Below are 288,358 nucleotides of genomic sequence, written 5' to 3'. Positions count from 1 at the left end.
CCATTGTGTATATATACCACATCTTCTTGATCCATTCATCTGTTGATGGACATCTAGGTTCTTTCCATAGTTTGGCTATTGTGGACATTGCTGCTATAAACATTCGGGTGTATGTGCCTCTTTGGATCACTACGTTTGTATCTTTAGGGTAAATACCCAATAGTGCAATTCTGGGTCATAGGGCAGTTCTATTTTCAACATTTTGAGGAACCTCCATGCTGTTTTCCAGAGTGGCTGCACCAGCTTGCATTCCCATCAACAGTGTAGGAGGGTTCCCCTTTCTCTGCATCCTCGCCAGCATCTGTCATTTCCTGACTTGTTGATTTTAGCCATTCTGACTGGTGTGAGGTGATATCTCATTGTGGTTTTGATTTGTATTTCCCTGATGCCGAGTGATATGGAGCACTTTTTCATGTGTCTGTTGGCCATCTGGATGTCTTCTTTGCAGAAATGTCTGTTCATGTCCTCTGCCCATTTCTTGATTGGATTATTTGTTCTTTGGGTGTTGAGTTTCCTAAGTTCTTTATAGATTTTGGACACTAGCCCTTTATCTGATATGTCGTTTGCAAATATCTTCTCCCATTCTGTCAGTTGTCTTTTGATTTTGTTAACTGTTTCCTTTGCTGTGCAAAAGCTTTTGATCTTGATGAAATCCCAATAGTTCATTTTTGTCCTTGCTTCCCTTGCCTTTGGTGATGTTCCTAGGAAGAAGTTGCTATGGCTGAGGTCGAAGAGGTTGCTGCCTGTGTTCTCCTCAAGGATTTTGATGGATTCCTTTGTCACATTGAGGTCCTTCATCCATTTTGAGTCTATTTTCGTGTGTGGTGTAAGGAAGTGGTCTAATTTCATTTTTCTTCATGTGGCTGTCCAATTTTCCCAACACCATTTATTGAAGAGGCTGTCTTTTTTTCCATTGGACATTTTTTCCTGCTTTGTCGAAGATTAGTTGACCATAGCATTGAGGGTCTATTTCTGGGCTCTCTATTCTGTTCCATTGATCTGTGTGTCTGTTTTTGTGCCAGTACCATGCTGTCTTGATGATGACAGCTTTGTAATAGAGCTTGAAGTCCAGAATTGTGATGCCATCAACTTAGGCTTTCTTTTTCAATATTTCTTTGGCTATTCAAGGTCTTTTCTAGTTCCATATAAATTTTAGGGTTATTTGTTCCATTTCTTCGAAAATAAATGGATGGTATTTTGAGAGGAATTGCATTAAATATGTAGATTGCTTTAGGTAACATAGACATTTTCACAATATTTATTCTTCCAATCCAGGAGCATGGAACATTTTTCCATTTCTTTATGTCTTCGCAATTTCTTTCATGAGTACTTTATGGTTTTCTCTGTATAGATACTTAGTCTTTTTGGTTAGGTATATTCCTAGGTATCTTATAGTTTTGGGTGCAATTGTAAATGGGATTGTCTCCTTAATTTCTCTTTCTTCTGTCTTGCTGTTGGTGTAGAGAAATGCAACTGATTTCTGTGCATTGATTTTATATCATGACACTTTACTGAATTCTTGTATAAGTTTTAGCAGTTTTGGAGTGGAGTCTTTTGGGTTTTCCACATATAGTATCATATCATCTGCTAAGAGTGATAGTTTGACTTCTTCTTTGCCAATTTGGATGCCTTTAATTTCCTTTAGTTGTCTGATTGCTGAGGCTAGGACTTCTAGTCCTATGTTGAATAGCAGTGGTGATAATGGACATCCCTGCCGTGTTCCTGACCTTAGCGGAAAAGCTTTCAGTTTTTCTCCATTGAGAATGATATTTGCAGGGGTTTTTCATAGATGGCTTTCATAATATTGAGGTATGTACCCTCTATCCCTACACTTTGAAGAGTTTTGATCAGGAAGGAATGATGTACTTTGTCAAATGCTTTTTCACTATATATTGAGAGTATCATATGGTTCTTGTTCTTTCTTTTATTCTTGTATTGTATCACTCTGAGTGATTTGCAGATGTTGAACCAACCTTGCAGCCCTGGAATAAATCCCACTTGGTCGTGGTGAATAATCCTTTTAATGTGCTGTTGAATCCGTCTCTGATCTGCAGATGCAACCCAATACCATTAAACATAATAGTATCTCTGATTATGTTATGGCATAACAATTCAGTTATTTTTACTGACTTTTTTTTTTTTTAGTGACATTTGAGGCTTCTCAAAACCAACAGAAATAAGTAAATAAATGGCCTCTTTCTATAAAGTAAATTGTCATTCTTTCATATCATGTCTCTCCATTCTATGTAGATATGAGTTCAAAGAAGCAGGACTAAATGAGATCTCTCTCACTCACTTGTTTGTAGAAATATCCCAAGCTTTCTGCAATAGATCATTTGTCCTTCACATCTATCCTATCTCCTACAAAACCAAATGTATAGCTCAGAAAATAAATTATCCAAGGAAATCCAATTCTTTTTGGACTATAAAATAAAAATAAATTAAAACCATAATATTAAGGAGTGTTATGGATCATCCATGAATTAAGATTTTGTCTGGTTGAAAAGATTAAACATCATGCTTGAAAACAAATTGAAATTGCCAGTACTTTTATGACAACAGTGTATTTAGGGTTATTCTTGAATGACTCAATATATTTATGGATTTAACAACTTACTATGTGTAAGCCATTTTTTAAATACTTGATTAGGTTGACATCACTTCTGTTGATTCATTTATTTATTAATCTGACAAATATTTATGAAAGGATTACTGTAGTAGACTAAATACCTACTAATCTGCAGATTACCCAAATTAGGGCTGCCTCTCATCTCTGGGTAAGACTACTTTGATTTTTTTGTATTGCAATCTGTCAAAAAGTCATGTTACATTTGAAGACAGATGTGGCCATAGGGCTCATGGTCTTTTTATGTTCAATTTTAAATGATACAAATATAATTGCTGTTGCCATCTTCATGTCTGTCCCCTGCATCAATATGGTATGCTTTAATTGGACACCTAACCTGACTCCCAGAGCTGGTTTCCCTACCTGGCAATGCAGGAGAAGATGGTGGAGTGACCACTTAGATCATCAAACATTTATCAGTCCACCTCAGCAACTCTTTCTGGGGAGTGTCCTGACCCTTTTTTTCGTCTGTCATCTTGGCAGAAATGAACATGTTCTCAGTGATCTTGGTTCACAATATTCTCACCTCATCTGGTCTGGTTTCTCTCAATCCAAACAATCATAATTCCTCAACAAAATGGCTGGATGCAGAGGTTTCATGTACAGTACATAAACCCTTCCCTTTTATAGTTTTGGGCTCTATCTTTTAGAAGGATCCCAGAAATCCAGAAATATCGCTGTACTTGCTTGAGAACAATAGTCAGTAGTTTTTCAATTCCTTCTCTTCCTGATACAAAATAAAATTGTTGCAAGCCATGCCAGGGCTTTCAGGCCCCATGCACGGTACTTTCCAAAGGGTCTTTCATAATGTGTAATTACATACATTGTGTGGAAAGATTAAAATAAAAGTCAACTAGGTCTGACCAATATAGCCGATATGGCAGTGTGATCTCTGCCTTCAAGGGGTGTAGAGCCCGAGAAAAATAGGTTTTGAACAAGTGCGCAGACGGGAGGAAAAAGAAAAATTCTGGCAGAGGAACAGAGTTAGAACCTGAGGCTGAGAAGAATGTAGTGCTTCTAAGGAAATAAAAAGAGGATTCCTATAGCAGAAATGTGGAGTGACAACAAATGAGGCCCATATCCTTTAGGCCTGGGAGATGTTTACAGTGTGTGGACTTTGTCCTAAAGGCCAAACCAGTCAGGAAAGAATTTTGAAATAAGGAGTGAGCTGCCATATTTATGTTTTTCAAGATTACTACTCTAGCAGCAGTGTGGAAACATGTAGAGAGGGAGTAGTAGGGGTGTGAGGGAGCCAGTTGTCATAAGTTTCAGTGAACTGATCTTTCGTTTCTTTGAGATTTAAAAAAAATTAATTCTTAAGATTCCCTTTAATTTCTCACCTCTGTTCTTCTAATAGACCTTTCTAAAACACTTTCCTTCTATCATTTTGTCTAATTTTGTCTAATCCAAAAGCCTGTGGGAAAGTTGTTTTTTAGAAAACCTGTATCTTACTAGTCATTTATAATTTTGTGTTATTTGCTATGTGGTATCATTGTAGCACTTTACTGGCATGGCTTTTTAGCCACTCACAGGTATGGCTTGGTGTAGTGAAGAGTTATTTGAAGTCAGAATTGGGTTCTAGTTTCTGTTATTTAGGGTACATCACTGAAATTCATGGAACTTTGGCTCATTCACATGTAACATGAGAGAAAAAGACCTCCTCCTTCCCATGATTATGATAACTAAGTGGCAGAAAGTACATAAAGAACCAAGCACAGGGGGTGCCTGGCTGGCTCAGTCAGTAGAGCACACAAATCCTGATCTTGGGATTGTAAATTCAAGCCCCGTGTTGGATATAGAGATTACTTAAAAATAAAATCTTAAAAAAAAAGGCACAGTTTCTGAAATAGAGTGGTTTTTAATTAATAAAGTAGTTTCTTCTTTCTTCTTCTTCTTGCTTGCCTTTTTAAAATTAATCTTTAAAGATCTATAGTGGGTAACTGTACATCAGTTTTAGAGCCTTGCATACAATAGCAAATACATAATTGATGAACTAAATGGAAATGATGTCATATACACACTCTTAATAAAGTAAGCTACTTCATTCAGTGAACAATGGTGTAACTTGGAGTTAGTAACATTCCCTTCCTTCATCCCATTGTATTAAGTATGGCTTTGCCCACTTAAAAGTTGCTTTTAAAAGTTATTTTTATTTTTACGGAGGGGGAGATGAACCATGAGAGACTGTGGACTCTTGAGAAACAAACTGAGGGTTTTGGAAGGAGGCGTGGGGGGGTGGGTGAGCCTGGTGGTGGATATTAAGGAGGGCACATATTGCATGGAGCACTGGGTGTGGTGCATAAACAATGAATCTTGGAACACTGAAAAAAAATTAAATTAAATTTTTTAAAGTTATTTTTAGTGAGTCTGGAAGAGTACTGTACTTAAGAACCTGGAATTTTATCTCTACTCTGATTTCCTGTTCTTCAGACAGTGATTAACTGTTCTAGAGGCTGGTCTGATTGTCTTCCATTATCTTCAGTTTCCGTTCTGTTTTGATTCCAAGCATTCATCCCTATTGCTCAGGTTCTCCATGGTTTCAGAGAGGCTCCAGATGCACTGTGAGCTTCAGGGCATTTGCACTTCTTTGTGTCACTCCAGATGTGTCCACTAGTTTCTGTTTTGTATCCCTGAGTAATTGATTTAGAACGTAGGACACAGATTTGTGGTAAGGACTGATTACACATTTTTTTGGTTCTGTGTGTTATGTGGACTGAAATAACTTTCAAATGTGAGCTAAATGAGAGAAACATTAATTGAAATATTTAAATAATATGTACAACAAAAGTTCAAGGGTATAGAGCATTTCCCTGAAATAAAATAAATAGCAATAAAAAAACCTCCTATGACATTCTTTAATAATCAAAATAAATAAATCTCTGGTCTGTGAATTGGTTTAGAATACTAACATTTAAACATTAAAGAAATATTGGTGTTATTAAGCTTAAAGCTGACAAAACTCCCTTTCAATCCCCTGAAAGACAGTTTGCCCACAATTAGAGCTTCCAGAAAAATTTTTATCATTTAACTGTGTATGTAATGAACAGGGGAACAAAAAATAGAAACTTAAAAAAAAAGTTTGTCTAGTTTACTGCAGAAAACTTTTTAAAAATAAAAGTTTAGATGGAGAAATATATAGTTAATATCAATATTGATTTGTAGTAATTTATATTAACTTGATAAATAATAATATTTATTTAACACTAACTAGGATAATTTCTTTCAAATAACTGAGTAATTTTGGCAGAAGACATAACTTTTTGGACTAATATCTTCATTTAAAAAAGGATAGAGAGATGGAAATGCAGAAAACTGGTATGCCTGTTCATTTTCATGGAAGCCATTATTCTAGGTAGAAATAATCAAGGAATTTATGAGTTTCAAGTTATATCTGGATGTTGATGATGTTTAAGTTATGCAGTTTGCAAAGATGAGCAGACACTTTCCTGATAGTAGATAAACAGTGAGATTATCTACTCTCTGATTTTTCACCCTTAGAAAAAATATGAAACTGAGGATATTCTAGCAACACATTACTTTTTCCCTGTACCAAATGTAACACAAAAGTGATGAAAGGAAAAATTTTTTTCCAGGATATGAGCATTTTATGATTTCACAAATGATTTCTTAATTACTGAGCTCAGAAATTATTTTCACATTATGTAATGCAAGTCAAGTTGCAATGGCTTAGTATAAGATACATATCCAAATTTCTTTTGGTTCTCAGCCTTAGATATTTTGACCAAGAATATGTGAGCAATTAAACAACTTTATTGGCAAACATCTTATGGAAAACATGAAAAGAACTTAAAAAGCACTGTCTATAAGGAAATATTGCTAAAATGAACTACACTAAAATTAAGATCTTCTATTAATCAACAGACACTAATAAAAGAGTTAAAACAAAAACCACAGAATGGAAAATATAAACTAGTAGAACAAAGAGCAAATGTTTGCATAGAACTTTCATCAAAGAGCTATCCAAATAGCTAATAAGTAGATAAAAATATAATCAACTTCATTAGTCACCAGGAAAATTCAAATTAGGACCACATTAGGATCACTACCCTTTGACCAGAATGGTTAAAATGAACTAGGTTTAGCGTGCCAACTGTTGGCAAAGCTGTATGGCAACCATACACTGATGGTAGAAGTCCAGATCGGTACAACTGCTTTGCAAAACTTTTGGCAATATTTATTAAAGTTAAATATACATATACCTATAACCCCGAAATTTTGCTTTTCTGGATATAGCCAACAAAATTGTACATATATGTTAATGTATGTTCAAAAGACATGTATTTGAATCCTCATAGAAACATTATTCTTAATAGCCATAAGAGGGGAAAGCCAAATATTCATTAAGTGGATAATAGATGGGGTCCCTAGGTGGTATAGTCAGTTAACCATCTGACTCTTAGTTAAGGTTCAGATCATGATCTCAGGGTAATGACACTGAGCCTGGCATTGGGCTCCATGCTAGGTGTAGAGACTGCTTGAAATTCTTTATCCTTCTCCCTCTGCCCCTCATGCTTGTGTGTGTGCACTCTCTCTTTCTCTCAAATAAATAAATAAACCTTTTAAAACAAGAGTGCAATGGATAAATATTGGTATACTGTGGAATATTACACAACAGTGATAATACATAAATTAAAGCAATATGCTGTAATGTGGATGAATCCCATAAACAGAATTTTGAGTGCAAAAAGTCAGCTACAATAGGGTACATTTATTATTTTGTTTATGTAAGCCTCAGAAATAGGCAAAGCCAATCTTTGGTGTTAATATTCAGGATAGTAGTTACCTATGAAGAACTTGGCTGGGAGTGGGCAAGAGGGAGTGTTTTAGAGCTCTAGTAATGATCTGTTTCTTAATCTTAGTGAAGATCATACTTTAGTATATTCAATTTGTGTAAATTCATGAAGCTGTCCACTTATGACCTGTGTACAATTTGTTTGCATAAAAAGTTTACATAAAATAAAATTAAGGATGACCAATTTGTCAAGGCTTTAACAAACCACTGAGAGAATTACTTGCCAATGATATTGTATAACATTGATCGAGGGGCAACCAGTTGGCTCAGTTGGTTAAGCATCTGTTTTCAGTTCAGGTCAAGATCTCTGGGTCCTGAGATCAAGCCCCTCTCTTTCTCCCTCTGTTCTTCCCTCTGCTTGTGCTCTCTCACCCATGCTTTCTCTTTCAAATCAGTGAATGAAATCTTTAAAAACAACAACAACAAAATCCCCAAAACAAAACGAACAAAACAAAAGATCCCCATCCAGAGTATTGTTGGCATGGTCCTTAGCACCTGGACAAACAGTCAACACAAAGTCAATTGAGTATTAACTTTTTTAAAATAAATATTTAAAAAAATAAAAAACTTGTTGGGCAAATCAAAACTAATAAAAAAATTTTCCATACAAATTCTAAGCAGATTTCGAAGCTGTGCTAAGAAGTAACAAGAGTTAAAAAATGTTTTTGTGGACAAGACATTATGTCCTCCCACTTAAGATTTTAAGACCAATCTAAATATTTTGAGTTTTGTGAATTTGAAAAATTATTGTTAACAAGGACTTTGGAGTAGCTAATAATCTAAAATTAATTTGGCAAAACCTAAATATTCAGAAATATATATATTTATATATATTATATTATACATATATTTCTGAATATTTAGGTTTTGCTCTCTCTTTATAGATATAGAAAGTTTTTATGGTGGGGCACCTGGGTGGCTTTGGCTCAGATCATGATCTCAGAGTCCTGGGATCAAGCCCTGCATCAAGCTTTCTGCTCAGCAGGGGGCCTGCATCCCACCCCCCCCCCACCCCTCGCCTGCTGCTCTGCCTACTTGTGATCTCATTCTCTCTGTCAGATAAATAAATAAAATATTTTTTAAAAAGTTTTGTGGCAAAGGGGACTTAGTGGATGCCTTATTGAATAAAAATATAATAATAGTGAAAGGGGAACCCTCTTACACTGCTGGTGGGAATGTAGGCTGGTATAGCCACTCTGCAAAACAGTGTGGAGGTTTCTCAAAAAGTTAAAAATAGAGCTATCCTATGGCCCAGCAATACTCTATGACACAGCCAGGCATTTACCTGCAGGATACAAACATAGTGACCTGAAGGGGTACCTGCACCTCAATGTTTATAGCAGCAATATCCACTGTAGCCAACATATGAAAAGAGCCCAGATGTCCTTCAACAGATGAATAGATGTGTGTGTGTGTGTGTGTGTGTGTATGAACATTACTCAGCCATCAAAAAAGAAAGAAATGATATCTTACCATTTGCAACAATGTGGATAGAACTAGAGGGTATTATGCTGAGCAAAATAAGTCACTAGAGAGACAATTACCATATGAATTTGCTCATATGTGGACATTAAGAATGAATTTGCTCATATGTGGACAAGACAGAGGATCATAGGGGAAGGGAAGGAAGAATAAAATCTAATGAAATCAGAGAGGGAGACAAATCATAAGAAACTTTGAACTGTAGGAAATAACTGAGGATTGCTGGAGGGAAGGTGGATGGACCAATGGGGTAATCAGGCGATGAGCATTAGGAGGGCACTTGATGAAATAAGAACTGGGTGTTATATATAACTGATTAATCATTAAAATCTGCTTCTGAAACTACTACTCAACTGTATGTTAATTAATTTAATTTAAATAAAAATTAAAAAATAAAAATATTATAGATATTTGAATTTAAAATGATGTATTTACTTTGTATTGGTTAAATATACCGTCTCTAGAGACTACAATATATACTTCTTACTTCTATGCATTATATTTTTATTGTACTTTTTTGCCCATGATATGATTTCTATCCTATTCAAATTAATAAAATTCTTCTTTTTTAAAAAAAAAAGATTTTATTTATTTATTTGACAAAGAGAGAGATCACAAGTAGGCAGAGAGGCAGTTAGAGGTAGAGGGGGAAGCAGGCTCCCTGCTGAGCAGAGAGCCTGATGCAAGACTTGATCCTAAAACCCTGAGACCAAGACCTAGACCAAAGGCAGAGGCTTAACCCACTGAGCCATCGGGTGCCCCAATAAAACTCCTTTTTCTAAAATTTCATCATCCAATATTATACTCTTCATATACAACATTGCTTTTGTTTTGTTTTTAAGGATTTTATTTATTTATTTGAGATAGAATGAGAGAGAGCACAAGCAGGGGGAGAGGAAGAAGCAGACTCCCTGCTGAATAGGAAGCCCAATGCAGGGCTCATCCCAGAACCCTGGGCTCATGACCTGAGCTGAAGGCAGATGCTTAACCAAATGAAGCACTCAGGCACCCCCTACAACATTATTTTAAATCAGTTTTTTGGTTCCACTACAGATAATACAGATAATAATACACTTAAGTGTTGTTTCTGAGTAATTGTTTGAAATTTTCTTCAATGGATTTTTCAAAGATACCAAAGTCCAAGTCTTTTCTCCAGATCTGGATCCTCAAAACAATAAATTGGAAAACTGTTGGTATTTTCATTCACCAGCAAAGCCCCAGAGCATGCTGTGGTCCCTTACTAAGTAATGTTGGATGGAATTTTTCTAACTTCCTAAACATCTTCCTAATGCCTTGGGACTCCTTTCTTCCAGGGAGCCTGCTTTCCTGTATCTTGATTGGTAGTGATGACTCCCCATCTACATCCTCAGTCTTCACTCTCCTTCTCACCACTGTTCTGAAACTCATGGATTTATGATAGCTACTCCCTTCCTCTTACCCTAAAAATATCTGAAAGCTTCAAGAAAGATTTGGAGAGCCACTGCTAACCATTTGGAGTTACTATCTAAAATTAATCTTCTACCTCTCTTGCATGAGACAAGCCATCATGTTAAAATAGAAAATGAGAGTTTGGATCTATCTATGGTACTAAATGCAATGTCCATCTTTCAGGGTCTACCCGTATACCTCCAACAGTGAGGGACCTAACTACGTCATGATACAGTTTTTGCCATTGTTGGGTAGCACTCATTGCTGACTCTCTTCAACCCCTGAGGTAATAGTAACAGTATTTTTAAATGAGATTCCTTCAAATATCTTAAGGGAATTATAGTCCCTCTCCAAAACTACATCTTTAGTTTCTTTAGTCATTCTTTCTATGATATGATTCCAAACAATCTCCGGGTCTGCTTCTTCTCTTCTAAACTAAATCTAGGTCAGTGTCTGTCTTAAAATAGCATGTCCCAAATTAAATATAATACCCATATGTGGTCTTTCCTTTACAGAATACAGTGGTTGATTCTATCCCAAGATTGGGATTCTAAACTTTTTTTTAGGGCAGCCCAAGTTGCCATTAGGCCCACACTCTACTTCACTGTTAGCTGGCAAGGGTGACTCTAACCATGGCAGCTTTTATTTTCTGTTAGATTCCACCTTTTAAACCACTCCTTTGTTTTGCTTCCAATAGGACAGCTTCTTTTTATTTTGTGGGAGAACTTAAAAATACCTCCTCTTCCCCTACTCTTGTCTCCTTTGAAAGGTAAAGCTCTTCAGTAACTCTGTAAAGGGAGCTTCCCTTCCTGAGATTCTTGTCCTACCTCTGGTTTAATCTGACTCTGTTTAAAGGTCAGCCTTAATTGTGTGTTAAGCATTTTAGCAACAATTCAAAAGGACACATATGAAACATCTGTCATTTTTACCCAAGGCCACTTTCTCAATCAGCATGGGCATCACAATCAGCACCCACATGTTGTTGTGCACCCACAAAATGGAGTGCTTTCAAGGTATTTCCAATTATTTTACTCTATAGCTTGACCACTTTCCTATGCTATGTGTGATCTAGAGCTTTCTACTTGGACCAATCTTTCAGAATCAAGCAACTATTTTATGAAGAACACTGAAGTGTTTAAGTAAAATAAGAAAAGTTGTGATAAAAACACAATGTTTAAGTTACAGAATTATGGAATATTAGAAGAAAATATTGTCTAGCACAACACTCTAATCAGAGCAGAAATTCATCTTAACACATCCCTACCGTATAGTCTTCCAGCTGCTACTTGAAGAATAGTGCCAGGGAGCTCACTGAATTTTAGGACAGCTTATTTAATTCTCAAACATTTCATTCTGCAGAAAGCTTCTTCAAAGTAAGATAAAACTACTTCTTTTCCTGTAGCTTTCTACTTCCCCTTTCTAGTTATGCCTTTTGGCTGCCAAATAAATAAAACTCTTTCCTAGAGATAGCTCAAAAAATACTTAGAAATTATTCTATTTCATAATAACTCCATTTTATGAAAAGGCTATTTGGTAGTAGAGTATAAAGATATAATAATAGTAGTTAATATTAAGCACTTTGCTAATTACATTGTGTGGGGTTTTTTGGATATCATAGAATACTTAGCATTTATTTAATTTTATTTCTGTCTCTCTCTCTCTCTCCTTCTCTCCCTCCCTCCCTTCCCTTCCCTTCACTTCGTTTTCCTTCCTTCCTTCCTTCTTTGTAGTAGCCATCTTAGTGGGTGTGAGGTGATATCTCATTATAGTTTTGATCGGCAATTTCCTAAGGACAGATAATGTTAAATATTTTTTCTTATGCTTATTGATTATTTACATGTCTTCTTTGGAGGAATGTCTATTCAAGTCTTTTCCCACTTTTAAATTGGGCCATTTATTTTTTGTTGTTGAGTTGTAGGAGTTGTTTTTATATTTGAGATATTAATCCTTTACCAAAGACATGCTTTATAAATATTTTTTTCCCATTACAGAAGTTGCATTTTTACTCTGTGACTGTGTCCTTTTAATGCACTAAAATTTTTAATGTTGATGTAGCCCAATTTATTTATTTTTACTTTTCCTGATTGTGCTTTGGTTGTTATGTCCAAGAAATCACTTCCTAATCCACTCTCAGGAAGCTTTTCACCTATGTTTTCTCCTAATTTGATAGTTTTACCTCTTACATTTAGGTCTTTGATGCATTTTTTAATTCATTTTTGGTGCACAATTGACTTTTCAACATAAATTTAAGTTTCACATTTAGCTCCATTAAGTTTCATAGCTTCATTTTGGCCATTTTTTTTCTCATTTTAAGATCTTTCAAAGCCACAATTTTCAGTCATTATATTAATTCTGCTTTTATAGAATCTGCATGTCATCTCAAATTCTTATCAGCATGTCCTCGGTGTCCTCAACCTAACAATATTGTTTATAAACCTAACATTAAAATCCTCCTTCTACATTAGCCATTGGTTAGCCATTAGCCAATATTATTTAAGTCTATTTATTCAACAGTTCTTCATAAATTCAACATGGAAATTATGGATATTGAGAATATTTCCTTTATAAGGTTTTACTGAAATCCATCTTTACTATGCCTATAGTATATCTTTAATTCATCAACACTCAAATTACATTAATATGAATTAATAATAGTGATAATATGAACCATTTAATGTAAAATGTAAATTGTAGAAATTATTTTAATTAAATTCATTTTCCATTTCTTTCCAATCCACAAACTACTAAAAAATGCTACAGAGTAAAAGTCCACTGATAATTCCTCCAACAAAGATGTAAGAATAATTTCTAATTACATTGTATAAAACTTATAAATTGTTTTTCATTTGGTATGCTGAAAAATAACCTCACAAATCTTATTTGCATTCTTAATTTGCTTTCAAATTCTATCTTTACACATTGTACATAATATAAAGAAACACTTGATCAAGGCTTCCAAAATTTCATAAATTTGGGGTTAGTGGAGCTGATTATGAGGGAAGTATTCAAAACTAGTGGGAATTTAGTAGAAAAGCATCCTTAATCACTGTCTTGCTAATCTGATATGTTCTTCCCATATATGTTGATATAACTCACAAAACAAACAAGAACTATATATATATTTTATACATATGTATTTATATATATATATTTTACTTACAACCTGCTTATGTTGGTAATTTCATAGCAGAGGACTATGTAGTAGAATGTTGCAGTCATATATCACAAGACAGTCCTATGAGAACTTAATTTCACTTCTATCTGAGTTATGCACTGATGATTCCTAAGAAGGACATGACCTCCAGATTAGACAATCAAGGCCTCGTTATTTTTATCAGATCTGCCAAGAAAAATCAATTGCTTCCTTCAAAAACAAATTAAACAACAAACCCTTCCCAAGGAAGTTGCACACATTTGTTTATGAAAGTTGAGGTTGGGGGCGCCTGGGTGGCTCAGTGGTTGAAGCCTCTGCCTTCGGCTCAGGTCATGATCACAGCCTGGGATCGAGCCCCCCATCGGGCTCTCTGCTCGGCAGGGAGTCTGCTTCCCCCCCTCTCTCTCTGCCTGCCTCTCTGTCTCCTTGTGATCTGTCAAATAAATTAAAAAAAAAAAAATCTTAAAAAAAAAAAAAAAAAGAAAGTTGAGGTTGTTTTGGTGTTCCAAAATACTCACTTTCCCAAGAAGCATTGTTAGAAATGAGGCTAAAGAATAAGGTTTGGGTACTTTTAAACAGAGAGAAATTTAACATATAACTGACAGCTGGAGCTTTTGTAACTAGTGGTGAGAACAGGTGCTTGCCGAAGGGGAGGTGGGTGGGAGGATGGGTGAAATAGGTGAAGGATATTAAGAGGTACAAAACTCCACTTGTAAAATTAGAAGTCAAGGGGCTGAAAAGTACAGCATAGGAATATTGTCAATAATATTATAATAACTTTGTATAGTGATAGATGGTTTATTACACTTTTTGTGAGCATTTTGTAAGGGATATAAATGTTGAACCACTGTGTTGTACCCTTGGAACTAATATAATATGTCAAATACACTTCAATTAAGAATAAAATTAAATAAATTAAAACAGACAGATAGAAACTTAATATATAACCAAGAGCTGGTTCAGATTTCGTAACTAGTGGTGCAAAATCTGACAGGACTGTATTTAATATGCTTCTTACCTTATCATAACAAACCAAGATATACTGAGTCACTCAAACTGTGGGCAAATTGTTATAGAATTTTATAGGTCTACATAGTCAAAAAATTTTTTTTCAATAGCAATTATCCTTTCCATTGAATCTATAGCTTTACTGATATAGTTATATCTGCATATACTTACTCTGAAATAATGTAATATGTTCCTTATGTCTCATCTGTAAGCTTTATTTCATGTCTTTATTTTAAAAATTTCCAAACATAAATAGAATTAACTCATGACTAAAAATTACACTTCATAGTAAGGAAAATAAAAATAAAACAAATAATTATATTATCATAATTATAACTTATATACATAAAAATATATTGCTGTAAATATGTTATCAATAAGCTATAATATATCAGTAATGGAAAATATTATTCACAACAAAAATAGCTTAAGCTGAGAGTTTGCAAACTGCAGTGCATGAGTGAAGCATTGAAGGATGGGAAAACTCCAGACTTATTTTCTTAAAGAGATTCTTGCATTCTAGAAGTCCCATGCTATTTTTGGATATTTCTTGTGGCCACATATAGGCAAAATGACCTAGCTCCAAAGTCTAGACCTTTCCCTTTGTACATCCATTAGTATTAAACAGAAGAATGTACTGTTAGAGAGCTGGACAATTCATGGATTCTAGGTGTGCCATATTAAGAGATATGAATAAATCACAACAAAACTGTTTTCATGAAACTGTGCAAATCCATATACATACATACAAACCCACAGTTATAGTTATGATTAAGTCATAATGTAAATTCATTGTCTGATGGTTCAGAGTGTAAGCCTTGTGCCTGAATAGAAATCTTTGCTTATGGTCAGATTACTTAACCTCTAAGCCATTGTTTTTCACTTGTAAAATCAGTGAAAGACTTTATAGTTGTAAACACTTAAAAACATGCTTGCACATAGTAAATATTCATAAATATTAGTCAACATCATTAGAAATTAACTGTGATATTAAATGGGTTAACACATGTTATGATTAGAACAAATGGATTTGTTACCATTGTATCATTTGTGCTGGCCTTCCTCAGTGGATGGAGTACCCATGCCCTTTCACTCACTGCCTCCAGCATTCTGAAGAAATGGACATTATTTGCAAATGAAGGTTCTTGTACTCCTAATGTGATCCTGAAGATGGTGTTCTGAAGTTTGAAAATATTTTCAAATGTTCACTATCATATTCAACCACAAAATATCTTCATCTGGGAAAATAAAGATATATCTGTAGATATATATATATATATATATATATATATATATATATATATCTTCTCCTTTATATGTATCTACATATATCAGTCAAAAAGTGTTCATGGATCACCTCTTGAGTAGAGGTATCCCAAGATATAGTGTATCTTTTAATAGTTTTTTAAATTAGAATAAGGACATAAGATGTTAATATATAAATACTATTCAATATTATCAAAACTTCAGACTTCATACAGGACATTAATAGGGACAGCAACTTTGTAAGTGTATCATTGAAGATTCATTCTTTGATGGTAAGTCCTAACTTTTACTGCTGTCAAGAAAACTGATTTCTGTAACATTGGAAAATAAATCTCTCTGGTTCTGACTGCTAAGGAATTGTGAGACTCATAATTACTATGATTGTTATTTAATTTCTATTTTTTGTTTTATATGGTGAGGTGGTTGGGAAGAGGGTATTGTACTGACTTACTACATGGAGCATGGATTAGTACTTCCACTGGAATTCAGAACTGGATGTTGCTCCTAATCAAAGTGGCTTGCTTTATATCTTAAGATCATCAGGAAAGTCTTTGTTAACTGCCAGATGGTATGTTGACCCAAGGAAATGAGCCTTTAGCTACTGGAAATCCACTGTGCCAAGTACAACATTCCTAAATGACTATGGAAGGAGAGATCATTGTTTATGGTCCACCTATTCATCCAGAAGAGTTGCTGAGTTCTGGCATTCCAGTAGGCCCGAGGATAGTGAAATGACAAAAGACTCAGGAGACCACTTAAAAGTATGTTTCCCTACTTAATTAGGCAATAAAGATTTTCCAGGAAACTGGACTTCCTTAGACTGAGGAGTTCCTTAATACTGCTGATCTAAGATATTGCAAAAATATGTGCTTGGCTTTTTATTTTCAGATGCATCCCAACCATCTCACCACCCTTGCCACTTCCGCTCTGACCCTTATCATGGTCATCTCTCCTGAATCACTTGCGACAATCCTACCCACTCCCTCTGTTCCGTCTTTTCACACACATAGAACAAATGAATTATTTTAAAATGCGAGTAGAATTGTGCCCCTCCTCAGCTAAAACTGCCCTAGTGGCTCTCCTCGTCACGCCAAGTGAAAGCCAAGATCTTGACAATGGCCTGTAAGTTCTGTCATTACTTCTCCATCTTACTGACCCTGCCCTCACTTGCTTGACTCCTACAACACTGCCTTCTTGCTGTGCTTTGAACATGGGGCCTGCCGCCGTTCATGGCCTTCCATGTACTGTCCTGTCTGTGGGAACGCTCTTTCCCTAGATATCTACATGCTCATCTCTGCATCTCCCCTCTTTCAGGACTTTGCTCAAATGGGACCTCCTCAGTGAGCCTTTCCTTGACCACGCTACATGAATGATATCATTTCCCAGCCTCAACAACCCATTGCATTTTTGTTATTTATTTTCTCCAGTATCACTAACAGACATTATTACATAATTTACTTATTTGTATTATCTGTCTCCCACTGCCAGAATATAAGCCCTATGAAGATAAGGAATTTTACCCAATATATTCATTGCTAACTCTGGAAACTAGATGCCTGACCCACAGAAAACATTCAATATATATTTGTTAAATAAGTAGAATGAACAAATCGTGCTGGACATTAAAGTCTTTCTAACCATCATAAACTTAAGAATAACTTTGAAGTCTTAGCAATAACTATGACCTTGAAGTCTTGAGAGAATGTCTGTACTGCCTCCTCCCCTCCAACCAATGAAATCTGAATACAGCTGTAGACTAATGGTTCACCTTGAATGGCATTTTAGTTCTAACTCTGTGTTCCCTGGATTATTAAATTTTTTTCCTAATGTTAAAAGTGGCCACCTTGTACTGGCTGTAAAGAATATTCTTGTGAGGGACTCTGGCACTGATTGTGAAGGAGACAGATGCACACATTCTGAAGTGAAGCTAAGTGGCTTTTGTGGAAGCCCTTGTAGAGTCCAATGGGATGGTTTCAGAAAAGCTCTAATTCCAACATGGACATTTGTAAGTATTTTCTTCCCTTGACTATAAGACAAATACAAAAGAAAGAAAATATTATATGGATTAGGATTAGGACAATGTGTGTGGTGGGAAGGCAGATGAAAATAAATGAATTTTCATCTCATTCTAAGCATTTGGTAGACCTTTAAAAGTATACCAAATTAATAAGGATAATTTGATTAGTTGATTTATCTTTTGTATATATAATAGGCAAATTGATTTACCAAAAAATTCAAAAGGGAAAAAAATTAAAAGTTCAATAGGGAACTTTTATTAAAAATTCAATAGGGAAAAAATTAAAGAATTTTAATTCTTATTTATTTGTAATACATGCTGTCTGGTGTGATAAAAAAGAAGGTATGGTATGACTTCATAATGAGTGATTAAAAACTGTCAAAGTTAGTCTCAGAGAAGTGATGACAGAAATCACCCTATGTAATTCCTTCAAACTTTCATCTTCCCAAGAAATACTGTCACATTTATTCTCTGTTGGAAGAGAAAAAAAATATTCCCCATGGGTAAGAAATAACAAATAGGGACTATAATACATATATATATATATGTTGTTTTGAAAACAGAAAAGTTAAGTTACAGCCAGCAATGTAATATAATTTATATTCCAATTAGTATAGGATTTTATTATATCAGGATAAAGTCCTTATTTTTATTCTGAATGATAATCATTTATTATCAAAAGTTTTATCTGTATCTTTTTATTAAAATTTTGAATTTCTATTCTTACTTTTATTTCTTAGACTCCATTCCTGACTAAGTTCTTGTCAACATGACTTCTGATAATACTGACATTGTATTCTTTAAATCAGAACTAGGATATTAGCAATATCAATGACCATTCACTGGGGCTCTGGTTAATAACAGGCACTGTGCTGGGTATTTTGCACATTTAGTCACCCCAAATCTTACAAGGTAGATAGTTCTGTCTCTATTTCAACAATGGAAAGCTTGAGGTTTGAGAACAAATCTAGGAGAGAGATAGTCAAGCTGAGAATTAAATAAAAATCTCTGTGATTCCAAAGCCCGTGTTTTTTCCTCTATACTGGTCAGTTCCTCAAACTATCATATGTATTTTTGGATAAAAAGTATCCCACATATGGGGCGCCTGAGTGGCTCAGTGGGTTAAAGCCTCTGCCTTCAGCTCGGGTCATGATCCCAGGGTCTTGGGATCAAGCCCTGCATCGGGCTCTCTGCTCAGCAGGAAGCCTGCTTCCTCCTCTCTCTCTCTGCCTGCCTCTCTGCCTGCTTATGATCTGTCAAATAAACAAATAAGATCTCTAAAAAAAAAAAAAAGAAAGAAAGCAACAGGTTTCTAAGAATAGTAAACTTGCGTGCAATCAATATTTAAAAAAATATATATATCCCGGAGACAAACCATAAGTGACTCTTAATCTCACAAAACAAACTGAGGGTTGCTGGGGGGAGGGGGTTTGGGAGAAGGGGGTGGGATTATGGACATTGGGGAGGGTATGTGCTTTGGTGAGTGCTGTGAAGTGTGTAAACCTGGAGATTCACAGACCTGTACCCCTGGGGATAAAAATATATGTTTATAAAAAATAAAAAATTAATTTAAAAAAAAATATATATATATCCCACATATGCATACTAACACACTAAGACATGGAGAACAGGCTAGGAGAAGAAACATATTAAGTAATTATTATGCACAAGTCTGTGTTCAATGCTTTCATTATATTATTTCAAAATAGAGAGATGAGTGTCTTATCTCATTTTACAGATGAGAAAACTGAGTTAGAGGATAAGTATAAACAGGACTGAAGGGACTTATCTGGAATTCACACTAAAATCTTCCTGGCTGTAAATGGCACATCACTTACATCACACTAAAGCTGGTAGAAGTGTTGAATAACAACTATGCCTAAAAAAGAGTATGTATCCTTTTCATTGAATTAAAGCTACCTTTGTTCTGGCTCACAGAGAAGTGGTCAGGTTGAAAATACAAATGAAATTCTAATCCTTAGTAATTACTTTTCTATGTTTCTCTCTAATCCCTGATTCAGTCTTCACTGATATGTAGAAACTGAACATTTCTCTTGATTTTATGGCTATTCTTTAATATGTTTCCAACTCAAATCATTTAAAAATGTGAATTTAACAAACAAGCTTTCCCTATTTGGGGAATTCCCAATTATTTGGCCTAATTTAGTTTATGCTGCATTGGACTTTTTCCACCAAATGTATAAAAGATATATTAATAGAGAAGAATGAAGAGAAATTTAAGTTAAAACAAAAGGAAGACTATAAATCTTCTTTATGCATGTTGAAAAGCTTTTCTAGATTTGAAAACAACTTTCTTATCGCACTTCTATTTCCCCCCTTTCAAATAGAAGTGTGCTGTTAACATCCACTACACAGATTCAAAATGGTAGCCATTTTAACCGAGCATTTTCAGAGTAGTTGAAAGGCCTTATTACATAACCATGTCACAAGAAACCCCTTGTCCCAGAATAATCCTTTGGCCTAGGAGGGCAGAACTTAGGTTGCTGTGAGAATATTCACACTGCGATTTCTTTCTTTTTTTTTTTTTAATAAAGATTTTTATTTATTTAGTTGAGAGAGAGACAGTGAGAGAGAGCATGAGAAGTGAGAAGGTCAGAGGGAGAAGCAGACTCCCCATGGAGCTGGGAGCCCGATGCGGGACTCGATCCCGGACTCCAGGACCGTGACCTGAGCTGAAGGCAGTTGCCCAACCAACTGAGCCACCCAGGGGCCCCACACTGCGATTTCTGACTGACCGGGATTAAGATCAGATAATAAACCTTCTGCAAACACAACACTCTGGTTGAAGTCACTTGAAGGCAGAAGTGAATTAGAACTAGCCTCTAAATGCATCTCTTCAGGACAAAAACAATGAGACTGCCATGGTTCTAGTGACCCTGGATTTGTCTGGGATCTACACAGACTCTGTTCATCCTTTCCATACAATCACTCCGTTCAACCAAGCCCTGCATAGCTTACTCTCAAGAGAGACTAGTGCACAAACAAACAAACACCCCCCCCCCCGCCAAAAAAAATAATCAAGACTACCCAAAAGACTATTTCATGATTCCTGCAGGTTTCATGAGGTGGGTGAGACCATTTTTTTTCTGTTGCATGGCAAAATAAATAGCTACCCTTGCATGATCAGATTGTGCATTCTCTCTGGTTGGAAAGGCTCTTTGTGAAAAACAAGTTAAGATCAGAAGACTGTGAGTTGAGTGCCACATTACTGTGAAAGTAATTACATTACTACTTAAAAGATGACAACAACCTACAATATTATTTTTATTTAATACATCCAGTGTTTAATAGAGAACCTACATTTAATTGGAAAAGAAAATAGAGACTGTAGGATCAGAGACTACTAACTTGTTAATGGAATGCTGATGAGGTCTTCTGAATAAAAATTTGGACATTAAAGAACTGTTCCAACTCTTAAGAGATCTTATTAAAAGTCTTTTCTGTATGAAGACAAGGTGACTCTCCTGGGGGAATATTTGTCACTACAGGGGAAAGGAAGGCAGAATTGGCCTTGCCTTCTTTTTATCCACAACTTCCAATTGCTAAGAGTATCCTACAGTGAAATAGTCTTTTCAGGTGGTGAAGACCTAGCTTAGGCAACTGAATTTCAGAAGATAGTTTTTACTGTCATTCTTTTATTAGAATGTGAATTATATCTAACCTTAAATTATTTCACTGTTGAATGCTTTACTTTTTTATTGTTTTTTCATTTTGATTCCAATATAGTTAACATATAATGTTGTATTAGTTTCAGATGTACAATACAGTGATTCAATAATTCTTTACGTTACTCATTGCTTATCACCCTAAGTGTATTCTTAATCCCCATCATCTATTTCAACTCATCTCCCCACCCACCTCCCCTCAGTTTGTTCTCTAGAGTTAAGCATCTCCTTCTGTGTTCTCTTTCTCTCTCTTTTTTCCTTTGTTCATTTTATGCTTCTTAAATTCCACATATGAATGAAATCATATGGTATTTGTACTTCTCTGACTACCTTATTTCACTTAGCATTACACTCTCTAGCTCTAACTATGTGGTTGCAAATGGCAATATTTCTCTCATTTTTATGGTTGAGTAACATTCCATTGTGTACACACACCACATCTTCTTTATTCATTCACCTATTGATGGACATTTTGGCTACTTTCGTAATTTGAATATTGTAAATAATGCTGTTAAACATAAGAGTGCGTGTATTTCTTTGAATTAGTGTTTTGTATTTTGGGGGTAAATACCCAGTAATGTGATTACCAGGTCATAGGGTAGTCCTATTTTTACCTTTTTGAGGCATCTCCATATTGTTTTCCAGAATGGCTGCACTTGTTTTTATTCCCATCAACATTGCACAACTATTCCTATTTCTCTACATCTTTGCCAACACTTGTTTCTTATGTTTTGGGTTTTAGCCACTCTGACATGTGTGAGATGGTATTTCTTTTAGTTTTGATTTGTACTTCCTTGATGATGAGTGATGTTTAGCATATTTTCATGTGTCTGCTGGCCACCTGGATATGTTCTTTTGTTGTTGTTGTTGTTTAAAGATTTTATTTATCTATTTGACAGAGATCACAAGTAGGTAGAGAGGCAGGTAGAGAGAAAAGGGGAAGCAGGCTCCCCACTTAGCAGACACCCCAATGCGGGGCTCAATCCCAGGACCCTGAGAACATGACCTGAGCCAGAAGCAGAGGCTTAACCCACTGAGCCACCCAGGTGCCCCGACCTTGATATGTTCTTTGGAGAAATGTCTATTCACGTCTTCTGCCCATTTTTAAATCAGATTATTTGTTTTGGGGTATTGAGTTATAAATTCTTTATACACATTTTGGATACTATATTGGATATGTCATTTGCAAATATCTTCTCATTCTGTAGGTTGTCTTTTAGTTTTGTTAATTGTTTCCTTTGCTGTGCAGAAGCCTTTTATTTTGATCAAGTCCCAATTGTTTATTTTTGCTTTTATTTCCCTTGGCTCAGGATACATATCTAGAAAAATGCTGCTATAGCCAATGTCAGAGAAATTACTGCCTGTTCTCTTCTAGGACTTTTATGCTTTCAGGTATCACATTTAGGTCTAATCCATTTTGAGTTTTTTCTTGTCTGTGGTGAAAGAAAGTGGTCATTTTATTCTTTTACATGTAGCTGACCAGTTTTCCTAGCACCATTGAAGACACTGTTTTTTTCTCATTGTATATTCTTTCCTCCTTTGTTGAAGATTAGTTGAAGAATAATTGTGGGCTTATTTCTGGGTTTTCTAAACTTAACCAAAAAGATGAAAGACCTGTACTCTGAAAACTACAACATTGATGAAAGAAATTGAAGATGACACAAAGAAATGGAATGACATTCCATGCTCCTAGATTGGAAGAACAAATATTGTTAAATGTCTATACTACTGAAAACTATTTACTGAATGCTATAGTTTTGCAAAGTATTCATTTTGCACATGCTTATATAGTTATCTTCCATATCCTTTTGAATTTTAATTCTAAATGCAAATTTAATGATATTTCTATTTGTGTCACCCTTCAAAGAACTCTAAAAAGTTTATGAATAGAATCTGATCTGCATTTCTCTTGTTTCCTGTAAACTTGCACACACAAGGTCATTTTGACTTACCTCAGAGCAGAAGGTAGAAAATTATCTGATTATAGTTGAAACTGACTTCTATCCAAAGGCGGTGAATTCTGAGACTGATTAACCACATTTCAGTTTAGGTGTGGGCATACTCTTTATCATCATACAAGTTTTTTGAAAAGTTATACTTAGGTATTCTAGAATTCAACCATAAGAGAATAAGAAAGACAATTACTTCTTAAGGTAATACAAAATGAAAGAGAACTTTTAACAAAGTTGATGAGTGCAAGAATTTGCCTGTAACAGCATTTTTTTCTTTTTTATAGTCGTTACATTTTGAGTCCTCTGTTTCTAATTTCTCATTCTTCCCATTCATATCCTAGGACAAATATCCAAAGTTAGATGATTTCTACCAATAAGCAAAGCAAACTCCCAGAATCCCAGATTAATCACTGGTTTTCTCAAGAGGCAGCTTTTCTGGGATGAAATGATGTCATCCAACTGGGGAGGGATGTAAAAAATGCTGCTTCTTCTCTCATTTACAAGGAGTGAGAAGTTTAGCTATTCACAGACCAATGGCAAATGCAGCAATGTCTTCTCAAGTCTTCTGACCCTGAAAATAGTTATGCCTTCAATTTTCATTATATTATTCTATTTGCATCTTGTTCTTGTACAGAACACAGATGATCAGTGTAAAATTACAAGCTCCTTTTCACACTTTCCTTCCAGATTTTTATTTTTAAGGAGATTATTTTTTTATTTCTTTCCTATTTTTATTATAATGAAGAGAAAACTCTACATTTTCCTCATTATTAGACAATAATCTGAGTTACAGAGCAAATTTGCAAGATCAATAACATCATCTTCATACACGAATGAAAAGAAATTATTCTTAGCATACTATTAGACATTTAGCAATTAAAATTTTACCATAGAAAAGAAGATAACTATCATGATAGAAAAAGTCATATGTGCACGATACTACTCTGAAGCTTATTTGTACTGAGGAACATTCTATTAACTGTTTATCTCTGCTAAAGTTAGAGAGCTTTCAGCTATTTTTGAATGGGAAAGGGGGGGGTTGTTGTTGTTGTCTTCTATTTTTTTTTTCCTTCCACCCCCTTACTCTTGCTCTCTGAAGAGGATAATGCCTCATAAAAAAAATTAGGAGGGTGGTTGCTATGACTGAATGATTCCCTTCTGTCAGCCCAGGGGCAAGAATGGAGTTGAATTTAACCTTTAGTTTCCAAGGTCAGAGAAAGATTAGATAAATGGGAAACAGCCACTCCTCCCATATCCTGTTCATGGAATGTAGGAAATGACTAAAATAGGGACCAAAGGAAATTTACTGCTCAAACATATCAAGGATTAGGTTCCGCAATACTTAAAAAAAAGAAAAAAAAATCCCAAACACCATTGTAAGAAAGAATTCTATTTTCAAGATGAATTACGTGATTCTGGAGTTTCTGAAAAACAATTTTATTTTCTAGTTTGTATTTGTCATTGAGTAAACATGGAATTATATTTATTCAATGGAAACCTGTTATTTGGTTTTCTTAAAGTAAATAAAATTATTAAAATGCTGCTGACTCATTTCCCTGGCTGCTGAGTAATTTACTGTTTGCAATCAATAAAAATATACCTCTCCTAACAATGGCTCTGAAACGTTATCAAAGATCAGTATTGTTTTGGACTGCAAACTGAAGATGCACAGATATGATTTGTGCCACTTCTCACATACCCCTCATACCCCCTTAAACACACACGCCTGCTTTATTTTTGTTTAATGATGGTAGAGAAAGAATAAAGTAAAACTTTTTTTTTTTTTTTTTAATGTACACATCTATGAAGTGAAAGCTTTCCTCGCACATTCCTAAGCCCATCAGTCTATCACAGGTGCCTAAGTTCCCTTAATGGCACCTTGTTCTCGTACAGAACACAGATGAAAGGCCAGAAAGAAAGGCCAGCACATCTAGGCCGCTAGAAAAACTGAAGGAGAATTTGCTTCTTTATTCGTTACTCCCAAGCTGTTCTGCAGATCAGGGGACCTGACCTTGCCTTTGCTTCAAGAGCCTCGAGCTGGCAGTGGTCCCTCTTTCAGAATTTGTTTCCTTACACCCATCTATAAATAATCCTTGCACAGCAACAGAGGAAAATTTGATCCCAATCCCTATTTTTAAAAAGATCAAGTACTGATTTTTTTTTTTAAAGATTTTATTTATTTATTTGACAGAGAGAGATTACAAGTAGGCAAAGAGGCAGGCAGAGAGAGAGAGGAGGAAGCAGGCTCCCTGCTGAGCAGAGAGCCCGATGCGGGACTTGATCTCAGGACCCTGGGATCATGACCTGAGCAGAAGGCAGCGGCTTAACCCACTGAGCCACCCAGGCGCCTTGATTTTTTTTTTTTTTTAATTTTTAGGATTCTCTCTATTCCCCCTCCTCTCGTATTATCATCACTGCTCCTCTGTGAACCCGACCCACATCCCTCCATTTTTTATTTTCAGCCCCAGCCAGTGAGCAGTGTGTGAGGCAAGCGGTGACAAGAACGACTGAGAAATCAGAATGGATCCCAAAGTCAGGCTTGTTCTCCGGTGACTTTTTGTTTATTTTTAGAAATTGGAGAAAGGCCAATAGCAAGGTCCTTTCTAAAGGGTGGCAATAAAGTTAGAAGATGGGACTTTTATGTACGATTCCTTGATTTAGTCACTCCATAATCCTGACACATAAATGGGGGGGCTGCCATTTCATGTGTGGTGTCACATCAGAGTTACTCACGCTAGGAAATGAAAATAAATGTTATGAGAATCCTCTGCCTACCGGTCATGTTTCACACACAGTTTATAGCAGCGAGGTGGGGAAGTCTGGTGATGGAAGTCATTCTCCTAGGTGTGTAATCTCCACAGGGCTGGACGGTAAGTGAGAGATTTATGAACGCCCGTTATTTTCTTTATTGCCAAGAATGCTCCTAGGAGTGTGGGGCGGGGGAGAGGGGGGGTTAAGGAATAAATTTACCTTTGTTTGCAAATCTAATGCAGTATTATGATAGTGCTATGGGTTCTCCCCTCGAACTCTCCCCGCTACCAACGCGGGGATGAGGAGGGCTAGCGGAGCCCCCAACAGTTCCTGGGATTGAGCAGTGCCCCTCTCACAGTGATGGGCCAGGGCATACCTCTTTGGAGCATGTGTAGAATTCAAAATTATACCACTTAGGAATTGAGACTTCAGCGAGTGTCTCTCTCCAGTCTCTCTCCTTTGTTCTTGCCCCATCCCTCGCCCTTCCCCCTCTTCCCCAGCCCCATCTCCCCTCTCCTAGCCCCTCCTAACCACCCCCCGATATCCCCATCCTTTTCCCCTCCTCCACCTCTCCTTCCCCCCCTCCCTTCTACTCCAATATTTTCTGACTGAGACCACGTTGTTCTATTTTGGACTGTTGGTCAGGAGTGGTGAAGGGGTATAGCCTTTATTTTAAGAATCCTTTGTAGCCAGTAAGGAAACTTGGCAGGAATTAAGAGGACTCACTGAGGTTGCAAATTAAAAATGTATTCGAATTACGAATCCACAGGAAGAGAACTAGAAATACCAACAGTCACATGAAAAGAAATTCTACCTCACTCATAATAAGATGGAAATTAGAACAATGTGATACAAATTTTTACCATTCAGACAGGAAGAGATTAAATACGCAATATTCCTCAGTATTGGGTGGATGGTGGAGTATATAAGCATATTCCTTTGGATAACAATTTGACACCATCTATCAAAACTTCAAGTGTACATACTCTTGAACTCAGGTCCATTTCTGAGGACTCTTTCTGATAGCTCTATTAATTCGAGCAGGCAAAGATATGCACACAAGGATGTTTAATGCAACATTTTTCCTGCTGCATTAATATATAACTATATGCACACTTTATATTGCATTTTTTAGTTGGAGAAAACTTTTTTGTTCATCAAGAGACTAGTTAGAAAAAATTATGGCATAACCACTCAGTAGAATTCATTGTAATAGACCTAGTTTTTATTATAAAAAAATGTCAACTCATAACAAGTGAAAACAAAATATATATACACACATAATGAGAGCTATATAAACACAAGAAAATGTTCATGGAAGTTGCCTCTAGGGAGTGAGAATAAATATCAGGAGTACTTTATTTTTAAATAAAAAAAAATTAGATTTGAGGAAATAGTAACTTTTTTCTTATGGTCAAACCTTGTTTTCTATATTTTCTTTACTTTCAAAATTTGATTTTGAATTTAGTAACCATCAAATTTTTTACTAATAAGTTTGTGATTATAATATATGCAAAAAATTTACACTAGCCTTTCTTGTGACTATAATAAATAATGAAAAAGTGCTCCTAGCAAAACTTCAGCCCAGATGATTAGGTTCCTGGAGACATGACTTTGCTGATGCCTCAGGGCATTGCCCATAACTAGCTCCCCAAAGAAAATTGGGTTTCTTGTAAAAACTTCTTTCCAGATACCACATCGTAAATTCTGAAAATCTGTTTTCTTTACTGCATAACCAAAGCCATGATATACACTTACAAAATCCCATATAAATTTGATTTAATACTTCAGTGTGTTTTGGTTATTTGGCTACTGGGGAAAAATAATTATTGGGTAAACATTTTCAGTAAATATGAATCTCTCATTCCCCTCCCTCCCCCATTAGGAAAAGATAATTATTATTAATGAAAATCACATCAGACATTTACCTAAGCCCTATAGTAGTGACTTGAGATTTGCAAGAAGTTTCCAGGAATCATTTTATCCAATAATGGTATAGACCTCTGTGATGTGGAAGCACTTAGCAACTTCTGATATGACTCAGCTACTTAAGTCAGAAAGTAAAGCTTTCATACTCTTGTGACCCCACTAAGATATCCACAGTTATAGTTACATTTGAGAGCTGTCTTCAAATAAAACAAGGTCTATCTATCTAGCTACATTTTATCTATCATCTGTCTATGAACAATCTCTTATGTATCTTGTATCTAAGAAAGAGAGAATAAGACAGAAGCACAGAGAAAAAAGGAAAAGTGGGGGAGAAAATGGAAAAGGAAAGAAAGAAGGGAATTCAGAAAAGAAGAGATGGAATTAAAGAAATAAAAAAGAAGGAAAAGAGAAATAATACCTGTAAGAAAAGAAAGCAGAGTTATATTGGAAATTTATACTGAAATTTAAAAAGAAAAATAAAAAAACAATTTTACCTAAGCCATCAATTTTAGAGTAGTGGAAACTGAAACCCAGGGGGGTTTCCTAAGATTATACAGAGTCCGGATGACATTGACAGTGACAGAAGATCCTAACTTTCCCTTCCACTTTTATTTTATACTATTTGTGTTATTTACATTAAAACTTAAATATCTAGGAGCAAAATTAAAACCTTGTTTACACAGCGTAAAGGGCCAAGGCTTTGATTGTGTTGGTAGATACACACCTTGGAACTACTCATCTAAACTTGCAGCAGATATTTTGAGCGGCTATTATATCCAAGATACTGCCCTGGGTTCTAGGCATACTGCAGTTCACAAAAGAAGTAAGGCCCCTGTGTTCATGGTGTTTCAGTACTACAATATCTTAGCTCCTTGACAGAGGTAGGGTTTCTCTCTAAATAAAAATCTGGGAACTCTTTCAGGTTGCTTTGCTTCTGCCAACTATTTTCCATTATCGTGGCAAAGCTGGAGAATCCTTAGGCATGCTGGTGTGTTGACCTGACTTCACAGTGCCTTTCCCAAAACAAATCTTTTCTGGATAGAATGGGCTAGAGGACATCTCTATTCCCCCTTTAAATTTCTTTTATGTATGCTTTTAAAGCATTAAACACTCTGCCTCAGTGTAATATATATTTTTATTTTATTTTACTTAGACTCGTCAAAACCCAGAACATGCAGCGAGCAGTTGGCAACAACAGCACACAACCCCCTTTCCAGATGGACAAAACCATATGCTGCAAGTGCCCCCTACGGTGCCAATCTTTCTCTGCTCAAAAGGCAAACCAATCCATCTCTAAAATCTTCAGTATAGACTCTAAATCTAGTTGCTTTGAAGTCCTAGGGAACATTCCATTCCCTCTAGGGTCCTGTAGATAAGTAAAACTTCATATCCGGCATACTGGCAGCCTAAAAATATATCTATCATGGTTTGAGGAAGTTTAGGATTTGTCCCCAAGAAATGTTGAAGGCTGGTGACAGCTTTGGGAAATGGAGGAAAAGCTTTTAGATGGCAAAAATCGCGTCGCATGAAAATTCACCAATTCTATATTCTTATTTTTGCTAGTATTCCCTCAACTTTTTAGTGTCCATCATCATGCATTCATGGTAATGACTTCTATTTCAAAATGGCTTGACTTTTACATCACTTAAAATGCTTATCACTGCCATTTTTCAGGTTGCTCTTGGCCAAGCATTTCATCACAGATTCGACTCTCTTCTGTAAGCAAGTGCTCAAGGAGGAATAAGTGGTTTATTCTGAAGGATTTAGTGAAGTTCATTATTCCTCCTAACTAGAATGCAATCAAGAATAGCAATAAAGTTTTGTCACTCCACATCAGTTCTCTTGATCCACAGGGTTGACTCGGGTTTCTGGTGTGGGTCTTCTTGCGTTGTTATACCATATGAGGGGAGAGCACATCTTTGCTTGAGTTTTCAGAGAATTTCAATGTAGAATATTCAGTCAGGAAATTTCTCTGTGTGTGTGAAATTGAAATGTAGGACTGGGCTTGAGCCTTTAATGTGAAAAATATATGTCCAAAACTTGAATTAGGTGAGTTTTAAATCTCATCCACTATTCATTTTGGAAATTCCCTTCACTTTTTTTTTTTTTTTTAAGATTTTATTTATTTGTTTACTTAACAGAGATCACAAGTAGGCAGAGAGGCAGGCAGAAAGAGAGGAGGAAGCAGGCTCTCTGCTCAGCAGGGAGCCCGATGCCGGCTCCTTAGGACCCAGGGATCATGACCTGAGTGGAAGGCAGAGGCTTTAATCCACTGAGCCACCCAGGCTCCCCTCCCTTCACTTTTTAAAAGGGAATTAGGTCTTTTTATTTAAGCAATTTTATTTACCTCAGTAAACATTTTTTTGAGCATCGTACCAGGAGCAAGAGAGTCCACTTTGTGTAATGGGATAAAAGTCAAGGACTCTGGTACTAATAGCCAAGAAACTTACTGGGAGAAATAGGCAATACACAGACATCTCTGTCTCTACCAAAAGACAAACGGAGTTGAATTCTAGATTCTGATACATAAATGTTATAGGAGGATGGAAATGGGAGGGAATTAAATTTGATTAGAAATATAAAGGATGGGGTGCCTGGGTGGCTCATTCACTGGGCATCTGCCTTTTGCTCAGGTCATGGTCTTGGGGTCCCGGGATCTAGCCCTACATCGGTCTCTCTGCTCTGTGGGAAGCATGTTTCTTTGTCAAGTGAATGAATAAAATCTTAAAAAAAAATAAAGAAATATAAAGGATGACTTGTGGGAAAGGTATAATTTCAAAAACCATGATGGAAAAATCTTCTAGACAATGACCTTCAAAAAACTTGTTCAAAATTTTCAATAACTAAAATTAGATAAGTTGTAAAGAAAATATTAAAGTATCTTTTAATATTATAACTAATTACATGGAATTTTTGTTTTTTCTAATGTGCCCCCAATTTTTTCCCCAATAATGTGTGATGGTTAATTTTATGGGTCAACTTGACCACAAGATGCCCAGATATTTGGTCAAACATTATTCTGGGTGTGTCTGTGAAGTTGTTTTGGGATGAGATTAACAATTGAATCAGTAAAATGAGTAAAGTGGGTCGCCTTCATCTAGTCAATTGAAGGCCTTAGTAGAACAAAAAGATTGACCTTCATTGGAGTAAAAGGGAACAAAATTGGGCATTGTTGTTTTCCAGATTTTAGACTGGAACTAAGACCATGGGCTCTCTTGGGTCTCCCGCTTGCTAACTAGAGATGGCTGGACTTAGCCTCTGTAATCACTTGAGCCACTGATAATCGATCTCTCTCTTCTATTGGTTCTGTTTCTATGGAGAATCCTAACTTAATACAAATGTGTATATTTAGTTCACAAATAAAAGCACATATATTGGGGTTACACAAGTCTGCTCAGCTTTTTCTATTAATAGAGATATGTGTTCAAATGTATAACTTTTGGATATTAGAACTAGGAAGACATATTTCAAAGCTCAGTAAGTGACAACTGGCCACTGCCCACAGATAGTATCTCTATTTTTTTAAAGATTCTATTTATTTATTTGTCAGAGAAAGAAAGAGAGTGTGCACACAAGCAGGGGGAGCGGCAGGCAGAAGGAAAAACAGCCTCCCCACTGAGCAAGGGGCCTGATGTAGAATTGGATTCCAAGATCCCAGGATCATGACTTAAGCTGAAGACAGATGCTTAACCAACTGAGCCACCCAGGTGTCCCAGATAATATCTCTGTAAAGAAAAAATTTTATTTTCACTTTTCCTTAAGATTTCTTTTACTCAGAGGTTGTTTCCACCGCTCCACTGGCTGAGACTTAATAAAGACTTCAGTACAAATGGAAAATGAAAGAGAAATTGAAAACATATCATTCCTCACCACACACACCATGACCACTACAACAACAACAAATATATATATTTGTTGTTGCTGTGTTGCTATGTGTGTGTGTGTGTGTGTGTATATATATATATATATATATATATATATATATATATATATATATATATAATGAGGCTTTTAAATGACAAATTTCTGACGTGACCAAAACTCACAACATGCCTGTAAGAATTCTAGACACTATCCTATCCACAGTTCACTTTATAAAATAATCACAGTCCACTATAAAATATTTATTTATATGGCCACTTGTCAAACACTCTGCCCCAAGTTTCTTTAAAATCTCTCCATGCTATATGCTTATTCCATTTCTTATGTGAAAGATGTAATTAAGATTATGCTGTTGACACACAATCACAATTGATTGTAGTTGTTGAAATTTTACTGTACTTGGATAAGACAAGAAGGCTGTTGTTCCCATCACTGAGTCACCTTCTAGTAATGCTTTAACAATAAGCATAATAGTCAAAGAAGAATTGTATGTATAAATAAGAGAAGATATATCTATGTTGTTGGGATAAGAGATGTGATAGATAGTTCAAAAGAAAGGCCAGTACAAAGAAGTGAATAATAAAAAGTCACAGTATGTTAGGAAACCTGAATAGTCTGCTCAGTCTTATAATATGTGAATTTCAGAAGGAATAGTGGTACAAAAGGCTGATAGAATGGAGGAAATACATCGACTAAATTCTTATTTGTCATGGCAGGAGATTGTAATATCTTATAGGCCCATGATCCCCAACTTAGTGCCAAAGGATCTGTCCAAGCATAGGCATTGATACTCTGGTGACAAGCAATTTATAGCAGGTCTCACTATCTCATGCCTACATACTTTAATTCCTTACTTGTTCAGAAATGAAATTCAGAAATAATTGTTTTCCTTTGGGGTACCTGGGTGGCTCAGTTTTTAAGAGTCTCTCTTTGGCTCAGGTCATGATCCCAGGGTCCTGGGATTGAGCCCCACATCAGGCTCACTGATCAGTGGAGAGCCTGCTTATCCCTCTCCCACTCCCCTTGCTTGTGTTTCCTCTCTCGCTGCCTCTCCCTCTGTCAAATAAAGAAATAAAATCTTAAAAAAAAAAAAAAAAACACTGTTTTCCTTTGTTTTGATCAATTACGTACAACTGGAGCACAGCAAGGAGTTTCAGTTTAGACTCACTCTGCCATTTTGACTCAGAAGTCTCTTCTTCACTCAACAGTTAGTATTGTCTTTTTAGATAATGTCGCATTTACATCAAAAAGCCTCCAATGGATCCACATATTCTACCCTTTACTCACAGTTTAATACCCTACAAAAATTGTTCCCATGCCTCTTTCCTAAATCTTTCTCATATCTGCATGTTCTGGGCTTCATGCATTTCTACCCTGTTAGTCCTTTTTCTGTTTATTAAATATACCAGGATTCTTTTCATCCAAACAGTTAACTTTGTTCTTCTGAAAATGTTTATCCCTCTAATAATCTGCACATGACTGTCTGTTCTGATTATTCAGAGAGGTTTTTCCTGGCCACCCTATCTAATGTAGTACCACTTTGTCATTCTCTATCAAATCACAATATTCTTCACAGTACTTAAGAATATCTAAAATCATTCATTCATTTATTTTTAGTTCTATGGAACCATCATAGCATGATTTTGATGAAATTAGCTAATAGGTGAGCGATTGGGAAAATAATAAAGATTTAGAGTATAAAGCTTAGATTTCATAAATGCAGTTGTGCCTAAATTAAAGAAAACATGTAATACTCACTTAGAATCCAACTCCAAATTAAGAAGAGTCTACATTATTTATTTAGAATTCAACCCATTCAGAAATGACCTGAAATAAACTAAGATGGGGAAAATATAAATGGGAAGTTATTTATTCAACTGTCATCAGCAATGGTAGTTAATATTGGGGGGGACCATATGTTAGATAAATTTTTAAAAAATGACTTTGAGACCTGAGCTTTGAGTATCAGGAAAGATAATTATGTCATTAAAGGAGACTGGAGAATCATAAAGGGGCATGTTTGGATGAGAAAATGCATTTAGCACAGAACACATTGAATGTGACTGCTCAGCAGGACCCCCAGGTGGAGGTGTCCACTGTGCAGCTGAAATTATGAGCTTGAAGGTTAGGGACGCAGGTTTGGAGACATAGATCTGGGAATCATCCTCACAGAGGTGATAATTGAAGCCATGGGAACCTAGAAGATCACGTAGAGCATTTTATCTTTAAGCTCTTAGACCCAGAAATCATCCCTGTGGAAAGCCTTTTCTTGGGAATTTATAGGCCTTTCATATACGTCAATGAAAAAGACTTTGATTTGAAATGAAAAATTGCTGAACTTTAGACACTGGTATGGGACAGTGATATTTTTTTCCTAATTATTTCATGAGTATATTACCTTTGATAAATGTTGGCCAAACTGTCAACTCTGGGCTAAGGGAGTATGGAATACAGCATAACAAGTCTATATTTAAACAACACAGATAAATAATTCAATGGACAATAAGGAAATATTCATTTTAGTGCTAATGTTAACATTTATTTTAGGAAGCTTTTCCTTATTTCTGTGTGGAAAACCAATCTAGCATGATTCAGGTGAATTTTTGACAGAATGGAGACCACCATTAGTCAAGGATTCTTACTGACCACATTACAATTCTCTTCATAATGTGTTTGGAAGCAGATACAGGAAAGCAAATCACTACAATATAACCATAGATTTGATGAAGGACACAAACTTTTGAAATGGAATTAAAAAAAAAATCAGAGGTTTATTGTTTAGTTTCTCAAAATTGTAATGAACTGAATTTTCCTATTTGCTTTGTTGATATTTTGTATTAGCAGTCCATTTCCGGCTGATATCTGCATTATTCCTGAATGCTGATATTAGCTGATCTTTGGACATCTGGACTGTGTTATCTATGACATTTCTCTCCTACATGACCTTTAAAAGAGTGCACTTTTAAAAGGTGCCCACTATTTTGGCTGGTGTTCATAAACACTTCACAGGATAAATAGACCTAAGAAATTTAAGTTTTCCTTCTAAATTCCAGTTTACAGCCTGTTAAAAATGTGATGTTATGGGGATTTTAAATCACTGAAATTACTTTAGTACTCAGGAAAATAACTAAAAGTGACATTAGATTTTTATATGCATTGAGGAGAATACTGCTTTCATAGTTTTATAGGTATGAATCATACTTAATTCAGATACTTGGGAGGATACCTTTAAGAAAATAAAGGAAAAACTTTATTTAATAGTTAAATAAATATATATAATTTATCTACATATTCTAAGGAATTCTACTAAAGCACCACAGTGAGGGATTAAAGAAATTTGATGAGTACAACGTAAGAAATGGATTATTATTACTATGAATTTTTTAAAAGATTTTATTTATTTATTTGACAGACAAATCACAAGGAGGCAGAGAGGCAGGCAGAGAGAGAGAGAGGGGAAGCAGGCTCTCTGCTGAGGAGAGAGCCCGATGTGGGGCTTGATCTCAGGACCCTGAGATCATGACCTGAGCTGAAGGCAGAGACATTAACCCACTGAGCCACCCAGGTGCCCCTACTATGAATTTTAAAAGTAGTTGTAAGAGAATACTTGTAAACTTGAAAAAAGTAGTCAAAAGTTGGTCCAGAAAGTTTCAGGCAGTTTGAAGACTTGCCTTGAAGGTAATGTTCATAACTTGTAAGGAAAAGTACACAATGAGCCATTAAAATTCTGCCTTCATGACACTCTGATTCACTTACAGAGAGAGGAATCTAATTTTGATTAAATAGGAAATAAAATAAAAATTTTAGATTTATTTATTTATTTATTTATTTATTTATTTATTTAGAGGTAGAAAGTTGTTTATTGCCATACAGTTCACAGGAAGAAGAATAAAAGTGGGAACAAAGTTTTGAGGGGTTTTGTTGTGGTTTTTATTTTTTCATTTAAAGTTATATTCCATTCCCACTACATCACAACTCTTCTCAAAAGACTTCTTAATGTCTTTAAGGTTGGAAGATGTTCACTTTTTGTAATTTAGAGAGTGAGAAAATGACCCAAATGCCAAATTAAAAATACACATATATTTCCCCTACAAACATAAGTATTGTTGCTTTGTTTTACTATTTTATGATAAGTTTGTTATGAATTGAACTTAGAATTCTGTTGAATGGATATCTTCCGAGGGTATAAATTTTGACATTTGCATCTAAAAGGTAAAATTTAAATATCCATGGACATAAAAGAATAAATAGAGACCAAAACATCATGCTTCTAACAATACACAGTTTTCTGAATGCCTGTAGGAAATACTCATTATGTTAAGAAAAATACTATCAATATAGACATTTTAAACTTATATTCTTATTGCTAGTAAACACATGCTTCTTCATAAAAATGAGGTATATGTTGGATTATGAAAGAAACTATCACATCTTTATTTTTTCCCATATTATTTTTTTTTTTTTAGTGTTCCAAAATTCAATTTTTATGCACCATGCCCAGTGCTCCATGTAATATGTGCCCTCCATAATACCCACCACAAGGCTCACCCAACCCCCCCTCCATCCAAAACCCTCAGTATGTTTCTCAGAGTCCATAGTCTTTCATGGTTCGTCTACCGCTCCAATTTCCCCCAACTCACTCCTCCTCTCCATCTCCTAGTGTCCTCTATGTTATTCCTTATGCTCCACAAGTAAGTGAAACCATGTAATACTTGACTCTCTCTGCTTGACCTATTTCACTAAGCATAATCTCTTCCAGTCCTGTCCATGTTGATATAAATGTTGGGTATTCATTCTTTCTGATGGAAGCATACTACTCCATTGTATATATGGACCATATCTTCTTTATCCATTCATCTGTTGAAGGATATCTTGGTTCTTTCCACAGTTTGGTGACTGTGGCCATTGCTGCTATGAACATTGAGGTACAGATGGCCCTTCCTTTTACTACATCTGTATCTTTTAGGTAAATAACCAGGACATAGGGTAGCTCTATTTTTAATTTTTTGTGGAATCTCTACACTGTTTTCCGAAGTGGCTACACCAACTTGCATTCTTACTAACTGTGTAAGACGGTTCCCCTTTCTCCACATCCTCTCCAACATTTGTTGTTTACTGTTTTGTTAATTTTGGCCATTCTAACTGGTGTAAGGTGGTATCTCAATGTGGTTTTGATTCGAATCTCCCTGATGGCTAATGATGATGAACATTTTTTCACGTGTCTGTTAGTCATTTGTATGTCTTCATTAGAGAAGTGTCTGTGCATGTTTTCTGCCCATTTTTTGATGTGATTATCTGTTTTGTGTGTGTTGAGTTTGTTCTTTATAGATCTTGGATATCATCCCTTTGTCTGTAGTATCATTTGTGAATGTCTTATCCCATTCTGTGGGTTGTGTCTTTGTTTTGTTGGCTCTTTCCTTTGCTGTCCAGAAGGTTTTGATCTTGATGAAGTCCCAAAAGTTCATTTTCACTTCTGTTTCCTTTGCCTTCGGAGACATATCTTGAAAGAAGTTGCTGTGGCCGATGTTGAAGAGGTTACTGCCTATCTTCTCTAGGATTTTGATAGATTTCTGCCTCACATCGAGGTCTTTTATCCATTTTGTGTTTATCTTTGTGTATGGTGTAAGATAATGGTCGAGTTTCATTCTTCTGCACATAGCTGTCCAATTTTCCCAGCACCATTTATTGAAGAGACTGTTTTTTTTTTCTACTGTATGTATTTCCTGCTTTGTCGAAGATTATTTGACCAGAGAGTTGAGGGTCTATATTGGGCTCTCTACTCTGTTCCACTGGTCTATGTGTCTGTTTTTGTGCCAGTACCATGCTGTCTTGGTGATCACAGCTTTGTAGTAAAGCTTGAAATCAGACAATATGATGCCCCCGGTTTTGTTTTTTCTTTTTCAATATTTTCTTAGCAATTCAGGGTCTCTTCTGGTTCCATGCAAATTTTAGGATTGTTTGTTCCAGCACTTTGAAAAATGCTTATGGAATTTTGATTGGGATAACATTGAAAGTATAGATTGCTTTAGGCAGTATAAACATTTTAACAATGTTTATTCTTCTGATTCATGAGCATGGAATGCTCTTCCATCTTTTTGTTTCTTCTTCAATTTCTCTCATGAGTGTTCTGTACTTCCTCGAGTACAGATCCTTTACCTCTTTGGTTAAGTTTATTCCCAGGTATCTTATGGTTTTTGGTTTTTGGTGTCATAGTAAATGGAATCGATTCTCTAATTTCCCTTTCCATATTTTCATTGTTAGTGTATAAGGAAGCAATTGATTTCTGTACATTGATTTTCTATCCTTCCGCATTACTGAATTGCTGTTTGAGTTCTAATAGTTCGAGGGTGGAGTCTTTTGGGTTTTCCATGAAAAGTATCATGTCATCTGCAAAGAGAGAGACTTTGCCTTCTTCTTTGACAATTTGAATACCTTTTATGTATTTTTATTGTCTGACTGCTCTTGTTAGGACTTCTAGCACTATGTTGAACGACAGTGGTGAGAGTGGGTATGCTTGTTGTGTTCCTGATATCAAAGGTAAAGCTGTCACCTTATCCCCATTGAGGATGATATTCACTGTGGGTTTTTCATAGACAGATTTTATAAAGTTGAGGAATGTTCCCTCTAATCCTATACTTTGAATCATTTTAATCAGGAATGGATGCTGTATCTTGTCAAATGCTTTTTCTGCATCAATTGAGAGGACCATGTGGTTTCCTCTTACTGATTTGTTCTATCACATTGATTGATTTGCGCATGTTGAACCACCTGAGCATCCCATGGATAAATCCCATCTATTCATGGTGGATAATCTTTTTAATGTACTGTTGGATTCTATTAGCTAGGATCTTGTTGAGAATCTTAGCATCCATTTTCATCAGGGATATTGGTCTGAAATTCTCCTTTTTGGTAGGGTCTTTGCCGGTTTGGTGATCAGCATAATGCTGGCTTCATAAAACAAGTCTGGAAGTATTCCTTCTGTTTCTATTTTTTGAAAGAGCTTCAGGAGAATAGGTATTATTTCTTCTTTGTATGTTTAGTAGAACTCTCCAGGGAATGCATCAGGTCCTGGGCTCTTGTTTTTTGGAAGGTTTTGATCACTGCTTCAATCTTGTTATTAGATATTGGTCTATTCAGGTTGTCTGTTTCTCCTTGATTCAGTTTTGGAAGTTTATATGTTTCCAGGAGTGCATCTATTTCATCGTGTTTGCTTAACTTATTGGCATATAGCTGTTGATAATAATTTATGATGATTATTTCTATTTCCTTGGTGTTAGTCATGATCTCTCCCTTTTCATTCATAATTTTATTAATTTGGGTCCTCTTTCTTTTCTTTTGGATTAGTTTGGCCAATGGTTTATTGATCTTATTGAGTTTTTTCAAAAAACCAGCTTCTAATTTCATTGATGTGTTCTACTGTGTCTCTAGTTTCTATCTCATTGATCTCTGTTCTAATCTTGATTATTTCCCTTCTTGTGTGGGGGGTTGGCTTATTTTGTTGTTGATTCTCCAGTTCTTTAAGGTGTAAAGAGAGCTGGTATATTCTGGATTTTTCAATTTTTTTGAGTGAGGCTTGGATGGCTATGTATTTCCCCCTTAGGGCCACCTTTGCTGTATTCCGTAGGTTTTGGACTGAAATGTATTCATTCTCATTGGTTTCCATGAATTGTTTAAGTTCTTTTTTGATTTCCTGGTTGATCCAAACATTCTTAAGCAGGGTGGTCTTTAGCGTTCAAGTATTTGAATTCTTTCCAAACTCTTTTTCTTATGGTTGAGTTCCAGTTTCAAAGCATTGTGGTCTGAGAATATGCAGGGAAAAATCTCAGTCTTTTGGTATTGGTTGAGCTCTGATTTGTGACCCAGTATGTGGTCTATTCTGGAGAAAGTTCCATGTACACTCAAGAAAAATATTCTGTTGTTTTAGTGTGGAATATTCTGTATATATCTGTGAGGTCCATCTGGTCCAATGTGTCATTCAATGCTCTTGTTTCTTTATTGGTTTTATGCTTGGATGATCTGTCTTTTACCAAGAGTGTCATGTTAAGATCCCCTGCTATTAATGTATTCATATCAGTATGACTCTCTATCTTGATTAACAGTTGTCTTATGTAGTTGGCTACTCCCATATTGGGGACATAAACATTTACAATCATTAGATCTTCTTGATGGATAGATCCTTTAAGAATGATGTAGAGTCCTTCTTTACCTCTGACTATAGGCTTTAGTTTAAAATCTAATTTATCTGATATAAGAATCACTACCCAAGCTTTCTTTTGAGGCCCATTGGCATGAAAGATGCTTCTCCATCCCTTCACTTTCTGTCTGGGTGTATCCTTAGATTTAAAATGGGTCTCTTGTAGACAACATATAGATGGGTCCTGTCATTTTATCCAATCTGTGCTGTTTTATGGGAGCATTTAGGCCATTTATGTTGAGAGTGATTATTGAAAGATAGGTTTTTAGTGACATCATTTTGCCTGTGAAGTCCTTGTTTCTATAGATTATCTCTGTAAATTTCTGTTCTACGACACTCTTGGGTTTGTTCTTTCTTCTTTTATAGAAACCCCCCCCTTAATATTTCTTGTAATGCCAGCTTGGTGGTCACATACACTTTTAAACCTTGCCTGTCTTGGAAGCTTTTTATCTCTCCACCCATTTTGAATGTCAACCTTGCTGGCTAAAGTATTCTTGGCTGCATGTTCTTCTCATTTAGCGCCCTGAATATTCAAGGTAACAATTATCCAGGAAATGACTAGGTTGGAGAAAACCATTGATGACAACATGGGATCGATTAGGGCAGAAGTGAAAGCCACCCGGGAAGAAGTTAAAAATGTTATCAATGAGATCTAATATAATCTAAATTCTCTAACAGCTAGAGTAACTGAGGCAGAAGATAGAATTAGTGATCTAGGAAACAAACTGATAGAGGAAAAGGATCAGGAGGAGGCCTGGAACAAATAGCTTAGAAGCCATGAAAACAGAATAAGGGGAATAAATGATGCCATAAAACATTCTAACATCAGAATTATTGGGGTCCCTGAGGGGCAGGAGAAAGAAAGAAGACTAAAAGATACAGTTGAACAAATTCTTCATGAAAACTTTCCTAATCTGCAGACTGGAACCAGCGTTTATGTCCTAGAGGCAGAAAGAGCATCCCCCCACCGCCAGATCATAGAATCTAGAAAGACCTTGAGACACCCAATTGTGAAACTGACAAATCATAATTTTAGACAGGAGCTCTTGAGAGCACGTTGGGGGAAGAGATTCCTTACATACAGAGGAAAGTCCATCAGAATAGATTATATTTCTTAAAAAGAGTAACAAAGAAAGAAACAAAATATGTCACACTTCTTTAAGCTATTTTTTTTTTATTTTGAGGTAATCGTAGATTCGCAAAAGACATACAGAGAATCTACGTATGACATGCACATCTTTAATGATTCAAATGTCTGATGAAGTGCTCGCTTTGGCAACACATATACAAATGTCTGATGAGTAATAATCTAGAATTCATGTCAGTTGGCATTCAGATATTCAAATGAAATTTAATATCAATATGGCATAGAATAGAGACAATACTCCTGTGTGGCTTATCAGAATTAGAATATAATTATAACGTGATATAGATTTTAAGTAGATTATTGCTCTAATTGTACAGTGGAGATCTATTGTGGTAGACAAAGTCTGTCCCTTTTTGTCTGAGCTAGCAATGTTTCTGCTTGTATAACCCCATCTCTATTCCTGAGTTCTGCTTCACTCTTATATATATATATATATATATATATATATATATATCACATATACATATATACATACAGACATATATATCTATTTGAGGTCATGCATACATAATTTTAATTAGAATTAAATAAAAATAGTCATAATTTGTAGATAAAAATAAAACAAGGACGGGTTTATTGACAAAATAGCTACTACTGGATGTTTTTTCAGCAACTACCAATTAAATAGCAAAACACATGCACAAAAATAACTTGGGAAGTTCAGTATGATTTTTCAAAGGTACTGAAAACAATTATTGAATTTTTTAGTCATAAAAAAGACAAATGCTTTCTCCTTCAAACTTTAGTTTCAAGGAAAAAGAAAGGAGCCTTTTGTTATAATACCCTACATCATATCCTAAGAGTATAAATAATGAGACTTTGTGGGGAAGGACTGAACTAGAATATAACCAGTAATTATTTAAATGTCTTCAGATACAGTAGCAATTCTTTGTCAACTATGGGATGAAAGGGATTTTATCCTGGTAATAGCAAACTGAGTAATTAGAACTAAACCCTCCCACTAGACAACTAAATGAGCTGGAGGAAATATTAATATGAAAACAAAAACAAACAAAAAACCCAAAAAACAAACAAAGATAGTTACGTTGGTCATCTAAAACTTAAAAGATGATTTACCTAAACCAAAATCTGGAAGAAAGCAAGAAGCTGGAGGGGAAAGCCTAAGCAAAAACCCATTTTTCCCAGAAGGTCATTTATCCAACTGGGAATAACACTGTGAAACAGTGCTATGGTTTTAGTAGCTTGACAGTATTCTTGGGGGAAGAAATACATAAAAGAAAGAAAAGAGAAAGAAAGAACGAAGGAGGGGAGAAAGGAAAGAAGGAAGAGAGGGAGAGATAGAAAGGGGGGAAGGAAGGAGGCAGGTGCATGTCAGCCCAGGGTTCATTCACCAAGGTAAGTATTTTGAAACCCCTTATACACCCACTCTGAGATGAGACCCACAGGGCTATACCCTCATAGGAAGTGTGAACCAGAAGTAAACTAGCTTTGTCCCAGGTCTCTTGGGTCATTTGGTAACCACAAAATGGAATTTAGATATATGTTGATCCTGAATGGGTACCCTCCCAAACCCCTGGCAAAAACCACAAAGATCCTCTCTGGAGGGATATAAAATCCTCCTGATCCTCAAATTACTCCGTCAAATAATTTTCCAAATAATTTGCTGTCAAGGATAACAAGACACATGGGGAAACAAGGCATCTACTATGAATGAGAACCAAAAAATAAAAATAAAAATAAAATAAACTCACAAGCTTTTATACTGTGTGTCAGCTACTGACACACAGTATAAAAACCAAAATGTTTTTTTTAATTTTTTTTAAGTGAAACAGCTTGAAAATGACTGCAGAGTACATAAAATATGAAAGGTGACATAACATATTTGAAAAAAAATTGGAAAAGATGACACCTAAAGTTAAAAACTCAGTGAATGAATCACAGTAACTAAATTTAGATACACATGGTTGAAGAAATAATTAGGGAATTGGAAGTAAGGTCAGACAAATTACCTAGAATACGGTTACCAGAGGCAAAAACAAAGAGAGAGTTAAAAAGATATTGTTGAAAAAGAAAAACATAACATAAATTGATTTTAATCCCAGGGAGAGAGAGGAGAAAGAAAAGGACAGAAACACTTTTTAATGAAACAATAGCTGAGAATTTTCCATATGTTATGGACACCACCAATCAACATGAAAATGCTCAAGGAAGATAAACCAAAATAGAGTCTTAATTAAAGCACTATCTGAACACAGTGTAACTGTATACAATTATAGGGTAAAGCATGCAGTTGAGGAAAAATTATTTATGAAGGTAATTGTCATTTAAGGCCTAAAATAAATAGTATGTGCTGCCTTGACATCTGAAACTAGGAGGGCCTCTAATGACCTAACCTTGAGTTCACCTTTTCATTGTGCTTCTGCAGATAAGGTCCACTAGCCAAACATCCCTCCTTATCACTGAACCAGGTGCAGTGCCTGCTTACACCTAAGTATTGGGCTTCAGTTCTCTGCCAGACCATCAGATTCTTTAAATTAGCCAATTACATCCTTCCACAGGAAACAGAGAACATCTCATGCTTTTGTTACTATAAAATCTGCCTTCTGCAGTTCCTCCGCATTCACTTTGATATTGAGGGCAACCCCTGTTGGGCTCCATATGGTATGTGGTATTCTTCTTTCCTGGGCTGTGAGTATATGGGACCAATAAGCTACTGTTAATTTCACCTGTCCACTGCCAGACACCATGTATGCAGCCATCCCCATAACCCTAGGGCAAGAATCCATTCTTCGCCAATATAAAGAAGAGGAGATCAAAATAGTAAACATGTGTCTGGCTGGTTGTCTTAGCACTTTGTTCCTAGCACCTAGCATGTCTGGCATATCATAGGCTTAATATATATTTGCTGAACAAAAAATAACAACTAAATGAGCATCTAGTGACATACTTCCAGGTATTTAACACATGGTGCAAGCCGCAGTGAGTTTTTGTTGCTGTGGTTGTTGTTGATGTTACTTGCAGTCAAAGGCATCCAAGTAATACATGTGATTTACATGTTATATTTTATAAACTCTTGAATATGTTAGAATTTTTTTTTATATTTCCCCAGTATATAGAAAATAACTGTGTTAGACTAAATAGAAAAGAGGGCTTTTTAAAAATAATCCTAGATTCTATCTGTGCTATTCCATTGTCCTCCAATAAGTGATGTTCCTAAGAATTCTGAGATAAGCCTGGTTTCTATTCACTTGGGGAAAAATATGATCTTTATTTTCTTTTAAGTGGTTGTGGATTGTGTCTGTCTTGTGTGTGTGTGTGTGTGTGTGTGTGTATAATTTTGCTGGAATATTTCAGTTGCATTTTATTTCCAAATATTTTGTTTAAAATTCAGTTAGCCTTTTAAAATTGCATATTAGTTTTTTTTCTTTATTTTATCTTTGCTTACTGCTTCTGTCCCAATGTTCCTAGCATATTCTTAAAGCTAACAATCATTAGGTTAAATTTCTGATCTCAACTGCTATATCCATTGTAGTAGACACCACTGGTGTCATTCCTAGGTCCCTTTTACTAGACCTTATACCAATTCCCTAGCTGCAGTGAGTATTGGTTGCTAATTGTTAACCACTTTTTCCTTTTCAGATCACTGTTGCTTTACCTAGAAAAGCATAGAATTTTATTTGGAAATACAAAAGGCCAGACACCTTGCCTTAAGATGGGATATATATCATTTACCTTCCCAAGTTCTTTATAGGATACACTGAGCTTAGTCTAAACTAACCTCTTTGTCTGGTTGCTTCCTCCACTTTATTTTGCTGTATGTGTCTCTTCTCTATCAGCTCTCTGACACTTCAGAAGAATGACGAAATAAAAACCAGCAATTCATTGTGTATACAATATTTGCTATTTTAAAAGGCTAATCTTCTTTCTGTCTCTACCTGTTGCAATTTAATTGGGAGGCTTATACCTTCCATACTGAAACCATATACCACCAGTTTCCCTTTCCTTTATTTCTTGGAAAGTGGGTTGTTTTCCTGATAGATGCAGATAGTATTAGAGGGGAAATAGAATGAAACCCAGAAGATATCATTCAAAAAGTCTTTGCAAAAGTAACATCTACAAGATTATTTCCAGGTTTTTGGAAAAGATATTTCTAAACATGAGGGCAGATAGGGATAAAAATAGCTACTATCAAATAGGTAGACCAGATGTTTCCAGAAAGTAATAGGTCTTCCAATTATTGTGCTTTCCAACTTGGATCCATTTGCTTTATCACTATTAGTCTTCTTCTCATATTCCAAATGCAACTTTGACTCTCAGTCCTGGTTTTTGGCATAGATAGGGCTTTTTAGTTTTTCCTTTATATCTGTAAGTGTCTATAAGTTATATTGGCACTGTTAGACATTCTTTTTAAACAGGAAGTATTTTAAATTTAAATGACTACCCCCTTGCTTACCAAGTTAAATCTACTACTCCTTAGCAGTATGTGATGGAGAATACTTCCCGACATGCCTACCCAGGTTATCTAATATCACTATATAACTCCCACAGGAGAATTCATTTCTGGAAAGAAAGACATGGAGGAGTCCTAATAATTCATGACATTTTCCATACTCTAAGCAAAGCATTTTATATACATTTTTTCAGCTCATTCTCAAGTCAACCTGATGAGAAAAGTATTATCCTCAGTGAACAGATATTAAAACCGAGCACAGAGAAATTGAGTCATTCCTTAAGGACCATGTGGCCAGTAAATGATGAGGCAGAATTTTACCCTTTACTTTGTTGGGTTCCAAAGCCCATGTTATTAACTGCAAATTACATTATCCCACTATTTCAGAAAACAAAAGAACATGGCAACTCAGACTCAAAGCAAGCTAGCTTTGATATTATAAGGTCTGTTTTGCATAAAGGCAATGTGTTTGCTTACTATTGCTGCTGTAGCAAATTATTACAAATATGTTGTCTAAAACAAATATAGTTTTGATTTGGTTTTGTTTTTACAGCTCTAGAGGGTAGGAGTCTGAAATGGATTTCCCTGGGCTAAAATCAAGGTCACAATAGGGTTTCATTTCTTTTGAAGACTCTAGGGTACCATCTCTCTCCTTACCTATCTCAGCTTCTAGAAGACACCTACATTCCTTGGCATCCATTCCATTCCATCTTCAAAACCAGCAACAACCATTCAAGTTGTTCTCATGCTTTATCACTCTGACACCAACTCTTCTTCCTTCTTCTGTTGCTTATAAGGACCTTTCTGATTACATTGGGCCCACCTGGATAATCCAGGATACCCTTCCCATCTCAAAACCATCTCAAAACCAGATAATTAGAAATCTTAATGTCATCTTCAATATGAATTCCCCCTGGCCATGTAACAAAACATACTTACAGATTATAGTGATGAGGAAGTAGACATGTTTAAGGAACCATTATTCTTCTTATCACTGGCAGGACAAACATCTTCACAATGGTGATGCTCACCGCATGGTTTGGAGTAGAATTCTTCCAGCCAATGGGGGTTGTAGAGAAAGGGTCCAATTCCTGGTTTAAAGTCCAGCAAAAATTATATAAGTCATCTGATTTCTAGTCAAGTTTATCAGGATTCAGGGAAGTATTCTAGATTTGGAAATGAAGATGAATTACAAAACAGAGGAACAAAACAAAAGTCCTGTTATAGGATCAAGTCAAAGAGATGAGAGAAGGCTATTCTAGAAAACTTAATAATATCACAGGAACCCACAGCTCATTCCAAGCAACCCGGCTTGAGGAGCAAGATCAATTTTCTACCCTACTTTCTGTTGGTATTAGTACCTTTAATATTTTTTCATGTTTAATTAAGATAATCTCAGGAAATAGATGGTATGGAGCCTTTGGAAATAAGCATCACTGCATATAGCTAACATAAGGCAAGAGCTGATATTCCATTCCATTTAGAATGATATCCTCCCTTCAAAGTCAACTGCAAAGGCCACATCTACCTTGAAGACTTTCTAAGGCTATCATCAGGAATCATCTCTCTTTCTTGTAATCACAAGGAGCTTTCTATGTATATCTCTGTGGTACTCATAACTACCTATCTTTTGCCACTACAGTGGTTATTTGTGAATGCATATACCATTTAGCTGGTTGTATTAGTTTTTTATAGCTGCCTAGGAAACATACCACAAACTGGATATCTGAAAATATCAGAAACTTATTCTCTCACAGTTACAGAGTCCAGAAATCTGAAATCAAGGTGTAGGCAAGGTCATATTCTCTCCAAAATTTCTAGGAGCGGAAACTTCCTTCCCTCCCCCAGCTTCTGGTAGTCCCAGGCTTTCTCCATTTTGTGGCAGCATAATTCCAATCTTTGCCTTTGTGTCCATATGAGTGTCTTTCTTTTATGCATATCTTTTATGCTCTTCTTGTAAGGACACTAGTCATATTGGGTCAGATAAGACTAGGAACATAGGACAAATATATACACACATGCACACACACACATATACTGACAGTATACCATTATGATTATTTATACATTTATTAAAATTTTAGTTAACAGAGTATTTTAGAAACAGATGGGATTATATTCCATAGTATTTATCAAATAATTTTTTAAATAAAGAATGCATGTATGTCAACTTTTCATTAGTAGGTTACAAATTCTCTACAGGTATTGGTAAATGCTTTGTACATAATGCCTTGTACATGGTCAAGCCCTCAATGAAGGCTTCTTAGACATGAAACTTTACATTGAAAGAGGTATTTTAAGAATATAAAGTTTTAAATAAAGAAATCTTCAATTTATCAGATATTTCTGAACAGATGTGTGTTGTGTGTGTGTGTGTATATATCATAGGACACATATGTTTATCATAAGACATTCTTTCCAGGTAAATAGTAAAGATGCAGAATTTATTATATTATTAACTGTTGAAAAGAAAGTAGATTGATTGCCAGCAACATTTGAGAAATGGCATCTCCATTAAAACATGTAGAATTCTGTCTTTCCCTACCAGGTGATATATTTTAATAGAATACTAATCCCAAAAGTTCTCATTTTCCTTTATTTTTTTTTAAATATTGGCATCATTAATGTAAATACCAAAAAAGAGTTTACAAAATTTTTTTCTGTATTATCTTCACTGAATATTTTTTATTTATAGAATAGGGGCAGATTGTAGCCACATAATCTATCATTTGTTCTGTTTTTGTTGTTTGTTTACATAATAACTTACCAAGACCAAGGCACAACTGAACCTTCAACTAGTTTTGCTAGTTTCTTGAGTACTAGAGAAATATAGAGAAATCACTCAATTTTGGTGGCTGTGGAGATGACAGTCAAGCCAAGTAGAACTTGAGGTTGCTGGTTAGCATAACAGCCAACTCAGCTCTGAATTGAGGATGCTTCTTTTTTCTCCATTTTTTGCTTTCTGCTGCCTCATTTGCCTTTGGTTAGGACACTTGCTTTACCTTTGCCAAGGTACTGTCACTTTTGGTATAAATCAGTGGGTGGAGGATGTGGTTACACAAATGTTCAGGACTCCCATAGTGGCATCTATTCATGATGCTGTCTTTCTGCAAGTGAGTCAGCATTGGAGAATAAATGAGTTATTGTGTCTTGGCCCCCATGGCTACATCTTAGACCTGCCAAGTTAAAATCTCACTGGGCAATTACGGGATTCTCATAAGGTTCCTCAAGTCCCTTCTTTGGCAGACGTCCCACAGGTTATGCTATTTTGCATGACATAAAAGAAAAACAGGAAATATATAAGCAAGCCATGAACGATAATAGCAGATGGGGTATGTCAATTAGTATAGAAGATGCATGAGCTGACCAAAACAGCAGCTGAGAAGTCCTCTTGGAATAAAATGATCAAAATTGCAATCAACAGCCCTCTGAGTGGTGTTGATACAGGCTTAATGTTAATGAACTAAGACTAGAGTATTGAACTGAAGGTTATGACGATTCTCAAAGGACCAAGGCTAGACTAGTCATAGTCTAGACAGTTCTGAGTATCACACAGCTGTAGAGATAGAGCAAGGATTTGCATTCCAAATAGGAATGAGCTAGTGTTTGAAATAACATGCAACTGGAATAGAATGGAGGGGAAAGACTTGCCAGGTTCTAGAGAGAAGGTTAGAGATTTAGGTCAGTGGTAAACAAGATGATGATTCAGTGTATTGGGGAAAGTGTTGCTGTAAAACACTTCCCCCCCAAAAAAGTCTAAGAGGTGATTTTGCTGCATAGATAGATTTAATAACTACTGGTATACATTTATATCTGTCAGTTTTTAAAAAAAAATTTTATATAACATTTGAATTACTATATTTGAATTACTATTTTTTACCCCCACTGGAAAGTTACCGAGCAAAACTCACATGTATTTAGTTACTTAAAATATTTGAAATGTCTCTGTACTCTTGGTTCAGTTCTTAGTAATCACAAACTATATTCTCAAAAAAAAAAAAAATTCAGTTGTGATGGTAAGCCACCAAAACACCTATTCATCAACTGTATTTTGGTATCTAGCAGACATCATCACATTTTCAATGATAAGGTGGGAAGATGTTCAATTTATGGACCTCACCTCCCTGACAATGATATTGGGTTAGTTGTGTATTGAAGGATAGTTCAGGGTAGACTATAGCTACAAAATAAAGCAGTCGATTTTGTTTTCACCCCATGTGAGCAGTTTAAGGAGAACCATATTCACATATCTATATGTTAGGCTTCTATTATAGTTTCCTATTATAGAGATGTTTCAATTCACATAAAATTATACCAGATATTAGTAATTTCCATCAATTGATAAAACACCAATACTGTGTCATTTTATTTTCTTCCTTCTCTCTTTCTTCCCTTCTTTCCAATAAATATTTAGTGAGTATATACTAAATATCAGGCACTTTGCTTGATATTATGATGCAGAAAGAATTAGAGAAAACAAAATCTCTACCCTTAAGGAGCCTACTGTCAAGTGGAGAACAAGAAATGGCACAAGAGAGACCTAAAAAGTCAGAAATTACTGCACTGTGTGACAGTGGATATGACAGAGGGTTGCACAAAGTCTGAGAGTACCAGGGGCAGGTTGCTTCTGTCAGAGGAGAGTAGAAGAGGTATTTATTAAAGGCTTTCAAAAGACCCCACCTGTATTCTTCAGAAGGAAAGGGAAGGGCTCGCAATGAAAAGGAGGATGATTACTATCCACAAAGGATTCAACAAGGACAAAGGCCACAAAGCAAGAGAAATCCCATTGTATTCCAAAATCCAAAAGAAGTTAATAATGCTGACAAGGAGGAGGAAAGAGGCACCTTAAGAGAAAGTGGTAAGGCTGGAGAGAAGCAGCGGTCTGATTACAAAAAGCCTTTTGATTTTGCACAAGGAAATTAAGACATTTCCTAAAGGCCATGGATAGGGGAAAATGAAAGATTTTTACCAGACAAGTGACACTGTAGCAGATAGTGTTAGAAACATCTTTCCTCTTCTGGACAATCTTTGCTTCCATAAAAACTCACCCCTTTCGCCCTCCATAACTCTGCCACTTCCACAGTAATTTGATATACCAAAGATGATTCCTGATCGAAATGGAGGCAGTGCTCTTATCTCTATAAAAGATTTGACATTCCCACTGAGATGTTCTGTTCTATGGAAGCTGAAAGATGGAAGTTATGTGGTAGGCACATGCTTGGAAAAACAAGTAATACATAGAGTGAGACAGTGAATCAGACGATGAAAGGATGTTAAGAAAATGAATCCTGTGGTTATGGCCAAGTTGTGAATGCCATCTAGAAGGATGAAAAAGGACACAGAAAGTACCAAGGGCTGCTCTCTTTGCCGCATCTACTGCGAGGATGAAGACCATTCTCAGCAATCAGACGGTCGACATCCCAGAGAATGTCGACATCACCCTGAAGGGACGCACGGTGATCGTGAAGGGCCCCAGAGGAACCCTGCGAAGGGACTTCAACCACATCAATGTAGAACTCAGTCTTCTTGGAAAGAAAAAGAAGAGGCTCCGAGTTGACAAATGGTGGGGGAACAGAAAAGAGCTGGCTACGGTTCGCACCATCTGTAGTCACGTGCAGAACATGATCAAGGGCGTTACACGGGGCTTCCGATACAAGATGAGGTCTGTGTATGCTCACTTCCCCATCAACGTTGTTATTCAGGAGAATGGTTCTCTTGTTGAAATCCGAAATTTCTTGGGTGAAAAATATATCCGCAGGGTTCGGATGAGGCCAGGTGTTGCTTGTTCTGTATCTCAAGCCCAAAAAGATGAGTTAATTCTTGAAGGAAATGACATTGAACTTGTATCGAACTCAGCTGCTTTGATTCAGCAAGCCACAACTGTCAAAAACAAGGATATCAGAAAATTTTTGGATGGTATCTATGTTTCTGAAAAAGGAACAGTTCAGCAGGCTGATGAATAAGATCTGAGTTGTCCATCTGCAGAAACAGCGAGAAGCCGGATGATTTTTCAGACTTATATGTGATATTTTAAAGATGCAATAAAAGCTATATTGATTAAAAAAAAAAAAAAAGAAAGAAAGAAAGAAAGAAAGTACCAAGGGCAGTGGTAGGGTTTGGGTTGAAAAGCAAAACTGTGAGCCAAATTCCAACACATTCAGTGAAACTCGAGAGCATAGTTCCCAGACTTAATATTATGTGGAAATAATGGAGATGGGGTAGAGATGGCTACAGCCAACTGACACTCTTTAGAAAGAATTAGTAATAAAATTTAGCTTAGCTGTGTATAGGCAGCAATAGAAATCCAGAGAAAGATGAGATATAAGAAAACATGAGGAAAATAAGGGGATGAACAAGGAGCGTGGTATACTCAGGCGAACAGCTGTGCTCTTTTTCAGGCCTGCCGAAAACAAATTATGGAAAGGATACATCTGTATAAAATTTTTTTCCTGGAATGAAGGTTTCAGAGGGCACGGCAGAAAAGTGTGGTGAGAAGGCAGAAGCAAGAAATTGGGTTAGGGAGAGGGAAAAATGCATTGAAGTTATTCAGGGGGACCATTTCCCCTGGTATAATGAAGAAAAGAAAGTAAGTATCAGAGTTGCATGTAAATATCCAAGTTGATTAGGAAGCATGAATAATGACAAAGTATTTGTGGGCAAGTATTGATCTTGCATGTTTCAGTTTTAATACAATACAATTTGTTTCACAATGTATAAAAAGCTGCCGGGCCAATAGAAATTCAGTTTTCTTAAGGGTGGGCCTACAGAGCAAATTAACAAGTGAGAATTAAATATCCAACCGTCGTGAAGGTGAGGGAGCCTTCCAGAGCAGCCTCCAGTCATGGTGTGGAAATCCCACAATGGGACCCTTCTTGAGAGGATGACATGGCAGGACTCATTTTGACTTATTATTCTTTTCTTTTGAAAGAATAAGTAGACAATCTGAGGGGTTTGAAATGGCGGGGGGGGGGTGGGAGGTTGGGGTACCAGGTGGTGGGTATTATAGAGGGCACGGAGTGCATGGAGCACGGGGTGTGGTGAAAAAAATAATGAATACTGTTTTTCTGAAAATAAATAAATCAATTTAATAATAAAAATAAGAATAAGTAGAATCTAGAGATTCATGCAAATAGCAAATATCAGATTCCTTCTGAAATCGTGGGTTCTATCCATCTAAATATTCAGATCATTATTGTGCAAAAGCTCTCATGTAGATACCTGGTAAAAACAGAAATTGCCATTTACTGAACACTTTCTATGCTAGGACAGTGCAAGGTATTTACCACTTGATTTCATTTAATCCTTCCGTCACATCTATGGGAGCAGAGATAGTTATGCCCATAATAATAGCTGAGGCCTAGAAGATTATGGAAGTTCCCCAGTTTCTCACTGCTAATAGGAACCATTTCCACAATCTGTGATGCTCTTGCAGAGCTGACAAGTCAGTAAGATTTTTTAATTCCACAAGCAGTTTGCCGCTGTATACTTGATTTAGGGTTAGTCTTCCAGAGGCCATGCTGCATTTTTTTAGACGTTATACCTGAGATGTCAATAAATTACCACCTCCATGTAAAGAGTGTGAACTGAGTGATAAGATGTGATACTATGGTCTAAATACAAGGTTTCTTATGGACAAGGTTAACCATGTTAAATAGAAGCTCTTTCCGCCCCCTCCCAATTGAAATAATAAGTGTTAAAACCCTTATGTTAACTGCAACATTACATTTGATGTTGAAACAAAATTTACATGGTAGTTTTAAGAAATAAAGTGTATGTTAAATGGCTTATCTTTCATATCAATTTTGACTTGTGCTTAAACTCTTTTAAATTATGCTCTTAAATGCAACATATCCTGCCAACCAGAAATTTCCCTTATAAGGTCAAAATTTTTCTAGGACATTAAAATGTTTCAACTTGGTTTTCCTCGCAACTTGGTATCAAAAGCCCTGGAGTAATTTAACATTTTATTTTCTCTTTAATGCTGAATATTTAATAATTTCTAACATAAGCAGAAAAGTAAAGGGGCTAACTGACTCAGAATTACTTTTAGCTTTTTGATTCTCTTACATCTTTTCTGATTTTTTTACAGGAAAGGGGAAAAAACTAGGATATGATTATGCAGAAATGCTTAAAATACAGTCTTTTCCCTGTCAACAGTAGCTTTTCCAGACAGTTTCTGAGATTGTTTAAATAACTATGATGTTTTCTCTCCATCTATCTTCCACTGGTTTCTTTATTGCCTTCTACTGGCCTGAAGTAAAAATTACTTCTCGGACAGTATTCATTTTTACAGAGATAAGTTCCATTTTTCTTAGACTATTACAAGGCCTTTCTAAAATACTAAAGCAAAACATAACAAATTTTCCTAAGTAGTATTTCAATAATATAATTTTGCCACAGTATCTAGAAAATTCCTTTATAAAGCCACAATTTCAAATTCAAATTCTCATCTTTTGTTTTAAAACTACCTAAAAGTTTTTTCCTTTTGCCAACATGGATTTCCAGTTCTGATCTCTTGGTTTTAAATGTAGCCTTGGCATTCCAAAGGTTTCCCACAAATCTCTCATGGACAGCCTAGAATTTTCTGGTAACTTGTGTTGAATCTTGTGTTCTTCTCTCATTTAGATGCAACACTGGATTTTATGTCTGAGAGAACTTTGTTTTCCTGACCTAAAACAATTTTTAAAATCTAAATAATTCCCATATTATTTTATTAATCCATTCTCATTCTTTGTGTGTATTTGTTCTCTGTTCCCCTATTTTTTGCTCCTAAATTCTTAATTCTCATTTGAAATATCCTATATGTCCACAACTTTTAAAATAGATGAGATAAATATGAGTTACATAAATCTTTTCCTCTCTATAGATATTTAAGTGTAATGTGAGCAAAGCTTATTTGAGTTTTAACACTTCCTTAATGCATGTATAAACTAGTGGGAATATGTTCCTGTCACATATTAAGTTGAGATTTTCTTCCTCTGTATAGGGAACTAAGTGTAAAATAAGGGGGCATGAAAAATCCTATCTCAGTCTAGACATCTATAGCTTCTGAAAAAAAAAAAAAATGAACAAGCATAGAATGGATTACATAATGCTTGAATATACACAGTTCACTGCAAAGTCACCCTAATGCCCCCTGGAGATTTAGCCCATTCATACAACTCTCAAACAATAATATTTTAAGGAAAGGGAAGGAAGAGGAGCTCAAGGTTCATTAGCTTTGCTATCATCTTGCTCATACTTTGTTCTCTGCCCTTATGCGACTTACTTGTGGTCTAATGGGGAGACAGACAAAAACGATCATTTCTTGTCACTTATTCCCAATTTCTTGATTGTTTCCTGTCCAATATCTTAGTTCCATGGTGCTAGTTTCCTGCCTAATTTTCTCATCTTTGCAGAGACAAAAGTGTTTTCCCAAGGCCGTGTGCTATCAGACCTGTCCAAATATTCTTTTTTATGCATGATCTTCTGTTGGATACTTCCCTGATGACTTCTCTATTTAATTCTTTGGATCCTTGCCTGAATCTGGTGGTCTCTGAAACTGACTTTCTGACTGTCTAGAACCCAACTGATTACCCGTGCTCCCCTTTCAGAACAAATTGATCTCTCAGACTGACCAACCTCTCTTTGATCTGTTATCTCTTTCATAGGATACTCTTTATGACAGCACAAGAATGGTTTTAAAATTCTCATCACAGGATGTCTGGGTGGCTCAGTTGGTTAAGTGTCTGTCTTCAGCTTGGGTCATGATCCCAGGGTCCTGGGATTGAGTCTTGCATGGGGTTCCTTGCTCTGCAGGGAGCCTGCTTCTCCCTCTGCCTGCTGCTCCCCCTGCTTGTGCTCAATCCCTCTCTCTCTTTGACAAATACATAAATAAAATCTTAAAATAAAATAAGATGAAATAAAATTCTAGTCACAATTTATGTTGCTAATCATTTAACCAATGATAGTTATTTCTTCTAAACAAGAAAATCAGAGTAAGATGGTATGGAAAATAAAAACTCAGAACTTGAAACACAATTGTAAGAGAAAAATGAAGTAGTTTAAAGGAAAATAAAATTTTAACAGCATGTAATGATGTTATATGATTATAGTCAACATTTGAGTCTTTCATAATACCATAATAAGAATGAACATTGGCAATTATAGTGAAAGTAAAATAAAACCTAAATACTAAAATGATTATAATGTGAGTTAAACTCAAGAGGGGAAAAAAGTGAATATATAATGCATTTGTCACTGATCAAAAATTATTTTATAAAATAAATTGAACTAAGACTTAATCAGATAGTTGTATATCTATGTTTATAGTAACATTATTCACAATAGCCAAAAGGTGGAAGCAACCCAAGTGTGAAGATAGGTAAATAGATTATATATATATATATAATCTATTTATATATATATATAGTTTGGCCTTAAAAAGGAGGGAAATTTTGACACATGGATGAACCTTGAAGATGTTATATTAGATAAATCAGTCACAGAAAGACAAATATTGTCTGATTTCATTCATATGGGGTATCAAACTGGCCAAATTTATGTAAACAGAAAGTAGAATGGAGATGGCTGTTATTGAATGAGTCCAGCGTTGTAGTTTGGGCAGAAGAAAAAGTTCTGGAGATGAATGATGGCAATGGTTACAAAATAATGTGGATGTATGTATGTAATTGAAATTTACACTTCAAAATGATTAACATGCCAAGAAAATAAGAAGATTAGGCACAGACTTAGAGAAAATATTTGCAAAAGATACATCTGATAAAAGACTGTTCAATTTATAGAAAGAACTCTTAATACCAACAATAAGAAAATGAAAAACTGGATTCCAAAATAGGAAACAAACAAACCCTGAACAAATAACTTACTAGAGAAGATCTACAGATGGGAAGTAAGTATATGAAAAGACGGGACATCATATGTCATTAGGAAGTTGCAAATTAAAACAACAACAACGAGATACCACCACCTACCTATTAAAATGACCAAAATTCAAAAATACTGACAAAACCAAATGCTGCAAGGATGTGGAACAAAAAGAATTTTCATTCATTTCGTCAGAAATGCAAAATGCTATAGCCATTCTGGAAGACAGTTTGGGAATTTTTTACAAAATCAAACTTACTCGTACCATATGACTTAGCAATCACACTCCCTTGTATGTACCCAAATGAACTGAAAACTATGTCCGCACAAATACCTGCACATAGATGTTTATGCATCTTTATTCACAAGTGACAAAAGTTGGAGGCAACCAAGATGATCTTCAATAGGTGAGTGTTTAAATTGTGGTATACTCAGATAACAGAGTATTATCCAATGCTAAAAAGGCATGAGATATCAAGTCATGAAAAGATATGGAGGGACCTTAAATGAATAATACTAAGTGGTAAAAGCCAATCTGAAAGTTGACATACTATATGATTCCAACTATATGATACATTCTGGAAAAGGCAAGACTATGAAAACAGTAAAAAGATTAGTGGTTGCCAGGGTTTAGAGAGAAGGGAGGATGAATAGGCAGGGTACAGAGATTATGTAGGGCAGTGAAACAATTCTGTGTAACATAATAGTGGAAACATGTCATTATACATTTGTCAAAACCCAGGGAATGCACAACACCCAGAGTGAACTCTATGTAAATGATGGAGTTTGGGTGATAATGATGTGGCAATGTGGTTCATTGATTGTAACAAATGTACCTCCCTGTTGAGGGAAGTTGATAGCAGGGGAAGTTGTATGTAAGGGCAGGAGGTCTATGGAAACTTTCTGTGTGTTCCACTCAATTTTACTGTAAACCTAAAACTGTTCTAAAAAATAAAGTTTATTAATTTAAAAATTGGTTAAAATGGTAAATTTTAGGTTATGTATTTTTCAAGAGTAAAAAAAGGTACACTGAACTGGACATTTTAGTTGTCAAAATATTTTTGTAAATTTGTTGGTGTTTTAAAATAAATAGAGTCTTAAATCAGAGAACCATGGGGAATGTCCTTGTTACAAATGATGCATTAGGATTATAACTATACCATACCTATAAATATATCTAGCCACAGAGGAGTCATTTATAACAGTAAAAACTGAAATGAATTAAACAGCCCAACAATAAAAAATTTTTAACACTTCTTCCCAACTTTCACATAAAATTGGTCAATGCGCACACTATGAAACTTGAATTGTAAAATTGCAAGATTATATATGATTTTAGTGACATTTTCATCATTTATCTCATTTTCTTTAGTCTCAATCACTCCTTTGGCCTTTGGATTAGGGCCCTCTCCCCTCTCCTACAACCCTCCTCCCCCAGACCACTAACATTAGATTTTCAAAGGGGCTAGCCACATAAAGGTTTAAAGAATGCCTTTAGTTTATTCTTCATGAAGAGATAGTATCAGTTTGATCACATAGGGTTATATGGCACTCATAATTCCTTTACATAACATCAAGATGATTTTACTTCTGTAAAAGGCAATTGATAGACTAGGCTTTACAAATTCATCCTCTTACAACTTCGCTTAAAAAGATTTAATATGTCCCTACCAACTCTGCAATAAATTCTCAATAACCCAATTCTATTCAACCATTTTTTTTTTCCTTTATAGCCCCTTAACACAAACCCTCTACTTGAATGGATAATTGTCTTCATCCAAAATTCATCCATTCTAACACTGGATTTTTGCTCAGGCTCTATTACTCCTCTCCAGAAAGCTCTTCCCTGTTCCCTTACTTATCCACATAAAATCAAATCTCATTTAACAGGGTTGCTAAATCTAGACTTGAGAGAATGCCTGGTGGTGGATTAACCATCTCACTACTAATGACAAGAGGTGGTTAAATTGTAAAAGTCATGATTTGAAGGTAATGGAGCACAATCAGGTAGGATTTGAGAAGCTATAATCCAGAAAGAAAAGGAGCAAAGAAGATCGAGATCTGCTGATACTCTCTCCGCCTGCCAAAACAAAGCAAAAATAATTCTAAATACATACAAAAGAAAAAGAAAACACTAACCCTCTTTAGATTAAGATAACAACACTTCAAGCCTCCATAATTACTCACCCTCAATATCTGGTGCCAAATAACATCATAAGCCAAAAAAAGATAAAAAACAAAAAACAAAAACAAAACAAAACAAAACAAAACAGAGCACCTTGGTGGTTCAGTGGGTTAAAGCCTCTGCCTTCAGCTCAGGTCATGATCCCAGGGTCCTGGGATCAAGCCCCACATGAGGCTCTCTGATCAGTGGGGAGCCTGCTTGCTCCTCTCTCTCTGCCTGCTTCTCTGCCTAGTTGTGACCTCTGTCTTTCAAATAAATAAATAAAATCTTAAAACAAAGCAAAACAAAACAAAACAAAACAACAGGTTGACCAAAAGCGAAGGGAAAAGCAGCAGACGGTATAAATAAATTCCAGAGTGAGACAGAGGTTATTGGTCACTGGTCCCTAACAAACATCGCACACCCAAACTACATGTCAGTATCTGCTTCTGGAAAACCCAACCTATGGCAGTGGTGATATATCATTTGGGGTTCTTTCAGATGCAAATAATAAATAGCCAACTAAGCCTACCTTTAACACTTATTGTCTCTTAAAACAAACCGTTCTGAAACAGGGCAATTACAGAGTTGACTGATCAATGACTCAGTAATACCCTCAAGATTCTTCCATGCTACCATTCCCTCGAAGATTTGTCTCCTCAGATCTTTTGTTCTCAGGTTTGTCCCCTCCTGTTCAAAAGCTGCATTTCACAGATATCTCCAGAAGAGACATTGTCACAAGCAAGTCCAAAGAGAGTTATAGTTTCTTTTTGCATGACTCTTCTTGTTTTGTTTCATAGAGGAAACTCTTTCTCCAGACCCCCAGGGCTTAGATTGGGTGTCATTCCCACAGTTTATGAGCAGGCTGGAATAGCAATTCCTGGCATGTTCCTCTCCCATAGAGGAAGGCAGCCTGCCAATGAGGATAAATTTGGAGAAAAAAAAGTGGTTTAGGGTGAGTAACCATCAGTGTCTACCACAAAATTGTCTGAATTTGATTCCATAAATGTGGTATGGAAGAACTACCTCATTTCATCATTCCCTTTAAATCAAATTGCATTAGGCTCTCACTCCCCATGCTTCTGGGCATAGGAGGAAATTCAATCACAGTCTACAATCTGGGTTCCCCCTGATGCAAAGGTTCTGTCATAGTATTCTCTGTCAAAGCATCAAGGAAAACACTCTGTCAGCATCCATCACTGTTTTCCACTGAAGCACCCATTGTGGCAATGCACACTGAACCTTCAGGTCTAAGGTGTGCACTGCTTTTACCTCTCCTTGCTTAGACATGTGAACTGCTAGGGTAGCTGGGAACCTTGGTATTATGGGAAGTACATCCCTCCACACACACACACCATTTTTTCCAAATCAGAATTTTCAAAATCTTGTCACTGCCCTTTTCCAGTGCTTGCAAAGCAATGTGCTGGCCCTTGGTAAATGCAAGGCCTGCCAGTCTCTGGTCTCCTGCCAAGTGAGGGAACCTCCCCCTCAAGTCACTCCCCCATCATCTCTGTCTTCTCTCTTCTCTTCTTTTTACACAGGATTCATCATCTTTTTATTGGGTTTCACCTAGGACCGCATACCCTGCAAAAATCCTTGAGACAAGGAGATATTTAGTTAGGGCTCAATTACTGCTCCAAGTTAGGAGAGAGGGATATGGAGAAACTAAAAACATGAAAGAACAAAAACTCATCCCCAATTCCCACCTTAGGGTTGCCAGAAATAGCACATTAAAATACAGGGAGTCTAGCTCAATTTGAATATCAGAAAAATAGTGAATTTTTTTTTTTTAATGTAAGTTTGTCCCATAAGTTTGGGACAAAATAAAATAGGCATCATACATTTTTAAAAAGATTTTATTCATTCATTTGAGAGAGAGAGAGAGAGAGAGAGAGAGAGAGAATGAACAGGGAGCAGAGAGGAAGAAAGAATCTGAAGCAGACACCTCACTGAGCACAGAGCCCGACGCCACCCTTGCACCCTGGGCATCATATGTTTTATCTGGCAACTTTAAACCTCCCTTCTCCCCTCAAAAAAAGTTGTAGCAGGTATAATTGTTAATATTGGCTTGAGGCTTGGAAGGTGGTTGCTTTTGAAAATATAGATTTCCGACACTTCCATTTAGAATATAGCTGCAGCCCCCAATGTTTATAGAAGGAAGTCCACAATAGCCAAAATATGGAAAGAGCCCAGAAGTCCATAGACAGATGAATGGATAAAGAAGATGTGGTATGTATATATACAACGGAATAATCAAGAACACAGAGAACCTACTACATGGAGACCAGGAGAGGTCACTTTCAAGTGCCATCGTAGCTGGAACCAGAGTTGTGGCACTAGAGCCCAGGTGGCCTGGAAGTGGTGTCCCTGGTGCCAGGTCTCACAATCAGTGCTTCCAGCTGCCAAGAAAATGACCGTGTTCCCTGTTTCCTGTGGCACTCACAAAGCTCCCTACCCCCAAGTGTACTTGCTCAACCTCCCTGCAGGGATTCAATGCCTCCCTCCACAGCATTGTATTTAAATGCAGGGCTTACACTATTCAGTTATTTTGGAACCCCCTTAGTGCGTTAACATTTCCAGAAAGTAAGAATACCTTCTGTCTCAAATGCCAGCAGAAAGGATTTTGAAATGAAGCAGGAGGAAGTTTCCTTGCATCAGAAAGATCGCGCAGTAACTTCAGTGGTGATTATGATTCCATCTGTTGATGTGATTATGGAAATTCTGGCAGAGACTGTGAAGTCTTGTGCACTCTGCTGTCCCTGTACTCCCTGAAAGATGGAGGGCTGCCAGCTATGCAAAGTGTTGGAAAGGGATGAAAGCAAACCACTGACCTTGAAGTGCTACTCAGGAGTGCTTAACCCTTTTGATATAGGTAGAATGAGTTTGTTTATGCATATTTACACAACCCTGCAAAAGCTTGTCAGAGGTTCCTAACTGAGATTTTTTTCAAAGCCCCCTCTGAAGTCCACCACAGGGTACCCCAAGAAGCTGATGAAACTCAGAGGGGATAAAATAAAAAGCCGCAGGAAGTTTATTTGAAAAAAAAAAAATGGGATATCATATGCACTTGGCAGTATGAACAGCTGAGGAAAATGTGACTTGACAATGCTCATGTTATGCAGCCAAAACCAAAAAATAAATCTTACGAAGAAAAACAACAGTATAAAAGAACTAGTCGTCTTAAGCTCTTATATTGTTGTTGTTAGGAACGAAAGTGATCAGGGGACGTAAGAAACACTACTACTTAAAAAATTATTTGACTTTGCGGCACTGATTCATTTTTAACAGAAATGACATGAGATTTCTCAAGAAAGCGTAAAACAATGCAATGTCCCACCAATTCTTCCAAATCTTGGGAAATTATGTTGTTGCGGGCATTCAGTCTGGATTTCTAAGATGTTCCTACCCAAATAAGAGGGGCTCCCTGAAGGTATGCTTTTCCACCATCTGCATGTTTTTGTGAAGTAATATTTTCCCTCTGAAAATTACAGTGGGCAATTTCATATGCCTCTTTGGAACATTGGTTTTAGATGCTTTGTAATTTCTGTGATTCAGCTTCTCCAGTGAACCATGAGAACTGACTTGATGCTGTCAAAGGAAAGTGAGTCCTCTGAGCATCCACACTCTTTGCAATACCTGTGAATGTGAAGTGACTCATTTCAGACTCCGAGAGACAGTCGTGAGCAGATTCGTTCAGGTTATTGTCCATGGAAGCTATTTATCACTTAGGCGTTTTCTTGCCCTCTTCTAACTCATTACCCTCACCCCCGGCTCCCTAGGGGAGTGAGACTGAGGACAAGCCATGGCAGTTGAAAATGAATTGTGGACACCAGTGTGCATTGTTATAGATCCAGTGGGATCAGTTTAAGATAACACATAACCATTATTGAAAGTTTTCAGTGTAATATACTTTCCAGGTCAAAAGGACATGAGGGAAAGTTCATCCAGGTAATAAATAAAGTCAGAGCAGGTTTAAAAAGAATTAGTCTAGAGGCAATCTACTATTTTGAACCAAAAGTGTGATAATGAATGAAATTCATAGCTCTAGTACTAGTATTTTTTAATGCCAGATGTGTTTTTCTATTACATGGATATCATTGTGATTTGGAAATATAGACAGTGTCATTGAATCCTGGATGAATTTAGGAAAATGCTGGTGGCTAATTTTGAGTAAACAAAAATTGTTTAAAATTGCTTCCTCCTTCCTTCCAAGGTATTTGCTCTCACATATTATAGAACGGCACCTGTTGGGCCTGGGAGCCACATGCAAGGGCTCCACTGACTAATCATTCATGGAACCACAAATCAGTGCAGTGGGGGCATCCAACGCCTTCAGGTGGTCACATTTGTTCAAAAAGTCTTTCCTCTCTCTTTAGTTATGAGTCCTGGGACTCCTCAGATCTCTTCTGTAAATAACTATAGTGAGCGGGAGCAGGGCTAGTCTTATAAGAAGTATAATTGACATTATTTGAAGGACTCTTTGCAACATTTTAACAAACATTTGTTGAGGACTTATCTATGTTGTACCACTATTACAGTTCTTTGGAAACTGGTATTAAAAAATAACAAACAAATCAACTCCTGGTGGAAGATGATAAGAAAATAAATAAAATTTGTAGTTTGTAGGAAATTGTTACTGCTTGACTGAAAAATAAGGAATGGAAAGGATCAGAGAATCCTGAGAATGAGGAAGAAATTACACTTTTATTCTTTAAGATTTTATTTGTTTATTTGAGAGAGCGAGCATGATTTGGGGGAGGGATAGAGGGAGATGGAGTGGGAGAAGCAGACTGCCCACTGAGAAGGAACTCAGGGCTCCATCCCAGGATCCTGGGTTCATGATCTGAGCCAAAGGCAGACACGCAACCAAGTGAGCCACCCAGGTGCCCCAAGAAATTACACTTTTAAGTAAAGTGCTCATGAAAGTGTTTCTTGATGAAATATTTTTGATCAGATGGGGCGCCTGGGTGGCTCAGTGGGTTAAGCTGCTGCCTTCGGCTCAGGTCATGATCTCAGGGTCCTGGGATCGAGTCCCACATCGGGCTCTCTGCTCAGCAGGGGGCCTGCTTCCCTTCCTCTCTCTCTGTGATCTCTTCCCTTTCTCTCTCCTACTGTGATCTCTCTCTGTCAAATACATAAATAAAAAGAAAAAGAAAAAGAAATATTTTTGATCAGAGAGCCATAACAGGTGAGGAAGAGAACATCTTGGATATCTAAAGAAAGAGCACATTAGGCAGAAAAACGGCAAATGGCCAATGCCAGTGTTCTGAGGCAGGAGTGTACCCCAGGCAGGCTTGAGGGACAAGTGGACGGCTCATGCAGTGGGAATCAGGTGAGTGAGAGGGAAGGGCCATGGTGGTCGGAGAGGACATCTGGAGGAAGACAGGACCTGATCAAGAGGGGCCTTTGAGGAGGGGCCTTTGAGGATACTGTAAACAATTTGAATTTTACTCCGAGATGCGTAGCTATTGACATGGTCTGGCTTAAATTTTAACAATATCACTTAGTTGCTGGGTCGAAAATAGATTAGGAAAATAGATTAGAAGGACAATGATGGGAACAAGAAGACAATTAAAAACCGATGGTGATAAGAAAATGGAAGACAATGAGTATCACATGCACAAGGGTGATGTCAGCACACATGGAATTTGCAGCTTGATTGATCCAGGAAAGGAGAGAAGAGAGGCATCAGATGTAACTTCAACTTTTTGGTCTGAGCTGTTAGAGCAAGAGGAGCCTTCATTTATTGAGATGGGGAAGAAGACAAGTTCTTGAACTCCTTGGTATCTCTGCTTCTTGGCCTGGTCCCTTGTTCTGTGGCAGTTCAACCAGGGAGACAATCCCTTTCATTTCTTCCCATCTCCCAATTGTGTGGAGGCTGGAGAGACCGGAACCCTCTGACAGTCACCTTGTAGCTCAGAACATGAACAACCTGTAAGTTTTATATTTTGTTAGCATGATTATTTTCCAACATTTTAGAAACAGAATCGAAGTACATATGTCTTTGTGTGTCTGCTATTATAGTGGTTGTTTAAACATGTTCATGTCTTTAAAGGACAATGGTTAGATTCACCCCTCAGAATTTCACTTTGCCCCGAGCAGAAGGCACTTTGAGTGCTTGACCCGCTTTTGTGGATGACTTTTAACTACACTATTGTTTCCATCTTGAACACTTGTTTATTTTAGGCCTCATGACAGATGAGCTCACCCAGATCTTAAAATACAGAATTTAAGATTGTGTCAGACTATAATTTTATGCTAACTTTGTTTATTCCCCTTTTCAATTACTAAAGTTACCACCCTAGACTCTGGAAAATAACCGGAGACAATGTTTGTTTGGTGGCAAATTAGAAGCTGACGTCCCGGCTCTCCCTGAGTGTGACTATGTGTATGCAACTTAATTATACTGAAACCGAGCATTATGGTGTCTAAACTAACTGTCCTTTAGTCTCTGAGATTTACTTCATGTTTGGGAAAGCAAGAGAAAGTGGTGAATACCTCCTAAAGTGGAAAATTTTAAACCCTGAGCTGCAGAGGCAGAATGCACATCCATAATATTTACATAAAACATAATCATTTCTTCTGTCCCAACTGGAGTGCTGAGAGCAGGAGTGAGGGTTCAAGATATTGCCTTTAATTGAGTTATGGGAGTAGATGTTCTAAGGCCTCTATCTTTAGGGCAATGCAGTAAACCATGATTATGACTGTGGTTGGGAAAACATCTTAAAAGTAGAATAAGGTAGCAGAGGACCAAGAATGTCTACTTTATGGACTCTGTGGGTTTTATTTTCGGCATTTGTAAATCTATAGTCCTTCATAAAAAGAACGAAGTGGTCAATTTTCACAGGGCCTGTGCTGGCACAATGGTACCAAGGGCTTAGTTTGGGAACAAAGTCATTAAAAATAACTGTGTACAAAGAACTCAGTCATAAATAATGTGCCACAAAGGGTCCAGCGAAATCCAAAGGCAATAAATGATTTACTTCAGCATATCTAAAAATCTGCTACCGGCTGTCTGGCTCTGAGTATAGTGAACCCCCAAGGAACCCCTCCTAATGCTCTACTTTCTCTCCTTTCTTTCTTCTGCCCCTTTTATTCCTTCTCACTCCACTTTCCTCTTCCTCAGAGCTGGCAGCTTGTCGGTCATTCAGGCAATTGGCTGCAGAAGGAGACAAAGAAAGCAAAAAACACAAAATTCCTGAGGTCCCTTTGCCTTTCCACGTTTGTCTCAAATTGTGATGTAGGTTTCCTGGGATTTCTTTTCCTCCATCAGTACGACTTTCAAATGTAGTCGTTGAGATATCTGGGTGTCTCGGTCAACTAAGCCTCTGGCTCTGAATTTTGGCTCAGGTTATGATCTCAGGGTTGCGGGATTGTGCCCCATGTCAGGCTCCAAGCTTTCCAGAGGGTGCTTCAGATTCTTTTTCCCTCTCTCCCCCCATTGTTTCTCTCTTTCCCTCTCTGAAATAAATGAAAGAGAGAGAGAGAGAGAGAAAAAGAAAGGAAGAAAAGAAAGAAAGAAAGAAAGAAAACATGGAAACTGACAATGCTTAGAATCAGAAATACAGAGGCCATTCAAGACCTCTAGGATCTGGTTTGTTTTTCATTTTATCTTTTCCTCTTTCCCAAATTTTTGACTCTTCTAATTACTTGTGGCTTCCTCCTTGACCTCTCTCTTCCTCTTGTGGCAGACACCCACTGTTGCAGGAAATTCTCCTGTCTCATTCATGTGTCATTCACGGATATATTCTGACTTCATTTTGCCACGTCCACAAGCCCTGGCCTCTTCACACTTCCCAGAATTAATTCACTGTGGACTCTCTGTGGCTCATGGTTTTCTCCGCTGTGAAGACTTTCCTGACTCCTTGTCCTTCCCAAACTTGGGCCTCAACTACACACTATCAAGGCAAATATGATATTTAATTGATTTTTTTTTAACTGCAGGCTTTCCTTTACTGAATGAAGGCCAAGAAAATATTTACCTTCTTCACTTTGTCTTCCAGTACCTGTCACACACATTTTAGAATCTTAGATAATCCCCGAATCAATGTGCATATCTTATGCCAGGCACAACCAGTTGTTTTCACAGAAATTGTTATTGAATCTTTACAACCATTGTATCATTATAAATGTAATGTTTGTTTGCTTCTTGTGTTTTTGATTTTTTGCGAATAAGAAAACCAAAGCTCATAGTATGTAACTGGTGAGAAGTCGCAGGTCTAATTACCGATAGTGACAGGATACAACTGTTACGTTCTCTCCCTTTTGACGGTTCTCTGATTTGATCAGAATCACTAGTCCATCTTGCTAAAACAGATTGTGGGGCCATATCCTTAGAGCTTCTGATTCGTTAGTTCTGGAGTGGGGCCAGGCAATTAGTATTTCCAACAAGTTATGAGATGATGCCAGTGCTGCTGGTCCTAGGACCCTACTTTGAAAATAACCCCCTGGCTTCCTCTGTGAAGCGTCATAATCTGTGCATCTACACTCCAGGCGGGACAGTGGATAGCTGAAACTGCAAGGAGCGGAAAAGTTTATTCATGTATCAAGAGTGTGACAAAACTGAAGAGTCCTAACATCCCATCCATTGACCTCCCTCTCTCCCACCCTACCTAACTACATTTTCAAATTCAGATCGATGCTGTTCTAGTTACAAGTCCACAAACTCGTTTTTAGAAAATGCCACTGATTTCCTGGGACATTGTTATCATTATGTGTTCTCTACGTCCATGGATATTGAAAACACAGTTGCAGTATGTGAAGAGAAATAACGTGTTCAACATTATAAAGGGAGATTATCATAAAGTTACAATAAGTTGGTAAATTATAGCTCAACTCTATGATGGAAAAACTAGGCAGCCATTAAAAAGATGTAGTTAAATGTATTCATGGAAAAGATGGTAGATATCAGATGTTAAGTGAAGATGTTAGTTGGTTACTAAACTAACCAAACTAATTAGTTACTAGTTAGTTACTAGTTAGTTTAGTTAGTTAAACTAGTTAGTTACTAAACTAACTAAGCAAACTAATCAGATGTTAGTTGGTAGCTAAAGATATGTATATCTTCTGTCTCAGAGCTATGGTTGGCATAATTAGGTCCTCTTACATTAAACAAGATAATAAAAGGGGGAAATATTTCTGTTCCTGTGATTCAGATACTAAGCAGAATTGCTAAGATTCATGGAGGATTTGCTAGGCCCCAGGCACTGTGGAAAGCACGTTATGATGTCATTAATGATATTTCAATTCCCCTGGTTCCTCAAACATGGCAATAATGTCTCTTAACACCGTGTCTTTTAATTGTTCTTTCCTCTGCCTGGAACATCTTCTTCCTCCATATTTGCAAGACTTGGCTTTTTTCTTGCTTTCTTGGTTCACTTGATTCAGATGTCTGCTCAAAGAAAACCTTCCTAGGGCTGTTTTCTCTGTCGCCCTATCATCTCAATCACCTTAGCTGACATTTTCATCTTAGTACCTATTATAGCAGGTGCCTGATACATGCTTTTAAGTATCTAAATCTTATCCTCATCACAACTCTATGAGGTGGATACTGACATGATCTCTATTTTTAAGGTTGAAAGAGAATTGAGTAAATTGCTCATTTGAACCAAGTTGTCTGACATCTGAGTATATGTTCTTAATCACCATCACACTGGAATGTTCTTTTATTGACTGGAGGAAGTGTATTGTCTCAGTGTTAAAAAAAAAAAAAAAAAAAGACACTTGAAAGAGCAGAGATGGATAGATAGAAAAATATCACTGATCATGAAATGCCCAGACACTTGACAAATTACTAGGGGTATGCGTATGAAAAATGATGTGTACTTTCAAGCTATCAGCAAGCAATTGAAAATACCTTCTTTTATGAGAGGGTCAAGATAGTTTTGTTTTAAGATCTGTACTTACTGGCAAAATTGATTGCAGTATGTACAGAGAGAAATATTTCATTCTCCTCTATCTCTGACAGAGATTGGAAAGAGGAAACACTGAAAACAGGAAAATATGTGTGATATCTATAGAACAGCAGATACGTAACTCACTGAGCAGCTGAAGAATTAAATCAGAGGTATGTTTTGGCACCCTTTGCAGGCTCTACTCACTTCCTTTAGATTCCTTTTCTTTTTTATCATGCAAGTCTTGGATCTGGTGCCCCCTTTCTGTCCCTCTGCCTGAGACTTACAGGATGTCACTGACAAGGATCTTCCTAGTAACAGCAGGAAATCAGAAGGACTCTCAAAGGAACAAGAATGCGGAATTGGTTTGGAGGTAAATCAGCTGCCCTCCAGTAACCCTGGACCTGGTCTGAATCAGTAATATTAGGGATGCATTGGCCAATATGATTATTGCTCTGGTGTAAAACCTACACTTTTTGGCAACACATCAGTTATGCTGAAGCTTGAGTTTTCTATACCCTTTCCTTCAGGGACCATCTGGTCCACTCTTTCTCATTGCCAGGACCAAATACCTCACACAAGGAATTACCCCTCTGTAGTCTGTACTCTTACAAAATCTGATTTCTATTCTTTGAAAGATTGATTCTTAAGATAACATAAAGCATTTTCAAAATTTTTAAGAAAGTTTTATAAGGACACAGGATAGCAAATAGGTAAAGTTCTTCCAAAAATCTACATTTCAAAGTCTGATGGTAAATATCACTGTGTTTGGGGTGGGTGACATAATTTTGAGAGGCTTCATGTTTCCCTCTAATCAGATTGCCGCTTGATACTCTGGACTGAGACTATTCTGAGCTCCAACAGAAACAAAACCTATATTGCCTTCAAGAAACTAGGACCACCCTCTTTGCACATCCCAGTGAGAATTCAAAAGAGACCTGGAGAAGGTTAAATCACATGCCGATGTCTGACCACCATCTAGACATGAGTAATGAAGGAAGATTTATTTGCTTCTCCTGGCCAACTGCCTTTTTAGTTTCCTCATAGAGAAAAAGAAAAAAAAAATCATATATATATATACACACACACACACACACACACATATACACACATGTATGTATATATACGCAATCATATATCATATACATATATATGTATACAAACTCTATTAAATTTTCATAGATATGGAAGAAAAACAACCATACTAGGAATTATAGAAGAATAAATTGAAATAAAAGAAGACAACAAAAATATATAAAGATATAACTTATTAAGACTTCCCGGAAATAAAAGACTATTTCAACCTATATATTTAAGAGGGATACTAAATGCAAGAATCCAAGAGAATAGTTCCCATCTGTTCATGAGGAATCTAACATTGAGCAATATTTAGCCAACAGAAAAATGACAGGAAAAGCCACATCAAAGAAATTTGTGTGATCACTGAATCTATTTAACCATAGAATCAAGACTGAAACAAATGTTAAGACTATGAGATCAGATAAAAATGTAAATAATATAATCTTCAGTAATTCAAAACTTAGCCAAAATTAGAAAAGTAAATATTCTGATGTCTTCTGTAACAAATCAGAGAGTAAAGATGGCTGAATATATTTAACAACACAAAGGTGAATATAACTACCACAGAGAAACCTCCAACTCGTATACCACCATTGGATTCACAGGGATTCTATAAAGTATATTTAAAGTTAGGAAAAGACAAAGCATCTGAAATAGTATAACAGAAAAAAGTCAGTCATATTAATAAAACCTAATCAGACAAAACTCACATAGTAGCACTCTGATGACAAAGTAAAATATTATGCTAAAACAAAAGAAAAAAATTCATGCTAGGTGAATGCTAAGAAAAGGAAAGCTATCCCACACAAGACAAGACAAAATATCACTATAGAAGAAATAGAGACAGATGTCTAAGAATTTCCTTCTTTTTCAGCTCTCCTATAAGTATTGTACTCAGATCATTCTCAGAGAATTATAGCAAATTATGTAATAACAGAATAAGTTAAATTACTCTAGTATGCTATAAAAGGATGGAAGAGCTTAACATCAATACATATATACACAGATTTTTTTTTTTTTTTTTGCAAAGTAGATTTCTATAATGCTACCCAAGAAACAATAACATTGAGAAGAATTGCATAGCAGGAGAATTCCACGATGCTGGGGTTGGGGGAGCTCTTCATTGCACATCTTCTACTAGGGACAGGAAATATAAATATAATTGAATAAAATTAAAGTGGTCTATGGTGGTGGAACTGCTCATTCTGTCAGGGGGCTCCCTTCACCAGATAAAGACTAAAATAAGTCATACCCTCATTCAAACCTCAAGAAACCACAGTGGCTAGAGCTTCACTAGCAGGACAAGCCTGGCAAGAAAGTGAGAAAGAGGAGATGATGGTGTGAGTGAGTCAAATCTCTGAGCACTCCCTCCCTATACTCCCAACAGGTTCAGACAACTTTAGTGGTGGCTATGCACAAAGCATGCAAATGGCAAGGACCAGTTGGTTCTGGAAGAACCCCAGGTAATCAACAATGAACCCGAAGGTGACACTATCTATGTAGGCAGAGGTGAATTTATTACGAAGCTAATGGAACTTCCCTTTCAGGGACTCTCCCTTGTCCAGGCCCCGGGGATTGTAAAGGAGTTGCTCAAAGTTTAAAATGTTCTATGAGGGGAGGGTAAGCACTCAAGGACTATGTCTATGAAGTATTTCTGACAAATTACCTAAAGTGAATCTTAAAAGAAATGGACCTCAGTCTCCAGGGATTCTGCCATGCATGTGTTATGATGTTTCCTCTTTCTAAGTAAAGACTTTTATAACTTAATTATGATGTTTTACACCTAAAACTGATGATTTTATTTTTTTTTAAAGATTGAAATTCTTTTTTTTTTTTTTTTTTTGGATTTTCTTTATTTATTTGATGGACAGAGATCATGAGTAGGCAGAGAGGCAGATTGCGGGAGGTGGGGAGGGGAGCAGTCTCCCCTGCTGAGCAGAGCTCGACCTCAGGACCTTGAGATCATGACCTGAGCCGAAGGTAGAGGCTCAATCCACCGAGCCACCCAGGGGTCCCTGAAATTCTTAAGACTTAGTTTTAAAAGAGCCTCTTACTGCTCTTGCATGTAGGCTTATAGTTTGCTGATGCCACAGAACTAGTTTTGGCATCCTCTCCCCCCCCCCCCCCAACCCATGCTTTTAGCCAAGCATGCCAGAAGCAGCTATAGGAGCCTAGAGCATGCCCAGGTGCATCAAGGGACATTGTGAATCCTACCACGGTGAGCTCAGTGATTTCCTGCCCCTGGAACAGCAGCATAGGTGTCTGTACACTGACAGTTTGGGGAGCAGCCATCACATGACCCCAGGGATGATTCTCCTGGCCTCTAGAATGAGTTGGAATTTATGAACTCATCAGCAAGCAGCTAGGACAGTCGAGGCCCTGGTGAATTTCTGACTATCAGACTGGGCTTCCTGCTGAATTGGCAGGTGAGAGATTGAGTCCAGGCATTCTGAAATATCAGTTAAAGAGTGACATTGAGCTGTGGGCTGCTGGGAACTGCCTGCACTATTTATGTTGAATTCTGAAATTCCGTTAAGCATGTTAAATTGAATCAAGGTGCCTCCATTGGTACCTTATAGCTTACCAAATATATGGAAGCCAAAATGGGTTTAATGGGATTCCAAATATCCCAGAAATCTCTTTCTTATATGAATTTCCTGGCTTTTTTTTTTTTTTTTCATGCTCACACTATTTCTTGTTCTTTAAATTCCTTATATTTTTCCGACCAGGACAGTCACTTTTCAGTAATGATTATTCCAGTCCTCGTCTACCTTTCACTCAAAGGATGCAAAAAAGTGAACCACTTTATTCTCATTTCACAGCTGCTATGCACTAGCAGAAAGGGTCCTGAACGTGCAATTAATTCCGGCAAAGGAAAATTGAGTGAAGAAAGAAAGCCATGCACCATTCAAGTTCAATCACTGTTTTATGACGATGTGTTTAAGGAAGGCTATAATCATGCCAAGCCTTTCAATTATTGATTAGTTAATCATAAAGAAAATATGATCACTTTTACATACACTTAACCTTCAAGAAGGTTATATTTTAAAATAAGAAAACTTCTGCAAGATAATTATTTTTATTGACTCATGAGAGGAAGGTAAGAGAAATAGAAAAAGTAATGCCATTTAAAAATTTTTTTTTAAACAGAGCTTTAAACAGAATTTGTGAAAAAAATCATTTTCGCCAATAGTTTCCTTTCTTGACCCACTGGCTTTCACCTCACAGTTGGAGAACGGATAATTCCATCAGATGGTGAGTTCCTTAGGAGAGAGCCAATAACCTCTCTGGCCACTCAGGAAGGGTAGCTCTCATGTTACACCACACATAGCAAAAACCTCCTGGCCCTATCACTCCTTCCCCTGATTACTTGGAGAGAAACCAATACCAGACGTGGATTCCCAGAGTCCCTACCCTGCATGGGTCCCTGAAAGACCTAGAAAGAGACTAACAATATGTCACTGGGTTTCATGTTATTGCCAAACTTGAATATTTTCTCAGATTTCTCAAATAAATTCCTAAACAATCCTACACATTTATACAGCATTACTATTGGTGAGTTATAAATCTGAAAGAAACTTTTCTCAACTATCAATGACTAAAATTTAATAATTTTAATCACAGAAGCTACACAACTAATTTATCTTTCATTTTTTTGTCCACGGCAAATGGTATTACAAAATTTTTGCAGTAGAAAGAGATGATCAAAGAGTATGCAGGCAAAAAATGTTAGAAAATATTATAGAAATGTGTTCATGTGTTAATTTTTAAGAATTACACTAATTTTCAGGATTTTGTGGTGTTTATGGTATCAGACAGCTTTTAAAGTATACAACTTAAAATGATTTCTCTTCTCACTCTAAATATTTACTTCTATAAATAATTTTATAGTGGTAAGTTTGTTTTTGTTTTTGTTTTCTTAAAGGAGCCTTCCCCCATTGCATATGCTTCAGATATCATAAAATGTGGGTCCACTTGATTGGGAGGGTTTTCCATTATATAAAATAGTGATTGGGAATTGGGGCTTTCTAATTGGTCAACCTTGATTCACATTTTTCCCTTGAGGCTTTCTAACTCAATAACATAGACATTGTTCCTCTAATTCTCTAACTCTCATCTGTTAAGTTGAAATAACATTAGTATCCACCTCATAGAATCAATAAGAAAATATAAAGCATGACATGGTGCATATAAAAGCAGTTGACAAAATTCCCAACACTCTTACGAATGTCCGAATAGCTGCCAAATAAATTTCTTAAACTTATAAAACCCAAATGAAAACTCTTTTCTTTTCCTTCAGGATGACTCCTTTCCTTACCATCCCCCCTTGTATTAACATTCCTCCAGTTTATTCAGACTAAGTAACAAGGAACTTCATACCGTACATCTAATTCCATCTGTCACCCATAGATTTTACCTTCAAGAAACAACTTCCAAATGACAACTCCTGACAACTACTGCCCTAGTCAAAAACCACTACTAGCTAGTCCAAATCATTAATGTATCTTTACAGCTGCAATAGCTCGCGACTGGTCATCTTGCTTCCTAATTAGATACTCCACTCACTGCAAGTCTATTCTCTTAGCCCCCTAGTGCCACTTCTGAGACATTTATTGGCTACAATCTTCCTCTGATGAAGCTTTCATTGTTTATCTATGTACCCTAATCCGACTCTTACTTTCATGCCGTAAATCCGTCAACTAGCAGATTTACAGCACTTTCACCCTTGTTGGAGCTATTAGATAAGACTCAGAGTCCACGTCTCCAACTTCACTCCAGAAGACCCAACTAGAACCTAGTTCTCTATTCCTTGGTCCTCTCTACCCATACCCCATGCCTCACAAACCTCAAACACAACCATTTTACTTCATGCTGTCGTTTTACCTTGGTCTCAAGATGAAGCCTATCACCTAGAAACTAGAATCCTTCCTATTCTTTGACGAAATCAATCATATTTTCAGTCTCTCACTCCTCCTACCATTCCTTCTCCCCTGAGTCTTGTAATCTCTATACCTTGCCTTTTGCCCCAGTCTCCCCCATCCCCTGTGTACTTGTTTTTCTTCCTATCCAGTCTATAGCCCATGACACATTACAGAGGCTTCTATTAAACGAGAGATCAATCATTTTAGAGGGTGGTGATGTTAAGTCAATAAAACCATCTAATCCTTCTCCTTCATAGCTGAGAATTATTGAAGGAAATCACATAACCTTGCTGAATATGGCCACTACAAATACAGAGTTTCCTCTACTGGGAAATCCTTTGGCAGTCTCTGATTGGCAACTTTTACAGTTCCCCACAATAATTATTACAAATCTTCAGCACATCTTTCAAACCACTGTTACTTCTGCTTTCTTTCCCTACCTAACAGTTAACACTGTCTTCTTCACAAAGAAGGATTAAAGAATGAGTATCTTTAACTCATCCAACAAACAGTTATAAGACACTACTATTTGTCGGGCACTGCTGTTGGTGCATAGGATATATCACCAAATAAGTCTGGCAAGGTTCTACTCTCATCTTTAACTTTCTCCTGCCTATCCGAAACAAATCAGAAAATATCAAACAAAAAATTTGAAATGCTTACTTCATGCTAGGAATTTTCTTTGGCAAAAGAAATAGAACAATGAAAAGAACAAATAAAATAGTCTCCCCTAATGGAGTTTTTGTTTTACAGAGGAAATGGAGAGAAAAAGACAATAAAAATATATAAATTTAAAAGTATAGATAGATAGATAGCAGATAGATATAGATATAGATTATATATATGTATTATATATACATCATTAATATTACATATATACTTTTAAATTTATGTATTTTAATTATAATATGTGTATATTATATATAAATATATAATATGTGAATATAAATGTATGTATATATAGTCAGATGAGCAAGGTAAGGGAGATAAAAAGTGGTGGTAAAGTACAGAATGTAAAGTTGGTAAAATTACTAAGTTAAATAACTTTCAGAAATCATAAACAGGGGTACCTGGGTGGCTTCAGTTGTTAAGCATTGCCTTTGGCTCACGTCATGGTCCCAGGGTCCTGGGATCCAGCTCTGCATCGGGCTCCTGCTCAGTGGGGAGCCTGCTTCTCTCTCTCCCACTCCCCCTGCTTGTGTTCCCACTCTTGCTGTCTCTCTCTGTCAAATAAATAAATAAAATCAAGAAAAAGAAAGAAAGAAAGGAAGGAAAGAAGGAAGGAAGAAAGGAGTCACAAACAGCTCGTAAAGAATGGAAAAGGGGCGAGAAAACATCCGGTTCTGTATCCATAAGGAGAGCTGACCTAACATAACAAGCAACTGAAAAATAGACATGTCTGACTGATTCATCTCTCTTCCCTTCTTTACCCCTTCTATAAGGCTAAGGTTGAATAACAACAGTAATGTTCAAAGGTTCTAGAACATTAATTTGTCAAGTTAACAAATATTCCAAAAGCTTTAGGTTTACATGAATTCTATGATCCCTAAAGTTAGCATTGGCCTCACACACATTTCTAGAGCCTCCCCCACCTGGCCATCTGCACCTCCTTCTCCAGCTTTCTATGTTACCAAGCAAGAGAACACAACCATCTGTCTTCATCAAGTACACCCAGTTGCCTTACAGACAGATTTCTACGAATTTCAAACAAACAAACAAAAATAGGAGTGGAAAGCAATGGACTTAATATGATTTTCCAAACACCCACCCATCGGTTCCTTTGTTGAATGGTCTTAGCATATGTTTATTAGGTGCTGTGTTACATTGCACTATTATTCCAACTAAAAATGGAATTTTTCCTGTAATTATACATTTCTAAGTTTAAAAAAGCTATTATTTCTAGCAGAGTTTTCGATGCATAATGGAATAGTATAGTAGAATTATGTTATGTTTGGCCTCCTAGACTCCTTCCTCCTAGTGCCTCAGTTTTCCTTTGAAGAACTACTTCTTCCTAATGCCCAGCATATGGTTTATAGCGGAGCTGACTCAGGTCTCAGCTACTATAAACATGTGTTGCAAAACTGGGCAAATAGAAACCATATTAGTTGTTTGGGAAAATTGTGTGATTCACCGAGCTCCAGGAGGGTTTGTGTGACTCTTATTTCACTGCTAGGAGAGAGTGAACTGATACTTCTAAGTGCAGCTAGAAGGCTCCCACATTGCCAGTGAAATGCTAAATGGTACAACCACTTTAGAGAATTTTCTGTTTTTTAAAGGAGTAAAACATAACTGTACAACCCAGACATTGAACTTCTAGTAATTACCTCTAAAGAAATTTACCCTGACAAAGATGTGTACACCTTTACTCACAGAGCCCCCAAACTGTAAACAATCTAAGTGCCCATCCGTGAATGGATAACCAAAATGAACATGCCATATGCATTCAATGGGAAAGTAATCAGCAATGAAAAGAATAAAGTATTGATAAATGTAACACATTGGGTGAATCTCAGAGTTATTATGGTGCAGTGGGAAAAAAACGAGCCACAAAAGAGTATGTAATACATATTCCATTTATTTAAACTTTAAAAAAATAAAAATGAACCTTTAGTGACAAAAACCTTATCAGCTGCTGTCTAGGGCTGTGGAGAAGCTGGGGGGCCAGAAGAATCTTGGGGGTTCTAGGAATGTTTCTTCATCAACAGTGGTGATGATACACAGAGTATAAAGCTGTTAATGTTCATCAAACTGCGCTCTTTGAATACATGCAAGTAAATTACACATTGATAAAGTTAAAAAGTGGATGAATAATAAATCATTCTGCTTTTTATTATCAACATGTGCCAACAATTCTAAATGACCTTTTTGTCGATCTACATTTTAAACAATTTCTCCAGTTGTGTTGCTTCCTACGTGAAAGTTAGAGAACTGCTGGCTATGCATTGGGCTCCCAGCTCTGAGTACCCCCTCAACAGCTGGAAATAGTCTGGGCTCTCTCCTGAGTACAGGTGATCTGTGATGTACAGGCAAATGTTTAACAATCAAATCCCTGAAGAGATAACCTTGAATTGTTGTACTTCCTGAGTTCTTTGAGATACTACGCCTTCCACAATGAATCTGAAGCTGCCAGTCTGATGGTTTTGGGCAAGGATCTGGGAAGACAAGCGTACAAGAGTCACTGAGCCAATGTGGAGTCTACACCAGGACAGTGTTGAATTGGATGATCCGGTTTTGAGGTCCTGCAGATTCTTACATTCAAGCACTACACTTAAATAAGCATGATCCCAGTGATCGATCATATAGTTAAGGAAACAGAACTTCAATTGTTTCAACTCATCATTCTATTTGAAAATTATTATCTGGAACTTGTAGAGTTACTCTTTGGGAGCACTGACATATGTGCCATTGTTCTTTTTTTTAATGTAATAATGTAATTAAAAAGTGTTAATTACTGTTTTCTTTTTTAATTATAGCAATTAACTTTGTTTCCACTTGCATAGTTACATATGTGAACTTCAACAAAAGAAAATTTTTATGTATATGCTTCTTTTTGAAATTATTACTATTTATTACATTCTGTAAATATTACTGAAAATAATTTTCTTTATAATGGAGAGGTGTTTCAAAATGGTACACTCCCAATATACTAAATAGACCACTAAATAGATTGACTATATAAGTCTGGAATGGTCAGCTGTAAACCAAAATATCATTTTAAATAAAGATTCCAAATGTGGACAGAGCATTTACTATAAAAGTAAAAGCCAGACTTGGTACTAGATGTGTTATTCCTAATTTGTGCACAATTCATTTGTCTACCTGAATCATACTGGAATGGAATTTGTTGATAGTTTCTAATTCATACTGCCATAAAATTTCTGTGATTTCTGCTTTTTAGCTTCTTTTTCAGTAAAATAAATACATTGCAAGTGACAATACTTGTCAACTTTTCTAGATTTAAAATTCTGATATACTGACAGATACTAGCATTTCCTTTTTAGCACTGACAAATTTGTTTCAAAGAAAAGTAAAAAGATCTAGGAAACAAAACTAGTAAAAGCAAATACAGGTCTTATAACTCAGTCTCTAGCGAATCCCTACACAGTTCTTTAACCCACAGAATTATCTGACCCATTAAACACTTTTTACAAACTTAAAAGAAATCGTGAGCTTTGAAAACCCTTTTCCTGGAATCCAGTAACAATAGATAATAAAGTAGTATGTCTATTGCTGTGCTAGTTACTTTATGAAGATCACCACACCTGTTTTATAAAAGTCCAAAATTTTAGTGGTGTCTGGGTTGTTGGGTTGGTTAAGCATCCAAATCTTAATTTTGTTTCAGGTCATGACCTCAGGGTCTTGAGACCAAGGCCCACGTCAGCCCCATGTCAGCCTCTCTGCTCAGCAGGAAGTCTGTTTGAAATTCTCTCTCTCTCCTTCTCCCTCTGCCCCTCCCCCGGCCCACATGTGTGCACTCTCTCTCTCTCAAATAAGTAAATAAATATTTTTTTAAAAGTTCAAAATTTTAATATCTCCATTTTCACAGATGAGAAAAGTTAAGCATGGTATTTGAAATAATGAATTCATAGTCACAGTGTTAATGAGTGGAAGCAGAAAACTTAAACTGTCTTCCTTTAAAGTACTTTACTTTAACATCAGTGCTGATAATTCTGGCATTAAATATTAAAGCATATAGATAATTTCCATTTCAATTTGACTCATGTTTATAATCTCAAAAACTTCCCAGTAAGAGACTCAAAAGTTCAGAAATGAAAATTATACATGAAAAGACGGTCTGGAGTTTGCTATGATTCCTGTCAAAATTTCCATTCTCCTACAAATATTCCTCTGAACTCAGAAGGAAGAATATTTATAATTTGTGTTACTATTCTTTTTATCTCTGTCCAGGTAATCAGTATGTGACAGCAACTTACCTTGAAAAGTGTCATTATTTTTTAAGGTAAAGAACAGATCTGTCATGGCCATCAATTCAGAAAACCATCACCATGATAAAAAGAAACTAAACTATTCATCTACACAGTCCATTAAAAAAAAAAAAAGTAAAAGACATTGAAGATAGGTTTTCTTGTTAAAGCTAGTGGAGGCTTGTGCTTCCAACTTGAATAATGTTCCTGAGTTATTTTATAGGTAGATAAGGAGAAGGATGTGGAAGGCAAAAGATGGTGCTTCTGTGTTGAATTAATGTGACTATGTAAAATCTATCTGTCACATTAAGGTAGTATTTTTTATGCATAAAATCCTTGAACTCAAAGTAATTTTACAGAAAAGAGATACGTGCATGGAATATTCATTTCAATGAGTTAAGCACTTCCGAAGACCCTTTCTTCAGGCAAGAGTGAAAAACCCTGAGTATTAGAGGCTGGGCTGCCATTCTCGTATCATTTACTGGCCAGGTAATCTGGGCTAATTCCTTAACTTCTCCTAACCTCAGAATTTCATCTGTAAAACTATGACAATACAGAGTTTTGTGAGCTTAGTGGTCAACGAGGCACTATGCAAAACCCAGTAGTAACTATAGCTCTTATGAATCATTTCATTACATGCTATTCTCTACTTCCCCTAGTCTCCGCAAACCCAGCAATGGATAGTCAACAGCCATTGTCTGGAGATACATGATGGAAATTTCCTGTGCTCCTCTTCTCTTCATCAGTTATGCATTATTTATTATAAATATATGTATTTACTTATTTCATATGTACCCTGATATAGCTGTCTTACCTATTTTAGATATGCACCACAAGAGCCCCAATGTTTGTTCACATGTTGTTATCTTGGTGTAATTATCTACTTACACATTTTTCCCTCCCATGTACAAGAACTTCCAAAACTAGGTGCTGGGCCCCATTCATTTTTCTATCCTCATCATCTTAGATAGTATCTTAGCAAGTGTTTGGTGAATGGGTGAGTGAGGGTTTCTTTTGCTTCATATAGTGAGCACTGCTAGGAGCTAGGAGCCATCCAGACCCTTCTTTTGATTACAACAATGAAATGAAAGTCAAAAATAATGAGTTTAAAAGTTAGCTGTTTCAGAGGCACCGGGGTGGCTCAGTGGACAGGGTCCTGGGATGGAGCCCCACGTCAGGCTCTCTGCTCAGCAGGGAGTCTGCTTCCTCCTCTCTCTGCCTGTCTCTCTGCCTACTTGTGATCTCTGTCTGTCAAATAAATAAATAAAATCTAAAAAAAAAAAAAGTTAGCTGTTTCATAATATAGTAATAGAGAATGATCTAATTATCAATAAATAAATATGTTTTAAAATCAAAAGAGCAGATCTTTAAATGGGCTTCACTACTTTTGGAGGTATATATGTTTTAGCATCTTTCTAGTAAAGCACTCGCTACACTATTCCAAGAATAAAAATGCACCATCTAAAACATGATATTCGATTTTAAAAAGGTAAGGATTCCACAATCTATCCATATATATTACTCAACAAATATTCATTGAATTTAATATGTTAACACTTTGTTAGCTGCTCAGGATGTTATGATGGGTCAGATGCAAATCAAGTCTGGCCCACGTTGCTGAGAGCCTCCTGGGGAAGAGAAGGGCATGGAAGAGTTGCTGGTGATTAAGAGATGCTTTGAGGGCTGTGATGGAAGCAGAGGGAGCAGGGGCAGCATGGAGAAGGCCACGCCCTGCCTTCTGGGAGCTCTAGCAGTCAGTGAATTTCACTGTGACACTTCACTCCTCTCAAAGTACGATCTCATTACTTCCACTTCCATTCAAAGTTATCCATTTTAGCTCCAAATACTTTTCTGAAAGTGAAGGCACTGTTTTTCTCCCCTTAATTTTGTTTCTGTTTTAGTTATCAACTAAAGCAGTAACCCATTTTGAATGTGAGAAGGTTTAAACACTACATCTAATGTTCTTAGACGAAGCATTCCAAAGCTAACCCTGAAATACTTTTAGGACTTTGTGAACTTAGAAAATAAGAAACTTCACAAAACAATAAAGAAACAAAGTCCAACAACATTCATACATAAAGTCAGAGAGAGATGTCCATTCGAACTGTTGCAGTGGACACCTGTCCACCTTCTGTCTTAAATTTCATGATATTTCCTTAACGCATGCAGTAATAGGGAGCTCCCACTTGGAAAGGTTATCTTCCAGGTTTGGATAGCCCTAATCATTTCAAAGGTTTCATTTTACCACAGCAGGGGGAAGAGAGGGAACATGTTTAACTTCCTCTGAATCTACTAGAAAACAGCTCATTTATCTTTTACATGATAAAACTTCCCTTACTTAAAGACAGCCGTTACTGCCCTATAAAACCTTCTTTCCTTTAGATGAAACTTTCCGATTGCTTTAACTATGCCTCTTGTTACGTGGTGTCCACAATTTGCTATTCAACATGTATTTACTGGTCACCAGTTTTGTCTTCGACCCACAGCTAGGCACTGGAGATACAGAAGGGGTTAAAATATGCATTGATCTTTCCACTCTTTGTATGGATCTCTTTTGGGTGGACTTTAATATGGCAGTGTATTATTTAAAATACACTCTGTGTGGTCATACCGATGAACAGAAATGATGCTGAGAGGACATTAATCTTTATAAAAAGCCATTTTATACCGTTGTCTATACTTGGATTTGAATAATTAAAATCTTCTGGAACTTTTTTAATATGAAGAAATGTTAAGCCACATATTTCCCTTCTTGTTAATATTTATTTTTTATTTCTATTCTTTAATATTTACTTTTTTAAGTCCAAGATTTTGTATTTTCTCTGTTAAACTTCATGTTGTTTATTTGACTTAACAAAATTAAGCTGCACTTTTATCCAGAAATACAGTGTATTAGCTGTTCTTTATAAGTGTTTGCATCTAAAATTTTTCTAAATATGCCTTGGCCTTCACTTATAGTATAGATTTTGTAGGATGCCAGCAGATATTCTAGGACTGTAACTCATAGTTAGCTTTGCCCTCTAGGGTATAACTTATATGAATTTTGACACTCTACTAAAAAAAGAGTGACATGGTAGGAAGTAGAAAATACCTGTTGGTATTAGATTCTTATTCTAGTGTCTATACTAAGTTGCAATATGACCTTGGGCAATTTAATGACCTTCTTTTAGCCTTGGTTTCCTTTTTTGTAAAAGTAATGATACCTTTTAAATCCCTATATTCTATAAAATTTAAAAGCCTGCATGCGTATAAAATTTCAATAGTGATCAAAGCTTCTTGATCTCAGGCACTTATTTAATATATTCTTTGCTATATACCCAGAATCCATATATATATGTGCAGTAAACTTACAAAAAATAATTGCTGAATAAATGCATGGCATACAGTTGATATCAGTAAACGTAGGTTTAACTTCTCCTTTGCCTACCTGGAGCCTAATTTCTTCTTGGCAATGTTTTACGGCAGACACTTTGAGGATCATTGTCTTTCATTATGGAAAGTAGAAGTGAAAGAAACTCTGGCTTGTTTTCCTTTCTTCCTTTTAACATCACATCAGAGCCAAAATTAATCCTCCCTTATGGTCTTTTTTCACTCAAAGCAGAAAAATAGACATTTTTTGTTGTTGTTGTTGTTGTCCTCAGTGTATTTCATTAACCCTACCTTATTCTGAGTTTTAATATTTTTGTAATGAATTTTCTGGTTAGAATACTTCTTTGTATTCTTCCTTTGAAACATGCTTCTTCTCCCGTCCTTTGTGCATTCCTAGATAACTCCCCATAGAACTACACTGATTTCTTTAAAAGTCACCTTCTTTTTTCTTTTTAAGGGGATTATTTATGATTGAATTATCAGAATTCATTTTCTTAGAGAGTCCTGTCCTTTTTGAATTATGCTTTTCTTTTAAGTTGGTGAACATAGACTTATGGGTTTTTTTTAATGAATATTTGAAAGTGCTTTCCCAAAGGTCAGTGTACACATCAGCCTATAGCTTAACATGTAATCTTCTTTTGATTTTTTTGCCAATGTTTAAACACCAAAATCACCTCTTCATTTTTTCTTATAATGATTTTCAAAGTAGCAATCTCCATAGTTGCTTCCATCACCTTCTAGAAAATGAATCTATTAGTGAGAAAAGTCAGTAAAGTATCAGGGTTTTTTCTTTAAATGGAATGAGGCTTCCAAAAGACATCTTTCTTGCGTAAGGGCTTCAATACATTTTTTGGTCTCTTCTGTATGTTAGCTACATGCCTCTATCCCTCTGCTTTAATCTCATCATCCAACTCAACCGATTGGTTTAATATGTTAACTCCCACAAGAGCAGTTGCTAGTTTTGTTTTCCAGCCTTTGTTTTCACTCAAATAACCTCCAAATGCATACTACCACAATAATCTCATGATTCCCCCTACAGATGAATGCTATGATAACTTGGAGGAGACTTAGTTATGTGCTCAGTGAAATTCTTACCCAAAAAAAGTAAGCAGGAAGATAGCGAGTCAGGCTGAAATGACCCAGTGTGACATAGTGTGATCCACCCAAATTTTAGGACTGACCCTGGGTGGGGATGAGACAAACAGAAGTTCATTATATAATTCTCCTTGTAGTAAACCAAGGTTGACTCCATCTGGTGGGGAAAAATTTGGCACCATTAGTTTAGACTGTAGGACAGAACTGGAAGTCGGATGGACAGACAGAACCTTCAGGTCTAAGCAAATATGGGAGAAGAAGGAGCAGTTATACCTTCTTACACACCCAAGGGGGCCACCCCTTCAAACCAGTTTAGTCTAGTAAACACAGATTTCTTTTATATTTTCATAGTGTAGCCAAGTGGTCCATCCACCATGTCCTACTGATATTTGTGAGACAGTATATACCTTCTTCTATAATTTCAAGTTTACTTTGTTGAATACCTGAATCCTGATGTATAGTCATCTCAAAACAAATGCTCCTCGATGCCGAGTGATATGGAGCACTTTTTCATGTGTCTGTTGGCCATCTGGATGTCTTCTTTGCAGAAATGTCTGTTCATGTCCTCTGCCCATTTCTTGATTGGATTATTTGTTCTTTGGGTGTTGAGTTTGCTAAGTTCTTTATAGATTCTGGACACTAGTCCCTTATCTGATATGTCGTTTGCAAATATCTTCTCCCATTCTGTCAGTTGTCTTTTGATTTTGTTAACTGTACCCCTGGGGATAAAAATATATGTTTATAAAAAATAAAAAAAATTAAAAAAAAATGCTCCTCATGGGTCTTCTGTTATTTTATCCTGAGAATTAGTGGGCACTCTTCAATATTGTTTTTCCATACATTTTCACTGGATTGTTTTATTAGTGTATTATCTTTCTCTAATTCAAATTCAGCTTAAAACAATAATCAGCTTAGCTAGTTGTTTACTAGTAGTATCAGTAATCAGCATAGTTAGTTGTTAAGAATAAAGTACATGCCATCTATTTGATGGCATGCAGAGCAGACTAACTGGAATAACAACTTAAAAAATCTCAGTGACTAAATACAATAAAAGTTTGTTTTGTTTGTTTTGTTTTGTTTTGTTGTGTAGCCTAATGTCAATAGAGACTCCGCTCCCCATGATCATTTACGGACCAGCCTAATTCGATTAAGGGGTCTGACCATTCCTTAGGGCCTTGGAATACTCAACTGGGTCTTCAGTGTCAGGTTGATAGATGAGTGAATAGAAAGAGTGTTCCATTTTTAATCACATTAATCTAGACATGTATTACTTTATTCAATTCCATTGGAGAAAAATCATCACATGGTCCCTGATAAAAGGAATTTAGAATGTAATTTAATGATGTGTCAAGAAAAATGAAAACCTGGGTATTAATGAAAATACTAGGCAGTATCTCCCACAGAATAATTCCATCTTTTTATTACCATAAAGTACTATTTAGTGTGTCAAATAGTTCCTTCCCTTCTATTTTTTTTTGCTACTATCCACATAATCCATTATTTATTTTTCTTCCTTTCTCTTTCAAAAAGAAGTCATTAAAATAAAGTTTTTGTTCAGTTATATTTTATTTCCCTACCCCAAACTTTGAAACTATTAAATATGCTCCTGGTTTCTTGAAAGACTTCATTTATATGCAACTTTCTGCATCAGGTAAAGCAAGGTGTGATCAATAGGTTTGAATTGTTTAGTATTTCTCTCCATCATCTCTTTCATATAATAAAATAAAAAGCCATATTAGGTGGTTATAAAAAAACTTACTAGATGGCTGCTTCTTTGAGTAAAAGAATCACCACCTACCACAGTAAATCTTTTCAATATCAAGATTAAAACAGATACTTTTCCTGATTATTCTTTAGGTAATGAATGTGCTTTTGAGTCAGACATATCTAGGCTTGAATTCAAACCTTGACACTTATTAGTCACATGATATTGGCCAAGTTACTTAAACTCTCTGAACTTCAATATCTTCATCAATAAATAGAGAAAAAGCTCAGTTATTCTGGGTTGGTTTAGAAGGATCTGAGAGCATGTGTGATATGTTATATGTGATTTGAGAGCACAGATCCGATATCCATTCAAGGAATGGTGTTTATTTTTCTATTTCTCTTTTGAATTACATTTTTTCTTTTGGATAATTTTTAATTTTATTTTTGTGTGCTTTCTGGATTTTCTGAATCTTCCTTCTAGATTATTTCCTAGAGTGAGGACATTGAAAAGTTTGGATCAAATCTTTCCCTTTCTCCTTCTATAGGAAAACCAGGTAGACTAATTGGTTACATTAATGGTCTTCAATCCCCACCCTCCAAAACTTTCTAGAACATGCTTCTTGGAAATTGCTGAAGAATTCTGATGACTCCCAGCTACCTTCAGTCTCAGGTAACTTGCAGTCCTTTGCAGTTCTGTAATACATTAACATAGTAAACTGTCTATTCCTTTTTTGGACATTTAATGGGTTTTGAGAGGTTTGGTCATCCTGACTTATTCATTTTTCCTTACTTGTAACTTTGGCTAGTTTCAACCATTATCAGTTACTTTTATTTAAATCCCCTGTGTCTAATGTCAAGGTTACTTTAGTATTCATGAAAGTGTGATCATCTTTTTCTTGTTACTAAGGAAGCTATAGTACACAATGACTGGTCCATGGAAATATCTGTCTCTTTATTAAGAAATATGTATTGGATTATAAATTCTAATTTATAATGTCTACTTCTTTAAATATAATTCTAATTGAAATATTAACACATATTTTGCTTTCAACTATACCTTTACATCTAAAAGAAGAAAAGCCTAAAAAAACCTGTGGTCATCATCTCATAGTCAAATTTTAAAGTATTTTTAAAAGTCCTGACTTTGTTCCTAATTAACTATTCTTTAGCATTTATATCACATGTCAATTTTTGAAATCTTGGTTATATTATCAAACATGTGTGTAATAATCATTTTATTTATGTGAATACTAATTTTTTTAAAGTCTTAATTTTATTTTATCTTTTCAGTGTCCCAAGATGCATTGTTCATGCACCCCACCCAGTGCTCCATGCAACAAGGGCCCTCCCTAGTACCCTTCATCAGGTTCACCCAATCCCCCACTCCCAGTCCCTCCAAAATCCTCAGTTTGTTTCTCTCATGGTTCACAGTCTCTCATGGTTCATCTCCCCCTCCGATTTCCCCTGTTTCACTTTTCCTTTCTTTCTCCTAATGTCCTCTGTGCTATTCCTTATGCTCCAAAAGTAAGTGAAACTATATGACTGGATACTCATTCTAAATATGATAACTTTTTAACATTTAAACATTATTACTTTAACATATAGTGTCATTTATTTTATATTGACATTCATTTGTTCAATTTTCTGGAGTAAGTTTGTGTACACTCATTAGATTTTTCCATAGTATATTTTCTGTAGTCCAAAATGGTAGAATTTAAAGAATTTACACATGGTGATACAAGCACTATATTTTTACAATCTTACTTAGCATTTTATTATTTCTACTCACTATTAATAAAGAAAGAAAACAAGCTAGTGAAATTTACATGGTGATCTCTACCAGGAATTAAAGTTGACAGAAGAGAGAATAAATGTGGAGCAAATGCTAAAATCCTCCTCGGATTATACGTTCTCAGACTGCCCATTACAGTGGACCCAGGTCCAGAAGAATGAACTCTTTGTGATCAAAGAAAAAGCACAGGAGATTTGCATCTGGGTAGATAGTGATTGACTGTTTTAGTCTTCTGGAAAATTAAAGTGTGACCCAAACATACACTTCTGTGTTGTTTCCTTCGAGATGGCCAAGAGTATGAGATAATAATTCCAAGCATTTCAAATACCAAGAGATGCCAAGACTGATGCATTGTTTCCTATTTCATGAGCTTGGGACAGGATGCTCAGCTCATAAACACATTTAGGGAGCTTTATAAGACACAAAATCACTTACACAGCACTATGAGTCTCCATTTTTAATTCCCTTTCAAATTAATTTTATGACTTCTCAGGGAATCTGTTCAATTCCCTCCACAGATCATGAAATTTTGATTAAACATTTAATGAGCTTCTTCACATAGATCTGTCTTATTTCCCAAGCTCCTTTATTCCACCAGGTCTGTTCAACTCAGTGGCCAATCTCTAAAATAAACTACTAAAAGAAACTCATTATCCTTTTATAGTTTTATGTCCTACAGCCTTTTCAGTCTGGTTTCCCTAGTCATAGGCTTTTAAAAAATCTGTATCTATTTATTGTTGAAAGCCTACTATGTGCTAGTCAATGTGATGAAGGATAAATAAGACAGAGATAAACAAAACTGGGGATTTCTTCTCTCAAATTAAGACAGAGATAAACAAAGCTGGGGATTTCTTCTCTCAAATAATTTACAGTATATTTGGAAACCTCAAAAAAGGTATTTACAATATAAAGGTGAAATGAATACAAATTACTATGAGAGACCTGGGAGATTAGTTCTTTCTGGCACATAATTTTTTTCCACATGGTGTGGATATAAATTCACTCAAAAAAAGTATTCTAGAATTACAAGTCATTGCAAGCTATAAAATTAGTCATTGCAAGGTCTAACCCTTTTGATCCTCTTACTAATACATAAACATACAAGATATAATATGAATACTTATATTAAAAGTAGTCTTTGCTTTATATTATAATTATGGTGATAGTTAAAATGTGTCTGGGGGCATCTGGGTGGCTCAGTGAGTTAAGCCTCTGCCTTCGGCTCAGGTCATGATCCCAGGATCCTGGGATCGAGCCCCACATCAGGCTCTCTGCATGGCAGGGGCCAGCTTCCCCCTCTCTCTCTGCCTGCCTCTCTGCCTACTTGTGATCTCTGTCTGTCAAATAAATAAATAAAATCTTTTTAAAAAATGTGTCTGATATTCAATATTTTAAGCATATACTAAAGATTGTTATGTTAAAGTCATGACGGAAGAAGAAATTAAAGCATCTATGATGTCAAAATAAAGAACAGAGAATAGTGAGGAGGAAGCAACTAACTGCAATGAACTTTGAATTCCATTTGTATTGGGATTCAAAGAATAGACATTTAGATAGATACATAGCTGAGTAGCTGGCTAGGTATTTGGACAGACAGATGGTTAGGTGATAGATGATAGATGGATAGATAGATAGGCAGTAATTAGGAGTTTATGGCCAAGAAGAAATCAGAAACAATACCCTAGTCAGTAAGAGTAAATGCATGAAAGTGTGATAGATGTCATGGCAAATTGGGGCAATGGTGAAAATAATTGGTTTCTGCCAAACTTAGCCATTATCATGCAAACAAGGGAGGGTTGAGAGTGTGAACGTTTTTTTTTCTGTCAGAAAAGATTTATATATCTGGTTAAATTGGTTATCACTGTGATTTTTGTTGGGGAATGTGGCTGAAGCAGGAGGCCAATTACAACACCCTCGAAAAGTACTTTACCAGTAAGAAGGTTAGATCTAATATTTCAAAAAAGCAGAAATTGGTGCAAGAACTATTTTAAGTAGAAGGAAAAAAAATGGTGACTAATTAGGTAGAAGGAATAAATAAGAAACAAAGACTTTGGTTGGTGGAGTTTGCCAATTTTTTTAAATCAAAATAAAAAAACCTCATTGATTTTATGGACAAAAGGGATTTAAGAAGCAGAATTATTTACTTATGATATCTATGATATATCTAAATAGGAATATCCAAAAATGTATTATAAATGTAAATCAGAGCTCAAAAGATAGGTTGAGGTTAGGTGTAATGGTCATTTTAACAGAGTTAGAGTTGAAACTAAATAGAGAAGGCTGATAATAAGTCCTAAAACATTTTCCACTAACCTCTACTTTGGTTGCTGTTTTAGGCCAGAATCACTTCTGATAAATCAAATTGTCTTAGTTACCTCATTCAAATAGCATAGTATTAGAAACTAGAATTGTTTGAATAAGTCAAACTTCTAAATGTTTTCCATCTGAGTTTCCCCATTGTTAAAGTATTCATAAAAGTATTTATTTTACTAGGTTATTGAAATTTTCAAGAAAATACAAAATGGGGGAAAAAACCCTAACTAAAATATGTTTTCAAGAAGTTCATTTTAAATTTAAAATCCAGATATATTGAAAATAAAAAGATGGAAAAAGATGCATTGTGCAAACAGTAAGCATACAAAAGCTAACATGGCTATATTAATATTGGACAAAATTATTTCACAAGAAAGAGCAACATAAATAAAGATATTACATAATGATAGAATGAAAAGTGACATAAAAGAAAAATATACATTAATCCACAATCATAGATGGAAATTTTATTACTCAACTCTTATCAATTGGTAGGCAAGAAACAAAATCTGAAATGAGACAAAAATTTTATAATATTATTAACTACTTTGAACTCACTAACATTTATAGAACACCCAAGAACTGCAGAATACACATTATTTTCACACAGACATAGAATGTTCACTACATCAAATCATATGCTGAGCCATAAAACAAATGTCAATACATTACAAAATAATACAATCATTCAGATATGCTCTGAACAGAGCAAAATTAAACTAAAATCTGTTAACAGTATTGCTAAAATTCAGTAATATAAGATATCTAATCTCACTCTAAGTATTTTGAATTTAAACAACATACTTTTAAATAACCCAGGGATCAAAGAAGAATCACAAAGTTTCTGAAAATATTGTTAACCAGATAATAAAATGCACTATATCAATATATTTAGGGTGTGTCTTTAGAAGACGAGAAAAGTTTAAAATTGGTATAATAAGTGACAAACTGAAGAGTAAATTAACTCAAAACAAAGGAAAAACAAGAGAAAAAAAAGTATGAAATGTAAAAAAAGCAAACAATAGAGAAGATTAACAGAGATGATAATTGGCTCCTTAAGATCAATAGAATTGAAAAAACACAACAGGATTGGCTGGAAGCGGAAGTGGGGAGAAAACATGAATTACTAAAAGCAATAATGAAAGAGAGGTAATCTCTACAGGTCCTTCAGACATTAAACAGATAGTAAAGGAATATTATAATAACTTAGGACAATAAATTTGACAAGCTGGAAAAATGAACAATTTTTTAAAAAACACAAGTTTTCAAGACATTTTTTTAAAATAAAGAATGTAAATAGCTTTATGTATCTATTAAATAATTAAGCCTGTTTTCAAGAATTTTCCCATAAATAAAATTTTAGATCCAGATGGTTTCAGTGATGCTTCCTACAAAATATTTAATGAAGAAATAACATCAATCTTCCACAAACTCTTTAAAAAATATACAGAAGGAAAGAACATATCCAAATTTGTTTTATGAAGCATACTGAGCTCTGTTGCCAAAACTTGACAGACACTAGAAAATCTAGAATTCATTATCCCTCATGAACATAGTGACCAAAAATTTTTAATAGTAGCAAAAATAATTCTATAATATATAAAAGTAATAATTATGAGTTAGTAGGATTTCTTCCAGGTATGCAAGCTTGGTTTAACAGTAAAAAAATCAGTCAGTGTAATTCACTATATTAAGAAAATAAAGAAGAAAAATGTATCTCAATAAATGCAGCCAAAACATTGAATGACATTTAAAACACATTTATGAAACCTGGAATCAAAGAAAATTTCCTCAATCTAATACAGAGCACCTACAAAAATATCCTAGCCCATCATATTTAGTAGCAAAATAACGAAGATTTCCCCCCCTAAGATCTAGAAAAAGAGGAGTGAGACCTCCCTTCACCATATCCATTCAATATTGAATTGGTGGTTCTTACCAACATAATAAGGTAAGATGAAGAAATCATACCCATAAACTTAAGAAGGAAGAATTGAAACTCTATATCATCAGATGTCATAATTATTTACATAGAAAATCTTGAGAAATCTAAAAAAACAGGCTCATAGAACTCAGAAATAATTTTAACAAGGTCGTAGGATACGAAATCAACGTAGAAAAATCAGCTGTAGTATTTTTTTATGCTGGAGGCAATAAATTGGAAAGGAAAATTTAAAAATCCATTTAAAGTAATATAAAAAATATATAAAATGCTTAGGATTTCATTTAACAAGAGCTGTTAAACCACTGCACATTGAAAACTATAAAACATTCCTGAGACTACAATCTGAAAAAATGGAGCAATGAACCATGGTCAGGGATTAGAAAACTTTTGTTAAGATCACAATTCTCTCCCCCGATTTTAAGATGCAATTCAATGTCCATCAATATTCCAATAAACCCTATTGTAGAAATACAAGAACCGATCTTATTTTATGTTTTCAAGTACTCCAAGTTTTTCTTATCAATTTCAAATTGCAATGAAAGTAATTTGTTTTATCTAAATATTTTTATCACATAACCAAAGCATTGAATTATTTTTTCACAAAGTTAAATAAATCAGTCTAGTTACAAATTCAAATTAAAGATGTTAAAATATAAAAGATCTTGGATGGGCAAAATAATTTTTAAATAAGAGCCAAGTTGGGGGGTGCCTGGATAGCTCTTTCAGTTAACCATCCGCTGTTGGCTCAGGTCATGATCCCAGCGTCCTGGGAGGGAGTCCTGCATCTGGCTCCCTGCTCAGAAGCAAGCCTGCTTCTCCCTCTGCCTGCTACTTTCCTTCTTGTGCTCTCTCTCTCTCTGTCAAATAAATAAATAAAATCTTTAAAGAAAAAAACAAGTTGGAAGAACTTTACTGTCTGATTGCAAGACTTTCTATGAGACCACATTAATCATATCAGTGTAAAAGCAAAGTGATCAGTGGAACAGAAGAGAGAGTTAACTGATTTTTAACAAAAAGTGCCAAGGTAATTCAATTGGAGAAGGAAAGTCTTTTTTAGCAAATTATGGAGGAATAACTGGATAACATATAGAAAATTTAAACATTTACCTCATTCTCTTGCCCCCACACACATAATTCAGATATATCATAGACCTTAACTGTAAAAGCTAAAATCATTAAGCTTCTTGGGGCGGGGGGCAAACTTCATAAACTCTTAGTAGCTACTACTACTATATTCAAGATGACAAAGAAAAAATTAACCACAAAAAAAAGAAAGAATAAATTGTACCACATCAAAATTAAAAATGTCTGCTGACCAAACTAATCATTAAAAAATGTGAAAGGGAAGTCACGGGCTTAGAAAAAAATATTTTTAATACATATAGCTGACAAAGCCTTCTATCCCGAATATGAAGGTTGCTTAGAAATGGATTTGCTTTAAAAAAAAAAAAAAAAAAGCAATCCAGTTAAAAATGAGCAAAGAACTATTCCAATTGTCTATAATTGAACAATGAGCCATACCAAACTTAATGACTTAAAACGAAGACTATAATTTATTTGCTCACAAATCTTCAGTTTAAGCAAGGCTCAGAGGGGCTAGCATATATCTGCTTTATGCAGCAATAACTCAGATGGCACGAAGATGCAGGGTAATTCCTTGCCTGGAGTCGGAATCATCTAAAGCATTGTTTATTTAAATGTATAGAACAGGTTTCTAGACGGAAATTACCTAAGGTACTTAATCAGGGGCTGTTGTCCATAACACATTGCACATATGCTGTCCATGTGTCTGCTTGGCTTCCTTATAGCAGAGTGTTTGGGTTCCAAGAAAACACATCCCAAGAGAAAGTGGAAGCTGTAGGTTACTAAGGTCTAGGCTTAAAAGTTGGCACAGGGAGCAAATGGCATCTGTTGTCTATTGTCAGGAGTAGAAGTCTGAACACTTCTGCCCACTGCATCTTGGTGTCAGAGTTGCCAAGCACTCATATAGAGAAGAGACAGAGCTTGCTTCAGTAATAGTTATCTGTAACCCATTGCTGGTGAGTCCCTCCCACAGCCAATGCAGGACGATTAGCCTGCCTACATGCTTTTTGTGTTGCATCAGAAGGGCCCTTTCTCCTCCCCATAGTGGACAGATACAGCATTGGATTAGTCAGGAGCTGTCTGACACAGTTAAGTAGAACAAAGGAGTACATGTTGAATCTGAAACAGGGAAAGATCTTCCCACACAAAGCGAGAAGTCCTGCACAGGCTGTGAGGTACTTCTCTTGGTAAGGCCCCTTCTTATGAAGCTGCCATAGTGGTAGATTGGTCTAACAATCACAGAGCCTAGATGCAATAGAAGAGGCCATAGAAACTGTCACTTAATGAAAGAAGTATGAAAGAATTTGGAGACTACCTTTTAAAACTACCACAGCCCACACTCTACCTACAATTTTTTTGTATTCCTTTCACAACTAAAATTACTCACCACCTTCAAAAAAAAAACCCTTCAAATATCTCATACATTGCCTTATCGAGCTCCATTGCAAGTCCAGGATATTGTCATCTAAATGAGATACTGGTAAAGATAAAGCTAATTTGTTTTAACCTCTTACATACAATTTCTTTCAATACAAAGATCTATGAACAAAAGATGCAAATTATCTGCCTCCTACATATCCCACATATATTGGTGGAAGAGACAAAAAATAATGGAATAAATGCTACAGACACATTCAAAGGGAAGAAGAATGGGAGGTCCCCGGCAGTCACTGGTCAACAGCAATTTGGAAATCTAGCCAGATCTATATTGCCACTTTCTTGATTAGGGCCAGCTAACTACTTCCTGGAAGTGATTTGCCAGAGCTCATGGTTTCACACATATTTGTTGTTGTTGTTGTTGTTGTTTTCCCCTATTTAAAAGATTTTGTAAAGCATCTCTTTCAATCTTACTGAGATCTTAGCAATGGATCTTAAAGTATTTCCTGGGGTTTGATCTTTGCTCTGAAATTTTTTCTCACTCTGAGGATCTTTTGCCATCTGGACAGGCTGAGAATGAGAAACAGTTTTATTTTGAAATCCAGAAGTTCTGGCTCCTTTTATTTAAGAGTTCATTCTTTAACTCATTTCTCTCCCCTCCCATTTTATTGCAGGCAATAAGAATACATAAGGTGAGTATTTCAATATTCTGCCTGGCCATCTCTTGAGCTGTATGAGGAGAGGTCAGCAGACTGTGCCCATAAATAAAGTTTTATTGTAACACAGTCATGTACATTTTTGGGTGTATTTTCCATGGCTGTTTTCACACAACAATGGCACAGTTCAGTAGTTGTAACAGAGACCATGTATCTTGAAAGCCTAAAATATTTACTATCTGACCCTCTAAGAAAAAGTTTGCTGACCCCTGATAAACTGCTCATGGATTTCATTTGGTAAATCTGGCAAACTTTCCATTTTCCATGTTACTTTAGATGCTCCTATTTGCCACACACCACATTAATATATTATTAAGGTTCCCTTTACTTTAGCTTCTAACAATGTTTTCTGCACATTGCTTTAAACCATCACTGACAGGCTTCTAGATTCTTTAGAGCTTCTGCTTGAGGTCCTCAAGATTATACTAATATCCTTTGCTGTTCTTTCACCATTCAATCACAAGCCAGTGTCAAACGTTTTAGTTTGTGTCGTGTAGCAACTAAAATCCGTTTTAACACTGAATAACAAATCATTCCATAACTAAGTGGCTCAGTACAATAACAACCATACATTTTGCTTATGAATCTGTAACCCGAGTAAAGCTCAGGGCAGATGGCTTATCTCTTTTTCCACTTAGTAATGGCAGTTCAAATGGGGCCAGAGGATCCACTTCCAAGATGGTGCACTCACATGATGCAAATTGGTATTGTTTATCAGTACTTATCCACATGCACCCCTCCACAAAGCGACTTATATTTTCTAACTGCATGATGGCTAGCTTTCAAAGAAGAACATCCTTGAAGATATAAAGCATACAGACTTTCGTCGTAATCTAGCCTCTGAAGTCATATAGCAACACTTCTGCCATGCTCTAGCAACCAAGGCAGTCATTAAGCTTTACCCATTTTTAAAATTAAGTGACATACACCTTGATACCTGATGACAAGAATGTCATGTAGGAGAGTGCCTGGGTGGCACAGTGGGTTAAGCCTCTGCCTTCAGTTCAGGTCATGATCTCAGGGTCCTGGGATCGAGCCCCTCATCGGGCTCTCTGCTCAGCATGGAGTCTGCTTCCCTCTCTCTCTCTGCCTGCCACTCTGCCTACTTGTGATCTCTGTCTGTCAAATAAATAAAATCTTTTAAAAAAAGGAAGAATATCATGATGGCATTATAGGATAAAATACGTTATGCTCCCATATTGTTATGGCTATTTTTGTTATTATTATTTGGGGGAGGGAAAAAAAGTCTGCCACAGACCTCAACAGATCCTTCACAAAAGAAAATAGATGAGAAAAAAGGACACACACAAAAAAGTGCTCAACATCATTTGTTGACAAGGAAGTGCACGTTAAAACCCCAATGAGACACCATTTCACAGCCATAACCACTTTGTGTGGCTAAAATTAAAAAGACTGATGACACCACTAAATCCTGGCAAGGATGTGAAGTGATTAAAATTTTCATATATTGCTGGAAAGAACATAATATGGTACAACTACTTGTACAACTGGTAGTTTCTTAGAAACTCAACAGCAAATTTACACCGAGATATTTACTCAAGAGAAGTGAAGCATTGTCCACAAATGCCTTGTATAATTTTTATAGGTGCTTTATTCATAATAGCAAGGAACTAGAAAAAATGCCCATCAATAAGAGAATAGATAAATAAATGTGGTATAGTCATATGAGGAGTACTGTTTACTAGTAAAAAGTAACAAACTACTTATGTGTGCAACAATGTAAGTAACTCTTAAACTCTCAATGTAACTCTCAGAACATGTGAAGGGAAAGGGTCCAGACACAAAAGAAGTACATAGGTTTGGGTGTGTGTATTAGCAGTTGCCTATGTGGAAGAAAATTATTTTGGACTGATGAGTGTGTTGTATGTCCTGACAAGAGGGGTAATTGCATGGGTTACACATTTATCAAAGGTTATCATGGATTTTACTGCATATAAATTTCACCTCATTAAAATAGTTTTAAAATTTTGTGCATTTTTAAATATTTGTGCATTTTTAAATATTTACATTATGTTACAGTACAAACACTTTAGAGAAAATTTGAGATGAGCTGTAAGATTTTTAACATAAATATGGGCAAGATATCTGCCCTGCTTATGATTTTGATCACCCATGCCTTCTCTTTAAGAGCTATATGGATACCCTGGAGTTAATCTTGGCAGTTTTATAGAATTTAAACTTGGTTTTGAATTCCCAGTTTCTTTGTTATACCGAACTCTGAACTCAGAGTTTCATCCTCTACTACATCCTTTCATGCTGAAATTCCAACTTTCACTAATTTTACGACTTTTCAAACAGAAGGTGCTCAGGAATCTTGTCAGACTTCCGGTTCTGACTCAGGAGGTCTGGAGTGGGATCTGAGCGTCTGTACTTCTAACAAGCTCCCGGGTGATGTTGCTGCTGCTGGTCCGGAGACTGGCCTTGGAGTTAGCTAGCTCTAACATACACTGGTGTGTCTTTCCTCTCAGACTCTCACTGCCCTGTGCTTTCTCAGACACCAGTCCCCCCCCCCCCCCAGTTCCTGGCACCTTGAATACAAACTATGACACCACCCATTAGACCTTCCTATGCCAGACCAGCCCCAGGTCCAGCTGAAAGGCATTATTGCACCACTATCCACACAGAAATTATTTATCTCATTTCTCTGGGGAATAAGCTTTTCTGCTTCTGTTAATTTCCCCATACCTGAGATTTACTCTAATCTATATTTAATATTATTTTTGTGCATCTAAATTTTTGTAAGACTCATTACATCTCCTTGAAGTCTTAAACAGAGTATACTAAAATCAACTGAATCTATCATTATTAACTCAAGGACATTATTAGTCTGTGATGCAGTGATACACTCGGGAAGCCCTGCAATAGGCTTACCCCTACCTAAGGAGGTCCTAAGCTGCAATTCTTTCCGCACTCTTATGTGCTTTTGAAAATAGCTCTTGTTTTCCTAATTCCCTGACAGACTCTCAGCTGTTAGTTCTTATTATCACACTTCAGCTTCCCTGGCTCTAGCAGGCATCTTTCTTTCATCTAATTGCTGTTTTGATTCAATTATAGAAACTTAAAATGAATAATCAGGCAATGGTATTATACATTTGTTTAAAGTACAAAGAAAAAGACTCTGAAAGTGAGCATAAACTTTTCTTATAGGAAAATGCAGGGACTTTAGTGTCTCACTTTCACCAATTTGATAATTTAGAAGCTAATTTTGTGGGGTTTTTAAAATTATTATTATAGGCTATGTTCTATAACAATGTTCATGTTTGGTTTACAGACAACTTAGAATAGAATTAGCTGTGGCATTCACTAAATGTTAAGATTCTGGGGCACTGCCTTAGAAGGGCTTACCTCTTAGGTCCTGGGTTGGACTCAGGAGTTGGCATTTAGCAAACACCTCTGGGGCTTTCTGTGCCCAGCACATTTGAAAAACCAGGTATTTCTGAGGAAGTGCCGTTAATCAGTTGAAGATCACGGTATCTTCTTTTAATTCTCATTACAATGACTCCTTATGGCCTGTCTTCTCCCTACTTGCTAGGTCTAACACTACTGTGTACTGCCCTAGAAGACCTGTTTTCACCGTTAGGAAGCTTCTTATCACTAAATGACTCAAGCTTTTCCACTTCTTGGGAGTGGAAAATTAGATGGGAATGTGCTAACTAACACACCAGAATTCCAAGCCTGGTCTGTGACCCTTCAGACTGAGACACTTACTGGATAGGGCATCTGAGCTGCAAATTCACAAACTTGCCAACAAATACAAGTTTTTCCTAGATGAAAAAACAGACAACTTAAGGTTTGAACTTCAGCACCCTGTAGACACACACACAAAAATTTTTAATTGAAAAAAATGATTATATATCTAACAATAACTCCCATCTGAATTTTTTTTTAATTTTTTATTTTTTATAAACATATATTTTTATCCCCAGGGGTACAGGTCTGTGAATCACCAGGTTTACACACTTCACAGCACTCGCCAAAGCACATACCCTCCCCAATGTCCATAATCCCACCCCCTTCTCCCAAACCCCCTCCCCCCAGCAAACCTCAGATTGTTTTGTGAGATCAAGAGTCACTTATGGTTTGTCTCCCTCCCAATCCCATCTTGTTTCATTTATTCTTCTCCTACCCACTTAAGCCCCTATGTTGCATCACCACTTCCTCATATCAGGGAGATCATATGATAGAGAGCTTTTGTCTCCTGTTCTCTACCTTAGACAAAATCTTAGACCCTTCTTATGTTTTATGAATCTTTAGATAGATAAGAATTAAAGATGAATCAAGGGACGCCTGGGTGGCTCCGTGGATTAAGCCTCTGCCTTAGACTTGGGTCATGATCCCAATCTGACGGGAACTCCCTCACCTCTTCACCACAAGCATCATATCTATGCCAAACCTCTCCCTTTCTTCTAATCACAATGGGGAAATGATCTTCTTCCAATGAAAGACAAGTAGTAAAATACAGTGAGTGAGAATATTAGCTCTGGAAATAGATGCTTTGAAATACAGTTCTATCTCCTCCACTTAAATTCTGTGTTATTTGGGAAAATTCCTAAGTTCTAATCATTGGTTTCTTCATCTGAACTATGAGGACAATGATGAGAATTACTTCAGCAGATGTTGTGAGGAATAATAATAATAATAATATATCCCATCATTGAGTAGAGAGCCTGACACATAATTAGAGCTCAACAAAACTTCATTTCCCCCTTCCATTCATGCTATGGAGTCCATTCTGCCTCCTAACTTCAAAACTACACCCCAGTGATGATTCTCCCTTTCTCCTTCATCTTCAACATTTTCTTCCTGACAAGATCCTTCTCTCTCCACTATGAAATATGCTCAGGTATTCCCCCATCTAAAATAAAAACAAAACAAAACAAAGAAATTCTCCTGGACCCTTCCCCTTTATTAGCTCAGGTTTTTTATAAACTTGAGAGCCTGATACAAAAATTCAAGTACTGATGATGCTGTATTTGAGAAGAAAAAAATAGTGAGGCAAGTTAACACATAAAGCAACATCAAATGAGATGCAAATAGCAACCCCTTCACTATCAACTCTAAAGTATATATATAGCAGATTGCTTGACAGAAATGACCATTTGACACTTGCAATATCCCTGGACAGGCAATAAGAAGAAAATGTGCCCTTAATAGTCCTGGGGATAAAGAAAAATGAGGGAACTGAAAGTCCCTTCTAGCCCATATTTTCAACTGGGCAATGTGTGGCCCTCTAGGGATTAACTTCTCTGCTCTTTTGAGTCTTGGCGGTCTGGTACTCTTGGATGCCAGAGTCCACACTGGAATCTGTTAGTGTGGTTAGGATTCATCCAATTTCAGAAGTGATAAAAGAAGCCAGAAAATCCAGTGGTGCAATGGGTCAGCCTGGCTGCATAGAGTAGCCATAAGGAAGCATCTAGTGCTCCCAGGACAAGTGACTGATCAAACCCAGATGAAGAACCTGTGTTGGCCAATCAGAGTTGGTTGGCCTGCATTGAGGCCAAGGATCTGAGAGGCAGACAGTCCCCAAGGAACATGAGTCACATAGTATTTATCGTTGATACAGCCTTATAGCTTCTCAAATTTATTCCTGCCTCTTCAACTCTTAACAAACTTTTGAAATGGTTGTCTGTATATGGAGTCTCTTCTTTACATCCTGTTAACCCTGATATGTGGTTTTCAAACTAGACTTAACTTTATATTCAACTGGCCCGCAGGATAGTCATGAGTGACTTCCATGGTCCTAAACCCAAATAATATTTACCAATTTTCACTTACTCGACTTTTCAGAGTCATTTGGTGACTATGTATTTGTGTTTTCAGATTTTTTCTTGTGGTTGATTTCTAGTTTCATAGCATTGTAGTCAGGAAAGGTGTATGATGTGACTTCAGTCTGTGAATTCGATGAGACCTGTTTTGTGGCCTAATGTACATGGTATGTTAAACTTCCCTGTTATTATTAGATTACTATCAATTACTTCCTTTATGTTTGTTGTTAGCAATTTTCTGTATTTGGGTGCTCCCATGTTGGCTGCATAAATATTTATAATTGTTAAAAATTCTTGTTCGATTGTCCCCTTGTTATGATGTAGGGTCCTTTTTTGTATCTTGTTATGGTCTTTGTTTTAAAGTCTATTTTATTAGATAGAAATAATGCTTTCTTTTCACTTTTCTTTGGGTAATAAATGTTCTTCACCTCTTCCCTGTCAATCTGCATGTGTTTTTAAATTTGAAATGAATCTCTTATAGGCACCATATAAATGGGTCTTGATTTTTAATTATTCTATCACTCACTGTCTTTTGATTGGTGTGTTTAGTCCATTAACATTCAAAGTATTTATTGATAGGTATGGACTTACTGCCATTTTGTTACTTATTTTGTGAATGTTTTTGTAGTTCTTCCTTGTTCTTTCTTCTTTCTTGCTCTCCTTTATGGTTTGCTGGCTTTAATGATATACTTGGATTCATTTCTTCTTATTTTTTGAATATCAATTACCAGTTTTTGATTTGTGGTTATCATTAGATTTATATATAGCATCTTATACATATAGCAGTCTATATTAAGTTGATGATAACTTAAGTTTGAACCCATTCTGAAAGCACTAAATTTTTACTCCTCCCCATCACATATATGGTGCCATAGTTTAGATTCTTTTATCTGGTGAATCCCTTGACTGTTTTTTATAGATATACTTAGTTTCGCTTCTTTTATGCTTCTCACTTCTCTTACTCCTGTTTATGGTCATTCCTTTCCATTCAGAGTCCCATTTAATATTTTCTTGTAGGTCTGATCTAGTGATCATAAATTCCTTGGATTTTTGTTTGTCTGAGAAACTCTTTATCTCTCCTTCTTCTGAATGATAGCTATGCTGGGTAGAGTATTCTTGGTTGTAGGTTTTTTTGGGGAGGTTTGTTTTTGTTTTTCTTTTCTTTCAGACTTTTGAATATATTGTTCCACTCACTCTGGCCTGCAAAATTTCTGCTGAAAAATCAAATGATATACTTAAGGGGTTTCCGTTGTATGTCACTGTTTTCTTTTCTTTTGATGTGTTTAAAATTATCTATCATTACATTTTACCATTTTAGTTACTATGTGTCTTGATGTGGACCACCTCAGTTTAATTTTTGGGGGGCTCTCTGTGCCACCTGGATCTAAATATCTGTTTCCTTTCTCAGCTTAAGGAAGTTTTCAGCTGTCATTTATTCAAATAAATTTTCTGGCCCCTCTTCTCTCTCTTCTCCTTCTGGGATCCCTATTATGTGAATGTTATTATATTTGATGGTGTCACTGAGTTCCCTAAGTCTATTTTCATTTTTCAACGATTCTTTTTTCTCTCTCCTGTTCAGCTTGATTGCTTTCCATTCCTATATCCTTCCAGGTGACTGGTCTGTTCTCCTGCTTCCTCTAGTCTACTACTTCTTCCCTCTAGATTATTTTTAATTTCGTTATTGAGTTCTTCATCTCCAATTATTTCTTTTTTATGTTTTCTGTCTCTTTGTTGAGGGCCTCAGTGAGGTCCTCCACTCTTTTGTCCAGTTCAGTGAATATCTTTATGACCATTACTTTAAATTATCTATCAAGTGTATTACTAGTCTCTATGTCATTATCTTCTCTTGCTGTGATTTTGTCCTGTTCTTTCATTTGGGACATATTCCTCTGTCTCTTCACTTTGCCTAACTTTCTGTGTCTGTTTCTATGTGTAGGAATGTCAGCTACACCTCCTGCTCTTGAAAATAGTGGCCTTGTGAAGAAGAGGTTCTATACTGTCCTGCAGTGCAGTGTCTACTGTTCACCAGAACCTGGCCCTTCCTGGGTGTCTCTTATGTGTGTTGTGTGCACACCATTGTGACTGAGCTGCATCTGCCTTTAGGCCAATCATCTGAAATGGCTCTTCTTTCCTGTTTGGGCAGGGTTTGGTCCCTGTGTTGTTAGTGGACTAGTCTGCAGCTGCCTTGAGCTTGAGTTGAATCAGACCAGGCATTTACTAGAGGTGCTACTACAGCTTTCCCTGTGTTGTCACCTGAGAAGCTTTACTTGGTAGGGGAGGCCTGCAAGTCAGACCAGATATCTGCCCCCCAGCCCACTGCTGTGGCCACAGGCCAACTGTTGTATGTAGTTAATTTTCCTCTCTCCCAGGCAGGAGTCACTTTGGAGTGGTGTTGGCCCCTGTGGGGGACATTTGCACACTGCCATACTGTGGTGTCACTTGGACGTACTCCTGCTGCGGATGGGAAGGGACCTGCAGCTGCCTGACAAAACTGCCGAGGTCAGGATGGAGAGGACTGCTCCTCAGAAAAGCATGGGGTTAGGGACACTATTAGCAAGTTAAATGGAGAGTGTTTGATCTATACTGGGTCCTGCTACACTGGTTCTCACGGGTGCCCCTGAATCTAGGCTGGGGATGGGGGAGGGAAGAGTGCCCACCAGCTCCTTTATTCTCAGAGAAGTCTCCTAAAGGTCACTGCCCCTCTAGCACACACTCTGAAATTAGTAAATAAATCTCCTTCCTGTATACTCCAGGCATTTCTCAAGCTACGGTTTCCATGCTGGAACTCAGCAGGGCAGTTTGTTATGCTGTCTCTTTAAGGAAAGGGACTCAGTTTCTTCTCACCTTCCAGCTCTCCTAGATCTATGCCTGCTGATTTTTAAAATTTCAAGTTTTAAACCCCACTAATTGTAAGAACTTGCGAAGTTAGGTCCTTCTGGTATTCAAAGCCAAATGTTACAGGGATTCATCTTCCTAGTGTGGGTTCCTCATGCCTGGGGTACCTGGTGTGGTATCTATTCCTCTCCCCTTTCTGTGATCCAGTGTTCCTCCCTGCTACAGACATCCATTTAGCTCCTGACCCAACCGTGTCTTGACCCTCTCTATTCTCTTTGATTTGGTCTTTTTTCTACATTTAGCTGTAGAGAATTTTCTATCAGTTTTCAGGTCATTTTCTAGATTATTTATACTAATGTGGGCGACACCTGGATGTATCCATGGGATGGGGTGAGCCTAGGATCCTCCTTCTGTGCCATTGTCCATGGAAGTCTAGAATTGACTTAATTTGTTGTATATTTCCATTGCATAATTTATATTTCTCTTATAACTCTCTTCATACTATGAGTGATCATTTTAATAATTAAATATTTATAATTTTTTTAATTATGTCTCTATATTTTTAATTAAATAACTGTTACATACTGAATTGTGTCCCCTCAAAATTCATATGCAGAAGCACTTAGCTCCAATGTGATGGTATCTGGAGATGGGGCTTTGGGAAGGTAATTGGGTTTAGATGAGGTCATGAAGTTGGGTCCTCATGATGAAATTAGTGCCCTTAGGAAAAGAGACACTTAGAGAGCTCACTCTTTCTGACCCAGCATGTGAGGACACAATGAGAAGGAGCCCTCTGCAAGCCAGTAAAAGGGTCCTCACTGGGAACCAAATCAACCAACATTTTGACCTTAGACTTGCACCCTTGGGAACTATGAGAAATAAATATCTATTATTTAAGCCACCAGTCTGCAGTATTTATGGCAGCTTAAGCAAATACAATAAGTAGTTAAATATTATTAATTAAATACTTTTAAAATAATAAAGATTTGTTTTCACCCATAGACACTATTTGGGCAAGTACTAATATACCCTGTCCATTGTTCTATATCAAGTCCCTACACCAGAGATGGGGTCATAACAGGTACTTAAGAGTATTTGCTGGACAAATGATGACTTAATCTTCATAAACTGCTGCTTTTTTTTTTTCCTTACTCCAATTCTTCTGAGAATTTTAAAATTATCCATAAGTCTGAACCTCATCTAGACTTTAAGCCCTGAATTAATTTTGTATTGTTGAATCTTAATCCATGGCTATTACAGTCCTGCTACCTCTTGTTGGAGTTCTAGACAAGGTATGGGAGTGTGACCAGAAAAATGCTGAAATGAGAAGGGGAGGCTGGTTCAGATCCTGACACAGACCTATAGAGCTTCTGAGACTTGGTAGGAGTGTTGGACTAAATAAAGATCTCAAGTTTCTCTTAGTATAAACTCACTCAGCTGAATGATTTTTCTTTATTTTGAAAGCTGGGTACCAAAGAAATCCACTTACCAGTTTCATAGGTTTAGTTCTATAATCCATTCATCTGATCAAGGGGTATCTTCCTTGCAGTTTTCCCAGAGGGAAAAGAAATTTTCTTCTTCATGGTTTTGAGGTGTATGCCTAGTTAGCATCTTCAGCATAACAATCAAGGACAGAAATATAAGAGGTGTTTAAAGATTACCCTCAGAAGCTCCGGGCAGATAAACATCATTTAAAGACACAGAGGCTTGAGAAGTGTAAACTTTCCAAGTACATTTGGAGTCAATAGAAGGGAAGTATTATTTCGCCTTTTGTGGAGAGAGGCAAAACAAAGTTCTTGCAGAATTCTCTCACTGAGGCTTAGTGGTCTATGCCAATTACAAAGTTGAATGTAGAGAATATCCGTTCTGTTCTCTGATAAATGAAAAGCCTAGACAGCCTGTGTGTTGTGTGTGTGTGTGTGTGTGTGTGTGTGTGTGTAATGTGTGTGCTTAGGAGGTAGTAGGAGAGAGAGACAGAAAATGAGAGAAAGAGAGAGACTTGGTATAGTTCCATGCTACCCTATACAATTTTTGAGACTTTTTGAGAACCACATTAGTTTTTAGTTGAAATTTAGACATTTTAGACATTTTCACATCTTCCATTTAGCTCCCCCAGGAAGGACAAGATTTTATGGGCTGAAGTTATAAAGTATGATGGTTATTTTTAAGGAAAATAGAAAAGGTTGGAAGGTAGTTATTTATTTGGAATAAGAGAAAAAAGTACAACAAATTACAAATTTTAAAAGTTGACAAATATCACAAATGTCACAAAACACCAAAATTCTGTAATACTTGTTTTCTATGTTTGGTTTTATAATAATTTTTCATATGACAAAACTTTATAAAACCATTTCTTTACAGGGAGAAGGGAAGACAAAGAACTTTAGTCTCTAACGTGGTTGAACAAAATTTGTTTTACATACTTATAGTTGAAGTTCTTAAACACATGACTGCACATATATGTACACTTGCTTTTTGTTATATTAATCTGATAAATGCAGGCAACTTGATAAATTCTATTTCTCATGATGCTTATCAAAAAAGTTACCTGCACTTATGCTTGAATACATGGTATCTAATAAGTGTTTTCCTTACAGAAGAGAACAAAGGGAAACACATGGTGAACATATAATCTAATGATTAGAAGAATTATCCACAAACTGCATCCAACTCTGTACATTTCAAACATTGCTTTGCTTTTACAATCCACAAAGTTTTAGTACTAAGAGTCATAAACACATTCAAATTATAGTCAGACAACAGGCCTTGCCCATTCATGCATAAAACAAGGCCAATAAATGCAGTGACCAACAAAAACATTCTTAAAAGACACTAGTGCACTGGAACAGATAGCTGTAACTTATGGTACATAAAAATGACGGTAAGCCATAAAACATATATACAGTTAAATCCTAACTAAATTCCCAACTCAAATTCTCCTTATCATCTATATCCCCATAATATCCATTCCAATACTACCCAGAAGGGGAGGAAGGGAAACAGTGGATAGAGAGACAATAAACTAACTGTATCTAAACTGACACAGTTAGAACATCTTCCTTTTGCAAATTTTACAGCAAAAACATATAACTACTTGAAAGCATTCCTAGGTCCCATCCAGATGACCTTGAAATTAGCATATGCAAGTGAAACTCTCTGAAGCACAAATTTCATTAGTTTTGTGGTAAATCCTCTTCTGCCCCCAGATCTGTGTTTGGTGGAAGTCTCATCCATCAATGTATTTTCTTGCAGAATAAAGTCTGGGGGAGAATGGTAAGGGAGAGGAAATCTGGCCTCCTGCAGAGCAGGGGCTCTGCATGGTCTCTTTAAGGGCCATTAGCCCAGAACCTCATATTTTGTCTTCTAAATCTTTTGTATCCTGAAACATCAAGGGGAAAGTGAATTTATGTTTGATGTAGCAAGTGCATCTATTTTTCATATTTTCATCATGAAGAAAATAAGCGAAAGGGACAAGCTCTATTATTTCCTTTCAGAGGTTAAGTTTGTCTACTGTGCACAAAATGAAAACCAACATAATAAGCACATATCTAAAAAACAGAAAACACAAAGATTCAGTAGGCTATGAATTCTTTTCAAATTCCAATGATATCTTCCTAATGTCAGTTTTTCTGCTCTATAAACAGTCCTTGCCCCCCAAGAGTCTCAAATCATTGTAATAATCAAGCAAATCACTTCCTTCTATAAGACAACTACTGATCTCAACCTCAGGTCTACCTATGAACAAATTTCCCCAAACACATGTTTTACTATAATGCAAGTCTGACTTAGTGATATGTCTGAGTCTGTAGTGAATGGGGCTTTGTTTTCTCTATTGAATAAAATCATTAAGTCAGCATTTAAGTAAATGGAAGCTTTCCCTTTTGCTTCACTCCTCAACAACATTCCTATACTTACTAATGAGCTAGAGATGACATGTGCAGCGCAAGGCTGCATCCTGAGTATTGATGGACTCTCTTATTTTGGAGCTGATCCATAATGTCCAATATGGGAACATGTAGTAAATCCTGGGGAAAATAAGCAAACAAAAATGAATACACACACACACACACACACACACACACACACACACAACACAGCTGCTCTTCCAAAACTTCAGCATGCATAAGAATTACATATGTGAGCCTCTCAATAATACAATTTTTAGGGTCTTAACTTTAGAGATTTTTGACTATCTAGCCCAGACAAAATGTATGCTCTTTATTTTTTGACAAGCATGCCTGGTGACTTTTATGCTTACAGTGCACCACCACACTTAGAGAAGCATTGTGTTTTCTCTTTTTTGTCTTTCCACATCTAAACTTCTTTCTTGTATCTTGGTGGTTGTTGTTTTGTTTTAGATTTTGTTTTTTCTTTCCCTGCTGTATTTTTGGCCTTGTAATCCATTTAAACATTCTAAAATACCAAATTAAGATATTTCCCAGAAGTTAATAATGAGAATTAAGACAAGCAATTGGTGTGGATAAATCTTGCTATTTTCAACGATTGTAAGCTACCCTTTTAAATCACTCACAACTTTCCTCCTTTCTTCTCAATAAACTATAAATGTCTTCCAAAAATTACACTCAAGAAAAAGCAAACCAACAGGATAGCTAGTGAGACAAAGTAGCCACTAAGATCAAGTGTGCCTAGCCTGCTATAGAATGTTACATGAATTCTTTTATTTATTTTTGACAGAAATTATTTTTAAAAAATCAAATCAGTTTTGTAAATTCAGAGCTACTCAATTCAAAACCAATATCAGTTATGAAATTTCTAGAATCTTCTTATTTTTGGAATGCAAAAGAAGACTGTAAAGAAAAATTTCTGGATGAAGCACTTGATTATAATGCAAGCAATGATTACACCTTACATAGGGCTATGGTATTGTGAGAATGTTGTGTTTATTATTTATGTGTCTCCACAATGTGCAATAAAGTTCCACCAAAAGTGTTTTAGATGTGAATAAAAGTACAGAACAAAAACCATCTTTCTTTAGAAATAAATGATTTTTAAAAATCAGAGCTTTAATGAAATGGTACCTAAAGAAACAAAATAACCACCATCAAAGTTTATAAAAACAAGAAAGCAATTTAAAAATGTGAACTTTTTCATTTAACTTCATTAAATTAAATTTCAGCTAAATTCAAGGCTTAGTGAGCCATTCTTGAAGCTTAAAATAGTTATTTGAGGAAAATGAAAAAAAGAAAAAAGAAGACAGCAATATGTTCTATAAAATGTCTTGGATAATGAAATTTGATTTGTGTGTGTGTGTGTGTGTGTGTGTGACAGAAACAGCAACAGCAACAATAAAAAGAGAGACATTTTCCAGTGACACGCAGGCAGGGCTTTCACAGAGGCATGATTTGGTTGGGTCACAATGGATCAGCATCTGGTTTTTGGTTTCCTAGATGCAGAAATTCAAATTTGTCAGATCTGGAGAATTAATAAATTAGTCATGTCCAAAAGACACTGGTTGTATAGAAAACACAAATGCTAATTTTATTAATTTAGATAGAACATAATTACTGCTAAGCATCTGAGACACTTGTCTTATGGATCAACATGTTTTTGTTTTTGTTTTTCCCGGAAGAAAATTCTACTTGAGATAGCATGAAATAAAACATAGTATGTGATTAAACAGATGAGACAGAATCACATTCTAATGGAATTACACCTTGGTCACCATGTCTCAAATCTGAGTGTTCACAAAAAAAAAAAAAAAAAAAAGCACCTTGACCAAACAGAAAGGAAAAAAATCTGAAACCGTAACCTCAAAATTTGGAGGTATTTTATTCTTTTTCCATAATTCAGGATGCAAATATAATGAGATTCAGGATGGGATTCACGAAGGATTATTCAAGGCAGTTTGGAATGTTTGGGATTTAAGGGCTTAAAATCATAAAAACTAATTATAGTTTCCCATAGGCTGGAGTCATTGCCACTTGAAAAGATCAATCCACGTTTAATTAGCTGTGAGTTTGACAATATAAATGGAATTCATATTTTAATTCAAAGCAGTAAACATTCTGTAGAAGTGAGTTTCTGAAATATTGTTGCTGCTTTTTAAAACTTCATTATACTGATGTTGTGAAGGCTTGATAGGAGTCAGTTAGAAACACTTACAGAATCTTATGATGAGACTTTGGAATGAATGCCAAGACTGAGGATCAGAAAATTCGGATGCTTCCTTTTAAACAGTAGCAAACACACATTAAAAAAAAAAATCTTTTAAAATAATATTATAAATTAGTAGTTAATAACTGAGGGTAACCACCAGAATCACCAGTATATGTATTTTTTCTCATATGTGTGCTTGGCTCCTACCCTGGACTTCTTAAATAGAAATTTTATGGGTCAGGCTTAAACATATATGGGGTTTTTTTTTAATTTTTAATTTTTTTAAAGAGAGAGAGCATGAGTGAGAGAGGCAGAAGGAGAGGGAAAGAGAAACTCAAGCAGACCCTGCTCTGAATACATGAAGCCCAATGCTGGGCTTGATCCCAGAACCCTGAGGTTGTGACCTGAACTGAAACCAAGATTCAGATGCTTAACTGACTGTGTTACCCAGGTACCCCTTAAACACATATGTTTTTAGAAAGTTCCATAGAGTAACTTTGATATAAAAACTCATGGATAACTGTGCACACAACTGCCTGTGCTCTAGGGTCAAGCCAGTCCTGGATATCAGAATCTAAAACCTCCTAAAGCAGGAAATTTGAATTCTATGGTTGGAAATGTGCTGTGATGCAGCAATCAGCTGCTTGTGAAAGCCATTACTATGTCATTTCCTCTGACCAAAGTCTGGATTTGGAAGGATGGGTTGAATTCGGTCCCAGCTTTGTTGTTAATCCAAGATATTTTTATGTTTAGTTGTACAGGATGAGAAAACACTAAGTCAATGATAGTTTAATGAAGTTGAAAACATTTTTAAACAATTCTATTTGGTGATGAAATGGAAATGATTTATTTTGAGAAGTTTGGTGCAAAGACCATTTGCATTTTGCTAAAATTGTTTGCATTCTGGCAAGGCAACACATTTAATAATGGCCATGTTCTTAATTGTTAACACCCTGTTCCTAAAACTATTTGCATTACTTATGAAACATATTCTTAATTTTCAGAAAACTGAAAATAGAATATCTTATTTTTATATAGAAACTAAAGTGTATTAGAATTTCAGTTTTATTTAAATTATCTTTGATTTTTGAAACAAAGCTATCCACTTGATAGTTTCAGAAACAAGAACTGTCACAGTCATTTTATAGACGAGTAAAATAAGACTCAAAGAAAAATTTACTTCCATTTTAGTGCCATATAACAGCACTGGAATGGGAGGAGTATCAACTGCTTCAGGTAATTTACATATATGACAGCATGTATTATTTTAACAGCTCCTCAAGAAAATTATTTTTTCTCCATTTTTCTCCATTAAAGATTAAAGGGCTTTAGAAAATGGTTGATCTAATGTTATTTACCCCCAAAGCCAAAGTCTTCATGACATACTAACTTCTCTCAGCAAAATGAGGAAACCTACAGAATTTCTAAAAAACTTTCTGGACCTCCTTTCTTCCCACTCACCTCCTGAACTAATAATGAGCCTTCAACTGGAGCAATAAAACTTCCATTGCATTTTATTGTTGCAGGAAAAATGGAGCAGATAAATGGAGGAAAGAAACTAGGATTCAGTATAAGACCTTCCTAAAGGTTTAAGATCAGAGCTGAGGGGTCAACATAGTTGACATAAAATTTAAATATTTTGTATTAGGTACTCTGCTAACCTATGGGGATAGATGACCAAGAAAAATACTTTGCCATTGAAGAGTTTGCTATCTAGTATGGGAGGTTGATGATGTCTTCAAAGTACAACCAATTTGATCTTAATTCTTTCACATCAAGATTTCCAAGAGAACGTAAATAGGATTTTTCACGGAACACAATAGGCTTTGGTAACCAAATAAACTTGAAGTCTCAGTGGCTTAATACAATAAATGTTTGTGTGTTGCTGAAACAAATTCAGAGCAGATCTATGGTTTGGAGGTGGAGGGTTCTGCTCCATACAGTCACTCAGAGATCCAAACTGGCACCATAGGAATCCATGGTCTCAAAGTTTTCCATGGAAGAGAAATATAAGGCATAGAAGATTCATACTTTCTCTTTTATGCAGAGAAGTAATACATGTTACTCTGCCATATATCCTCTGGCCGGAACCAGCCACAAGAACCTACCTAATACAAAAAGCTGGGCACTCAGTAAGCAGTTAAAGTCTTGGCTACAGATCTCATCCTTGACAATAATCCAAATAGGATGATATAGAACATTGTAATCTGGGAAATCTCTCCACAGGTTAGCAGAATGTTGAACTGAAATACAACATCCAGGAGAAAAACCAAGCTAGAACATCTCTAGGTAGTCTCTTCTGAGGAGCATATACTAGGTTAAAAGTCAGAATCCTGGAAGGGAATGACCAAAGAAGATTAGGAATGAAATATAAAGAGTGAGTAAGGTAACTTTTTTTTTTTTTTAAGACTTTATTTATTTATTTGAGAGAGGGGAGAGAGAGAGAAACATGAGACAGAAGGTCAGAGGGAGAAGCAGACTCCCTGCAGAGCTGGGAGCCTGATGCAGGACTCAATCTCACGACTCTGGGATCATGACCTGAGCTGAAGGCAGTTGCCTAACCAACTGAGCCACAGAGGCACCTGTAAGGTAACTCTTTAGCTGAGTTATGTGTATAAAGTGGTTTATTAAGAGGAATGAGCCAGCACAGAGACTCCATTCTAACTTTAAGTTTATAGGTTTCTATGAATACTCAAAAGCTGTTCCTACAGTTGGCTTCCTTTATTTGGAAAAAGAAAGAGGGGGAGCCCACAGTTTTTCAATAATTAACTTTATTCCCCATTTGTCTGGAAGTTTATTTTTTATTTTTACTTATTTATGAAGACTTCTTTTTTTTCTATGTATTGGACAGAGAGAGTGAGAGAGCACAAACAGGGGGAAGAGTAGAGGGAGAGAGAGCAGGGACCCCAACGCAAGGCTCAATCCCAGGACCCTGGGATCATGACCTGAGCCAAAGGCAGATGCTTAGCCATCTGAGGCACTGAGGCACCCCTGTCTGGAAGTTTAGAAAGGAGAAGTAAATAAATCACTTCATCATGCTTTTAAACTGGTTCAGATCTGGTCCTGTGAAAAATTCTTTTGAGTATTACTAACTGGCCACCAAGATGAACAGTGCAAAAAAGGATTTGGAAAACTAAGAACAAAAACTAAAATGAATGAATAAAAAGAAGTAAAGTCTAGATAGGTTAATTAGCAAAACTAGATGGGTCATTTATCAAGTGAAAAGTGAAGTTAACTTAGATGCAATTCACTTACATGTCATACTTTTGTATGAACATACCTGTGAAAAATCCCTGGTATATACAGCACACTAAGAGTGTCTTTTGACATTAGAAAATAATATTTCCCTAAGACACTATTATTTCTGGCACACCAAAAATGACACATCTGAGCAGAAATCCTGGTCATGTGATATATGGCAACAACTGAGATAAATGGAAAGTTAAGTAAACTATTAAAGAACTTTATACTTGCCTGTTTATTTCTGAGTTCATTTACATGTTCCATAACTTTATGGAAATCATCATACCTATGCTTTGTAGATATAATAAAATACATTACATTCCATTTTATTCCCAAGAAGTTCTTAGAAAAATCTCATTTTCTTATTAATATGATCTCTATAATTAATGGAACAAATACTCTTCAACTCAATTTTGTATATTAAAAAACAATTTATGAAAGTGATGTCCAGAATGCTTAAGGATGCATTATGGAATGCCGATAAGGATGAAGAAAAGGCAGTTAAACTTTTCCACAAGAAGAGTGGTTGAACGAAAGAATGGGCAGCCTCAAAGAGTAATGGGTTCCAATCATTTCAACTGTTGACATGCAGGCTCACTTGTCATTTGTCAAGGGGATTCCTGACAAATGACAATGTTATGTAAATATCTGTATTAAAGTAACTTTTTATATATCTTACCTCTGAACGATTTGCTTTTATTCATGTCTTTATGTATCAAAAACCTTAAGAGACTGATTCCTATCTGGGCCCCTGGGTGGCTCAGTCAGGTAAGCATCTGACTCTTGATCTCAGCTCAGTTCCATCTCAGGGTTCTGAGTTCAAGAAAGATCCAGAGAGATAGATCACTATCAAATTAAGAAGTTAGTTTGAGGTAAGAGGACTGTCTTTATAGGTCGAGTAGTAAAATTGTGATGACCCATTGGTGAATGTGAAAGAAAATCTTTCGAAACTTCAAGAATAAGTTTGTCATATCTTCTTTCACTTGAACAATATGAAACATACTGGTTTGGAGCCACCGGAAGTTGACTTTAAAAGAAACACAGTAATTAAGGAAAATATTTTACTGGCATAAGTTAGGCCAAATGACAAGGCCTGTCCATTACTGATGCTTATTGTCCATTTGGCCGTGTAGGATGGGGACTTAATATCTCCAGTATCATGGGTCCTAAATATCTCTGTCTTCAGCTCTGATCTCAATACCTTCAGAAGATTCCATGATTCCCATTTCAGATAGGCAAGTAATAAAAGTAAGCTATTAGTTTCATCCTCCATTGAAAAAAGTACTTGATATTTAAAGTACCTTAAAGTGGAACATGGAATGAATCCCTGAAAATAGGAGTTAGAAATCTATTTAATCTGATCTCAACAGTATTTTGGGATTTACACCATTTCTTAGGAAACTGGTTAATCATTCTAGAATGAGATGGTTTGTGTAAAATGCTAACAACCTGACTATATATCACTGAACTAAGATAATTTCTGTTAGCCTGAATATTCTAGAAGTTTAAGGTTATTTGTTTCAATATATACTTTTAGAAGACTTTCTGACCTGTCACCTAATTCTCTGAACAACATTCATAGTTGCCATAGTGATTATCCCAATTTTTCCCCTTGTAAATCTAGAGCATATAAAAGTCAAGTAACTCACTCAAGACACATGATTAAGGGAGGGAGTCAGAATTTGAACCCAGGACTCATGTTCTTTGCCTGTTTATGAGATCGTTTTTTGACATTCCTTCCATTTTAGATGATTTTATTCAGTGACAAGCTGGCAGAGAAAAAGAAGGCAAGTATTGGGAGGAAGCTTAATTTGAGGATGTAATAATGGTGCCAGTTGAAATTTTCTTAGCACCATAGGAGTTAACATAAACCCATCAGTGTTGGAGGCTTCATTATACAATTTCTTCAGTGTCAAAGATGGCAGCGACCAGCCTTAATGTGTTTTTGGAAAGAATTCTGATATGGCTCTTGCAGAACTTCACAAGAGCTTATCTTTCAGATTAGACAAGGAATACAGAAGACATATTGTATAAAAATAAAAACAAAAACATCTTTTTATCTCTCAGGCTAGGGTGGTTTAGCTCTCTTCACCTGTTTTCTTTCATTAAAGTTCTCTTAAATCACACACTTTCTAAAAATTCAAGCATTTCAGGGACATATGGGTGGCTCAGTCAGTTAAGTGTCTGCTCGAGTCATGATCTCAGAGTCCTGGCATCAAGTCCTGCATCGGGCTCTCTGCTCAGTGGGCACTCTGAGGGCTTCTCCCTCCTCTATTAAGAGATCTCTCTCTCAATAAATAAATAAAAATCTTAAAAAGTATTCAAGCATTCCAGTATATTGGAATACAAAATTTTTATATAAATATTGCCTCAAAATTAAATTGAATTTTAAAATGTATCAAGTAAAATAAGGGCTTTGTTTATTTGTTTAAAGATAGAAATATATACATTTCTTCTAGAAAATCTTATAAAAACACAAATATAAGATAAAACTATCCATAATTCACTATCTAGAGATAAGCCACTGCTGACATTTTCTTTCTCTCATATGCAATAAACCAGAAAGTTCACACCCCAAGAATAAAACAGTAACTTTATTTGAACATTCATCAAAATTGGATATTGCCAGAAAATATAACCAATTATATTTGATAGACAAAAAGTATTATCTCAATTCCTGAATATCCATTTCTTTGACTTCTAATGACATGAATACATTTTTTTCCCATTTGAGTATGGCATATGGCATATGAACAAACTACAGTGAAAGGACAATGGATCTGGTTTTGGAAATGTGCAATACAAATTCTATGCGCTGGTGTGACATTTCAGGAAGACAGCTTGGAAAGCTGCATCGCAGTTCTTCTCTCTGCCTTGCCCTTACTCTGCTGTCTTCAGTACAGGGACTGCATAGTGTCTCCGGCTTAAGACTCACAGACACATTCTTAAGGAAAACATATGAATATGATGACATCGCACAGGTCTGTATGGTATCTTTGGCCATTAAAGTGGAGAGCTGAAGATTTCCAGTGCTTTTCATTGAATTTTACAGAACTGTTTTTTGTTTTGTTTTGTTTTGTTTTGTCACCTTTGTGAAATGATCGAGTCTACAACAAAAATAGGTACCTATTATTTAAATTTCTTTCCTGGCAAAGTTAAGATATTAAATATTTGTTTTGAAAAGAAAAAAAAAAAACTTCTGTGAAGGTTTTCTGTGAAACCTTCTATTTCTTTTTTTGTGATGTTCTTTTGTCTGTCTTTCAGTTATAGAGTCATTGGTTTATTGTTGATTAGCAAGAAATCTTTACATATTAAGGATATCAAATTTTTATTTTGCATTTTTTTACAAGGTTTTCATTTGCCTTTTCATCTTAGGGTGTATTCTTGTGCCAAAAATATTTCAGTTTTTTTTTAATTCAATTAGCTAACACATAGTACATCATTAGTTTTTACTGAGTGTTCAGTGATTCATTAATTGCATTTAACAGCGAGTGCTCATCACATCATGTCCTCCTTAATGTCCATCACCCAGTTACCCCACCCCAAACACACCTCTCTTTCCACAACCTTCAATTTGTTTCCCAGAGTCAAGAGTCTCTCATGGATTTTCTCCCCCTCTGATTTCTTCCGATTCCATTTCGCTTCCTTCCCCTACAAACATCTCAGCTCCTTCCTCAGTCTAGCTATTGTGGACATTAGTGTTATGAACATTGGGATGCAGGTGCCCATTCTTTTCACTACATCTATATCTTTGGAGTAAAGACCCCGTAGTACAATTGCTGGATCCTAGGGTATCTCTATTTTTAACTTCTTGAGGGATATCCATACAGTTTTCTAGAGTGGCTGTACCAGCTTGAATTTCCACCAACAGTGTAGGAGGGTTCCTCTTTCTCTACATCCTCACCAACATTTGTCATTCCCTGTCTTGTTAATTTTAGCCATTCTAACTGTTGTAAGGAGGTATCACATTGTGGTTTTGATTTGTATTTCCCCGGTGGCAAGTGATGTGGAGAATTTTTTCATGTGTATGTTGGCAATTTATATGTCTACTTTGGAGAATGTCTATTCATGTCTTTTGTCCATTTCTTGACTGGCTTATTTGTTTTTTGGGTGTTGAGTTTGATAAGTTCTTTATAGATCTTGGATACCAGCCCTTTATCTGATATGTCATTTGCAAATTTCTTCTCCCATTCCACAGGTTGCCTTTTAGTTTTGTTGACTGTTTCCTTTGCTGTGCAGAAGCTTTTTATCTTGATGAAGTCCCAATAGTTCATTTTTGTTTTTGTTTCCCTTTCCTTTGGAGACGTGTCTAGTAAGAAGTTGCTGAGGCTGGTTGAAAAGGTTGCTGTCTATGTGTTCCTCTGAGATTTTGATGGATTCCTGTCTCACATTGAGGTCTTTCATCTGTTTTGAGTCTATCTTTGGGTATGGTATAAGACAGTGTTCCAGTTTCATTCTTCTGCATGTGGTTGTCCAATTTTCCAAGCACCATTTATTGAAGAGACTGACTTATTTCCATTGATATTCTCTCCTGATTTGTTGAAGATTAGTTGACCGGACAGTTAAGGGTCCATTTCTGGGCTCTCTATTCTGTTCCATTGATCTGTGTGTTTATTTTTGCACCAGTACCATGCTGTTTTGATTATCACAGCTTTGTAATAAAGCTTGAAGTCAGGTATTGTGATGTCCTCAGCTTTGGTTTTCTTTTTCAACATTCCTCTGGCTATCCAACATCTTTTCTTGTTCCATGTTTGTTCCAGCTTTGTGAAAAATGTTGATGGTATTTTGATAGGGATTGCATTGAATGTGCAGATTATTCTGGGCAGCATAGACATTTTAACAATGTTTCTTCTTCCAATCCATGAGCATGGAATGTTTTCCCATCTCTGTGTCTTCTTCAATTTCTTTCATAAGTGTTTTGTAGTTCTTAGAGTACAGATCCTATACCTCTTTGGTTAGGTTTATTCCTAGGTATCTTATGGGTTTTGGTGCAATTGTAAATGGGATTAACTCCTTAAATTCTCTTTCTTCATTCACATTGTTAGTATATAGAAATGCAACTGATTTCTGTCCCTTGATTTTGTACCCTGCCACATTGCTGAATTGCTGTATGAGTTCTAGCTATTTTGGGGTGGAGTGTTTGGATTTTTCACATAAAGTATCACGTCATCTGCGAAGAGTGAGAATTTGACTTCTGCCCTGCAAATTTGAATGCTTTTTATTTTTGTTATCTGATCACTGAGACTAGCACTTATAGTACCATGCTCAACAACAGTGGTGAGAGTGGGCATCTCTGTCGTGTTCCTGACCTAAAAGGAACAGATCAAATCTTCTGCTTGGTGTTATACATAAAATGTCCTCAACAACCCAGCTATATGCAAATAATCACCCATGTTTTCTTCTAGAATCTTACTTTTGTTGGTCACATTTAATTTTTTAACATAAAAAAATTTTATTTTGGTATTTGAAGCAAAATAGGGACCTAACTGTATTTATTTTAATGATTAACAACTTGTCAAAAACCGCTTATTAAGTAATACATCCTGCTCATCACATGTACTATTTGTTCAATTTGCCTGTATTTAATATCTCTCACAAATACACATAGCTGCAGATATATCTAAGTATTAAATGTATGTATAAATATACACATACTTCCTATTTTATGCAAATGATCTATTTCTTCTGGCAATCACCATCATTTTAATGAATTATTTTACTTTAAAAATACTTTCTGATCTGTTAACAAAACTGACCTACCATATCACTCTTATTTTTCCTTTTTTTTTTTTTTTCTTGCCTAAGCCATTTAAAAATTATTTCTTTAGGTACCTGGGTGGTTCAGTTGGTTGAGCATTCAACTCTTGATTTCAGCTCAGGTCATGATCTCAGGGTTGTGAGATTGAGCCCCAAGTCTGGCTCTAAGTTCAGCAGAGAGTCTGTTTAATTCTCTCTCTCTACCTCTGCCTCTCCCCTGGCTCGTGCATGCTTTCTTGCTCTCTTTCTCTCTCAAACTCTCTATTAAAAAAAAATGATTTTCTTCTCTTTCTGTCTTTTTGTTTTTATTTAAATCCAGTTCATTAACATACAGTGTAATATTAGTTTCAGGTGTACATTTTAGTGATTTAACACTTAACACACACAGTGCTCATTATAGCAAGTGCCCTCCTTAAATCCTCACTTATTTAACCCATTCCCTCACCTAACTCCCCTCTGGTAACCATCAGTTTGTTCTCCATAGTTAAGAATTTTTCTCGTGGTTTTCCTCATTCTTTTTTTCCCCCTATGATTATTTGTTGTGTTTCTTAAATTCCACATATGAGCGAAATCACATGGTATTTGTCTTTCTCTGATTGATTTATTTTGGTTAGCATTATATTCTCTAGCTTCATCCATGTCAATGCAAATGGCAAGAGTTCATTCTTTATTATGGCTGAGTAATATCCTTATACTTATATATACCACATCTTCTTTACTCATTCATCAGTTGGTGGACATTTGGGCTCTTTCTATAATATGGCTATTGTAGATAATACTGCTATAAACACTGGGATGCATGTATCCCTTCACATCAGTATTTTTGTATCTTTTGGGTAAATTCGTAATAGTGAAATTGCTGCAACATAAAGTGGTTGTATTTTTAACTTTTTGAGGAACTTCCATACTGTTAAAAATGAATTTTCTTAGTTTATGTTTTAATTTTAGGCTTTTGTGGGTTTTTTTTTTTTAAATCTACAGGTCCTGTCTTTTAAATAGACATCATATTCTATTATCAAGCATTCTTGAAATAGGTATCTAGTCTTTTTCATGGAAATGCCTAGCAGTTAGGGTTGAGAAGTCAAAATGCTCTTGGAACCAGCATAGCAACAAGCATGGTCAACATTAGTGGTGACTCTGTGTTCTGAGAACTCCACAGTTACCGCAGAGCAAGGAGCAGGAAGTGAGGCAATGTGAGTGCTCCACTGTGAATTCATGGCCACACCTCAGTTTATTTCTGGTAAGCGCATGTGACAACTATTCACATACATTACTATCTTTATACTATCCAGGATATGCCAAATAAAGTAACAAGTCCAAAGGCAGTCTGTTTTAGAAAATTAATTAGAAGAGAGGGTAAAATCCAGTCTTGCTTATGCACAAAATATAAACTTGGAGCTTCTTCTGAGACTTGGTATAGTTTAGGAAGAAACAAGCTAGGGTTTGGAATATTTTGATCAGCTGACTTGCTCTAACCACTTTTTTAATGAGTTCTCCTCAGCATAGTGCAGCAGTGAAATGTGGAGGGTAAGGGTGCGGGAGTTTTCCTCGCTATTTGCAATTAGAGCATCCTATGAAAACGTCCCTAAGTGGAAATGGTGTAAAGTGAAGAAGCAATTATTAATATATATGGAGAAATTTTTGAGCATTCCCAGCCCACTCCTCCCAAAATAAACTTTCCTGAGCTTTTCTCATACCTTAGGATACATCGTGCTAATGGAAGCATAAGATCAACTGAGATAAAGCCCAGATGCTCCCAGGATACAGTTCAAGGCTGCTGTGGCTCTGAGGGGTGTCGCCCAGGGCGGTCCCATAGTACGAGCGGGGCAGGGCCAGTCTGGCTGCCTACTGTCCCTGCAACAGCTGGGGCAACGCAAACACCCAATGCCAGTTTCCAAAAGCAAGTGATTCTTGTGTAACTAATTTTTCTTTATACGTCATCGAATTCCACCAATAACAGCCAGGAATGAGCAGTGAATGGTCAGATTGTTGCTTAATTCTATTAGACATAGCCTGAAAAACCTCCCTGGACATCCCTAAGAAGTCTTCTTGCTTACTGGAGAGCAAAGCAGGACCTATTTAATACGGTTTGGCACTGATCTCCAGAAGGTGGTCTTTGCTCTTCTGGCTTCCAAGTTGGAGAGAAGGAAGAAAAGTTGATTCCTTGTGCATTTTGCTCTAAACTTTAACCCTTGGGCGATTAAAGCCTCTTTATCCAAAGCGAGTCTCTGGTTAATAAGGCTCTTTTTATAACCACTCCGAAGCACACTTTCAAAACAAAAGTTAGAAAGCTGTATGATCCATTCTCAAGAAAGATCTGTTTCTGTTCAGAACCCGCCCTGACCTTTTTGTTGAAGAAGAACAAAATAATGGAGTAACAAAAACACAAGTGGCTGCCAAAGGAAGAGAAAAAAAAAGTTCCTGTAAGGCACTGAAACAATAAATCTCCTCTCTGCTGAACTCCCAAAGGGAGTGTGTGTATTTCCTCCCGTTCTTTATCAGAGCCCCCGAAATAAGTGGGAATGGGCAGTGGCTGCTCACACTCCGCGCACCTTTTCCATTTGCTAATAAGGCCCTGCCAGGCTGGAAGGGAGTTGTCCCTGTCTGACTCTGGAGAAAAGCGCCACTGAGACGATCCACAAGACGATCCACGAGCACCATGAAACTCATTCAAGTGACCATCCTTTGTCTTCTTCTGCCCAGTCTTTGTAGCAGTAACAACAACACAGGTACCGTTTTCTCTTATTCCTCTGACAGGGTGGATCAGAAATCACTGGGAGGGGACTCAGCCTCAGTTGACCTTCAGGGACCTTCCCCTGAAACTTGGATGCAGCAATTCCTTTGCTGTGTCGGATGCATGGGTATTGATTGACCTGGAGTGCGTGGAGAAGGCTCCACGGAGAGGATATTTGTTTGCACGGGAAGGAAATGCTTGCTGGTGCAGTGGCCTTGCTGTGTATTTATTTGATGGCACCATAAAGGTACTGAGAATGCATGACAGCATTTTTGAAGAATAAAAATCTGGGGGTAAAATGCTGGTTACAAATGTACTGTTTCTCAAAAATGTTCCTCTCAGGCATTAAGCCTAGAAATAACAAGATTGTCACGTATGGGTGAAAGGCTGTAATCAGAAATACTGCATTGCAGATGTTGGCCTATATTTGTCCCAACTATCTTTTGGTTCTGATAAATGGTGAGATTGGATCAAGCTGCCTGGGGAAGTGAATATTAATATCTCGAGGGGGCAGGACGGGTTAAGAGGGGAGTCATTTGATTAAAGTTGATAACATTTGCTCCGGAAATAAGAGCATACCTACACATATACACACAACATTTTGCACAACATTTCAGAAATTTGTAGATGGACCACAATTTCAGAAATTTGGTAATAAAGATATATATGAACCACTATAAGCTCTGACTATATTAATGACCACTTGCAAGAAATTATTACATATTACTGTAGCCCCTTCTGAGAGATTCTCTGTAAGCAATTAAATTTGATGAATATTTATTAGGATCCTAGTATTTACCAGTGCAAAGAATACATAAATGATTAAGATTACCAATGATGTCCTTACCAATGATTGTCCTTACCAACAGTGGTAAATGTACTATTGGGGAAAAACAAATATGTAATTCTAATACAAGACAGATTTGGCAAGTGTGAAAGCCAAAGTACCATCTATCATAAAAGAACACAGTTGGGAAATATTGATTCTGAGGGGCCCTGGGAAACAATCAGTTCAATTTCATTTTATGTGTGCTCTTTTCAAAAGTTTGCTTCCTACAAAAATTCTAACTTAGAATAATAGTGTAGGAAAAATTAGACACAGTCTTTCAACAATCTTTGTCATTAATTTCCCAAAATACATATATAAATTTAGGATACATTCCCAAACATTTCAAAATCATGTATGATTACTTATCACGCATCTTGGCATTTCCAGAGTTAAGTTGCCACAGGTCTAAAGACCAGAAATTCTAACTTAGAAGAGTTACCAAGCCTCTGATATTTTAAAATAAAGAGTATGAAGGGCCACAGAAATCAGTGCATAAGCATGTAAATAACTCTTCAGTATGCAAGGGAAATCCTGATGCCATGAAAAACTCTGCTCACAAACAGGTGTCAGGTCAATATAAATTTGGAAGTCTGGCTTAGGCTACTTACCACTCCAGCTCTTCTACCTCACTGGTAATAAGCCCAGCCTGTTAATAGTGTCTTCTTTCTAAGGAACAGTTAGCGCAAGTAGGATAATTTCTCTTTTGAGCAGAGATAATAATTACATCATGACTATCTCCTTAACCTTTGCCAACAACCCTATTTGTTAACTTAAAGAGCATGTCTGCAAAAACGACTCTATTTGTCTTAGAAAAGGAAGTTCTAGCACAAGAGCATAAACTGACCATCTGAGTGGTGCTTGGAAGGAGCTGGAAGAGATTTTCCATCCAGGTGTATGCTTTGTCACACCTGGCTCTGCCGGTTTGGTTTTATGTTTCCCTTCCCAGACAGGGCACAGGAAATGAAGCATTTCCTAAGCTGATTTATTAAGTTCTTTCCCTAACCCCCTATACCGGAAACACATTGATTTTAAAGCTTTGTACCTTGCCCAAACTTAGAATGCTTACCATATTTCCTCAGCAGGGTTGATTATTAGGGATGAGGAGGGAGACAATTTCTTGGCCATAAATTCACAAGTTGTCAAGAATATCCATGCTTCTTTCCATAGCAATTTATTCCTAAATAATGATATTTTAGAGAAATTGACTACTTTTCTTTTTCCTTCTGACATTTTTGTCAGTCACAGATTTAAATACATACAATGTAGTCTTTTTTGCTCTTTGTGAAAATCAAGTGAATCTTTTTACATGCTAGCCAGTGACCTTCTATTACTTGGTTGGTGGTATAGTATTTTACCATCTCCAATTTGGAAAGCTCTTCTGTTGAAATATGCAGGGAAGGTTCCTGAAAAAGAATTGTCATTCTTTCCCAAGGTTTTCTGAATTGTATTTAAAACTGAACAGCCCCTCCTCCTGTGGCTTTTAAACCCCTCTGGCTTATAGGCCTAGATGGAAGAGCCTTTGGCTGTCAGGACCAAGAGAAGTTAAATGAAGAGGGATTCCAAGAGGAAGGAGGCCCAGGAAACAATGTACTCTCCCAGCACCATTCGTTTTTTGAATTTTACACTAATTTAGGAGAGATTAAAATGTATTAGGCATTTGCAAACAGGAACAAACATCATTTTATTGATATCTGAAGAATCATTGCTTGGAGAAATTCATTTGTTAGGGATTGAGCATTCAGTTTCATGGGGAAAAAATGGATCGTAAAGATTGTGAGACAGACATTTTGCTAAATGCTATAGATTTATAGAGATCAGTAAGACGTGGCCATGACCCTTGAAATGAGGGAGAGAGGAGGAGTCAAGTAACTATAAGTTTGATTATATTGTAAGTCTTAAGTGGTAAATAAAGAACGGTCCAGAGCTTAGTTTTCAGTGTGGGATATCAGTAAAGGCTTCATATAAAAGTGGAAATTGTGATAAACTTTGAAATTTGAAAAACAGATTTTAAATTGATGAAATTTCTTGAGTAGGAACATGAAAACCAGAGGATATTCTAAAGTACACATGTAAAAAGGTCAAAGATTGGACATAGGTTAAGTTTTGGAAAATAAGGTTGGAAATAGAGCCTCAAGATATATACTGACTACCAGGATAAGAGCTATTGACTAGTTAATAGTAAATAGTTAAAATTGAATAGTTGTTTAGTTTAGAGCCTCTAAATACGTTTAAATGTGAGAGTTACATGATCAGGGATATAAATTGGGAAGATTTATCTGTCAACAGAATATAAATTAGACTATTGTAGTCAAGAGAGACAAAAGATAAAGAAAATAGAGCAAATGTTATTCTAAGTTTGAAAGCCTATCAATAAAATAAAAAGAAGGATCTGGAGAAGCACTAAAGGAAGTAGATAGTTAGTGATTTGACATATTCTTGACCAACAATGAGGGAGAAAGTGACTGTGATGTACAGAAAGGATTATCTGAATACTAGGAGTCGGGAAATGGTTTGGGAAGAGAGGGAGGGAAAGAGAGGTAGAGACAGTTTAAGGAGAAAATTCATGTATTTGACTTTGGACATGCTGAGTTTGAAATCCCAGTAAGATATTTAAATAGAAATGCACAATGTAAATTAAAATCCATGGGTAGTTGGAATCCCCCTGTAGCTGGATGAGGGGGTGAGTTTTCTTTACTCTTGAATCCCAGGAGTTCTTAGTCCTGTTTTTTGTAGAATTAATAACATAGAAAGACAATTTATTTCTCACCAACTACTCATATTTCTAACTCCCTTATGGTACTTGTTTTTTAATTCTGTCATAATTATGTGTAGGCATATCTTATTTCCTCTATCAGACTATAAGCACCTTGAAAGTAGGGACCATATATATTACCATATGTAGTTTGTCCAATAATAGTTCTTTTTTTTAAAGATTTTATTTATCTATTTGACAGAGAGAGAGAACATAAGCAAGGGGAGAGGCAAGCAGTGGAGAAGGGGGAAGCAGGCTCCCTGCTGAACAGAGACAGGATGTGGGACTTGATCCCAGGACCCTGAGACAATGACTAGAGCCAAAGGCAGATGTTTAACACACTGAGCCACCCAGGCACTCCTGTGCAGTAACAGTTTTAAACATATAATAAGGGCATAGCTGAATGAACACTTAGATTAATGATACAATTGCCTTTATTTTCTTTCATTTTTAATTTCTTCCAATGACAATCACTTACCAGTTTACTACCTTGTCCTTGTGAAAAGATTATGGACACATATAACACATAGCATAGAACATGGATACAAGTTGTGGATTACTTTGATCCCTGGCTATGAAAATGGGCACCAAATACAAAGAAAGGGGCTTCTTATCAAAGGTAAGCCAATTCCCAAAGTCTAGCCAGAGGAGAAGGTGATAGGTATAGATGGACAATCTAGTACCAGGTGACAGTAATCGACAAAAAATCTGGAGATTCAAACTGCTCTGACTATGATTTTTGGGGAAAGAATATCTAAAAAGAACAGGCTCTACCTTTCCTTTTGGGATATAAAATAATTTACATAATATCTTCTTATAGTTAGAAATATTCAAGGAGAAAATTTATGCTCAACCAACTTCTTAAAAATACAAAATGGCTTTTTTAAAAAACGAAGTTCACAAAAAAGGAAGTTTAAGAAAGTTAAATAAATACCACACATCCTTAATTGATGTGTTATTTTAGATCGCATATGAGTTGCTCTAGAGCAGATCATTTTACTTATTACTTCTGTTTAGCTTCATCACTATCAGAAAATCTTACCTAAAATAAGTGATCTGTTGTGAGAAGAATGAACCAGTATGCAAACAAATCCAATGGGAAAGTGTTTAGTCCCCAAACCATTCGTTTAGCATTCATTTTTTTCCACAACTCATTTTTTTAATAGTCTCTGCTTAAAAGTAGATGTAATTTCATTCTAGAATTCCTGTTCTCAAAAGACTCGTAATAGCTGTCACCAGAAAGTTCTCTGGCGATTTTATCTTGCTAATTTTAATTATTCAGATAACTGAGGGAAAAAAAATGATGCACATTTGAGGGTTTCAGAAAGCTTTTATTTTACTGGATCATTGCCCGTTCTCTCATTTTCATTGATAAAGGTACATTTCAAGCTTTTAACTTTAACAAATTTTAACAATTTTAACTTGTGAATAATTATCTAATTCAAGAAATCTCTATGCCTTTTTTTTTTTTTGTCATCTCTTTCCAACTTCCTCTTCATCTTTGAGAACAATTCGAGATGTACATTTCTAAACACTGAATGTCAAAGCAGGAATGTACTCTAAGGGACTTTCAATTCCTGTTAGTAAGTGCCTCCTTTCCTGTTACTGAATTCCTATGGGTCATTATAGCTCTATCAGGGTAGGATAATAATGCCTGTTGGGTGTTAAAAGAAACTCTTTCAGTTAGCAAACAAGACCCTCTTTGTGCTGTTGCAGACACATCAGCATCCATGTGAAAAACATTAGTGATGTTAATTACATCTAGAAAGGCCACTATATGGGTCCTGAATTTGGGAAAACCATAAGAAAAATCATTTTAAAAAAAGAAAAGAAAAATCGTTTTCTCAACTTAAATAGAAGTTTTGTGTCTTTTAGAAATATTAGCAGAGATATTCGTAACTAGTCTCTAAATAGAAGCAGCCCTTGTATAAGTATTAGATACCTGTTGTGTCTTTCCCTGTACCCTCTCTGGCTGTGCTTACTCCAGCCATTGCTATGGCAACCTGCTATGCACATGTGTAACCTCATGTGAACTTGTATCTTTTGCTTTCCTGTTTGCTGTTATTCTGACAACAAGGCATGTGTCACTTGCAGAGCCCCTGTTGGCATTGATGTATGTCTGAACTGGAAGAGCAGGAGCAGTAGCCCTCTATGAGACCAGTCATGCCAAGAGGGGGGATGGAGCCAGTGAGTGAATGTTTTTCTCCTCTATTCCTGATCCATTTCACCGCCTTAGTCCTCTAAGCTTTTCCTTGACTTCACTCATTTATAGACTGTCTGCCCACAAACCTTTGTCTCAGGCTCTGCTTTCTGAGGAAATCCAGAATTTATTATTTTTCTTAATGAGAACCTTTTGGTTTGAATGACAATATATACCAAGATATAGATCATCACCATTTCTCTGATACTCCAATTATTATTATTTTTTTTAGATTTTATTTATTTATTTGACAGACCGAGATCACAAGTAGGCGGAGAGGCAGGCAGAGAGAGAGGGGGAAGCAGGTTCCTTGCCGAGCAGAGAGCCCTATGCGGTGCTCCATTCCAGGATCCTGAGATCATGACCTGAGCTGAAGACAGAGGCTTTAATCCACTAAGCCACCCAGGCACCCCTCTGATACTCTAATTATTATTCACTACCTTTCTTCCTCTTCATTTAAAAAACGAACAAATGAGAAGTTTTATCAACCTTTTGTTGAATACATTCAATCATGTTCTAAGCAGACCCTGTCCTAAGCCAATCATTTGCTTATTTGTATAGAGTCAGTAATGAACTAAATTGTGAGGTTGATAGCCAAAAATGTTGGAGTCATTGATTTTATTCTTGGTGTGCTGCCCATCTGAAATATGAACTGCTTTTGACATCTGTCTACTCAGTCATGTTCTGGCTTGAACCCAAATTAGCTGGGTCAAAACCCAGACTCATTTGAATCGGATCCAAGTGAACCCAGGTGAGTACCGTCACAACATCTACTGACATCTACCATTCATCGTGTCTGGCCCTTCATGTAGATTCCTTCCATCACAGCATTTAAGGCCGACTTTATGATTCCCACTTTAATAATTAGGAAGCGAGGCTATAAAATTATACTAGAGCAATGTGGCTTAAAATCAAACCAGAGGATGTTGTTCTTCAAAAGCCTCCTTATAGCTTGCTGCCTTCCAATGTGGTGAAACTGTAGCAAGTTGAGATTTTCGAATAGAAGAGAGGAAGGAGAGAAACTTGGCACTTGAGAAATTCAGAAGCCACTGCTGCCTCGCCTAACATCTTCCACACCTTTAAACCACAAACTAAGTGCCACAAATGAGTTTCTGCTTAATGTTAATGATCCTCTTCAGACGTTTGATTCAATTAACTAGTAGAAGATGCATTGAAAGGAGTTGCAGGTATTTGCCTACCTACCCCTTTAGTTGAAAAATATATATAATTTTTTTTGTAAGATAAATGTGAGTGCAGCTGATATGGGACTTGGAGGAGAAGAAAACAAGCAGAGGAAATAACTATTAGTGAATTAATCACTTAGTGTCACATTTATAATTCTTTTGGAGCCGGAATGTCTGGGTTCAAATTCCAGCTCTCCCATTTTACTGTCTTTGTGAACGTGGGCAAGTTACTTCGCCTTCAGTTTTCTCAGCTGTAAAGTGGGATGAGTGCAGTGCCTACCTCGTAGGAGTATTAGGGAGATCACGTGAAGAGATGTACATAAAGCACCCAACATAGTGTCATGCATGTGAGAACTCTAGAAGGTTTGCTGAGTTTGGGAACTCAGAGACCTATACCTTATTATATCCCATTCCTTAGATAAACTGACTTATTTCCAAACTGATTCTAATGCAAAATCAGCAAATATTTAAATAACTACTATGTTAATTCTCACAAAATGAAAAGCCAACACATGAATATTTTTCATGGAAGAATTGGTACGAGATACTAGAAAGGTGATTGCCAAGTGATATTTTAATCACATTATATAAGGCACCATTTGCTATATACAGATTGTATACGGTGTTTTCCAGATTTGTAGGTTATTTAACTCACTAATCCCTGAAATTCATAAATAAAATTATTTTTATTTTTAATGCGGATTCTAACTGTGGAGTCTGGGAATTGTCAACATTCTCACACGTTATTACCTGTCTTCTAGCACTGAGCACTGTTTAATCTGAGAAGTGGAATGTTAGTAGAAGGAACCTTGATTTTAATGTGAGAAACAAGTTTGGGTCTAGCTTCTTAGTGTGCTGAAATTGATCAAGATATTAAGTACTTCTTAGCCTCTATTTCTTTATCTAAATATGAGACAAATGATATTTGTTGACACAGTATTAGAGTTACATGGAAATCCAAAAACCTGTTTTAAGTGCTTTGTAAGTCATAAATTACTATTTAAATATTAGTTATTGATACACAAGCTAACATTTAACTCACAAAATCAAGGGATAAGTAGGAAGACATTTCATAAATTTGAGAATTTTTCCTTATTGGCTTGGTCTATAATGGCCGTTCCACTATTGCTTTTTTGGCTATAATACCTTTATATGTTTCTCTATGGCTGCTACGTATTCAAAGAACCGTGTGTTGAAATAATGCTTAAGTTATAAAAACCACACACACAAAACACAGGAAACCATTTGTATCTTACATTGAGCTTATTTTTTAACTAAAATGGGAAAAGAACTTGTTTTCCTTGGTATGAATTGTGAAATCGTCCTCCTAGGGCATTTGGCAAGTGTGAGGACATAAACACTGAGCTCTTAGACACTGTCCCTAGGGCTCAGAGGCCACTCCTGTACTTGCCAGCTCATGGCCATTGTGAGAACTCCTCTCTCGAACAGTGAAACGTCCCTCAACTAACTCTGCCTGCAAATACAGTTTTAAAAAATGAGACCCACTATTTTAAATGCACAGAATTAAGTAAGTAAAGATTGATTGATAGTTATTGCATTTTGGAGATTAAGATAATGAAATTATGTGAATCCAGAAGCTTCTTATTATTTTTCTTTTCTTCTTTCTTTTCCCAACAGCCTCATTTGTTGAGTACAAGTTTTATATTAAAGTTTACAACTCTATAGATTTGCGAAGTAGAAGAAAGAAAAATGACAATGCTAAAACCATTTAAAAACCTGTTATTAGATTCTGTTTACAGCCTAACTGAATGTAAATCTGTTGGCAACAAAGACAATGTCCAATTGATATCGTTTCCCCAGGACCTATCTTTGAACACATAAGTGATGCTTACTAACTATCCCTTGCTTTAATTTGGAGAACTGTATTTCTTCAAAAGTCAGCAGAGTTGAAATATACAAGGTATTCCTGGATTTGTTTTCAGTAACTTGAGGACAATATTAATTTTTGTCCTTGGCCTGTATAGTGGAGAAGCTGTGAGTGTCTTTTGGGATACTCTCAGTTGGCTGAACCAATGTGATTTGTTTTATGAAACTGACCTTATTGCTGTTTAAATAGTAGAATATGCCTGCATTTGGTTTATATGGACTATTCAAATCACATAGGAATGGTGTATCAGAATGCAGGTGTTGAGTCATTCCTGTCTCTTGTTCATGAGAAAAAAATGGTATCCTATAATTCTGTGTATCATTCATTGGGTAATTCTGAAACAGATAAAACTATTCCTTATGCCTACCAAAATGCAAAATTATGAAAATGCAATTGTAAAGATGCATTGATTTGAAGTTTTACCACTCTAACTCTGAGGTCTTCACTCACTGTGTTGAGTAATTAACTTTATTCGATTCCTATCCAGAGGCAAAGGCATTAGATAATTCAGTTATTCCTAATTTTTAAAAATTCCATTGATTGGTAAATAAACAAATGCCCTTTGAACAGTTGACAGGGAGTTCTCAAGTTTTTACTTTGCCAAATAAAGACAGAAAGCACCTACAATGTGTATACCATTTACTAGTATATTACATAGAGTCTACTTTAGCTGTATGCATATATTTGGCAATTTAACAATTTTTTTTTTTTTTTCATTGAGCTCTGACCAGTGTCACAAGCCAGCCCTGTGCAATGGTGGAGTATACTGTTGGCTAAGTCAAGAGCTCTTGGTCTTAGTTACCAGGGGTCAGAAGCTTGTTGTGTGACTGAACCAAGCAAATATTTTAACCTCTAAAGTCTTTAATTTCCCCATCAATAATAAGAGTGTAGTTTGACTAAATGATATTGAAGTTTTCTTCCAGATCTACAGTTGTATGATCTCTTTGTAACAAGTGATTTCTGTATATTTTGCCTCAAGTTATCTTGCTTCACTTTCATCCTGTTATTCCTAGATTTGTTCACTTTGGACCAAGATGCTCAATTCTGTTCCCTAATGTTTGTTTCTTTTGGGAATTTTCAGATAAGTCTGTAAGATAGTAACTGATTCTCATGTAAAGGGTCAGTTCTCTGCCATGAGAGACAATTCTCAGAGTACACATCGACAAAAGACCGCTTTTTCCATTTTCCATGGGGTATTATTTGTATATAAACTGGAGACACATGATGGTGGGAGGGATTTAAAAAAAAAGGACAGAGAGAGAGAAAGAGAAGCTCATTGATATCCAGAAAGAGATTGAGAGAAAAGATGGGATTAAAGGAGACTGACAAGGTACCACAGGCTAGGAGAAAGAGAGAAAGCTTCTCGGAGAGATTTGGAATGGGGAAATACCAGGAATGAGAAGGGGAGGGAGAAGGATGTGTAACAAATGGTCCAATAGTTTGGAAAGAATGCTCCCCATAGGCCTTCTAGCCACTCTTGCCACTCTAATAGACGTGGTATTTGGTAGGATTCTTTCTTCTTTTTCTTCTTCTTCCTTTTTTTCTATATTTTATTTATTTATTTGAATGGGAGAGAGAGAGAAGGTGGGGGGCACAGGGAGAGGGAGAAAATCTCAAGCAGTGTCTGTACTGAGGGTGCAACCCAAGGCGGGGCTTGATCCCTCGACCCTGAGATCATGACCTGAGCCCAAACCAAGAGTCTGAGACTTCAACCAACTGAGCCACTGAGACATCCCAGATTCTTTCTTCTCATCATTAAATCTCCTGCCTGTCCTTCATCTCTCCATCCATTCTATTTGCAAAATACTTCACATTTTTCAAAGTACTTTTTGATCAATTATCTTATTTATTCCTTGCCATTGCCTAGGGGATTATACAGGCTGCTGTTATTGGGTTCATTATCAAGGACACACACATTAGAACTGAGATCAGTAAGTCTTAACATTTATTACTCATAAAAAATGCTTAAGGTGTCTGTTAAAAATAGATTGTCCTAGGGCTCAACCCTGTGATCCCAAGACTTCTTCCAGTAAAATCCATAGAACTATGCTTCCAGCAATTACTACAAATAATTTTTATACACTGGTATATGGACATACATTCTGAGAAATCCTAGACTAGACTCCAATTTCCTGACTAGCCATCTGAATTCTTTTCATTGTTCTATACCCACAAAATGACCAGAGGTGTTTACCTTTAAATACTTTTAAAGAAAACTGCTAGGGTCTAGTGCTTTTAGAGAGAATTTGACATTAATTCAGTGTGATCCTTTTTTGTTTTGTTTTGTTTTTGTTGTTGTTGTTGTTGGCTTGTACTAGTTTGTATAATAGAAACTAGATTGGCCAAGACAAATATTATTTGAAGTGTTGAAATCTCCATAGGCACATAGATACTATTCTAGTCTACAAAGTGAGATCTTTACAGTGTCTCTTTTTCTGCTTCCTTGTCCCCTCTCCAGCTTCCTTCTAATCACTCTATGTTGGAAACAGAGTGAGGAAGGAGTGAGAAAGTTGATTGAAAGGTATTACTTGACCTGGCACTATAAGTTGTGCCCAGAGCTTTAGAGTGGTGCATTTTCATGGGTTCCTCAAAGGTGTGCTTTTGGGCCTTTCTCTTTGCAGGTCTTTGGTTCCTAAAAACGGATCCTTATTCTGGGAGTTCACTGGTTTCTCATTCCACAACCCTGGTAATCCTGTGTTAACCCAGAGTTTCAGATGCTAAAATGCCCAACTCTCTAAATAGCCCTGAGGAACAGGATTTAAAACAGCTCTAAGTCTACTCTCTCACTCTCTCCCTTCATTTGATCTACAGGAGACAGTCACGTGTCTCTTTCTGCAATAATCCCTGCTGGGGCAGTCATTCTCAGCATAGTAATAAGTCCCCTGGTCCTACACCAAAGCAGCTAGCCAGCAGTCTTTCATTCTGTTGATTTTACCAGATATGAGTCATTGTCCCTATGTCATTCAACTATAAGAACAACATATTTTAAGGGAGGTTTGAATAGCAGAACCAGGCCAGTCTTGCTCCTTTGGGATGAAGGAATTCGATATTTCTTCAAAAGAAGTAATTTGCAATAGCCTCCTATAAAAATATATCTATGTATCTCTCTCCACACTTTTATGTTCCAGGGTGAAAAAGGGATTCAAGTGTCCACAGAGCAGATTTTAGCTATTTTATTTGAAAAATTATATGTGATTATTTCTCTCATAATTTTGTGATTTCTCATACATTAGTAACCAAATAAAACTTTATTGTTCACATATTGTGCCAAGTATTCTGTGCCAATATTTCCTCTGAAACAGTTAAAAACTTGAATGTGTATTTTCTCAGTTTAATGTAATTTTGCTATAAATCAATATTATAATTAGAACAATAAAATTCTATGTATGTTTAGAAATAAAGACATTTTCTTACAAATAACCTAGGGATTGTAGAAAAAAAGTCATGATGGAAATTAGAAAATATGTTGAATATGAAGAGAAATAAAATATTTTATACCAAGATGTGTATGATGGAGTTAAGTCAATGATTACGGGGAACACTATAGTCTTAAATATACACATTAGAAAAGAAGAAATAAAAGGACAAAGTAAACCCAAACAAAGTAGGCAGGAGAAGTTAAGAAAAGTAAGAGTGAAAATTCATGAAATAGAAAAAAATATATATAAAACAGAAAATTTCTGTATATAATAAGATTGTTAAACTTCTGCCAATATTAATCAAGAAAAAGAAGAGAAAAAACAAAGAAAAATGAAAAAGATGACATTACTATAGTTGCCACTAAAAATTTAAGTGGTTATCATGAAAAACTTTAAGTCAATAATTTCGGAAATTTATATAAAATGAACAAATTTCAAGAAAAATAAGCCTTTCAAAACTAACTCAAGAAGAAATACAAAAGTTTGGTAGACTTTAACCATTAAAGAATTGCATTGGCAATTAATAATATATTCACAAGAAAAATCTCAGTCCAGCTGGTGTCACCAGAAAATTATACTAAACATTCAAATAATAAATAAATCTAGTTTTACACAAATTCTCCCAGAGTCCTAAAATAGAAGTTTTACTCCCCCATTTATCTTATGAGGTAAGCTTATGGCTAAAATCAAAACCTGACAGGAGTATTTAAAGAGAGGAATACTGTTGACCAACTTCATTATGAAAAAAGATTTAAAATCCAGCAAAACATTAATGTGCCCATGTTGGGATTATATTTGCAATGTGAAGTTGGTTTAAATCCGGGAAATCAGTCAGGGCACCTGGCTGCCTCAGGCAGTGGAGCTTGTGGTTCTTGATCTCAGGACTGTGAGTTTGAGCTCCACATTAGGCATAGTGATTCCTGGAAACAAATGAACAGAACAAAACAAAACAAAAACCCATCCAATAACTATGAAACCAATCAACAAATTCGCTAGATAGACAGAATAAGGAGAACCACATATAATCATCCGAACAAATATCAAAAGACTCTTGTAACAATTCAATATTATTCTTTGTAAAAAAACATTTAGGGAACAAGACTATAAGGGATTTTTTTAATCTGACAGAGTAGCTGCAAAAACTACAGCAATCATCGTGCATAGTGGAGAATTATTAGCTTTTCCTCTGCAAATGGCAAGATAATCTTGTCCAGTAATATTGCTTTTTTAAAAAGATTTATTTATTTAGAGAGCACAAGTGGTGGTGGGGGAGGGCAGAGGGAGATGGACAATCTCAAGCAGACTTTGTGCTAAGTGTGGAGCCCCATGTGTGAGCTCCATCCCACGACCCTGAGATCATGACCTGAGCAGAAATCAAGAGTGGGAGGCTTAGTGGACTGAGCCACCCAGGGAACCCCAGTAATATTACTTTTATAAAACATTGTACCAAATATGCTATCTAGTTCTATAAAACAAAAATAAAAATAAATATTAAAATAATTGGAAAAGAAAAAATAAAAGTTTATATGGTATGATTGCATAAGTAGAAAATCTACAAGAATTTACTGATACATTATTAGAATTAAATACCTAACTAAGGTTTCTTGATATAGAATTTATATAAATTGATCGTATTTCTATCAACAGCTATTTAAAAAAAAGTAAATTTAGCAAAATACAATTTACAAAAAGATCAAAAAAAGAACACCAAATATCTATAAATAATGCATGACTTTTTTAAGATAGACATGATTCTTAAAAGTAAAAAAATAAAATTTATTGAACAAAATTAAAGATTAAAGAAAGCTTTAAAAGTTAGAAAAGTGAGCCATGTTCATTGATTGGGTAACCCAGTGTTTAAATGATGTTAAGTTTCTCCAAACCGATCCAGAGAGTCAATATCATTACAATAAAGTCCCACTAAATTTTACTGTGAATATAAATTTTATATGGAAATGCATAAAGTCAAGAAAATCTTAAAAGTAATTCTTAAGGAAGAGAAATAAAAAAGGAGAACTTGTTCTACCAGTTATCAAGTCCCATAATAAGGACATAGTAATTAAAACTGAGGAACTGGTGCACGGTAGAAGGATCAAGCAATGGTGGCGGCTTTGATGCCACATAGATCAGTGGATAAAATTGAAAGCGCTTAAACAGACCTACAGATACGTGGATCTTTGATATAGAACAAAGATGGTACAGCGGAGCAGTGGGAAAGGATTGGCCTTTTTCATAAATGTTGCTGGGACAATCAGGTAGGCTCTAGGGAGGAATTAAAATCGATTCCCATGTAACAACATACACAAAAGCTAAATCCAGATGAATTACATGCTGATGTAAATGTAGAATTTAAGCTTTAAAACTTTAAGAAGAAAATATGAGAGAATATCTATGTAACTTTATTCTAGGGAAACACATACAAAAAAACACTAAACATAAATGAAGGACATATATTCTGTTACATTAGAATTAATTATTATGTTTATCAAAAGAAATCACACAAAAGTGAAAAGACAGCCACAAAATGGGAAAAGTTATTTGACATGGATAAAACTGACTAAAAAAGATGCAACTAGAATATGTAGAAAAAACTACAAATCAGGAAGGAAAATTAAAAATAAAAACGAAAACAGTCTTAAATAGGTACCTCATTTTTGTGGGAAAACAAAAACGGAACACAAGTATGCTTATAGTGGCATATTTTTTATGATAGATAAAAATTAGTGACAGCTAAAAGACCTATAGATTACAAAAGTGATAAATAAATTATGGCTTATTCACTCAATAAACCATAGGCAGCAACAACAATGAATGTACTGGAGCTATAATCAATAAAATAAAAAAACCCTTAAAATTGATGATATTGAACAAAACAAAAAATACTACAATATATTGTAATTTATGTAGTTAAGAACAGTCAAGTTTAAATTCTATCATATTCAGATGTGCAAATAGACAATAAACCTATAAAGCAAGGCTAGAAATAATTACCATAAATCAGATTAGTTACAAATTACCTCTAGAACAGTGGGAGAGGGATACAATTCATAGAATATTCTCTGGAAGTTTCTGCACTCCTGGGAATATTCTATTTCTTTTTTTTAAATAATGCATAATGTATTATTTGTTTCAGAGGTACAGGTCTGTGATTCATCAGTCTTACACAGTTCACAGCATTCTCCATAGCACATACCCTCCCCAATGTCCATCACCCAGCCACCCCTTCCCTCCCATCCCACTACACTCCAGCTATTTCTTAATTTGGGTCATAATTAAACCAGGTTCTGACTAATATCTATTCACAATATGCATATTTATATTTTTTCACTTTTCCATTTATGTTACCCTTTTATAATCGTAACAAAAGTTAGGAGGAATGCATAAGATACAGAGCTTGAGTGATTCACAGACCTGTACCCCTGGGGATAGAGTATTATGCCTCCATCAGAAAGGATGAATACCCAACTTTTGTAGCAACATGGACGGGACTGGAAGAGATTATGCTGAGTGAAATAAGTCAAGCAGAGAGAGTCAATTATCATATGGTTTCACTTATTTGTGGAGCATAACAAATAGCATGGAGGACATGGGGACTTAGAGTGGAGAAGGGAGTTGGGGGAAATTGGAAGGGGAGGTGAACCATGAGAGACTATGGACTCTGAAAAACAATCTGAGGGTTTTGAAGGGACGGGGGGTGGGAGGTTGGGGTACCAGGTGGTGGGTATTATAGAGGGCACGGATTGCATGGAGCACGGGGTGTGGTGCAAAAATAATGAATACTGTTATGCTGGAAATAAAAAAAAAAAAAATAAAGGCATTAAAGAGGAAAAAAAAAAAAAAAAAAAAGACTCCTTGAGGTTTCAAGAGTGATAAATATGTACCAGAAGCTGAATATATTTAATCAGAAAACCTTAAGAAATACCAAGGAGAAAAAAAAAGCTATGGAGAGAAATATCAGCAGCCTTCTGAAGCATTTGATGACAAGAGCAATCTCTTTTTACTAAATAAATCTCTACTGTCACTATTCATACAAAATTTGTGATTCTCCATTTACCCTCCCCCTGCCCCCACCACATCTGTAGTACAAACTCTTAAGAGACACTGTATGCTTTTTTTTTTTGAAACTGTATACTTTAAGCTTTTATTTAGATGTTATCATTTTCCCCCAATCTCATTCTGTTTTTCTCTTGAATTTTAGGTGGTCATTCACCCTTACTTATTTAGGGTCAGAAGCTTTCCATGTAGGATTTGACCCTGCTTGGGTTTTTCACCTTGTACTGAGCTAGCTTTCTGTCTTTCTATAATTATTTTAGCACTCAGAGGCATTCATCCTCTTTAATTTAATATGCACTCATTTATTTGTAAGTCTTGCTCCATCAGACTAAATGCTGACCTGAGAACTCATGTCTAGCAATGCACCTCAAGATCTCTGATCTTAGATAAGACCTCCTTGAGGCTGAAACCTATCTTGCAAAGTCCTAATCAAAGCTTGCTTGCTATGTTGCTTGTGTTCAATACAGGCTTTCATGTGTTGGAACAATGTTTAATCCTCCTAGGTCTTTAACTTCATTTAAATTCAACATTCTCCAATCTCCATCTAATTCAGGTAAGGAAGTACTGTTTAAAGATATTCACAGCCATTCTAAGAAATAATAAAATATTCATTGAAAGTATTTATGAGCAGGGGCATCTGGGTGGCTCAGTTGATAAAACAAGTATCTGCCTTTGGCTCTGGTGTGATCTCAGGATCCTGGGATGGAGCACCCAACTGGGTTCCCTGCTCAGCAGGGAGTTTGCTCCCTTTCCCTCTGCCCCTCCCCCAACTTGTGCTCTCTCTCTCTCTCTCTCTCTCCCTTACTCTCTCTCTCTCAAATAAAAAAAATAAAGTACTTGTGAACAAAGTCAAGTGCTTAGATTTCTATTGAATCATTTTAATACAGAAGCACAACTGACCTTATGATTTAATAACAATAATGTCATATTTATGCATAAATTAGGAGTTTACAAAGTATTTTTATATATTTGATCTCTACAAAATCCTAAAAGGCAGGCAAACTGGTATATGTTAAATATTTTCAATTTACTAATAGAGTTTTACATATTTAAGGAAATTTAACCAAATATTTAAATAGGATTAAATGTTAAAAGGTCTCTAAAATGATTGTTAAAATTTCATATTAATAAATTGAATAATAGCTGAATATATACTCCCAAAACTGAATTAACATCTATAAAACATTTTCTGCACACAAATTTGTATTTGGGAACATTAAAAAAAAAAAGCTTACACTTACCAACTTGAAAATACACTTACAGAGTTAATATATTAAGTATTAGTATCATGAATATGAGATATACAAGTAAATTCTTTGGATTGGTAAGGGAAATAAATCATTCATTTTATGCCATCATTTAGTATAGCCCTAGTACAAAGTGGGCATTCTCAGTTATTGTCTGTTAAGTTAATGAAAAGTACTCATTAAGTATTTAATCGTGTGGTTTAAGAATATAAAATATAGAAATTCTAAGGAGATGATAGTCATCTTAGAAAGAACTAATAAATAAGGCTTCATGCAGATGGTACAACTTTAGCAGAATTTCAAAGAAAAGAATTATCCATATTCTATAAAATTTTTATTAAATTTTCTAAAAAGGAGCAAAAATACAGAGTAGGAAATAAAAATGCCATATTTAAAAGATGGCAAAGAAACCAGCTTATCTGTGGGGAAATAATGGGCAAGTTGAGTGGGTAGATTCAGGTTATATATAAAACTTAGAAGATTTTTTTCTAAAATACAGAAATTCATTTTTTAATATCTAATCATTTCTGTTCTTGTAATCTAACAAATTTCAAGTACTGTGGTAGCAAGTTTCAAAGATGGCCTCCAATGAGCCTTGCTTCTTGGTATTCAAGCATTTGGGTGGAAAATTCTCACACTTAATTAGGGCTGACTTGCCTGACTCATAGAATTCCGTGAAAGGGATGTTGTGTGATTTCCAAGGCCTAAGCAGTAAAAGACATTATAGCTTCTACCTCAGTCTCTCAGATTGCTTTCTCTGGGGGAAACCAGCCATCACACTGTGAGAAGAGTCAGGTGACGTGGTGGAGAGACCTATTGGAGTAAAACTGACAGCCAGCATCAAGTTGCCAGCAATGTGAATAAGCCACCTCACAAATGGATCTTGCAGACCCATCACACCCTGAGCTGATTGCTGCTCCAGCTGCAATCTCTGCAGACTGCTATCTTCAAAGAGACCCAAAGCCAGACTTGCTCAAACCTGCTCTCAAGTTACTTCCCAGCAAAAACTGTGAGATAATGAACAACCCTTGTCAGACATGTGTGGTTTGTTACACAGCAATGTGTGGCTAATATAAGTGCCATCATTCAAACTTGTAATATGTTCTAGTGTTTGATACAACTTTGACTGACATTCAGATCAGGAAGAACTCCTGTATCAAGGGAGTTTTTCTAGATTTCAAGTTAAATTATTTTCTCTCAAGCTATATCCACACAGTACATGTTTAATTATACTGACTGAACTTATTTAACTGATCCATTATTACTTGCTCCGTAAAGTGAAAAACATCTTTAGGATTATATGTCTTGCCTTATTACAGTCTTAAAGTTCAAAGCTTTAATTTACTGTTGAAGAAGTGGTGCAGATAGAACAAGAATAATGTTTTATCACCTTGTTTATAATACTGAAATAATTATAGTAGCAATAAATTTTTTTTTAAAGATTTTATTTATTTATTTGACAGAGAGAAATCACAAGTAGATGGAGAGGCAGGCAGAGAGAGAGAGAGGGAAGCAGGCTCCCTGCTGAGCAGAGAGCCCGATGCGGGCCTCGATCCCAGGACCCTGAGATCATGACCTGAGCTGAAGGCAGCGGCTTAACCCACTGAGCCACCCAGGCGCTCCTAGTAGCAATAAATTTTATAAGCAACATAATTTTTTCTATAGTCCAACATAGGTAATTTAGTTTTTTGAAGATTTTATTTATTTATTTGAGAGAGAGAGAGAGAACACACAGAGGGAGAGGGAGAAACAGGCTCCCTGCTGAGCAGAGAGTTGGACATGGGGCTCAATCCCCAGAACCCAAGTTCATGACCTGAGCCGAAGGCAGACATTTAATCTACTGAGCCACCCAGGTGCCCCCTAACATAGACAATTTAAAAGTTATACACTGTAATTAATGGAAGTTATAATGTTATTTTCCTTGTAAATATATTACTAATGAAGTTGGCTTAGTTATCATTTGCATTTCTTATATGAGAAATTGCTTATATAAGAATTGCTGTGAATGAATTGTATTTGTCCATTTACATCTCTGAATATTGGTAAAATAATTGGTAATTTTTTTCATCTAGTGAAACTTCAGAAATTTTAAGGTGAAATTCTTTTCACTGTCATACACATATTGGAAAATTAGGTTAGAGAAACAAATGATATTACAGAAACAAATTTGGAAAGGATTAAATATAATTTCAGACTTTCTCAGATTAAACAGTAAATCATTCCAACTCCTTTTTCTTCTCCTACTGGAATCCAATTTCCATCTTTACTCACGTTAGTTCCTCCTCTTTGACGATTTTGCTCCTACTTGTTCAAAACACAGAGATCAAATTGAATTAATGTTGTAATAAGAATCTAACCACTATTGAGCAAAATAGCAATTGTTACTTCTTAGTTATATAACCTGATCTATCACTACAGTTCCATTTGCAAGTATGAATTTAAGATAAAATATTATATTAATTCATTCTTTTTTACTTGGAGTTTCCTTTCGCTTTACATCTTTTCTTTATACTATTCTATTAAATTTGTCTACCCTTTGCTTTTGCTGTTTTGTTGCTCACTTTATATTTATTGCAACTCAACTTTATCTTATAAATAAACAATGATTTATCTAATTATTTTCATATTTATTCATTTCCTTATTATTTAATCCCAAATACTAAAAATCCAGTTCAACATACTATCCTTTAAAAACTTGATTTGGATTATTTTTTAAAATGCAAAGGTCAGACTCATTTGAAATGTTGTGCTAGTTTTGTTCATTAATTGATTTTATAGTTTGCTGCCTTCTAGTTTGTCTAGTTTGTTGATGAAATGGCATAAGAGACAAAAATCAGAAGCTTTTCAGGCCTAACTTGATTGCACTAGGCTTCTATGTAGGTCTATGGTATATTTAAGACATTACATCATTATTAATCACCAGCTCAGCCTTTACTTTATACCTATATTTTCAGTCCCTAAAACAATGCTGGCTTTAAGCTGCTTTGACTTTGGTTCTTTTTTTTTTTTTTTTTTGGATGGAAAATTTACTATTTTTTTTTTAATATTTATTTATTTATTTTTTTTTATTTCCAGCATAACAGTATTCATTATTTTTGCACCACACCCCGTGCTCCATGCAATCCGTGCCCTCTATAATACCCACCACCTGGTACCCCAACCTCCCACCCCCCGTCCCTTCAAAACCCTCAGATTGTTTTTCAGAGTCCATAGTCTCTCATGGTTCACCTCCCCTTCCAATTTCCCCCAACTCCCTTCTCCACTCTAAGTCCCCATGTCCTCCATGCTATTTGTTATGCTCCACAAATAAGTGAAACCATATGATAATTGACTCTCTCTGCTTGACTTATTTCACTCAGCATAATCTCTTCCAGTCCCGTCCATGTTGCTACAAAAGTTGGGTATTCATCCTTTCTGATGGAGGCATAATACTCTATCCCCAGGGGTACAGGTCTGTGAATCACCACGCAATGTCCACAATAGCCAAACTATGGAAAGAACCTAGATGTCCATCAACAGATGAATGGATCAAGAAGATGTGGTATATATACACAATGGAATACTATGCAGCCATCAAAAGAAATGAAATCTTGCCATTTGCGACAACATGGATGGAACTAGAGCGTATCATGCTTAGCGAAATAAGTCAAGCAGAGAAAGACAACTATCATATGATCTCCCTGATATGAGGAAGTGGTGATGCAACATGGGGGCTTAAGTGGGTAGGAGAAGAATAAATTGACTTTGGTTCTTAAAAGCAGATGGGAACAAGTATGCTAGTTTGAGGAGAAAAGAGAAGGACAGAAAATAATTAGGGCTGACTTTCTGCTATATGGAAAAGCTATAATTTGTTGCATTTCAAGGTACTTTATGACTAATTAGGTGGCCTTAAGAAGCTTTCACCTAAAACAATATTTCCAGGGCATATAATGAATATAGCTGGCATGCCTGAGATAATTTGGGGGATAAATGTCAGAGAATTAAATAATTTGGACTCAAATCTCTATTGTACTTTTGGTTATCTCAGTGTATGTTTTGTGTTCTTAAATTTTTGTTATGGCCTAACACTAATTTCACTTTTCAACACAGACCATGCAGGATCAAGAATGGGACCACCATAGTTAATGGTATCTTTATGGAATATGACTGTTTTTATGGTTTTTATTTTTCTGGTTAATGACCAGAGATCTTACTCTTCTTTTGTGGTACCCTTATAATATTTCTTTTTAAAAGCTGGATTAAATTTTTAAAAAGTGATTTTACTTTTAAGGAAAAGAGTAAGGTAGAATAAAGTAATAGAGTAAAGTAGAGTGAAGCATGTGAAGAAACTCACAAAGGTGGTACAGGAGTGGATGAAATTTTGGGCACATTTTCCTGGAGATTAAACGTCAGGAGAGAGCTTGAGCCAACTTTGGCATTTTCTTTACTATCTCTTTTGTCTTTGCTAGTAGGTTGTTAAAATGAACAAGAGTTCTGAGGACACTATGATAGTTGGTTAGTGACTCTTCTGAACTTAGCAAAAACATTTTACCTCAACCTTTGTCACCAGGAGAATACGAAGAATGTGTTTTCAAGTATCACAGAAGTTTCTTTGGAGGTAAGAAAAAATGCTAAGAACATAGAGAAAATGCCCCACAAATGATTCCCAGATTTTGAAGTGACCCTATATCAGGAAAAATAGCATAAATCCAAATTTATCCACTATTCAACACTACTGAGTTTACATTAGAGTAGAGATATGTTTACAACTAGTAATAAAGTATAAGAAATAATGATTTACCATTAAATGGAGAAAATTCATTCTCAACGGAGAAAAACTGAAAGCTTTTCCGCTAAGGTCAGGAACACGGCAAGGATGTCCATTATCACCACTGCTATTCAACATAGTACTAGAGGTCCTAGCCTCAGCAATCAGACAACAAAAGGAAATTAAAGGCATCCAAATCGGCAAAGAAGAAGTCAAATTATCACTCTTCGCAGATGATATGATACTATATGTGGAAAACCCAAAAGACTCCACTCCAAAACTGCTAGAACTTGTACAGAAATTCAGTAAAGTGTCAGGATATAAAATCAATGCACAGAAATCAGTTGCATTTCTCTACACCAACAGCAAGACAGAAGAAAGAGAAATTAAGGAGTCAATCCCATTTACAATTGCACCCAAAACCATAAGATACCTAGGAATAAACCTAACCAAAGAGACACAGAATCTATACTCAGAAAACTATAAAGTACTCATGAAAGAAATTGAGGAAGACACAAAGAAATGGAAAAATGTTCCATGCTCCTGGATTGGAAGAATAAATATTGTGAAAATGTCTATGCTACCTAAAGCAATCTACACATTTAATGCAATTCCTATCAAAGTACCATCCATCTTTTTCAAAGAAATGGAACAAATAATGCTAAAATTTATATGGAACCAGAAAAACCTCGAATAGCCAAAGGGATATTGAAAAAGAAAATTTATTTCAATATGAAGTTTCAACAATGAGTCATACGTTCACTATAAAATCAACCCAAGTGTTTTGCTTTCTAGTTTTAGGAAGTAGTACTTTTATTTAAAATGACAGTAGTACCTCTATTTAAAATGATAGAATAATTACAATATTTTGAAAATTCTGACTATTCAGGAAAAATTTACTCACATTTGTCATTTAATTAACATTTAATAAGGGCTTGTTGTTAAATACTATACTAGTAGTTGAAGATACACAGATAAGTGTTAATGCTATTTACTAGAATTGCTTGAAAATTTATCATTCTGGTATGTTTTACATAATGATTCTAAACTAATAACCATGTTTATGCAGAGTACTGTATTTCTTAGGAATTCTCAATAAAGGAAACCAATTATATATTGATAATAATGTGAAATTACACCTATTGGTTTTCCCTTATTAATAGTTCTGTCACTTTGTCAGGAAAATAAATTTGTTTTGGCATGAATCTGTCATCAAAACCAGAAAAAAAATAAAGCAGTTTACAGGTAAATGTCAACTGTGAACTAATGCTAACCTTCACACTTAGGAAATATTTTTTTTGCTCAACATTGCTAATATCTCGGATTTAAGTAATTATTGATGCTGTATTGAAATCTTTTTTCTGTAGAGTCTATTTGTTCTGATAATCTCTCCTTCCACCTGTGTGAAGCAAACAATTTAGGACCTACTCTGGAAGGATTTTCTATAGAACAAATTTATGATTATCCTCTTCTCAATAAATGCATTGTCATAATCATGAATTAGCAAATATGATTCTCATTCTAACATTTAATAAAACAAGAAAATCATTTTCTGTAACTCAGGTGTCACCTGGATGTCACCACACTCAGATTCAATTTTAATGTAAAGCCTTTAAAGTAAAACCATGTTCAGATTCAACTTATTTTCTCCTCTGGGTACAAGCCCAATGCCCTGCGTTTCTGCAAATCCTTCATGGCAGGGGAAGGAGTAGGTTCTCATGCTCCCACCTTTCTTTCTACCTCCTGCACCCCTCAAATCAGGTACAACATTTGGCTTCTTGTGAGCTTTTCTTTAACTCCACTTCAGCAAAATCCAAAGGACAGCTCCCCTTTCTTTCGTGCAAGGCCCGAAAGATCCACTTAACTGAAGTCTTGATGGGTAATTTGCAGACTTTGTGCCTAGTAGCTGATATTACTGGAAGGCCAGGTTTTACGTAAGAGCTATGCAAAATTAAGAGAGTATTATGTATCCTTGGTCTGAAAAGTCCTTTGGACACTTTACCTTCTTCCTTGGCCTTTTCTCTCTCCTCTTCTCCCATGTCTTTCTCTTACTGTTGGGGTAAAACACTGAGTTCATTTGGCAGAGCAATTCAGTTCTCTCCAAACCTTTCTATCACATCTATTATATTTCCGAACATCCTTTTGAATTTCCAAAATTTCCTCTTCCAAGGGTATGCCTGACAATTTGTAATTAGCTAAAAGCAAGTTTTCTATCCTAGTTTCTGTCTTTACATTTTAGGAAGGCTCTTGGAGTAGCTCATTATTCTAGGTGAAATTGGACAATATCATGCAATGGGGCACTACTTTTAAATAATGAAGTAAATTTGAGTAATTGAGAAATAAAAGTATTATAATTTACTTCTTGTTCTCCTTTACTTTATATATGGATTTTTTTTTTTTCCTCCTGCTGTCACAGAGCAGACATTTCCCAACCAGGATTTGAAAGCATATTCTGGAAATGTGTCTGTTGCCTACTATTAAATACAAAAATCTGTTGCAATGTTCAGTGTAGGCTCCTTCTTTTTCCAAAGGCTGCATCTGTCCCACAACATGCAGAGTTATTTTTAAATGTATTCGATTTAATTAACCCACCACAAATGACTCCTTTGTTGACGTCCTAATGGAATGTTCAAAATATTAATTTGGAAAATATACATAAAAGCTAGACCCTGAAATCAGAAAGCAGATACTTTGACTACTTTCTTGTTCTTATATAAATACATGATGGACTCCTACTGGGCGTATGGTTCAGAACAGTTTTTCCATCTCCAGTGTGGAGGAACTGTGGGGAGACAGATTCAGAGGAAGAAAAGATACACTTTTGTTCTAGCACTCAGAATTGGTATATGCTAGAACCAAAAGGGCTCTAAGTCCCCTACTCTGTTGGTCTTTGCTAATTTGTTTCTAATTAATAAGTATGAGTCATTCGTATTTGAAAAGTGTCCCTGACCTTGTATTGCAGTGGATAAGACAAGATTTCAAATTCTGGCTGTTTTGTGATGCCTTTAATGCCTTCAGTCAAATTTTAAAAATTTTACTGTTATTGAGATACTTAGATCCACAAAGAAGTGGTCCTCAAACTTTTTGAAAAGAAACACCTTATTTACAAGGGAAAGTTGCAAACTCCCCTCCCAGTAGGTTAATATTTGCACCCACTATCTGAGGAAGCAGAATGGTGCTAAATACTAAGCAACTACTTAAAATTTGTATTCTATTAATAACAATATAAATGATATGTCTGATTCATCTTTTTTAATACACAGACAATAATTAGTGTGAATACAGATTTTTAAAGTTTTTATTTTATCTTAATTCCAGTGTAGTCAACATGCAGTTATATAAGTTTGGGGTATACAATACAGTATTGTACAGTACAATGTAGTATTGATGTACTTGCGTACGTCAGCTGGTACTCGTGTGAGACTTAGTGATCCCTGCCAGAAACTCTGCAGATCCCAATAATGCCATGCCCACAGCATGGTAACAATCTTGTGCCCAAGGACTACAGCATGAAAACCTCTTTCTTCTATACATGAAACCAACTTTCCAATTTTCTTTTTTCTATCCTGCAAACTTTCTGTTCTGCTACTTATAATCAGGTTCTCATTAGAAAATGAGAATAATGAAAAAATAATTTATAAAGTCTGGCAAAGTGGTTGTCAAAGTTAGGACATAATTGGGAAAATGTGGTTATGATTTAGGGAAGAGCTTCAGCTTTTTCAGACTTTTCTAGCACAAACCAGCTGACTATGTGGGACATGGCCCTGTAAGCAGTTAATCAAGTATTTAGGGGCAGTGGAAGTCAGAAACATAATTTATCTGACCTAACGGTAGAACTCTAAAAGGTGCTTCAGTTCACTGAGTTTTTTATCAGAATAAATTCAAGTGTAACCTAGCTATTAACTGCACCCCTCACCTTTCGAGGCATATCAGTGGTTTGATCTGTACAGAAACCATATAGAGTAGGCTTCCAAAATTTTGAAAACTGGGGCTAAAGAGATGAAGCTATTTGCAGAAAGTCACATCACTGGTCAGTGGAGGGGCCTGGACTGGACAGCATGGCCCCAGAACCCTGCTGTTATGACTACCAACACTACACGGCCCCTTGTTTAATAACCTTGCTAAGAGATTATTTTCCTTTATTTAGTGTCTTTTCTTACATTCACATGGGGATACTGGATATATATATATATTAAAAAATAACTTGATGTGAATAAAATTAAGAGGGTAAAATCGTTTTTTTGATGTGACTAAGGTAATGAGTGATTTTTGCTAAGTGAGACCAAACAATAATATATTTACAATAATACGGTGACTTTACCCCTAAAAAAGAAAATAAACATTTATTTATATAATGTCACCCTAAATCCAGGACAAGTAACAAATAACGTGAAAAAGAGACTAAAAAAGTCACAGCTTCAAAAACTGTTCAAAAATTTTCTGTGTGATTTGCTATTACAATAAAAGTTGACTTTCTTCCTTTTTAATTTGTTATTAAAATTGTTTCACCCTAATGCTGTAGTCATGGACAAGATAAGACCAAGCTTTGAGCTAAGAGATTTTGTTTTGATTTGATTTATTTAATAATCACTTATGGATCAACCAAAAACAGATGAAATACTACTGATTTTTTTTTTTTTACTTTTAGTATTTTACATATGTTCATTAGTTACAATTATTTTGATAACAATTATCAACAATATTAGAGAAAAATTAGGTACTCTAAAGTCATTAAAGTAGTGGCATAACAGTACCACGACTGCAAACGTGAGCTTACAGTTCTGGGATTCTAGCCAGTATTGAGGGAAAGAACATGATAATTAAATTAGATAATTAGGATTAGAACATCTGTGTTTAGGGAAGGCTCTAACACCTTCTAAATCTGCATCTTAATAATTCTCAGTCACTTACCAGGACCTCAGTTTCTTCGTCTATAAAGTGTAGTTAACACTTGTGTCTGTTTAACTGTTTCACAAAATTGTTGTTAAAATCAGCTGATGTAATCGAAAGTAACTGTTACATGAGTTTGTGTCCTTGGGATATCTATCATTGAAAGGGTTTTTGGTTTTGGTTTTTTTGGGGGGTATTTTCGTTTGTTTGTTTGTTTTTTGGTCCTAGGGCACCTGGGTGGTTTAGTTGGTTGGCTAAGTGTCTGCCTTCAGCTCAGGTTAATGATCCCAGGGTCCTGGGATTGAGTCTCCCATCCGGCTCCCTGCTCAGTGGGCAGCCAGCTTCTCCTTCTGCCCCTCCTCCCTGGCTCATGCTTGCACTCGCTCTCCCTCTCTCCTTCTCTCTCTCTGAAATAAATAAATAAAATCTTCAAAAAGCATATTTTTAAAGTTGTTTTATACCTTCAAGCAACTCTCTTCAGGGCAAGAAAAGATTGACTTCTCATAAAAGAAAAATAACTCTTTTATTATTTTATTTTACCCCTTTATAACTAAAAGTATAGTTTCTCAGCTGATAATAAACTAAACAACATTTTAAATCAGACAGAGTTTTTCTTTACATTTAGAGAAGACAAAAATTAAAGTAGATGAAATTATTAATAAGATACCTAAAATTTAGCTAAATACTGTTTTCTGGCTTCAAATGTAATGCTGCAGACAAAAATTTTGGAAATACAGTTGTCACTAATCAAATATAAACATGAGCATGTGTGCTCACACACACACACACACACATTGGTGAGAGGGAGTTGACTACCTTATTTGCTATGGGCTCTATTTATTCATGTAGCAATTAATTCACCTATACAAAGTATTTCTTCTTACACTTGCTCTTCTATTTGAAAAAAAAATTCCGGGGACGCCTGGGTGGCTCCGTTGGTTAAGCAGCTGCCTCCGGCTCGGGTCATGATCCCAGCATCCTGGGATCAAGTCCCACATCAGGCTCCTTGCTCGGCGGGGAGCCTGCTTCTCCCTCTGCCTCTACCTGCCATTCTGTCTGCCTGTGCTCGCTCGCTCTCCCTCTCTCTCCCTGATAAATAAAAAAAATCTTAAAAAAAAAAAAAAGAGAACTCTGAAACAAAATATTCCCAACGCCTATTTCAAAGTTTGTCTTTCACATTTCCCTCTAGTTCTGGGTAGACCAACACCCTACAGGGGACTACATTTAGTCCAGGTAACATTATCAGACTGCAAATGAATGTAGTCACTGTTGCCTCTTGAAATACAGAATTCCCTTTTGGGCTCAGATTTCTCCCTGGTAGCAAGTTGATGACTCCATAAAGCCATTGTGTATGACTGCTAAAGTACAAGTTTCCATAGGTATATAGAAATGCAACTTGCACTAAATGATTTGCCATAATGGATATTTACATAGCAACTTCATCTTAGAGGAAATACAATTTTATTGTTGAAGTGAAGTTGTTCAACAGATACTTTTTATAGAGAGGAAACTGAGACGCAGAGAGGTAGAGTGATTCACACCACATTACACGGTCAGTTAACATCAGAATTGCCAGGTTTGGGTCTTGCTTCCATCTCCTGGTCATGTCATTTCATGGGTATAAGTTAAAATTCTAAATGAACATGATCTGCTGGTCAACAGTGTCTAGTGAGACCTTTCCTTCTGAGAAAAAAACTGTCAGGAGAGCTTATACTTAAGACCCAAGATCTCAAGTGACTACATTCTACATTCAGAAGAAAGTTGGAGGTGCCATTAGAGAGAGAACAGAGAATGTTCTCCTTTATTATCACTGCCCTTCTCTGGAGCCCAGCGAAGGGACAGGACAGTGCTGTTCCCTCTGGGACTGAAAGGGCCCCCCCAAATTCATCCTCTTGCTGAAGTCATGAGATGGGCCCAGGAGACTTGCTTGTGAAGTCTGCTGGTGCCTATAAGAATGCGTGAAGCCTAAGCATCTTGTTTTCTTGGGAGAAGTTTTTTTTTTTTTTTAGCTTCGAAACCACAATTCCTCTCTGGCCGGAGTTTACAGCCCAGAGAGAGGGATGGTGTGACGACTGTCTAAAAGTCTGAGAGTATGGCTAGGTTGTTCCTTTTCCCTCCTATTCCCACCCCTATAAATATTAAATACAACCTTTTTCTTTTTATGCCTCAAGAAGTTGAAACTCTTAAAACCCAAAGTTCGCTTATAATGGAGTCCACAATCTAAAATATCTCATTATTATGGATGATTTTTTTTTAAAAATCACAGTTATTTTTGTGAAGGCAAATAACTGTACTGCCCTGTCGTTTCCAGCCTGACATCTGGGTGAGTAAAGGAAATTCGCCTTGTACACTTCCATCCATTCGTGAGCCAAAATATCTTGAGTTCTCAGGTCCATTTTGTAGATATTGTTGTTTTCTGTTTAAGAAACTCACCAATGTGATGCTGCCTTCCTGTTGTCCCCAGAGGGGCCAGGTGGCTGAGACACCTGTCCACCCGCTTGGAGCCTGCCAGACTTGGCTCTCCCTCCCCACCTCACAGATGGCTGGCAACCTGAGGAGATTCCTCTTTCAGGCACAGCTTTCTCCTTCTTATCTGAATATTTTCCTCACTGTGAGAGATGAGATTTTCTTCTTCCTTATCTCCCTAATTCATTCCACCTAGGAAATGTAAGCATTTTCAACACTTGGGTGTTCACCACAGTTTCTTGTGAGTCTTAATTGAAAATATACTTCCAGGGGTGCCTGGGTGGCTCAGTGGGTTAAAGCCTCTGCCTTTGGCTCAGATCATGATTCTGGGGTCCTGGGATCGGGCCCCAAATCCGGCTCTCTGCTCGGCGGGGAGCCTGCTTCCTCCTTTCTCTCTCTGCCTGCCTCTCTGCCTACTTGTGATCTCGGTCTGTCAAATAAATAAATAAAATCTTTTTTTAAAAAAAGAAAAGAAAATGTACTTTCAATTTAAAACCTTTCTTTCAAGATCTGCCTCTATCTTTAGCATCTCCATTGGGAGATGGAAAAGAACAGTGAGTTGGGGGAAATCAGAAGGGGAGAAAAACCATTAGAAAATGTGGACTCTGAGAAACAAACTGAGGATTTGGGGGGGGGGGCATAGGCAGGTGAGCCTGGTGGTGGGTATTATGGAGGGCACGTTTTCATTGAAAATGGGATTTTCCAATTTTCCTCTCCCAAAAGAATGTCCCTTTTCAAGGCCTCATGTTGTATGGCCTCTGTTTTACTTAGCACTGTTGACTTTCTTCTTTTTGAATATCTTTTCTTTCTTTTCTTCCATGAAAATTTTTTTTCCTTGATGTGTCTAATTATCTGATTACTCTTGAAATCTCTTCCCCCAAGAAAGTAACTCTGATTATTCCTGACTCATCACCTTACTTTGACTTCACTTAACATCATACAGAACCAGCTATGCCTAGTATTAATGAGCACCAATTTATATGCTCCATTAGCATAATCTTATGGTTGTTTCACATATGCATAGCTTGAGTATCAACATAAACTTTAAGTTCCTCTGGGAAAAATATGGTTTTCTATTTTTGCTTAGCTTCTAATGAAATAGGTGCTTGGGATGCTTGGGTGGTTCAGTCAGTGAAACATCTGGTTTCAGCTCAGGTCATGATCCCACGGTGCTGGGATCAAGCCCCTTGTCAGATTCCCTTCTCAGTAGGGAGCCATCTTCTCCCTCTTTGTCAGACAGCCACTCCTCCTGCTTGTGCTCTCTCGCTGGCTCTCTCTTTAATAAATAAATGAATAAAATATTAAAAAGAAAAGAAGCTTAATAAATGTTTTTTGAGGTAAACAGTGCATTGGTTAGTGAGCCACTTATGCATTCTAACATAAGATATTATGAAATTCCAGGACAGTGCAAAGAAGAAATCATCAAAGACACATCATCACATAATAATTGTTATTTTATTTTAATTGATAAAAAATTAACTGTTAATTTGGTTGGCAATAAACCAAAGTGAATTTTGCTCTGATAGAAATGAAGGCTCGCTGATGAGATACTGATAATCAAAAGGAGTTGGAGTTAGTGTCTTGTCTTTTGTGAAGGTGCTGTTTTGATGGGAATATAGCAAGTAGTACTGTATTATATTTATTTATGTGTTTCTCTCTTTCATTATATTCATATATAAATATATTTTATTTTTATATTATTATAAAACTTGAGAGCCAAAAAGAACTGTAAAAAAATCCCACTGTAACAGAATCCCAACATTTTATAGCTTAGAGAATGTATGAGTTTAAGTTAGTTTCAAAAGATCATAATACAAATTACTAAAAAAGGTGTTAAAATTCCTAAATGAATACTCTGTATTATGTAATATAGAAAAATCTTTTTTTTCTCCCAATTCTATTTGGGCACCTGGAATACACTTCTGACAGAAACAATGCTTAAGTTTCCCTTTGAACTATAGGAATAAATATTTACTTTGTGAGTTTTACACCATACACAAAGATAAACCCGAAATGGATAAAAGACCTTAATATGAGGCAAGAATCTATCAAAATCCTAGAGGAGAACATAGGCAGTAACCTCTTTGACATTGGCCACTCAACTTTTTTCAAGATATGTCTCCAAAGGCAAAGGAAACAAAAGTGAAAATGAATCAAGATCAAAAGCGTCTGCACAGCAAAGGCAACAGTCAACAAAACAAAGAGGCAATACACGGAATGGGAGAAGATATTTTCAAATGACAGTATAGACAAAAGGCTGATATCAGAGGTCTATAAAGAACTCCTCAAACTCAGCACACACAAAACAGATAATCATCAAAAAAAAAAAAAAAATGTGCGGAAGACATGAACAGACACTTCTCCAAAGAAGACATACAAATGGCTAACAGACACATGAAAAAATGTTCATCATCACTAGCCATCAGGGAGATTCAAATCAAAACCGCGTGGAGATACCACCCTACACCAGTTAGAATGGCCAAAATTAACAAGACAGTAAACAACAAGTGTTGGAGAGGATGTGGAGAAAGGGGAACCCTCTTACACTGTTGGTGGGAATGCAAGTTGGTGTAGCCATTTTGGAAAACAGTGTGGAGATTCCTCAAGAAATTAAAAATAGATCTACCTTATGACCCTGCAATTGCACTACTGGGTATTTACTCCAAAGATAAAGATGTAGTGAAAAGAAGGGCCATCTGTATCCCAATGTTCATAGCAGCAATGGCCACAGTCACCAAACTGTGGAAAGAACCAAGATGTCCTTCAATAGATGAATGGATAAAGAAGATATGGTCCGTATATTCAATGGAGTGTTATGCCTCCATCAGAAAGGATGAATACCCAACATATATATCAACACAGATGGGACTGGAAGAGATTATGGTGAGTGAAATAAGTCCAACAGAGAGAGTCAAGTATCATATGGTTTCACTTACTTTTGGAACATAAGGAATAACATGGAAGACATTGAGAGATGGAGAAGAGAAGTGATTTGGGGAAATCGGAGGGGTAGACAAACCATGAGAGACTGTGGACTCTGAGAAACAAACTGAGGGTTTTGGGATAGGTGGAGGGGTGATCCTGGTGGTGAGTATTATGGAGGGCACATATTGCATGGAGCACTGGGTGTGGTGCATAAAAAATGAATTTTGGAACACTGAAAAAAATAAAATTATAAAAACAAGATACTTAAATGCAAAATTACTTACTTTGTCTTTAATTCCACAGATTAGTTAATCTAGGTTATGAAATTATTACCTACTAATGGTACTTTAGGGTTTATAAGACCATTCAGTAATTAACATTTTCTATATACTCTATATATTTCTAAAGAAATCACTCCTTTATTTCCTTAAAGAGCTTAAAATTTCTTCTAAGATTTTGTTTATGTTTAAAACTCACAAAGTAAATATTTATTCCTATAGTTCAAAGGGAACTATAAGCATTGTTTCTGTCAGAAGTGTATTCCACATGCCCAAATAGAATTGGGGGGAAAAAAAAGATTTTTCTATATTACATAATACAGAGTATTCATTTAGGTATTTTAGCACCTTTTTTAGTAATTTGTATTATGATCTTTTGAAACTAACTTAAACTCATACATTCTCTAAGCTATAAAATGTTGGGATTCTGTTACAGTGGAATTTTTTTACAGTTCTTTTTAGGTCTCAAGTTTTATAATTCTAAGTTACTGTCATTCAGTATTTGTGTTGATCTAGAGAAACCAAGACCTATTCTCTCTAGTAGTGGTTTTCCAGGGGACTTTAAATGTAGACTTAGTAGGGGAAAAGATCATTGGAGAGCTAGCTTCTCATTATGAGGATGGATGAAACTCTAACTTCTAGAGACCATTTGGGAGTTACTTAGAAATGTAATTATGAGGCATCTCAAGAAGATTGGAGTAGATGACCTAATCATTTGAAAAGAGGAAAAAATATGATAGTTGGTTTTTCAGCCATATGCTGAATTTTCAAATTTCTCATGATTTCTGTAATTAAAATAGATATTTTTTTTTTAATTCCAATCTTGCTTCATCCTTTCGAGCATAAAAAACTAAGTGCCATAGTATCTCTTGTGCTCTCTCAGCTGGTGTCTGGGTATAGGGTGGAATCAGGACAAAATGCCATCTGTTTCTCTTACAACATCATAAGAGCAGCACTATCTGGCTGGGCATAAACAAAGATGTGAAACACAGGTCTCCTTGTTAAATTTATCTCTAATTACTTTGGAGATAAAGGAAAGTGAAATGCTACCTCATTATGTCTTGTAATGAGAAAATATTTCAAAATAAGCCATTTTCCTCAATAGTTTATTAAGAGATCAAATCAAACCTGAAAGAAATTTAGAGAAAATACTGTAAAAACATAACCGATGATTACGTGCATCACAGTCAATAAAACCTTCAACAGCAGTAGTTAGAATAATCCTTTCCCACTGTAGAGTAAGAGAATGTTTCTATTTCTCAAATTTCCCAACTGAGTAAATCTCTTATTTTTATTTTTTGTAGATAGCTGTAATAGATTGGAAATTGCCTTCAGAGATTTAAGTCTAAACATTTTACAGATGTTTATGGATGGACACATTTTATATGTGTATATATGTAAATGTATATGACAAAATGATAGTATGTTTCAAGAAAAAAAAACAGTGAGGTATTTTGTCTGTTTCCTCATCCTAGGTACATGAGGGCAAAACATCAGTGTATCTAGTCACTTCTACCCCTTTAATATCATACCCCATCAAAGGCAGAGAACAGGCAGAGCAGCAGGATGTGGCTTTACATGGAACCAACTTCCCATAGCAAAATCTGTGGTGGTTAAGAGTATCTTCTCTGGATTCCAAGGGGCCTGGATTAAAATTCCAGCTGTGTTACTTCCCACTGCATAATGCGGGCAAGTTGCTTTTTTCTTTTTTGAGCCCCATTGTCTTCATCTGTACAATGATGAATGATATGAGTATGGGCATCATGGTTTCTTCTTAGAATTAAAGGAGCTAATTCACAGAAAATGTTTTCATGGACCTGGCACACACTGACACTTAGTATTTTCAAGGGTGGTTTGTCAGTCCTTGCCAAAGGAGGGCATTCTCTCTGATGGACAATCTGAAGAACTGTTAATGGAGACATTAATGAGCCCTACTAGATTAAGATTTTACTCAGGGAAATCAGTGACCAAATGTAGCAGTCTGGTGAGGACAAGCCTTGCAGTACATCTCAATCTTACCTCACCAACCATTAAAAATGTGCCTGCTTCACCTGGGTGGCTCAGTTGATTAACCGTCTGCCTTTGGCTCATGTCATGATCTCAGGGTCCTAAGACTGAGCCCTGCACTGCGCTCCCTGCTCCCTGGGGAATCTGTTTCTCTCTTTTCCTCTGCTCCTCCCCATTCCCGCTGAGCAGGAGCCCGATGCAGGGCTCAGTCCCAGAAGCCTGGGATCATGACCTGATACTAAGGCAGATGCTTAACAACTGAGACACCCGGGCACCCCTAAAAATTTTTTTTTTAATTAAAAATGTGCCTACTTGTATTTGGTCACAAATCAGTTTATAGATGTGAACTCACTGATCTCACGTGATGACTTCAAGAGGTCAGAGACATCAGTAAACATAAAAATGGGGATTAGCTGTTCAGTTCAGCTGGTGTCTTCTCATTCTCTGTTGCACCTGCTTCCCCATCATTTTTCCTACAGTAGAATTTCTATTTGGTCACTCTCCAGGGCTCTCCACTGGAGAGCCCCAAGTCCCTGGTTTGGTATTCAAGGTCCTTTATGATCTAGCCTCCAGTATTGTGGCAGACAAGGCTTTCTATGTACTTTCATAGTTTAGAGCAATCCAGCCAAACACAACTCTTCTCAATTCTCTCAATTACCTCTCACTTCCCCTCCAGACCTTTGACCATGCCTCTTCCTCTAGGCAAGTGGACATGCTACTTACTCTTCAAATTCTAGCTCCTAAGTCCACTCTTCAGAAAGGAGTCCTTGTTCATGCCAGCAGGGTAGTCATCCTTTATCTTGAAAACTCTTGCCCAATTTTTTTATCCAGTAAAATTTTTAGCCAGAATCACAATAGGAAACATATTTTGCGTGGACGCGTGTTTTACTCAAATACACATATACACATCCACGTGCAGGTGAACTTCATGAAACAATACTTACCCTCATTATTTGCAGTATCCCTCTAATGTTTCTTTTCTCTTTCATTTGGCCAAAGTTCTGACTGCAGTCTACTAACTAGATCTTAATTACTCTTTACTTGTACCATAAACTGCAGTTTGAAAAACAGTGATCCACCTGCCCCACACAGAATAACTTTGTTATTTATTGTGTATAGGCATTGTGTTCCTTACCAGACTGAGAGATACTCACAGGTGACACCATGTAGTACGATACAGTCTTTCACTAGATCTAATCATGCCTTTCACATTAGTTGCCCAGTGTTTGTGGAAGAGAAAAAGGAAAAAAGGAAGGGCGGAAGGGACGAAGGGAAGAAAGAAATAAGAAAAAAAGGCTTTGAAGATATTGATTATACCCAGAAATTAAGCTTGTTACTTTGTAACAAGTCAGCAGATAGGGATCATTTCAGTTATTTATAGGTGATTTTTCCAGTCAAAGTGGTGTGTGCTTCTTGGAATAACTTTCTTCAACTTCAGTTTAAACTGAAAAATCAGTGTTACATCACAAACTCTGGGATGAAAAGAAGAATAGCGGGAAAAAAATAACTAATACAGAAAAGATAACATCATGCATGCTTGCTGTGTTCCTTCTCCCTGTTGGGGGAGTCGGGGAGTAGTGGTGAGAACACGGGTGTGAAGTGTATCCAGAGGTGGAAAAAGCTTTCGACTTGATTTCTGTAAAGCCTGTGAAAAGGCACTCTGTGATTCCTGGATGTGCTGAACACATCCATATGTGTTGAATACATCAACCCATTTCCCTATATTGCCTATAAACAAAGTCAGTGCTAAGTGCTAGCACGTCCAAGCACCACAAGTCTATAAAATGAAACAGGAAGTGTGCTCTGTCTCCTCACATCTGAAATATTGCTTTTCCCTGATGTGCAAGAATATTTTTTTCCATATTCAAACAGGAAAATTTTGGATAAAATTTTAAATTTAAAAAGTTATGCACAATGACATGTATTTACTCTAACGACATATCCAGTTTGGGATCAAGACACAAGTCTTTGTCGCTCAAAGTCCATCCTCTTAACTAATATGCTATACTATATATATTCTCTATGGACGAAGTAACAACATGAACACAATGCCTTCCATGGGCATGAATAGATTGTCCAAGTCCTTCGTACACGTTTGTTTGTTATTTTCTGATCTTCGATACAACAGTGAGTATATAGAGACAGGACCAACAAACACAGAATTAAAAGGATTCTATAAAAGCTAATAAATTCAGTAATATTATATAAAACAAATATTTCCATAAATCATTGAGAATTATGTTCTATATACTTCACTTTGAAAAAACAAGAATATTTTAAGATGAGTTTTAAGAGTTATTATTACTTTCTATTGTCAAAGAAGTATTATCAAAAATAAACATATAACAGCAAAACAAAGTTTTGTTTTGCCACCTTCATTTTGGTGCCTTTGATTGTTAAAATTTAGAGAACTAAATTATTTGAAAATGCATATTTATGGTGGTTCCATTGCCAAAAATTTAGGCATGTTGCTATGTTGAATTTCTTTAAAATTTATTGAATTTCTTTAAAAAATTAAAAAACAAGACTTTTTGTCTTCCTTTGGCATATATGTAGAAAGAGAAAGGAGGGAGAAATCCTTTTTTTTAATATCAGAAAGAGATGTACTAATACTGAAATTTTACTGCTTAATAATTTTAATGTGCTATAAAAATATGTAGTAAAACATCCACAGTCCAGAGAACATCCATTTAATTATTTCATCTGACAATGTTTGTTAGGTTGGCTTAAAAATATTGTTAAATTTCAAATTTGTACTTGTATTTCTCACTAGTTTTGTCAGCTATAATTTTGTTTCAGAGCTATGGACTGTTCCTGACGGCTATCTTGAAAATTCATGCTGTTGGTGAGAAGCAGATAGAGTTCGTGAATGAATAGCGAAATGAAGGCTCAATTCATTACAATTAGAAAATTAATTTCAAATCCATGCCTTACTTACTGTCTTAGCAGGAGTACACATACAGTTGGCTTTGCTTAAATGTACTAGTCTGTATTTGGCAAAATAAATGTAAACTTTAAAGCAGCTACTTTAACACAGTTTCCCTTTTGCAGATGTTGGAAGTATAGTCCCTCAAGGATTACCATCAGCAACAGCTCCTTCAGCAACTTCATCTGTACCAACAACCACCACAATGAACACTACTGTTACAGGATCGACGAGTAAAATGTCTATAGGTAGGATTAACTCTTATTGAAATTTACTCTAACCTTAGCAGATAAAATTAGTAGCATCTATATAATCTAATCACTGAAAAATAATTTGAGATCTTACATCTATTGTTATGAAGGTCTGTTCTATTTCACTATTTTGAAACTTATGTGTTATTTTGGTTTGAATACAGAACCCTGAGATCACAGTAGGCTTCTTTGATGATATCCCTCTGGATCATCTCCTGTTTGAGAATAATTCTATTGTGAATGTTACATACACAAAGTTAATTTTTAGAGAATTTTAAAAAACCCTATTTCCTTAGTTATAAAAATATGTTCTAAATATTCCAATTGTCCACTTAAATATCACCATTAACAGGGCGAAACCATATTAATAACACAAGGATCTTATTAGTTACATTGGGCTAATAATAGAACTAATTTGTAAGGTTCCATAGCAATGTCATCATTATTGTTACTGAACTGAGTTGCAACCACATCATGTTTTATGGTTCTAGGTATTTTTACCATTCATGAAAAGTAAAATGAGCCATTGGGGTCATTTAATTAAAAACCCAAGAGGTTATCAATCCAATGCATACCGCCTTGTCCATCCTGCAACACACATAAAATGAGGCATATCATTCAGGTTCTGTAATCAATGGAGAGAGAAATATAGAATCGCTTATTTATCGCTTATGGGCAGGAACTCTGGTTAGGATGCTGACGTCACAAGAAGACCTGAAAATCATATACCCTAACGAGGAGATAGCTGGAATTCCTCTGCTCTCTTCCTCTCCTCTCCACTTCCTCCCCGTTTAATTTTCATTCTAAGACCAAGTTCTAGTAAAATGTTGAGGACCGATGAGGGCTGGTTCATGAGACTTAACTGGGGTGGTGATCCTCGAAGAAAAAGGGTCTGATGCATATAGTTGGTTATTTCTGAAATGTGCAATTCTAAGATGAAACCAAACCAGTTCTCCTAGAATTCCTGTACCAAACTGGAGAAAGCTTTACACAAAAAGGGCCACACAGGGGATTTTGTTCCCAGAATGTGGTAGGACCAATATCACCAACCAAGGGAAATTTCAAATGACACAGTCAAAAAAAAGTGAAGGACCATGGAGCCTCCAGCCAATTCCTGCACTGTATATTTTCTTTTCTTTATTGTATTGTATTGTATTGTATTGTATAAGATAGAAGTTTACTGAATGCACTGTAAGGGAGCAAGCAGGCAGGATAGCAAAGGGAGATTGTCTGCCCTTTATTTTTAAAAATTGTTTCAACCCTATGTTTTCCGGGTTTAAGCAGAGAGGCACGCTCATACTTTCACCAAGTATAAGCATTTGCTGCTCTCCTCTCTCTGTCTCTCTCTTTCTTTCACTCTCTCTGTGAGTTGCCAGTGGTGTTCTTGACATAACATTGCATTAATTTGGTAAAAGCATGTTACTTTTGTAATAAAAAAAATCACCCCAAAAGGACCAATAAAGAGAAGGTAGGTACTGATATTGCATACTGACTCAAAGGGTTGAAGTTATGCAATTTATACATTAATCCTTGGAACTTATGCTTTCTCAGTGAGATGATTACTAGCCCTGACCATAGTGACCTGTGGTGACTAACAATGTCAAATTAACACAGACCCTAACTGTTATGTTATGTGACCATGGCAGGGAGAGACGGGAGCTTCAGAGAAGGAATTCAGGCAGAATTGTCATTTCTGATACTGGGAATTCATCTTACCTGCCCAGCTCGGAAGGGAAACTCTCTACCTACTCATATAAACTGAAGAGATGACCCTAACAACTTTACACTGGTGCCTCCTAAAGTGGGTCACTGAAGCCCCTTATCTGAAACAAGTCGCTTCGGAAAACACTTGAAATCAGAGAACACACACACACACACACACACACGCATAGCTTCTTCTAAATTTCTTTTCTGGGCACTTCACTGTCTTATATAAACCAGTTAACAAAAACTAATCTCCAGTCTGTGTTCTTTAAAAGTTCTCCCAGAGGAGTTTTAAATTACTCACATTCAATTATACAAATTGTAATAGGCCAGTGAAGCTTTACTTTTTATTACAAAAATGTCCAGATGTACCCACAATAGAGCACTATAATTAATCCCCATATGCCCATCTCCCAGAATTAATAATTATCAAAATTTTTACCATATTTGCTTTATTTTTCATTTTCTTCCTCCTCCCTCCCTCCCTTGTTCCCTTCCTTCCTTCCTTTTCCTTTTTCTGTTTCTCCATTTTTATTTGGTTGTCAAGTGATTTTTTAAAAAAATATTTATTTATTTATTTATTTGAGAGAAAGAGAGGGCAGCAGGAGAGGCAGAAGGAGAGGGAGAGAAACTCCAACAGACTCCCTACTGAACTCTATGCAGGGCTAGACCTCATGACCTTGAAATCATGACCTGAGCCAAAATCAAGAGTTGGAGGCTTAACTGACTGAACGACACTGGTGTCCCAGACATCATGGTCATTAGACAAAATAAAAGTATTTGCAAAAAACAAAAAACAAAAAACAAAAACAAAACAACAACCACAACAAAACACATGGAAAACATCTTTATTTTTCTTTTAAGTCTTTCCAACCAGATGTTCTTATTTTGAAGTCAAAAGATACTTGATTTAATAGTGCTTATGTCTATCTAAAGCATGTAAATTTCCTTTCTCTCGACAATGGCAGAAATTCCATCATCAGAAAAGTGGAAAATGTGCTACTGAGATGAGAGCTCTTTTTGCAGCAATGTATCAACAGTGGCAGAAGTGACTGACAGCTTTGCTTGGAGTAGGTTTCACATTCAGAGGTTTACCCAATAAGAGAGAAGGGACCTGATCTCTTCCTAGCTATGTACCAAGTGCTCTGCCCATTTTGTTCAAAGGCCAAGTGGCCAGAGTTAATATCAACACTTGGCAGACATTGAATGTCCATCATCATGAGATTAATTTTTTAATAAATATTTTATTTTTAAAGATTTTATTTATTTGACACAGAGAGAGAGAGAGGAAAAAACCACAAGAAGACAGAGCAGGAGGCAGAAGGAGAGGGAGAAGCAGACACCCCAATGAGTAGAGAGCCCAATGAAGGACTCTGGGATCATGACCTGAGCCGAAGGCAGATGCCGAACCAATGGAGCCACTCGGGTGCCCCATGAGATAAACTTCTCAGAGAGAAAAATAACCTGAAATATTATTCTTAAAACATAATTATTATTCAGCTTGATTTTTAAACTTTTTAATAATCAAACTTTTTTGAATTAGCTGAATTAATTTGTCAGCCCTGATATTTCACATTTCTGATACTAAATAGAGATTCAGTGTCTGCTGAGGTCAATAGAGGAGCCCAGTGTTTTTGGCCATCTCTCCCATATAGGATGCCAGTCACGGTGATGTTTACAATGGACTTCGTCTCTGGAAACTAAGATAAAACTGCAAAGAAGGGACTTTTAAAAGGCAGTCTTATGAATTTTCTCATATTAGTGAGAAAATAGGTTTGGGTACCACATTTTCTCCATATCTTTCTTCTTTTTTTCACTGTCTTTATATACCTTAGTAAGTATGAATTGAAAATGACTTACCGGGGCGCCTGGGTGGCTCAGTGGGTTAAAGCCTCTGCCTTCGGCTCAGGTCATGGTCCCAGGGTCCTGGGATGGAGCCCCACATCCAGTCCGGCCCTCTGCTCGGTGGGGAGCCTGCTTCCTCCTCTCTCTCTCTGCCTGCCTCTCTGCCTGCTTGTGATCTCTGTCTGTCAAGTAAATAAATAAAATCTAAAAAAAAAAAAAGAAAGAAAAAAAGAAAATGACTTCCCTGGGGTATCTTTGTACAATATTTTTTGGATTTTCCTTTTCACGGAGTTTTGAAATTATAAAGTTGGCTTTTTGCTTTTAGTTTATACTCATAAGATATAAAATAGGCAAATATAAATTAGGCAATTTCTTGAAACCCTGATGTCCTAAATGGAACTAAACCAAGGTCCAAAAGATTATTTTGGAAAATATTATGGATGATAGTTTACTAAAAATTTAATAGAGTACAATTATGATATTTTAATGACTTAATCTTCTATAAATATCTTAATCTTTTATAAATATCCATAAACATCTATAGTCTTTTATAAACAAGATTATATAATATCCCTAAATACATATCGCTATAGTATTCTCTTATTGTTCATATTAAATTCAATCTATTTCTTTTATTAACTAGAATAAGTTCTTAATCATTCCACATAAAATTAACAGAAATCACAATCCTCATTAATTAGTATTAGTACATTTTACTTTTGCACTAATTAGTACATTTTACTTTTGCACTAATAAGGATGCATTTATACCTCAGAATTTCAATATATTTAGCACATAAGAATTTTATTGTAAGTTACACGTAGAATGCTTATCCATATTGGAAAGTGAATATTCATACATTAAATATAAATCTAAAATAATTGTGTTCTGTTTCTGTTATAGATAGAGTAACATTGATTAGATACAAATGATCATGGTCATGATTACAGGATCACTGTTCACACACAAGTTCAGGATCTCCAGAAATGGATAGCCATTCAGCTCTTCAGTTTTCCAAAGACCAAGACTGATATTGAAACCAAATAGATTTGGGCTGAATGCTCGGGCCAAAGCTCAAATTTGTCACCTCTCTTTCCTCTGTCAAACATGAAGTCAGTGTAGCTATAAAAGGAAAGGGTTAAGGGCTTCAGAAACTCAAGAACTGCACACACTTGATACTTTTTCTATTTATATTCATGATTATTGTTATATGTATCCTGATTATTTCTTGTAATCATTCCTATTCTTGAAATTTTTAGTGAAATAGGAGACATATCCCAGTGAAGCATATGAAGCAAGGTAATTATAAAAATTCAGTTTAGCCTGTTCTTGGTACCAAGAATGCCAAGAGTAGTGCTGAAATGAAAACAAATTCACCACATCTGGCTGGAAAGGACAGTTGATTTATATCATTGCTTCTTCACCTTAAGATGGCATTCTGGGAACACCTGGGTGGATCAACCAGTTAAGCATCTAACTCTTGATTTGGGCTCAGTTCATGATCTCAGGGTCATGCTCATTTATTGAGCTAATGTTGAGCTCTGCATTGAGCATGGAGAATGGGATTGGAATTCTCTCTCTCTCCCTTTCCCTCTGCCTTTCCCCCAGCTTGTGTGCTCCCACTCTCTCTTTCTCTCTCTCTCTCTCTAAAAAAGAAAGATGGCATCCCTGTGATTGGGCAATGCAAAAATCTCAAACCTAGCTTTTAGGAATAATGTGTCCTTTGTTGGTTTCTTCTTTTAAAATATAACCCCATATTGGGTAGAGAAGACTTTGAGAATGTCTTAAGTGCTTCAGCGCTCTCCACATATTATAATTCCCAGTATCTGCATGTTACAGCCACTTTCCATTTCTATAATAACCTATCTCCTCTAATAAGAAGGGAGGAGAGAGGAGCAGAGGAGAACACCTCCACCATCCGCTTAGAGACAGTTGTCCCCAGTGACCCTTCAAAGATCTTAACTTCCTTGTGATTCCTTAGTTTCTTCTGTTAGACAGATCCAGCCAGATTACCTTTGAAAACTTTTTTCTTGAGGGGTTTTAAAGTATTAAACTGTGCAGAGCCAAATTGTTTCTCCCCCAATAAAGCATGCATTCCTTTAAGAACCAGGATTTTATATATGTCATACAATAAAAATAGAACCTATGCCCTAATCACAAAAGGATATCCTAAAGTGTTTTAAGAAGGGAATGTTGACTAGTAGGGCTATCATATTTGTAAGTTGTATTCACTACATAAAGCAAATCTTTGTCTTTTCTTGGTTCCCATGTTCTACATGAGTCCCTGCTTATTGAAAACAACATTTACTACATGCCTACCGTATGCCAGGAATGCCTTGATACTACTCAGATTACAAAGATGACCAAGAGTTTGACACTGCCCTCAAGAGTCTAGAAAAGGGTCTTGCACAGACTGGGAACTCAGTGTATGTTTCATAAATGAACAAATTATCTAATTACAAGAATTTGCAAGTTCCTTTATAATTTATGTAATTTTGGAAGTTGCAGGGTCATAATCAAATCAACAAAATGAAATGTAATTCTGGGGGGAAAGGTCCTATTGACCAGGTTATTTTTCTCTTGGGAAAAATAACAATTTTAAATCATGTATTTTTGCAATATATATTTTTTGCATGTTTAAAGATACCCAAGTAAAAATTTGCAGTGAAAATTTGCTTTGGGGTCCTATCGTAGAAAAAAAATGTGTGTGTGTGTGTGTTTTCCTTGGGTCACCCAAGCATTCAGTACTTATGTTTCTTACTTTACACTAAAGGAGATAGGAAATGAAAAAATTAAAGATCAACAAAAGCTGACAGTACCACTGTAGAGAGATTCTAGTTTACCTCCAGATTTGACTGACATTTATTCTTTGGCAGGTGAGATGAAATTATGATTAATAATAATGTCATCTATCTTATCAAACTAGGAACAACCAGAGAGAAACTCTCAAGTACATCTTTGCAGCCAACACATACTTCGTTAACGGCAACACTTAAAAGTGGAGGTGAGTAATGATCATTTGCAGTCATTTTTCTTTCATGTATGTAATTCATATGCCATCATAATCACTCTTCAGGAATGGACAATGCAGTGATTTTCAGTATATCAACAAGATTATGCAACCGTCACACTATCTAATTCTGGAACATTTTTATCACTCCAAAAAGAAACCCTGTATCTGTTACTAATCACTTCCCATTTACTCCTTTCCCCACTTCCAGGGACCACTAACCTACTCTCGGTCCCTCTGCCTATTTTAGAAATTTCATGTAAAAAAAAAATCCACATAAATAGGATCATATTGTATAGGATCTTTTGTATCCAACTTTCACATAGCAGAATGTTCTTAGGTTCAGCCACGCTCTAGCATTTATCTGTAGTTCATTTATTTTTATGAGTGAATAGTATTTCATGCAAAAAATGCTGCTATGAAGATTCTTATACAAGTTTTTATGTGGCCTTTCTTTTGTGATACGTATCTTAATGTGGAATTGCTGAGGCACATGGTAACCCTATGTTTAACTTTTTGAGGAACTGATTTCCCAAGCAGCTGCACTATTGACATTCTCATCAGAAAAGTCAGAGGATATAAATTGTCCACTTTACAATCCCTATTTGTTGCTATCTATCCTTTTCATCATAGCCATTCTAGTGGGGCATAAAGTGGTATCATTGTGGTTTTGACTTACATTTCCCTAAAGACGAATGCTACCAAGCATCTTTTCATGTACTTGTTGACAATTGTATATTTTCTTTGGAAAACTGTCTATTTAATTCTTTCCATTTTTAAAAAATTGGGTGTCTTTTATCATTGGGTTGTAAGTATTTTTTTAAATATATTTTGGAGCCAAGAGCCTTATTAGACAGATATTTTGCAAATATTTTCTCCCATTCTATAGATTGTCTTCCCATTTTCTTGATGGTAACTTTTAAAACACTATAATCTCTAATTCTGATGAAGCAAAATATATCTATTTTTTTATCTTTCATGTAGAGAAGGCAAAACTTTACCTCTACCCATTTTAGGTTTTCATCTGGGACACTAACAAGAAGACAGATTAACAAAAAACAGCTTATTAACATGGGCAGTGCACAACACATGAGAAACCTAAAACAAAGATTAACTCAAAGCAGTGGTTTAGAATTTTGGCTTACATAACATCTAGAACAAAGAACAGTAAGTTTGTAGAAAAATGACTGGACAAAAGAAAGTAGTTTAGGCTTCCAAGGGCAGGAAACAAATTGAAGGAAAATATCTGGAAGGAAAACTAATGGAGTAAGTTTTGTTTGCAGAGTCCGCTAGTTTCTTCTCTGGTCTAGTAAGAGTCTGTCTCTAGTAAAAGGAGAATTTATATCCTGCCCTTAAGCAGAAAAGCTTTTCCTGTGTTGGCTGCCTCTTAATTGGCTGCAGTCAAAATAATTTTTATGTCAAAGATATTTCAGGGTAACCTTCTGGTTTCCTTCAGTCAATGGGGTAAAATCTAAGAAACCATGCTCAACTCAAGGTCACAAAGATTTTTTTAAATTTTTGTATTTTTTTTTTGTAAACATATAATGTATTTTTAGCCCCAAGGGTACAGGTCTGTGAATCACCAGGTTTACACACTTCACAGCACTCACCACAGCATACACCCCCACAATGTCCATAACCTCACCACCCTCTCCCAATCCCCCTCCCCTCAGCAACCCTCAGTTTGTTCTGTGAGATTAAGAGTCTCTTATGGTTTGTCTCCACCCCCCCCATCCCATCTTGTTTCATTTATTCTTTTCCTACCCCCCAAACTTCCCACATTGCATCTCCACTTCCTCATATCAGGGAGATCATATGATAGTTGTCTTTCTCCAATTGACTTATTTTGCTAAGCATAATAAGTATGCTTATTATATCCTCTAGTTCCATCCACATCATCACAAATGGCAAGATTTCATTTCTTTTGACGGCTGCATAGTATTCCATTGTATATATCTACCACATCTTCTTTATCCATTCATCTGTTGATGGACATCTAGATTCTTTCCATAGTTTGGCTATGGTGGACATTGCTGCTATAAACATTCAGGTGCACGTGCCCTCAAGGTCACAAAGATTTATGCCAGTGGTCTCTTCTAAGAATTGTATAGTATTAGCTTTTCTATGTAAGTCTTTCATTTTTGTTTATGGTGTGAGTTAGATGTCCAGTTTCACTCTTCTGTGTATAATTATCTAGTTGTCCTAACACCCTTTGTTGAAAAGATTATTCTTTCCCTGTTTAAATTGTGTAGGTGGCCATAAATGTATGAGGTTCTTCCCCCCCCCCCCCCACCGGGGACTCAAATATATTCCATTTATCTCTGTATCTATTTTTATGCCAGAATCATACACTCTGCATTACCATTTGTATTAAGTTTTAAAATCAGGAAATGTGAGTCCTCCAACTTTTCTCTTGTTTTTCAAGATTCTTTCATTACCCTGGCTCACTTGTGTTTTCATAGGAAATTTAGGTTCAACTTGACAATTTCTGCAAAATAACAACTGGGATTGTGATAAGGACGGCATCACATCTGCAGATCTAGTTGGGAGTATTGCCATCTTAATGATCTTAAATATTCCAATCCATGAATTTAGGACAACTTTCTGTTCATTTTAGGTCTTCTTTAACTTTTTTTTATAATGTTTGTAGTTTTCAGTGTAGAAGACTTGCATTTTTGTCCAATTTATTCCTAATATTTTATCCATTTCATGCTACTGTAAGTGAAATCATTTTCTTAATTTTGTTTTTGGATTGTTCATTGCTACTGTATAGAAATACAATTTATCATCATATATTGATATTGTACCTTGCCATCTTGTCGAATCCAGTTATTTGGTCTAATTTGTATTTGTGTGTTGTGTGCATCTATGCTTGTATGTGTGTTCCTTTGTATTTTCTGTATATAAGATTTATTTGCAAATATATATAGTTTAACTTCTCCCTTTTCAATCTAGATGCTTTTTGTTTTTTATTTTTTTAGATGATTTTTTAAAATTTTCTTATCATTTTGCTCTTGCTAGAACCTCCAGTACAGCACTGAATAGAAGTGATAAGAGAAAATTTCCTTGTTTTGCTCCTAATTATAAAGGAATGCTTTAATTCTCTCACCATTAAAGTATGATGTTATTGTGCATTTTTCAAATGTGCCCTTTATCAGGTTGAGAAAGTCCTCTTCTGTTACTAGGTTGTTAAATGTTTTTATCATGCAAAGGTGTTAGATTTTTCCATATGCCTTTTCTCAGCATATTGAGACTGCTGTGTGGTTTTTTATCCCTTATTTTATTAATAAGACATATTACATAGATTTCTATATGTTGAAATAACCTTGCATTTTTGAGATAAATCTTACTTTGTCATGGCATATAATGCTCTTTATATGTTTCTGGTTTTTGATCTGTATTATTTTGTTCAGAATGTTTGTGTCTATATTCATAAGAGAAATAAGTGTGTGATGTTTTTGCCTAATTTTGGTATCAGAGTAAGACTAGCCTCCTAGGACAAATTAGGAAGTTCCTTCCTTTACTGATTTTTGGAAGAGTTTATGAAGAATAGATCGTAATTATTTTTTAAATGTGTGGTAGATTTTACCAGCGAAGCCATCTGGTCCTGGATTTTTCATTGTGTGTGTGTGTGTGTGTGTGTGTTTCTCTGATTACTAAGTCAATCTCTTTGCTCATTATAGTTCTATTCAGATTTTCTATTTCTTCTTGACTCAATTTTGGCTACAGTTGGTGATTTCCTGAGAATTTTCTCATTTCATATAGGTTATATAATTAGTTAACATACAATTATTTATTGTATTGCCTTATAACCCTGCTTACTTCTGTAAGGATGATAGAAATGTGTTCACTTTCATTCATGATTTAGTAATTTGAGTCCTCCCTCTTTTTTCTTTGTCTGTCTAAGGGTCTGTCAATTTTGTCAATCTTGTCAAAGAAGTAACTTTTTATTTTATTAATTTCTCTATTGCTTTCTTCTTACCTATTTTATTTCTCTCCTTTCTAGTCTTTATTATTTCCTTTTCTTTCTGTTGGCTTTGGGGTTAGTTCTCTCTTACTAAATTTTTAAGTTGGCACACTGGGATATTAATATGAGATCTTTCTTCCCTTATAAACTGGATGTTTACACCCACAAGTTTCCCTCAGTTCCATTTTTGTTACATCCCATAAATTTTGGTAGATTGCATTTCCATGTTTGTTCATATCAAAGTATTTCCTAATATCCTTTGCTATTTATTCCTTGGACCATTGGTTATTAAGTTTATTTTTAAATTTCTACATGTTTGTAAATTTCTCCCTATTACATTTAAAAAATTCTTTCCTCTTCAGTGTATTTACTACCTTCCAGAAGTTACCACCCTTAAGCATAAAATTTTAAATTTTAATTTAATGTAATTTTAAAAATAAATGATTATGGAGCGCACATATTGCATGGAGCAGTGGGTGTGGTGCATAAACAATGAATTCTGGAACACTGAAAAGAAATAAAATTTTTAAAAATGATATAGAGACTATTCAACAGTATATTGGAGATATCCTTGCCTCTGTTAGGCAGAGCATAATAAGCATAACTTGCAAATGCTTTGCGATTTTTCTCAAAGTACTATTTTTATGCACTATTTTTATAATAGTGCATTTGGCTCTTATTTTAAGAAATGTGTTATCATTTTTAAAGTTTATTTTTAAATTATTCTTTGAAAATGGAAAAACTGGGTTTCAGAGAGGCTAAGTGACTTAACAAAAGAAGCAAAAAATTGGTAATTCATAGTAACAATTTGCAATTTCAAACCTAACATTATTTCTTCCTATTCTGCCTTCTTCATCTTACTTTTAATGTGGATGGCAAGGTTAACATTTTATGACCCTCCTTATAAAGTAAGACAATTGTGACCTGAATTCTTTTAATTGGAAAATACATTTCCATATAAGATTACATATATGTATGGAATATGTAAGTACTACTTGTTTGAAGCAATGTGGTGGTGGTGCGTGCATGTGGGCAGGGTGGGCTTCTATCCGCTTCTCTCTCTTATTGCTAAAAGTAGTCTTTGAGGCTTCCACACTTGAGCCCTTAAGGCTTCAGTAGTGCAGTTTAAAATTGCTTAAATAAGGTACTATTATGTTATTTAGATGCCATTCACAGTAAAATTTTAAAAAGTAATGTGCATTCTACAACCAGAAAACAAACAAACAATTCTTTTTTGCCCATTACCTGACGTGGGAGTAAGCCCATGGTGGTTGTCATGAACTATAGTTTTCAAAAGGGACAGCTCAAATGTTCCCAAAGCTTTTAAGATCCCCATAAGCACTGTGGCCAGTTATTCACTGATGTGTAAAAACATGTAGACAAATAGGATTGGTAGACCTAAGAAAATGAAGGAGACAACTCTACCAGTATTTGGTCTGGCTCCAAAACACTCTTAAAATAGATTTTTTTAAAAGTGGAAAGTCAATATTTACTTATTAATGAACTCTCTAAGGAAGAACAAGGACTTAAAAAGAATCCCAAATCACCACATCCCTCTAAAGTCACCAAACCACTGCAAATTACTTGATTTCTGGGGTATATAAGCAAAGAGTCACTGTAAATACAGGTAAAACTTTGTACCTGGCCTGGTATCAGTCCCAAATTTTTATATGAACTTGACTTGATAAACTGAGTTAGAAAATGGATAGATCTGAAGACACTTAGACACCCTGTTAGCCAAAGCCAAAGTGTCAGGGAGCTCTTGGTAGTCTGCTCTGGCTCCTTTGCCCTGGGGTTATAACCAGGTCCCAGTCAGTCTAGCAAAAGGGAGAATATTGGTAAATGCACAATTTCAAGGGGCCCTTCATTCTACCTTAACCCACTATCTAAATGATATGGAAAAGGAAAAGAAAATACAAAATTCACATAGAAATAAAACTCCCTTCTCTTTGTATCTCCCAGTGAGACCTATAGTCCTACTTCACCTAGACTGTCCTCCACCATCACCATTTTGTTTTCTTCAGGATCTCTGGAACTCCATTGTAGCCCTGTTCATTATCTGAGTTGGAAGAGCCACAGTTCTGAATTCTCCTTAAGTTTTTCAGGTGATTGGCCTACACCCTTTCACTTTTTTTGCTCCTGTGCTTAACATTTGAATTTATTAACATTCTGATGTATTACTCTTTACTCCAAAAAAAAAAAAAAAAAAAAAGATCGGAAAATCTGAACAAAATTTTTAAAAATATCAGAAAATCTGAACAAAATTTTAAGAAGGATTATTTTTCAGTTCTTGCCACTGCTTTGATGCATCTCTGTAAGCCCATTGGCATAAGTAAGTACTTAGGCTTCTCACAATCTTTCCATGAGTGGCTCTTTACTATTACTCCCAGAAGTCACTGAAAGGAATCAAAACATTAATTAAGTTGTATTCCATGTTGCCATAGATACAAAATTTCTATGGAGCACTAGTCCATAAAATGATCCTTGGAAATGGAAGTCCTTGGACAATTGCTTTAAAAAGGAAGGTCAAGATCTCAGAGTCCTGGGATCGAGCCCCACGTCTGGCTCTCTGCTTGGTGGTGAGCCTGCTTCCTTCTCTCTCCCTCTCTGCCTGCCTCTTTGCCTACTTGTGAACTCTGTCAAATAAATAAATAAAATCTTAAAAAAAAAAAACTACCCTCTTGGGGTTCCACAATACACAATAACATTTCTTTTTATATTAATAATCCTATCACAAAAACATCCATTTAGCTTTTTTACAATCTATGCAGCTCCAATTAATTTGACTACAAAATGTCTTTCCTTAAACATAAAACCAATTTAACAGACCACAGTAATAGTATTTTTAGCATATGCTTTAGTAAATGCTAACTTTGTAAAAAAAAAGTCACTTACCCTGTATTCTATTTCTAAAGACAAAGTGACCACACAAGCAGCTTTTGCTTATGTGCTTTAGATAAAACAATACTGTAATTCAAATTACATAATTCCAAAGGAATAAAACTGCTTAATCCCATGCCTTGCACAATTTAACTCCATAAACCCTCTCAAATCAATTGTCAATCTGTTATAAACACATCTATGTTCCTAATATAAATAATACCCACATTTATTGCTTTCTCCCAAAAATTTAATTTCATGAAATATACAAAATGAATCTCACATCAATAATTCCAAAGCAATTATAAAACAGCCCTTCTCTCCCATTCATTCTGCTCAGTTCCAGCCAATGGTTTTCACTTAAGAATATGGATGCAGTGAAGTTGTCTTCTTTGCTCTCATACTCTGGTATTGATGAGGTTTTCCAAGCATCTCATATATTAGACTCTTCTTATCCCAAGTCAAATCTGGTTTTAAAATTCTTATATTTTGTCTTCAGTTCATTCTATCTTTACCAAAGTTCCAAGAACTTAAAGGACATGAACTTCAAAAACACAAGTCCTAAAAGTAAAGTCAATACTATTTTGATGTCACAATTTAAATTAGTATTTCTCAAAAAAATAATGTTTGTCAAACCTAATATAATATTATATTTATAGGCTTATAGTTCAATTTGCACTTGTAGACCAAAGCAGATATGTAGTGTTATCTGGGGCGAAATGGCCAGACACAAAAACTGAAAGAAAGCAAACCACATAAGTTTAAAAAGAACAACTTTAAGATTGGTTTTATTTTTCTGAGATGTCAATCACTTCCTGGAAGGAGTCCAGAATCTATTAAGTGTGAACCCAAAGTGCAATTGGGAAAATTTTTAAAACAAAACATTAATACAAGATTGGATCTTCATATCTTAATAAATGTACATCACCCATTTTCTTCTCTCTTGAATCTAGGATTTGAAACACTTCAGTATACTAGTAAAATTTCAAAATTTATGGCTGTGGCAACATTTGTCTCTGTATCTTTCCTTGTTTGTTTTAGGTCCACCATGCATGTATATTTAAAAATATAAAGCATTCAGTATTCCTTCCATTGCCTACAGAACACTGTGAAATTGACAATCTGTCCTGAGTTGACTAAGAGCTCTCATTTTACCCTCATTTGTGAAGTATATTCCACATCAATAATAGGCAATTCTTGAAGGGAACTCTTTGGCATTGTATCCCCAGTTATTCCATTATTCCACTCTGTTTGTATTTTTCTAATCTGCCAGTTTCCCACATCTTTCTTAAATATAAATTCTCTTTTCCATGTCCAAGACCATTAAGTCTGTCTCATGCTAGGGAATCCTTTGGGCCATCAGGATATCTTTTCCATGGTTTTCACAGCAGAAGAATTCTCCACCAAAAATTTCTAAAAAGGAAATCCTGTTCCAACGTTTTCTAAGAGTATGTTCTTGGAGTTCTGCTGAAAAGCAAAATCTTTATCCCTACATGTCCCTTGATCCTCAAATGTTGAGCTTCTACCTTTTGGGTGATATTTTATATTTCCATGTTATCATGAGCATCACTGTCTGCTATGATAAGATATTTCTTTATTTTCTCAAATATTTCTCTCTCAATTTATTACTTTAAGATGCATGCAGGGGTGCCTGGGTGGCTCAGTCAATGAAGTGTCTGTCTTCGGCTCAGGTCATGATTTCAGGGTCCTGGGATCTAATCCTGCATCGGACTCTCTGCTCAGTAAGGAGCTTGTTTCCCCCTTTCTCTGTGCCTGCCTCTCTGCCTACTTGTGATCTCTCTCCTGTGAAATAAATAAATAAAATCTTTTTTAAAAAGATGCATTGAAAGTTTTGCTTATTTCAATTCTTTCTTTCTCATATACAGTGTTAATGCTATAGCCTACATTTGAGTTTATATTTATATTTTGCTGGCATATTAATTCCTGAAGGCTTTTTGTGTAAAGACATATTTACCTACTGTCTCTGAGGTCTTCTTGCAAACTCTCAGTTTCTCTGGCATCAATCTCTTAATTGCACTAAGAATTTGCGTTACAGTATAGATGCTTGTTGTCATAGAATGGAAGCTGATTGGCACTTCTGGAAAACACCAGCAGTTCAGTCTTTCTGCCTATTGTGTGACAGAAATCTATTAAACTGGCTTCTTCCCATCTCCAGTCAGCATCATATGTAGTTAACATTAAGCATGCAGTACCCAGCATGCCTGTCTTTTCTTCACTAACCAATGATCTCCACATTAGACTTCGAAAAGAGTGAAAAACATTAATCATTTTTATAATATTTGTGCAAATATAAATTGTTTCAAGTAATCTTATTCCAGTGTTATTTCATAATCTCAGGTTATTTTTGTTGTTAGTTTTCCTCCCCCCCTCAAAAAATGAACTAAGTATAATTAAAAGTTTATTTTAAGGAATTCCAATTATCCCTTTTCTGCTGTCTATTCCCCCTACCTGAAAATTTCTTCCAAGACAGCATGGAAACATGGTACCATCTTCAACTACTACCACTTCCTTACCACCCTCTTTCTAAGGTAGCTGAGTGATCAATTAACTTTTGCATCAGAAAGGCTTAGATTCAGATCCTAGCTCTCTCCTATTACAAGTTATGTGACAATGGAGAAATTAAGTTTTCTGAGTCTTATATATAAAATTATGATCACAATTATTACTTAATTAAGAAGATTACTATCTGCCCAAATAAGATAAACTATAGTAGACATATAAAAGAGTCAAATATGCCTTGTTTTCTTAACAAAATTAACCGGATCACTAAAAAGTAAGTATCAAAACATTGGATTTCTAAAATTTGATCAGAAAACTTTCAGTAACTAATATTCAAGTCATAATTGGATGTTAATATTAATACTAATGAGATAATAAGACTGTCTATTTATTGGTTACACCCCTGATGGCTACTTTTTGTTTTTACATAATTAGGAGCCACAACCAGTGTCATCACGAAGATTGAGGTAACTGTCACAAATGCAACAGTGACAAAGATTCCACTTTCAAATGTTTCTTCAACATTACAAAGTTCCCAACACAAGAGTAAGTATAAAAAGTTATGCTGAAATGTTTAACTTATGTGGTGGATAACATTAAACTGGGAATGTTTTCCAGCCCATAGCTTCCAAAGAACCATGCTCAATGTGTCTTCTCTAGTCTCTGTCGAACAGGACAACCTTTTGGCAACTTAGCTTTGTACCATGAAACTTTATCCCTCCATAGCCACAAACGGGTGGATGCCAGGAAAGATCAATTCAGGGCCAAGCAGTAATCTATGATATCACCTAACACAAAAAATGAGCTTGGCAACAAATTAGAAAACTTTCATGAAATGGGAGAATTCTCTTTTTTTGTTTTAAGATTTATTTATTTGGCAGACAGAGATCACAAGTAGGCAGAGAGGCAGGCAGAGAGATAAGCGAAAGCAGGCTCCCCACCGAGCAGAGAGCCTGGTGTCGGCTTGATCCCAGGACCTTGGGATCATGACCTAAGCTGAAGGCAGAGGCTTTAACCCACTGAGCCACCCAGGCACCCCGAAGTGGGAAAATTCTTAGAAAGAAACAAATGCTTAAACTGACTCAGGAAGATAGGTAGTCTAAAAAGATATAAAAATAATCAAGATATTACATTGCATTAGAAATTTTTAATGGTCCCACGAAGAAAATTTCCAGCAGGATGGCTTCAATTATGAATTCTATATATTCTCTACATATTTTCAAAAGAAATGATACCAGTTCTTCTCAAACCCTTTCAGGAAGAGGAGGAGGGAAAACCACACAAGTCATTATTTGAGACCAACATTATCTGGGTACCAAAGCTAGGAAAAAAATGAAAAGAAAAAGCAAGTAAAGAAAACTATAAACCAATATCCTTCGTGAACATTGATGCAACTATCCTTACCAAACTAACTTTTACAACATATAAAAAAGGGACAGAAAAATAAACAAGTGAAATTTATCCAGAAATGTATGACTGTTTTAATAAATTAAAATCAAGGACAGCAATGCACTATATTAGTAAAATCAGTAGATGCAGAAAAAGCATTTGACAAAATTTAACACCCACTTTTACTTATAAATCTCAATAAACTAGAAATAAAATGTAACTTACTCAAATTGAAAAGGACATCTATGAAAAATGTATGGTAAGCATCATTCTTAACAGTTAAATATTTCATGCTTTCCTCCTCTTAAGATCTTGAACACAGCAAAGATGTCCATTCTCACCACTTCTATTCAAAATTATAACCGAAGGTTCTAGATAGTACAAGAAGGTGATGAGAGGTAGTAGGTAAATAGAGAGATTCATTCATGCAGAAATGAAAAAACAGAATAGTTTTCCTTAGCAGACTACATCTTTATGCAGGAAATTAAAAAATCAACAGTAAAACTGTAGAACTAATAGAGTATTTCCTATCACAAGCTATATGATATTAAAAAATAAATCATATTTCTGTATATTAACAATGACAATCCAAAAATAAAATTAAATGAATAGTGATATCTACAAAAGTATTAGAAAGGATAAAATACTTAGGAAGATATTAATAGTCAAATGATAAGATTTGCATACAGAACTACAAAATATTTCTGTGGGACATTAAATATCTCAATAAATGGAGAGACACTACATATTCATGGATTGAAAGACTCAATATTTTAAGATGGCAATTCTCCCCAAGTTGATAAATAATTGATTTATATATTAAATTGAATCCCTATCAGTGTCACAGAATCATAACAAATCATTAGAAATTGATAAGCTGATCCTAAATAATACATGAAAATGAAAAAAAACTCAAATAGTCAAGACAGTTTTGTCAAAGGAGAACAAAGTTAGAAGACTTGCATAAGCCAATTTCAAAACTTACTTTAAAGCTATAGTAATCAAGACAGGTGTTTTTGAAATGATATTCACAGTAACGTTATTCATTGGAGTCACACTGGGAACAATCCAAATGCCCATTCACTGTTGAGGTGGAATATTCCATGGGATTTTCCATCTGAAATGGATTTGGAATATTATAAAACATAGGTTACCCTTACAATGGACTACTATTCAGCAATTTAAAGGGACAAATTAGTGATCCAGGTTATAACACTATGAAGCCCAAAACCAATGCTCAGTGAAAGAAGACTTTGACAAAACATCACATATTTTATGATTCCATTTAAATGAAATATCCTGAAGGGACATTCTAATAGGGATAGAAACCATATAAGTAGTTGCCTAAAGCTGGAGGTGGAACCAGGGATTAACTGCAGCAAGTGTCACTGGAGTTTTTTGTGTTAAAAATGTTCTAAAACTGGCTTATAGTGATGGTTGTACAATTCTATAAATTTACCAAAAATTATTGACTTGTGTACTTAAAATGAGTACATTTTGTTGTGAATTTCTTTATAAAGCTTGGTTTAAAAACAAAAAGAAAGAGATTAAGCTAGGCCAATCAAATTTCCTTTCTGTGTAATATGAATTAGGAAACCCAAACAAACAAAAGGGTGATTAGCTGTGAAACCCGAAGCAGCAAGGTTTCAGTAGAATGAGTCTGAGACAGCCATGGTGACTCCTGGGCATACTTGTGGCACGAGCGAACAGATGTTAGGAGGAAGTAAAATTGATGGGAAGAATGGAGAGAATGAATGCGAGGAGATGAAGAGATCCCATGAGCAAGATGAAGCTATTCATGAGAGAGAGAGCAGTAGGGCCTAGAGATCCCCTGAGCACAGACAACTTTCTAGCTCCAGCTATGCATATCATCACTATAAGCACTTCCTAAATCCTGACCTTAATGATATGAAGTACTCAGTACTTTTAGTCCAAATATATCCTGACTAGAAAAGCTAGTCATCTGCCATAACAGCCTTATCGTATACCGTCCATTATAAACAACAGAGGCATTCTTGGCATATCCACAGTCCTCAGTAAGGAGGAGCTATCAATGACTTCCAGTCCCCAGGTCTTTTCTTGGGAGACATTTAGAGTAGAAGGAGATGGCAGATGGGAACTGCTGATGTTCTAGGCCTACTTTCATCTAGAGACATTCATGGAGCATCCATTTCCCCATATTTTATTGTAATTCTCTTGAGCAGAACCTAAAGAAGATTACATAGAAGGAACCTAATTTCATACCTAGTGTACAGTTTCACAACTGTAAACTAGTGATTTTATTTAAAGAGAAGATCACCAAATAGAGAAATTTGAAGAGCAGGGTCTTTTCTCCTTCAGATGTAGGACATTTCCTTGTGGGAGTGTTTTGGTTTCTGATAAGTAGAATATTTTTAGGCAAAATATGTTTGAAAGGCATCTTTAGCAGACTAAAACCCTATCCATTTCATACCATGATTGTCCTGCTTATAAACAAAGTTAAAGTAAATATGCAACTGAAGCATGTATAGCAGTTGAAGGTTAAACTCAAATAATTTGCATTCTGCACTAATACCCACTCACTAAGTGACTGATTAGGAATGTTATTCAGGGACCATGGTTTATTAAAATTAGCACTTATACAGAAATGTGTGGTCAGCCCCAGGAGTCAATTAGGACTCCTAATTTTTCTTTGATTTATGTATTAAAATGCCCACTGCATCTGTGTTCTGGGGACTATTGTATTTATTTAGCTTCTAAATACAGTTTGAAGTGGCTTTCTTCTAAGTAGTTTTTTTTTTTTTTAAACACACCCACAAAGACATTTCTTGAAATTAAGGCACCCCAGAAAGCAAGATAATGCAATAAGAGTATTTACTGCTACCCTTTGCACTTGCCATTTGATTAACCAGTTCTATACTAAGTCCTTCAGATATGTTGTTATAAAACTCCTATTCTGGTATAGCCATTCCTTCCTGGATCTCTCTGGTTCCTTAAGGTTCATGCTTCTTAGTATGGAATCCACTTGATATAATGACTTGGCACACATTTCCATTTGTGCCCGATGAAACCAGGAACTAACCCAGATTCCCGGTTAGTAGAGCAATGTTCCCTTTCCATCTCCACCCAACACACACATAAGCATTCAGAAGTAGCGAAGCCAAGACAGAGAGACAGAAAGAAAACAAAGTGATCGTGGGGAAGGTTGAACAGCTGAATCTTCATCTCTCCCTTAAACACATGGCAATGGGCCCTTGAATAGTGACTAAAAGTGTTGTGGGTATTTCATCTCAAATGCAGATTTGATTTAGAGTAGAGTTAATGAGGTTTATTGCTTTACTCCCTAGAAAGGAAGGGTATAGATCAAAAGCAAGCATGTCCTCAAAGCATTTCTCTCTAATCATTTCCCATTATCTTTTTTAAATATCTATTTATTTATTTTAGAGAGAGAGAGAGAGCACAGGGTGGAGGACTAGAAGGAGAGGGAGAGAGAGAATCTCAAGTAGACTCCATGCTAAGCATGGGGCCTGACTTGCGGCTCGATCCCAAGACACTGAGATCATGACCCAAGCCAAAAAACCAAGAGCCGGACACCTAACTGACTGTTCCACCCAGGTGCCCTTCATTTTCCATTCTCTTACATTTCTGGGTATTTCTGTTTAACTATTTTATTCTGCCTGGAGAAGCCATGTTCCCAGAATCCTAGAACTTTTAAGATGACTTTACAGTTAAATAAATGAGGGCCTATTGAATGAATTAATAGATTAGTGTATTCACTTCAAGGCTTTTGGAGGGCATCTGTGTGCCTGGAATGCCTCTTTGCTTCTGGGAATAGCCAGCAATCTTTTGCATTCCTTGGCTTGGAGATGCACCCCTATAATCTCAGACTCTGCCTTTACATGACCTTTTTCTCTTTGTCTTCCATGGACTTCCCCTCTGTGTCTCTTCTTCTGTCTGTGCATTCTGTTCTTTTTTGTTTTTTTTTTAATTTCTTTTTTGCGTAACAGTATTCATTGTTTTTGCACCACATCCAGTACCCCAATGTTTATAGCAGCAATGTGCATTCTGTTCTTACACAGATGCCTGGAATTACCAAGATTCTTAACTTCATTACAACAACAAAGATCCATTCCATTAAGGTCATATTTACAGGTTCTGGGTACACATGTTTTAGGGACAGGGAATCTCCATTTAACCTACTCTGGAGAAGATCTTTTTTTTCTTAAAGATTTTATTTATTTATTTATTTATTTATTTATTTATTTTTGAGAGAGAGAGAGAGAGAGAGAGCGGGGGGAAGGTCAGAAGGAGAAGCAGACTCCCTGCTGCTCTGGGAGCCCAATGTGGGACTCAGTCCTAGGACTCCAGGATTATGACCTGAGCCAAATGCAATCACTTAACCAACTGAGCCACCCAGGTACCCAGATCAGATCTTGAACTACCTTTGTCACACCTAGATTCTGTTGTCCATGCATTTGTCATTGTCTATCTGCAGGGGTACCTTGTTGGGCATTGAGGGGGGATTCAAAGGAAATGTCAATCACAACAGTCCCTACTCCCCAACAGCTACCCAATGGCGGGATCACATGTAAAGCTCTGTTGTACAAGTACAAAACTTGCCCTCTTCCTGAGTTCTTTATTTCTGCTAAGGGCTTGAAAATGTGGCGCCCTCTCTGACTCTTTTTGTTTATTTCCCATGCCAGCACATCCTGTTGGTTTCTGAGGACAGAAGAGAAAAGAGGAAGATGGAGAGGAGAGGGCAAATGGGTGATTTTCTTGCTGGTGATTTAATGATTCAGGTAGCTGTCACCAGATTTGAAAGCAGGCGTGGTACACATGGTCAGAGGCAGGTGGGAAGGGAGGATGATGGCTCTTTTTCTCTCCAGTGAATTCTCACTTGGCTGAGGAAAGAAAGTGGAATAAGATGATAGGTAGAAGGCACATTGAAATGGGCGCTATGCCGATACATTACTTTACTGAGCAAGGATTTGGAGGGAATACCTCTAAGGGTTTTGCCCAGCCCGATTTTTTGCTACATCAGCATATATAATATTCCTGACTTAAAATCTGAAGGGAAAGCTTGGCTTTTGTCAAGTGGAAATGAGTAATATCTATAAGTCATCAGTAGGTTATTAAGTAAGAGTTAATAACATTTATATATAGTAACTCATTTATCAAATATATATTCTTCTTGCATAATTTATTCAAGTACAGTATGGAATTTATTTTTACATGAAAAGCACAGATAACTGTACAATAACCAAATAGATATTTTAGATACACTGGTGGCTAAACATGAGAACAGCTTATGCCTAAGCCTTGCTTTTTAAAGCCCACAGCCTTTTTTTTAAAAATTAATATTTAATGTATTATTTGTTTCAGGGATACAGGTCTGTGATTCATCAGTCTTACACAATTCACAGTGTTCACCATAGCACATACCCTCCCCAATGTCCATCACCCAACCACCCCACTCCTCCCAGCCCTCTCCCCTCCAGCAACCTTCAGTTTGTTTCCTGAGATTAAGAGTTTCTTTTGGTTTGTCTCCCTCTCTGGTTTTGTCTTGTTTTATTTTTCCCTCCCTTCCCCTATGATCCTCTGTCTTGTTTCTCAAATTCTTCATATCAGGGAGATTATATGATAATTGTCTTTCTCTGATTGACTTATTTCACTCAGCATAATACCCTCTAGTTCCATCCATGTCATTGCATATGGCTAGATTTCATTTCTTTTGATGGCTGCATAGTATTCCATTGTACATATAGACCACATCCTCTTTACCTAGTCATCTGTTGATGGACATCTAGGCTCTTTCCATAGTTCGGTTTTTGTGGACATTGCTACTATAAACATTCAGGTGCATGTGCACCTTTGGATCACTACATTTGTATTTATAGGGTAAATACCCAGTAGAAGGCACACTGCCTTCTTGAAATAAAAATTAGGCACTTCAATCACACCAAGAGGAAGTTGGCTTGTTGACTATGAAGCATGATTCTGAAGCAAGATTGCTTAGGTTCAAATAATAGCACAACCATTTATTTGTCCCATGGCCTTTGGTAAGCTACTTAACTTCTCCGGGCCTCAGTTCCCTCATCTGTAAAAAAAAACTATAAGATTATAACCTTATTGAAAATAGAACTGCCCTATGACCCAGCAATTGCACTATTGGGTATTTACCCTAAGGATACAAACGTAGTGATCCAAAGGGGCACGTGCACCCGAATGTTTATAGCAGCAATGTCCACAATAGCCAAACTATGGAAAGAACCTAGATGTCCATCAACAGATGAATGGATCAAGAAGATGTGGTATATATACACAATGGAATACTATGCAGCCATCAAAAGAAATGAAATCTTGCCATTTGCAACAACATGGATGGAACTAGAGCGTATCATGCTTAGCGAAATAAGTCAAGCAGAGAAAGACAACTATCATATGATCTCCTTGATATGAGGAAGTGGTGATGCAACATGGGGGCTTAAGTGGGTAGGAGAAGAATAAAGGAAACAAGATGGGATTGGGAGGGAGACAAACCATAAGTGACTTTTAATCTCACAAAACAAACTGAGGGTTGCTGGGGGGAGGGGGTTTGGGAGAAGGGGGTGGGATTATGGACATTGGGGAGGGTATGTGCTTTGGTGAGTGCTATGAAGTGTGTAAACCTGGTGATTCACAGACCAGTACCCCTGGGGATAGAGTATTATGCCTCCATCAGAAAGGATGAATACCCAACTTTTGTAGCAACATGGACGGGACTGGAAGAGATTATGCTGAGTGAAATAAGTCAAGCAGAGAGAGTCAATTATCATATGGTTTCACTTATTTGTGGAGCATAACAAATAGCATGGAGGACATGGGGACTTAGAGTGGAGAAGGGAGTTGGGGGAAATTGGAAGGGGAGGTGAACCATGAGAGACTATGGACTCTGAAAAACAATCTGAGGGTTTTGAAGGGACGGGGGGTGGGAGGTTGGGGTACCAGGTGGTGGGTATTATAGAGGGCACAGATTGCATGGAGCACGGGGTGTGATGCAAAAATAATGAATACTGTTATGCTGGAAATAAAAAAAAAAAAAAAAAAAAAAAAAAAAAAAGATTATAACCTTATGGGATTATTGTTAGGAATAAAAGAGATGGGGCACCTGGGTGGCTCAGTTGGTTGAGTGTCTGCCTTCAAATCAGGTCATGATCCCAAGGTCCTGGGATCCAGCCCTGCATCAGGCTCCCTACTCAGCAGAGAGCCTACTTCTCCCTCTCCCTCTGCCTGCCACTCCCTCTACTTGTGTTCTCTCTCTCTGTCAAATAAATAAATAAAATCTTAAAAAAGAGCAAAAGAGATAAAGTAGACAAAGCTTAGAACTGTGTCTGGCAAGTAAACACAACAAACATTAGCTATTATATTATTAATAACAATCCTCATACAAGCCAGGCAAGGTTGGTATTTGACATCAGTTTCACAAACAAGGAAACCAGTTCAGAAAGACTAAATGACTTGGCTAGAGTTAAACTAAAAGGATGAAATTCAAATGCTGTTTTTCTTGCCACGAGCCCTATAAACTCTTCACTTGTTCTCATTACAACTATTTTACATAAAGTATCTAAAGGTAGTAGAAAAACAACTTGCTTTTAATTGGGTGTATCATATGCTTGGCAAGTAAGTGTTCAATAATTGTAACACAAATTGGCTGACTGGCTGGCTCCCTGAACATAAGCCTGTGATTCTAAGAAAGGTGATTCTCTTGCTGCCGCCCACCAGGTCAGATTTATTCTTGACTGTGGTTTTGCTCATCCTGCCCTCCTCGTTTGCATGATCCTATTCTTTCTTCCCCTCTTCTTTCCTCCAACTGCTTCTTCCAATTATACACATCCATCAAAGGCCTCTACAAGATTTTGCCTCAGTATTTCCCACAACTTTATGAGTGTCACGAGATACGTAAATCATCGGCACTATTATTTATTTAGTGCTTTCTTTCAACTGATGCACTTTTTATTCTTAAATTTGCTTGAAAAGAAAACCATCATAAATGAAAAACTGTTTCACCAGGCATCAACAGGAGCTATAAAATCACTGATATAAACAAAATATAATTAAATTATAGCTAGATTTTGTTGCTTGCCAAAGGCATTTAGTTTGAGGCTTGTTCATTCTTGTTTAAAAAATAAATCAAGATAAGCACATTAGATATTAATGACACATTTGCTTTAAATTGTGATTTTGAAAGTTCTTCATTGAAATAACCAAATAAACTGAACGAAGGCTGAAAAGCAAATAACGTTCTCGCTGAATGTTTCAATCTTATTTAATGTCACTTTCCAGTACTGCCATATGGAACCTCTCATACAATGCTATGCACCTCAGCCTTTGGGAAACAGTCATTTACCAGATCATTCTGCCTCATTATTTCTTTTGTGAATTGCACCATTTACCTATGCCACTTATTTGGGAACTTGTCAGAACATTTCTTATGTGATATTTAATTCATTTGTATCATTTCATGTGGGCAGATACAAGAGGAATTATCAGGGTAACACAATCTTAGTCACACACAAGTCACAGTTTAGCCAAACCAGAAATATACGTTGACCCTTGACCAACATGGGTATTAGTGGCGCTGACCCCCTGAATAGTAGAAAATACACATAGAATTTTGGACTTCCCAAAACGTTAATTACTATTAGCTTTCTGTTGACCTTACCAGTAACATAAACAAATAACATGTTTCTGTGTCGTATGCATCACATACTGTATCCTGACAATAAAGTAAGCTAGAGAAGAGAAAATGTTATTAAGAAAATCATAAGGAAGAGAAAATACCTTTATAGTACAGTAATATATCGAAAAAATCCATGTTTAAGTGGGAGCACACAGTTCAAACCTATGCTGTTGAGGGTCAGCCAACTCTCAGACAGTTATAATGAGTCAGCCAATGTGGTATACATGTGAATGATAAGGAAAACCTGAGGGATGCCTGGGTGGCTCAGTTGGTTAAGTGTCTGCTTTCAGCTCGGGTCATGATCCTGGAGTCCTGGGATCAAGTCCAGTGTCGGGCTCCTTGCTCAGTGGGAAGCCTGCTTCTTTTTCTGCCTGCTGCTCCCCCTGCTTGTGCAGTTCTGACAGATAAATAAAGTCTTAAAAAAAAAAAAAAAAGAAGATTGAATTTTCACAGGAAATTATTTTTAGGCAAATCAATAAAGAATTATATATGGAATATATATGGGAATAGCCATATGTATATTCTTTCTCCTTGCCTGTTAATGCATTTTCTATAGATAACTCTACACAGTCATATATGCATTTATAGCTAGAAACACAATATACTTTGTAAGATCTTTTAAGTAAATCCTATTATCAAAATTATTTGTCGTATTGCTGTTTTAAAAGCTTTCTGTTTTAAAAGCTAATTGAGTAAAGTTTAGCTTTGGATTAAGGTGAATGAAAGTTTAGACATTTTGAAGTTCATTTCCATTTCATAAGACTTCCATATCATATTTTAAATCAAACTCGACTCACAGATTTTAAGTCACCAACCACCTGACTAAGGTTTTGGTCTTTACTAAGTATCTAAGTTTGAGAATAGCTTAACAGAATGCCGTATATTCATTTGCTATCTTTACTCATTTCACTACAGATCAGAGTTTGAACTTTTCTCAAAACATGTGCATTATGAAAATTATAAGTAAACCTGAGGAATAACTGCAAATGACTTCACATTTCATTAATTCACACTCAAATTATGTTCCATAGCATTCATCTTTAGTAAGCTTTTATATCAACAGAACTGAGTCCAAATTTGAAGTGCTATATGAAAACACTTTATTGTCTTCAATATAGTATCTCTTTGATTTCAGACCGTAAAAAAGCATATATTCCAGTTTTGATTAAATATTTAAAATTTGAGCAGAATTTTGTCTTCAGAATAACAATGTATACATTATCATATAAATGTCTGGATTTCTCAGTACACTTAATACAAAATGTACTATGTAGGGTTATGAATTGGTATATATTATTATTTTTTTAAGGTTCATCTAAACCTTACAGCACCGTTGTTTTTCTTTAAATGACATATCTCTCTAAAATTATTATACATTTCTGAAGGCTGATTTTAAAAAAACTCAAAGAATAGTCAGAAAGTTCTGTCTGATATAAGCTTCAAATTTTTTCACTCTTAATGAAGTCTATCAGCAAGAAAGGTTATGACCTGATATTAATAGCAAGAGGAACAAAGGGTTTTGATTTTCTTTGTATCCTAATCCTTTAGCAGCTGATAAATATTTTAAGTGTGTCTTCCAAACTCAGCATTATATCATTTTCAAAAGTATTTTAACCCTTATCAAAATAGAAATTAATTACATAGGCTTTCTATGCAGAGTGGTTTATTGGATAGAAAATCCATCTTTTTTAGAAGAGGAAAGACATTAAAATGACCAGACCTGATTTATAATCATTGTCCCCATCTTGAGAAAGTAGTTTCACTTTTCTCAGCTAATATTTGTAGATCTGCAGAATGCAATGATGTCTCCTTTGCAGACACCAGCAAATAATATATGGAACTAATCTTAAGAGTTTCCTTTAAAAATGGTAGCTATCATTATCCAACTAGCAAATTTTAAATAAATCATTCCTTTTTTCCTTAAAAATTGAATTCGAATAAGCAGAATTTGTCTTGTTTATTATTATTTTTGTTTTGTATTCTCACTTATTCATCCCACATTTTTACTAGAGACCTGGAGGTAGGTACTAGAATCGTGGCTCTGAATAAAACAAGTAATATCTGTCCTCCTGGATTTATATTCCACTGACAACAAACACATTTAAAAAAATTAAATGTCGGGGTGCCTGGGTGGCTCAGTGGGTTAAGCCACTGCCTTCGGCTCAGGTCATGATCTCAGGGTCCTGGGATCGAGTCCCGCATCGGGCTCTCTGCTCAGCAGGGAGCCTGCTTCCTCCTCTCTCTCTCTGCCTGCCTCTCTGCCTACTTGTGATCTCTCTCTGTCAAATAAATAAATAAAATCTTTAAAAAAAAAAAATTAAATGTCACTGACAACAAACACATTTTAGAAAAAAACAAATAATTGGCACTGTAATAACAAAACACTGTTGAGCAAATGAAGCCCCATGGTAGAGTAGTTTGAAGAGAAATAAGGAGACGACTTTAGGTGAGAGGGTTAGAGAAGACCTCTTTAAGTGGTGACATCTGAACAGAGTTACAAAAGATAGAAGGAAGCCAGCGTGTAGCCTGAGAGAACACCAAGGCAGAGGGAAGAGCCAGCAGAGAAGCCTGAGGCAAGAAGAGCCCCATAAGGTTATCTACCAAACAAGGTGAAATGGGGCTGAATGGTTGGAAATGAACTGAGCAAGACAGAGGCCATGTCATGTAGGGACTTAGCAGCCATAGTAAGAGGTATAGGGAGCCATTAGAGCAGTGAAGTTTAAATTTAAATAGATTTTTCCAGGTGGCCATTGCAGGGAAAGAGGAGGGTGCTAGATGAACAACCAATTAAATAGTATGTTTGGAATATATTTTGAAGCTAGAGCCCATGGGGTGAAAAAATAGGAACATCAAGAAAGGCCACTGTTCTTTGGCTTGTGCAGCTGGAGACAATGGTACCACACATTGAACCAAGAAAGCGTGGAAAAAGGCAGATTTAAGGATACCAGTCAGGACTTCAGTTTTAAGCATGTTTAGTTTCAGACGCCGACAGTCAAGTGAACTTGACAGTCAAGTGAACACACAAGAGAGGCATGGATTCTTTTTTTTCTTTCTTTCTTTTCTTTTCTTGAGAGGGAGAGAGAGAGCAGGGGCAGAGGGAGATAGAGAATGTTAAGCAGCATAGAGCACGACCCAGGGCTCGATCTCACTACTCTGAGATCATGACCTGCGCTGAAATCAAGAGTCAGATACTTAACCCTAACTGAACCACCCAGGTGCACCAGCAAATGGATATTTCAAACTATCATTAATGGGCTTCTCTTTATTTTAAAATCATTTTCTGTATTTTTCACATGACAGATTTTGTTCATGGTGCATTTTTGCAAAGTTGTTAAAGTGATCTTTTCATTATAATCTTCTCAAGTAATTTTATGGTAGAAAGATCATCTGAAATATATTCTATTTTCCCTAAGTTTGAGAGGTATCTGTCTGAACCTTCCGGAAACTTCCTCAAGTCAAGAGATCTGTCATATCTTAGTGAGAATATGACACACGGCAGTGTCACTCATGAAGCCCTCCCCAAAGTTAGGTAGTTGTCTGCAATATCCTGGTTTATTGAGGATGTAAAGTTGGACCAGATGCTCTAAAACAGGATTCAGCAAACTATGGCCTACAGACCCAATCTAGCACCCCACCTACTTTTCTATGTAAAGTTTCTTTGGAATACAGCAGTACTTACTCTTTAAGTATTATGTGTATGGCTGCATTCATAGTACAATGGCAAAGTTGAATAGTTACAAGAGAGACTTAAGACTCACACAGCCTAGGGATTCCTGGGTGGCTCAGTGGGTTAAAGCCTCTGCCTTCAGCTCAGGTCATGATCCCAGGATCCTGGGATCGAGCCCTGCATCGGGCTCTCTGCTCAACAGGAAGCTGGCTTCCCTTCCTCTCTGCCTGCCTCTGTCTACTTGTGATCTCTGTCTGTCAAATAAATAAATAAAATCTTAAAAAAAAAAAAAAAGACCCACAAAACCTAAAATACTTACTATTTGGCTCTTTTAAGAAAAAATTGGACCCATGCTCTGAGGTTTTTCTAACCATGAAGTCTGTGTGATTTTATGATTTAAAGAAAAATAAATTAAAAATGAAGTAGGATCTATACCCATTTACCACCCATAACAATTGGGAGAGTAAATCTGATATTCAATAACTACTTTCAGTGATTGTTTTTTCTTTTATTTCCTCTGAAGCTGAGAATCAGAGTTCAATCAAAACAGCAGGAACACCAGGTAAGTTATTTATTTTCTCTCTGAGAATATTCATGAGTAAAATCCCCAAAATGAGATAAAGAAGATCAGTCAGTGTAGGAGCATGGAAAAATAGTACAAGGGAAAAGATTACATAGCAACTAAAATGTTTAGGAGAACTTGCATTCAAAAAAAAAAAAAAAAAAAAGTGCAGACCAGACCATAGGATGTGCCTGAATGCTCTGTGGCAAGAGTAAGTGGAACGAGCCCTGGTAAATGCATGAAGCCTGTGCAAGTGTCCTATGCCCAGAACCCACTGTTCTGGTCTGTTTCTGCGGTCGGCCTGCCCTTGCCCAGAAGTACAGTGTTTCTGTGACTGTCTTCTCTGTGTTTCCCAACACAGCCTGATACTGGCAGCCCGAGAGTTGATGTTACAAACCACAGTTAACAGCCTAAAATATTATCACTCCAAGAAGAGCTTTTTTTTTTTTCTTTTTTAATCCTAAGTTTTAAACTGAATAAATTGAGGGTGATGATGCAATAGGAATTGGAAAAGATTGCTGGGCGGGGGAAGATGGAACCGTTGAGTCTTTCTGTTGTTTTGAAATCGTAATTACCTGGGAAACTTCTTTCTTCCTACATTTTACCTCATAGTTTTATAAATGACAAATTTCTTAGGTTCTCAATCCTGGTCACATTTGGTATATATAAAAATGAGAAATATGTGAAATTAACTTAGAAGCTTACATAACTTAAAAAACTGTCAAAAAAATAAAGTCATGAAAACTATGACTGAGTCTGTTTTCACAGTAAATGTACAAAACGATCATCACAGTCTACCTTCCCCATCATGTGTTCAAGGAACTCAGAACTGAAGTGCTTAAGTTAACTTTTAATTATCTTCTACACAATATTTCTCATGAATAAAAGTTATTTTGATGTTAATCCTCCTTATTTCACCTCATCACTATATTTTTTTAATTTTTATTTCCATTTACATAATCTAGAAATGCACTAGAAAAAGCACTGGGAAAAACAAAGCAAAACAAAACATAAAAACAGTGCATCCAAACAAACAGAGCAACTTTGCTTTGGCTGATGGTTTGCACTGCTCTGGAGAAGTCCTTACTTTCTGCTTCATGCACTGGTCATCCAGGAGAAGTTACATATGGAAGAGAATTGAGAAGCTGCCAAAATCATCAAGTCCTTAAAAGGAGGGATCAAAGCATCCTTTAAGAGAAAAATTTACAGAATGCCAGCTTTAACTATAGCTGATTTTTAACTATAATAAAAAGTCCAACTACACTGCTTAAATTTTGAGTTATAGAAACTAGTTCCCCTAAGACAGATAATAAATATGTCATTGATTTGAACAGTGGATTAAAATAAAGTGACACTGATTTAATAAACTATGAGAAAAGTCAATCTTAACTTGAGAGGTATTTGTTATGGGTAGATTAAATCCAGACTCACTCAAAAAAAAAAAAAAAGTGTAATGAAAGTATTCATTACACATCTGTTAACAACTGTAATCATTTGTTCAGTTATTTGTTCGTTATCAAAGATGTTCAATCATCAAATTTGTGAAAGTCACTCCTATGATCAAAAATAAGCATCTTACTTGAAATAATTAACATTTTTTTAGGAAGAAATTGAGGTAGAATTCTAGTCTGCAGAATTATTATTACTGCTTCCTTTTTATAAATATGAGCTAATATGCATTTAGCCTTTGATTAGATCATATGCCATACATTCGGCATTTTCTTTCATATTATGCATCCAGCTTTCATTTTCTTGGAAAAAATGTCTTTTTACCACTGACTTCAAAAATTATTATTTAGAGTATAGAAATTGATGCTTGTTTTTACATAAAAATCTTTTTGGGAATTCAAAATAAACAAGGCAACTGTACATAAAGCATCAGTTATAAGAAATTGTACATAGATATAACATAGTCATAGTAATAGGGAAATGATTGATCAAGGTCTGAAAACATGGACATTTATTCCACTCAATAGAGGAAACACAGTTTGAGGTGGATCGTTATGTTTTAACAATGCTGACAATGGCTTAGTGTCTGAAGTATGTGAGAAAGTCAAACTTCAACTACCAACTATAACATGTATGGTAAGACCACAAATTTAGTATGATACTATACTAAATACACAGAACCATATATTTGATCAACCACCGCTAACTCAGGCATTTAATAAATAGTTCTTCTGTTTCTTCACATGTAACTCTAGCTAAGAGTTATGAGTGATACTGGAGCCTGTCATTAGGGTTACCAAGAAGACTAATCAGCATGGCAAAAAATAAATAAATACTGTAATAACTCTATTGGTCATACAGGTCTACAATGATGTGTCATAGACAAACTTCAGACTTCTTAACCTCAAGTTAAGATTGGAGAAAGGAGAGATTTTTTTCTCTCCCTTTAGCTATGGTTGTGTTATACATCAGATTTAGAAAGCAGTGTAAGGAAGATGAGAAAAAGGTTCATGAAAGAAGTGACTGGGTATCTTCCAGATTATTCTGCCTACTCATTTTTCTAGCTCCGAGTTCAGAGCTACTGAAGAAATGCAAAGAAAAAGTGATGGCGGACTATTTATTCCCAAGAGTTAAATGCAGGAATCATATGGCCATGACAACAATTTTAAGCAATGATGAAATTCACTTTTCTTTAGCCTTATCATTTTGCCACAGACGAGCAGAGATAATAATGTGTCCTTGAAAGTGAAACTTGATTTCTTTGATAAGGGACCTTAGATCTGAAGAAAAATGGACTAATACGCCTCCATGGATTGGGAAAGAAATAAATGACTAGCCCTCAATTTTCTGGAAAATACAACTATATTACTCAGGGTTCTCCAGAGAAACTCTATATATCTCTGTATAGAGATTTATTATAAGGAATTGGCTCACGCACTTTGAAAGCTGAGAAGTCCTAAGATCTGTAGCCAGGAAGCCTAGAGACCCGGGAGAATGAATTGTATAGTTACAGTCCAAGGCCTGAGAACCAAGAGAGCCGATGGTGTATGTTCCAGACTGAAAGCCAGCAGGCTCGAGACCCAGAAAGGCACAATATTTCAGTCTGAGTCCAAATGTAAGGAAAGACCTATGTCCCAGCTCAAGGCAGTGACACAGAAGATTTCCTTCTTTACTCCTTGTTTCTTACTGAGGGGTTATTAGCCTGTTTATTCTATTCAGGTCTTCTACCGATTGGATGAGAGGCATAGACTTTATTCAGTCTACTGATTCACATGTTAATAGCATCCAAAAAATACACTCACAGACATAGCCAGACTAATGCTTGAGCAAATTTCTGGGAACCCCATGACCAAGTCAAATTGACACATAAAATTCGTCTTTGCGGCCACATTCCCATAGCTATCAGTACAACTTGAGAATGGTCTCATTGTACCCATCTTCTTTACTTTTTTAACTGAGTTTCACAAACGCAATTGCATTGTAGACATTAATTTTGATGGAAAATTAGAAGCCAGAACAGACATTACTAGTCCTACCAAACCTGACCACTGGCCTGTTGGAAAGGAGAATGCTCCAGCTGGACATCTTCATTGTGCTCAACACCCTGTGAAATGCTTGAGAATTAGTTGCTGACCTCTAGGAATTCATATAACGTGAAGCATCGATCCTTCTATGCAGAAGGTTACTTACCTGAGTATTCTAACTTTGAATAACAGAATCTTGACACAATTATTTAGGTAGAATCCACTCAAGCTAAAAATATATCTATAGTAAAGCAGTATCCAGAGGTTTATTGTGTTTTGTTTTTTTAACTTAGAAATTTTATAAATGTTTTAAAGATTAGTTGAGAATAAAAGGACTTCCTAATGGAACATGTCAATATGGAGGTGATAGGGTCTGCCATAAACTTTCACTTAGGAAACTGTATAAATTTGGATATAGCTGAATGGTTTCTCTTCTGGTTCAGAAATCTGTGGAGTCTCTGAGAAGTGCTTGTGCCTCTCTAGTCTACACGGAAAGTCATAAGAACTCACAGTCTCAACTGATTAGCTACCCAGCATTCACTTTAAGAGCCAGTACATTTCAATGTTATTACTAATGGTGTGTGCCTTATAAACTCTACAATGTGCTTTATCTAATATATTAGGAATAATTCTCTCTGTCTTCTTGTATGTATCTGCATGGTCTAGTTTGTCCTGTTGAAGGAAGGAGGTATTTAGTTTGCCTTGATGGAAACAAGTTTGTCTTGATTGGGGTCTAAATTGAAATAGACTATATTTAATGTAACAAAAATAAGAGGCATAAACTCGTAACTCATTCCTCCTGAAATGCAACAGCAAGCAGCATGGATTGATGTTTGACAGCACAGACTCGAGAGCCTACATTCAAATCCTGACTGACACCTGCTTGCTGTGTAACATTGAGCAAATCACTTAATCTCCCTGGGCTTCAGTTTCCACTTTGTAAAATGCAAATATTTATAATGTGGTAGTTGAATGAGTTAATATTTGAAAACACTTAGAACAGTGCCTGACACATAGGACCCTGAAAGGGTTTGAAAATAAAAATCCTATTTAATATTTTCATGTCCATATTTTGAAATGCTTACTTTCTTATTCTCAGAAAATATAACATTGGCACAGTTATATATTATAATGCTTTTCAATATTTTGAGGTCATGTTATTCAAATTGTGAATTTAAGGTAAAATGATGTTTCTATGTTAGGGGAAGGGTAAGAACACTCTAAAACTTTAGAATGTTGAGAAAAAATTTCATTGATTTCACTAATAGTGATGCTATTAACAAATAAGTTGAACTTAACTCACTTAAAATCTGTTGGCTACCTGGTATAATGAAAAGGGAAAAGAAAGACTTTTAAGTCCTACTTGGTTTATGTCTTAGTTCCAAGCCACAGTATCTCTCATATTCAAAGCACAAGATTAAAAATATTACAGAATGAGATGATTAATACAGTGCCTCATTCATTCTTTGTATACTATATACAGCTTTCTGGAAATTAATGACTATTCACATTCAAATAACAAAAAAATACATGTTTCTTCAACATACAATTCTACAAAGTTATATAAAGTAAATAAATCTCCATTCACAGTTATCACTGGGTTAGAAGATTCTGTTAACCAAGGTGAGTCACATTGATGACCCAAAGCAAAGTGAAAGAAATTTGAGGTAATCTTTTTTTTTTTTTTTTTTGTATTGTTTTAAGAGTACACCAAGTTTGGGGCACCTGTGTAACTTAGTCCATAAAACATCTGCCTTTGGCTCAGGTCATGATCTACTAGAATATAAGCTCCTTAAATGCAATAACTACCTCTTGTATTCCACTCTATTTCTTTCAATATCTCCTGTTGAACTGGAGTAGGTGTCTATTTTTTCTTATTATAGAATGAATGAAAATATTAATGATACAATTATCTTAAACATGCATCTGTCCAAATATGAAGACACAAATGGTATGCCCATTAATTCATTTAATCTTTAGCAGTAGTCACTTCTGCCAAAAAATTTGTTTACCCATAAAGCAAGGACTTAGAGACCCTACATCCAGACACTGTTCTAACATTTGGGAAACATGAGTGACCAAAATATTATCCTGGTCCTCAATTTAGAAGGTGGTCAACATGATGAGAAAGAGAGAATTCACAGCAGTGTAGGAAGGAGAGAGAGCTCACTAGGTGAAGAAAGGTGGGGACCAGTTTGCAGGACCGAAAAAAGCGATCAAGGTAAGCTTACCTAAAAAGATTTGAGTAAATGCGAGGAAGTAAGCAAACCAGTCCGTGAGAGAAGAGCACCCAGGCAGAGCTAGAACTTGAGGAGAGAACCCATGTGTTTCAGAGCCTGTACTGAGTAAATGGGGTAGGAGATTTGCCTGGCAGATTGCCTAGGCTTTGGAGGGCTATCGCAAGGACTTTGGCTTTTTCCATAAGTGGAATGGGGAAACATTGGGTGTCTGGAGCAAAGTAGTGACATGATCTGACTCATATCTTATAAATGTAAATCTGAGAACTAAGGAGAGCCTGTTAGATGAAGCAAAAATACTTTGGAAATTTTCCAGGCGAGGAATGCTGTTAGCTTGGACCAGGGTAGTCACAGGGTAGGTTGTGTGAAGTCTCCAACTCTGTATATATTTCGGAGGTGAAACCAATAGAGATTCCTGCTGATCCTGCATGTGGGCTAGGAAGCAAAAGATGAGACAAAAATAGCTGTGAGGTCTTTGGCCTGAAAGTTGGAAGGAATGATTGACAGATGGGAAGGCTGCAGATGAAGTAGAAGTTCAAGTTTGGATGTGTTGAATTTAAGATGTTTGTTATTTGCTGAATAAGCATGTAGCTTTATGAGTCTGGAGTTTAAGAATGAAATCTGGGCTGGGAATATAAATTCAGGGATCAGTGGGATTGATGTTGAATTTAAGCCTTGAAATTGAATGAGATCGTCAAGGAAATTATTGTAGTTAGAGATGAGGACAAGTACTAAGCTCCAGGACCCTCAAAGATTGTGAGTCAGACAAAGAAAAAGGAAGCAGCTGGAGACCAAGAAGAATAAGCCATAAGATGTGTTCCTGCTGCAAGCCACATAAAGTTGGAGGGTTAAGGAAGAGTGAATGATTTATTGTGTTAAATACTGAAAAGTTATTTTTAAAAATGAGACATGAATCCATCAAATTGCAATTAAACACTAGTACCAATTATTTATAAGTAATGGGAAAAAAATCATTGAATTTAATTGAGTTTAACCTCTCAGGTACTTAACTTTAAGTGTCCACATTTTAGAAAGAAGTGTAGGCAACATACAAGAAATAAAAATAGAATATATAATTTTCCTTTCTTTTTTATGTAGAATGTCTTCTCCTCTACAGCCAATCACACTTTTCTCCCATTAATATCTATGTATCTTATATACCCCCTCTTAAAGGGCAACAGGGACTTCTCCAGTCTGAGTCTCTCCTCAGAGGAGTTTCTGACTCCCAGGAACAAGCCTGCTTCCTTATCTTTGCTAGGCTCAGTCACGGACTGGGAGCAGCCTGGGGGACCCATGGCATCAGCAAGAACACAACAGTGAATTTCAGAAAGCAGGTGGGGAAGCTTGGTGAATTACACAGCCTGTAGTTGATTTTTCTGGCTTGCAAACTAGGTTTAAATTGTGACCCAACAGGGGCTCCTGGGTTGCTTAGTAGGGTTAGCATCTGCCTTCAGCTCAGGTCTTGATCCCAGGGTCCTGGAATCAAGCGCCACGTTGGGCTCCGTGCTCAGCAGGGGAGCCTGCTTCTTCCACTCCCTCTGCTGCTCTCCCTGCTTGTACTCTTTCTGTCAAACAAATAAATAAAGTTTTAAAAAAAATTATGACACAACATATTTGCAATTAAATAATCATTATAATCACCAAAAGTCAGGGTCCCACAGTAAATCTATGTCGTCTAAGAGTGCTATATACTCGTCATTCCAGTTCCTGGTTAGAGAAAAGAGGTATCCAAAAACATGGAGGTGTCTGAATAGTCTATCGCATATATTTTTACATCAAGAATTTTTGAAAAAATGGGACAAGTTGACTGTGGTTGAAAAGTACAACTCTTTAGAGGCCTAATCACAATATAATAAAAATATTATAAAATAATATAATAATAAAATATTATCATAAAATAACATAAATATCTTAGTATCAAGTACTTTTCTAAGCCATTTAAATTTAATTTTACCCATTTAACTTTACAACACTATGATATAGAACTATTAAAATCACCACTTGTACATGTGGAAACTCAAGCACAAAGAGGTTAAGTGACTTGCCCAGCATTCTAAGGAATGATTTGACCTATCTACTCTGACTTCAGAATCACGCCTGTAACTACTCCACTATAATCCTGTATCTCCTCTGTCAATCCTGTTTTAGTAGTAATGTAGCATAACCGAGTCTCAACAAAATCCACAAACATCATCAGCTCTGAACACATCATAAATCTCTCTACTTAGTCACAGAAAGAATTTCATTAGGGCCACAATTTATGAATTAAGCCAAGAATAATAATTTCATTGATATGAGCATGCTAATAGACAAGTTTCCTCAAACGGTGAGTTAGTTTTCAACAAGTGGGTTATGGCCAGTTTTGGAAAAAATTAAATAAAAGACAATAGAAAACAAAATACCAGAAGGCATTACACGTAACCGAGGCAAAGTAAGTGTGTGTGTAGGTGTACCAGATTCAGAATTTTATTTTTAGTATTTATTTATTTATTTATTTGAGAAAGAGAGAGAGAGAATAAGAGCATGATTTGGGGGAAGGGCAGAGAGATAGGGAGAGAGAATCTGAATCAAACTTACTACTGAGAGCTTAGCCCAACTCAGGGCTTGATCCAACGACCCATGAGATCACAACCTGAGCCAGAATCAGAGACATTCAACCAACTGAGCCAGCAGATGCCCCAAGAAATGATTTATCAATTGAAGGTTGAGGTTAAAAGAAAAACAAAAATTTTAAAGTCTTTGTCCAAGGAGCCAATAAATTCTTCTTTTGAGAAGGTTAACTCTATTGCCAAGCCTATGGATCGTAAGTAATAACAGATGGCACTGGACAATCAATGTGTTAAGTAGGGCAGTTTGGAGTTTTATCTAAACCACAGAGGTAATAATCAGAATTGTAACCACTTGGATTGTCTCTGAGAAGATAGTAAGATAGGGTATGGAATCTTGAAAATTAACCACTGGGAAAGCCCAGGGAGCTTAATACTGTTGGTAATTTAATTGGCCATCTTGTTCTCTACCAACACAATCAAAAGGGCAACATTCTCACTAAAACACTTGACGCAGGAAAAAGGAAAAAGCAGCTAAAAGTACCACGGTTTCAGCTAGTTCCCACTCTTTCATTTAATATTTCTTTTTCTGCCTGTGTAGTGCACTAGCCTGACATTCTTCTTTGTTCTTATGGGCATATATCTAGCTTCCTCCCACACATCTCTTGCATGGCAAGAACGGTACAGACTCTAAACATTATTCTTCCCTCACAGATGTCAAAAATGCATGAGCATGCAGGGCGTGCTGGGCTGTGGGTGGCAAAAAGGGAAAGATCCAAGGCAGTCATAGGCAATATCAATTTCTCTGATGCAATTATACACGTCCTCAGTACTCCTAAGGGGGCCGTAATTATAAGAAATGCCTCTTGCTTCAGCCAAGCAGCCAGCTCCATTTCAGTGCATACCCACCGCCGTTAGAGCCCCATGTGGAGTACGGTGGCAGTTACGGCCTTCACACCGCAGGAACTTAAACTTCAGTGGTGAAAAAAGGCAAACAGGTGTGATCAAAGGAAATTACTTGAAACTACATTCTTTGAAAAATAATTCTTTTTCAAAAGCATTCTAAATACAAACAGTGCTTCATCGTAAATTCACAAGAACAGATACTACAAACTTATAAAGCATTTACACATTGGTATTTCTGTGCAACTTGTTGAGATTAGTAGATGTTGAATCATGCACTTTTTTTTTTAAAAAAGATTTTATTTATTTATTTGACAGAGAGAGATCACAAGAAGACGGAGAGGCAGGCAGAGAGAGAGAAAGGGAAGCAGGCTCCCTGCTGAGCAGAGAGCCCGATACGGGACTCGATCCCAGGAACCTGAGATCATGACCTGAGCCAAAAGCAGCGGCTTAACCCACTGAGCCACCCAGGCGCCCCAAATAATGCACTTTTATTTAGAACTTTTGTTTCAGCCCTTCTAAAGAAAGGTGGCAGATGTTTAATTAAACAAATTAATAATAATAATAATGATGATGAACTTCAAATTAACAATTTATTTGGAAGAAAAGAGCGTGAAACAGTGGTGAAAATGCAAGCAAGCAGCAGTTATTCTAGAAAAGGCACATACGTGTAAAGAACCACTGAATTTTAAAGGTGAAAATGAAGAAATCTTCCATGCTATCTTCCTCAATCCTTTTAACCAAAGCTTCAGTGGCAATCTTTTATTCGATCACTAAGAAACAGGATAAAATCTGAAGTCTTGTGCATTTATGTCTATTTGAAGTACATGTGTTGGGAAAAAAAAATATCTCTATCCCCCAAAGTTGCAATATCTGAAATGTGACTGCTGCTTCCGAATAGATCTGCATCCCACAAAACTTTCATGCAGCGGGTGACCCAGACTGCAGCCTGGGAAAGAGACTTACTCCAGCTTTCTCTGCCAATCCTTGAAGATGTGATACTGATCCCCAGCTTTTGTGATCCCAAATTTAATCATCTTTACAGGAGGAATAGAGGAACTTACGATTTAATGTCTGATTGTATGTATCCTATGATTCCACAAGAAACAGTTTTCACAGGTCCTCAGAAATGCAAACTGTAAAATCAGCAAAGAAATTCAGTAAGAAGAATTAATACCCTCATCTGACTGGATTTGTGATTTCCCTACAGGGGAAAGCTCTCTACCTCCGGAAGGGTCAACTTCTCATACCAGTACATTACCCTCAGTCTCAGTAACAATGCCAGGAAACAACTCCCAGTTTCAAGGTATGACTTCTGTGTGCGTGAGTAGACATGTGCTTTCCTTGATCCCTTCTCACCAAGAAAACCTTATGAATCTTTTTTTAACAGTTTTATCAAGGTATAAGTGAAATACAAAACAAAACTGCGTATCTGTGGTAAAGCAAGGACACAAGGAAACTTTGAAAGTGATAGACATGTCTATTACCTTGATTATGGTGATAGTTTCACAGGTATAGGCATTTGTCCAAACTTGTCAAATTGTATACATTAACTCCCTACCAATCTTGATTTACAAAACAGTGTCCTTTCAGAAGGAGGGTTTTTGTTTTGTTTTGTTTTGTTTTGTTTCCACTTGAAAACATCATACCTAGAAATCACAGAGGCTTAGTTAAGTGGGGTGGTTGGCGGGGGTGTGGATTGTGAGGATTGGCATACATTAACCAAAGGTGACCTATTGTTTTTCTTTTTTAAAATAATAGGTACTGAAGATGCAAAAAACGCAAGCTCTTCTTCAGCCAACCCCTCTTACTCCAGTGAGTAAAAGACGTTTCTTCATCTGTGTCAACAAATTTTCAAAATGTTTTAATGTGGCTGAGAACAGAGAGGATTCGATTATAGACAGTCTTTTATCAACTTTGTTGAACCTGGAATTTCATTATAATCCTACCTAATTACTGCCTGTTTTGAGAATTTCCTGCTGTTGGGTCTGGTTTTAATGAGCACACCTTTGGGATTTTTTTTTTTTTACCCCAGCATTAAGCGATTACCACCAAGGGTCAAGGTGAATGGATAAGACTAGTCTCAGATAAGCCAAAGTGCATAGGCAGAGAGATCCATAAAGATAAATTGTTCACCTTCACAGAACTTTACCTTATGTTAAAAATGGCCTTTAAAGAAATGCTCCATTTTAGCCGAAACATAAATATATCATGTAACCTATGTGTGTATTCTAGGACTAAATAGAAAAAAAAAAAAAAAATCCACTCATTGCCCTAGAAATTAAGAATGAGATGAATGTATATGAAGCAGATGACAAAAGATGATCTAGATTTAGGTAAAACCATCCCATTCAAAAAGTCACCACTGCATTTATCGACCTGCTAATTCATAGCATCTTCATTTTTGGAGGCACTCATGATCTCACACAAGGTCTAATATGAAGCATATATTTAACTATAAAATTGGAAGTAGAAGCCATCCTACAGAAAACTGGACAAATACGAGGAGGACATATGCAAGCCGATGAGAATACTCAGTAAACTATCACTATCACTATGGCCTCTGCATCTCTGGTTGTATGACTATGACAGCTCTGTCTTTTCATCACCGTTGTTTTCACCTGGGCAATGACTGTCACAAAAGAAGACCAGATGCTAAAAGCCAAACCAAAACAGCAAGACCCTCTTCTGAATAAAAACTCACCCCAATTTACTGTCACAACACCACTCCCCTAAATGTGTGTGCACATACACACGTACATCATTCTTGAACCATGTGCTCATTTTTAGAAATCATATCTATCCTGATATGCACTTATGTCCACTTATGCTATTTTATGCCTTTTCTAGTTCTAAGATATTATTATGGAAAGATAAGCCGTAAGTGCACTGGCAGAGAGCGCCATAAAAATGAACGGTTCACCTTCACAGAACTTTACCTTATGTTAAAAATGGGCTTTAAAGAAATGCTCTGTTTTAGCCAAAACATACATATCATATACCATGCATGTGTATTCTACGACTGAATAGAAAAAATCCACTCGTTTCCCAAGAAATTAAGAATTTCTGAATTTTTTAGGAAGCCCACATCACAGCTAGAGCAGTTCCAGTGCGTGATAGATGATAGATAGATTGATCGATTGATTGATCGATCGATTCTGGTAACCGTATTATAAAGTAGTAAAGAATACAATGTGTGAATGTGGATTTATAGTATAGAGGACATCTTCTGCTCCTCCAGTCTTCCATCTCCTCACTTCTTTAGTTTCTAAGAAGGTGAGGAAACCAGCTCCCCTACGTTCGGAACTTGATTTCAAAAGGCTGCAAGACTGACATCAAGTGGATACATCAGAAATGACAACTAGAGGGAAACCTTTGAATCAGATACATCTTTGCTGAAAATATAGTATGTTTAATAGAGTGATGTTTAAAGAAGGAAAGATGCATGCCTGCTTTTGTTCTGTAAATTCTTTACTGTTAAATTCAATAGCCACTCTAATTGCCAACGTCTTCAATACTTTCAGGTATTATTTTGCCAGTGGTGATTGCTTTGATTGTAGTGACACTTTCTGCATTTGTTCTTGTGGGTTTGTATCGAATGTGCTGGAAGACAGACCCAGGTAGGTAACAGAGTTTTGTTTCATTTTGTTTTTTCAAAGGCGAATGGACGTTCAGTCTAAACTTGAATGTAAACTCTTCCAGGGTTACAGAAAGAAATAAAATGCCCTATTGCTTGATCACAGAAATAGAGGGGAAGGGACAGAGAAATCCACTGAATGCTGATGAATGGATTGATGATGATTACCTGCTGGTGGCAGATATTATCAGATATGGACAAAGTCTTTTTAATGAAAGAACCCTCGTTTTGTGAGTGGCCAGGGGATTATAGTAGTTAACGGAGGCATAAAATGACATATCTTATCTGTAGTGAAGAATTTTTCCACTTCCATGTGACAGAGAATAGAGGTAAGCATTGCTAAGAACTTAGGTGATGGCCCCACACTCTCATGAAGGGCATTCTGTGATGTGGGCTGTCCCGGGGGGGCAGAGCTTCCTTCCAGGGAAGGTTGTTCCGTGATTGTGTGTTTTGTTGATTAATTCAGCTCCTCAGAACTAAACATGATTGCGATTTTTAGTGGGTTTTAAGCTTGACAATTCTTTCTTATCCTCCTTAATCTCTCCCATGGCATTTAAAGTCTTTCCTCGCTTTGTTAAAAGTCTTTCCTTCTCTTCTTTACTGCTGCTCTCAACTATAGAGAACACACAGAGAGATGCTGGAGGGGAGGTGGGTGAAACGCGTGTGGGGATTAAGGAGGGCACGTGTGAGGAACATGGGGTGATGTATGGAAGTGATAAATCTCTAAATTCTCCTGAAACCCAATGTATTTTTTTAATATTTATTTATTTGAGAAAGAGAGAGCATGAGTTGAAAGGGCAGAGGGAAAGGGAGAGAGAATCTCAAGCAGACTCTGTACTGAATGAGGAGCCTATCAATGGACTCATTCTTACCACCCTAAGGTCATGACCTGAGCTGAAACCAAGAGTCGACACTTACCAGATCACGTGCATCACGCCGGCACCCCAAAATTGATTATTTTTATAAGATATGCAAGCCATACTATTTTTTACCCCATAAAGAGTGTGCCCCCAGGGCATTAAGGGATGCTGTTCCTGCAGCCATTCTCCGCCATGCACCACACAGAGAGTTCACAGCACAAGCGTGACAACACAAGGCAAAGTTAACACAAAAAAACCAGTAGTGTTCATTTTAGCTCTTATTGGAAAATGAGCAGAAAACAAATAAATGCCTTTCCTTTTGAGAGTTCGTGAATAAACTTCTTAATAATGTCTGAAATATGTTTCCTTATTCTATTTCCAGAGCGGAAATAGCAATTTTATAAATCAGTTTACTTTCTCTAAGTTTCGAAACCACCAGTCCTATCTTTTATGGGACATTGACCATCCAAGTTGAAGCCTGTGGGTGTTGAGTATGTAGGATAGGTAAAAAAATTAACGTGCTAAATCCACTTGTAAAAATACCCTACACTGAAAGACTGCTTTGCATAAGAAGATTTGCAAATAAGTTATTTGAAAAGTTGACATTTTCTTTTTTTTTTTTTTAATTTATTTTATTTATTTTTTTTTTCACTTTAAATTTTTTTTTTTTAATTTCCAGCATAACAGTATTCATTATTTTTGCACCACACCCCGTGCTCCATGCAATCCGTGCCCTCTATAATACCCACCACCTGGTACCCCAACCTCCCACCCCCCGTCCCTTCAAAACCCTCAGATTGTTTTTCAGAGTCCATAGTCTCTCATGGTTCACCTCCATTTTCTAATGAAGAAGATGAATTGGGTGAATTGGATCATTCAGGGAAAATAAGTATAAAATTTCTACAGCTATGGAAAGTTATTGTGAAGGCATATAATACTTTATAACAAAGTTCAGCAATTGTACAATTAGCCAAACCTATTTGGTTATTGTTAACTTTGTTTTCCAAACAGAAGTTTCACAGCATTGTTATTAAATTAGCACCATTAAACACCTACAGTTAATCTCTCTTGAAGTATGTGGGTGAGACTTCATCAAGTTCAGAAAATTTGTAAACCCTCTCTGCTCTGTGGAAGACAACATGAATCAGAGATTTCGGTATGAAATTAAGCTTATCTAGATAATGTTGACAGCAGTCTGAGCTTTAACTCAAGGAAGAACAGCCTATATGCAGAAGGTAATCTTTTGGTGTGCATCTATCTGCTAATGAAACTGAATTACAGTATTCTGAGGAAAAGTATTAAAACAAGCACGCAAAAAAGTATCAACTCATTCTGAAATAGGGTTATGAGCATCACAAGTGATATCATACATAACACTTAAAATAGGAATAAAAAATGCTGTTAAAATCCTACTGATGTTGGGAAGACAAAGTTAGATCGAGTTAAAGAATAGCATATGGTGCCATGAGTTGAATCCTAGGGATTAAGAGTCATGATGGCATATCTTAGCCAAGGTGACAGAAATAGAAGTAGCCAAAATATCAGTGGAAATCAAACTCTTTGTAAAACAATGATGGTCACCACCAAGAGAATTGTATTTAAAGGGCATATCCCAAAGACAAGGACTACATTAGAGGTGAAAGGAAATCCAAGAGATAAAAGCTGAGTACCTATGAAATAAAACCACAAAAAATTGGGAGCAAAACAGGGGGGACCCTAAGCAATTACATTAGTTTGCTTAAGGCATCACAGACTAATGATGCAGGGTTTGACCACCAACAAAAGCTCCCTAACATCCAAGGCTTTGTGAAGAACGAATCATTCTGAATTCTCACTCTATACCCCAAATGTCTTCTGTCAGACTCTGGTGGAGCAGCCCAGCAAAACAAAAAAAGATTAGTTACAGTTAGTAACCTCAGTGACATTTTGAGAGGCCAAATCAGTGGGCTCCAGATGCAATTAGAAGCAAAGTCTACATTGTTGTTCACCACAAATACAGTGATTTGTGTCTCCAGAAAGAGCAGTGTATGAAGGAGAGCCAAAAATTCAATTCTCTGGTATAAAAAGGTAATGCAATACTTTGAGGAAAATTTTTTTTCAGAGATACTGAAATTAACTGAGACATTTTCTAGCGTCTGTGGGATGTGTGATAATGGATAGTAGTTTCACATAACAATATGAAACTATAAGATTGAAATTAGTCCAGAACTAAATTCAGTGGAGTTGGCCTACTTAGGACTATCCCAAGAATGTATCAGCCGTACCTAAGGAATAATCAGAACCATATCTGAGAAAAAGACTAGTGGAGCTGGAGGAAAGACAAAAAAGTTACAAAATGGCATCATAAACATCTCTGCCCAGAAAGTAGCACAGGACTTGGGGTTGTTTTTGTTTGTTTTTATAGTCAAGCTCCTCACAGCTCTAATAACTGTTCTTTCCTTCCCTAGGCACACCGGAAAATGGAAATGACCAGTAAGTAGCAACATCATTTTTTTTTTCCCCAGAAGCTCTGACCCTGCCTTTTATATAAGGGGAAAAAAATTAATCTTCTACTTAACACATTTTGGGTTATTTTTTAAATAATCTGTGTAAAAAGCCCAAGAAACAAGGTTTGGCTCTTTGTCAGAATTCCCTGAATCAACAGAGAAATTCCAACAACTAAAGAGACATTGCTCTAAATCTTGGATATGGTAGTAAAATGAGAAATCAAAAGGTAAAATGCAGGGGCGCCTGCCTGGGTGGCTCAGTCGGTTAAGCGTCTGACTCTTGATTTCAGCTCAGGTCAGGATCTTAATGTTGAGAGATCAAGGCCCATGGGCTCCATGCTCAACAGGGAGTCTGCTTGGGGTTCTCTTTCCCCATCCTTCTCTGCCCCTCCCCCCACCTGTGCTCCCTTTCATTCTTTTTCTCTAAAATAAATAAATAAAAACAAAAATAAAGATGAAATGCAAAGATAGAAGAATGAATATAAGTAACTATAAGGAAAAATCTCAAAGAAAACATACTTAGAGTTTAAGAAGAGCTTTTCCAGTGAAATTTTCAGTATATTTATCACAAGGGATAACCATGACTGCACCATGAGACAGCTCTGAGTGGCTTTATCTTAGCAGTAGATGGTTATTCTATTTTGAGTTTATCAAAAAAAAAACAAAAACAAAAAAAGCAGTTGTCACCAATCCAGCCAGCTGTTACAGTCAAGGTTCTATAAAGAAATAAATTGTTTTAATGTCAAAAACAAGTTTTGTAGTTAAGACTTCTTTGTTGACCCAAATTTGCAGCCTGCCTTCATGTAGTCGTTTTTGTATGTTCATCGAATAGTGGACTTTAAAAATAATATCCTTAGGTCATCTATCCTTCTTATGTATTCAAACTGGTGTCTCTTGAGATGTCCAAGAAACTAATCTGGGTTTGAAACTGTTTCGAATGTGGGAAAGGATAGGTGGGAACTCTTGGTCAGAACAGACACTTTACTGCAGTAGCCATAGCTTCATGAAAAGAGCTCCCCAGACCTCGGCATGGGTCCAAAAGGCTGGGAAACACCCCTATGTCTTCCCTTTCATAATGCAGGACTGGAGACCTGTGAAATATGGACCTTGTGAGCAATGTTTCACATGACCCCGTTTTGTGTTTGATTTACCTATCATTGCTTAACTGTATGACAGAGATTTATTGGCTTGATTCTAGAAGTAGAAAGTGCTATAAAGGTATATTATGTCTGTATGTAAAAAGACACAGGTTTGTCATAGAAACACATAAAAAATATATGTGCTTGCATATCTTCTTCATTCTGTTTATATCATGTATATTTTCTTTCACAGACATGCAGTGTTAATTACTGTGGTGCTGACTTATATTTTCTGTTCCAAATAGACCTCAGTCCGATAAAGAGAGTGTGAAGCTTCTCACTGTTAAGACGATTTCTCATGAGTCTGGTAAGCTCCCAGATTGCTGATTAGCTGCAAATGGTTATTTCAAAATCTATCTCGGATTTTGTTCAGGTGAAACATGATCAAAAAGCATAATTTCTTAAGAAATAGACAATAGGTAACTCCCCACAAAGCAAAATTCTCCCCTACGGAAATTATGAGTCCTAGAAATATCATTTTTAGTAAGATCATTGGACTATTGTACTTTAAGAGGTTGCTTTTTATAATATATATGAATATGTTCCAAAGAAGGGGTGATGACTCAAAAGATTTTCTACTCTGTGGTAGTAGCACAAAGGACTTTAATGGTTTTTATTATTGCTGTTGCTTTGTTTTATTTTTGGTAATGACTACGTATAGTCAACTGGAACCCGTATTCATCACGTAAAATAAAATCCTACTTTGTATTATATAAAATTATATTGTATTATATAAAATTTTATATAATTTTAATTGAGCTTCCCAATGAAGAGGAAATACAATCTCCTGTTGAAAAAATTTATGTTTATTTTTCCCAATTTCCTACATTTTTAAATTGGATTTGAAATGTATAAATTTTCAAAATATAGGTATGATTTGTATTAATTATATTTGCATCAAGAATAATGAAAAATGAGGTGCTAAGTAAACATGAAAACGTATTTAAACATGAAAAAGCATAGATTTTTTTCTTGTTTTGAGTAGACCATAGATTTAAAACCTCAATATTATAAAACAGATATATAAAAAACAATTATTCTCTCTACAAAACAATCCATGTGGATCTAATTTAAATAGCAAGTTACATGAATACTTTCACAATATTCCACTCCCCATTTTACGCATACAAAATAGTGAAAAAATACAGATACCTGGTCAGGTGAAAGCTATGGAAAAATAAACTCCATTGTATATATGTAGCAAAAAAAGCAATTTTGTCAAACAAAAAGCAATCAATATTGTCCCAATTCAAGAGCAAGATAACCAACAGTTGAATGTGGTCCCAACTTTAGGTGGAAAATTCTAATGAGAATAAACTACAACATGCAGACAGAGAAGCCTTAAAATTTGAGGGTGCCCAGAATCTGCAGACATGCTCAGACTCCCCTCATGGGAGTCAATTTCTTATGAGAAACATTCTTCATTCTTATGTCTCCTCTACGCTTTCTATGCATACATTTCTTTTAGTCCCACACAGTTCTCTTAGAGGTAACTATCTGAATGGGCAAAGGAGTAAAATTCATTCATAAGATAATTGGAAATCACTTTCAGGTTTCTCCTGATTATTCACCAGTCTTGACTAAGTTGCCAAGCCTATTTTACCAGGTCAGGAAAGAGCAGCCTACATGTGAACTAATCCTAAGTAAGGATCCTAAATGTGACCACCCCATTTCCCAAGAAAAGCATTCAGAATCTGCCTATAGCTTGCAAGAAAGCATAACAATAATTTTGCATGCTGTCCTTATTTCCATGGGGATTTAGCAAAACACATTGCAACCTCAGGGCTCTCCAAGCTATGGGAGACCCTGGCTCCATCTAAGAGGCCCTGACTATCCTTGTCAGGAGAGGCCTGTGATCAGGGCCACCTGTCCTACCTCCCATTTCTACCAGGGAAATGACAACTGATATCAAATTGAGGATTGTGGGTGGGAAATTCCAGAGAACCTTGTTTTTCGGTTGCAAATTTAATATCTGAGTCTTCTTTAAGGTCCAGGGAAAATTCGACATAATCTGGGTTTTCCCACTCCCATAATCTCTGCAGTAACAAGTGAATAGTCCATGGAGGGATAGTTAAGAGGACTCTTAGTTCTCCAAGATTCCTTTTCCTCATAAGTAAATTTTCAGGTCACAGGTCCAAGGAGGAAATATCATCACAGGAATAATAAAATCTACTCTCTGGTCTTTTTGTTTCTGCCAGTCTTAACTTAGGAATCATACCTCTTTTAATGAAATAACCTCTCAATGGTCAATCTACCTGATTAACATGGAAGATATTTGGTGGTAGGGCAAAACTGAAATTGCTCATTCAGAGTCAGTTTCAATTGCCTAGAATTAATAATCTAAAACATAACTATCTCCAAATGCTGTTTATACTACAATTTTTACTAAAGTCTGCTTCCTGAAACACTCATCAACAAATCTCTGTTCACTTCCTTTTAAATGTATTCAAATATGCTTTTTAAATAAAACTGTGCTCACTACATTCAATAGAAGTTACATTGTTATAATTATTTTACCTAAACATCTTTTGCGTGACCATCACATTTTTCCCAAAATATAACTAGAATAAAATCTGAAATGAGAAGTTTGATATAAATTCAGGCTTAGCTCAATTTTCCACTATCTCCTATTTAAAAATTTTTAAAAATGTAGAAAAGAATTTGATAGAATAAATACCTGTCTACCCAGGACTCTGAATTGATGATTATTACATTTTATGTTATTTGCTTGTGGCCTAAGAAATGAAATGTTAATGTGCCTCAGTGGTAACAAAATGAAATTTGAGCTTCAGTGGCCAAAAGAACTCATTGGGTTGGTCAGTACTTTAATTTATAAGCTCTGGTTTTCTATCTCAGAATAAATTATGCCATTTTGGAGGTCAATAAATCATGTTTCTAAGGAAACAATGCTCTGCAGCAACCCACCTACAGTGGAAATGCCAGTGGGTGCTAAAGTATCTGGATTTCCAGAAGCCTCCAAGAACCATGATTGTTGTTTAGGTCATTTTTTCCTAGTAAGACAGTTGCTTACTCCAAAGCCTCCTCTAAAAAGGCCATGGTATTTATCCATCAACATTTCTTGCTTTCTTCTACAATGTTCTTTCTTAAACGGGTTCTTCTGCTAAAAATGTAACCCATAAATGTTTAAAATTTGATTATTTGTTTTCTTTAATATGAAAGAAAACATTTGCTAGAGTATAATAGGAATCTGCTTTCAGAAACAAATGAGCACCAAACATGGCAGATCAAGGAGTCCTTTATGAGAACATACAAGATCCCACTCAACTGTAGTAAGAAATCTTGCTCAGTTAAACATCATCATGCCTAAAAAAAAAAAAAAAAAAAAAAAAAACCATCATCATGCCTGATGCCGAAATGTACATGCGACAAGGATGTATTTTAAACATGATCCCCACTTGCGCATATCTCAGAAAGTGAATATACATGGTCTTATTTTTAACATCAAAACTTTAAGAATTACGAAGAAAATCTGCTCAAATTAATGAAAGAATAGCTGACTTCACAGAAGAAACAAAGCATAATATCTTTGAATTTAGTTTTAAAGCACTACTTGATTTTGAACAATTTGGAAGAAGAAAAAGCAGATCTGAATCATTATAATATTCCTCTGCTTAGAAAACTGGTAAGTTTGTATTATCTAAGATGAAGTTCAAACACTTTAGTATGTCTACAAAGGCCTTTTGTGACGCACCAAGACTTCTCTTGCTCAGTCTGTGAACCACTTACTAACTCATATTCTCCAGACATCATGCATCTCCTGCGCCCTTCTTTCTTGCTGAATTCAAGCTCTTTTGAAGGAGAAGATGGTCCCTTGGTCCCTTTTGTCACCCTTTCCCTTCTACTACTTCACCATTATGGTAATGACACATTATTAGCATATTACTAGTATGCCAATACTAATTAGTATGTTATGGTAATTATTAAATGTACAGTCACTGTTTTGCTTATTTATTTTTACAAACAAAAAAGAAATGTGAAGTGTGAAGATGAGCAAGAAGATCAAAAGATTCAGAAAGTCATTCACAGATTCAGCGTCTGCCTTCTCAGCTCTTCAATGTTTGGCCATTCCCTTCATTTCCACCAAAGCTTCCTTGACTGTCCTTGGTGTACGTAGTCTCTCCCACTTCTGAACTTATTTTTTCATTTGGCAAATCAACATGTATCATTGCCTTGTGATATCTCTTCATGGCTTACACCGCCATTTTAATATTAGACCAATTATGCATAATAGAGAATAGGGAGAACTAGAGAATAGAAAAGACTTAAAAATTATTCATGAAATCCAATGCAATGCAATCACTGTTGGCATTGGTGTATCTCCTTCTAGTTTTTTTTTTTTCCCCCTAGGTAGGTGTTTCACTCACTTTTATCATACACATCATTATTATAACTTATTGGATTCATACTGTGATTGAATCTTTATCATATTTCTATTACCAATTAGACAGCACTTAGGAGATATTAAGAACTGGATTGATTTTCATATGATTGCTTTAGATGACCCTGACAAACAGTAGGGGTTCAATAAGTGTTTATTTTTTTCACTTCTCATTCCTGTCCTTCATAGCCATGGATTACAGGAAGTGCTGTGTTTTCTGCAAAATAATGATATGAGCAACGAGTTGTTCTGGAAGGTGTCTGGGAGGGCTGTCACTCTGAAAGTGGCATCTCTCAGAACACAGCACCGAAGGGGTTCTTAAGGGCGTCTCAAGTTTGTTCTCCTCATCGGTCTCTGGCACTATTATCACCGTGATAGTGCTGGTGACAGGTAACATCAACAGAGTTCCCAGAAACAGGTTTCTAAGTGACATATAAAAGCTGGAGCAAAACAACAACATTTATTCTCAAAGCCAGAAACTTTGACCCATACTGCTTTTGTATAGTATGACTGATGTTGATAGTTGAACTTACCTGAAAGACACAGGTAGTGTGAACGTGTTGATCATGGAGTCAAGGGCATATAAAAACACTTGGAATCATCAGCTTCCCATCAGCCTAGGTCAATATTTATATTGGCTGATGGAATAATATGATATTTTGAGTAATATGCCCTGTGCTGCTCTGTATATCACCAAAGGGTTTATGTTGGCCTCTAAATTCATTTTTACAAAAGTCTCTCAATTATTTAAACAAAGGAACCATTCTAATGGCTTCTTTATAAAATGACACTTTAAACATATAACATAGTTTTGCTTAGGCTCAGGGAAGAAACAAAAATCTATACCTCATTCCCTAGGGTGCCTCTCTTGTTAACTCACACACACCCCCAATTCCCAGGGAGTTAGTTAGCATTGCTCCTTTAAGGATGATGTTGATGGTGGAAAAAAGCTCATAAATCTTGCTGAACAGTTTCCAAGCAATACCAAGAGAAAAGTTGTGACTCTAATGACATTCTGAAGGAAAATTGGACTTTCCTGGGGAAAAAAAAAAAAGCTAAGAAACTTTATTTTCATCTTTCACTCTCTGAGCTCATAGATCAAAACATATCTTCTGTTTGTAGGTGAGCACTCTGCACAAGGAAAATCCAAGAACTGACAGCTTGATGAATCCTCCCCACACCTGGGCAATAAATATGTAAGGTTTTTTTTTTAATTTTATTCACTGAGATGCTCATTAGTATCTGCTTTGTTAGAGTGCTGCCACTTAGATTATTTCAAAAGACTTTTACAAGCTGAAAAGTTAATGGTTTGTGTCAATGAAACCATCCTTGTCTATTTGTCCAAAAACAAACTCCAAGAAGCCTTGCCAGAGGAGTGCATATGTTGGGGGCTGTAGAAGATTCTTCCAGTTGCCTTGCCCACCTCAGAAATGACACAGTTCACTCGGCCTGTTGGTAATGTTTTCATATAAAAGCAATTTGCCTTTACCTCGGTTGGTATATGCACGCTAACAGTGGTGGTTAGACAGGGATCTATAGCTAACAGAAGATCCAAAATGAGAATGCTTACAAATTTTCAGTTCATTGCAGGAAAAAGATATGACACAGCAGCTGCACAAGTAAAGATATGCATCACGGCCAAAGGCTGGTTCAGGGCAAGGGTTTCTGAGAAGGCAGGTGGGAGGCTCATCTGTCCTCACACTGTAAAGACTATACCAGGATATACTTTCTCTGTGGATGCAGGAACCGTGGATGTGTACACAAGACAAGTCAAACAAGGTGATCCAAAAAGGTAGTCTCAGCTGGGGTTTCTTATACCCAGCTGGTCACAAAGGCATATTGTTGCTGTATAACTACCTGAGGGACAGAGTCCGCCAGTGTCTCTATGAGAACAGATGCAAATGAACAATCTCATTATAGCAATTGTAAATCAATAAGTATGTGAAATCTTCTGAAACTATGGTTATGAACAACACTGTTATTCTGCATGTCCTCTGCTTTGTCCAGGAATTAATTAGTGCAATGCAGATTCACTTCTTATTTCAATAAAATGTCTCAGGCCAAGTTCTTGCATTGTGGAATTAACCCTCTCAGTTTAGCATGAGATTGTCTTTTTTTTCCCCTAGAATTGGGTAAAGAGGTCTTCTTCTGATATTAATTTAGTTTTCACAAGAAACACTGATTAAGTGCCCTCACAATTAGTGTTTGTTGCTTTTTAGAAACTGAAGAAGAATTTATCCTTTGGTAACTAAGAGTAAAAGAGCAAAATACCAAATAAATATGTATATGCCCAGAATTGACCTGACCACTATGGTAGGCACTCTGGGTAGTGTCCAGAGGGAGGACCATTATTGTTGTGTTCACTCCCCATGCTTACTATCCAGCCACTAACACAGGACTATTACAGACACATAGAGAGTGCTTGCTGAGTAAATGATGCCTGCCAATGTTTCTCTGGTCAGTAGCAGGAGATAGAGACAAAGCATCACCATCCAGATGTGAATACCAGTATCACAATCCTATCTCTTTCTAGCCATCAAAGTGGATTAGAAAAAGAGGAATCAGAGTCTGCCTATCCTTTTGCATTGGGCAATTTAAGATGCAAAGTTTGAGAAGTTGAGAAATTTAAGTTTGTTGAAATAGGTGGTCCAAACCTACCTAGGGCATGGAAAGCTTCCTTGCATACCCACTATGGTTTCTTGGCAACCTTGTGGCTAGTAAAAAGATGCTTTCTAAATTATCAAAATACTTAACTCTTTGTGACTAATCATCCAATTTAGAGAAATACAAAATCTTCTTTCTAGTCAGAAAGAAAACTATACAGAGATAAGGAATATTGGTGACCCAAACAAGTTTGACAAGATAAATTATCATACAGTTCCCATTCCTTTCCAATTTTTTGTAATTAAAAAAACATTGCCTAGCCTTCAATTCTACATCTTTCAATTTGGAGAAATAAGTAGCTTTTGTTGCTCTTCTATGTAATTTTGGAATTATGTAACAATGTTCTGAAGAATAAAGATCAGAAAGTAAAGAGAAGAAACAAGTTTGACATGTCAATCCTACAATGCATCTTACTTTTTTTCAGTATGTTTCTCTTGGCAATCATTGTACTTTTAATGTAGTAACCAGTAAGAATGACTTTCTAGGTTATTAATGAGAAATCAGGTTTCAACTCAGAGATTCAGAATAAATAGGAATATAGTCATCAGAACTAGGAGATTTGGGAATAAAAGTTGAGAAGTCTGGATCTGTATGCAACAGCAAACACTGATATGGAAAGTTCACAGTGTTAAAAATTTTCATCTCAAAATCCAATTCCAGAATAATTTAATGCTCAGTGCTTCATATATTGATCCTCTATTTTGTGCAGAGCATTATATTTAATGTGATTTGGCAAGATAGACAAGACTTCCAAAATACTTGTAATCTATGATCTTTGCCCTCTGCAAAGCTTTGCCTAGTGGGAACATGACATCACATTTAAGAAATAAGATAATAATAAAGAAAAAAATTAAAAGCTATGTGAGCATGATTGATACTGATTCATCAGTTCAAACAGATTCTAAAATCTCTGAGACTTTTATATCAACAATAGGAAGATCGATAAGGGTTTCAAAAATGTTATCCTTTCACTGCAGATGCACTGCTCTACTTAGGGATCCTAACTTTTTAAGCATAAGAAAAGGATTATTTTAGCCAAAACTTTGCCAGTATAATTCACTTTTGTCCCAACTACTAGCTGGTACCACCTTCAAAATAGCTATTAATGCAAAAATAATTTGTGTTAAGTTTTGGAGACCACCAGAATCAAAGATTAGAAATATATTAGTGATACGCATGTCTATGTATATATAGATATATCTCTCTCTATATATGATATAGATATATATATCTCCTCATTTATAGTGAAAATGTGCTATTATTTTCTTCTGAGATTAATTCTTTTATGAAAAGGAGTGGTAAGGATAACAAAGCTAAAGGAAATCATTTGCTGTCACAAAGAACTTACACCAAGGCCAGACTTTCTATGCAAAAATGTGCAGCAGTCAAACTACATTCTTTTTTTATCATTGATGCCAATAAATGAATAAATTCGTCCATAATGTTTGTGGAACTGGGGACATTAGCTAATAGTGTCTATATGTGGGAAGATGTATAAGGAACTAAACATTTAAAAGGAGAGTAAAAGAAAAATTATGTATATGTTATTAAATAACTGATTAAAAATTTTTGTTAAAACATAAACAACATAAGGAAATTCAATGGAAAAGATAGGAATTCTATCACACCATGACTTAAAACATTCAAACAAAAAGAAATTATCATAAAAAAAATTATGAAATAAAAAAACAGGGGTACCGGGTGGCTCAGTGGATTTAGCCTCTGCCTTCGGCTCAGGTCATGATCTCAGGGTCCTGGGACTGAATCCCCCATTGGGCTCTCTGCTCAGCAGGGAACCTCCTTCCCCCTCTCTCTCTGCCTGCCTCTGCCTACTTGTGATCTCTCTCTCTGTCAAATAAATAAAAATAAAATCTTTAAAAAAATAAACTGGGAAAATGTTTGCTATAAATATGAGGCCAGTTAACTAATATCTTAAATATACCATATACCAAAGACATTTATACAGATTAGGAAGTAGAAAAATGAGCAAAGGCCAAGAACAAGCAATTCATGGAGAAAGAAATAGAAATGGTAATATAAAATTATAAGAGTTACTATAATAATGAAAAAATGTGAATTAAGACCAAAAAAATTATAACCTTCAATTTAATTAAATTTTTTTCCTTAATTTTTAAAAGTCATACTGGTGAAGCAAATAATATCATATGCTGCATTTGAAAGTATAAATTAATCTTTCTGAAGAACAGTATTTTCACTAAAGGACTTAAAATATTCAGTTGTTGCCTAGTAAATTCACTTCTAGGAAATTTTCATAAGGACATTATTTGAAATGTGATTAAAGGTTAATATACAAAGAATAATAGTGAACATTTAGAAAGAGTTTATATGTCTAATGGTATGGAAATTTGAAGTAAATTATGCTTCTTCTAATCAAAGACATTATTTAAGTTAGCAAAAGTAATTCTCAAGACAGTTTTTTAATTACATACAAACATGACAGAGGTATATGTTAAATGGGTGAGGGGACAATTTTAAAACTGAAGAAAGCATTTGATTGTTCCACAAGAGATTCTATGCTATGGGAAGGGAGAGAACTAGAGTAACCTGCTTGTTCCCTCACCAGTAGGCTCTCTCTCCATTCTGTTTCAAGCCTCCTGACAGTTAAAGTAGAAAAGGGAGCTTCAGATAAAGAACAATGATGTGGACGGACCAGTGGCTTATGTGAAGGTCTCTTTCCACCGACCCTCAGCAATGTTACCCATTTTCACTTTTCTCAAAAATACAATCACTCCACTTCTGCCATTTCTCAATGGTACCTAAAAGCATCTTTATGAACTTTCAGAAGAGCTTAACATGTTTTCAACTATTTTTCATACATTTTAAGACAAAATAGTAGGGGCTATAAAGAAAACATCATGAAAAAGACCTATTTTCTCATCCTAGTTATGACCCCAAACAAAATTATTTTTTAATGTGTATTTCTTAATATGTTCAGTTATCCAGCATATAGTACATCATTAGTTTTTGATGTAGTGTTCAATGATTCATTAGTTGCATATAACGCTCAGTGCTCATCTCAACACATGTCTAAACAGAATTCTTAATAATGCTTTGTACTGGGCTTCACATCTGGGCTTCACAAAAAGGTCCTACATTTAAGACCATTTTGCTTCTTTGCTTATAAAGTCTTGTCAGTGTTCAAGAATCCATTATGATACTTTATTATAAAAGTGATCATTTAGGGAGGAGGAGTCAAGATGGTGGATAAGTAGCAGGCTGAGACTACTTCAGCTAGTAGGAGATCAGCTAGATAGCTTATCTAAAGTTGCAAACACCTACAAATCCATCAGCAGATTGAAGAGAAGAAGAAGAGCAATTCTAGAAACAGAAAATCAACCACTTTCTGAAAGGTAGGACTGGCGGAGAAGTGAATCCAAAGCAACGGGAAGATAGACCCCAGGGGGAGGGGCCAGCTCCCAGAAAGTGGCGGAGCAATGGAGCACAAAATCAGGACTTTTAAAAGTCTGTTCCTCTGAGGGACATCGCTCCAGAGGCTAAACCGGGGTGAAGCCCAAGCGGGGTCAGCGTGGCCTCAGGTCCTGCAGGGTCACATTAGGATCGGGGGTGTCTGAGTGTCGCAGAGCTTACAGGTATTAGAATGGGGAAGCTGGCTACAGAGACAGAGCCGACAGTGAGCTCACAGCTCGGGATTACCTTGAACCGGTCGCAGGCTTGGCGAGCCCAGAGCGTGGCTGGAGGCCACGGAGACGGGAGTAATTGGGCGCTGTTCTCTGAAGGCCGCACTGAGGAGTGGGGCCCCAGGCTCTCGGCTCCTCCAGGCGGAGACCAGGAGGCCGCTATTTTCATTCCCGTCCTCTGGAGACCAGGAGGCCGCCATTTGTATTCCCGTCCTCCAGAACTCTACCGAAAGCGCTCAGGGAACAAAAGCTCCCGAAAGCAAACCCAAGCAGATTACTCAGCCTGGCCCCTGGTCAGGGCGGTGCAATTCTGCCTGGGGCAAAGGCGCTTGAGAATCACTACAACAGGCCCCTCCCCCAGAAGATCAACAAGAAATCCAGCCAAGACCAAGTTCACCTACCAAAGAGTGCAGTTTCAATACCAAGGAGAGCAGCAGAATTCCAGAGGAGGAGAAAGCAAAGCACAGAACTCATGGCTTTCTCCCCATGATTCTTTAGTCTTGCAGTTAATTTAATTTTTTTTCTTTTTCAGTTTTTCTTTTCTCTTCTTCTGCTAAAATTTTTTTTAACTTTTACCCTTTTATAATGTTTTTTAACTAGTTTATCTAATATATATATATATATATATTTCTTTTTTATACTTTTTCTTTATTCAGTTTCTTTTTTTAATTGTTTCTTTTCTTTCTTTTTTTTTTTCTTTCTGAACCTCTTTTTATCACCTTTCTCCCCCCCACAATTTGGGATCTCTTCTGATTTGGTTAAAGCATATTTTCCTGGGGTTGTTGCCACCCTTTTAGTATTTTACTTGCTCCTTCATATACTCTTATCTGGACAAAATGACAAGGCAGATAAATTCACCACACACAAAAAAAAAAAGAACAAGAGGCAGTACAGAAGGCTAGGGACCTAATCAATACAGACATTGGTAATATGTCAGATCTAGAGTTCAGAATGACGATTCTCAAGGTTCCAGCCAGGCTCGAAAAAGGCATGGAAGATATTAGAGAAACACTCTGGGGAGATATAAAGGCCCTTTCTGGAGAAATAAAAGAACTAAAATCTAACCAAGTTGAAATAAAAAAAGCTATTAATGAGGTACAATCAAAAATGGAGGCTCTCACTGCTAGGATAAATGAGGCAGAAGAAAGAATTAGCAGTATAGAAGACCAAATGACAGAGAATAAAGGAGCTGAGCAAAAGAGGGACAAACAGCTACTGGACCATGAGGGGAGAATTCGAGAGATAAGTGACACCATAAGATGAAACAACATTAGAATAATTGGGATTCCAGAAGAAAAAGAAAGAGAGAGGAGAGCAGAAGGTATACTGGAGAGAATTATTGGAGAGAATTTCCCCAATATGGCAAAGGGAACAAGCATCAAAATCCAGGAGGTGCAGAGAACCCCCCTCAAAATCAATAAAAATAGGTCCACACCCCGTCACCTAATAGTAAAATTTACAAGTTTTAGTGACAAAGAGAAAATCCTAAAAGCAGCCCGGGAAAAGAAGTCTGTAACATACAAAGGTAAAAATATTAGATTGGCAGCAGACTTATCCACAGAGACCTGGCAGGCCAGAAAGAGCTGACATGATATATTCAGAGCACTAAATAAGAAAAACATGCAGCCAAGAATACTATATCCAGCTAGGCTATCATTGAAAATAGAAGGAGAGATAAAAAGCTTCCAGGACAAACAAAAACTGAAAGAATTTGCAAACACCAAACCAGCTCTACAGGAAATATTGAAAGGGGTCCTCTAAGCAAAGAGAGAGCCTACAAGTGGTAGATCAGAAAGGAACAGAGACAATATACAGTAACAGTCACCTTACAGGCAATACAATGGCACTAAATTCCTATCTCTCAATAGTTACCCTGAATGTTAATGGGCTAGATGCCCCAATCAAAAGACACAGGATATCAGAATGGATTAAAAAAAAAAAACCCATCTATATGTTGCTTACAAGAAACTCATTTTAAACCCGAAGGCACCTCCAGATTTAAAGTGAGGGGATGGAAAAGAATTTACCATGCTAATGGACATCAGAAGAAAGAAGGAGTGGCAATCCTTATATCAGATCAATTAGATTTTAAGCCAAAGACTATAATAAGAGATGAGGAAGGACACAATATCATACTCAAAGGATATGTCCAACAAGAAGATCTAACAATTTTAAATATCTATGCCCCCAACATGGGAGCAGCCAACTATATAAACCAATTAATAACAAAATCAAAGAAACACATCAACAATAATACAATAATAGTAGGGGACTTTAACACTCCCCTCACTGAAATGGGCAGATCATCCAAGCAAAAGATCAACAAGGAAATAAAGGCCTTAAATGACACACTGGACCAGATGGACATCACAGATATATTCAGAACATTTTATCCCAAAGCAACAGAATACACATTCTTCTCTAGTGCACATGGAACATTCTCCAGAATAGATCACATCCTCGGCCCTAAACCAGGTCTCAACCAGTATCAAAAGATTGGGATCATTCCCTGCATATTTTCAGACCACAATGCTCTGAAGCTAGAACTCAACCGCAAGAGGAAATTTGGAAAGAACCCAAATATATGGAGACTAAACAACATCTTTCTAAAGAATGAATGGGTCAACCAGGAAATTAAAGAAGAATTGAAAAAATTCATGGAAACAAATGATAATGAAATCACAATGGTTCAAAATCTGTGGGACACAACAAAGGTAGTCCTGAGAGGAAAATATATAGTGGTACAAGTCTTTCTCAAGATACAAGAAAGGTCTCAAGTACACAACCTAACCCTACACCTAAAGGAGCTGGAGAAAGAACAAGAAAGAAATCCTAAACCCAGTAGGAGAAGAGAAATCATAAAGATCAGAGCAGAAATCAATAAAATAAAAACAAACAAACAAAAAACACAATAGAACAAATCAACGAAACTAGGAGCTGGTTCTTTGAAAGAATTAATAAGATTGACAAACCCCTGGCCAGACTTATCAAAAAGAAAAGAGAAAGGACCCAAATAAATAAAATCATGAATGAAAGAGGAGAGATCACAACTAACACCAAAGAAATACAGACAATTATAAGAACATACTATGAGCAACTCTATGCCAACAAATTTGACAATCTGGAAGAAAGGGATGCATTCCTAGAAATATATAAACTACCACAACTAAACCAGGAAGAAATAGAAAGCCTGAACAGACCCATAACCAGTAAGGAGATTGAAACAGCCATCCAAACAAACAAAAGCCCAGGGCCAGACGGCTTCCCGGGGGAATTCTACCAAACATTTAAATAAGAACTAATTCCTATTCTCCTGAAACTGTTCCAAAAAATAGAAATGGAAGGAAAATTTCCAAACTCATTTTATGAGGTCAGCATCACCTTGATCCCAAAACCAGACAAGGATCCCATCAAAAAAGAGTGCTGTAGACCAATATCCTTGATGAACACAGATGCGAAAATTCTCACCAAAATACTAGCCAATAGGATTCAACAGTACATTAAAAGGATTATTCACCACGACCAAGTGGGATTTATTCCAGGGCTGCAAGTTTGGTTCAACATCCACAAATCAATCAATGTGATACAACACATCAATATAAGAAAGAAGAAGAACCATATGATACTCTCAATAGATGCTGAAAAAACATTTGACAAAGTACAGCATCCCTTCCTGATCAAAACTCTTCAAAGTGTAGGGATAGAGGGCACATACCTCAATATTATCAAAGCCATTTATGAAAAACCCAGCACAAATATCATTCTCAAGGGAGAAAAACTGAAAGCTTTTCCCCTAAGATCAGGAACATGGCAGGGATGTCCATTATCACCACTGCTATTCAACATAGAACTAGAAGTCCTAGCCTCAGCAATCAGACAACAAAAGGAAATTAAAGGCATCCAAATCGGCAAAGAAGAAGTCAAACTATCACTCTTCGCAGATGATATGATACTATATGTGGAAAACCCAAAAGACTCCACTCCAAAACTGCTAGAACTTGTACAGAAATTCAGTAAAGTGTCAGGATATAAGATCGATGTACAGAAATCAGTTGCACTTCTCTACACCAACAACAAGACAGAAGAAAGAAATTAAGGAGTCAATCCCATTTACAATTACACCCAAAACCATAAGATACCTAGGAATAAACCTAACCAAAGAGGCAAAGAATCTATAGTCAGAAAACCATAGAGTACTCATGAAAGAAATTGAGGAAGACACAAAGGAATGGAAAAATGTTCCATGCTCCTGGATTGGAGAATAAATATTGTGAAAATGTCTATGCTACCTAAAGCAATCTACACATTTAATGCAATTCCTATCAAAGTACCATCCATCTTCTTCAAATAAATGGAACAAATAATCCTAAAATTTATATGGAATCAGAAAAGACCTGGAATAGCCAAAGGAATATTGAAAAAGAAAGCCAAAGTTGGTGGCATCACAATTCCAGACTTCAAGCTCTATTACAAAGCTGTCGTCATCAAGACGACATGGTACTGGCACAAAAACAGACACATAGATCAATGGAACAGAATAGAGAGCCCAGAAATAGACCCTCAACTCTATGGTCAACTAATCTTTGACAAAGCAGGAAAGAATGTCCAATGGAAAAAAGACAGCCTCTTCAATAAATGGTGTTGGGAAAATTGGACAGCCACATGCAGAAAAATGAAATTGGACCATTTCCTTATACCACACATGAAAATAGATTCAAAATGGATGAAGGACCTCAATGTGAGAAAGGAATCCATCAAAATCCTTGAGAAGAACACAGGCAGCAACCTCTTCGACCTCAGCCGCAGCAACATCTTCCTAGGAACATCGCCAAAGGCAAGGAAAGCAAGGGCAGAAATGAACTACTGGGATTTCATCAAGATCAAAAGCTTTTGCACAGTGAAGGAAACAGTTAACAAAACCAAAATACAACTGACAGAACGGGAGAAGATATTTGCAAATGACATATCAGATAAAGGACTAGTGTCCAAAATCTATAAAGAACTTAGCAAACTCAACACCCAAAGAACAAATAATCCAATCAAGAAATGGGCAGAGGACATGAACAGACATTTCTACAAAGAAGACATCCAGATGGCCAACAGACACATGAAAAAGTGCTCCAGATCACTCGGCATCAGGGAAATACAAATCAAAACCATAATGAGATACCACCTCACACCAGTCAGAATGGCTAAAATTAACAAGCCAGGAAATGACAGATGCTGGCGAGGATGTGGAGAAAGGGGAACCCTCCTACACTGTTGGTGGGAATGCAAGCTGGTGCAACCACTCTGGAAAACAGCATGGAGGTTCCTCAAAATGTTGAAAATAGAACTACCCTATGACCCAGCAATTGCACTACTGGGTATTTACCCTAAAGATACAAACATAGTGATCCGAAGGTGCACGTGCACCCAAATGTTTATAGTAGCGATGTCCACCATAGCCAAACTATGGAAAGAATCTAGATGAATGGATAAAGAAGAGGTGGTATATATACACAATGGCATACTATGCAGCCATCAAAAGAAATGAAATCTTGCCATTTGCGACAATGTGGATGGAACTAGAGGGTATCATGCTTAGTGAAATAAGTCAAGCAGAGAAAGACAACTATCATTATGATCTCTCTCATATGAGGAAATGGTGATCAACATGGGGGGTAGGAAAAGAATAAATGAAACAAGATGGGATTGGAAGGGAGACAAACCATAAGTGACTCTTAATCTCACAAAACAAACTGAGGGTTGCTGGGGGGAGGGGGTTGGGAGAAGGGGGGTGGTGTTATGGACATTGGGGAGGGTATGTGCTATGATGAGTGCTGTGAAGTGTGTAAACCTGGTGATTCACAGACCTGTACCCCTGGGGATAAAAATATATTATATATTTATTAAAAAATAAAAAAATTTACAAAAGTGATCATTTATTCTTTTTTTAATTTATTTTTATTAACATATAATGCATTATTTGCCCCAGGGTACAAGTCTATGAATCATCAGACTTACACATTTCACAGCACTCACCATAGTCCATACCCTCCCCAACATCCATAACCCAGCCACCCTATCCCTCTCGCACATCCCCTCCGCAACCCTCAGTTTGTTTTGTGAAATTAAGAGTCACTTATGGTTTGTCTCCATCCCAATCCCATTTTGTTTCATTTTTTCCTTCCCTACCTCCCACAGCCCCCACCCTGCCTCTCAAATTCCTCACGTTGAGCACTTTTTCATGTGTGTGTTGGCCATCTGGATGTCTTCTTTGCAGAAATGTCTGTTCATGTCTTCTGCCCATTTCTTGATTGGATTATTTGTTCTTTGGGTGTTGAGTTTGAAAAGTTCTTTATAGATTTTGGATACTAACCCTTTATCTGATATGTCATTTGTGAATATCTCCTCCCATTCTGTCAGTTGTCATTTGGTTTTGTTGACTGTTTCCTTTGCTGTGCAAAAACTTTTGATCTTGATGAAATCCCAATAGTTCATTTTTGCCCTTGCTTCCCTTGCCTTGGCGATGTTTCTAGGAAGAAGTTGTTGTGGCTGAGGTCAAAGAGGTTGCTACCTATGGTCTCCTCAAGGATTTTGATAGATTCCTGTCTCACATTGAGGTCTTTCATCCATTTTGAGTCTATTTTTGTGTGTTGTATAAAGAAATGATCCAGGTTCATTTTTCTGCATGTGGCTGTCCAATTTTCCCAACACCATTTGTTGAACAAACTGTCTTTTTTCCATTGGACTTTCTTTCCTGCTTTGTCAAAGATTAGTTGACCATAGAATTGAGGGTCTATTTCTGGGCTCTATATTCTGTTTCATTGATCTATGTGTCTGTTTTTGTGCCAGTAGCATACTGTCTTGATGTTTGTAGCTTTCTAATAAAGCTTGAAGTCTGGAATTGTGATGCCACCAATTTTGGCTTTCTTATTCAACATTCCTCTGGCTATTCGAGGTCTTTTCTGGTTCCATATAAATTTTAGGATTATTTGTTCCATTTCTTTGAATAAAATTGATGGTATTTTGATAGGGGTTGCATTAAATGTATAGATTGCTTTAGATAGCATAGATGTTTTCACAATATTTGTTCTTCCAATCTATAGGCATGGAATGTTTGTCCATTTCTTTGTGTCTTCCTTAATTTCTTTCATGAGTACTGTAACTAGTTTTCTAGTTACAGGTTCTTTGCCTCTTACAAATATTCCTAAGTATCTTGTGGTTTTGGGTGCAGTTGTAAGTGGGATCAACTCCTTAATTTTTCTTTCTTTTGCTTTATTGTTGCTGTATAGAAATGCACCTGATTTCTGTGCATTGATTTTATATCCTGACACTTTACTGAATTCCTTTACAAGTTCTAGCAGTTTTCGAGTGGAGTCTTTTGGGTCTTCCACATAAAGTATCATATCATCTGGAAAGAGTGGGAGTTTGACTTCTTTGCTGATTCAGATGCCTTTAATTTCTTTTAGTTGTCTGATTGCTGAGGCTTGGACTTCTAGTACTATGCTGAATAGCAGTGGTGATAATGGACACCCCAGCCATGTTCCTGATCTTAGCAGAAAAGCTCTCAGTATTTCCCCATTGAGAATGATACTCGCTGTGGGTTTTTCATAGATGGCTTTGATGATATTGAGGAGTTACCCTCTATCCTTACACTTTGAAGAGCTTTGATCAAGAAAGGATGCTGTACTTTTTCAAATGCTTTTTCAGCATCTACTAAGAGTAACATATGGTTCTTGTTCTTTCTTTTGTTAATGTATTGTGTCACATTGATTGATTTGTGGATGTTGAACCAAACTTGCAGCCCTGGAATAAATCCTACTTGGTCGTGAATAATCCTTTTAATGTACTGTTGGATCCTATTGACTAGTATTTTCGTGAGAATTTTCACATATGTGTTCATCAAGGATATTGGTCTGTAATTCTCCTTTTTGATTGGGTCTTTGTCTGGTTTTGGGATCAAGGTAATGCTGCCCCATAAAATGAGTTTGGAAGTTTTCCTTCCATTTTTATTTTTTGGAACAGTTTCAGAAGAATAGGTATTAATTCTTTAAATGTTTGGTAGAATTCCCGTGGGAAGCCATCTGGCCCTTGGCTCTTGTTTTTTGGGAGTTTTTTGATGACTTCTTCAATATCCTTATGGGTTATGAATCTATTTAAGTTTTCTGTTTCTTCCTGGTTCAGTTTTGGTAGTTTATATGTCTAGGAATGCATCCATTTCTTCCAGATTGTCAAATTTGCTGGTATATATTTGCTCATAATATGTTCTTATAATTGTTTTTCTTTGGTGTTGGTTGTGATCTCTCCTCTTTCATTCATGATTTTATTAATTTGGGTTTGTTCTCTTTTCTTTTTGATAAGTCTGGCCAGGGGTTTATCAATCTTATTAATTCTTTCAAAGAACCAGCTCCTAGTTTTGTTGATTTGTTCTACTGTTTTTCTGGTTTCTATTTTATTGATTTCTGTTCTGATCTTTAAGATTTCTCTTCTCCTGCTAGGTTTAGGCTTTCTTTGCTGTTCTTTCTCCAGCTCGTTTAGGTGTAGGGTTAGGTTCTGTACTGGAGACCTTTCTTGTTTCTTGAGAAAGGCTTGTATCACTAGATACTTTCCTCTCAGGACCACCTTCGCTGTGTCTCAAAGACTTTGAACAGTTATGCTTTCATTTTCATTTGTTTCCATGAATTTTTTCAATTCTTCTTTAATTTCCTGGTTGACCCAGTCATTCTTTAGTAGGATGCTCTTTAGTCTCCATGTATTTAGTTCTTTCCAATTTTCCTCTTGTGACTGAGTTCTAGCTTCAGAGCATTGTGGTCTGAAAATATGCAGGGAATGATCCTAATCTTTTGGTATTGCTTGAGACCTGATTTTTGACCCAGGATGTGATCTATTCTCAAGAATGTTCTATGTGTACTAGAGAAGAATGTGTATACTCTTGCTTTGGGATGAAATGTTCTAAATATATCTGTGATGTCCATCTGGTCCAGTGTGTCATTTAAAGCCTTTATTTCCTTGTTGATCCTTTGCTTAGATGATCTGTCCATTTCAGGGAGAGGGATGTTAAAGTTTCATACAATTACTGTATTATTGTCAATGTGTTTCTTTGATTTTGTTATTAATTGGTTTATATAATTGGCTACTCCCATGTCAGGGCATTGGTATTTAAAATTGTTAGATATTCTTGTTGGACAAACCCTTTAAGTATGATATAGTGTCTTTTTTCATTTCTTTTTATACTCTTCAGCTTGAAATCTAATTTATCTGACATGAGGATTGCCACTCCAGCTCTCTTCTGATGTCCATTAGCATGGTAAATTGTTTTCCAACCCTCACTTTAAATCTGGAAGTTTCTTTTGGTTTAAAATGAGTTTCTTGTAGGCAGCATATCGATGGGTCTTGGTTTTTGTTTTTTGTTTGTTTGTTTGTTTGTTTGTTTGTTATCCATTCTGATATCCTGTGTCTTTTGATTGGGGCATTTAGCCCATTTACATTCAGGGTAATTATTGAAAGATATGAATTTAGTGCCATTGTATTGCCTGTAAGGAGACTATTACTGTATATTGCCTCTGTTCCCTTCTGGTCTATTGCTTTTAGGCTCTCTCTTTGCTTAGAGGACTCCTTTCACTATTTCCTGTAGGGCTGGTTTGATGTTTGCAAATTCTTTTAATTTTTGTTTGTCCTGGAAACTTATCTCTCTTTCTATTTTCAGTGATAGCCTAGCTGGATTTAGTATTATTGGCTACATATTTTTTTCTTTAGTGCTCTGAATATATCATGCCAGTCCTTTCTGGCTGCCAGGTCCCTGTGGATAAGTCTTCTGTCAATCTAATATTGTATTAGTAACCATTGTATATTTTAGACCTCTTGTCATGGGCTACTTTCAGGATTTTCTCTTTTTCACTAAGACTTGTAAGTTTTACTATTAGATGATGGGGTGTGGACCTATTTTTATTGATTTTGAGGGGGTTCTCTGTTCCTCCTGGATCAAAATAATAGGGAAATTCTCTATTATAATTTCCTCCAATATCTTCTGCCCCTCTTTCTCTCCCTTTTTCTAAGATCCCAATTATTCTATTTTATTTTATGATATCACTCATCTCTCAAATTCTCCCCTCGTTGTCCAGTAGTTATTTGTCTCTCTTTTGCTCAGCTTCTTTATTCTCCATCATTTGGTCTTCTGTATCACTAATTCTCTCTTCTGCCTCATTTGACCTAACAGTAAGAGCCTCCATTTTTTATTGCATCTCATTAATAGCTTTTTAAATTTCAACTTGGTTGGATTTTAGCTCCTTTATTTCTCCATGAAAGGGTTTCTCTAATATCTTCCATGCCTTTTTCAAGCCCAGCTATCACCTTGAGGAATCATCATTCTGAGCTCTAGCTCTGACATATTACTAATGTCCATATTGATTAGGTCCCTAGCCCTTGGGACTGCCTCTTGTTCTTTTGTGTGTGTGTGGTGAGTTTTTCCACCTTGTCATTTTATCCAGATAAGAATATATGAATGAGAGAGCAAAATACTAAATGGGTGGCAAAGACCCCAGAAAACCAAATCAGAAGGGACGTGAAACTGGAGGAGGAGGAAAGGTGAATAGAACAGAGCCACCCACTTGATTCTGGGTGCATTCTGGTCTCTTAGAAGAAACTACCTCTCAAAATTTTAAAGAAAGGAAAACCTGCATATGTACAAAAATAAGAGTAAACTGAATGAAGGGATGGAATATGCCTGTAAAGATGAAAATTTTAAAAAGATTCTCAAAAAGGAATTGATAAGTTGGTTGGAAAAAGAAAAAAAAAAGAGGAGATCAGGCTGGAGCTATATTTAAGGTATATTTTGATCTAGTAAAAGAAATTATGTCCCAAAATTTTAAAGACAAAAACCCTACACGTCTACAAAAAATAAGGTTAAATACAATGAAGGAGTAAAGCATAACTATAACAATGAACATTTTAAAAGGTATTGATAAGATAAAATAGTTTAAAAATGTTAAGAGGAAACAGGAAAAGTTAAAAAAATAGAATAAGAAAATATAAAATTTAAAAAAATTATCTTTGCAAGACTAAAGGATCATGGGGGTAAAGTCATGAATTCTATGTCTTGCTTTCCCCTAGCTCTGGAATTCTGCAGTTTCTGTTGATCGATAAACTTGCTCTTAGCTAGAGGTTCTTGCTGATCTTCTGGAGGAGGGACCTGTTGAGGTGATTGTCTTTGCCTGAGGTGGAACTGCACTGTATTTGCCAGAGGCCAGGCTAAGTAATCTGCTCTGGTTCACCCTTGGGAGATTTTGTTCCCTGAATGCTTTCCGTAGAGCTTTGGAGGACAGTAATGAAAATGGCAGGCTCCCAGTCTCTGGCCCCAGAGGAGCTGAGAGCTGGAGGCCCCACTCCTCAGTGCACCCTCAGAAAAAAACAGTCAATCCCTCCCATCTCCCTGGTCTCCAGCTGCACTCTGTGCTCACCCAGCCTGTGACTGAGCATTTCTATCTCTGGTGTGCAGCCCCGTTTGGAGTCTCCAAACCCAACAGATTCCTGCTGTGCACTCCTGTGCCACTCCTCCCAGAGGAGTAAGGAGGGGGTATCTCCAGATCTGCCACTTGTGGGGTCTCTGCTCAAAGAGCAGTGGCCCAACTGTGCCTTGGATCATGGTTTAAGGTAACTTCGATCTGAGATCCCTCCACCTCAGCTCCGTCTCTGTAGCTAGCTTCCCTGCTCCGATACCTGGCAGTTCTACTACAGTCAGCCACTCCCAATCTTTCTGTGTCCCCATGGGTCCTGAGACCACACTGTCCCCATGATGGCTCCACATTTTCTTAGCTTCTGGAGCAATGTTTTTCAGTGAAGCAGACTTCTGAAAGTTCTGATTTTGTGCTTTGCTGCTCTGCCACTTGCTGGGAGCTGACCCCTTCCCCCCATGGTCTATTTTCTTCTAGTGTCTTCAGATTCACTTCTTCACATGTCCTACCTTCCTGAAACTGGTTGATTTTCTGTCCCTAGAATTCCTTCTCTTCTTCTCTTCTATCTCCTATTGAGTTTGTAAGTGTTCAGAATGATTAGATAACTATCTAGCTGAACTCCTGGGACCCAATGCTATTTCAGTTTCCTACTCCTCTGCCATCTTGCTTCCTCCCGAGTGTGATCATTTTTTCCTTATAAGCATCATAGATTTATAAGATTTTAGGGTTGTGAGACATTTAGTGACCATAAAGTCATGCATTATTATTACTGAAGACCGCACACTAAATTTAGAGAGATTATAACTTTAGAATAGAAGCAAATACTGATTACTGGTACATTCAAATTGAAACTTCTGAGGGAAAAAAAATCATTAATGTAGCAAAATCCAAGTCTTGAAAAAAGATTATCAATGTGAAGAGTATTCTAATGAAAATATCAGTTTGTTCCCATATTACTTGCTGATCTTGAAAAATATAATCAATAGTATTAATCAAGAGCATTATCCTATTCACATAAATCCCAGTGTTTACCTAGTTGGTCTGTGCTGCAAACTCTTGACTGCACCTGAAAACTCACCTACAGAAGAGTCTGGGTCAGTTGACAAAAAGTGACAGAGATCCTGCTCTTTGCCAAGTATAAGACCAGGTACAAGGCATGTTGCCATGAAGAGAAGAGAAATACACATAAGGAAGATAATTTTACTTTAATATGGTAAATAATAAGATAGTGGTATGTAAAGTTAGACATAAGTACCTTGAACTTAATGGCTAATTGCTTAGAAAGATGGCATTTGAGCTGAGACTTTTAGAATAAGCAGCTATAGGTATATGAAAGAAATTAGAAATAACTGGTTGTCCTAGGGCTATGCTATGCACATCTGCTGCTAGGTCAGTGAGCTGTTGATACTGTTCTATGGTTAGATTAATTATAGAAACTGAGTATGAGTCTTTAAAAATTATTATAGCAATTTGATATCATTGCAACATTCTATTCATGTTATTATATTTTTAGTATCATTTTTCTGCTGATTAGAAATTGAAAAAATATATATATCTGTTCTAATCGTTCATAGTTTGAGATGCACTGGCCTAAAGGATATAGTTCAATATCAGAAATATTGGAAAACAGGGCTGAAGTAGTAGAGGACACCAGATAGTGGGAGGTCTTGTTTTCCACAGTAAATGGACAAGGACTGCAGAAAGCAAGAATAAAATATGTTTTCTACACAAAATAAAATGAGGTTCTTTCTTTCTTCATTAACACCATGTAGATATTTAATCATTTTGGTAGACCCCCTAATCCTGCAAACTTGGATGTAAAATATCCAGGAAATCAGTTCCAAATTTTAGAGGGAGGTTCTGTTCTGCAGTCATGCCTATGATCACTGTGTTTCTTCTAGAGCTATGCCATGCTCTAACATAAACTGGACCATCTGTCTATTGCAGATACTCTGGGAGGATATCAGAAATACTCTGTTTTATGATCTTTTCCATAGACTAAAGCTTGACATGGATCCTGTGGCCACTCACTGCTCTCCAAACCACTCTCCACCATGGCAGCCAGGGTTTGGTTTTCCTCCATGTGAGGCAGAAGTATGACTAACCATCCCTACCAAAGTACCTGCAGTCACCAACCATGCTATGAAGGAGCAGTGTGCAGGTTTTTACCCCTGGTACCAGGGCCTACCCCATCCAGATTCTTGGGAACTGCCAGTCCTGCCATAAAAAACATGACAACATCTAACATTTGCCAGGTCAGACCACTTACCCTTTTCCACTTAGGCACAAAAGTCTCCATCTCCTGCTCCTTGTGGGACCAACAGAGAAAGTTGTTTCTGCACTGCAAAGAAGCAAACCCCAAAGTCATAAAGAAAGCTCTGGCTCTCCTTCTCTCCTTGTGAAGAAGAAGTAGAGAGTTGTCTGTTCATGCTTCCCCCTGATAGCATCCAGCAGCAAAGCTTAAAAGTTGTTAATAAGTATCTCCATTTTTCACATTGTCACCCCAAGGAACAAACCTTGAACTGTGTCCTATTAATGATAGGGTAGAGTCAAGGACTTCAATCAGAAGAGGAATATGATGAGATTTGTGCTGAAGACACATCACCAAGTGTTTAATAAAGATTAATTCAAGAGGAATAAGACTGAAAGCAGAGAAGTTAAAAAAAAACTGCTGCAATATTGATTGCCTAAGTAAAGCTCAAGGGTTTCACCAGTTCTGCAGGTATAGTAGGGATGAAGATGAAGAGGCAGAATGGAATAGAGAAATGTCTGGAAGGTAAACGTCTCCAGAGGTCATGATTGATTGAATGTGGGCACTGGAGAATGAGGAAGATTAGGAATATAGATATATCCACATTTCCAACATGAGTGCCTGGGTGGACCATGGAAGTTACAGCAAAGATTAGAATTTTGAAAGGGAACAGGTTTGGCGGCAGTACACATGTTCCAAGACCCCCAATGGATGCCTGAAACCATGGATAGTACTAAACCCTGTACATACTATGTTTTTTCCTGTATATACACACCTACGATAGGGTTTAATTTACAAATAAGGCACAGGAAGAGATTAACAACAATAACTAATACTAAAATACGACTTTTAAAAATAAACTGTAATAAAAGTTATGTGAATGAAGTTTTTCTCTCTCTCCAAATATCTTATTATACTGTATCACCCTTCTTATGATGATGTGAGATGACAAAATGTCTGCTTGATGAGATGAAGGTGACTGACATAGGTGTTGTGACGTAGCCTCAAGCTACTATTGACCTTCTGAACAATAGATGAGAAGGAGGATTAGCTGCTTCCAGACTGAGTTTGACTGCAAGTAGCTGAAATCATGAGAAACAAAGCCATGGATTGGGATGGGGGTGAGGTTACTGTAGTGTGTTTTGTTGACATGTTGAGTTTGGAAGTGCTTGTGAGATAGTCAAGTGATTCCACTGGGTTGAAAAAAATTCAGCAAGTTATTAACACTTCTTAACAAGAAATGGCCCCTCCAGCGTCTCTACTTCCTCCCTTTCTTGGAATCTAAACTTTCTTTTTCCACCCCCACAGGCTTAATCTTCAGCTTCTATGCTCCAGGGATAAGAAGGGATATTCAATTTGTGGACGCAATCCTGACTTCCATTCCTGCTCTCCAGTCTGTGCCAGTCACCTGTCCCAATAAAGTGATGTCCAGATGACATGCAATAATTTTAGAGAATCACATAGAAGCCTGGGCCTCTCCCATCATTTGAGAAGTGAAAAAGCACATTCTTACATTTTACAGGAATATTCTTAGGAGATCGAGTTTTAGGAAGGACATTTGTGAGCAGTTATCCTGACAGCCTAGGCAGGTGGGTTCATGATGGCATGACCTTCGAGTTTAAAGTTGCCAGAGCCAACAGTTCTTATCCATGGAGACTTTCCTATTTTCTTGGTGTTCTTATATTACCTGACGTTTGTATTTATTGTTTTGTACTATGTTAATGCAGGGACAATTTGCAAGTGTATTATTAAATATTAGGTAGAAATCATGCCATGCCACTTTGTACATAAAGATACTTTATTTGTATTTTCATGTGTTACTTTTAATAAATATTTACTATATTCAACTCACTAAAAATAACATACTGTGACTGTGAAAATATCAATGATATTGTCTTCCCATAATTATGAATATTTGGGGGCTGATTATTTGAATGTGAGAATTCACTAATGAAAGGCATCTATAATAAGTGAGAAAGGGGCAAAAGATTCACAAATCAGACTCCATGAAAGAGAAGTCAGTTTAGCATTTATTTGTTCTTTCTATTTGTAATTCACACTGTGACAAGGATGTAAGGGTCATTTATGACACTCTGTACTGCATTCATTAAGATGACAACAGGATTGAGATTTTTCATAATCAATTTGGTTGACAGTATGTGCATTTTTTTTCTTTAATTTTTTTAGGAATGTAATGATTTGTTCTAGCAGTCACCATCAAATCCCCAGTTTGTAGAAACCAACCCTTCATAAATATATAATTATGGTATTATTTTTCAGTGTATCACTTTCCTAAAAATACTGTACAATTATAGCTGCCCCTCCATCAAGAACAAATTCTTCTGCTGAAAGCTGACTGATCAACCTTGACCACTTCTTGGACACAAGGGATCAAAATGTCATGTTGGCTGAAGTTCTGTGGAAAGCCTTGGAACTAATAAGCTGCCAGCGGCAGACAGCTCTTTAAGTTAATGATTACCTAAATTGTTTTCACTGCTAAATTATCTTAGTGATGGGAGAGCAGTGTAGTGGAGACAGAATGGTAGATTCAAAGCTGTTTTTTAAAATTTCTTTTGTTGCACAGTATTTCAAAACTTCCAGCTTAAAGAATTGTATAATCATCTTGGTTTTAGGTTCCTGATGTCTGGACTATTTCTAATTAAGGACACACCAAGCAAGCATGTCTGTATTACTGAATGGTGTTCCTTTGAGTTTCTTTGAGAAGAGAGAAGGGGGATATGGGCGTGGAAAAAAAGCAAGCAAGAAGGTAGAGAAAAAAGCAAGGCTATCCAATACATACACTTCGCTTGAGGGATGTTTTAACTATGATCACCTCTAACCTAGAAGCCTCTAAATGGGAAGAACAAAGGCTGGAGAAGGCCAACCACAGAACATTTGTCTCCAGAAGGAAAATACTCCTTCTGGAAAGTGTAAACACCCCTAGAATGCTGTACTGAGCTGAGCTCCTCAGTGGAAGTCTTGTTACACAGAACGTACTGCAAAGAAGCAAACTTTCCTGCAGTTTATATTACTACAAGTGATACGTTATTCTGGCATCTAGAAAAACCATTTACTTGACTTTTCATGAGTATTATTGGAAGAGAGTTTATAAGGATCAGAAGAGGGAAAGCTTTTTGATGGTCATAAAAGGATGCAACTCGTTCTAGTTCAAGATTTTTCCACAAAGAATATGCTTTATACTAATAAATATAGCATTAAATCTTTAAAACAGTCCAAGTGAAAAGAGGATTGAGGACTTGGCGGAGATATTAGTGGCATTTTGTAACACTAATGTCTGCATTTTTAAAAATCAACTTTAAACTTCTGTTGAAGTAGTGTATTTTGTTTTCAAACAGAATTATTATTAATCAGATGTTTTTTTTAATTATCTGATTTAGATCTACTTTTTATGCCTGACTTATTATAATCTTTTTATTCTGATATACAGTTCAAATGTCACTGCAGCAATAGAAAGGCTGTAATTAGATCAAAGCTAAACCTTTTTATGTATTTATTCTGCATGACAATATGAATATAATTTAAGTCTATCAATAGGCAAAACATAAACAAGAGCTAATTAACTGGCACTGTTGTCATCTGAGAATAAGCAGATGTTGTTGGCCAACACAGGGGCTGTGATCAGCTAGCAGAGAAAGACTTCTAAATTCCCCTTGCTGAGCTGAAATATTCCGTTACACATCTGACAAATCTATGTCTTATTTTTTGTCTACCTGCCATCATGAGGATCAACTTAGGACATCAACAAACCTTCATCAATGAACATGCTAGCCTCCCTTGATTTTCCTCTGTTGAGCCCTACTTGTGATTATTCAGAATTTTGTGGGGTTCTAAAAAGAAAACTGGATATGTCCTTTAAAACTTATGCTTTGGATGACACTAGTATCAAAAATATGAGACTGTTTATTATGACCCATATTCAAGATATCCATCATTGTGGTTAATTAAATAATAGTTATCCTGAGCTAAGAATTAATGGTGAATTATGCACAGATATTCCCTTAAAAATTTCCCCACCAACACAAACTAGGTTGCTCATGTTTTATTAAATGAGTATACTTTGTCATTGCTTCAGGGAGATGTGCCCTGTGGGTGGACCTGAATATATTTTCCTGTTCTGGATATTTAAAAAAAAAAAGAACTGTTTTGGTAAATAATGGAAAAAAATCTATCATGTCCATCAATGTTATGTTCCTGAACTTGAAGTCAGAATTCTACTGATGTGATCATGGACAATATCATTAGTTTCCTAACACCATATCCAAATTGACTACATGCCAGGCATTATGTTAAATAATTCATATTCATCATCTCAGTGAATCATCATAATAATGGTAAGAAATAATTTCTAATATTATATTATTTGTTATTGTTGTTATCATCACAAACATAAACATAAGCACATCCATTTTAAAAGATATGGAAGCCAAGACAGAAAGTTATATAACTTATCCAGGTTGTACAACTCGTAAACAGCAAAAATTTGGATTCCAACCTAAATCCTAAATCTCTGTTCCTCATCACTGTACTACTTAGTCTTTTTAATCTAAGTTAATTTATCTTAAAAAAATGGGTGAAAGCACTATACTCCTGGCCATAGTTAAAAACAGGGGGGGCGCCTGGGTGGCTCAGTGGGTTGGGCCGCTGCCTTCGGCTCAGGTCATGATCTCAGGGTCCTGGGATCGAGTCCCGCATCGGGCTCTCTGCTCAGCAGGGAGCCTGCTTCCTCCTCTCTCTCTCTCTCTGCCTGCCTCTCTGCCTGCTTGTGATCTCTCTCTGTCAAATAAATAAATAAAATCTTTAAAAAAAAAAAAAAAAAACAGGGACCGTATTTCTCATACCCCTATAAACAATTAAAAAAACTAAACAACTTTTTCAAATGATGAACAAAAGGCAGAACAAGACCATGATCCAGGAAAAGAGAGAAATAAAATTGTTAGCCCTATGAGGGCCTGACTTTGACACATTTCAGACCAGCTGCATAGAAGAGGATCCCTAAGCAGAACCTGAAAGTCACACTGGGTTGAGGAGACATAGATTGGAGCAAGGGGCCTACAGTAGCTGGAATTCATGAAGCACAGTACCAGGCAGGAAGGAGCTACACGACGACCTCCAAAAAATCTGCATATAGGTGACTTTCTATCTGCTGATAATGGGATATTAAACTGTGCAAACACTTAGGGTAAATCTTCATGAAACCAGGTAAAAAAGAACTGTATGCTGAAAATTCCTAGACATCATCCAGGGCGGAAAGACATTCAGGGTCTGACCAGCTATACTGGAAAATCCTTACTGATCACCTCAATTGATGATCTCACAAGAGTCACACTTTAGTGGTTATGCTAAAATACGCCTAGAGTGAGGGTGACTCTAGATAAACCCTAGCACAGCCTAAAAATAAGCCCTGAAAAAAATGAAAAAAACTAACATATTTAAAGGCTTCCCAGGACAAGGTCTGATAATCTTTGATAAAGACAACAAAATATAACAAAGCAACACATCAACAATGTAAAGTACCAAATAGTCATCGTCCCATCTAAAATGATATAGATGTCCCCAAAGAAGTAAGCTGTGGACTATAATCATGCAGAAAAATCGGTTAATAAAGAGGGACTCATAAATGATAAAAACGGATGGATACTCACAACTAGTTCCACATGATAGTATTACCCTGATAACAAAACTAGCCAAAGACATTGCAATAAAGAAAAAATAAAAATAAAAACAAAAAATCATGGGTCAATAGCCCTCATGAACATAAATACAAAAACAAAACAAAACAGAACAAAACAAAAACCTATTAACTAAATATTAGCAACAAAAATTCAGCAATATAAAAAATATTAAGTGAAATTTATCCTGAGAATCCAAGGTTTTCTGACATTTGGAAATCAGTTATTGTAATGCAACATATTATCAGAATAAAGGAAAAAAAACTCATATGCTTACCTCAATAGATACAGAAAAAGCATTTGATAAAATTCAGTATTCATTGATGACAAAATATCTCATGAAATTAGGATTAAAAGAGAATTTCCTCAGTCTGATAAAGTTTATTTATGAAAATCTAACTCATATAAATGGTGAAAATAAATATTTTTCTCTAAAATTTGAAACAAAGTAAACTTTCTCTCATCACTTTTATTCAACATTGTTCCAGGCTGGAGTAAGGGAGGGGGTTAAGTCTTAGCCAGTGCAATAATGCAAGAGATAAAAACATACAGGGACTGGAAAGAAAGATGACAGAACCTGCCTAATCCTATGAAACCCTCAAAAATCTCCTAGAATTAATAATCATATTTGTTTTGATTATAGAATGTAAGCTCAATAGAATCAATTGATTTCTCTAGTAACAAAAAAATTGAAAAGATACACCATTTACAAAAAAATGAAGTTCTTAGGGATAAATTTTACAAAATATGTACACTCCTTATACGTTAGAAACTGTTAAACATCTGTGTGAAATTAAAGAACATCAGATCATAGTTTAAACTACTCAATATTAAGATGTAATTCTAAATTGACATATTTATCAAAATTTCATTCTAAATCAAGTTTTCATTTTCTATAGAAATTGATAATTCAAAAGTTTATATGAAAATAAACTTAGAATTGCTAAAAAATTTTTTTAAGGATAAACTTGGACTACTCACACTCCTGGATTGGAAGACTTACTATAAAGCTTCAGTAATCAAAATGGTGTAGTACTAACCTAAGAATAGAATTTAATCAATGAAACAAAATAGATAGCCCATAAATAAATAAATATATGATGTTGCCTTATACATGCATGCATATATACTCAAATGACTTTTGATGAAGGTGCCATATTAATTCAACAGAGAAAGGAATGGCTCTGGAACAATAGTTTACTCATGTGCATTAAAAAACTAAGTTCAATACTCATCTCATATTATACACATACCAACTTGAAATGTGTCATAAACTTAAACATTAAATCCAGATCTATAACATTTGCTTTCTATAGAGTCAGTAAAGATTCCCTAAATAGGAGATCAAAGGGTAAAACTAAAAGCAAAATGATAATTGAACTTAATCAAAACTAAAAATTCTGCTCTTAAAATGAGCACTAATAAACCCAGAATTCAAGCTAAAGAAAAGAAGAAAATATTGGAATTACACATGTCTGACAAATGGCTTATATCTAGAATTCATGAGGAGCTCAAAAAACTTAAAAATAAGTCAACCCACTAAAAACTGGAAAATATTTTAAAAGACAATTCACAAAAGAAGATATATGATTTTCCCATAAGCACATGGAAAGATACTTAATATCATTTAGTCATCATGAAAATACATATTTAAAACTACAATGACATACCACTTCACAAAAGAGGCTAAAATTATAACGACCAATAATACCAAGTGTTGGAGGGGATATAGAATACCTAGAGCTCTCATATACTGCTAGTGCGATTATAGTAGTATAATACAATCATTTGGAAAACAATGTAGCAGAGTCTTCTTGGAAAAAATTTTTTTCAAAGTTAAATGCATACTTCTCATATGACACAGTATTCCACTTTTATATATTTACCCAAGAGAAATGAAAACACATGTCCTGGCTATACAAAGATGGATAACCAAAGGCTCATTTTAGCTCTTTTCATAATAGCCCTAAACTATAAACAATAAACAAATGGTGATAGAGTCATACAATGGATTGCCACACAGTAATCAAATGGAACAGACTGCCGATACACCCCAAAAATGGATGAATCTCAAAACATTATGCATCATGTGGTAAAAAAGAAGCCAGGGATAGTGGTGTGCATACTTTACGACTCCATTTTTATGAAACACTAGAAAAGAAATCAGACCAGTAGCTTTCTTGAGCCAGGAATGAAGGGGGAGTGCCAGGAAATAAGCACAAGGCAATTTTTTTGAGATGATAGAGATTTCTACAGTTTGATTGTGGCATCGGTTAGATGGTGTACATATTTGCCCCAAATCAAGCTGTACACTTAAAATGAGTATCATTTTAAGTACAAAATAGGCTTTAATAAAATTGACTTTTAAAAAGATTTTATAAACTTTTTAATTTTTTTTTCTTTCTTAAACCTTTACTTTAAGACATTATGGAAAAATTCTACAAGTACACATGGAAAAATAAGACACGGTCACACTTAAAAGTGAAGACAATTTAACCAGAAAGCTTTAACGCCTGTCAGCTACTGTTGAAGCTAAAGTTGTGAGTTTAACATGCTCTAGTGCCGAATGGAATGGTAATTCGTGTTCCTCTCTTTCTTCCTCATGCTCTTCTTCAACAGAATCCATACCAACCTCTTCATAATCCTTTTGCAAGGCAGCTATGTTCTCAAAAGCCTCAGAATACTCTCCTTTCAGGGCATCTGGATGGCTCAGTCAGTTCAATATCCAACTCTTGATTTCAGTTCAGGTCATGATCTCAAGGTTATGAGCTTAGGGTCATGAGGCTGAGCCCCACATTGGGCTCTACACTCAGTGGGGAGCCTGATTAAGCTTCTATCTCTCCTCCCTCTGAAAGAAAACTCTCCTTCCCATGCTCTCCCCCCTGGACCAGTGAATGCACACTTGGCACACATACATGAGATCAAATTTGTGGTCCAGGTGAGCCCAGGACTTAGCAACAGCTGTGGTACTACTCAGCATGCACATAGCTCATTGTAGTTTGGTCAGGTCTCCACCAGGTACCTCAGGGAGAGGCTGGTAATTAATACCAACTTTGAAGTCAGTGGAGTACCAGTCCACAAACGGGACGCTTGGTCTTAATGGTGACAGCATTAACATTAACATCCTCTGGAGCGATGTCTCCATGGTACAAGAGGCAGCAAACCATTATCAATAGAGTTCCATCAGTGAGGAAGTGAAAACAGTTCACCCTCCAAAGCTGTGGAAAACCAAGACATCCTGAACACCTGTGAACTGGTGAGCCAGTTTCTGAATTTAGTACAAGATATGGTCAATCTTGCCAGTGGTGTAGTGCCCTTGGACGTAATTGTTGGCAGCATTTTCCTTGCCGGTGATGAGATTCTCAAAGTGGAATAGCTGGAAGTAGGCACCAGTGTAAACCTCATCCATGACCATGGATTCCAGGTCTACAAACACTGCCCTGGGCACATGCTTGCCAGGATCCATCTCACTGAAGTAGGTGTTGAAGGGGTCGTCTTTTCCCCCAGTGGTCTTTTGCCTTGGCATGTGGCTATTGGGCTGGATGCCATGTTCCAGGCAATTACTGATATATGTTCCAGGCAATTATATGATATATTGAATGCCTCCCAGCAGGCATTATTGATATGAACAGCAGTCTGGCCAAGATAGATAGAGAAGCACTTGTGCATAATAGCTACAGGTTAGCAGGTACAGAGGACAGGAGCAGAGAACGGGTCCCACTTCCATCCCTGACAAGCTGAGTTGAGGTAAGTAATGCACTGACAATATAGTTTTGTTTTGTTTTTTTTTTTTTCTTTTTTAAAAGAGGGTTTATATTACTAAATTTCTGTTATGGGCTGAATTGTGCTCCCCAAAGTTTATATGTTCAAGTCCTTGGGGATAGGGTCATTAAAGTGATAAATTGCTGATGTTATTAAGATGGACCCTAGTCCAAAAGACTGGTGTCCTCAAGAAGAGGAAATTAGGAGACAACACACACACAGGGAAAGCCATGTGAAAACGCAGGGAGAAGACAGCGATTTATAGGACAAGGAAGGAAGTCTCAGAATGAAATCAGCCCTGTTGACACCTCAATTTTGGATTTCTTCCCTCCAGAATGGTAGGAAAATAAATTTCTCTCATTGAAGCCACTCAATCTGTGGTGCTTTATTATGGTAGCCCTAGTAAGCTCATACAGTCCGACAGAGCTACTGAGATAATTAAATGAGATTATGATGCACTGGGATACAAGATGTAATAACCCTTCCCCTCCTTGATTTTTCTAGTGACAGCCAGGATTAGAACTACTCATATTTGTATTCAAAGTTAATTGGCAAGACTGAGATCCCTTTCCAGCACCTGAGAGAATTTCTAAACCCTTCTAGTCTACCACTAGACTAGAACTTCCTCTGTTTCCAAGTGTCATGATTCTAGGATTACCTATCAAAATAAAGGAGCTCTTACCAATGTTAACATTTATCTGGTAAGCTGTTAAAATATTGAAATGTTTCAGTATCATTGATAAATAGCTGCTATCCTAAGCTTACTCCCTCTCGAGGGCCCCCACAGCAGCCCGCCTTGTCCCTCCCCGGGAACCTTAGATCTCTCTTGGATCCAGCTCCTGAATGGATAATGTCTGGCAAAAGTGAGGCCATCTGTTCTTATAAGTCGATGCCCCATGTCACACCTGTGGTTAGATATTTTGATGATCAGGGCGCCTGCTCAGTGGCTCAGTGGGTTAAGCCTCTGCCTTCGGCTCAGGTCATGATCTCAGGGTCCTGGGATCGAGCCCTGCATCAGGCTCTCTGCTCAGCAGGGAGCCTGCTTCCCCCCTCTCTCTGCCTGCCTCTGCCTACCTGTGATCTATCTCTCTTTCTGTCAAATAAATAAATAAAATCTTTAAAAAAAAAGATATTTTGACGATCACTCATTTTAGGGATGTGTTTTATAATGAGTAAAAAGGCAATAAGGGTAAGTAATTTGAAAAAAATTTTAATACAGATTTGTTTGATTTCTGGGACACCTTTGTTTTGTTGGCCTGATGTAGGCTTGGACCACATCAATTTAAGCAGACTCAAACAAGATCATGTTTGCAATGTTTTAAGGTACAACACCTTACTTGTACATTCAAATTTAGGGTCAAGCCTTCATTAACCTCCTCTAGGATCGAAAGTTTGTGATATCCATGCACTTCCTTGCTCACAAATATAAACCAAGCCTGGATGTGTGCATGTGCATATGTGTCTGTGTGTGTGTGTGTGTGTGTAAGAGAGAGAGAGAGAGAGAGAGAGAGAGGACAGAGAGAGAGAGCACGTGCACATGCGCTCTGAAAAAGGAGGAGATTTTGGGCGTGTTGGCAATATATTGGCAGAGTAAGGGCTATCTTTTGCCAGCACTGCACTGCAATATAATAATGCTGCATTTAAATTTTAACTGTAAGCACTATGCAGGATTTAGGGCATTTTGCTTAGAACTTAAACTAAAGCAAATGAAAGCATTTAAAATAAAAAACTGGCAGGCAGGACACTGCTGCTCCCACTGCAATTCCATTTAGTTATCTCAAAGAGCTTAGATGATCTGATAGAACAAAGGAAGCCCAGATGAGGTTTTCCCTGGCTTTGCAGTAAAGCCCACTTACTTGCCGAGTGCTGTACCACTATTTGCCATGTGTGTGCCACAAGAAGCAGTTTTTAATTCATGCCTCTATTACCTAAGCCTAAAGGTTCAGTCAAGTATCAGATGAAACTCTGGCATCTGAGAATATGTGCTCAGTCTCAGCTCCATCCTCTTATTGGGATCTGGCCCACTCCCTAGAACTGGTGTGAATTTTTATTTCAAAAGAAGAACAGTTCTGATAGCTGTGCTTCCCACTCAGAGGAGGTTCGGAGTGTGAAGTATGGATCTGAAGTCTGACTGTCTGGATAGAGAAGTGTGGGAAGATTTCAAAGGTTGAAGCTTTAAGAAATGTGTGTGGGAAGGGAACAGAAATTGAAATCTGCTATTAATACCAAATGTTAATAGTTATTATCATTATTATGATCAATAAAGTTTTATTACCACCTACTAGTCCAAAATATTATTTTAGGCACAGGAGTTATGAAAAGACATCCTAGGTGATAATTCCCTCTGAGAATGTATTGCTGGTACAAGAGAGGACAGATAGCTTAAAGAGGAGGGCATTACTTGACCTATAGCTACTATGGGCAGGTGAGAAGAAGTGAGGACCTGAGCATAACATTTACTGTTATGTGACACTGCTTTGTTCTCCAAATGGCGTACAGTGGGGTGCAGGGCAAGGAGCGAATGAACGATGAGCTCCAAGTTAGGCAGGAGCTCAAGTCTAGCTTCCAAGATTTAGCCTCTCAATGCTAAAAAGGTGACATTAAGGTTTTGAGAGGACTTAGTAAAATAATGCATGCAAATCATTTAACACAATGCCTACCCCATAAACCAAGCATGAACAACAATCACTTCAAAACATCAACAATAACAACAAAAATTAAATGTAGCAGAGAGTTAATACAGACAAGTGAGTAGTTATACAAGGTTGGAGCATAAATATAAGCTGTACCCCGGAAATTTTTGCCTCTTTTTCTATAAGTATTGAGGAAACTCTAAAAGTATTTCAGCCAAATAGTATGGGGAAGAAACAGTTAAGGGAAGATAAAACCAGAGATTTCTTTTTTTAATTTTGCTTTTTGACTTTTTTTTTTAAATGCAGGAAGGGAAAACACACAATCAAGATTATTCCCAAAAGAATATATGTGATTTTATGTTGAGAATAGCAAACTTCAAGAGAAACAATTTAATGACACAGAATTATATTTCCTACTCTTAGTGTCTTGGTCTATTTTAGAGGGTAGTTTTGGCCAAAGATTGATAGGATTCTTTTCCTTGCTGAGCCCAATTAAGAATGAAGTATTTTACCAAAGCAATAAAATATTCACACTCATAATATACAAACATTAGTCTAAATATTTCCCAAAAAATCCCTTTACTTGCTACTCAACTTAATTAGTAATCAACTATCACCCACACTGGGTTCTCAAACTCCCCCTCACCTGTGTCTCTTTCCTTAATTATTTCAAAGTCCTGAGATTTTTGATAACTCCCTCCACTCTTTCCCTATCTTAAAAAGGTTAGATTTTTAAAAACTAATTAATTCAGGGTCGAGGTCTACAGATCACTGAATATGTCCTTAGAAGTAATCTGCCTGCTTCTTTTATCCCAAGGTGATGGACAACAATAATAACCAATTATAATCTGTTAATCTGTTAGGTAGTGTTTTTTAGTTAGACCTTAACTGGTTGGGGTACCAGTTAACGTCTCTTTTACTTATAGCACGGGGTCAATTAGCCACTACCTACAGAAAAGAAACATAGGTTTATTATTTACAATTATAGTGATGAACCCCATAACAGCTGAAAACAGAAATAGATAAGATCATTATCTCTAGCTGGAATCTGGGACAGAGAGTAAATGTAAATCTGACTTTGGGCTGTGTACTTTATCAAATAAATACTACATATATATTTTTCTCCTTCAAAAAGCATAATAAAACAAGTATACATATAGTTTTATTGTCCATATATTAAAAGGCAACAAAACCACACCTTATATATGTAATAACAATTTACAAAAAATTTTACTGAAATTTGATTCCATTTGCCACAACAACTTCATGTGTAAGTTGGGCTCCTATTATTAATTTTCCCCTTCTTAAAGATATGAAAACACATTGTTGGCTCCCAGCAAGATAATATATTACTAGAGAACATGCAAACTGTTTGTAACTGGCCAAGAAAGTTTTGGCTTTACCCCAGGACTTCTGACGTTAATTCAAAGCCATGTCCATCAGGGAAGCTGACATTTTTTGCTTTCCCTAGACTTGAAAAATTATGGCTTGCCAGCCTTGCCTAGAACTTCAAAAATTGTCATTATGTTAATAAGAAGTCAATCAGTCACCCAAAAGTTAAGAGCAAGTTATTGTTTTCAACATCTTAGCTTCACAAGAAAATTAAAAAAAAAAAAAAAAAAGAATTTAATAGGTATATATTTGAAGACACATGATCAGAATGTTTTAGGCTAATGAAATTATTAAAGCTTACATATTCACTGCCTAAGCAAATTATGTCACTAGACCGCAATCCTATGACAATTTTTCTAAAGTCTAAGCAATGTTATTCAATAGAAATATGTGAGCCACGTATGTAATTTTAAATTTTCCTGGTAGTCACATCAAAAACTAGAAGGAAGCAGACAAAATTAATTGTTTTAACATATACACAAAATATATATTTTTTATAAACTACAAAAGAAATACATTCTTTTTTTTTTTCAAATGAAGTCTTTGAAATTTGGTATGCATTTTACACTTATAACCTATCTCAGTTCAAATTCACCATATTTCCAATGCTTGAGATTCACATGCTCAAACAAGGGAGATTTCCTGAACTAAACATAGCCACTGTGTTTAATGGCTACCAACTAGGTCCAAATACTGTAGGGACCTCAGACCTGGGATTTAGTAACTCCAATACCCAGAGGAGAAAGAAGATAGAACAATACCTTAAAATATCAAGAGTTCAGAGCCAGTCCTTAATGATGAGATCAAATGTTTGTCAAACTATCCAATTCTTCAAAATGAAGTGTCACCTATATCATTTTTTTAATTTTATTTTTTCAGTGTTCCGAGACTCCTTGTTTATATACCACACACCATGCTCCATGCAATACGTGCCCTCCTTAATACCCACCACCAAGCTCACCTATCCCCCCATCCCCCTCCACTCCAAAACCCCTCAGTTTTTTCTCAGGGTCAGAGTCTCTCATGGTTCATCTCCCCCTCCTATCTCCCCCAATTCACTTTTCCTTTCCTTCTCCTAATGCCCTCCATGTTATTCCTTATGCTCCACAAGTTAGTGAAGCCATATGATATTTGAATCTCTCTGCTTGACTTATTTCATTAAGCATAATCTCCTCCAGTCCCATCCATGTTGATACAAAACTTGAGTGTTCATCCTTTCTAATGGAGGCATAATACTCCATTGAATATATGGACCACATCTTCTTTATCCATTTGTCCGTTGAAGGGCATCTTGGCTCTTTCCACAATTTGGTGATTGTGGCCATTGCTGCTATGAATATTGGGATACAGATGGCCCTTTTTATCCCTACATCTATATCTTTGGGGTAAATACTCAGTAGTGCAATTGCAGGGTCATAGGGAAGCTCTATTTTTAATTTCTTAAGGAATCTCCACACTGTTTTCCAAAGTGGCTGTACCTACTTGCATTCTCACCAACAGTGTAAGAGGGTTCCCCTTTCTCCACATCCTCTCCAACACTTGTTGTTTACTGTCTTGTTCATTTTGGTCATTCTAATAGGTATAAGGTGGTATCTCAATGTGGTTTTGATTTGAATCTCACTGATGGCTAATGATGATGAACATTTTTTCATATGTCTGTTAGCCATTTGTATGCCTTCTTTGGAGAAGTGTCTGTTCATGCCTTTGGCTGATTTTTGATGTGATTATCTGTTTTGTGTGTATTGAGTTTGAGGAGTTATTTATAGATCTTGGATATCAACCATTGTGTTTGCTGGAATTCCTAACAACAGCAATCAGAAAATAAAAAAGGTAAATAAATAAAAGGTATTCAAATTGGCAAAGAAGAAATCAAACTCTCTCTTTGCAGATGACATGACACTTTACATGGAAAACCCAAAAAACCCAACCCCCAAAATACTGGAACTCATACAGCAATTCAGTAATGTGGCAGGATACAAAATCAATGCACAGAAACCAGTTGTTTTCTTATATACTAATAATGAAAATATAGAAAGGGAAATTAGAGAATTGATTCCATTTACTATAACACCAAGAACCATAGATACCTGGGAATAAACCTAACCAAAGAGGTAAAGGATCTGTACTCGAGGAACTACAGAACACTCATGAAAGAAACTGAAGAAGACACAAAAAGATGGAAGAGCATTCCATGCTCATGGATCGGAATAATAAACATTGTTTAAATGTCTATACTGCCTAGAGCAATCTATACTTTCAATGCCATCCCGATCAAAATTCCACCAGCATTTTTCAACATGCTGGAACAAACAATCCTAAAGTTTGTATGGAATCAGAAAAGACTCCAAATTGCTAAGGAAATGTTGAAAAAGAAAAACAAAACTGGGGTCATCATGTTGCCTGATTTCAAGCTTTACTACAAAGCTGTGATCACCAAGACAGCTTGGTACTGGCATAAAAATAGACACATAGACCAGTGCAACAGAGTAGAGAGCCCATATATGGACTCTCTCTACTCTATGGTCAAATAATCTTCAACAAAGCAGGAAAAAATATGCAGTGGAAAAAAGACAGTCTCTTCAATAAATGGTGCTGGGAAAATTGGACAGCTATGTATAGAAGAATGAAACTTGACCATTCTCTTACACCATAGACAAAGATAAACCCGAAATGGATAAAAGACCTCAACCTGAGGCAGGAATCTATCAAAATCATAGAGGAGAACATAGGCAGTAACCTCTTCGACATCAGCCACAGCAACTTCTTTCAAGACATGTCTACAAAGGCAAAGGAAACAAAAGCAAAAATGAACTTTTGGGACTTCATCAAGATAAAAAGCTTCGCACAGCAAAGGAAACAGTCAACAAAACAAAGAGGCAACCCATGGCATGGGAGAAGATATTTGCAAATGACAGTATAGACAAAGGGCTGATATCCAAGATCTATAAAGAACTCCTCAAACTCTACACTGTATCATCTTTATCAATAAAAACTATCTTAAATTATCCATCAGTTTCCCTGCTAGACATTCCCACTCTAATTTTCTTCTTGCAAAAGATTACCACCAGGTTTTTAAATTTAATATGCTACACATAAACTCAGCAGCTATTTGTGCTTGGTATCCATAGTGAGGTTATTATTAAGAATACAGTTAAGGGTGCAGTAGGACAATTTTACCAACCACTTATCAGGTTGCAAATTCATAAAGAGGAACCACCTATAACTCAAATAGGGTCATCACTCCCTTGATCATACTCTATTAATATTTCCTTGAGGCTATTTCCTAATAAAACTGCTCAAAGAACAGGAATAAGCTTATTAAGAGGAAAAAAAGTTAATTGGTAATGATGTGAAAATCAAGGTTAGGTTTTAAAGTCCCCAATCTACAGCATATATTTAAGTAGTTACCAGATGACTGGATGTTGTCTGCTAGAGTAATCATTCTTTGTTAAATTAGTAAGTTTTACTCTTATAACAAGGAGGTGCTTTAAAGATAACTATACATATTAGCTGAACATTAGCCATAACAAAATATATACATGCTCACAAAGCTCCATGCCAACTACATTAAAACTGAAATAATTGTATTTGTAAATACAATTTAATTGGAAAATATTAAGTAGTCTCATCAAACAGATCCGTTTATTCAATGCTTTGGCACACATTTGCATATGAATTTATTTTAGTAGGCTCATCATAATATAGTTCTGTTAAAGCACCTTTACTGTTATGAAATAATCATCACCTGATCTTACAAACTTGCAAATCAAAACTGCCCCTTCTAAGTCAAATGCCACAAAATTCTCTCGTTATGACACATTACCTGGGATAGCTGCAGTAATTCTAATGCTGATATGAAATACTGTCTTCCCAGAGGACGATGCTGGCCGAGCTCCTACCCATTCGTCCACTCACTCATTTGTGTATTACGTGTTTCATTTTCTTTGTTTGTATCTGCATCGAATCTGTGACTTTTTGTCCAGGTAGGTGCACAATTAGGCAACCAAAAAGTCATTATGAATTATATTTTTCAGATCTCTTTTCTTCTACTTGTATTTCTCAACACTTGAAGGAGATTTCCTCACCACAGCAACAAATTCTGAAAACTTTCTTTTCTGTTCCATCCTTTTTATTCATAAAATACACTCACCTTTCTCAAATCTTCTCTAAAGGTTCTCTGAGGAATTCTTCTGCAAGTCCTATCTGAAGACTTCCCTTCACACTCTCCTTCTTATCTTAATTCCCTATTACAAAAATCCCAGAGAACCAGGCAAAAACCTGCAAAGAAGCCAAGCAAAGAGAAATAAATGAGATGACAAGGCCTCTAACCTTTTTGAATTTGTGCCATTGAAGTTTGTTTCTGCTGATGATCTGATATTATTTCCTTTATAGGACAACATGAAACCAACATATCTTCCATTTTGCCAAAGTTATCAGGACACTCAGAATGAAATCTACATTAATCCATTAATTTGATATCTAGTAACAAAAAGATTTACCTTGCTATTTTTGTTTCTTTTTAAATTGTGTTTACATGTTTAAAGCAAACTTAAATACTTCTTAGATTAAAAAAAAAAATCAGCTCCAATTTCCCCTACCCTCTTATTCTCCCCCACATCTCTACCCCAACAAAGCTAGGGCATCTTTCCACGGTGGCTCCTAGCAATTGTTAAAATGCAGTGAGTGCATGTCTTTCTTGAAAGAAGTCCAGATATTAAATAACATTAAGGAATGATTCTGAGCATTATCATGTCCTTGGTCCCTTTCACTATGTTCAGTGGCAAATAACTACTACCCGGGATAATGACGAATCCTTATCATCATTGAAAGATCTATCTCAGCACCATAAATAGTCCCTTTGGGTTGTTCAAGTAATTTGCATAACTAAAAGATAGAGCAAAATAGTGTGATTGTTTTTTATCTCCATACACAGGATATTTGAACACTTATCAAAAAAAAAATCTCAAGAACATTCTTGAGCATACTATATTTCTTGATTTAAATATAAAAGTTATTTTAAAATTACCTGTGTGTTTGTGTGTGTGTGTGATAACAACATTTAAATTATCGTAGGTCTGGGGCACCTGGGTGGCTCAGTGAGTTAAAGCCTCTGCCTTTGGCTCAGGTCATGATCCCAGGGTCCTGGGATTGAGCCCCACATCGGGCTCTCTGCTCAGCGGGGAGCATGCTTCCTCCTCTTTCTCTGCCTGCCTCTCTGCCTACTTGTGATCTCTCTCTGTCAAATAAATAAAATCTTTAAAAAAATTTAAAAAAATAAATTGTCATAGGTCGTAACAATGGATGCCACTGCTCAATGACAGTATGAAGAAATAAAGGTGTAGAAAACCTAGATTATGCCAAAGGGCCCATGCAGGGGAGGCAAGAAATAAAACCAACATTGGTGGGGTGGAATTCGATTTTGAGGAAAAGTGAATTGGGGTAAATCAGAGGGGTAAAAAGTGAATTGGGGTAAACCATGAAAGACTGTGGACTCTGGGAAACAAACTGAGGGTTTCAGAGGGCAGGGGGGTGAGAGTTTGGGTGAGCCTGGTGGTGGGTATTAAGGAGGGCACGAAATGCATGGGTGTAGTGCATAAACAAAGAATCTTGGAACACTGAAAAAAATTTTTTTAAATAAAAAATTTTAAAAAAATAAAAAATATTAAAAAATAAAAAATTAAAATTAAAAAAAACAAATAAAGTGGAAAATTTGGTACAGTCAATGATGGGGTTTATATAAGTTTCTAGAGGTAAGGCCTGCATTTTGAATGAAAGTGAATGTCCATTCTTTATGATTTTAATATCCTAATCCTCACATCCTGCTTGTCTGGACTTACTCTTCTTCTACACCCTTTACTTAATAGTTTTCCTTATATTTACTAGTTAAGGTTATATGTTCCCTCAATATATCCCTCTTCTGACATCAGCTCAGAGTCCTTGAAAATCTGTGGTGATGTTTCCCTAGCAATTTCCCTGGTGGTTCATTTTGTTCTATTCTCCAAGTATTCTTAGTTTATGATTTAATTTTATCTGTACTTTTCCTCTCTTGGAGTTGAGCCAGTGTTTTAAGCCATGACTCCAAGAGATACCAAACAAATGCTGGCTGAGTGAAGCAGGAGCAACACGGATCAAACTAGGTTATGTGTGCTTCTGATCACACACACACACACACACAAACACTTCTCTTTCCATAAGTACACAATAATTCCCTCAGCATGCTCTTCTAACATGTCCAAGGCTATTTTAAATCCATTTCCTTGAAGGAAGTTTTATCCGATTATATAACTCTTACCCACATGCAGTTCTCACAGTCCCACATTCACATAGCTAACTCTGTCATTATCACTCTGATTTATGGTCCACCACCCTTCTGAATCTGGTATCATCCATGCATTCCAGGGAAAACTATCCTCAGTGACCCATAGATAACTGCATTTTCAAGACCTTCCCAGGTAGCCTTCACCCTCTTTTTTCAATCACATTTAACTACATATAATTTCCTGACTATTGTAGACCCTGGATATTACTACCTTCCCCAGAAATGCTCTTCCTCTTAGATCTTCATCCTTCAGAACTCTTAGCCTTACAATCTTCTTTAAAGACCTCATAACATAACTCAAGTGTCACTCCTTCCATAGCTCATAGCACATTTTACATTACTTTATTATAACTCACTGTGTGTTTTAATTATGTATGTACATTTTACATTTTACATTACCTTATTATATCTTACTGCATGTTGTAATTACTCTTAATATAAAAATGTATTTGTATATTAAACCTATGCTCTTCATATTTATATAGCTGCCCACAAATCTCTACCTGAAAAGAATTCTATCATGCCATAGTGATAACCTAAGTAGACAAGTAATAAATGTTTGTGAAAAAAATGATTGATCTTAATACAACTTCTTACATATCAGAATTTCCAAATCAAGTTATTAGCTTCTGTTATTTTTTTAAAGATTGTATTTATTTATTTATTTGAGAAAGGGAGAGAATGAGAGAGCACAAGTGGGGAGGAGGGTAGAGAGAGAGGTAGAAACAGACTTTCTGCTGAGCAGGGAGTCTGAAGTGAGGCTCAATCCCAGGATCCTGAGAATGTTACCTGAGCTGAACATAGATGCTTAACCAGCTGAGCCACCCAGGCTCCCCTATTAGCTTCTGTTATATACCAACACTACTAAGTAGGAAGAAAATAAAATTAGCACTAGAATTTAATGAAACCAACCATAATAGTGAAGTCTCATTTAAAATTTTTTCTAATTGTCTTAATAATGCAGTCATATAACAATGGTGACATTCACCCATTTATGAAGTGAATTGTTTATTGAACACCTAGGGTATTCCAGACACTGTAAATATGTCAGAAGCAAAATAAAAAACCCAACTGTCACTTAGAAATCAAAGAAAAAGATGAAAACTCATACAGTTAGCTAAAGCTAGAGTTAAAATGATGTAATGGGACTGGGAAATAAAACTATTATCCCACATGTATTTTGCTTCTGAAAAGAAGCAGATATGTTCTGCAAAATTTAAATAACAGAAAGGAAAAAATCTTTTTATTTCCTCACTCTTTGTCCCACTCCAAAGGAGGATATGAACCAACCAACACATTGAGCATGAAACCTGCTGCTGTGTGGATTCTATATTTTTGAGGCAAACAAGACATGACAAACAAATTGTCATGCTTCTCCTTCCCCCAGGACATCATACTGCTCTTTCTATATCCATCTAGAGGATGCAACACTCAGAAAATAACTGGCCAGAAAGTAGGAACAGGTCTTAAGCACAGGCATGGAAAGAGCCAGAGGAGTAGAATATTCTGAGTACTACTCTTTTTCATCCAGTTCACCAATTTAATTCATTATAAAAAGAAGCTGGGTAGGGAAGTTCAAGAAGGGATATCAGGTGTTGAACTTCAGCAGGGTTGCATTAAGCAAAAGGCTTTCAAACTCTAGAAATAGAAATAAAGACTATGTGCAACAATTTGCTCTTCTCTTGTCATGCATCTAAGATGGAACCAACAGAACAAATACTCAAGTGGTTGGTGAGTAAGGTCAAAGGTAATCAATATACTGTATTTGTTTATAAACACCAGATATAGATCTATTCCTTCAAGAAGGAGACAACAACAAGCAAGTTAAAGACAAGTTATGCAGTTCAGGAGAACAGAGTGTAATGTTGAAGACTCAGAAGAAGAATATAAGTCTGAAAGTGATCCACCACAGGTATCAGGATAAGCTTGGAAAGAATGTAATCTCTATATCCTGGAGAAACCCACATGACCCCACAGGTTAAGAGGAGAGGATGGCAGCATGTGAAAGCAAGTGATTTGAAGATTCCAAGGGAACCAAATATAATAGAAAGATTTAATTTTTCTTTGGAGGCAATAAAGAGTAGGGAAAAAAAGAGGAAGAAGACAAAATATGAAAAAAGGTCTATAATGAATACAGAAGATGTATTATTTTAATTAGAAAAGAAAAACCCATATAATTAAAGAGACTAATAAATTTTAAAATCTTGATAAAATGAGTGACTTTATAGAGAAATATAAGTAGCTCAGACTTAATCAAGAAGAAATAAAAACCTGAAACTGCCAAGAATATCATTTTCTCTTCTTGTGTATACTGTCCTCTAGCATAACCAGCCAGGGGCTAAAACAGGTGCGAATTTCCTTTCCTTTCACTGGAAGGAAAGAAGCCCTCATCCTACTCCCTCACCCAGCAGACCAGAGTTCTCTAATGGTATTCCACACCAAGCTATGCTTAACCACCCACCATGCATTGTAGACTTGCTCTTGGCTCATCTCTTCCTTGAGTGCCCAGGGAAGAAGAGTGCTGTGGTTTGAGAGAGAATTTAGCTTCTCCTGAGCCTCCCTAAACAATACTAATAGCCCAATCTTGCTGTAAGTTGTTAAGGCCATTCCTGTGCACTCTTTCTTCTTCATTTGTAATTATTTTTCTGAATCCCCTCTTCTCTAATCAAGATGTATTAGTTTGCTAGAGCTGCCATAACAAGGTGCCATAAACAGGGAGTCTTACAAAATAGAAATTTCTTTCCTGGTTCTGAAGGTTGGAAGTCCAAGATCAAGGTGCTGGCAGGGTTGGCTTCCTCTGAGTGCTTGCTCCTTGACTTGCAGATGGCCACTTTCTTGCCACATTTTTTGAGTCTCTTTCTGTATATCCCAATTTTTTGCTATAAAGACATCAGATTGGATGAGGTCTACTTAATAGCCTCATTTAACCATATTTACCTCTTTAAAGACCCCATATCCAAATACAATTATATTTTGAGGTACTAGGGATTAGGGCTTCAACATGTGAATTTTGAGAGGACACAATTAAGTCCAATGTACCACAAAAGATCATAGCAAGTTTAGGTTCCCCAGCTGCTTAGCCATGACCTTACTCTGCAGTGTCTACTCCATTTACTCTGCTCTGTCTTTGTCTACATGTGACTAAGACAACATTGCCTCTTACCTCTATGGATATCAAATTTCCTCTTTCACCAAATAAAAATTTGTCTAGATAAAATTTGTGGTGTCCTAAAACCTTAACCGAATCAAGACCCTAAGTCATTGTGTATAAATTCAATCAGATGTTACAGTGAGGGGGTAAGATGCTGAAGAAAAAAGTGTGAAAGCTCAAAACAAGAAGGACAGGGGCCATCATGACACAAGCCCCTTGTCTTTCAGGTTACAAAGGCTGCAGGTTGATACTCATAAAAGCAGCTTGAGGGAACTGTGCCCAGCCCTTGCAGCTTTGCTCTGGTAGGTTGAGGGAATTTCCTGAGTCTTTCTTTTTTAGCAAACCATGTGTGCCATCTCCCAAGTTCCCCTCATATGCAAAAGTGCTCTGTGTTGCAAGAACTCTTGTCTTAATTTACCAATTTGAAAAGTCTGCTGTCCAGTTGATGCATTAAAAGTCCAACCCTTAAGGAAGGTTCTATTATGTTTATACATCGGTCTATTTTGAAGCCACTGTCTTTTCGGTCAACCTATTATTTTTATGAGACTGAAGCGCTACCTACTGCGCTAACGAGGCACCTTCAACCTATTATTTTTAAATTGTCTAATGCCCGAACAAGATACCTCTGTATAAAAAGCAATGCCCTTAAAATATAGATGAAATTATTTTTTCAGTCAAGCAAATTAATCTTTGAATAATATGAGTGTTCTAAGAAATTTTAAATATCATATGCATTATCCTCCGTACCAACCATTTACATTTGACTGTCATTCAGTGTTAGTCTGATTGATGTGCTTACGTAGATTTCGCCTCCACAGAAGACAACACAACAGTAGCAAAAACAACCATAATAAGGTGGATGGTTAATTTTATTTAACAACTTGACTGGGCCATGGACTATCTACCTATTTGGTTAAACATTGTCATAGTCCATTCAGGCTGCTAGAACAAAAATGCCATATAGTGAATGGCTTACAAAAAACAGAAATTTACTCCCCACTCTTCCAAAGGCTGTTAGTCTAAGATCAAGGCACCAATAGATTCTGTCTCAGTTTTAGACCCTTGGTTGAATCATGTCCTGGGAATCAAACTCTGAGACTTAACTTTCTCATCTGTAGAATGGCAACTACAGACGATATGTCTGTTGAGGACCTGCTTCCTATATGGTTGGCTGTCTTTTTGCTGTAAGCTCTTTTATCTTTTTGCTCTCTTTTCTCTTTGGGGTCTCTTTTATAAGGACAGTAATCCCATCAAAAGGATTCCATCCTCATGACCTAATCACCTTTAAAAAAAAAAAAAATGCCCCTAAGCCATCATCTTGGTTTTAGGTGTTTAACATATGAATTTTGGAGGGACATAAACATTCATTCCTGCATGCGTGTGTCTGGATGAAATTCACATCTAAACCGACAGGCAAAGCAAATCAGATCACCCTCCCTGATGTGACTGGTGCTTGTTGAAGCCTGAATAGAATAAAAGGCTGAATAAGAAGGAGTGTTTCTGCTTGACTGTCTTTGGGCTGGGACATAGAACTTCTGCCTTTGGACTCAGACACAGATTATAATTCACACTACTGGTATTCTTGGTGCTCCAGCTCGCTTACTGCAGATAGTGGGTTTACTTCTCAGTCTTTATAGTTGCATCAGGCAACACCTCATAGTAAATATATATGTGCAACCTGTATGTATATATACATATGTGTATATACATATATGTGTGTATATACATATATGTGTGTAATACACACACACACACACACACACACACATCTTGTTTGCTCTGTTTTCCAGGCTACTTCAAAAGCTACCAGAATAGAGCCCTTAGTAAGTCCCACACATCATATTACGGTCTTTACATTAAGTCCAGGTAACCTTGTAAGCAGCTATAAGGTAAGTACTCTTACTATCTCCATTTTTGCAGTAACATAGAAAACGAAGTTCAGAAAGATCAGGCAAATTTCCTTAGGTCAGAGTGGAGATTCCAACCAACCCTGATGGTCTGAGTCCAGAATTCTGAGCCTAAACACTTGTCCCCGCCAGCAGAAGCCAGACTAGCCAACAATTTCCATTCTGTGAATTCTCAGTTTTAGACCCTTGGTTGAATCACATCCTCGGAGTCAAACTCTGAGACTTAACTTTCTCATCAGCAACTACAGACAATGCTGTGAAAAGCAAAGGAGATGACACACATTTCATTATTATTGTAGTAGTCATTGTGGTCACCCTCGGTCCCTCATTTAGTAACTCTTTTTTTTTTTTTTAAGATTTTATTTATTTATTTGACAGACAGAGATCACAAGTAGGCAGAGAAGCAGGCAATGGGGGGTGGGGGGAGCAGGGTCCCTGCTGAGCAGAGAGCCCTATGTGGGGCTCGATCCCAGGATCCTGGCTTTAACCCACTGAGCCACCCAGGCGCCCCTCACTTAGTAACTCTTATTGTTATTGCTAATGATTTGTGTTTGTTATACGCTGTGTTATCACTAATTTAATGTTTAACCCTCACAACTCTGGACGCTTCATTAAAACTATTACACACTGTCATCATGCGGCTCCGTTGTAAATGAAGCTTTATCACCTATTGCTTATTTCGCAGCCTTGGCTCTGCCTGAGTCCTCAATGACAACAAAGAAGGAGGGAAGGACAGAGGATCCGAGTGAAGTGCCAAGTGACAGAGGGATGGCTTGGAAAATGCTTCGGAGTCTAAGAGCTCTTTCAGGAGGTAGAGCCAAGGTTTATGTTGCCATCAGACCACATCTAAGAATGGAGGCTATTATCTTCCATTCTGTCTTAGAGTTTGGAGCAAGTGGCAAAGGCAATCCAAAAGGCCCAGTGCCCCCATCTAAATTTTTTCTTTGAGAATGGTACAATCCAAGTAGGCCATCCAAGCAGGGATATAAATGAAGCCACAGTAAGCATTTAAACATTAATCACAGAATGTCCATGTTCACCACCAATTAAGCATGATCAGTGAGGTAAAAATCTTTCCATCTCACCTGTAGCTTCAGAGTACTTGGCTGTTTGATTGATGGACTTCCTACATGGGTTCATTCTCAGGCTTGCTTAGAACAGCGCTTTCGTTTTATCAGCTTTGCTTCCTTCCCCCCCCACTCCCATGCCTCTGGGAAAAGTTGGAGGTATTTTTCTCGCTAAAGTCGAAACCTCAGTTGGCTGCGTGCAACACTTTTTTTTTTTTTCTCATCAGCTCCCACTCTAAAATGCTTTAATCCAAAAAAACTGTGAGTTGCCATGGTGACTCCTATTGTAGTTGCTAGAAGCTTTTATAAGATGCAGTCATGCTCCTATTATATTTCAGTTTTTAAAATTTCCAGCAACAGCAATAACAAAATAAAGCTTCATTTGTTACAGTAGGAAGCGATGTGCTTAGCAATTTGCAAGCAAAATGAAAAAGAGCTGAGGAGCGGGAAACACAGGGCCCCCCACAAGACCCCCAGGGAAGAAAACCTTCAATGCAGACTGCAGAGGGGAGGTATTTCTAAAAGAGCAGATGCCAGCACAGAACACAGATCCTCCTGTTCTCTCCAGCTTAAAAGATCTTCTCAATTTCCAGAGGTCTAAATAAACGACTGAGTAAGTCAGACAAAGGAAATCTCTGATGTGCACTTGAAAGACCAGGGGTCGGCAAACTGTGGCCCAGGGGCCAAATATGCCCTGCCACCTGTTTTTTAAATAATCACAGGCCGACAGACACATCCATTCCTTTATGTATGGCCTACGGTGGCTTTCATGCTACAGTAGAAGAGTTGAGTGGCTGTGCAGAGACCTTATCACCCAAAAGCATAAAACATTTACTATATTGCCCTTTACAACAAAGTTGGCTGATCCCTGCTCCAGGGCTGGGGAGTGGTAAAAGAGTTAGGGAAAGAGAAGGTGGCCAAACGCATTTTGGAATCCTGTTTGGATATCTGCCTTGGTTTTCCATAACACCTTATTTTAACTCAGATTTCGAGCTCTAAGAAAGTCAACTTCCCTCCTGTGTTCGCACAGGTCCTGAGCAGATGCCAAGATAGGGTTAGACTGCAAGAGATTTTCTGGAGAATAATCCTGTGAGGGGCAGAGTCCGGGGAAGCTGGAAGAAGCAGGAGAAGGCTTTGGAGAGGGCTGCAGATGGGACTCCAGCAGAAGGAAGGGGAAAGGAAGGAGAGTCGGTGGGAAGAGTCTCATACTGCAACACAGCTCTAAAGGTTTCGGCCAGGCCTTCAGAGTCTGCAAGCCAAAGTCACCCACAAGAGGAGTCCTGCCCTTACAAGAATGGGTTTGCCTCAGAACGGAAACGGGTTCAGAAGGCAGCAGCAAGACCTCCAGCACTTATGCGTCCCACAGCAAATCCAAGTTTGCCTTGGAAGAGTTTGCCTGGCCCTCACCTCTCTTCCAGCCCATTACTTCAAATTTAACTTACATCCAACTTGCTCCTGACTGCTGAGAGACTGATGTGTGTGCAGAGTGCTGCGTTAAGTACAGTAATGAGGAAGAAGAGAACAAAGGATAAAAAATTCACTAAGAAGTTCAAAGAGGGTGAAGATAACTTTGGAATTGTTGACCAGGGAACTGGGACCTCTGACTTTTCTCTGTGATTGTTTGGTAGGCTCTCAGAGCAAAGGTAAACCTGGAAGACTCTCCTCCTGACTTCATTCTAAGCCATCTGACAAGACAGCCCATAGAAGGGTCTACCATGTGTTGGTTCTCAAGTTGCTGTCCCATGGGCTTCCTCTGTACATCCTCTGTACGTGTACGTCTAAAGAGCTGGCCCACTGAGGGAGAGCAGATATTCTACACGTGAAGTGGGACAGATGTCAAATTGCTTTCAAGTTTCCAACTATTATTCCTGCTTTACAATGGAAACAGGCAAGGATGAAAAAGGGATTTCAAAAAGAGGAATTCAGATATTATTTCACACAGTGCAAAGGTTTGCCTCCTTTCTTTCTTATCTTTCTTTCTCTATTCAACCTCCTTATGTTAAAATCTGACTGAGGAGTCACTATGACCGTTAACTGATAAATCATATAGCCCAGCGTCACTCCAAGAGTGCCAAAATATTGTTAAATAAATAAGGCAATGAATTGGGATTGAAAACAATCATGCATGCTTTCTCTCTGTTCTAGCAACTTGAAAGGACGACCTGGAATCTCAAGAACCTGTTGGCTCTTGCTTAAAAAGTGGAATTCTCCTAAAATAGCACTTGAGTTTCAGAATTAAAAGACAGCTTTCTTCCATGAAGGAAAATCAGCAAGTCAGCCTTCTCCTTCCATTGTTTTCTTACTGATACATTAAAGATCAAACCATCAGACCCAGATATTTGTTCATCTGGAACCTAGGTCACCTTTCTCGTGCTCTTATTCCTCACTGCCGTGTAACAAGGTACTGCCACACTTGTCCTCCCCGCTTCAATTCTAGTTGGTATTAGGAAAGAAATAGAAAAAGGACAAATAGCTTTCTGATGTTCCTCAAAAGTTAAAAGCTGGTAGCTTTCAGGGTTTCCCATCATAATATTCTTTCCTTAGTAACAACTTTTTTAATGAGAGCTTGCTGGCAGAAAATCTTGGTAATACTACAGAAAGATACCCAAATATCCAAACTTTTATTTATCATCCATTATACAAACAGCAGTAAGAACAATATTAATAAGCATCATATTCACAGATATATTTTTCAGGTCAACCATTCATACCTTATGTAAGACCCAGAACTTACTGATGAGAGTAATTTGGTAAAAATGCATTCTGAAGTTGAGACTCCCACGTTCTCACCACCCACAGAACCCATTCCAGGAAGAGCAAGGGTGTGGAATTCAAATTTACTGGAGATTAATCAAACATGAATAATTTTAAAAGATCATAATTAAAATTAATAAATGATTATGCCATCAATATATGAAGAACTCTATCCTTAATAGATATGTTTCTCTTTCTTCAGTCCACCTATTATAGAACAAAATACAAATCTGTACACACACATATATATAATACATATTATATACATATGTACACATATATATAGAGAGAGAACTGTATTTATAGATATGACTATAAGTAAGAAAGTTATTGATTAAGGAAAAATCAACAGACATTCTCTTGTGCTGAAACCTACTTCATTTGAGGTCAGTAGTTTCCAAACATTTTAGTTCCACATGACTTTTAATTGTTTGGTTTTTTTCCTATGAGTCCCAGATTTTGAAATAGTTCTTCAAATGACTAGCCCTAATTAAACAGAAATTCATGCTTTCCATTTCTATTCATCAAGGAACATGTAAGTGTTCTTCAGAGCTTCCACAACAGCTTACAATAGTTACCTCATCACCGTGAGTTGATATAATTTTAGCTTGAAGACAAGAGACACAGTTTCAGCCAGCAGCTAGAGCAGCTTTATTGTCAGTAGATATAAGGTTGTTTTAAAAAATAATGAGCATCGCCTGCAGGTCTCCATTACTAACTTCACAAATTCTGGAAAAGCCAGAGACACTGTAGAGAAATGATACTCCAAAACAACGGAGCTCTTTCTCAACCTCTTTTCCACCCCAGTATTTGAAAGATATAACCCACTCTTAAAGATAACTATTGATCACAGTGGCAGATGCTATCCATGCCACCCCACAGGCAAGAGGGTGTTAGAATCTGGGGGAAAAAATGGGGCCTATTGGGAGGAGAGAGTGTGTGAGTTGAAAAAGTGTCACAGGTGACTTTGATTCAACCTTCATTTCATCTCCTTGGTTGAAAAATGACTGCTGGAAGTTATATAATTCCTGAATAGAAAGGGAGTTTATTCAGTTATGAAACTTAAACCCTTTTCTATGAACCTGAGATGTAGCTAGATTACTAGAGAAATTCTCACAATCTGAAAAATTTTCATTAGTTTCTCTAAACTTTGGAAAAGACAAATCAAACTTTCAGTCACTCCTGAAGTCCAGTCCCTCTGAGAAGAGTACCGTGTGGCTCCAAAATCCTAAAGACTGAGTCTTGTGGGTAGAACATCCATCACATTATGAGCACTCAAAGATTACCCAACACTCTCAAAAAATACAGGAAGAGGGGCTTTCAGGGACTGTGGCCAATTTCACCACAAATTCCTCTGCATGCTTCTTTCATTCCAGCTCCTGGGTGGCCTCTTGCTTTGGAGGAAGCTACTTTGAATTTCAGATGCTAAGATAAAACAGCATGAGGATACACACTGAATGTGGGAGGCAGACCTTATTGTCCCCTTCCCTGTGATTATGAAAAATGCCTCCCACACTCCCAAACTTAACATTCCAAATGAAACAATAAACCTAAAATCCACCAATCTATTTTGGAAAATGGTAGTCTTAGATGTGCATGAAGTTGATTTTTGTTGAACTTTGATAATCTGCCAGTGTCTTCATCATATTTTCCAGGGAGCTTATTATTAGCTGTACTCAAAGCACATGGACACCTTGAATACATTAGAGTAATCCCCATAGCTTTATCTTTCAAAAGATTTTGAGCTAGAGCTTTGGCTAATTTTATTTTCCAGTGGAAGTCCAATCCTGCCAAGGATTCAAAATTGGAAACATTCCCAAAACCAAGCCTATTTATTTTCAATACATTATCTTCCCCCTTAGAGTGTTGCCAAACATAAGAATTGTGCAATTTTTAAGCTTGTAGCTTAGGAAGTTAGTTTCAGGTAGTTGATAATTTGTATTTATGGAGCTAAGAGAGATAAAGAGCAGAAGAAGCTAAAGACATAAATAGAAGGTAGCATAAACAACTGATTTCCAAATTGAACAAGCAGGTAAATTATATCTAAATAACAGAAGGAATATAGCCTACAACCACCCAACTTTTTTTTTTTTTTACATTGGAATTCCCTGCATAGACAACATAATTATACAGAAATGTGCTAGAATAATTGACTCACTCAACAATATACATAGTGCATCAAAGCTTCATTACTCTGAGACTCTATTTCACACATGAGGGAATGAAGACACAGAATGGTTAAATGCATATTTCAGGTCACACCACAGCAGACTCAGGCCTTTGGGATTTAATTTCTTTCCATTACCATATCTAATTCCATCTGAAGATCCAAAAATGCATTTGATTCTTTATCAAAAAGTACAGAAGTGAAGTGAGGAGTGGTAATTCCGGCTGTGGAGGCGACCAAAGAACACGGCAAGTAATGATATAGGAAAGACAAAGTGTTTATTGTATGGGCTGTGGTTGTGCTGTTAAGTAGAGGTCATTCCTTAGTGGGGAAAACTTCTGGAACTAAAGCTCGTTAAAGCAAAGTATCAATTATTAGCCGTCAGTAGAAGATTGACTGCATGTGTTATGTTACAGAATAAAAATGGCATTGGCTACTCTGCATCTGCCTGGTTGCTATTCCTCCACTTTGGAAAGACAGAATTGAGAAGAGTTTTCTCCAAAATCAGACATTTCCAGTGCAGCGTAAAGTTCTCTACATGGCTACATTTTAGAGATAAGTAAAATCTTAAGAAAGTTTGTTTCATTTCTTGACATGTGATATAAATAAACTTAATTCCAATGTTAGTACAATTGTATCTGAGCTTCTGACAACCCTCTAATGAATGATACTTATTAAAATATTGGAAGAATAGGGACACTGGGGTGGCTCAGTCAGCTAAGCAGCTGACTCCTGGTTTCCACTCAGGTCATGATCTCAGGATTGTGGGGTCAAGCACCACGTTGTTCTGCATCAGGTCCCACATTGGCTGGGTGCTACGTGCAAAGTCTGCTTGAGATTCTTTCCCCCTCCCTTTCCCTGCCCCTATGCTCCTTCCTGTGCTTGCACTTTCTCACTCTATCTCTCCCCCTCTAAAATAAATCAATAAATAAAATCTTCAAAAATATATATAGGAAGAATAAACTTCTAGCACTCTTAAAAACAATTAGCACTTACTACATTGTATTGAATTGAGTTTTATTAGAATATATTCCCTATGAGTTCCCTGAGGACCCTAACAGTATTGTAGTCACAGAACTTAACATTGAAACTCAACAACATCAAATCTCTCTAATATTTAGGACAATGATTTTTATTCAATTAAACTGAACATAATCATCTTTTTCTAAATGCAGAGGATTGGGTATAGATTAGATGTTTGCATTTCAATGTGGAAATTATCAGAAAAGTAAATCAAAAGAGGATCCATCGCTATTTTCTGAGGACAGTGATGGCTCATGTGGAAGAGTTAACTGCCGCCTGCCCCCACTAAATTACCAGAGTATAGAGATGACATTGAGAAGTGGCATCACAGTCACAGATTACATTTCCCAGCCTCCACTGCAAATGGGGTGGACATATGACTAATCCTCATTGGATTACTACATCAGTGAGAAATAACTTCCCTCATGTTGAGCTAAACCACAAAATATCCCTAAGCCTACCAATTCTGTTTATGAAACTCTATACACAAACATTGTTTTCTCCTAGATACACCAAGTAGGGCTCACAACCTGTCACAACTTGTTGCTCACAAATATTGCTTTTGAAGTACTATATTTATGCAACAGGATTTGCTACTTTCAGGTGAATCCGTTATCAAGGTGACTCTGTCAGACTTTTTTGCTGGTGGCAGATTTTTGTAGTGTTTATTCAAATATTTATAAAATAATTATTTTTTTCTCTCCAGTCAAGTAAAGGTAGATATCCTTTGACTTTTCTCCCTCTCCCTCTCTTCATTCTCCTTCTGCCATCTCCTTCAACTTAGATCCTCTAAATATTTAGAGAATAAAACCAGTACTTTTTCCATACCTGATACATTGTTGACAACTGAAGAAGTAGGTATTAGCTTGAGTGGGATTTATGATTATGTCGCATTCTCCACTGCCTTTATTACATAGGGAACTCCAGCCTGTCAGTGAAATCGACTATTAGAAAATATGACTATGGTGCTGATTCTTTAATGAGACAGTAAATAGGCTGCCTTCAGAAACTAGAGTAAGTCTTTGATGTTATAAAGATGTACAAATCAAATTTCCTTTGTACATATTCTGCACAAGTTCAGATTTATGTCTTTAATAAAGCCCAGCAGTGATCTGGTTGCATGTCGGAGAACTGACAATGTGTAGTAGAATTTTCCCCTGTGGGCACTATTTGCCTGCAAGCCATGAGAATAGAAGGCTACATGGTCCCAGTAGAGCAAAAACATTTTCCAAAATCCTGCTGGGTAAATCAACAGTGAAATGGACTTCTAATAAGGAACTGGATGTTTAAAAACTCTGGAATCACTCAGTGATCATTTCTATCTGCAAACATTTGTTGTTGGCTAAGTACTATCATATTTCAAGAAATGGTAATATCTTGACTATTTGAATGAAATTTGGCTCCACTTACTTTCTGGAATTCTCTCTGGCAAAGAGATCCCACTAGCCCTCTAATCAATGAACTATGCCTAGTACCTACATCTGTAATACTGCTAGTGGGATCTAAGGCCCCAAACTCCTCAAGGTAGATTATAAATTCCTTTGTAATTTAGGTAGGTGTGTTTTCTAGCTCTTTCTCTCATACTGCCAGGTCTTTCCACCATCACTTTACTTTAGCATGCATACATATGCACACACCTTCTACTCCCCAGCCGTATGAGCTGTTGGTACTAAGTACATATATTCTTATATATACCTATTTTAGTTCTCAGCTTGAATAGCATTTCTTCCAGAAAGCCGTCCATCATGGGTTTAATTCCTTGAGAAGAATGATACAGAGATTATCCCACTAGAGGACTTTTAGGGAAATCTTAGGATCCATACCTGTGAGAGTAAAAAGAAGAACACAAGATTGGACAGAAGTATAGTTACGAAATTTCAACAGAAACCTGAGCTAACTCCAGGGGAAATTTTGAAGCTGACTATTGGAGAGAGAGGGTCAGGAATTTATACCCATGTGAGTCTGGCACTGGGTGCAGAGAGCTCAAAGAAGGAAGCATAATCATGAGCAAGGCACACTTTCATCAGTCAAGGCAGTATACAAAGGGGGCCTCGAGTTGCAGGCCTTCTGCCAAGGAGGACTCTCAGCCACTGAGGGGATCAGTGATTTCTTCTGGAAGGGTGGTTGGGAAATTTGTCCCTGCATCTACTACAGCCCACCTCTTGCTCTGCTCTGATCCACTTCTTTCTAAAATACTTCATATCAAATACTGAAAATATTTCATATCAAATTCACAAGATGCAATTAAATCATTCTGTACAGAGAATTATATAGCCTTAAATAAAGGAGTGAGAATCCCTCACAAGAAGTGTGAAGAAAATAATTTCCAATAAGGAGAAGATATTAACAAAATGGAAAACAAATACACAATAAAGAGGTTTACAAGTAACTGAAAAGACTATTAAAATTAATAGGCTGATAGAAAAAGAGAGAAAGTTACCCAGTTTAGTAGTGAAAAAGCATGGCATCATTATAGATGCCACAGACAAAAAGTTTTAATTTGTATAAAATAAATTCTTAAGACATTTTAATGTTAAATTAATGAGTCAGCAAAGTAAAACTTCCCAACACAAATGGGATTATTTCCCCATTGGAAATAATCATCCAGATTATTTCACTGCTGAGTTCTACTGAATATTTAAGGAAAGATAATTCTAACTGTAGACAAGCTCCTCCAAAGTCTTGAAAATTTTTTCTGTTCCTGAACAGATTCAACTGATTTTAAGAATTAGTATTTCCTGGTCCCCACAATGTCAGTAAAAGGGAAGGAAGTTAGAGGCCAGTCTTACTCATAAATATAGATAGAAAGCATTCTAAATTATTAGCAACTCAGAAAGAGCAAAGTATGTAAAGAATACTCTATCATGACAAAATTGGATTTATATGCAAATTACTAATTCAGTTTAATATTTAAAAATCAATAAGTTTAAGTTTATTAAGTCAAATGACCAGCAGACATATAATGCATAACCTCTAAACTAATTAAAGCAAATAAGAGAACTTTTATAATCTTGATAAATCCAAGAAGACAGAAAAAAATGGAGAAAGGGGAAAACACTGGAGAAAAAGAACACAGAATAAGATTGTAGAAATCATTCCAGGTATGCCAGCAATCATTACACATACAAATGCTCAAACTTGCCAGGTAAAGCAGTTTGTCAGATTAGAAAAAAATCAAGACCCATAAATACCAGCACATTATTTAAATACATCGAAGTCGGATTCCTGCCTCACATGGAGGTCTTTTATCCATTTCGTGTTTATCTTTGTGTATGGTGTAAGAGAATGGTCGAGTTTCATTCTTCTACATATAGCTGTCCAATTTTCCCAGCACCATTTATTGAAGAGACTGTCTTTTTTCCACCGTATATTTTTCCCTGCTTTGTTGAAGATTATTTGACCATAGACTTGAGGGTCCATATCTGGGCTCTCTACTCTGTTGCACTGGTAGGAATCCATAAGAATCATGGAGGAGAACATAGGCAGTAACCTCTTCGATATCGGCACAGCAACTTCTTTCAAGATATGTCTCCAAAGGCAAAGGAAACAAAAGCGAAAATGAATTTTGGGGACTTCATCAAGATCAAAAGCTTCTGCAAGGCAAAGGAGACAGTAAAGAAAGCAAAAAGCAACCCATGGAATGGGAGAAGATATTTGCAAATGACAGTACAGACAAAAGGCTGATATCAAGGATCTATAAAGAACTCCTCAAACTCAACACACACAAAACAGATAATCATGACAAAAAATGGGCAGAAGACATGAACAGACACTTCTCCAATGAAGACATACAAATGGCTAACAGACACATGAAAAAATGTTCATCATCACTAGCCAATGGGGAGATTCAAATCAAAACTACATTGAGATACCACCGTACACCAGTTAGAATGACCAAAATTAACAAGACAGTAAATAACGTGTGTTGGAGAGGATGTGGAGAAAAGGGAACCCTCTTACACTGTTGGTGAGAATGCAAGTAGGTACAGCCACTTTGGAAAACAGTGTGGAGATTCCTTAAGAAATTAAAAATAGAGCTTCCCTATGACCCTGCAATTGCACTACTGGGTATTTATCCCAAAGATACAGATGTACTGAAAAGAAGGGGCATCTCTAACCCAATGTTCATAGCAACAATGGACATAGTCACCAAACTGTGGAAAGAACCAAGATGCCCTTCAACAGACAAATGGATAAGGAAGATGTGGTCCATATACACTATGAAGTATTATGCCTCTATCAGAAAGGATGAATACCCAAATTTTGTATCAACATGGACAGGACTGGAAGAGATTATGCTGAGTGAAATAAGTCAAGCAGAAAGAGTAAATTATCATATGGCTTCACTTTTTTGTAGAGCATAAGAAATAACACAGAGGACAAGGGGAGATGGAGAGGAGAAGGGTGGTGGGGGAAATTGGAGGGGAGACGAACCATAAAAGACTATGGACTCTGAAAAACAATCTGAGGGTTTTGAAGGGAGGGGAGTGGGTGAGCCTGGTGGTGGGTATTATGGAGGGCATATATTGCATGGAACACTGGGTGTGGTACATAAACAGTGAATTCTGGTACACTTAAAAGAAATTTTTAAAAATACATGGAAGTAACAACAATAGTAAGAACTGAAAAATAAAAGTTGTTGCCTCTGAGGAGCTCGATTAGGACAAAGGAGCAGTGGAGCTAGGAGTTTTCTTCTGATTTAAAGTTTTTAAATATTAGTGGCTCCTGGATGGCTGAGTCCTTAAGTCTCTGTCTTCAGCTCAGGTCATGATCCTAGGGTCCTAAGATTGAGCCCAGCATCCTGCTCCCTGCTCAGCGGGAAGCCTGCTTCTCCCTCTCCCACTCCACCTGCTTGTGTTCTCTCTCAGGAAGTCTCTCTTCCTGTCAAATAAATAAATAAAATCTTATTTAAAAAATAAATAAAATAAAAATTTTAAATATTAGAAATATATTCATGTCACTACTAGTATTTATCAATACCTCAGTCTCATCTACTTCCAAATATTCCAATGATTCTCTCATTTTAAAGGTTTGCTTAAAAGTTTTTTTCTTATCTGATTTTTAATGAGTTTGAGTTTTGGTTCTTCTGTATCGCCTTATAACTATGGAAAAAAATTCTGTGCCAAGGAGTTTTAGAACAACTAAAGTCAGATTCTAGTTCCCAGCAATTTTTGAAATGAGATTGCCTATGGTGGACTGTTGTCAAACATATAAGCTTTCTTCATTTGCTGACCAGGATCATAGCATGTCAAAGACATCCAGTGAATTCTGGAGTTTCTGAGACTCAAGCAAAAATAAGCCAAATGTCTCAGTTTAAGCCCAGTGGTAATCACCAAACCTCAAATTTGTGTGAGTGCCTATAAATCATATGAATCTATTGATGTGGCTAACTGCATATAAGAAACTTTCCAAGAAATAAGATCTAATGAGAGTCTGAGTAGAGCAAGGACTGTGCATAAACTACATAAACTTACCAGTAATTTTTCCTGAGTTGTGTGGAATTGGTATATATGTGTCAAAGGGACCAAGTGATTTGATGAATCAACTTTTATATTCTTTTTATCAAAAAAAAAAAAAAAAGATAGAGGGGCGCCTGGGTGGCTCAGTGGGTTAAAACCTCTGCCTTCGGCTCAGGTCATGATTCCAGGGTCCTGGGATCAAGCCCTGCATCGGGCTCTCTGCTCAGTGGGGAGCCTGCTTCCTCTCTCTGCCTGCCTTTCTGCCTACTTGTGATATGTCTGTCAATAAATAAATAAAATCTTTAAAAAATAAATGCAGTGTTTCTATCAATAGAAAAGACATTATAGATGAGATAAGATAAATTATTTTAAAAAATAATAAATAGCAAACACTTTTATAACGTTTGCCATATGCCATATCCTCCCATCTATGTGATTTTTTATATATTAATTCATTAAATCTTCACAACCTCTGAGAGAGTTGCTAAATTTACACTCCTTTCAGAATTTATACTCACTTCAGAACTTGTCCAAATTCACCCAGGTAAGAGGTGGAGCCAGGTTTGAATACAGGCATGCAGCTGCAACATTTGTGCTCTGAACCACTGTGACAGATAGATAACACATAAACGTTATGGAAAGTTGAGAAAGTGGAGGAAAAAGTCACCCATGACCCCTTCAGTCTTATGTAACTACTGCATATTGGATAGTTTCTTTCCACCTTTTGGATACTCCTTATTTTGTATCATGGTTATTATAGGACATATTCTGCACTTGGAATTCATCAATGAACATATTATAACTATTCTTTCCATGTTTTTGTATAATCATTATAATACAGTTTATGTCTTCATATTATCCAATCCTGCGGATGGAGTGATTCACTTAACTGGTTTATTATTGGACATTAGGCTGCTCCACTCTTTTCCTCTTGTGTGTGTGTATATAACCCTATCCTCAGCATCTTCATGAACACAACTTTTACCATGTGCCTAATTATTTCCTCAGGAAACATATCCAGAAGTGGAATTGTCAAGTGATAATAAGTTTTTACAATCCACTTCTTTTCTTTCTTTTTTTCCACTTCTTTTCTTTAAAACACCTAAAATGCTTCTATTTTTCCCAAGCATTGTGTATTACTAGGTTGTTAGGCCTTAAAATTAGTCAAATACTAAACCCCTTCATTGCAACTGCTTCATGTCAGTCCTACCTGGGGATAGCAGATTAGAAGCTCTAATTTGTAACCTTATTGAAAATCATTAATCTTTCTTTTTTAAGCTGGCACTAATGTTATCCAGTTCCTTTATTTGGCACATTGAATTTCATACAGAAGAATATAATATCTGCCAGCATAACAGAGTCCTTTTGTTTTGCCAAAGGAAGGTTGAAACTGATGATTTTCATAGTTGAAGAAGATTCTGTGGAGATGTTTTCTTGCCACAGCAGGATCCAGCAAAGCTGCCATGAAACCATACCCATTTTAATTGTACTTGCTCTGCCCTAAAAGCTGACAAGTAAAGCTCCAGAGAGCTAAGAATTTCAACTTTTTTTTTTTTTTTTTAGTGTACTGAATTACTGAATCAACACAAACTCACATAATAACATTTTTGTTCTGGGTCCAGTATTTTGTAAAATTATAGGGAAGACAATTTTAGAACTGAAAAAAGAACTTGTCCAACTCCTTATTTTATAGATGAAGAACACGAGGCCCAGAAAATTGAACATAAATTTTTAGACATACACAGAGAATTAATGGCAAATTCAGGCTGGAACGGAATGTCTTCACTCTGATTTCTTCTGCCTCCACTTTTAAGAGTTGAGAATTGGTACCAACAAAGTCCAGGAAGACCTAATTCCAGAAAAAGTAAGGACCTGCAATTGAAGAATCAGGCTCACTCTTGTATCAAAAATACATGATATTAAACAAAAATTTCGGTAAAGAAGGAAAGGTAAGTCAATAAACTTGTTGGTGTATCTTGGTTATCACATGGCAAAGGGCATATGGACATGATATTAATTAATTTAGATCACAGAATTTATTTTCAGGATGACCCACTATAACAGAGAAATAATTGGTCTTCCTGAAATATGTAAGATAGAGCCTATGATGAAATTATTTTTAAGTAATTATTACATCCCCAAAGGAATAATTCACTAATATAGGCATAAGCTGAATCTTAATTTTTAATTACTACAAGTTAGGCAGTATTAGTACAGGTGAAGAGCTATCTGAAAGTTCAGAGACGCTGCACCATCACTGTACTACCGTGCTACTGAGAGTAGAGTTTAAACCTGTAACATCAGCTCCACCTTGGGAACTTGTTTAAAAACACAAAATCAGCCTCTTCAAAGCCTATTTGCAAAGAAAGCCCAAGAATCTGTGTTTTAACAAGCTCTCCAGGTGATTCCTATGCATGTTGAACTTTAAGAAGCATTGTTATAATGGCAACATTCTCAACCTTTCTGCACATTGTGACTGCATGGGAAACTTTTAAAAATAGTTATGCCTGAGTCCTATCCCGGGTTCATATTTAATTGTCTGGGGTGTACCCTGAACATTGTCATGGTTGAAAAACAATACTCCCATTAATTCATTCAGAGACTTTGTGCTAGGTTTCTTTTTGTAAAATTACTGAGAATAGCCTTCAACTTACCCAGCTGCCCTAAGGTTTAGAACAGGGATGTCCAAAGTGAGTGAATACAATACAACCATTAGAATATAGACATAACTATCAGAACTTCTAATTTTATTTATTTTAAATTTCAATTTTTTAACATTATTTTTGCCTGTGTTTATGCTCTCTATAGCATTAATATAGTAACACACACCTAAAATTTATAAATATTACTATAAATACAGAGGATGCCTTTCTTTAATTATCAGAGTTCATAACATAAATTTGAATGTGCATGAAAATCACCTGGGAAATGTATTAAACTACAGATTCCTGGGACCTACCTGCCAGAGACAAATTCAATTAGTCTGAGTTTATGTCCAGGCATCTACACTACAAGACATACCCTGGATGATTCTAATGTAAATGCTCCATAGGCCACTGTTCAAGAAACAGTCATTTAGAACCAGATCCTGTTTTAGTTACAGCAAAAACAGTGTTGTCTGAGAAGGCAGAACACCCATTTAGGACCTCCAAGGGTGGTAATATCTCAGGGGGTTAATCATGTTCAAAGGCACAAACCTCAGCTAGCACACTCCAAGGGATTAGTTTCCTGGGGCTGACCCTGATTATAAAGACAGCTGTGTAATCAGGACTATCAATAGATAGCTTTATGATGAGGAATGTAACTTTGAGTCAGACTATAGTGGATCTTGTTAGTTGTCAATACATTATGGTGCTGCAGAAAACCAATGAAATGCAAAATAATAACAATAAATTTGCTTCTTCAGCCTAGAATCAGAGTAAGGAGAAATAATTATAATGTGAAGTTTTAACAGTTGTGCCCTCAAAATATGATACATGGTACACTGCTAAAGGAAAGGAGGAATTTGAACAAAATAAATCTAAATGATACAAACACACCAATTTAAAGATAAAGATTGTCAAATTGTACTAAACAAAACCAACTGTAGGTTTCCTATAAGAAATCTACTTGAAAAATGTTAAAAGTAAAAAGATATAAGAGGAAGTATATGTTAACAATAATCAAAAGAAAGCTGGAATGGCTATATTAATACCTGAGTATATATTTTGGATATTGACCCTTTATATAATAGATGATTTACAAATGTTTTCCTTTGTTTTATAAGTTGCCCTTTTTTTTTGGTTGTTTTTTTTGTTTGTTGGTTTGGTTTGGTTTGGTTGGTTTTTTCCTGTGCTTAGCTTTGTAGTTTGATATAGTCCCATATGTTGTTGTTTTAAGAATAATAATGTTGATAAATCTTCTCAAGAAGTAAAGAGGATCTGGGGGTGGTGGGGTATGACAAAAATTCAAATACCTAGAATTGGAAAGGAGACATCACTACAGAAGCTAGAGAAATAAAAAAGATAATAAGGGAATATTATAAACAACTATATACCAATAAATAGGACAACTTAAGTGAAATAAACAAATATCTTGAAAATCACCAACTGCCAAGGCTTTCTCAAGAAGAAATAGCTCTATAGGAATCGAAGAAAATAATTGTGTACTTACAAATCTTCGGACAAAGAAAACTCAGGGCTTAGATGGCTTCACTGGTGAACACTACCAATATTGAGGGAAGAAAAAAAATCCCAATTCTACACAAAAGTGCTCCAGAAAATAAAGAAGAAAACACTTCACAAAACATTTCACGAGGCTTTCATTGTCCTATAGCCAAAACAGACAAAGATATGGCAAAAAAGAAAACTATTAGTTAACATCTCTCATGAATACAGACACATAAATCCATAAGATTTTAGCAAATCAATTTCATGCATAATACATCCTGACAAAGAATGATTTATTTCAGGGATACAAGATTGTTTTACTATACATATTCAAAATCAAATATTCACCATATAATCAGACTAAGAAAGAAAGACTCACGTGACCATCTCAACAGACGCAGAAAAGGCACATTGCAAAATTCAATATCCATTTACTGAAAAACTTCAAACAAGCTAGGAATAGAAGAAGTTCTCCTCAACTTGATAAAAAGCATCTGTGTAAACCTAAAGCCAATACCGTACCTAATGGTAAAAAACTGAATGCTTCTCTAAGATTGAGAATGTGGCAAAGATGTCTACATCATCACTTCCACTAAGCATTGTGTTAGATGTCCTAACAAGAGCATTACATCAAGAAAAAGAAATAAAAGGCATACAGATTGAAAAGGAAGATAACATGAATGTCCAAGAGGTAAATTCTAAGTAATTTATGAAAATATTTTAAAATTTAATATCTGAGTTAGCAAGATCACAGGATACATAGTTAACACAAATATTTCCTATAGTTCTATTTATTAGTAATGAACAACCAGAAATTAAAAATTTTAAATGTATCATTTATAATAGTATAAAAATTTAAAGTATTAAGGATACAGCTAACAAAATGTGTATTAAGACCTGCACTCTGAAAAATTCCAAAGCAATGCTGAGAGAAATTTGGAACTAAAATAGGGGTGTCTGGGTGATATGATAGGTTAAGGGTCCAACTCTTGTCTTCAGCTCAGGTCATGATCTCAGGGTCATGAGATAGAGCACCACTTTGGGCCCTGTGTTCAGCTCAGAGTCTGCCTGAGATTCTTTCCCTCTCTCTCTGCCCCTCCTGCTCATGTTCTCTCTCTCTCTCTATCTTTCTAAAATAAATGAATGATGGGCATTAAAGAGGGCACCTGGTGTGATGAGCACTTGGTGTTGTATATCTTATGTATGATGAATTATTAAACTCTACATCTGAAATTAATGATGTACTATATGTTGACTAATAGAATTTAAATAATTTTTAAAATAAAGTAAAATAAATGGAAGAAATAAATCATGCTCATGTACTAGAAGTTTGTATTTTTAAGATGTCAATTCTCCCCCAAATCCCAACAGATTTTAGCAGAAATTATCAAACTGATTCTGGAATTTATATGTAAATTAAAAGATCAAAAATAGCTAAAATAATATTTTAAAGAAGAATAAACTGGGGGGACTTACACCACCTCATTATAAAACTTAATAAAAACTGAAAGTTAATCAAGAGTATGATATTGACACAAATACAGATGAACATATTTAACATAGTAGGGAATCAAGAAGTAGACATAGACACATATATAGCAAATTAATTTCCAAGGTAGAGGTTAGCATAATTCAGTAGAGAATAATTATATTTCAGCAAATGATGTTGGGACCCTGTTTTATTACATGCAATAAAATGAACCTGTACCTTTATCTCACACCATATACAAATAACTCACAGCAGATTATAGATGTAAACATAATGGATAAAATTTTAAAATTGCTAAAATAAAATATAGGAGAAAATCCGTGTGACCTTGAAGAAAAAACAGACTTATTTGATGAAATATAAAATGTATGAAATATTTTAAATGATAACTAATATTAAATTAAACAAATTTACTCTTCAAGAAACTCTATTAAGATGATAAAAGACAAACCAGGGTAGCAGGAAAAATTTCAAAACCTGTATCTGATAAAGAGCTTGTGTTCTAAACATATGTAGAATATTTAATAGTTGATAATAGGAAGATATACAACCCAGTTTTTTAAAAGAGAAAAGTGCAAACAGAAACTCCAACAAATAAGGATATTATAAGATGCTTAGCCCCATTATTTATTATGGAAATGCAAGTGACAATTACACATCCCTACACACCCAACCCAACAGCCAAAACTTCAAAAAAAATTACCATGCCAAGTATGGGCAAGGATGGGCGCCAACAATCTTTAGTTAGAAGGAAAAATGATAGAAATACTTTGGAAAACAGCCCAACAGTTTCATATTAAATTAAACATGTACCTACTATATGACCCAGAAATGTCACTCTTGGGTGTTTCCTCTTCCCCTCCCCCCAAGAAAACCCATGCATCTATACCAAGACTTGTAATGAAAATTCATACTAGTTTTATTCATAATAAACAAACACTGGAAACAACCCAAATTCCTCAGATGGTGATGGAGAAGCACGCTGGGTGGCTGTATCTGTACAATAGATTACCACTAAGAAAAAGAAAAGAATTACTTACATAGGCAGCAGCATGGATGAATCTGAAAAGCATTTAGCATTCTAAATAAACGAAGATATTTGAGTCAATTCATGTAAAATTCTAAGAAATGATCAAACTATAGTGACAGCAAGTAGATCCTAGGTTGCCAGAGGCTGGGACTAAGGAAGTGCTTGACTGAAGAGGCATAGAGGAATTTGTTGAGGTGATGCTGAGGTGATGGAAATGTCTTATACGTGGATCTGGTGGTGGTTCCACATTAAGATACATTCACTGGGGCACCTGAGTGGCTCAGTCATTAAGCATCTGCCACTGGCTCAGGTCATGATCCCAGGGTCCTGGGATCAAGTTCCGCATCGGGCTCCCTGCTCAGTGGATAGCCTGCTTCTCCCTCTCTGACTCCCCCTGCTTGTGTTCCCTCTCTCGCTGTGTCTCTCTGTGTCAAATAAATAAAATCTTTTTTTTTTTTAAAAGATACATTCATCAAAACTCATCAAATGATACACATAAAATGGGTGAACTTGATTAATTGTAGATTACATTTCAGTACAGCTTAAAAGAACAAATTCTTTAAAAAAAAAAAAAAATAGGAGGCAAGAGACCCTGACCATTTCATCTGTTCCTTCCCTCTGGCCACAGGGATTGTTTTGTGGACTGTACATTTGATCTGAGGAGTATCATCCTCAGGAATATCATCCTTTGTCTTCTGAAGTTCTCTTTCTTTGAGTTATTTAACCAGTCAGATGTAAGTCTGGAGCTACTTCTAGCCCTGTTACCACCACGGCATCAAGCCACCCGAAGACAGAAGACGTACTCCACATTTTCATACTCAAACCTTGTGATCACCCTTGTAACCAGATATAGGTATCAGTGCTCCACTTTATATATAAGAAAAGTGAGGGCTAGAAAGTTGGCTTTCCCACAGTGACACAACTGGCAAATGGCAAAGCAGTGCTCTAGATCTATATGATGCCAAATCTCACGCTCATAACTACTGTTCAAGGGAAAAAAGAACACATCAAAGACTGTATGTTCAGATTTTTCCCTATGCCACTGAAAAACATGACATTGTGGCAGCCAATTCATATTGGAATTGTGGAATTCAATTCCTATATTCCAATATATCTAACTTAAAAAAAAAAAACCTTTGAAATCACATGACTCTAAAACCATAGTATACATTGATACAAATTGTTATGATTACTGTTCATAGATGCATATTTACTAGGCTTTTAAATATTATTTAAATTACATCAATAAGAATACAAATTGAGAAAATAATTTCAGAAAGAGTCAAACCAAATCAGGAAAACGGATTCTTTTGTTTTAAATAAGAATCTCATGCACAAACAAGCTCACGCATACACAGTCATGTGAGATGTTCTATACGGATTCTGACATGAAAAAAGTGGATAAACAAGAACCTCATTAGGTATGTTCAGGAGAAAAGGACCACAGTATGTTACATTAAACTAGGACACCTGACCCGGTTAGTTTACTGCTTTTTCTTGAGCGGCACAATCATTTGAATGTCATTGTTATGCAAAAGAAAATGTTTTAAGTTTAGCTGTTACTGTGGCCATTATGCAAATATGATCCTTCTGTGTCTAGCCTCGTCTGGTTTGCAAAATTAGATATGCCCAGACATGTTTCAGAAGCTTGCTACAATAAATACAAAGCCAGAATAACGGAGAGAGGATAGTTAGCAAAAAATCTAATGACGGAGTCTGAGAAAACAAAATATCCAATGTGGAAATACATTTAGTGGCAAAATCGAAAATAATCACATGCAAAAAAATACCGCTAAACTAACAGATTACAATATATGGGTTTATATATAGATGCATCTGACCTAACGAAACCAACCTATTATGTTCCCAAGGCAAAGAGTTTTTGTTCTTTCACATTTAGGACCTTGGGACTTCCCATTAGAAATTCTTTATTTCAGACTGTACAGGAAGATGTACCTACCAAAGTCACTTTGATCTATTAAATTCATTTAAGAAGAAAAGTATCACATTTTATGCATTCTCAAATTGTAAGAATAGTTACCATTTCTGGAACACTTGTTTTGTTCCAGCCATTACTCTAAGCGCTCTATTTACTCAAGCAATCCTCACAACAATCTTAGGAGGTACATAGTGTTACTATCCCTGTTTTACAGATCAGGAGGCTGAAGCTGGGAGAGGTTAAGTTGTCGAGGATCACACCGTTCTTGGATGCTAGAGGTAAGAGTGGAGCCTAAGCAGCCTGGTTCCAGGGAGTGCACACTATACCACCACACCCTGCTCGCCAGTGCTAGTACGAAGACTTTTTTGGCTGTTAGTAAAAATGCCGCTCTGCGTGGGGGGAAGGGGGTATATCTTGAAAATCTGCTTTCAATTCTTTTGGATATATACCCGGAAGTGGAATTGATGGATCATGCGGTAATTCTATTTTTAATTTCTTGAAGAGTACTCATACCGTCTTCCCTAGCAGCCACACCATTTTATATTCCTACCAACAAGGCACAAGGGTTCCAATTTCCCCACATCCTCACTTACACATGTTATTTACCAGGTTTCTTTTTTAACATCAGCTGTCTTAATGGCTGTGAAATACCGTACGTGTTTTAAGTTCCTGGAAGGTTCTAGATTCTGTATTTTGATTTAATGACATGTATTGTAGAGGACTCCTTCTTGTTTTGAATGTTTACCATGACAATGTCCTCTATTTAGAAAAGACATAAAAGGACACCATCATTTATACCAGATGGCCCCTCAGGCATGTGATCTCATGCTCTGTCTAGATGACCCTGCTCTTCTGGCCCACAGCTGATTAGAACAAAGGATGTCCCCACCACTCCTTACCCCCCACCCTGAGCCAGAGGTTGACCAGGTGTTTTGAAGCATAAGAAGTTTTCATAAAGGGCATCAAACCATATCTCCTCACTCTGTTTCTGTCCCACAGTCTGTCTCTGTGGTTGTCTCCCTTTACAGGATTAAATTCACAAAGTTTGAGTTCCACATTAATTCAGTTGGTCCTTCATGGTAGGAGAGGTTGAAGCAGTTGAAACAGAGATGAAATGTCTGACACATTGTAGTGATAGAACATTTATAGACACCACCAGCTGGTAGTTGCTGAACAACCAGGTCATCAAAACTACTCTGCTTTCCCTAATGATGTTCTAAAGATTTTATGCACTCTTCTTTATATGCTCCCCAAGAACACTAACCTTTGGTACCTTGAGTATGCCTCTGTTCTTTACAACCTCAAAATGTCTCACATTTTTAAAAGATTTTATTTATTTATTTGACAGAAAGAGACACAGCAAGAGAGGGAACACAAGTAGAGGGACTGGGACTGGGAGAATCAGGCCTCCTGCTGAGCAAGGAACCGATGCGGGGCTCTGATCCCAGGACCCTGGGATCATGACCTGAGCCAAAGATGGACTCTTAACAACTAAGCCACCTAGGCACCCCTTGTATATAGGTTTTGAATAAAGAAATACATTGACTAATTAAAACCAATTTTTTTGAGTTTTAAAAGTCATTCTTGACTTCTTAAACTAACTTGTCAAAAAGTAACTTAAATGAGATACTTCTGCTTTGCACAATTATGTTCCTGTTTGCTGTTGCTTTAACGTACATCTCAAGATATCCTTTTACATAACTAGGAAAGTCGGAAAGTAGTTATAAATGTAAGATAACTGAGAAGAAAATGAGAACAGGATACTTTGCTCTGAATTAGAATTAGCAAAAAGCAAACAGAAATTTTCCAAAATGAATACATCCACAAATGCCAGTCACCATGTACTTTGTCTGGTTAAAAAATGATCAAGAAGATGGGACATGGGAGGGAGACAAACCGTAAAAGACCCTTAATCTCAGGAAACAAACAGAGTTACTGGGGGAAGATGTGGGAGGGGGATAAGGTGACTGACTTATGAATATTGGGGAAAGTATGTGCTATGATGAGTGCTGTGAATTGTGTAAGACTGATGATTCAAATAATACCTTATATGTTAATTTTTAGAAATGATCAAGAAAAACATGTTTTTTCTTTGTTTTTTTAAGATTATATTTATTTATTTGAGAGAGAGAACACGAGAGGGCACAAGCAGGGGGAGCAGCAGGCAGAGGGAGAAGCAGGCTCCCCTCTGAGCAAGAGACCTGATGCAGGACTTGATTCCAGGATCCTGGGATCATGACCTGAGCAGAAGGCCCATGCTTTACCGACTTAGCCACCCAGGCTCCCAAGAAAAGCAGTTTCTAACATTGGATTCTAGTTCCAGCTTTCGAAATATGATTTCCGTAAGTCATATTTTAAACTGGGTAACAAGCCAAAGGCATCCAATAACCATAAGGAAAATATAATTTGTTGTAATCATTTTTTAAAATGATGTGCATAAAAGTTAAAAAGACTCTTGCCCTTAACTCACACCTGCCTCTTGCTGGTGCACTTGCTGTAGCACCATTCTCCGAGTTCACTCACTCCCTTAAAACAGAACAGATAAATGCCATTGAAGTGTACCTCTCTCACCAATCTGCTAATGTAAAAACAAAAAGCTCTCTACTGGCAGCTTTAACTGGTGGAAAAATGAGGGGAGATCCAGAGGTCACACTACATCGACATTTAAATACACAGTGAAGATATTGGAACTATTGAAATATATGGGAACAAGTCCATGGTGTAGAGCAGAAATTTCCAACATCTAGATTTGCAGATCTCAGCAGAGGTAAGCTACGTCCCCTCCAATGCATTGTGTGAGGTATATGCCACCTTGAGATCCCCATGGGGGATTAAACCAGACCACAGAAAAACCACAAACCCCTTCCTTGACTAGGCTGGAAAGTCCGAGATGGTGAAACTTCACATGTTCCATTTGTTTAAATAATTTAAAGTAGGGTAGGTGGGTAGGAGTAAATATTGACATACACGTCAACTAACTATAACTATGATGCTGCTTTGGTTTTAGCAAAGATCTTTCCTGATTAAGGGATTGGTAATAAGAGCAACAACCATTTGTTGAGTGATAATTAGGCCACCACTTTGTACTCGGGATCCAATGTAAGATCTACAAAAATCCTGAGAGCTAGGAATTGTGTGCTGTGTTTTATGCATGAAGTTCAGATATTTGGCTCAAAGCACAAAGCTAGTAAGGGACAGAACAGGTATTTAAAACCTATCTTGCAGGACAAAAAAAAAAAAAAAAAAAAACCCACAAAACTATTTTTCCACTATCTCACACTCATTTTCAGAGTAGGTACTAAATACATAATAATAAATGAAGAATTTAACAAACATCTATTGAGCAAAACATGCCAAAAGCTCCAGTCACAGAATGTTATCTGTTCCGTGAAAGATGCAGTGTGTGTTTCTACAGTACTTTGGCTCCTGGTTCCATGTATGCAAACAAGAATCTAAAAGGCAAATGAATTCTGTCTACTATTTCTTAGCATATATTATTCTGTTTTCAGCACAGAGCTGTTTCTTTATTTCTTTGTCTTACTTTCTTTCCAGTAAACTGTGAATTCCCTAGTCTAGACCCCAGGCACTTCTTTCATAGGCAGCTATAACATCAGTCTACCAAAAGCAAAGCCAAGGCTGTCTCTCATGCTCGCCACTCTCACATTGTGCTTCAATAAGAAATCCCACAGGTTTCCTGTGGCTCTACTAAGTATGTAAATGGGGACTGTTCCCTTCAGGAGCTCACTCCACCCTACCTGTCTGGTCCCTCTGCTGCTATAATCCAGCTGTATCATGCATTATGTATTATGGAAGGTGAAATACACCCACCATCCCAGACAAGCTTGTTCCCTTACATCCACTGTCATTCCAAAAATTCAAGCAAACTGTTTTAAGTCATATTTACAACACAGTTGCCAAAGAAGAAACACAAAGTTGGCAAAGGGCTTTCTTGTCTTTTATGAAGTCTTTTGAACAGTTCTACTTCATGGTTCACCCAAGGGAATCCCTCTTTACAATATTATTGAATTTGGCAATCCAACTGAGTCTGAGAGGCCATTCCAAATGGATTTGCTAAATCAGCTTTTATTCTGAAGCAGACAAGTGACACTGTATTCTAGCAAGACAGGCATTTCAGTTAAAAGAGAAGCTGCCCTTGGTTTGCCCTATACCCTCTACTATCAATATTCTTCTGTTTTCAAATCTATACTTCAAAGAGGATCAGTTCCAATGAAGGATTGGGAGACGGATCTCCTCTGAGCCAGGCAATGTTCTTTTCTATTCACAGCCACTCCTCTGCCAAAATGCAGTGGGTTTGTTAATTTATTCTATGTGAGTGCCAACATGACAGCCAGGGAAGCAGTCTCAAGTACATCCAACAGTTCACCATTGGAATCACATCACGGTGTATGTTAGGACACTTGCAGTATCTCTCATGCTCTTTTTCCTAAGATTGCAATCTGTAAAGACATCGTTAGCCAGAACAGCCAGTGTCCATATTTGTCACTTTGTGGAAAGGACTTGCCTGAAATGGAAAGCAATGAATGCAAAGTAGAGCCAGGAGAGGGGGAGAACCTTGCCAACATCATGTGAGCTCTTGGAATCAACCATGCCTGAACACAGAATTATCCCTTGGACTTTCTAGTGATGCAAGCTAATAAATCCCTAGCTTTATTCAACTTAAGCAAGGTTAGTTGGAATATTTTTGTCACTTGCAAATACATGAGCTCTAAATAATGAAACAGCATACAGTTAAGAGGAAAGAAGACTGCCTGAGGTGTATTTCCCAATAGGAAACAGATGGCACTCTCAAATTGGAAAATCTTAGAGGATTTTTTTAAATTAAGGTTCTATTTCCAAAGGTGTAGGTACAGTGGATCAGAACCACAAGGGTTGTGCAGTAACTCAGAGCTGGTTAGAACAGTACTATAATTTCCCATAGGCCTAAAAGGACAAGAGGAAGGACCAGATCAGAACACAAAAGGAGAGAGTCATACAGAAAAAAAGTTACCTTGAAATAAACAATGATATTGAATCAAGGGTGGTTTAAAGTGAATTCATAAGAGAAGAGGCATGGGAATAAACAGTTGCACTAGTTCCAATCTCCTGCCTGAGATCCCTACTGGCCATACCCAGCTAGAATTCAGAGAAGCCCAGGATGTAGCCTACACACATCATTCTCCCAGGACAGAGATCAAAGTTAAGCAGAGTGGGAAAGTTGACCTGCAACTTCAAATGAAAGATATTGAACAAAGCCTACATGCTTCGCCCCTCATCATTTATTGTTTTCCTTCATCCAGCTGAAAAGTACTTGTTCGCATCTTGGGGGACATATGAAATCCCATCAATTGTGGTACTTTCATGGAGTGGTAGTGACTCCATTATACTGGCACCTGTCTTTCAAGGTCACCACTGAGTTTGATTGTTGTGTAGTATCTGTCCTTCTTCATCTGGTGCCAGCAAATTGTGGAGGTCTATCCATAAATCGGGCCCCTGCTTTGCCTCCACAATTAAGTAGTTATTTTTGAACTCTCCGTGCAGTCAAAGGTGTGGATGAGGAAAAGATGACAAAGCAAGAGAAGCAGATACAATATGAATCGGAACCACCAGCCCCTATAACTGGTGAAGATGCTCAGGACCAGATGTGTATATACTATTTCAATTTTATCATTTATGTTCAACTTTAAATTCTGTAGGCCAGCTGATACCCATATACACAGTGTTCAGATTGCAAGGTCATTTTCTATCCCATGGTCTCTCAGAACCTGCTAGCAAGCAAGGAGCTGTTTTTCTTTTTTTTTTTTTTTTTTTTTTGGTTATTAGTAAGGTTTTTTATTTTTATTCATTTTTTTTTTTATTTCCAGCATAACAGTATTCATTATTTTTGCACCACACCCCGTGCTCCATGCAATCCGTGCCCTCTATAATACCCACCACCTGGTACCCCAACCTCCCACCCCCCGTCCCTTCAAAACCCTCAGATTGTTTTTCAGAGTCCATAGTCTCTCATGGCTCACCTCCCCTTCCAATTTCCCCCAACTCCCTTCTCCACTAGGAGCTGTTTTTCAAATGGAAAATAGTTGTCAAGAAAAAAGGACATGGCCTCATTCCAGGTCCCTGTGTTGTGATTTTCCTACTGAGAATTTGCCAGAGGCTCAACGAATATCTTGTCTGCCACAAATGCTCCCTTTATTTATAGTGTCCTGTATCATTAGGCCCAGATAACAGAGCAACCTGTGTTGCAACCCAGACCTGCTACCAAGCCCATTCTTCCTACAGGTCCCACTCAAAAATTGTAGCCTTATGATTTGCCAATAAATGGTGAGAGGCTCATCCCCAAATAGAGGTGTCGTCTGCAAAATCCTGACTGGTTTTCGATGTATACCATTTTCTAAGTGGTGAGTGTTGGGTAAAATGTAGCAGCTTCTTCCTTACTTCAGAAAAAAGATGACATTATGCTCAATCATATTTTAGACCCTGAAATTTCATACTTTTTATTCCTAATGGTCTAGAATGCATACATCTTATTAAGGTAACTTGAGTTACACTTCCTACTTACCAGACCCAGTTAACAATGTCATCATTATGTAGTAGACAGGTGAGATGTTCGGTGAAATAACAAGATGATTAAGGTCCATCTAGGTTGCAACATAGAGTAAGATAGTTGACATAGCCCTTGGGCAAAATAGTGGAAGTATGCTGTACTCTCTGCCATGTAAACGCAAACTGTTTCTGATAGCACCATTCTGATAGAATGAGAGCACTGCTGCAAATATTATCACCACACAATCAAATTTGCTACAGTCTACTATTATTCTTCATAATATATCTGACTTTTTTAGCAACCCCAAAGGGGAATGTTAAGTAATATATGGCAAGTATAGCCATTTTGTTTCTCAAAATTTTGATAACAACAGTAATCTCTGCAATATCTCCAGGAATTGAATGTTGCTTTTGGTGTTATGGGAGGAAGAGCAGGTAGAGTTGGAGGCAGTTTCTGGGATTTCTACTTGATCTTTTCTACTATAACATCCCTCCCCTGCTCCCACTTCATAGGTCAGCAGGTCAATACAGGGATTTTGTCTCTTCCTAAAAATATTAATTATGTTAAACTTTCTGGATAAGGGAATTAATTGCAGTATTTTTCCCCATCCTTCTGCTCATCAGAATGTGGAGCTGTCTGGACATTTACCCATTTCTCCATGAATGGTCACCACAATAAATGACTTCAGGTCTCCCAGGGAAGTCTTGGGTAAAGAGTCATAGGATTGATAGCTCCATACTAAATGTCTGTCTTTAAAGAGACCCAGACTACTCCTTAGTTAAGAGACTGCAGGTATATGAACCAACTTAGATTTAGACATTGTATCAAAGGCATGAAATCTACTGTAACAATCTGAGTTAGGTTTCTGTACTGTGGACCAAAACTTTTCCCTCTTACATATGTCAAACATCCTGTACATAGGTTACCATTTATTTTATTACTAGGAATTCCCTCATCAATTAAGCATTGTCACAGATTCCTCAAATGCAAATTTCATGACTACCATTCAAATCCTGTGGCTTATTATAGTAATAGCACCCACCCCTTCTCTGACAATGAATTGTTATTAAATGTCCTCTACAAATCTGAGATTTCCATTATTCGTAGTAAGATCAGCATACCCAATTACATTGCATCATCTTCTCCATTACCTGCAGTGCAAGAGGAACCATCACAGATTCTTTCATTCTGATGTGAAACAATGCATTTCTTAATGCTATGATAAATGATGAATTCTCTGAGTACTCTGGAAGGATATGACCAGGAAGTGACTAAGCAGTTTTATTTATAATATCTTTATTCCAATACTTATCTGTTGGAATAAACATAATTATAAGACTCTTTCCTCTTCAATATACCAGCGAGTTCCACATATCAGTCTAGAATTTTGATTAAGGAACCTTATAGATTATTAGTGCCATTTCCAGGTCCTAGAGATAACGCTTTCCATCTAACTGTCAGTTAAGTGGGCCCACATGATGATGTTGACCTGATTCAGCCTTACAGTTTTCTCTCCTGCTCTAGAACCTTTAGAATCCATTCTCACATAACCTTTTCAGGCAACTGGTGTTACAGATTAGTCAATTCTTCGGTCCTTTTCTATATGCACTTCCTCACAGAGGCAGGTCTTAAGCTTCTCAAACTGTGCTATGTTGTAAAATAACTCTCATTTTAGGTCTAGAAGGAGTGACAGGTGGCAAAGTTGAGTTGTGAGGAAAATTAACCTCAGGTTATAAGACGACAACTTTCGGCCAAATCACTTCAAAACTTTTCTGCAGAGGAGGATTACTTAGAGGAAGGGAATGATGCAGAAACTACCTTCCTAGGCAAGAAAATTTCAGGATAATTTTGAGAGTCAAAATTTTAAACCCAGTGTCTGCTCAAATGTCCCAATTCCCTGCCTCAGGGTGCAACTCCTTTTCTACCAGTTGCTTTAGAAGAGAAACCTAACAGACCTGAGTATTTAACTCTGCAATACCTCACCCTTTACAACTACATTTTGGACTTGTGCCTACACCAAATATATCCTGCAACAGTAGGAGAAGAGGAATTCCTTCAAATCTTCCATATAGGCCATCTGGTTCTCCACATGTGTTATATAAGTTTGTATCTCTCATTTTCCCCTTAAGTAAGCTATGGAGAGAGAGAGAGAATAAGTCAGTGCACTCAGTCTTTATAATCCCTACTGTTGCCATAATGACCTTCCACTGCCACATCCTCCATCTGCTTATCCTTTATACCATCAGTGATGATCTGGGTAATAGTAATGCCTCTTCACTCCATGAAGTGCCTATGTCCCACCTTCCCTGGCAAGATGATTATCCCTGTGCTCTATGAATTTGGGAGAAACTCATCATAATCCTAATTTATAGGCCTATTTCTAATGGCCACTTATAGTACCATGAATGCTAAATATAATATTAATTATTGTGTCACTCAGGGCCATAGCAGGATGGCATATTCAAATTAGGACGATTGAGGGAAGGCTTGTTACAAAAGAACAATTTGCTAAGATGTGATATAAGGGAACCATAAGTAACAGTGCATTATCCCAAGTTTTCTCACCATCCATAACCCAAAGATGGCAAGGAAGGGAGGAAGCAATTCTCTGAATCTGAATGTTGACAGACAAGTATAAAAATCCACCACAAGACTATCTAGTGAACGAGCATTGCAGGGAAAAGAAACAAGAAAATGCAGAGGACCCAAGATTACAGGGTACCTGGCGTTATGGAGGAAGAGCAAGTAGGCTAGCATCTGGAACAGAATACAAGAAAGACTGTTAGGAGGTGAGGGAGGTTGTAGGCACTGCAGAATTTGTAAGTCATTTTAAGGGCTTTTGTTTTACTGTCCTTATGTTGGGAAGATTCCAGAAGGTTTCGGTAGAAGGGTGACATAATCTGACTTCCATTCTAAAAGGATCCAAAATGATCGCACAAGAAATTCTATGGGGTTAACAGACATGAAGACCAGTTAGAATATTGCTACAATAATTCAGAGGAAAGGTGACAGGGATTGGGGCCAGCCTGGTGGTGGGAGGGTGGCAAAAAGTGGTCAGGTTCCACATTTGAAACTTTTGAAAACTCAATCTGATAGGAATTGCTGAGGAGCTGAATATGGGCTGTGAGATAAGAAGAAATAAAGAATCACCCCAACTGTTTGGGCTGAGTAACTTAAGAATGCAGTTGCCATTCGGAATTGGAGAAGCCTTTGGAAAGAACAGGTTTGCTGGGGGGAAACGGGAATTTCGTTGTGGACATGTTAGGCTTGAGGAGATTTTAGACACCATGTGGAGGTGTGAGGCAGGGAACTGGTTATATTACCTGGAGTTCAGAGGAAAGGTCTAGGCCAGAGATGTAAACATGGAAGTGTCAGCACATAGATGGTATTTAAAGCCATGGTACCATATGAGATCACCTAGGGAGTGAAAATAGGGACAATAGGGAAGAGCACCATAAATTTGAAATATGAATTAGTCTCTGAGCAAATTTTATCCTAAAATAATTATTTGGAGGATCTTTAAAATCATGGAAGGTCAAGAGACTACTCTGTTTCTCAAGAAAATTATATAAAATCCTTATTTAAGGGTGTAAAGAAAGCATCATGGCCAAGTTGATGAAGAAATACATGGATAGGAAAGAAATACGATCTCTTTAGACTTACATTTCTTGATTCCCTCGGGTTTCACACACTTAAAATATGCCTGAAACACCTCATCAAATCATAACCAGTGCTTGACTATAGGCCTTTTGTAAGAAAACCTTTTGTCTGAGTAGAATCCAAAGTCATTTCTCAAGATTTTCTTCCACAATCTCTTGGAGGCCATGAGAGGATAATTAACATGCATCTATCAGAGACAGTAGCTATGCTCACAGTATGTCCCTTATTAAATCACCAAGTCCCCAAAGCGGCCAGTGAATACAAACTGGTGTACAACACCCCAAATCAATGCCTTCAATGGTATCCCCTAAGGGGATCTGAACTGTGAGCCTGTTCATCCACCCAACATTCTGACACCTATAAGGAAAAGTTGCTCCCACACAAATAGTTTCAGAATCTGTCAGATACATGATACCTGGTCATCACAATGCTCTATGTCCCCCCTGCCCTGGTGTTTGCCCTAGTTTGCATTTAGGAGATAACAAGGTATAGATATTAAATGACTTGTCAAGAGTCACAGAGCAAGCCAAAAATTGGCTATCCTGATTCTCCTCTTGGATTTACCACTTTGTCTTTTCACTTCAACAAGGGATAACTTCAAAACCACACACAATCACCACCCGATGTCAGTTTTACACACACTAATAAAACTGAAAGTAGTTTTGAAGCCAGTTTTATTTTGAACCCTTGGTCCCAGGGGCCCTTTAGCCTTAAAATTTTGAGGATTATTTTCCCAATTTTGAACGATAAGGGAGAAAGAGCACAGAAA

General features: G+C 36.5%; 2 protein-coding genes, 1 long non-coding RNA gene and 1 pseudogene across 5 annotated transcripts; 2 read left to right on the top strand and 2 right to left on the bottom strand.

The window, feature by feature from the left end:
* The first annotated feature begins 51,104 nt into the window (after positions 1-51,104).
* Positions 51,105-51,782, top strand: LOC116584528 (60S ribosomal protein L9-like). The gene has a single exon (XM_032333005.1). The coding sequence runs from the start codon at positions 51,131-51,133 to the stop codon at positions 51,707-51,709; it is 579 nt and encodes a 192-aa protein (XP_032188896.1). The 5' UTR covers positions 51,105-51,130; the 3' UTR covers positions 51,710-51,782.
* A 69,406-nt stretch (positions 51,783-121,188) lies between these two features.
* EMCN (endomucin) lies at positions 121,189-256,441 on the top strand. 3 transcript variants are annotated; one of them, XM_032333004.1, is made up of 13 exons: positions 121,371-121,460; positions 127,141-127,233; positions 159,402-159,524; positions 166,003-166,080; positions 175,889-175,999; positions 189,731-189,769; positions 200,139-200,234; positions 200,690-200,743; positions 202,453-202,548; positions 205,873-205,897; positions 207,296-207,357; positions 212,572-212,645; positions 232,767-233,316. In XM_032333004.1, exons 3-12 carry the CDS (start codon positions 159,482-159,484, stop codon positions 212,604-212,606), a joined length of 639 nt encoding a protein of 212 aa, XP_032188895.1. In that variant the 5' UTR covers positions 121,371-121,460; positions 127,141-127,233; positions 159,402-159,481; the 3' UTR covers positions 212,607-212,645; positions 232,767-233,316. The 3 variants fall into 3 exon arrangements, with proteins under 3 accessions (XP_032188894.1, XP_032188893.1, XP_032188895.1); XM_032333003.1 differs by lacking the exons at positions 127,141-127,233; positions 232,767-233,316 and adding an exon at positions 256,196-256,441 and having other exon boundaries at positions 121,189-121,460; XM_032333002.1 differs by lacking the exon at positions 127,141-127,233 and having other exon boundaries at positions 121,189-121,460.
* On the bottom strand, positions 177,890-231,542 carry LOC116584527. Its single transcript, XR_004283220.1, has 3 exons — positions 231,477-231,542; positions 212,296-212,485; positions 177,890-177,959 (listed from the first exon to the last, which is right to left on the bottom strand). It is a non-coding gene; the product is annotated as an uncharacterized LOC116584527 (long non-coding RNA).
* Positions 239,982-240,731, bottom strand: LOC116582176 (annotated as a pseudogene).
* Positions 256,442-288,358: the final 31,917 nt, after the last annotated feature.

This window comes from Mustela erminea, chromosome 2, assembly GCF_009829155.1.
Source record: "Mustela erminea isolate mMusErm1 chromosome 2, mMusErm1.Pri, whole genome shotgun sequence".
NCBI lineage: Eukaryota > Metazoa > Chordata > Mammalia > Carnivora > Mustelidae > Mustela > Mustela erminea.
This window is presented reverse-complemented; position numbering and strand designations above follow the sequence as displayed.

Coding starts and splice junctions, on each gene's coding strand:
- LOC116584528 (XM_032333005.1), top strand. CDS start 51,131: ATGAAGACCATTCTCAGCAATCAGACGGTCGACATCCCAGAGAATGTC.
- EMCN (XM_032333003.1), top strand. CDS start 121,391: ATGAAACTCATTCAAGTGACCATCCTTTGTCTTCTTCTGCCCAGTCTT. Junction 159,525..166,002: donor GACGAGTAAAATGTCTATAG/GTAGGATTAACT, acceptor TTATCAAACTAG/GAACAACCAGAGAGAAACTC. Junction 200,744..202,452: donor AGCCAACCCCTCTTACTCCA/GTGAGTAAAAGA, acceptor CAATACTTTCAG/GTATTATTTTGCCAGTGGTG.